This window comes from Gorilla gorilla, chromosome 4 (assembly GCF_029281585.2).
Source record: "Gorilla gorilla gorilla isolate KB3781 chromosome 4, NHGRI_mGorGor1-v2.1_pri, whole genome shotgun sequence".
NCBI lineage: Eukaryota > Metazoa > Chordata > Mammalia > Primates > Hominidae > Gorilla > Gorilla gorilla.
Genome location: NC_073228.2, coordinates 42240682 through 42528121, shown reverse-complemented (window position 1 = coordinate 42528121; position 287440 = coordinate 42240682). Strand labels below are relative to the sequence as shown.

The window sequence follows — 287440 nt, the reverse complement described above, 5'->3', positions numbered from 1 at the left end:
GTGAACTCATCGCTGCCATTCCCCTGCCTCCAGCCTCATGCTCCCCCTTCCTTGCTTCCTGAAGAACAGGTTCATTCATTCTCTCATTTTTACAGACATGGGTAAGACAGGTTTGCCCCCAAGGTGCCAGGGTCTAGAAGTTCTTCCTGTTGTCTGACCCTCCTACTCTGACTTGGTCACTGCTGTCCTCTGCTATGGCAGCTGCTGACTGCCCCCTTCTGGCCAGTGGCTCCTGCCCTCGGATCTCCAGTTCCCCTCAGCCTCCAGGCGGGCCAACAGGAGGTCTAGGAATAGTAGGAGCAGGAGACATGGCCATTGCAGGGTCTGGAGGGAGTTCAAGGCACCTCCATGTCCCAAGGGTGTTGCCTCTGCTCTGGAGGCAGCACAGAGCCATGGGTGCAGCCTGGTCACAGGTCCCCACCCACTAACCAAGCCTGGACAAGTCTCTGAGTCCCTGCTTCCCCATCTGCAGGATGACAGTGAGCATAGGAGCCCCATGTGGGCTACTCAGAGGACGAGAGGAGGCCATGCCTGCCACACAGGGCGACTGCTCGGCGGCTGCCTCTGGCTATCTTTATGACAATAGCAGGTACTGAGCACACTCTGGGGGCAACAACATCTGAGCCATCTTGAATTCACACTCTTGTGCGTGAGGCAGACATTGAACCCATAGGCAAATCAGCAAAACGTGGTAATCCTAGATGTGACAAGTGACAGGAAGGAAATCAAAATGGGGGTGAGCAGGGGCCTGGGAGGAGGAAGAGGGGGCAGCCACAGTCAGGGCTGTGGTTTAGAGAGCAGCCGTTTGCCCATCTCTCAGGGCCTGGGTCCTGGTATGTGTTGGGAGACAGATTCAAAGGTGAATGGGTGCCAGGCCCTGCCCCAAGACCTCCTAGCCCTGACAAATGCTGAGACACGCAGGGTTGCAGGCGCACACAGAAGGGGCCTTTCGTCGCCAGGGCAGGCAGAGGGAGAGAGGGGCTCTGGGCTATTGGAAGAGAAAGTGAGGCTGGGTGTGGTAGGGCGGCCCTGTGAGGCCGGAGGTGACAGGCTCTGAATGCCAGGCAAGGAGTTGGGGCGTTCTCCTGGGGCACTAGGGAACCATGGAAGGTTTGAGGCCAGGAAGTGATGTCTCAGATGTGGGTTTCTGGAGAGCCACTCTGGCTACTGTGAGAAGTAGGGGTTGGCAAGGCCGGCCCTAGGGAATGGTGCGGGCCTGAAGCCTGGTGGCCCAGAAGCCCAGGTAGAAGGGGCCAAGTTTATGTTGAGGAGGAAAATGGGTAGTTCCTGGTGACTGACTGAAGCTGCAGAAGGGAAAGAACTGGAGTCTCCCCAGGAGCGTGACTGCAACCCGCTCCTCTCAATTCAATGCTTGGGTGAGCATCTGTGACAGGCCAGGCTTGTCCCATGTGCAAGGGACAGCCATGAACGGGCCAGATGAGGAATCTCACAGAGCTCCCAGCCTGTGAGGGACGAGCGGGTGTTAAACACATCGCAACGAGAGTGATGACTTACGAATTCTTAAAGGAAGGGGCCAGGCTGTGTGCTGTGCACCTCGAGCTCCCTGAGGGCGGGGGCTGTGTCTCCCCCTTCACTCTGGAGTCCCTGAGGTCGGAGCAGTGTGCTCTCTGCAGGCTGAAGGCTCCCTCAGAGAGGGTCTGTCTCCTGCCAGGGCTGTGGCTGTGCACCGGCTGTCAGGCCCTGCCTGCTCCCCACACCACCTGAGGGGCCAGAACAGAGGGGAACAGGCCGTGTCATCCTGAAACAGTCACCAGCCACCCGCTGAGCTGAGCTGAGCCCACAACTCCAGGGCAGCCAGGCCGCCCACTTTCTCTCAGAAGCACCTCTCAGGGATGTGGCCAGAGGAGATCTCCCCACATAAGGTCCCCCCTGGGGCTCCGCCCTTGCTGCCACAGCTGCCCAGTCTCCCCACAGCCCTGGGCCCTCTGCTGTGGAAGCCAGGGGTGGCTGCTGAGTGGGGCTGGGGACTCTGGGCAGAGGCTGAGATTCGCTCTCACTTTCAGAGGGCCCGAGGGCAGGAACAGGAGGGCTGGCTGCGGAAAGTGTCCTTAACCTCCGTCCTCAGTCCTGTGGGCCTTTGTTCTATTGGCCTCAGTTTGCCCCTGAGGTGATGGATCTGGGGTGGTCATGGCAGTCCCTTCTGGCCCTCACAGTTGTTGGGGTTTTGTTTTGTTTTGTTTTTGAGATGGAGTCTCGCTCTGTCACCCAGGCTGGAGTGCAGTGGTGCAATCTCGGCTCACTGTAACCTCCGCCTCCCGGGTTCAAGCGATTCTCTTGCCTCAACCTCCCAAGAAGCTGGAATTACAGGCATGCACCACCATGCCTGGGCCAATTTTTGCTTTTTTTTTTTTTTTTTTTTGAGATGGAGTTTCGTTCTTGTTGTCCAGACTGGAGTGCAGTTGTGGGATCTCGGCTCACTGCAACCTCCACCCCCTGGGTTCCAGCGATTTTCCTGCCTCAGCCTCCTGAGTAGCTGGATTACAGGCATGCGCCACCACGCCCAGCTAATTTTGTATGTTTAGCAGAGATGGGTTTCTCCATGTTGGTCAGGCTGATCTCGAACTCCCAACTTCAGGTGATCCACCCACCTCGGTCTCCCAAAGTGCTGGGATTACAGGCGTGAGCCACTGTGCCAGGCCAATTTTTGCATTTTTAGTAGAGACGAGGTTTCTCCATGTTGGCCAGAATGGTCTCAAACTCCTGACCTCAAGCGATCTGCTCACCTCGGCCTCCCAAAATGCCGGGATTACAGGTGTGAGCCAATGAGCCCAGCCTATCTGTTGTTTTTAAATTTCAATAGGGACAATACATCTTGGGAAGTTGAAAGGTGAGGAATTATGCCATGTGAGAGACCCACGAGGCAAAGGAGGGGAAATGCCACAGCATGAGAGATTTGAGGCTGACACCCAGAAGGACTTCCGAGAAGGAGGGTGTGAGCCGTTGGATGGGCCCCGTGTGGTTTCTTTCCAGGGCTCCATCTGGCTGGCCAGGAGGGGTCTGGGGCCAAGGCAGTCTAGGAGTACACATTTGCCCTTTGTAGCTGGGCCACAGGGTTTTGTCCTGGGCTGCTCTGGGCTGGGTTCCCTTCCTGGCATGCATGGAGTTTGACCTTTGGCCTTTGGTTAGGCCTAGGGCAAGGCTGTTTGTCTGTCCACTCACCCCAGATCATTAGGACTGTGTAGAACCCAGGGCTGGGCTCTGAGAGGAGCTGGCAGTCTGTCTGGAGGTCAGAGGCAGACACGCCGCTGCCTTCAGGACAGTAGGGACAGTCGCCACTGTCAGGGAGCTCAAATCCTATGGGGGATACCTGGCTCCTGCCGTCAGGGGCCCCACCCAGTCAAAGGAAGGAGTCCCAGGCTCTGCCTCAGGGAAGAGACCTGTCACATGAAGAGAGACCCAGGAGTCAGGCAAACACGAAGCCCCAGCTCGACCCCCAACCACGTGTGACTATGAAACTGATCAGAAGCTACAGGGAGCAGAGATGGCCGCCCACCGAGGAGAAAGTGTATTATGTTGGAGGAGCAGGCATCGCCCCCCTCCCCACAGCCTGTCTGGACACCTGCATAGGGGAAGACGGGTGGGTGGGAGAAAGTCCTGCTCGGGGCTGTGAGCACATCCATGGGCAGGTGTTCTGTGCTCGGCCTGGAGGTTGGGCGTGCCTGTGTGCTTGGTCCTCAGTGCCAGTAAACGTGCTCCGTGTAGACACTCTGCGGAGGGCCTAAGAGGGTGTGAGGTGTAGGCGTGTGCACTGCCCGTGCAGCACGCGTGCATGAGTCAGGATGTGTACTCCCGGGCAGAGGGACAAGCACTCGCCTGGGGTGGGGAGCCTGGGCACGGTCTTGGCCCGATGACGTCGTGCTGAGTGATCTCGGGTGCCCTGTGCGCAGGGAGGGAGTCAGAAGGCTGTGTCAGCCTCTCCAGCAACATGGGTCTGTGTTCTGAGCCCCAAGGAAAGCCCCAGGCGCCCTGCATGCCCACTGCAGGCCTCCGTCTACCCTTGATCCCTCACCCTGGCGCCCCGACAACTGGGCCTGACCAGTGAATGCTGGCTGAGCCAGCTGTCACTGTGACATCCATTCTCTGCGGTGGGGCCTGGGAGCCCTCACCCAGCTCCCCCAGCTCTTCCCCCCTCCTCTCCTACGCCTGCCCCCACAGCTGGGAACTAGGCCCAGTGGCAGCTGGAAGCCTCCCGTGGGGTCTCACGGAATACGTAGGGTCTTATGGAGTTTTCAGCCTTAACCCATGAGCTAGAGGGGACCAAGGCAACAAGGAGCTCTGCTCCCAGCACTGCCAGAGCCCCTCTTTCCACAGCCCCTGTCCCCAGAACTCCAGGAAGACTTCTGGGGTGACAGCCCAGGCAAAGGCCAGGAAGGAGAAGACTGCTTATTTGCATATCACTCCCATCTGATTTGCATGTGCAGTGAGGCTGGCCATTTCTAAGTTATGCTGGAATCTTTATTGAGTCTTTCCTCACATCTATTCTTGGGGCTTGCTTCTCTCCATCCCGCCTTGACCCAGACACCTCCTAAGGGACAGCCACACACACACACACACACACACACACTTCAGTCCCTGCATATACCTGCATTTACAGACCTGTATTTGCATACATACACCTACAGCCCCCTCCATGAGAGTCCTGGGTGCCTGGCCCTGTGCATGCTCCATGGGGATATACACTGTTACACACATGTACACACTTGCACAGGCAGTTGCACAGACACCCATGGTTATGTGTTTTCACACCCACACACAATTCACCCACATTTCTCTACACTCCTATACACCCTCCCAGAGCCTCCAGTGCATTCTGCACACTCCATTGATGAATGAGCACACACACCTCGGCCTCACACAGGGGACCAGAGCCTGCACATGCTCCACACACTGGGCCTGGCTGCCAGTGAGGTGCTTGCAGCAGCAGACCCCTCCCAGACCCCAACCTGGGCAGGACTGGCAGCAGCTGTCCTGTGTGACTGTTTCAGTGGCTTTACCACCAAGGGGTCTCTGGAATTCCCAAGTTAGGGGGCAGTCCTTTAGTGAGAGCTTTGTCTCCACTGAAATATGGCTCCTACCTGCATTTTCTGTCTTATCTCCATCATCCCTCCCACCCCCTCATGTCCCCTGCCTTCATTAATCACCAAACACAGCTTCCTTGGGTGGCCCTGCCTTCTACCTTTGTTCACCCTGTTCCCCACCAAGAACACCTGCTTGCTTTCCTCCACCATATACACTTGTGCCTCTTTGCCCTTGTCCATTCTCTTCCCTCCTCCTAGGTTGGCTTCCCTCCCTGTCCATCTGATGAACTCCTATGCATCCTTCAAATCCCACCTCAAATGTCACCTTGCGGGTAAACTTTTCTCCAGCTTTACCAAGCAGAAGTAGTCATTCCTCACTCTGGGCATCCAGAGGCAGAACAGTGTGGTGGAGAGACAGGATTGGCCTGTCTGGATTGGGGCTCGTGGGCTGCAATCCTCCGTTTATAAGAAGGAGCCAGGGGACTGTTCTGGAAACTGCAATTACATGGCAAGTATCTTGGTTTCAATGGTATTTTGTGTTTATTGCTGTGGAAGGGCCCAGGCACGGAAGTCACACAGTGCTGCTTCCCCCTTCTCTGCTGTGCACCTTTGGGCAAGTGTTGCAATCTCTCAGGGCCCGTTTCCCCGCCTGTACCATGGGCTCACGGTGGGGGATTATGAGGACCCAATTAAAATGTGAACCTTTGTGACCTGAATTCTCATTACACTGAACAGTAAAGACGAATTTGGCTCAAAGGATTTTTGCTCACTTCTCTATCTCCCTGCTGGACTGGAAATTCCTTGAGGGCAAGGGCTATGTCTCTTTTATCTGAAAAATGAGGATAAGAGGCCAGACCTTAGACTTATGATGAGGATTAGAGTTCATTCACAGGATGTGCTTAAAAGAGCTCCCTGGCACTCCCTCAGGGTTTGTTGCTATAATTACTGTTACATACACTATCATTTAATCCTGACATCAACCTTGTGTTGTTGGAGATACGGTTATCCCACCTCACAGGTGAGGAAAGCAAGGTTCGGAATGCTTAGGGCCCTCGTTGCTAAGGTAAGCAAAGTTCAGAACCCAGATTTGAACCTGGATCTGGCAGAGGCCTAACCATGATGTCCTCATGTTGTCATCATGGATCAGGATATGATGGTTGTGGGCAAACTGATCACATGTCCAGCCCGGGACTTGGTGGTGTGGCCTGTCTGTGTGTGTCTATGCCCCCGCTGTGTCTTCACGGCATGCAGCCTGTGCTCCAGGTGGACCAGCAACTGATGACAGTGTGGACACCTGAGAAGGAGCTGCCCCGTGGCCCCATCCCCATGGCAAACAGGTTCATCTGTACCCATGAACAGGAGGCCACAAGGGGAAGGGGAGACAGGAGGATCTGGGGCCAAGGTCTTTTTCCACAAGGGCCCAGGGTGCTGGTCGTTCAGCCCCTCCCAACACTTCCACTCAGCATCCCGGCCCGGAGCGCCTGGCTGGGGAGACCTTTCCACTCCACACGCCACAGGAGAGTGAGCACCACGTGACTCCTGGGAAGCCTGCCCTGGAATGCACGTCCGGGGAGCCCTACTCCCCCCAACCTTCCCACTACAGACCTCGGGCCAACAGCCTAATGGGGGCCCTCAGTCCTGTGAGGACGGCTATGGGGACTGCGTAGGGCAAAAGAGGCAGGGGCACATGGGTTTCCTGGGTGATATCTGGGCCACAGCCAGGCCAGAGTGGTTCCTCCAAGTCACACAGCAAGCCTGGGCCTGCCTGGCCCCCTGAGTCAGTGGGAGCCCCCTTTCCCTGACCCTGCTGGGGGCTTGGCTATCAGGTTGTGGGAGTCCCTGGATGTTCTGCTGTGGGCCTGGTTCCACCTGTGTGCCCAGTCCGCTTCAGGGAGGGTGTCTTAGATGGCCCAAATCCCAGTAGGGACAAACTAGGCGTCTGAGAGGTGGTAGAGCTTCCTCTGTTCTTGGGACCAAGCACACTCCCGGGAGCCTGCCAGCCTGGGACGGCAGAGCCAATGGGGAATGAAACAGGAAAGGAGGGGCTTTCTTGGAATGAAGCAAGACACGGGCGTGAGAGGCCTGCAGCTTGGGGCTGATGCTGCCTTTGGATGTCCCCGCTGGGGCCCGGCCAGCTCTGGGCGTGGGGAGAATTATGGGGAGGAGTGGGGATGTAGGGATTAGGGGTGTGGGGAAGGTGAGGCCTAGAAGAGCCCGTGATGGAGGTTGCCGTGCACAGGAAAGGTCTGTCCAGGGATATTCTAGCCTTGGGGTCCCCTGCCCTGGGCATGCACCAGGAAGCCAGCCACCCTCTCAGCCCCCTTCCCACTGCCAGGTTTCTTGGGGAGAATCTGGTAGAAGCCTCCCAATTCAGCTTCTCCCACCTGCCCGCTGAGACCCAGGGCCCCCATCCCAGCTATTCTCCACTCCCAAGAAGAGAGGGAGGAGGGCTGTGCTGGGGTTAGAAGACGGCGGGATTTACTGGGATTTATTGGTTTGGGCAGGGAACCACTAAGACGCCTGGGAAAGTGGCTAACACCCCTCTCCTGGCTTCTTCAACACCAGCTCCCCCTCAGCTCTGGAAGCAGCCATGTCGCTTTTAGCTACAGTGAGAGAGATTCGAGCTGGACACCAAGACCTGACACCAGGGGTAACGACTGCGTGGCGCAAGGAGAGCTCCCTCTCCTGCCCAGAGACACACCCGGCTGTGAAATTTGCCCGGAGGCAGGGGCATGGAAGGAATGACCTCCTGGGCAGGTCCAGATCCAGCATGACCTCACCGGCCGGGGCCCTGAGAACCGGACACTCGAGTCCTGTGGACACTCTGGAGTGAATAGGGCTGCGCGGAGAAGGACACGTGGATGAGGAGGTACCGGATGCCTGGGGCCCACCCAGGGCCTGGGCTACAGGGACCCGCTCTGCCGTGCGCCGAGCCGGCTCGGGTGCGGCGGTGCCACAGCGCCCTCTGTTGGCCAGAGGCGGAGGCCACCTGTTCAGGGCCTCTGATGGAAACGGGGACTGGAGCTGCCTACAAGACAGGCAGGTGCTCCAGCGTTCCGCCCGGAGTCAGCGGCCACGGAGGTGGCCATCCCAGCTGGGAGAACCTTGGAGACTCCTGTGCCAAGCCCTGTTCTTTTGCTGGGAAGCTTGAAGCCAAGAGAGGAGAGAGGCCCGGTGCATCCGGGTGCTGGGCCAGGGACTGGACTGTGGGGGCTGTCCAGGTTCCAGTAGTGGAAGCATGGGATGCCCCAGGACTCCCTAGTCACCCCCACGAGTCACCTCAAACCCACATCCAGCCGACTGCAAAAGCACAGCTTCTAGACAGCTCCCACCCCTGCCCCCACCTTCCTCCCAGACTGCAGGCCCCTCAATCCGTAACAATTCTAGAGCCTCCCCATCTCCCCAGCACCCTCTGCTCCCACACACCCTCCAGCCCCCTTTGCCCCACTCCATCCGCAGCCTCAGGAGACTCTCTATGCTCACCGATACACCAACCATTTCCCACTTAAAGCCTCTTCTGCTTTCTTCTTTTGTCCCCAGGAAGTGAAAACTTTATGTCTTTTCCTTTTTGATTAACTTTCTTGGATTTTCTTTTTAATTACAAACCATAGTACTACATGTTCTTTGTAACAGCTTAAACAAACCAGAGGTATCTAAAGAAAAACTTGATAATCTCCTCTCTCCCTCTCCAGTCCCCCTTCGCCAGTCACTAATGTGGCTGAAGGAGCGTTGTTCTGCCTTGGGTTCTCTCAGGACCTTCGTTAAACAAGTAAGAAGGACTGAGACCTACTATGTGTTGGGCTCTGGGCTAAGCCTGGCTACAAGAGCCAACAAGTCAGCAGCCATGGCGCCCACTGCCCTGATGGGGCCTCGATTCTAGTGGAGGGGAGGAGAATGTTTCAAATGGTGATGAATTCTTGGGGGGAAAGGATGGTGGGATGATGGGTGATGGACCGGAAGTCAGGTGGCCTGGAGCGGGAGTAAAATGCCACTTTCCACCTGCTGCAAGTGGGATTGCCAGGGAAGGGCTCTCTGAGAGGGACATTTGAGTTGAGCTCCAATAGAGGGCACTGTAGGCCACCATAAGGAGCTTGAACGTTATTCTGAGGGCGTCGGAAAGCCACTGAGGGAAGGGAGGGGACCTGATGTGATGTGCGTTGCCCGAGGACCCCTCGGGTGTCCACTGGGTGGAGAACAGATTGAGAGTCGGACAGTGTAGCTGACAGGAAACAAATTAGATAGACAGATAGGTAGATAATGGATAGATAAATCAGTAGATAATTGATAGATCAAGAGATATGTTGATCAATAGATAATAAATAAGGTTGATAATTGATTGAACAATAGATAATCGATAGCTCTAGATAGGAATTGACAGATAAAATAGACATTCCTTCTATTTATTTATTTATTTTGAGACAGGGTCTGACTCTGACGCCAGGCTGGAGTGCAGTGGCATGATAACAGCTCACTGCAGCCTCAAGCTCCTAGGATCAAGCGTTCCTCCCATCTCAGCCTTCTAAGTAGCTGAGACTGCAGGCACATGCCACGACACACAGCAAATTAAAAAAAAAAATTTTGTAGAGACAAGGTTTCACCATGTTACCCAGGCTGGTCTCAAACTTCTGGGCTCAAGACATCAGCTTTCCTCAGCCTCCCAAAGTGCTGGGATTACAGGTGTGAGCCACCATGCCCGGCCTTCTTTTTAAGTAAAAATGGGCCCAATGACACAGATTGCCCTGCTCCTGCCCCTTTTCCTCTGGTACTCCCAGGTCAGAACACGCTCCTCCACTCCAAAGGGGCAGCAATTCATCCTCTGGGCAGCCCCACAGCTGCCACAGCCCTGGCTATACATCAATCTTTTGGTTTTTCCAATCCACAGGGTAAAACACCCCCCGCACACACACACACAACAATTTGAGCAACAAAAATATATTGGATAATCACTTAAAGTATAAAGTAAATATCTATGAGTCCACACTGATATGTATAAATGATTGAATAAATTAGTAAGTGGGGGCCAGGCATGGTGGCTCAAGCCTATAATCTCAGCACTTTGGGAGGCCAAGGTGGGCGGATCACTTGAGGTCAGGAATTCGAGGCCAGTCTGGTCAACATGGCAAAACCCCATCTCTACCAAAAATACAAAAATTAGCTGGGCGTGGTGGCGGACTCCTGCAATCCCAGCTACTCAGGAGGATGAGGCAGGAGAATCACTTGAATCGGGGAGGCGGAGGTTGCAGTGAGCCGAGATCATGCCACTGCACTCTAGCCTGGGTGACAGACCGAGACTCCATCTCAAAAAAACAATTAATAAGTGGGAGAGAAGAGACAAATATCTCATGCAGGATTCCAAATACATTATGTCGTGACCTCACCTTAAAAGAGGGGGAACATTACTCCCTACTATGGGGTGCACATCAGGACTTCCTTCTAAATAGCACTGTATGGAGATTAACTCTGCAGTGGAGACACTGACCAAGATGACACCAGCCAGGGGATCAAGGTCAATACCAACAGTTTTTTGGCTCCTTGATATGATGAGTGAAATGGCACTTTACCTCTGTGGTCTTCCTCCCAAAAACCCACAGCCCCAACTATGAGAAAAACATCAGACAAACTCCAGCAGAGCAGTACCCTACAATATCCTTGACCAGTACTCCTCAAACTGTCAAGGTCATCAGAAACAAAGAAGGTCTGAGAGATGGCCACAGCTGAGAGAAGCCTCAGGGAAAATGATAACTAGAAGTCATGAGGCATTTGGCAATGACGGATCCTGCAACAGAAAAAAGGACACTAGGCAAAAACTAAGGCATTTTAATAAACTATGGACTTGAGTTAATAAGCAAATATAAACATTGATTCACTGATTGTAACATGTATCATACTAAGGTAAGTTGTTGATAATGGGGAAACAGAGTTGGGAGGTACCGATGGGAACTCTCTGTACCATCTGCTCAACTTTTTTCCGTAAGTATAAAACAACTCTAAAAAATTGTCTATTAATTTTTAAAAATGCACAACTTGTTGTTTTATTTTTATTTTTATTTATTTATTTATTTTTTGTGTGTGAGAGAGGGTCTCACTCTCTCACCCAGGCTAGAATACAGCAGCATGATCCCTGTTCACCACAACCTCCGTCTCCCAGGCTCAAGGGATTCTCCTGCCTCAGCCTCCCGAGTAGCTGAGATTACAGGCGCCTGCCACCATGCCGGGCTAATTTTTGTATTTTTAGTAGAGAAGGGGTTTCACTGTGTTAACCAGGCTGGTCTCGAACTCCTGACCTCAGGTGATCCACCTGCCTCGGCCTCCCAAAGTGCTGGGATTACAGGCATGAGCTATCGCACCCGGCCTCATCATTTTTTTAAATGGTATTTCCACTAAACAAGTAAGAAGAACTGAGACCTACTATGTGTTGGGCTCTGGGCCCTGACTCCTACTGAGGCTGAATCTCTTTTCGTATAGACTAGCACACCTTGCTTTATTACGTTTCACTTAATTGTGCTTCACAAATAATGTGTTTTTTACAAATTGAAGGTTTGAGACAACCCCATGTTGAGCAAGTCTATTGGCACCATTTTTCCAACAGCATGTGCTCACTTTGTGTCTCTGTATCACATTTTGGTAACTCTTGCAATATTTAAAACTTTTCACTATTATTATTTTTATTTATTTATTTATTTATGTTTTTGAGACAGAGTTTCACTCTGTCACTCAGGCTGGAGTGCAATGGAATGATCTTGGCTCACTGTAACCTCTGCCTCCTGGGTTCAAGCGAATCTCCTGCCTCAGTCTCCCAAGTAGCTGGGATTACAGGTGCATGCCACCACACCCGGCTAGTTTTTGTATTTTTAGTAGAGACAGGATTTAATCATGTTGGCCAGGCTGGTCTCGAACTCTTGACCTCAAGTGATTCACCCACCTCAGCCTCCCAAAGTGCTGGGATTACAGGCATGAACACCGCACCCAGCCTCACTATTATTATATCTGTTATGATGATCTGTGATCGGTGACCTTTGATGTTATTGTAATTGATTTGGGGTGCCACAAACCATGCCCATATAAGACGGTAAACTTAAATGATCAAAGTTGTGTGTGTTCTGACTGCTCCAACTGGCCAGCCTCACGTCTCTCTCCCTCTCCTTGGGCCTTCCTATTCCTTTAGACACATTATTAAGATTAGGCCAATTAATAACCCTCTAAGTATTCAAGTGAAAGAAAGACATATCTCTCAGTTTAAATCAAAAGCTAGGAATGATTAAACTCAGTGAGGAAGGCATGTTGAAAGCCACGATAGGCTGAAAGTTAGGCCTCTTGCACCAGCCAAGTTGTGAATCCAGCTTGGAGAACCTCAAGGGAAAGGTCTTGAAGGAAATTAAAAGTGCTACTCTAGTGAACCCACCGATGATAAGAAAGTGAAACAGCAAATCAATGTTGTATCTCATTGCTGAGGTGGAGAAAGTTTGAGTGGTCTGGATAGAAGATCAAATCAGCCACAACATTCCCTTAAGCCAAAGCTTAATCCAGAGCCAGGCTCTAACTTTTTCAGTTCTGTGAAGGCTGAGAGAGGTGAAGAAGCTGCAGAAGAAAAGTTGGAAGCTAGCAGAGGTGGGTTAATAAGGTTTAAGGAAAGAAGACATCTCCAGAACAAAAAAAAAGTGCAAGATGAAGCAGCAGGTGCTGATGTAGAAGCTGCAGCAAGTTATCCAGATCTAGCTAAGATCACTGATGAAAGCAGCTACACTCAACAACAGGCTTTCAGTGTAGATGAAACAGCTTTCTATTGGAAGAAGATGCCATCCAGGATTTTCATAGCTAAGAAGAAAAGTTAACGCTTGGCTTCAAAGCTTCAAAGGACAGGCTGAGTCTCTTGTTAGGGGCTAATGCAGCTGATGACATGGAGTTGAAGACAGTGTTCATTTATCATTTTGAAAATCCCAGGGCCCTTAAGAATCCTGCCAAATCGACTCTGCCTGTGCTCTAGAAATGGAAGAAAGCCTGGCTAACAGCACAGATGTTTCCAGCATGGTTTACTGAATATTTTAAGCCCACTGTTGAGACCTATCACTCAAAACAAAAAGATTCCTTTCAAAATATTATTGCTCGTTGACAATGCACCTGATCACCCAAGAGCTCTGGCAGAGATGTGCAAATGTTGTTGTCATGCCTAACATAGCATCCATTCTGCAGTCCACGGATCAAGGAGTAATGTCAACTTTCAAGGCTTATTAAAATTTCCATTTCAGGCCGGGCGTGGTGACTCACGCCAGTAATCCCAGCACTTTGGGAGGCTGAAGTGGACGGAGCACAAGAAGTCGGGAGTTCGAGACCAGCCTGACCAACATGGAGAAACCCTGTCTCTACTAAAAATGCAAAATTAGCCAGGCATGGTGGTGCATGCCTGTAGTCTCAGCTACTTGGGAGGCTGAGGCAGGAGAATCACTTGAACCTGGGAGGTGGAGGTTGCGGTGAGCCGAGATTGCACCATTGCACTCCAGCCTGGGCAAAAATAACAAAAAAACTCCGTCTCAAAAAAAAAAAAAAAAAAAAAGAATTCCATTTCATAAAGCTGTAGCTACCTTAGGTAGTAATTCCTCTGATGGATCTGGGCAAAGTAAATTGAAAACCTTCTGGGCCACGCATAGTGGCTCATGCCTATAATTCCAACACCTTAAGAGGCTGAGGCAGGAGACTTGCTTGAAGTCAGGAGTTTGAGACCAGTGGGGGCAACAGAGCAAAACCCTGTTTCTACCAAAAAAAAAAAAAAAAAAAATAGCCAGGCATGATGGCTTGTGCCTGTAGTCCTGGAGGCTGCGATGAGAGGATCACTTGAGCCAGAAGATTGAGGCCACAGTGAGCTATGGTCATGCCACTGTACTCCAGCCTCGGCAACAGAATGAGACCTTGTCTCAAAAAAAGAAAAAAAAAAAGGCCAGGCGCAGTGGCTCACGCCTGTAGTCCCAGCATTTTGGGAGGCCGAGTCAGGCGGATCACCTGAGGTCAGGAGCTCCAGACCAGCCTGGCCAACATGGTGAAACCCCGTCTCTATTAAAAATACAAAAATTAGCCAAGTGTGGTGGCATGCGCCTGTGGTCCCAGCTACTCAAGAGGCTGAGGCAGGAGAATTGCCTGAACCTGGGAGGTGGAGGTTGCAGTGAGCTGAGATAGCACCATTGCACTCCAGTCTGGGCAACAGAGCAAGCTCGGAAGAAAGGAAGGAAGGAAGGAAGGAGGGAGGGAGGGAGGGAGGGAGGAAAGGAAGGAAGGAAGGAAGGAAGGAAGGAAGGAAGGAAGGAAGGAAGGAAGGAAGGAAGGAAGGAAGGAAGGAAAAGAAAAAGCCTCCTGGAGAGGATTCACCATTCTAGACGCCATTAAGAACATTCATGATTTGGCCGGGCATGGTGGCTCGTGCCTGTAATCCCACCACTTTAGGAGGCTGAGGCAGGCAGATCACCTGAGGTCAGGAGTTCAAGACCAGTCTGGCCAACCTGGTGAAACCCCGTCTCTACTAAAAATACAAAAATTAGCTGGGCTTGGTGGCAGGCGCCTGTAATCCCAGCAACTCAGGAGGCTGAGGCAGGGGAATCGCTTGAACCCAGGAAGCAGACGTTGCAGTGAGCTGAGATCGTGCCATTGCACTCCAGCGTGGGGGACAAGAGCGAGACTTTGTCCCCCCACCAAAAAAAAAAAAAAAAAATTCATGATTCATGGGAGGATGTCAAAACATCAACATTAACAGGAGTTTGGAAGAAGTTGATTTCAGTCCTGTGGATGACTTACTTTAAAGGTTTCAAGACCAGTGGAGGAAGTAACTGCAGATTTGGTGGAAATAGCAATAGAACTAGAAGTGGACCCTGAAGATGTGACTGAATTGCTGCAATCTCACAATAAAACTGGATGAGTAAGGAATTGCTTCTTATGGATGAGCAAAAAAAGTGGTTTCTTGAGATGGAATCTATTCCTCCTGAAGAGGCTGTGAACATTGTTGAAATGACAACAAAGGACTTAGAAAATTCCATAAACTTAGTTGATAAAGTAGTGGCAGAATTTGAGAGGACTGACTGCAATTTTGAAAGAAGTTCTACTATGGGTAAAATGCTATGAAATGCTATAGAGAAATAGTTTCGTGAATGGAAGAGTCAGTCAATGCAATCCCCACCCCACAAAGGCCCCCACAACTTCATTGTTGTCCGGTGTTAAGAAATTGCAACCAGGCACAGTGGCTCACGCCATAATCCCAGAATTTTGAGAGACCCAGGCAGGCGGATCACCTGAGGTCAGGAGTTCGAGACCAGCCTGGCCAATATGGCAAAACCCCGTCTCTACTAAAAATACAAAAATTAGCCAGGCGTGGTGGTACACACCTGTAATCCCAGCTACTTGGGAGGCTGAGGCAGGAGAACTGCTTGAACCCAAGAGGCAGAGGTTACAGTGAGCCAAGATCGCACCACTGCACTCCAGCCTGGGTGACAGAGCCAGACTCCATCTTAAAAAAAAAAGAAAAGAAAAAGAAAAAAAAAATGCAACTGGGCGCAGTGGCTCACGCCTATAATCCCAGCACTTTGAGAGGCCAAGGCAAAAGGATCACAACAACTTACCAGGAGTTCGAGACCAGTCTGTACAACATGGTGAAACCCTGTCTCTACAAAAAAAGATACAAAAAATTCCATCCTGGTAAACCCCTTCTCTACTAAAAATACAAAAAATTAGCTGGGCGTGGTGGCGGACACCTGTAGTCTCAGCTATTCAGGAGGCTGAGGCAGGAGAATGGTGTGAACCCGGGAGGCGGAGCTTGCAGTGAGCCGAGATTGCGCCACTGCACTCCAGCCTGGGTGACAGAGCAAGACTCCGTCTCAAAAAAAAAAAAAAAAAAATTACCCAGGTGTGGTGGCATGCACCTATAGTCCCAGCTACTAGGGAGGCTGAGGAGGGAGAATGGCTTGAGCCTGGGAGGTTGAGATTGCAGTGAGCCATGATCATGCCACTGCACTCCAGCCTGGGTGACAAAGTGAGAACCTCTTTCAAAAAAAAAAAAAAATTGAAATTGCCACCATCACCCCAGTCTTCAGCAATCACCACCCTGATCAGTCAGCAGCCATCGACTTCGAGGGGAGACTCTCCACCAGCAAAAAGAGTACGACTCTCTGAAGGCTGAGGTGATGGTTAGCATATTTTAGCACTATAGTACTCTTTAATTAAGCTATGTACATTTCTAGACATATGCCATTGCACACTTAATAGACTACAGTGTGGTGTAAACATAACTTTTATATGCACTGGGAAACCAAAATATCCGTGTGACTCACTTTATTATGATATTCACTTTATTGCTGTGGTCTGGAACTGAACCTGCAGTATCTCCAAGGTATGCCTGTATATTCTTCTGTAACTGCTTGTTCATACCTCTACTTTCAAATTTTTTGTCTTTTAAAAACGGTTTATAGTTTTTTTCATAGAAAGGATACTAATCCTGGCCAGGCGCAATAGCTCACACCTGTAATCCCAGCACTTTGGTGGCCGAGGTGGGCGGATCACCTGAGGTCAGGAGGTGATCCTGACCAGCCTGGCAAACATGGCAAAACCCCATCTCTACTAAAAATACAAAAATTAGCCGGGAGTGGTGGCAGGTGCCTGTTACTCCCAGCTACTCAGGAGGCTGAGACAGGAGAATCGCTTGAACCCAGGAGGTGGAGGTTGCAGTGAGCTGAGATCCCGCCACCACACTCCAGCCCAGGCAACAGAGTGACTCGGTCGCAAAAAAAAAAAAAAAAAAGGAAAAGAAAAAGAAAATATATTAATCCTTTGTCTGTTACACACATTGCGAATATTACTTCGGTCTATTTTTTTACCTCTTTATTTTGTTTACAGGACCTTATGTCATTCAGAAATAATTTTTTCATAATCAAATCTCTCTCATTGACTGTTTCTCTTGTTGGTGGCTTCTTAGTTTCCTGTCTTACTTAAAAAGAACTTCCTCATCCACAAGGGAAAAGAATTAGTCTTCTAAATTTTCTTCTAATATTTTTAGTTGCTTCTAATATATTTAGATTTTTACTTTAAATCTTTGGTCCATCTGGGATCTATTTTGTAGGTGTTATCAGATGGGAGGGAGGATTTGGCTTTATTTTCTCCCAGATGGATCACTGATACGGCAGCATCATTTATTAAATAAATTGACTTTTGCCCTAAATTGGCATTTCCCCTTGAACAGATAATAAATTCCCATATAGATCCCTGGATAGGCTTCCAGGAGACCATCTTCCCCAGCTCTCCATGAGGTCATCAACATCCAGCTCAAAAGTCCACACCCACCTTCTTCTTAAAGGCTGCTCCTACCTCCCCCCGTCCTCCCATCTGAAATCAACATTTTCCCCACCTGCACTCCCATGGAATTCATTCACTGCACACACATTTATTGAGCTCCCCCTGGGTGTCAGGTGCTGGACTAGAGATGACTGTCCCTGTCTTCTAGGAGTTCAAGCCGGGGGCGGGAGAAAGGCAGAGAACAGAGTATAATGATGCTTGAGGACAGGTGACTGGGGTTACAGTGGTGGGAGGGGTGTCAATTCCATTTCAGAAAAGCCTCCAGGAGGAAGTGATATCTGAGCTCTGTTAAGCCTCAAATGGTGAGTAGGTGTTTGCCAGACAGCCAAGAAGGAAAGGGGGGGTCAGGTGGAGGGAACAGTGTGTACAAAGGCACAGAAAGCCTGCTGCGTTCGGGGAGCTGCAAATGGTTCAGAGGCCACAGTGGAGGGAGGGCAGAGGGAGGGAAAGTGGAAAGGGACTGGCGGGTGAGCGGGCCTGAGCGCCCTGGCGTAGGCGTGCTGACGGGTTTGGACTCTCTCCTGAGAGGCAGTATGTTGCGATGAGGATGCCAGCACTCCTTCTTCCACACCAACATTCCACCTGTGCTCGCACGTACTTAGTGCTTTTCTTTCAATCAACTACTTTTTTTTCCTCAAAATAAATGTATTTTAAAGGAACATTTTGTATCATTCCCATAAATGAGAAACCAGTATCCCTTGCCAGAAACAAAATAGAAGAAAAGCCTTTAAAAAGAAACATATTTCTATTAAAATTTAAAATGTTCATTTGTACTATTTTAAAACAGAGAGAGGACTCTCCCAGCCAATGCATGCCTACCTCATTTCAGGAAACGCTGGCATGGGAAAACAATGGGTGCCCGCATCCAGGCTGCCTGGGTTCAAACCCCAGCTCTTAGGAGCACTCACTAGAGGTCCTTGGGAAAGTCACCTCCTTTTCCTATGCCTCAGTTCTCTCATCTGTCACATGTGGCAATAACAGGACCTACCTCATTGGGTTGCGCAACTCAGTGAGAGAATGTGGGGAGTGTTTAGTGAATATGCCTTGGCTATTCACTAAAGCCCTCCAGCATTTGAACCAGAAGAGGGGCACTGTCTAGTTTGCATCTTAGAACTAGATCTCCCTCTGGCTGTGGGATAAGGAGGGGCCAGGAGAGACCAATCAGAGGCTGCTGTGGTTCCGAGAAGCAATGATGGAGACCTGAAGCCTACAAAAGGGTGGAGAGGAAGATGCAATTGAGTACTGGGGACAGAGACCAGAGGCAAAGCTGGCACCGAGATTCTAATGAGGGGAAGCATCGGGCCCTTCGTGGAGTAGGGACCACAGGGGTTCACATATTTCTAGGACAGGATGTGTCTAGTACCCAATTTATATACCTTGACTTGGGGGAGTCAGTGTGTCCGGAGGCAGGTGACCTCAGGCCCGGTGTTCAGGAGTGAGTAGGCTGCGCCCATGGGCCAAGGTCAGGCACCTCACCAGCCCCCGCACCCCTGGAGCTGGCAGGTGCTGAGTTTGCATGAAGTGGTTGTGGCAGCCATGCCTCCCTGGTGGTCCAGGGATGAGCAGGGGTCAGAAGTGCTTTCCAGGTGGCATCCCTCCTGCTCCTTTGCTCAGTCCTCTGCTGGTCCTTTAGGCCTGGTGGCTGCCACTGAGCCCTCCAGAGAGTGCAGGGCCTGGGACCCCAATCAAGCTTCAGCCACCCTCAGGGCAATTTCCCTGCCATGTACTGCCCTCCATTGCCTCATTGAAATCTTAAGAGGCTGGGGCACTAAAGGAGGACAATGATGACCCCAAAAGGGGTGGAGGAAGGAACTCGGGAAGTCTTCCCTTCGAACTCTCTAAGATCTCTTCTGGCGTCCACCCCAGCTGGGCCCCTTGCTGGGTGCCCCTCCACTCCCCCTACCTCCACCTCTCGTCTGATGTAGAATCAGAAGATCCTAGATTCCATCCCCCCAGTAGAAGCTCAGGTCAGCGCTGCTGTGAGAGGCCCTTCTACCTCGTGGGTCCTCCTGACAGTGTCTGCTGCTCCTCTCCGCCACCATTCACTGGCGCCCAGAGGTGCTCCACAGAGAGGAGCTTCTCAGTGGGGGTTCCTGGAAAGGAGGTGTGCGGTCGAGTGGAGGTCGCGGTTATCCCTCCCGCCACCGCCAGGCGTCACCACCGGCCTGGAAATGAAAGGCACAGTCAGGCCGGTCTGGACGCCAGGGGAACTGTCAGCCTCGGGACTGGCTGAAGGGCCTGGGCAGGACTGGCAGGGTGGCCAAGGACGTCCGGAGATGGACGCCAGGGGAACTGTCAGCCTCGGGACTGGCTGAAGGGCCTGGGCAGGACTGGCAGGGTGGCCAAGGACGTCCGGAGATGGCTGCCACTTGGCGCTCTGACCCCAATGTCCATCGGGAGTCCAGAGAGGCACACGCCCCTGAATTCAGGCCGCTGTGGCCGCGACACACGCCAAGCCCGAGGGCCAGGTATGCAGAGAGGGTCCGGACCCTGGACGCCCACCCTGGGCCGCTTGAGTGTAAAGGAAGCGGGAACTTCTCGCCGTACGCGTTATACAGACCTGTTTCACAAATAAAGAACCCGAGGCTCAGTTTCGTATTCCAAGTGGCACCAACCCCATGACCCGCTCCAGTCGAGACTATTTCCAGAGATGCGATCTCCTAGCACGACAGCGACACTTGGAAGTCTGTGGCTGAACGAGTAAATGAATGCGAATATAACAAGAGCCGCACTTACTGAGCACCTACTGTGTGCCAGACGCTGTTCTCAGCAGTCTAAAATGTGGATACTCTTATCCCCACGAAGAAACTGAGGCACAGAGAGGTGACGTAATTTGCCAGACGACACAGTGGCAAATCCAGGATGGGGACCCAGGCGATCTGGTTCCAGAGATCAAGGTCAGGCTGGTAACAACGCCTCTCTGTAGCAAATGCTTTATTTTTTTGTTTTTAAATTTTTTTTAGAGATGAGGTCTCTCTCAGTCACCCAGGCAGGATTGCAGTGGCGCTATCACGGCTCACTGCAGCCTCGACCTCCCAGGCTCAAGCGATCTTCCCGCTTCAGCCTCCCGAGTAGCTGGGACTACAGGTGTGCACCACCACATCCGGCTAATTTTTGTGTGTATATATATATGTGTATACACACTATATATATAGATATATATGATATATAATATATATGTGTATATATATATACACACAGACAAATATATATAGGTGTGTGTGCATATATATATATAAATAATTTTTTTTTTTTTGTAGAGACGGGGGGGTCTCCCTGTGTCGCCCAGGCTGGTCTCGAACTCCTGAGCTCAAGCAATCCACCTTCCTCGGCCTTCCAAAATAGAATACTGGGATTACAGGCGTGAGCCACCGCGCCCGGCTGCCATTCGGTTTTATCGCTGTTTGTTTGAGTTTTTGTTTTGTTTTGTTTTTTTGAGACAGCGTCTCGCTCTGTCACCCAGGCTGGAGTGCAATGGCGCGATCTCGGCTCACTGCAACCTCTGCCTCCCGGGTTGAAGCGATTCTCCTATCTCAGCCTCCCGCGTAGCTGGGATTACAGGCGCGCGCTCCCACGCCCGGCTAATTTTTGTATTTTTAGTACAGATGGGGTTTCGCCATCTTGGCTAGACTGGTCCCGAACTCCTGACCTCAGGTGATCCGCCCACCTCGGCCTCCCAGAGTGCTGGGATTACAGGCGTGAGCCACCGCGCCCGGCCCGCCATTCGTTTTTTAAGTTGTCTTTATTAAGCGCCGCTGTGCGCCAGAAACCGGGAGCGGAAAGGGTCTGCGCCCCAGCAGGCGAGTGAGCAGAGCGCGCGGCGGGCGCGGCGGGGCCTCACCTTCTCCCGGGCCAAGCGCCCACAGGAGGCGCCCCGAGTGCCCACCAGGTGGCGCGCTGACCCCACTCGCCTCCCACGCGCCACACCCGCTTGGTCTCTTCATCGCCCCCTGCGGAGCTGGCGTGGACCGCAGCGACTTGGGTCCAGCCGACAGGTGGCCGAGGGGGCAGCCACTGACCTGGTGCCAGGTGTCCCTGGCTCCCTGCCAGGTGCCCTGCAGTCTAGCGGCCCTGCTCAGGCCCTGCTTTCTTCCCTTGCTTCTCACCTCTGAAGACACTGAAGTGTAGCGAGAAGGAGCCCCGCACGACCCCTTCCCGCCAGTGCTTCACTGGGGACAGAGCACTTTCTACCGGCTACGTGCCGTCTCACACTCGCCACGTCCTCACCCCAGGAGGCGGGCAGGATGATCCCCCTTTGCAGATGAGGAGGCTACCGCCCAAGAAGAGGAGAGACTGCCCCCAGATCACCCTGGCCACAGAGAGCGAGGCCCCCAATCCAGGCTGCGGGACTCCAACTGCCACGCCCTCCCCACTCTACCAGAGCACAAGCAGGAGCGCTCACAGCCAGGAGAAGGTCCCTTCTGGCGGCTGAGGTCCTGTGAGAGGCAGGGGGATAGACATGTTGACCTCTCAGGCCAGAGGAGGGCGCGTTCTGGGATGTCAGTGGCAACATCCCTTAGGGCCTTTTGGGCCAGAAGTTCCTCTGCTCCCCTGGCTCCCTCGCCCCCTGCTCCTGTCCTCCCCGTCTTTCCTCATCCCTTCCTATGCGGCCTCCCCAGGCTTTGCTCTGCTCTCTACAAGCTCCCAATATTCACCTCAGATGACTCTCCGGGCTCACACACCTCCCAGTCTTGTCCCTCCAGCCTGACCTCTATTGTGCACCCTGCTATTCACCTGAGCACCCTCAAGCCCCTTGCAGGCCCCCTGTCCAGGATGAGATGCCACATCACCCCTGCACACCTGTGCTCCCTAAGCCAGAATGCTGGGGGTCCTCTTTGACTCACTCACCCTCATGTCCTAGAGTCTGTCCCCTCTCCATTCCACCCATTAGACATCTTTCAAGGTCATCCCTTCTTCCCAGCAGATGCCTCTGCTCTGATTCAGACCACCATCACCTCCCAGCCTCTAGTTTCACCCACCCTCTCGGACCTACCCTCCACGCAGCTGCCAGAATGGTCTTTCCAGAGATCTTCCTAAAGTGCAAATCCGAGCCGTGTTTAAACCTCATAATCAAAACAGAAACAAAGACACCTTAACCACAGGATGAAACCCAAACCCTTAGCTAGACCCGTAAAGCCCTGCATGGTCTGGCCCCTGCCACCTCTCTGGCGGTGTTGTGTCCCTCTCCCCCCACTCACTAAGCTCAGCTCCCTTCAGCTCCTCCAAAGCACCAAGTTCTTCCTAGGCTCACAGTCTCAGCAGGTGCAGCCCCTCTGTCCAGCTCTTCATCCTTTACATCCCAGCTGAAAGGTCACATTCTTGCAGAGGCATTCCCTGACCCCTCCCAGGTAAATTAGGATCCCTCCTTAGTTTCTCTCTTGTTTGGAATTTGCTGTTCTTCTTCCCCCATACCTCTTGCCAACACATCTCAGAGCTTATGTTTTCATGTGCTTAGTTATTTAATGTCTGTCTCTCCCATAGCCCAAATTCTCCATGCAAATAGGACTGCAGTCTCCCCTGTCCACACTGTACCTCCACACCAGCCCAGGACCGGACATAAAAGTAGACACTTGATAAGTATTTGTGGAACAAATGAATCTTTCATCTCGTCCTCATCAGAACCCCATTCCCAGGCTTTCTTTCATCTCTGGCCTTTGCAAGAGTTGCTTCCTCTGCCTGGAAGGTTCTTTCCATTCCCTCCCACCTGGGCAGATCCACACGTCATTTAAGATTAATCTCTCTGCAATCTGTCCATCGCCCCCTCATTTGAATTAGGGTTTCCCTCCAGGCCCCCTTGGTACCCTATACATAGCACTCTATCCTAACACTTTAAAATTGCAAATTGCCAGCTAAACATGAGAGATTATCAACAATAATGATCTATCTACTCTTGCCTCTCCCCCAGACCTCTCCACTGCAGCTAGCTCAAGGGCATCACTCTCTCTGCCTTTCAAGCCATTAGGAACCCCATTTCCCATTCATTCACGAGGCACTGCTCAGGTGCCCACTGTGTTGCGTTGTTTTCCTTCCGGCAGCACTGGGGAAGCATGGAGGAAGGAAGCAGTGTAGATAGGATTCTTCCAAGGGTGAGAGGGAAGCAGGTGAAAGCATCAGAGGTGCTCAGCAAAAGCCCAGCCACCCCCATCCAGGGTGCAAATGGGTGCAGGGAAGGCTGGAGGCAGAGGGGTGGACCTAAAGCGCTCAGTTCTGCCCCCTTCACTGAGCACCTGCTGTGTGCAGGGCATGGCTGGGGAGAGGGGTGAGGAATATGGAGAGGTGCGCCTGAATGGCAGACACATCACCTCTAGCACAGCTGTTAGTGTGCTTGGTACACAGAGTTTACTGTGTCTTGGATCTGTCTTCCCATGCTGGGAGTAGCTGGAGGGCCCAAGGTTGGGTACAGTTGTTGTCAAACCTCAGCCAAACCTAGTGGTCACTTTTCTGTCTCTCCCTTGCCAGGTCTCTCTGCTGTGGCTCATTCCCCTCTTCCTGACACTCCCCACACCCAGATCTAGAGGACACCTTCATCAGCATCACCTGGGTAGGGGCAGGAGCTTATATAATATGTAGTCCTCGGTTCCTGTCTACCAACTAAGGCTCCCTGGGGATGGGACCCCAGAATCTGCATGATGCACACTCCGCACTGTGTCCACTCTGCTTGGCACCTTGAGCGTGAGAACCCCACTTCTCCTGTGGCTTCGGGATCAGCCCCACCTGTCCTCCTAGCCCCTGGCTCCCTGTTCCTCCCTGGAATCCTCTGGGGGTTCTTTTCCTCTGACCACCTTACCTTAAATGCCAGGGTGCCCAGTGCTCCTCTGGCACCCTCCATACCTCTAGCACCCCAGGCTAGACTTTCTCCTGCCCTTGGGTGGCCGACAGCACCCAGACTTGACATGGCGAAAGCTGACCCTCCCACCCTCACCACAGACCCCATCCCTCTCCTCCCATCTATGGTACCCACCTCATCAACTAGCCAGCCTGTTGCTCAAGCCACGGAACTGAGTGTCACACCTGACTCCTTCTCTCCCTTCCTGCCTCACCTCAGCAACAACCAAATCCTGATCATTTTGCCTCCTAAAGATGCCTTTAGTCTCCCTGCCCCCCACCCCCAAACCACTGCATTTGTCTCCTAATGATTTCCTCTCCTCTCCCTCCCTCTAGTCCAGGGAATTCTCCAAAAGCTTTTAAAATGCAAATCTAAATATAATCACAGCGCCCTTAAAATCTTTCAAAGATTCCTCATAAACAAAGATCCCAACCCCTTGACCCTCCATCATCTGGTCCCAGCCTCCCCTCCTCCCGCTCTGTGCTCCCGGAACAGCAAACTGCTTCCAGTTCCAGCCTCCAGACCTTTAGTCATTCAGTGCCCTCTGCCAGGAATAGCCCTTGCCAGACAGGCTCTTCCTCACAACTGCAGTATCACCTCCTCCAGGAAGCCATCTCTGACCCTCTCGCCCCTGCCCCCAGCTTCCTCAGTGCATCCATAATGCCTTCCTTGTTCAAGGATCTGTTATTCCACTCACCATACTGAGTTATAATTATCGATTTTCATGTCTCTGTACCACACTTGCCGATGAGATCCTTGAGGGCAGGGAGGGTGTCCCATTCATCTCTATCTCAACCCCTGGCCTGGCGCCTGGCACGGCGGACAGGCTCGGCCAGTGGGTGATGGATAAATGCGGAGGGGAAACTTGAACAAAGTGAGAGCCAGAAATGACCAAGAGGGGAGTAAGGGCAAGCCTGGCAGGAGGAGCAGCCGGAGCAAATGTGTGGGAAGTGGAGGAGCGAGAACTTCCGTTTACTGCACTCCTACGACTGCCCGCCAGCCATTGTGCCTGCGCTTTGTTTGCACATTTTGTCTCATTTGGTTCTTGCAAGAACAGATCAGGAAACGGACATCAGAGAACCAAAGTAACCTGCCCAAGGTCACACAGCCAGGTCTGGAACAGAATCTGGGACTGTCTGGCCTGAAAACCTGTGCTCTTTCTGCTGGGCCACACAGCTCTCCTAGGGACAGGACCTTCTGGAAACCAGACAAGGAGTGGGCCCAGCTACGCCCCTGCCTAGCTGAGCGCCGGAACCAGCTGCCCACACTCAGGCCAACAGCTTCTCCCTCCCAGCCGGACCAGAGGCTTAGAGGCCAAACAAAGATTTGCCTGTTCCTGCCTCCCCCGGCTTTGGGGGGTCTTTGACTAGACATGCATGCCACCACCCACCCCACCCCCCACCAACACCAAGAAAGAGCTGTTGCATCTTGGTATGGCCCAGGGTGCCTGGAAATGCAGGGGGCTCTGTGATGCTGTCTGGGTTTTGCAGAATCTGTCTCCCTCGTCGCACTTGGCCCAGGCTGATATTAAGATTCATCTGCATTCCCCGCGCACCCGCCTGGCAGATGGTGGGGGAGGAGGCTGGGTGCGTGCCGGGGTTGCAGCCACGGGACCAAGCTGGGCCTTGGAGGGCCACAGAGCAGAGTGCCCACCCACCGTGCTCCTTGGGCCCAGCCCAAGCTGGGACCACTTCAAATGATGGGGTGCCTCCTCACCTTCATAGCCTCCAAGGGGTGCCAGGACTTGACCTTTCATTTTTCTACAGACTAAAGGGACCCTGGAATTCCAGGAGGGAGACCTGAAGATATGGAGTGGGGGTGATGGAGGATGGGCCCCCATCTTTGGGAATCTCAGATCAGGGTCGTGTTCTTCCTCCTTGCCCTGGAGGTTTGCAGAGACCCCACTGGGACAGGAGCCACTCTCGGCCTGGTGACCCCTGTGGCATAGAGAGGGTAAGTAGTGAATAATGAAGGGACAGGCTCCAGGAAGGCCTTGCTCCCCTCACTCTCCAGCTTCTCAGGACCTGCCCCCGGCCCCAGAATCTAGCCTGGCCCCTAACAGCCTTTTCAGCCCAGCGGCCCAGCCAAATACTTCCTGTCACAGTGGCTGGACCGAGAAGGTCCGGGGATTATCTCAGCCCCTCCAAGTAAAGTAGAAGAGGAAAGGAGCAGACATCATAACAAAAGGAGTGCAGGCTAGACACCCAGAAGGACTTCCCTCAGCACAGGTTTTGGCTCTTAGAATGGGTTTTTTTTTAAAAAAGGATCTTTCTTAATTCCAGGACTCCTGAGTTGGGGGCAGGGCAGCCGATTCTTGCTGCCCGCTCCCGGGGAACGGGCGCCCTGCAAGAAAGGTGGAAACGGTAGGGTCCGTATCCCCTGGCCACCACCCTCTCCTTTCCTCTCCAAGAGCTACTCCGCCCCCGCGTGCCGTCCTCTCCTGGCTGGAGAGCCGGCGTCCTAGGTCCCCGGGCTGCGGGCCGGCAGGGGAGGAGTTAACTCCGGAGGTACCGGCTGGGCTCACTGTACCTGCCGCCGCCGCCGCCGCCGCCGGTGGGAGGGACGAGGAAGCGGGAGCCGCCTGGGCGCCAGGAGCGCTCTAGTCTGGCGGGGCGCAGCGCGGGGAGCGGGCGGCCGGGGCTCCGCGCGGCTGGGGGCGTCCGCCAGGGGGCGCGCCGCGACGGGGCGGGTGGAGCAGCCTGGTTTGGGGAATTAGCACCAAGGACGGGCGCGCGCGCAGGTCCCCAGCACATCTGGGCGAGAGCGGCGCCGCTGGAGCCTAGGGGGGCGCCGAGCGCAGATCTGGAGCAGCAGAGCCACGGCGCAGCTGCGGCCCTTCGAGGCGCTCGGGGCGCACATCTGGGACCTCGAGCGGGGGCCGTGCCGCGCGCAGCTGGACCAGGGGAGGGGGGCGGCGGCTGCACAGCTGGACCGAAGGGGGCGGGGTCGGCCCTGGGCGACCCGCTGAGGGGAGGGCCGCGGGCCGCCGGGGACTGGAGCATGGGACGGCGCGCCTGAAGGAGCAGGAAGGGGACGGAGGCCTGGGACCCCGAAAAGAGAAGGGGAAAGCGAGGGGACGAGAGCGGAGGAGGAAGATGCAACTGACTCGCTGCTGCTTCGTGTTCCTGGTGCAGGGTAGCCTCTATCTGGTGAGTGGTCCGAGGGGAGCTGCGCAGAGGGGCGGGGGCCCGGAGGATCGGGGGAGAGCGCGGGAAGCTTGCGAGCCCTGAAACTTTCTCCCTTCCCCCGACATCCCGGGGATGGCGGGGAAGACTGGAGGCTGGGGGAGAGGGCGGGTCCGAGGCCGGAGACTGGACAGATAGGGTTAATAGGGGCGGGGAGAGGGTGCTTGGCTGGCCCACCCACTCCGCAGCGGGTGGCTGGAGGTGCGACCAGCGCTCGGAAAAAGGCCTGGAGCCGGGTCGCCAGGGTTACCCGACCCCTTCCCAGAGCCTCAGGACCGCGGTAGCGGGGGGCGAGTGGGGTGCGGGTCGTGGAGCTGGTGACCTGCAGGCTTTTCCCCTGACCTCTGGGACTCAGAGAGCCCCGGGTTCTGGGTCCCCCAGAGCACAGAGCCGGTCCAGGCGGGGGGCGGCCCCCGCGTCCCTCCCCTCCCGCCTTCCCTCCCGCTCCCTCCCTCCCCGCCTGTTGTTTTCCTCTGCTCTCCCGGCTGCGCGCAGCCGGAGCCCCACAGGACTTGGGCAGGCGGCTCCCGCCCCAGGCACTCGCGGCAGCTGAGCGGAGCGCCCAGAGCCCGCTCCCCGTGCGCCGGCTCCGCGGCTTCTCGACGACCCAGGGCGCCGGGGATCCCCTCCCCGAACCCAGCCAGTGGCTTAACTCCCCTCCGACCGAGCGCCCGCTGACCCTCCCCGCAATACTGTCGTGAAGCCTCAGCCCCACATCTGGACCTGCCCCTTTAATCAACAAGCCCCTTGCCACCGCCCCATGCCACTGTGGGAAGAGCCCTTCCCTTCTCACGGCCCCACCTTTACCCTCCAGCCACTCAGCCGTGACCCCCAGGAGCAAGTACCTACAGGTCTGTAGCCCTAGACCCAGACCCCGAGGCTCCCGTCCTAGCCGTCCCTCTACCCCACCTCTGGGGCCTGGCAGTCAGGGCCAGCCTGAACTGTGGGGCAGAGACAGACTCGGCCACAGCACACAGCTGCCGGCACCACCCAGGCCAGAACACAGGCATGAGGACCCCACAGCCCCTTGGAGCCCTACTGTCCCCACCCCAGTGTCACCACCAAATCCAGATGCCCCTGGTGCTGGTAGTAAAGACACCTAGGGCAAGTGGTTGCTTTCAAAAGCTGAGCAAACACACAGCCAGGCTGCGCCTCAGGAAGCCCTGTCAACCCCCTGATGCCCCCCACTGCTGTCCCACTCTCCCTGTGGCACCTCCAGGAATCTCCCAGGTGTGGGTTGTCACCATAGCTGATCCAGCAGAGGGAGGATGAGCCCCTGCAGATTCCAGAGGCGGATGGCGCCTGGATAAAAACCCTTTCAAAAAGACACATCTGATCTGTGAGGCCAGGAGTGTGGAGTGTAAAGGAAGGGCTGACCCTATGTGAACTCAACCTTGTAGTGTTGTAATCTCGGAGCCCCAGTGTCCTTATCTGTGAAATGGGAATAAGAACTCCTACCTCAGAATCCAAGTAACATCTTGGCATGTCATCATCAGTGTACCCTGGAGAGGTGTTTGGCTTTCCATTCCCATGGCCATCCTGGGTGTGGCATTCACTCCGGGTCTCCCCTAGTTCTCTTGCCAAACCTAAACTATATTCGTGCTTGAGAATTACACTGTGTTCTGCTTTCTTATTCCATTATCTGGTGGTTCTCTTTGCATCTAAGGGTAGAAATTATCCTAGGGTAGGGACGGTGTCTTACCCAACAGACTAGGAAGTCCCAAAAGGCAGGGGCTGGCCTCTCCTGTCAAACCAGGGGCTCTCCCAGGATAAGAATGGTGCTTCCCTGTCTGACTCGGGGCTGTTTGAGAGCAGAGATTATGCCTCCCCCATCAGCCTGGGGATTTCACAGAGGCAGGGATTCTACTTCCTATCAAATTGGGGGCTCTGTCAGCACAGGGATGATGCTTCTGCAATTAGATGGGGGCTTCCCAAGATCAGAAGCTGGGCTTCCCCCATCAGACGGGGGACTCCCTAGGGGTAGGAGCCATTGTCCCTGGTGCCACAGTCCACTGGAGAGAATTATTGTCGGTCTTTGAGACTTTGAATTTGAATAGTGGCCAAGACAGTGAGGAAAGGACAATGGGGGGGGGGGTGACCCAACTGTCAGAACCTGAGATGTACACAAGCTAGAGTGTACACTTGCCCCCCAGCTTCAGTGGGCAACACGCAGGAGCTCCTCACCCAGGTCAGAGTGAAGTGGCAGGGACAGGGGTACTGCTGGTAGCGGGGGTGGTGGACCTCCAGGGACAGGGCTCTCACTGTACTCACAACTCCCTCCATAGGTCATCTGTGGCCAGGATGATGGTCCTCCCGGCTCAGAGGACCCTGAGCGTGATGACCACGAGGGCCAGCCCCGGCCCCGGGTGCCTCGGAAGCGGGGCCACATCTCACCTAAGTCCCGCCCCATGGCCAATTCCACTCTCCTAGGGCTGCTGGCCCCGCCTGGGGAGGCTTGGGGCATTCTTGGGCAGCCCCCCAACCGCCCGAACCACAGCCCCCCACCCTCAGCCAAGGTGAAGAAAATCTTTGGCTGGGGCGACTTCTACTCCAACATCAAGACGGTGGCCCTGAACCTGCTCGTCACAGGGAAGATTGTGGACCATGGCAATGGGACCTTCAGCGTCCACTTCCAACACAATGCCACAGGCCAGGGCAACATCTCCATCAGCCTCGTGCCCCCCAGTAAAGCTGTAGAGTTCCACCAGGAACAGCAGATCTTCATCGAAGCCAAGGCCTCCAAAATCTTCAACTGCCGGATGGAGTGGGAGAAGGTAGAACGGGGCCGCCGGACCTCGCTTTGCACCCACGACCCAGCCAAGATCTGCTCCCGAGACCACGCTCAGAGCTCAGCCACCTGGAGCTGCTCCCAGCCCTTCAAAGTCGTCTGTGTCTACATCGCCTTCTACAGCACGGACTATCGGCTGGTCCAGAAGGTGTGCCCAGATTACAACTACCATAGTGATACCCCCTACTACCCATCTGGGTGACCCGGGGCAGGCCACAGAGGCCAGGCCAGGGCTGGAAGGACAGGCCTGCCCATGCAGGAGACCATCTGGACACCGGGCAGGGAAGGGGTTGGGCCTCAGGCAGGGAGGGGGGTGGAGACGAGGAGATGCCAAGTGGGGCCAGGGCCAAGTCTCAAGTGGCAGAGAAAGGGTCCCAAGTGCTGGTCCCAACCTGAAGCTGTGGAGTGACTAGATCACAGGAGCGCTGGAGGAGGAGTGGGCTCTCTGTGCAGCCTCACAGGGCTTTGCCACAGAGCCACAGAGAGATGCTGGGTCCCCGAGGCCTGTGGGCAGGCCGATCAGTGTGGCCCCAGATCAAGTCATGGGAGGAAGCTAAGCCCTTGGTTCTTGCCATCCTGAGGAAAGACAGCAACAGGGAGGGGGAGATTTCATCAGTGTGGACAGCCTGTCAGCTTAGGATGGATGGCTGAGAGGGCTTCCTAGGAGCCAGTCAGCAGGGTGGGGTGGGGCCAGAGGAGCTCTCCAGCCCTGCCTAGTGGGCGCCCTGAGCCCCTTGTCGTGTGCTGAGCATGGCATGAGGCTGAAGTGGCAACCCTGGGGTCTTTGATGTCTTGACAGATTGACCATCTGTCTCCAGCCAGGCCACCCCTTTCCAAAATTCCCTCTTCTGCCAGTACTCCCCCTGTACCACCCATTGCTGATGGCACACCCATCCTTAAGCTAAGACAGGACGATTGTGGTCCTCCCACACTAAGGCCACAGCCCATCCGCGTGCTGTGTGTCCCTCTTCCACCCCACCCCCTGCTGGCTCCTCTGGGAGCGTCCATGTCCCAGAGAGGGGTCCCTCAACAGTCAGCCTCACCTGTCAGACCGGGGTTCTCCCCGATCTAGATGGCGCCGCCCTCTCAGCAGCGGGCACGGGTGGGGCGGGGCCGGGCCGCAGAGCATGTGCTGGATCTGTTCTGTGTGTCTGTCTGTGGGTGGGGGGAGGGGAGGGAAGTCTTGTGAAACCACTCATTGCTGACTTTTGTGTGAAGAATCGTGTTCTTGGAGCAGGAAATAAAGCTTGCCCTGGGGCACTGGAGTCAGAGTTGTCCAAGGAAAGGGCCTCAGGCATCCCTTGGTCCAGGAAGAATTTCTCTGATGGCCGCAGGACATTTGCTTGAGACCCAAGTGGCAGGGCTCCAACCGCCCTTGGCGCTGATGTTTGCTGAGGACTCAGGGCTTCCCTCTCCAGCCCCGGTTCCAAGCTGTCTGATCCCCCACGAGGAAACCTGAGCAAACACCCTGGGCTCGGTGCTGGAGGAGGGCGTAGCATCTTCAAGAACAGCTCAGGGAGGGAGAGCTGGCAGGTAGAATGGGCCAATGAGGGTGTTCCTTGGTGTCCTCCCTGAACTGCCATCTGCAGACCCAGCAGGGTCCTAGACCCGTAATTTTGCTGTGTGGCCTTGGCCATGTCCATTCTCCTCTCTGGCTTTCTTTGTTTCTTCCTCTATGACATGAAGGGCTTGCCCAGACCAGGGGTTCTCAAACGTGGATCACCCAGAGGGTTTGTTAACACACAGATTTCTGGGTCCTACCCACGTTTCTAATTCAGCAGGCCTGGGTGGGGCCTAAGAATTAGAATTTCTAACGAGTGCCCAGGTCTATGCTGATGCTGCTGCTCCAGGGCCCATGCTGGGAGACCCACTCAAAGGACCCTGAAGTTCATCTCTGGCTATGGCTCCACAGGATGGGGAGACACCTCGGATGTGCTTTCCCAGCTGTAATTTCCATCTGCTTCTCCTGGGGAAGGGGCCTTTCAGAGAATCGGGGCTATTGTATTGGATTTTCAATCTGACCACATGCCAGTGAAGGAACAGGCTGGAGTGGGGTGTGGACACAGGGCCTGCGTCAGTCACTCCCCTCCTGCAGCTAGTAAGAGGCCTCAGAATGGCCAGCTGCCAGTGGCACCTTGTCTGGGAGTTAGTTGGGCCCTTTGGGACTCTGTGAAGGGAAGACACTACCAAGGTCACAGTGCCTTCTGGAGGTCATTCTAAGTCGGCTCTCTTGGGAGGGCAGCACTCAGGGCCCTTTGGGCCCTCTTGAGGAGAGGAGAGTCCTGGCAGCAAGGTAAGATGGGCTTGCCACCCCCCACCTTTCACCCCTGCCCACCAGCGCTCCACGCAAACTGGTCCCCTCATACTGCAGCGCAGAGCTGGGTGGGGCTGAGAAGCCATCTGGTTACAGCCCACCTTGTAGGAAGTGACCCAGCTTGCTTCCCCCACATCATACTTCCAGGGGCCGTCTCTCCTGAGTGGAGATACGAGACACACACCCCTCCTCCAGACCACCCTCCGCTCCCCACCCTGGAGGCTTGAGACTGCTGGCACTGGAGCAGCCCACCAATGGACACCCACCGTGTGCCGTTCAGCCTCCCACAGTGCTGTGGAGACTACAGGAAGGAGGAGGAAGCAATGGGGCCAGAGGCCCTGGGCACCCTCCCCACCTCCCCTGGCTGAACTCTCAGCAGGCACTGGGGGCACTTTGACCCCCCTCCTGCTCCTCTCCTCCTGTGGAGAGCCAGATGCTGGCGACAGCTGGAGGGCCCGGCCTTCCTGGCACACAGTTCTGCCTGCACCAGGGATGGATTCATTTTAATAACTTCATTTCACCCTCACGCACACTCTGCCGCCTCATCCCTCCTTTCCACCTTCCCCAGTAGCCTGGCTGCTCTCCTTAGCTAGGACTTCGCTAACAGATTTCCTCCCAAACCTTAATTCTTTGGAATAGCCCTCTGGTCCCTACTGTTCTTGCCAGATACTTCTGTGCCCGCTTGGTCCTCACAAGGGCAAGGGGTCCATCCAACTTCCTCTGGCTAAGAAGACGTCACCTCTGCCCCCTTGGCGAGCAGTGTCCCCATGGTGATGCCCCCCCACCATCACGACGAAGTGCGCTGGCCTCCCACTCTTGCCGTGCACACACTCACAGGAGAGTCCTCTGAAGAAACCTGTCCCCCACTCTGCCCAGACCCCAAAGGGCCATGTCCTACTCACACTCCAACCCTTTGACCTTCCCCATCCACTGCCCTTCAAGGCAGTCTGAAATGCCCTCAGACCGTTTAGCGGTCCCGTGGTCCTCCACCCTAGCCCCTCAGCCCAGCTGGGGGCCGCCGGGGGCCGTGTCTCCTCCATCAGTGGAGCCTCTGGGACAAGTTTACCAGGCTGGGGGTTCTTTAAGGACACAGCTTGGATCTCCCCATCAGGCGGGGGAACACCTAGGGCCGGGGGCCCTGCCTCCCTCATCAGACTGAGGACTGCCTGATGTCAGGGGCTGGATGGCCCCTTAGACTGGGGGTCCCTGAGGGCAGACGCTATGCCTCCCCTCATCAGACTGGAGTCTCCCTGAGGGCAAGAACTGTGCTATGGATGGGAGGGGGACAGCTTGCCTTTTCCTAGGCATCAGAGCACCTGGAGGCTGCCTCTGCCCTTCAGCTTTGCTCAAAGGCGCTGTCTGGGTCTCAGCATTCCTTTCTCAAGTAGGGTGAATCTCCTAGCACTCTGTGAAGCTAATAAGGGGGAGTACCCGTTAGGTCAACTGGTAGCAATGCCCGAGTCTCCTTCTCGATGAAGCTTAAGGCAAAAGCAAATGAATATCTAGGTCCCTTCCCCCCCTTCCCCCCTTCCCTTTCCTGGGATGAGCAAGCGGGAACTGAGTCACCCTGTTCCCCATCCTTGGCAGGAATGCTGGTGACCTTGCATTGTGGCAGATTCAGGTGGCGAGGCCCATTGCTCGAGATGCACCTGGTGGGTGGGTGGCAGGGATCCTGGGGGAGTGTTTATGGGGATGGAGGCAGCTGAAGGGCAGGGAGGGGTGACCAGGTGCTGGGATCATCGAGTGAGTATGTGCAGGAGGGATTGTAGAGACACAATGAAACAGTTGCTCTGTGTTGGGAAGTGATCCAGTGTCATCGCTGGGAGTGGGAGACAGAAATGTTACTTCCAAAGACTCCGAGTCCTGTGATACTGCCAGGAGAACCGGGGGCTGGGGTGATGGGTAAGGAGAGGCACCATTAGTCCCACCAGGCAGAGGCAAGATGGGGTGGGGGCGGCACCTGCCAATTATGCCAAAGTCTTGGAGTGGCAGCTGGCACCATCACCAAGGCACAAATGCCAGTAGAGACCTGGCACTCACCTGGGTTGTGATTCCATAGGGCCCCTGTCTCCTGTTGGTCTCCCAGGCTCAAAGGCTGACCTGATAATTCAAGTGAAGGATGCCTAGTTCAAGGCCTCCCAGTTCCTCATCCCAGGCCACCTGGTCAGGTGGTCCCAAGGGACAAGCTAGGTCCTACTGAACTGCAGAGGCTGCCAATAAACTGGCAACACAGGTGTTGCAGGAACATATAGCTGGGTCCTCATCCTGGGTCTGTAATTTATTAGACGTGTGGCTTTGGACAAATGACATAATCTCCCAGAGCCTCCTTAGATAAAAAACTAGGGCTTTGCCTACCTTGGCATATTGTTAGGAAAATTAAATGAGTTGCTCAATAAATGTTACTTCCTTCTGTCTTTTTTTTTTCTAAGATGGGTTGATGTTAACCTCGGCCTTGCTCCTGGTGTGGACAGGGGAAAGGGTCCCAGGCTGGAGGTAGGAGACCTAGGTTCCCATCCTGGTTCCACCCCATCATGCATGTGGCAAAGATTTCTAATTGTCCCATAATACCCATTTTCCCTTTCTCCATAGTAATGGGATTCTCTGATTTTAGCTGGGCATGTGGCTGCCTGAAATAACTACTGCATTTCTCAGCCTCCCTAGATGTAGTCATGTGACTAAGATCTGGCCAGTGACATTTAAGCCAAAGGTTTAGGTGGCACCTTCCAGAAATTGTCAGACAGCTGATGTGCACTCTTCGTCCCTTTGTTCCACCCTCTATCCTGCAGCCTGGAATAGGTACGAGACTGCTGCCATCTTAGACCGGCGGTAAGAGCCACACCCTAGAGGTGGCAGAGCAGTGAGTTGGAAGAAGTCTTGGTCCCTGGGAATGTTGTGGAATAGAAATACCATACCAGGGCCAGGCGTGGTGGCTCATGCCTGTAATCCTAGCACTTTTGGGAGGCCGAGGCAGGTGGATCACCTGAGGTCAGGAGTTCTCGATCAGCCTGCCCAACATGGCGAAACCTCGTCTCTACTAAAAGTACAATTAGCCAGGTGTGGTGGCACGCACCTGTAATCCCAGCTACTGGGGACGCTGAGGCAGGAGAATCGCTTGAACGGGAGAGGAGGGATGGGGATGTGGGGGAGTGAGGGGTCGGGGAGTGGGGGGGGCGGGGGGCCGGGGGGCCAGGGAGGGGTTGCAGTGAGCTAAGATTGCGCCACTGCACTCCAGCCTGGGCAGAAGAGTGAGACTCTGTCTCAATAAAAAAGAAAGAAATACCATACCAGCCCTAGGCTGCCTGCCTTCAGACTTTTATGTAAGAGAAAAATCAAAAACAATTTTTTTTTTTTTTTGAGACGGAGTCTCGCTCTATCGCCCAGGCTGGAGTGCAGTGGCGCGATCTTGGCTCACTGCAAGCTCCGCCTCCCGGGTTCACGCCATTCTCCTTCCTCAACCTCCCAAGTAGCTAGGACTACAGGCGCCCGCCACCACGCCTGGCTAATTTTTTTTGTATTTTTAGTAGAGACGGGTTTTCACCATGTTAGCCAGGATGGTCTCGATCTCCTGACCTCGTGATACACCCGTCTCGGCCTCCCAAAGTGCTGGGATTACAGGCGTGAGCCACCGTGCCCAGCCAGTTCTATCTTATTTAAGTCACTATGCTTTGGGTTTCCCTTTCTTGCAGTTAATTCTAGCTCCTCCTAAGTCAGTGGATGTATTTGGGCACTTTACTTACATGGCCTCAGTTTCCTCATCTGTGGAACTGAGATAATGCTTACATCTTGGCACACACCAGAGAGGTTTTATAGACTCACGGGCAAGAATAAACATGGAAGGCTCTGGTCCTCCTCCCTGTCTCAAGGCACACAGCCTCTATTTTGAGGGGAGTAACAAACAAGTTGCTACCGCATTGTTGGGAGCCCTGGAAGGGCTCAGGAGGATTCTCTAGCCCTGAAAGGCCTCAGTCCCCAAATTCATCCCCAACACCTCTGAGTCCCATCTACATTCTGCTGTTGGTGACACACAATCCTCGTTAAGGGCCTGAATGATCCCAGCCAGATGGGATCCTAATTTAATTAAAACCCTTTAATTACCTGCAACAACACTTTGCTTTGGAAGTCCAATGCCTTAAAAGGGCCCTGTGATGGGAGGGGCACTGTCCACAGGGCAGAGTAGTGGCTGCCCTTTTAGCACTGAGGGAACCCAGGGATGCAAGTTGTTTCTCTCACCCCACTGGGCATGGAATAGCCAGTGTGGTCCAAGCTTCTGGTTGGTTTATAGGGTACAGCCAAGCAGGGGAGTGCATGAACCAGGCCCTTGGGAGCAGAGTACCAGGCTCTTGGCCTGAAGCTGTCAGTGCTGGTTTTGTGCTGACACTGAGACCAGTACAGCCTGTTCTGGTCAGGTCTGAGCACTCCCAAGACCCTGCCCCTGCAGGACACTCCGGGTAGGAGCAGGCATGGCTCTAATTTCTCCTGAATGGCCTGGCTTAGGAAGCAGCAGTTACCTCTGCAACCACCAAAGGAAATTCGTGCCCTTGTGAACAGGGTCTTTCTTCAAGATGTCATCTACTTGGGGAGGGGCGATGAAAGGGAGTAACCTGAGTGGGCTGCAGAGGGGCCACATGGTTTCTTGGGGACTTATAAGGACTGCTCATGTTTTTTTGTTGGTGGTTTTTTTTTTCAAAACAGAGTCTCACTCTGTCTGTCGCCCAGGCTGGAGTGCAGTGGCATGATCTTGGCTTAATGAAATCTCCATCTCCTGGGTTCAAGCAATTCTCGTGCGTCAGCCTCCCAAGTAGCTGGGATTACAGGTGTGAACCACCACGCCTGACTCATTTTTGTATTTTCAGTAGAGATAGGGTTTTACCATGTTGGCCAAGCTGGTCATGAACTCCTGACCTCAGGTGATCCGCCCACCTCAGCCTCTCAAAGTGTTGGGATTACAGGTGTGAGCCACCACACCTGGTCTCTTCTCATGGTCTTGAGCCTCAACTGGCTTCTCCTGATAGAGGCAGAAAGAAGGAGCCCAGCCCAGGCCAGAGCCTGCTAGGCCTTGGCAAAGGCAGACTCAGAAACCCAGACCTGCAAGCTGGGCTGTTTGGGGGATATCATGTGTTAATACGCCCTCAGTTCTCCCTTAGTACTGAGTCCTTCAACAATTGCTTAATTAACAAAGCCTCTGAAAGTTCCGGCTGGTCTTCCCTGGCCCAGGAGATCCAGGTGAAAAGGCTTTGATTCACACCTGAGCCATAGTCTTAAAGCAAGAGAAATGTTCTACTGGAGTCAGTGTGATATCAGCAGTTGGAATTGAACCAAGAAATCCCAAAAGGAAGGAGAAACTCAAGAGGGAAGAGCTAAAACCACCAGGCCCCACCATTCCACACCTCAAAGATTCTTCCAAAGCTAAAGCCAAGGAGGCTATCTACATGCTTTATTGAACAAGCCCTCCAGTACCAAGCCCTCTGTGCTCCCACCCATCCATCCTTTTCCTCTCTCCTCCAGAATCCTGCTTCAGTTACCCTCATCTCACTTCCCCTGCTGTCCCTACCATTCACAGCCTCTGAAAAGCCTGTTGCTATCCCTGGACTCAGGTTGTGTCTGGAGTAGTGTCTGCAGTGCCAACCTGCAGACTCTCTGAGCAGGAAATGTGGATGTCCCCTCTAGACTAGAGACGGGGAACAGGAGCGGCCTTCCCCTTCGGACCAGAGACTCCCTAAGGGCAGGGGCTGTGTGCCCCTCAAGACTCGCCAGAGGCCGGGTGCGGTGGCTCACGCCTATAATCCCAGCACTTTGGGAGACCGAGGCGGGCAGATCACAAGGTCAGGAGTTCCAGACCAGCCTGGCCAATATGGTGAAACCCCACCTCTACAAAAAATGTAAAAATTAGCTGGGCATGGTGGTGAGTGACTATAGTCCCAGCTACTCGGGAGGCTGAGGCAGGTGAATCGCTTGAACCCAGGAGGCGGAGGTCGCAGTGAGCCGAGATCACACCACTGTACTCCAGCCTGGGCAACAGAGCAAGATTCTGTCTCAAAAAAAAAAAAAAAAAACTCGCCAGAGGCAGAGTGGCACTCCCTACAGAGGTGCGGCTGATAAGGTACCTGCATGCAGGTGCTGCGGCTCATCCAACTCTGCATGAGAGGTCATCCCTGCTGTGCCTCACTGGCCTGCTGCTGATGCATGATCACAGCCTCAACCCACTAATGTGGGAGAGGAAGTGGCAACAGGAAGACAGACTGCTGCACGGTATGCACCCCAAATTCCCAGGTCCTCCTGGCCGGAAGAGCAGGTGTGGCAGGAAGGGTGAAAGTGGGAAAGGATGGTGGCATGCCAGCTAGTGCTGACACACCCCTCCTCTCACCTGTCCCTGATATTGTATGTTGTCTTCTCTAGAAAGGTCTTCAGAGACCCAGGTTGGCTCCTGGGGCGCAGTGAGGGGCAGGTCTCACCCTGAATCTCTTAGTCAGAAGAGAGCCAAGGCTTCTGGCTCCTAACCAAGTGACTTTTTCCCATTATGCCAGGCTTCCTCGCCCCAGATCCCCTTCATGGCTTGGCAAAGAAAGCCCTACTCGGTCCTAGGGAGCCTGGACTCCCCTCACTCTGGGGTGAAGGCAAAGGTGTGCCAAGCTGGGATATGTTTGAAGAGAGCTGTGTCTGAGTCTTCATTGGCATGTGATCATCTACCCACCTTGCCTCTCTGGGCCTTGGATGGCAATTCTTCCCCCACCTGCTCACATGGTCCCTGTGAGGGCCAAACTGGCCCAGTGGATGAGCCCCACATCACTGTCGGCCCCAGCCGCTAGTGCTCACAGGCATCCACAGGAATGGGGAGAGGGCTGGGTTTCTCTTTCTTTTCAGGGCAGGCTATATGGCACAACAGCTGAGTGCACAGATTCTGAAGCCAGGTTGCCTGGATTCAAATTCGTGCCCTGCCACCTCGTAACTGTAGACCTTGGGCAAGTTACTGATCATCTTTGCATTTCAATTTCCCCATCTGTAAAGTGGGGATGCTTGCTCCTTGCAGAGGGCTGTTGTGAGTTGGAGCTGTGTTTGGCACAGGGGCGGTGCTCAAGACCAGCGGCCCAATGACAGCTCATGATGCCTGTCCTGCTCCTGCCAAGCCTGGGTGGGAGGTAGGGAGAAGAGTGGCCATGGGCTCTATCATTCCTTGCTGCATATCCTAGCTGGGCACAGCTTTGCCTTCACCCCAAAGTGAGGGGAGTCCAGGCTCCCTAGGACCGAGTAGGGCTTTCTTTGCCAAGCCATGAAGGGGATCTGGGGCGAGGAAGCCTGGCATAATGGGAAGAAATCACTGGGTTAGGAAGAATGTGCAGGAAAAAACTAGGGAAGGTCAGAAGTCTGTCATGTCTACAAAAGATGACACATAAAAAGGAATCTACTTTTGTTTTCCTTGATTCTGGCCCAAAAATGGGGCACTCGGTTGCATTCCCTCTGTTCCTTGGCCCAGCATCTCACTTGTGCAAGCACCAGCCCTTCCAGTGCACTGAGTGGTTTCATCTGTGTACCACCCTCTGGACCTCTACCTGTAAACAAACGAGGCTCAGAGAATGCAGGCGACTAAAGGATTTTTATTTAGGGACCCAGAGAGCTGTCCACCAGGCACACTCTCCAGGCAAGGGGACCCTCCTGCCTTACCTTGCCCTGAGTCCTGGCCCCAGTGCCCTGTCCCCCAACTATGTACCGATAACCCAGTGCCCTCCCTCTCTCCTCACCCAGCCTCATCACCTTCACCTGGCAGATCAGTTTCTCTAGGCTTGGATGGCCCCATGATCCCTTGCTGGTACCCCCTGTGAATGCATGTGTGAAACATGTCCCTGTCTTGGACTGTATCCTTGAGGGTGAGGACCATGTCTGTTCTGCCACATAGTGAGTCCCCTGAGGACAGGGCCTTTTGTGACCCTTTCCTTCCATACTTTGAGAAGGGCCAAGTGCCTGGGGTACACACAGGGCCTGGCTAGTAAATCTGGTTGACTCACAGATGAACTCAATACAGTTTCTATTGTGGGGATCTTTCACAGGGACAGGGAGAAAGAGAAGGGAAAAGACAGGTGAGGAGGCAGCTACATTCTGCCATGCCATGCTGGCTTGGGTAAATAGAGGGTAGACGGGGGATGAGTGTGGAAAGGTATACAATGCCCCCATTTCCCAGTCTTGGCAGCTCCCAGGCCTGGGAGAGGAGGGGGCCTGCTGCCACTCAGTCAGGCTCTGCCATCTGTCACATCTCAGCAGAGATCAGAACTGGAGGGCTCATTGTAGGCAGGTTTTGTTTTTTCTCTAAATGTGGCAGGATCAGGCTCAAGATGTCACTCTAGTGAGCAGGACTAGAGATGGGGAGATAAATGTCTACGAAAATAGGGGAGAAATAAATGGAAGCTTCTATGTTCCAGAAGAGAAGAATGGGGGCAAAAAAAGAAAAAAGAAGAAAAGCTAAATAAGATAGTGTAGGGAAGATGGGCTTGATTTAGCAGGTTTGCATCCATCTTTCCCCAGCCACTCAGAAGGCAGCAACAGCCCAAGCAAGACACAGGACTCCTGGGTCCCAAGTGCCTTCCTCTCCTCAACCCTTGTGTGTTTTTTTTTTTAATTAAAAATTTTTTTTTAGAGACAGGGTCTCACTATGTTTCCCAATCTAGTCTCAAACTCCTGGACAAGGGATCCGCTCGACTTAGCCTCCGGAGTAGCTAGGACCACAAGCTTGCGCCACCATGCCCAGCCCCAACTCTTATTTTATTTTTTTGAGACGGAGTTTCGCTCTTATTGCACAGGCTGGAGTGCAATGGCGCAATCTTGGTTCACTGCAACTTCCACCTCCCGGGTTCAAGCGATTCTCCTGCCTCAGCCTCCCCAGTAGCTGGGATTACAGGCACGCGCCACCACGCCCAGCTAATTTTGTATTTTTAGTAGAGACGGGGTTTCACCATGTTGGTCAGGCTGGTCGTGAACTCCTGACCTCAGGTGATCCGCCCACCCTGGCCTCCCAAAGTGCTGGGATTACAGGCAAGAGCCACCGTGCCCAGCCCCCAACTCTTATTTTCATACCTACAAGCCAAACTGCCTCTGCCACGCCTCTGAGCTTCCTCTCTGGAATGCCTAATCTCCTAACTTTTGGAGACTGTAACAATGATGACAGTGATGATCATAAATGAAGAAGGAAAGAGTGATTTCCAGGTGAGTGAAAGATTTGACACAGGCTCTTTCCTGGGACCTCTGTGGACTCTCCCTCTTCCATATCACAACAGGTAAGATACCTGGAAACTTGCAGGACGCCAGGCCAGCTTGTCTACTCAGGATGCTTTTTCCAGAGTGAATCCTACTCAGAAGATTCCCACACTCCCAAAGGTGCCCATTTTAGTGTCTCATTACAGATTTTTATTCCAATCTAAGAAATCCTTACAGGAACTGGTCTCAGAAGGCCATATATGGCTTAGTTCAGAAACAATAATATAGCAATAGCTATAATCTTAGTAGCAGTTTACCTTTCTGAGGCCTTTATTCAATGCTAGGCACCATGATGAAGATGTGACATGTATATTTTCATTAATTCCCCACAAGAAGTCTATGAGATATACCCATTTTACAGATGAGGAAACTAAGGCCAGGATCACGAGTGGTGGTGGAAGATGGAAGCCAGACTCCTAGACTCCAGGTGTGTGCTCTCCAAACACCTGCCGCGGCTGGGGCCTCGGTGCAGCCTGCACTCTTACCAGCTCCTCTTCAACAGCTAGTTCAGATCATGTCTCCAAACCCCACCCTTTCCCAGGAGTTCTCAGCCACTGACCTTATTTCCACTTAAATCTGAAAAACATACGACAAACTTGCTCAACCTCCCAGTATCAGACAAACCCACTTATTTCTGCAGGACTCTCCTCACATCTAGAGAGAGGATTCATCCCTGCCTAAGCCCACTTACCTGTTCCTTCTCCAGCACTCTTAGAACCTGAAGGCATAGACTGTCCCCGCTGTACCGGATCCTGGAGTTTCGACTGCTTCCTCTCTACTGGATCTTTCCCATCAGCTTTAAACATGTTACGTCTCCTTCATTCTACAGACAAAACCAAAACACTCCCCTCAACGCTTTTTCCTCCTCCAATTATTGTCCTTTGTCCTTCCCTTCACAGCCATGCTTCAAAGGCTTGCCTGTCTCCAGTTCCTCACCTTCCCCCATCAGGGTCCCTTCCCTGAAACGGCATTGGCTAAGGTCACCAATGACTTCCATGTTGTTAACTCCAGTGGGCATCTTTTACTCTCTTATTCAACAGTTTTGTTTTTTTTTTTCTTTTTTTTTTTTTTTTTTGAGACGGAGTCTTGCTTTGTCGCCCAGGCTGGAGTGCAGTGGCGCGATCTCGGCTCACTGCAAGCTCCACCTCCCAGGTTCACGCCATTCTCCTGCCTCAGCCTCCCGAGTAGCTGGGACTACAGGCGCCCACTACCACGCCCGGCTAATTTTTTGTATTTTTAGTAGAGACGGGGTATTCAACAGTTTTTTAAAAAATTCTTTTAAATCTGGTTCACTTAACTTTGTATTTCCTTCATATAGATCTCTGGCCACTTCTCCTTTGTGGTGTATCTTCCTGTACTAGCCTTTAAGTATAAGAATTCCATAAAGTTCAGTCCCAGGCCCCCTTTCTCCTCACTCTACACTCCTCCTCAGTGATCTCACACCCCAGGATTTCAATGGCACCCCTAAAACTATATCTCCAAGAACCATCTCTCCAGTCCCAACCTCTCTTCTGAGCTCTAGGCTTATCAACTCAACAGCCCATGTGATACCTCCATTTGGATTTCTCAAGGCATCTCATAGGCAACAAGTAAAATAAAATCAATGACCTGATTGCCCTCAAGCCTGTTTATCTTCCCATTGGTCTCGCTTCGGTGAATCCATCTATTCACACAAGCCAGAAACCTCTTCATCCTTACTCTGTCCAATTCATCAAGTTCTGCCAAATTTGCTCCCTAAAATCCCTCTCATACAGATGTACTCTTCTCCAGCTGCGCCACCTCCCTACTTCAAGTTCTGTCATCTCTTCCCTTCTTCCACCCCCAACCCCAATGCTAATTTTTCCATACTCTAGCCAGAGATCTTATTAAAATGCAGATCTTGTCATCCCCTGCTGCCTAAAGCTCCTCCATGGCTTTCCCATCGCTCTAGTTTAAGTATCTAAATCCTAATGTGACCTACGAAGGTTCTGCCACGGCTTCCAACTTGCTCTCACACCTCTCCACACTCTAGCCACCTGGCCTGCCCTAGGCTCCTGGAACAACACACTAAGCTCCCTCCTGCCTCAGGGATTTATGAATGCAATTTCTCTGTGTGGAATGTGCCTTCCCAAGTACCAAGCTGACAGCTCCTCATCCTTCAGTTCTCACTTCAAGAGCTGATTTCTTAGAAAGGCCTTTCTGGATTCCCCAGACAAGACAGTTCCATGCAGAGGATCTCATGGTACCCTACACATTTCCTTCAGGGTGCTTACCATGCTTTGACATTATTTGTGGGATTATTAAGGATAATCTCTCCCCATTAGACTCCAATGACTACAGGGAGCAGTTAGTTTTACTCACTGTTGTATCCCTAGAAACTAGAACAGTCCTTGGCACACAGTAAATGGAATGTATAAATGAACTATTAGCAAAGAAAACAAAAAGAGCTGTAAAAACTCTTGGCCAAACCAAGGCAGAGATTCTTAAATACTGGTGGGAGGAGAAGACCCTCGGGATCACCTGTTGGCAGGCGTGCTGACCACTCTCAAATGCCCTTTTCTTCTTTTAAAATGAAAAACTGTTGTTCAGAGATAATGGGGCAGAAAGGATGCACTACGGAGAAAACTCCCTGGAATCACTGAAGATTATGTTGGATAACATGTCAGTCACAATGTCTACTTTTCATTAGCGTTTCAATAAAATACACACTTCTGGCTGGGTGCGGTGGCTCACGCCTGTAATCCCAGCACTTTGGGAGGCTGAGGCGGGCAGATCATGAGGTCAGGAGTTCGAGACCAGCCTGGCCAGCATGGTGAATCCCCAGGTCTACTAAAAATACAAAAAATTAGCCAGGCATGGTGGTGCATGCCTGTAGTCTCAGCTACTCAGGAGGCTGAGGCAGGAGAATTGCCCGAACCCAGCAGGCAGAAGTTGCGATGAGCTGAAATCACGCCACCGCACTCCAGCCTGGGTGACAGAGTGAGACTCTGAATCAAAAAAAAAAAAATTACACATTTCCAATACTGATAAGATATAGAAATTTTAAAATGTGTTAATTTAACCAGAGAGTAAAATATATAATACAACAGGTATCAGTGTCAATGTATCTTTCGATTTCTGAAAAGGCAGTATTTCATTTTGCTTTTAAACTACATAAATGTATTATTTTTGTTTTCTGAGACAGGGTCTCACTCTGTCACCCAGGCTGGAGCGCAGTGGTGCTCATGGCTCACTGCAACCTCAAACTCCTCGGCTCAAGCGATCCTCCCACTTCAGCCTCCCAAGTAGCTGGGACTACAAGCGTATGCCACTGTGCCCAGTTAATTTAAATTTTTTTTTTTTTTTTTTTTTTGTAGAGACAAGGTTTCATTATATTCCCTAGGCTGGCCTTGAACTCCTGAGCTCAAGCAATCCTCCTGCCTCAGCCTCCCCAAATGCTGGGATTACAGGCATCAGTCACTGCGCCCAGTCCATAAATGCATTTTTAAAATGCTATGGGTGGCCAGGCATGGTGGCTCACATCTGTAATCCCAGCACTTGGGAAGGCCAAGGCGGGTGGATCACTTGAGGTCAGGAGTTGGAGAAGAGTCTGGCCAACATGGCGAAACCCCGTCTCTACCAAAAATATAAAAATTAGCCGGGCGTGGTGGCGCACACCTGTAGTCCAGCTACTGGGGAGGCTGAGGCAGGAGAATCACTTGAACCTGGGAGAAGTCTGAAGTGAGCCACGATCGTGCCACTGCACTCCAGCCTGGTGACACAGCGAGACTCTGTCTAAAATAATAATAATAATAATAATTTTAAAAAATGCTATGGGTAACAGGAGATGAGGCACACAAATGTCCAGTGGTGTGCTGGAGCTGGTTCACACTGGATCTCTAGAGATAATCATTAAATTTTCAGGAATTTGAGAGCTGGTTGCTAAACAGCCATTATTAAAAATTCAATTATACTAACATACAATTAGTAAAGGTAATAAGTACCCAAGACTTATTTCTTTCTAATTATTTTACATTTTACTACTATCCATGCTCAGCTACGGTGGGCTGTGCTTCTCTTCCCAACTCTGCTTCAGTGATGTCATTTTAGTGATCCAGAATCAGCCATGGTGGCAGTGTTTACACCGTGGGAACTGGCAATGCTGCCAGCCAGGGCTTCCATGTCTGGGAACTGAATGGTGTACCTTTATAGCACACCAAGAACCAAACCACTGGCCCATGAAAACATTTGAAGGTCTGAAGCAAATGTTTACTTGGAAGATGAATAGGTTAAAAAGTAAAGAAACATGTCAGCTGGGCGTGGTAGCTCATGCCTGTAATCCCAGCACTTTGGGAGGCTGAGGCAGGCGGATCACCTGAGGCCGGGAGTTCGAGACCAGCCTGACCAAAATGGAGAAACCCAGTCTCTACTAAAAACACAAAATTAGCCAGGCATGGTGGCGCATGCCTGTAATCTCAGCTACTCGGGAGCCTGAGGCAGGAGAATTGCTTGAACCCAGGAGGCAGAGGTTGTGGTGAACCGAGATCGCGCCATTGCAATCCAGCCTGGGCAACAAGAGTGAAACTCCGTCTCAAAAAAAGAAAAAAAAAAAAGTATAAAAACATGTCTTTAAGAAATCCTTCTCAAAATTGTGTAAGGGTTGAAGGCAATTTTTTCTCAACTTAAAGCTACAGTTGTTCTACAACATGGCTTTCATAACAAATACCACTTACTAAAGTGCCCATCGTTTATAGGACAACCTGTACACCATTACTTCTAGACAAAACCAAATGTGTTGACTAGATTGAGACACAAATCCTGAAGAGTAGGAGAGATCCCCTTCCTCTATCCCTTTCAAACTTCTGGAAAGAGGAGCTTATTCTCCATCTATGTTTTCTCACCTCCTTGTCAGGCTTGGCTCCTGCCTCCACCATTTGACTGAAACTGCTCGAAGGTAACCCTTGACCTCCTTACTGCTAAATTCAATGGCTTCTTTTTAGTCCTCAGTTCTATGGGCTCTCTGGTTTATTTCTGCCTCCTCCATTAGACTGAGTTAATAGAACAGAAATCCTACCTTCCATACTAGGCTTAGCCTAGCACAGTGTCTGGGGCCTCCTAGATGCTCAGCAATTGTTTGCTCAGTGGCTGGAAATGTAATCTCTGTGACCTTGGGCATGCCACCTCACTTCCATGGATGTCTGTTTTCTTAGACATGAAAAGAAGGTGAATCATGTGGGACCCCTTCTTTTTTCTCCTTCAGTTTGTCGAGACTCACTTTTAAGGGTCTTGCAAGGGCTAAAACTCTCCCCCTGCTCGCTTTTTTTTTTTTTTTTTTTTTGAGATGGAGTCTTGCTCTGTCACCCAGGCTGGACTGCAGTGGCGTGATCTCGGCTCACTGCAACCTCCGCCTCCTGGGTTCAAGAGATTCTCCTGCCTTAGCCTCCTGAGTAGCTGGGACTACAGGCACATGCCACCATGCCCAGCTAATTTTTGTATTTTTAGTAGAGACGGGGTTTCACCATGCTAGGCAGGCTGGTCTCAAACTCCTGACCTTGTGATCCGCCCACCTCGGCCTCCCAAAGTGCTAGTTACAGGCATAAGCCACCGTGCCCAGCCAACTCTCCCTATTTCAAGTGAGCATTATAAGTGGATGTGTCTGTCCACTTTTATTACCAGGCAAACTCCTGGATTTTCACCTTCTCTTTGGTCCTTGGGTCTAAGCTCCAAAGCTTTCCCTTTGCCTTCTGTTGTTTCTTGGCTCAGAGTCAGGCTGAGTGACCTTGAGGAAGTTACGTAGCTATCTTCCCAAGCTATACAATTGGAATGAATGGGAGCTGTGCAAGACAAGCTGGCAAATGTTTAGAACTCTTGTGAGATCTGTAAACTGCAGGTATTGGAGCTACATCCCCAAACTAGAGTTACACATATTTTATCTTCGTAACATTTCTCCCCTGGAGTTGATCCCCTTCAACTCCTTAATCATTTCAGTTGCTTGCACTGAATTCCCTCAAGTCTAAAATTCTTTTTTTCCTAGAGCTGCAGAAATCAAGACCAAACAGTATTCCAGATGCCACTTTCTACTCCAGCACTATAGGATTTACAGAGCGGGAGGGATCATCTTGCTAATGGCTCAGCGGCATAAAGATCCCATCAGTCAACAACATTCAACTTCCTGTTCTCATCCGGAGGTCAAAGCTTCTGGTTCTCCCAACTCATTATCCCAAATACTGATCGTCCTACATTTGCTTTCCTGCTCACTGTCTCCATGAGGTGTCCATCTATTGGGTCAAAGGCCCCAACATGGCGCGGTCACCTCTGAAATTAAAAGAAGGAAAACGCATTCACCTTGTGCATACACGTACATAAAGAGCAGTCCAACGATACTCACCTGAATGTTAGATTAGTCAGCAAGCCATTAGAAATGAATCTAAATGATGCAGGGCAGAGTTCAGTGACAAGTCAAGAGATAAAGGAAACACACAGGGCTCAGGCTGATTAAAAAGATAATTAGTTGTGGAAAATAAGGTTGGGCTCCAGCCCAGAATTTGTCTTTGACAAAGATAAACCAAAGGCTTTGATACAGTCATTTTGGGGGGATTTAGTTGTTCTTTTATAGGAGTTGAAGAGCAAGAACAAAGCAACAGTCAGTTTCAAAGTGCAGCTCAACTCCCCCTCTGTTTGTTGTTCTGCTCATAAACATACAAGCTGTTTCCTTTCATCTGCACAGGCTCATACAATATGGAGATCCCACAATAGATTTACACCAGATTTAAAGATGAATGTGCAGAGCTATGGTCAGGCCAGGGATCTTCCGGCCTAAGAAAGATCTCAATGTCCCTGGCTGGAATTAAAAAAAATACAAGAGAAAGCTCTTCAAGACCTAAAAGGCTTTAACAGTGAAAAAGAAAAGAGGAGCATCTCTTACCCAAATTGTTAAAACCCACAAAGGTGTTTGAGATGCCTAGTAACAATGCAAAGAGCTTTAATCTTTACATAGGGAATGGGGAAAATTTTCCATAGGTGGTCAGATATATGGGGTGAGCTGACAACACAGGGGAAGGGGAGATGGGGATGATGCCAGATATTCTATGTGGACCTGAAACTGCAACTCCAATGGTTCTGCGAAACTACTTGCCCGAAATACTGTTTTGATAAATAAGCCATATCCTCGTGGAATTGAAATCTCCAACTGCTTCACTGGCACGGACATCTCTGCAGTGACAGCTCATGCCCCAGATTGTAGAGTTAACTTGAATTAAATTTCAGATGTGGGGGAGCTAAGGGAGGGAGGTGGTGGCAGTGGGAGGTTTATGAACAGTATGCTGGGACTCTGATGTTGTCATAACCAGATGGCTTCAACTGTATCATTTAAAACAAAAACAAACATGTCCAGAAAGAATGAAATAATGACAGAAGCATCCAGTAGCTTTACCTGTACCTGAAATCCCAACAGCTTTGTACCCACAGTAAAGCCCAAGTTGGAAATTCCATAAATATTGAAGATCCCAGAAGAGACCTTCATCCTGACAGAAGCTAGGTGCCAGGACTGCTGTCCTCCTGAGGGCATAGTCCCTGAACTCACCAGCATCCCAACCCACAGCTGTCTGTGAATGAAGAGGAAAGCAAATCCGAAGCCTGGTTTGTCCTTCTGGAACCTCTGAAGAACAGGCCAGCAGAGGCACCTTTCCAGGGCTTTGTTCTTGCTATTCCCACAGGAAGGAAGCTTTACTTTCAGTTTTGTACCTAAACATTTCAGAAATGGAACTTCCTCCAGTTAATTACGTAATCTTCAGGATACTCCAATAGAAGATCTGGCATTCAATAGTTGTATGATCTGAGGCATGTCCCTTCTCTGGGTTTCTGCTTCCCTCATCTACACAGTGGGAAGATGCCATATCTCACCTGTCCCACCAAGTTCGTCAAGTTTTTGGGAAGTTCAGATGAAATACTGTATATAAATTTAGCTGGAAAAACCTAAGACGATATGGGTAGAGGAGACTTTGAGTTCGCCTGGATCCTCGGACTTGTGTGCTGATCTGGAAAGCTAGGATGGAGGAGGCACAGGACAGCAGCCAGCAGCCAGCACATGCAGAACTGGGTACTTCCTCACACAGGGGACGCTTCCCAGGGGAAACCGGGAAGTGCAACGGAGTGGTTTCCAATAAACTAATCCTGCCTTTGATTATGTTAGTAACAGATCATATTTACCCATTCTAGAGGCAGTAAGATAAATGAAAGTAGGAAAATGTACAAAGTCTAAGGTCCACTGAAGGGAAATAGAAGGTGAAATAGGTTGAGGTTCCATCAAAGGTAAAAAATACACAGGCTAGCCAAATAGCTGATGCATTCTTCAATATATCCCACTGTCCTAACAGAGCCACAAAAAAGGCAGACAGGGAGCCCCAGAACATTCTTGTGAGCTCCAGTATTAGCTTTTCTGGAAACACATCAAGTCAATGACAGAACCAGTTAGAGACAATAATTTCCCTTTATTTAGTCTCCACAATTATGTCCCCTGGATCTTTTTATATTTAGTTAGAAGAAAGGAGGTGGGGATTAGGTCTTAAAACATACGGGGGGCAGTTTAAAAGCCCACTACCATTACTTGCCTTGGCAGAGGTAGGGGCCTGATCCCTCATCAGGATATGGACTGTGAGATACTCAGGGAGGACAAGAGACTGGCAGATGCTGATAGCTCACAAAGAAAACTTGAGATTACGGAGTCTCAACAAATCCCTGCGACTCATTAGGCATTTCAGACATAATCTCTGCAAGCTGAAAACTAGGACTTCAAAATCCCTTAAGCAAGGGACTCAGACCCAAGAGACAAGGCAGGTGAGTGAAACAAAAGACCAGAGATACCACACAGTACAAAATAGTAATTATTTATATTTTCAAAAAAAAAATTAACATTTGGAAGTTCTCCCCTGGAGGAAGAGGGGCTAGTCAGAAGGAACAGAACTGGCTCCTATGCAGGCGGCAAGTCAGGTACAAACAGCTGAGCAATCTGGGCTGGGATTTTATCACACAGCATTTTTAATTGATAAAATTTCCTTCTCTCTTCTTTTGTTCTGTTTTTGTTTTGTGTGTGTGTGTGTGTGTGTTTTTTTGTTTTTTAGAAAAAGGGATGGGGGAGAAGAAATAAAATCAGAGAAAAATGCCCAAAAACATTTTCCACAATATCTAAAAACAGAGAACCATAGTTCTTGTCAAGACAGTATGAATTCTGGATGAGTTATTTTTTCCAGTTTTCAACACCAATAAAGATTTTTGCAAAAGCCACCACATCAGAACACTCATCTTCCAGATCAAATAACTTTCCCCTTTTGCCTTCACTTGTCATTTTTCATAAAAGGATAAAAGGATGTATTCTGTTCTTGCAAACAATAAGTGCTAACAACAAGAGAGCTCTTCTGATGCTTGTATGGTGGTAAGGAGTTTTCACAAATATCCAAGTTTTAGCACAGTTAGGACTAAAATTTGTTTCTCTCAATATAAATACTACTGGAATCCACAAACTGATTTTTGAGAAATTCTGCAAAAATCTTTTCTTCTTTCCTTTTCCCTTCTGTTAAAACTCAATGTCCTTTCTTTTTTTTTTTTCCTTTTTGCTCCAGGCACCTGACGATTTGTTCTGCTCAGTCAGATGCAGACAGGTGTCTCCGAAGTACCACCGCTGGGATATCCTCGGGCCAGCGCCTAAACTGAATCCCCACAGTATCAAACTCAGCCAGGCCAAAGGGAACACAGTGACGCAGCAACAGGGTTTTCATTTCATTTTCCCTCCCCCCATTTCCCCCAAGTTATTTAGTGCTGTTTTAAAAGTCTGGGGCCACAATGCAGTCTCTTCCCCTCACAACAGAGTAAAAGCTCCACAGATTGCGCTGTCTACCTGGTGGTCAGTGGCAGCAACAGTGGCTGCTGCTTCTGGAAATTAAACGGAGTCTTACAACAAGCAGGATCTTAGGATTGCTTCAGGCGTTTGCGTGGGGGTCCCAGAAAAGGGCACTGTGCTGAAGCCAGAGAGCGGTATGCCTCAGCCACCAAGTGGGGATGTGACACCACCATTGACTTCCACCCAGAGGTCTCCAAGACATCCGAAGCATGACTAGGAGAAATGTGGAGAAATGGGTTACCAAAGGGAGTGAGCAAGGGATGAATTCAACAGCCACCTAGATAGCCTAATTTTCCACTGTTAGGTATAAAGGGTGTCAATGCAAGAAACAGAAGAACCCTTAATATGCATAAGAATTTGCTTGTTAGACAATGAGCAGACTGGTGACTTGCCTGTGGCTGTCGTCATCTGAAAACCAAGACTTTGAGCCACTGTATTCTCAAAAACAAAAAGCAGAATGTTCCCCAGGCCCCCAACACTGCCTATGTTCCTTATATTCACCGGTGATGCCAGTCATAAAAAGGAGCATGGGCTCCCTCGGCCAGAAGCCCTGAGCTTCTGCCTGGCTTTGCCACTCACCAGCCTTTAACCACAGGGCAGATCAGAGCCTGGGGCCTACTTGATTATCAAAAAAGAGGGGAGGATAACCATACTTCATTCAATGGTTAATATCTCAAAAGCACCAAGCAAGTGTCCAGCACACACACAGTAAGCACTCAAAGGAACTCACACTGATGGGTCTCTCCCCTCCCTCTTCTGCCTCACTTGATCACTCCTTAGAAAATAATTCTACAACTAGACCTAGAGGATGTTATTTCCTGTCTTTGGGAATTTTCTATGTTGAATATTGTTCACTCATCCACCTGGAATGTCTCAGACCTGTCTTGCCCCAGAACTGCTGTTGTGAGGGCTTTTCTTCTTTGGGTTTTTTCCAGCTTTTGCTCTCTCCATGGGGCAAGGGAGTAGAACGTGTCCCACTGAGAAGATGGGTTGTAGTTACAACTCATCTTTCATATTATTATTCTTATTATTTCATATTATTATTCCATATTATTATTTCAGAAAGTAGTATCGCCAGGTCATTTGTCACTTAAGATGAAGGAACAGACCTAGTGGAATGAACATTTCTTTCTCAAAACTGTGAAACCAGCTACTGATGATCCCTTCTTTTTTCCTTATTCTACAACCAAACATGAGGTACATTTTACTAACTCATAAACATATGTCTATCCTCCTAGAAATCTACATGTCTTTTATTAAGTCACTGAGTGTAAAGTAAAGATACTATCATTTGGGGCATACAGCTTTTTCAGGCCAGCAAGTTATTTTCATCACTTCGATTCACTATGAGGAAGTAAAACACTTTACTCACCAATAGGATTCAACCCATGAAGTCAATTCCATACGGTCAATTGAAGGAAAAGATGAAAACTCTATTCTTACTGCCAAAAGGTTAATGAAGCTACTTGCCTGCTTTACCCACTAATTCAAAGTCTTTCTCATTTCTTCAGCTATCCAACTATTTTGAAAGAAGAACTTTGAAGATGCCAACTCACTAGTTGATGAAATCCACTGCCTGAGTTTTCAACTGATCTGCGCTGTGGAGGTCAGCCAGGATGAGAATTTCTGCAGCATTCTCCACGGACAGGTTACTGCAGAGGGCATCCTCACACATGACCTTTAAGCGCTCCAGGGCATACTGTAAAACACAAGCACTGCTGTCGTCAGAGCAGCAATAGCTCTGGGCTGACCACTACTGAAGCTGTTTTCTTTAGCTGTACCATCATATTAACCAGATACTTGAACAGAACTGCACAGACCATGAAAAGCTACTACTGCAATGATAAAACATAACCATTTCTGAAGGTTAGATGTTTAAGCTTGAAATGTAAACAGCTAAAGTAACTTGGAAAGCTGCCATTAGAGTTCTAAAGTCTACCTATTAGAAAAATAGGCAATTACAGGGTAGATCTGCATCCTGAAGTTTACTCTCCTCCTGACTGTGATGAAAGTTGTTCTTAAACCTTCACCACTTACAATTACAGTGAGGCATCAGTCTGCTTCACGTCAACAGGGCAACTCAATGGTCTGCCCTTCTAGGCCCTGCGGTCTGTGGAAACATGATCTGTGGGGAAGGGTGAAAGAATTGGTGTTTACCCTGTGAAATCCCTTATTTACTGCAATCCCCTTAGTTAGAGCCAGAAGAGGGTGAAGCACAGTCCTTTTGACTTAAGCATTGTCACTAGCCCAGCAAGATATCCCAACTGGCCCATCAGGCTGTGAAAAGGAGCCCTGTGATGACTTTTACCAGCACCTCTGCCACTAGTTGTTTCTGAATGAGGGTCAACTAAAGGCCTCCTTTTAAATAGAGAAGGATAAATAGAGTCTTATTTTACTGGGGTTGAGGTTAAGCTTCTCAGGGTAAAAGGACAAAGTGGCAGAGAGCCTAAATGCAGTTTCAGTTTAAAAACTTCAGTTTAAAAACTTGCATTTTCTAAGAAAAGGGCATAAATGTTCTTGAAATGGAAAGCCTAGGTTAATGCTGGGCACCTCTGATCTACTTGATTGGTTCAGATACAACTCTACCACTTGTTCTCTAATATGAGATTATGAACTTACTAGGAACTTGACGGATAGGAAAGAGGAAGGAAATACAAGGAGGCACAAAATAAAATGTCATTAATCAGTTCACAGGAAAACAGTTTGCTTTGAGGCTATGCACAGTCTCCTTATAGGCCCCAGCTTGAAGGCCCCAGAACTCAATGACACAATGCCCCTTCAGGGTGAATCATGGCAATCAAACCAGGACAATTTAATTGTTACGAATTCTGGGTGAGGAGGCATATCTGCTGGCACTGTGATCTCCTGCAGCAAAAAGAGAGGTTTTATTGGTTTTGGTGCAGCTTTAATTTTTTACATTTGAGTAACTGGAAAACAGTTTCCATGGAAAACAGGAATAACATTAGATAAGCAAGAAATGAAGTTGCCGTTTTTGTTTTAAAAGGTTGAAATGTTCAGTTTTTTATACAGTGCTGCCCAGACGATTCCTCTTATCCTTTCTCAATACATTCTTTTAAAAGGACTTTTACTGTGAATAGCTCTGATCCCTATTGCATAATTAGACAAAAGTAGCCATTCTTGTCCCTTGGGGACAAAGTTTTTTCTTAATTATGCTTCTGAAAAACCTGCCTAATGGCAGTACTTACCCAAGAGATGGAAATTGTGTCTCCCAGGCCTAGCCCGACGAGTTTTGTTGTTTTTGGTCTAATTACACATGCCCCCAGGAGACTGGAAAAGCTTAGGAGAAGCTGTTTCAGCCTCTTGGGTAAATTCTAGATGTTTAGATCATTCCATGAAAGATTTCTTATTCTGTTTTCCTAAAACTCACGAAGAGGTGTAAAGGTAAAAACGTTTTCAAATAGGCTTGGAGCAAAAACTGTCTAGTTGGAAATTCTGAATGGAATTTGAAAATACACCCTTCAATTACTTCTCATTCATAAATTTAAAGCACTGCCGTGATTCAACAGCTTTATCTTTTAAAACCACAAGTTAACACATTGTGCTGAAATGCTATCCTTGAAATGGCAGTTCAGGCTGATCACCATGCCCTATGTACTTACAGTGGGTTACCAGTAGGTTTTCTGGCTAGGGAGCAAGAATGAAAACTAAGGGACGTAGCAGAAGTTTAATCTTGGCTCTGCGGATATACAACTCTGAGCCTTAGCATTTCTGTCTAAAAAGTGGGCCTTGCAATACTTGTCCTTATGGAATCTAGAAGATGAGAGGATAAACACATGATGTGTATAAGTACAAGTGACCACTTCCTTAAAAATCAGAGCACAGATCAGGCAGAATCATAATTAACTTTATAAAAGGCAGTTATTGGATTGTGTCTTCTACTTTCCCAGAGCTTGCAGTGAATATTTTCTTACTGTCTCCATTAAAAGCAAGTTTCCCCTGGTCAGAATTGAGGTAGACTGGAAGGGTATGGAATTTTCACATTGCTTCATTGTACTCATAAAGTCTTGAAAAGTGACAAGAAGGATACGGTTATTATTCCAATCTTCTTCATCAGGAGCACTGATTGCATTTACTTGCCCCATCCTCCACATACACTCCAAAAGCTGATCAATAAAGATAAAACCTCCACTATAAACACAGGCACTTTCCTCTGTCCTCAGGCACAAAGGAAGGTAGCAGATTATCCCATGAGCAAACCCTGGAAGGCTCTTATGTCCTTAGACCAGAGCCCACTTTTCCCTCCAATGGGTATTGCAGCATCACGGCAGGAAAAGGAGGTGCTTTCGGCAGATAACCCTCTTTCTCACAGGGTCTACTGCTGGCAGGATATACGCCCTTCTCCCACCCTCACGCCAGCTCCACTTGTCTGCCAACACAGGAAAAGCTCCCACACCAATTCTTTCACCCTTCCCCACCCACCCTTCCCCACGGTCTGTCATGTTTCCACAGACCACAGGGCCTAGAAGGGCAGACCATTGAGTTCTCTCTCTGATGTACCTAAACAATGAAAGTCCGTTTCCCAATGTGCATTTTGGGGACCACTAATCTTGCAGGTGATCCTTGAGAAAAAGGATTCCAGGGTTAACTAAATTGGAGAAATGCTGTCTATCATAATTCCTGTTAGAAAATTCACAGTAACATTAATATGCTACAGGTTCTGAGAAATCCTGCAGTAAGATAGCAACTATTTGTCTTGGTTAAACTCAGTATTTTTCATAAGACTTTCCCACCAACCTAATATCTGTTGATATTTCACCTTATTTTGGGAATCACTGACCGAATTATTTTAGGTAATCATCATATGTCTTTGATTCTAAGATCTGCATTTTTATTTCCACACTTGAACACTTCTCAAATTGAAATGTGTCATGAAGTACAATTTATTCTACTATTAGGCTATTAATTCTCTCATGATTTTGAAGAAATACTGTTTATTTCAATAACTACTTAGGTAAAAGTTGAAAATGCTAACCAGGACACTAGGTAAAAGATTACGGCCATGCCTCACTATCCTTGGGGGACTGGGTCCAGGGCCCCGCAAATACCAAAATCTGTGAATGCTCAAGTCACTTATATAAATTGACAGTATTGGCCAGGCATGGTGGCTCACACCCATAATCTCAGCACTTTGGGAGGCTGAGGTGGGCGGACCACTTGAGGTCAGGAGTTCGAGAGCAGCCTGGCCAACATGGTGAAACCCTGTCTCTACTACATATACAACAATTAGCTGGGTGTGGTGGTGCATGCCTGTAATCTCAGCTACTCGGGAGGCTGAGGCAGGAGAACTGCTTGAACCTGGGAGGTGGAGGTTGCAGTGAGCCGAGATTGTGCCACTGCACTCCAGCCTGGGCAAACAGAGTGAGACTCTGTCTCAAAAAGTAAATAAATAGACCAGGTGCAGTGGCTCACACCTGTAATCCCAGCACTTTGGGAGGCAGAGGTGGGTGGATCACTTGAGGTCAGGAGTTTGAGACCAGCCTGACCAACATGGCGAAACCCCATCTCTACTTAAAATACAAAAATTAGCCAGGGATGGTGGCGGGCACCTGTAATCCCAGCTATTCAGGAGGCTGAGGCAGGAGAATCACTTGAACCTGGGAGGTGGAGGTTGCAGTGAGCCGAGATCGTGCCATTGCACTCCAGCCTGGGTGACAAAAGCAAGACTCCCTTCTCAAAAAAATAAACAAACAAATAAATAGACAGTATTTCCCTGTATCTTTATGTATATCCTCCCGTATACTTTAAATTAGCCCTATATTGTCTATACTAATTAATACAATATAAATGCTATGTAAATAGTTGTTATACTATTTTGGTTTTTTATTTGTATTTTTTTAATTTTTTTTTTGAAACAAGGTCTCGTTCTGTCACCCAGGCTGGAGTGCAATGGTGCAATCATGGCTCACTGTGGCCTCAACCTCCTGGGCTCAAGTGATCCTCCCACCTCAGCTTCTCAAGTAGCTGGGACTATGGGTGTGCACCATCACACCTGGCTAAATTTTTTTATTTTTATAGAGATGGACCCTATGTTGCCCAGGCTGGTCTTGATCTCCTGGGCTCAAGTGATCCTTCCTCCTTGGCCTGCCCAAGTGCTGGGATTATAGGCTGGAGGCACCACACACCCAGCACCACTGTGCCCAGCCTGTTTTTTCTTGTTTCTTTTTTTTTTTTTTTTGGAGACAGAGTCTTGCTCTGTTGCCCAGGCTGGAGTGGCACGATCTCAGCTCATTGCAACCTCTGCCTCCCGGGTTCAAGCGATCCTCTTGCCTCAGCCTCCCGAGTAGCTGGGACTACAAGCGTGCACCATCATGCCTAGCTAATTCTTGTATTTTTTAGTAGAGATGGGGTTTCGCCACGTTGCCCAGGCTGGTCTCGAACTCCTGAGCTCAGGTGATCCACCTGCCTCGGCCTCCGATAAGTGCTGGGATTACAGGCATGAGCCACTGTGCCTGGCCTCTTGTTTCTTTTTTCTCAAATATTTGTGATCTGAGATTGGTTGAGTCCACATGGATACAAAGGGCTGTTTTACTGATAAAGTTTAAATACATTAATAAACTCAAAAACATTTTGTAAATTATAAAGCACAATCCAAATGTTAGTATTATTTGAATCTTTACTATCACTGTGGTTAAATTTGAGATGGAAAAAAGAGGAGAGGTAGAAGTCAAACTTATCCTTCTTTCCCATAGTTAGGTGATCATATAGTTTACTATTCAAAACAGGACACTTTTGAGAATAAAAAGTGTGCTATTAATAATTGTGTTGGAATAATATGTGTAAACCACGACTGTCTTGGCCAAACCAAGATATATGCTCATTTTACCCACAATGCAACATAGAATCCTGTTCATGAAACACAAGAAGTCACAATAACTCCTAGTCCTGATTATTTTTCTATTCTTATCTTACCTTGTCAGCAGCTGCCAGCAAATCATCAGCCATTTTGTCGAGGTTTGGAGCCTTCCCCGTGTAAATGAAGCACATCATTTCCTTAAAAACTTCAGGCTCCACATCATTGATTTCAACTCGATTCTATGCCAGAAAAACTGAATATGAGAAACATTCCAACAGAATAACATCCCTAAACTAAACTATTCTCATGATTTTAAGCTCTAGTGAGGAGAGAACTTTGTATCATTTAAAACCTAACATTAATGGAAAATTTCTTTGCCCGGCTTGATTATAATAGCCTTTTCGTCCATCACATGTTCCATCTTTGTTTTCTCAAACATAACAGCAAAACAACTCTTCGATTTTTTCACCTTTCTTTTCCTCAGTTTTCTGAGTAAAAACATATATGTCTAAATACCCTCACCCAAAACTGTGTGGATGATCAGCCTCATTTAATAAGTCAATCTGCTTTACCCATAATACTTCTACACCACTTCTCTCTGCTCTCAGAAGGAGTTTAGGGACTCATACTCCATTTTAGTAAGAAAAAAGTAATTAGGAAAATGAATCTGCAGCTAAAGTGGGAAATCATCTGACTCTAGATACCTGGCTAAACAGACATGTCTTCATCTTGTTACATACCTTTTTGCTCTCCTCCATTTCATGTTCAAACATGGCACTAAAAACCGGAGAACGAGCTACAAAGTCAAAGAGAAACAAGCAGATAAGGCTATCACAGTGAAATCTCTTGGTTGTTGCCAGTCATGAGGGAGAGATCATTTTCTAACCTATCCTACTGCTATAGGAAAGGTCTCCACCTCAATTTACATCAGAATTACAAAATTCCTTTCTTCATATATTATAACAATAAGTAACTAATTATAATACATAAAGGAAAACAAGAAACCACTACTTCCAAAATAACTTATCGGCTCTACTCCAACCATTCACATTTCAAGAAAATTACTTATCTATGTTGGATGATAATGCTATGTTCTCTGTATAGATTTGGGGTTCAAATGGAAGGTCCCTTATGATCAAGCAGGGTGTTCTAATACCTATGTTTTTGTTGGAACTGACACCATACTTTCTGCACCTCCAGGGACCGCGCAGGAAGAAGGTCAAGAACTGCGCTCAATGGCATCCACTAACCAGATGAAGCGCATGCTCACCTATGGCAAACTGTTTTTCTAAGCTATGCATTCCTAACAGAGATGATATTGCCCCAAAGAGGTGGGGGGGAAAGAAACTTTAGATATTATAATGATTTGTGTCCCTTTAAAGCACAACCCTACCTGATAAAATCTTCTTCCTTAGTATTTTATTTCTCTCATCAGGGAGAATTTAAATTTAGTTTTTCTCCTTAGAGGCAGGGATAATGAAGGTTGAGAAACAGTGCTCCAACTCATGCTCATTCTAGTCCAATGAACACCATGAAAAATAATAATCTCAACCATGAAAAGTAATAGAATGGCTAAGAACTCAAATTTATTCATGTTGTCAAATAAATCAGGGGTTCTGGTGAAAGCTGAGATCCAACGATTACCTAAGAGTGAAAGAATGGACAAAATATATAGTAGAAGGGTTTTGAGCTAACAGAGAACTGGAAATTTTGGCCTATAGTTTATGTCAGAAAGCACTAATTTTAGCTCTGCCATTTTTTTTTTTCTTTCTGAGACAAAAGTCTTGCTCTGTTGCCTAGGCTAGAGTGGAGTGCAGTGGCGTGATCTCGGCTCATTACAATGTCTGCCTCCTGAGTTCAAGCAATTCTCCTGCCTCAGCCTCCTAAGTAGCTGGGATTACAGGTACCCACCACCACGCCTGGCTAATTTTTGTATTTTTAGTAGAGATGGGGTTTTACCATGTTGGCCAGGCTGGTGTCGAACTCCTGACCTCAAGTCATCTGCACACCTCTGCCTCCCAAAGTGTTGGGATTATAGGCATGAGCCACTGCACCCGGCCTAGCTCTGCCATTTTCTAACCACATATTCTTGGGCAAATCATTTAACCCTCTGAACTTCAGTATTTTAATTTCTACCAAAAGGATATCAATTCTCATTGTTCTTATTTCAGAAGGGTTACAGACCATAGAGAACTAAATAAATATATTTCAGAAATTAAAGAATAAAGGCCTGGTGCTTTTCATAAAGAAGGAAGGGTCCAAAGCAGCCAGGTCTTGAGGGTCCTCGGTAAATAGGCAGCAGCTGATGCAACAGGAATAAATGAAATCACTCAGGGAGAAGAAGTGGAATGAAAACGGAACTGAAGCAGATCCTCAGGGCTCACCAATGTATAAAGGGATGGGTGAGGAAGAAGTAAGGAGACCACACATCAGAAGCAACCAGAGAATCAGGAGAGAGGAGTCCTAGTATATGAACTGAAGTCCTTCAAATTTAGGAACTAGTAGATCATGTAATTTTGAAAAACTGCTTTCATAGCATGGAGGTGAACTGAGGATAAGTGGGAGGAAAGGAAGTAGAAAGTGAATATGCTAACTCAAGAAACTCAGTTCTGGGGAAAAGAGAGAGAGAATAACTAGAGGGAGAAGCTTGGAGCCTGTACAGGCTGAAGTTGAAGAGGCAATAACAGAGAGATAGTGAAGATACTAGATAGATAGCAAGGGTATAACCGGTAGAGTAAGGTTTCTGAGAAGGCAAGATGGGATATAAAACAGAGCAGAGGTAGAAAAAAAGTCTGCTTTGTCCACGAGGAAGAACACCTCCACTGAGAATGCAGGTGAGGTGAGAAGCAAGAGTTGAGGAAGTTCCTACAAAAGGTCCTCCTTTTCTCTTGGAGGAAGTAGGCAAGGTAATCTTTTAGGAGTCTGGAAGGAGTTAAAGAGTGGTTAAGGTTTGAGACAGCTATCGTTAAGAAAGGGAGTTGCCTAAACATCTGTAGAAAAACTATTGGCGGTGTTGAGGGCCTAGCTAAGTGTGGAGACACTAACCAAAGAGTTATAGACTTCCTTGAGTTTTGTTTTTTTTTCCCCCCGAGACAGAGTCTTGCTCTGTTGCCCAGGCTGGAGTGCAGTGGCATGATCTCGGCTCACTGCAACCTCCGCCTCCGGGGTTCAAGCGATTCTCCTGTCTCAGCCTCCGGAGTAGCTGGTATTACAGGCGCGTGCCACGATGCCCAGCTAATTTTTGTATTTTTAGTAGAGATGGGGTTTCACCATGTTGATCAGGCTGGTCTCGAACTCCTGACTTCAGGTGATCCACCCGCCTCAGCCTCCCAAAGTGCTGGGATGACAGGCATGAGCCACCGCGCCCGTGACTTCCTTGAGTATTACACAGTAACGGCCAGTTGTGAGAGGGAACAGGAAAATGTTTAGACTGAGGCAGTCTGAGGTTTTACCAGGTGTGTACTTTAGAATGACAGAGCAGAGGGTCTTAGTAAGAAGTGTGTTACTTGAAGGTTCACGCAATTTCCTGTTAGGTCTTATGGTCTTAAGAGAAGTATACGGTGATTGTTACCCTTCCCTGGGCGATGAAGTCAGTCCTTCCTCATCAGTTCCTCCTTGGTGTCAATTTCCCTGGTCTTGAAAACCATGGGCCTATTAGAGCAAGACCTGATCCTCCATGTCAGGGGCAAGAGTTTCATTCTTCTAGTATGTTTAAATTGAAAAGAGGGCTAACCCCTCCAGGGCTGAGGACTAGCTAGATGGCATTTAGTCCTGAGTATAGAATCCTCTCCATTATATCCTAAACCCTTATCTAGGGGTTGATACCTGCTCTTAACTGGTGCTCTGACATCTACTCTCTAGGGGCAAAGGCATTCAATACCTTTGTACATCATCATCCATGCCTTGAAAATGATGGCCTAGGTCCACTACAGAGAGGAAAAACAGAAATGTCATTTTAGAGAGCAGCTTTTTTGGTTCTGAGCATTGTTACCGGAATACAAAGATATATTTAGCTGCAGTTTGTTTTGTAGTTGAGTTCAAAAAGTTGTTCAAAAGGTGATTATGCAATCACTTATTTTTCCTTATTTCACCAAAACTATAAAATTCCTCATGAATAAATACCAACCTGCTAAGATAGCTTTGTGAGCCTGGAATTCCTGGCCGGCAACACACAAGCAGCAGTCTGTGAACCGGGAATTCTCCCACAGTCCTCCTAACTCATCTGCCAACCGGCACTCAGGAACCTTTACCATGTTCATGGTATTCTGGCCAGAAATGTTGACAGAATCTTGCACAACACTCACCTGTGAAAGACAAGGAAACACAAGCCAAGCTTTTGTTACCAGGAATTTTTTTGCCAGCAGATAGAGAGACGACTTTTACCTAACTGCTGTAGTACATTCAGATACTAATATTAATCATATTATCTTGAAACCACCTCCACAAATCAAGGCTTTATCCCTGGATCAAGTAACTCCTTTTCTGTCACAATCAGACTTATTCAATACCATCTCAGGACAATAGGAAGAGAGCCCCACAAATCTCTTTTTCCCCCAGTTTCTAATAAGCTTCACCTCCCTTGGACTACAAACCTGGGCAAAGGTGCCAGAGAGACAAAACTAACAGAAACAAATGTTAAACCTCAAGTATTTACCTTATTCTGCCTTAAGTTCAATACAAAGAACTCCTATAAATACTACCATTTAAATTAAACTCTAGAGACAAGAATCTGATCACTTTTTTTTTTTTTTTGAGACAGAGTCTCACTATGTCGCCCAGGATGGAGTCCAGTAGCATGATCATGGCTCACTGCAGCGTTGACCTCCCAGGCTCAAGTGATCCTTCTACTCTAGCCTCTGGAGTAGCTGGGACTACAGGCGCATGCCACTACATCTGACTAATTTTTTATTTGTTTACAGAGACAAGGTCTCACTATGTTGCCCAGGATGATCTTGAACTCCTGGGCTCAAAGTGATCCTCCATCCTTGGCCTCCCAAAGTGCTAAGATTATAGGCATGAGCCACTGCACCTCGCCAAATCTAATAACTGAAGCCTAAAAGACGTTATTTTAGTTAGGTCGAGAACATGCACATAAAACGCATCTTCTACAGAGCCTGGTAAATAACTGGCACTTCTTCAAAAATATTAGTTTAATGAACATGACATTATTGACCCACTGTCAGTAAGGACCAGACTTGGAAGATCTTTCTAGTAGTGAAAACTGGGTGAGTATCCCACACTTTTATACCTTTAGTCAGTCGTGATAATGACATACAAGATGCTTGGCTGTAGCTACACATGCACTTATAGCTTTGGAAGATAATGATGACAATAGGTTTATAAAGGAATCCCAACTTCCCACTATGGCTTCAGCAGAAGCATGTTTTAACCAGTTCAGCCTAGATAAAAAACCAAGTTAACTTCTAGGTGAGTCAGTGAAACTCAGATAAATCTGTTAGGGTACCAAATACAAGGATTTATAAATCATACAACATCATAAAATAAATGTCAGTTGCCCAACTGTAGATAGGACACTGCAGATCAGTCATCTGCCTAACAATCATTGTTATGCTTCATCTCCTACATCACATTCTGTTAGAAAAGTTAAATTCAAAGCAGAACTCACAAACCTTGAGAATTAGCTCCCCACTCTTGCTATTCCTAACAGTAAGATGAGAAAGACAGCTTAGGAACATCCTTAATGACCCAGATTTCTTTTAACCTTCAAGATGCAAGTCATCCCTTAAACGCAGTCATAAGCCCAGAGGCAAAGTTAATGACCTATAGTTCCTTCTGTGCAGGAGTGAGATATTTACTATCAGGTCAAGAAATTTATTCATTTGTTTAAAACTAGCTGTTATGGTCTTGGGCAATGAAACAGCCAAGTTAATCAATTATGAATATACTTGGCATTAGTATCACATTTATCAGAGCCAGATTATAACATTATTTTAATAGCCTAGGACACAGTACAAACCATCCCATAGAGATTCTCTCTTGTCCTTTATAAGACCTCTAATTTGCTTCTGCCACTTTCTCATATTAATACCCTCACTTCTTTGACATAACATTAACACCGAAAGTAGAAGTTGCCTGTTCTCAGTTATAGCTCTAAAATACTAATTTAAAAAAAAAAAAAAAAAGGAAAAGACCAATTAAATCCAACTTTCTCACAGGGAAAGGCAGGAATCTCCTGGGATGGCCAATGAAGGGAATGGAGAATGCTTTTGGCACTGGGTTCCTAGCTTGAATTAAACCAGGTTGACAGGAGCCCCAAGTCATTAACACTTGATGGCAATTTAGTAGACTGGGTGAAATGAATTGGCAAGAAGAGCTAAACTGAATTTCACATAATCAAACCATAGTTACCAGTGGGCCTTCTGCTGGTTAGATGCACATGTGGTAATGAGTGGGGCCCAAAGGCTGTGACATCTCTCACTGGGGCAATTCCTCTCTCTGGACACAGACAGGAACACAGCAGAAAAGAGAATGTACCTTTATTGTCTGAGCCAGGCTTGTTCTGTAGATATATAGATGCCTGGAGTCTCCAGAGCTCTGAATGTCTGGCACCTCTCACCAACATTAAATACGCTTAATTAAAAATAAATTCTAAATGGCATTCACAAATGAGTCTTCAGAGCCCAAACTTTTAACTTAGAAAGGGATTGTTTTCCTCTGCAAATGATGATGCTAAAATGAGACCATTCTGAGAAAAACTAAAGATTTTTTTTAATGCCTACAAAGTTGACTGGGGGGACTCATTCAGAACTGCAGCTGTGAAGATGACGTGACTGTGACATTTATGTCATCTTATAAATGATTGCATGAAAATGTCTCAGGAAGGCTGTATAATCTCCTTAACTTCAAGTTGTAAAAGGGTCTCACTTTTAAAGTCAATCCTTTTCTTAAAAAAACAAATTTCATAAAAAACTAAAGATTGTGCCAATTCTTGTACATTTCATCTATACATAAAGTAAAACCCAGGGAAATACATTTTTTAACTTCTATATAATTAAAACAATCTAGGAAAAACAGGCACTGCCTACAAATTATTTACAACAGGAGCACTATTTCTACTAGCAAAAGATTAGCAACAACCTAAATGTCCATCAACAAAAGAATGAATAAATTATACATTCACACAAGACTATTATATACAGCACTAAATATGGATGAAGTATAGTTATATAAATTTTAGAAACATAATGTAAAAAAGCAAATCTTAGATGACTACATACAGTCTGACACCATTTTTATAAAGCTCCAAAACAAGTAACCTAAACAATATATTATTCAGACATACAAATAATAAACAAGTGCATGATAACATAAAATTCAAAATAGCTATTTATCATCCTCTGAGTGGGGAAACAAATCTTAGGGATTGGGGAGAAGCATTACAGGTTAGTTCCAAGTTATTGGTCTTATTTTTAGGTTGAGTGGTGGGTTTAGTATATTCTCATGCTTTATAACCTACAATGATGTTACCTATTGAATCACCATTTGTGTAGGTCAAGAACAAGCAAATATTGGTATTTTCATCCAGTACAAATAATATATTCAAATAATCCAATAATTAAAGGATAAAAAGGTAAAAATGAATAGATTCATTTATTTAAAATTTAGCAAAAATACCTATTCCCAGGCTATGAAGTGTGTGTGTGTGTGTGTGTGTGTGTGTGTGTATAAAACTATTAGTTTAAAAAATTTAGAGACAGGGTCTCCCTCTGTTGCCCAGGCTGGAGTGCAGTGGTAGCGGTGTGATCACAGCTCACTGTAGCCTCCAACTCCTGGGCTTAAGCAATCCTCCTGCTTCACCCTCCCAAGTAGCTAGGACTACACGCATGTGCCATCATACCTGGCTAATTTTTAAATTTTTTGTAGAGACAGGGTCTCACTATGTTGCCCAGGCTGGTCTCGAACTTCTGGGCTTGAATGATCCTCCTACCTTGGCCTCCGAAAGTGCTGGGATTACAGGTTACAGTGAGCTATGATTAAGCAACTGCACTCCAGCCTGGGCAAGATCAAGATCCCATCTCTTAAAAAATTAAAATAAAGTTAATTAGTGTATGGATATTTCACATTTATATGTTATTTCATATTTCATCTTTAGTTACAACATCACAAAGAGGTTCTGGGATTATCTACCTGTCAAAGGCATATATGGTAAAGTTGGAATACAATGCTTCTTTATTGCTAATGGCTATTTGTTTTCAATATAAATAATTGGAGAAAAGGGTCAATAGAAGCTGAACTATTTCATGAAGATTTTCTGTGGACCAAATTATTAAAGAGAAAATTTAAAATGGAATTTAAACATGCCTTCATGTCTCTATTATTTAATTTATTTATTTTTTAACAGACAGGGACTAATTATGTTGTCCAGGTAGGAGTGCAATGGCTATTCACAAGCACGATCATAGCACACCACAACCTCGATCTCCTGGGCTCAAGTGATCCTCTTGCATCAGCCTCAGGGTAGCTGGGAACCACAGGGGTGCGCCACCACTCCTGACTCTTATGTCTCTCTCTTTCATTACCAAAGTAAATGCTCTGTCAAGAAAACTTGGGACCCGAGTTTGTGCTTCCTTGGGTGAATGGCATTCAACTCCACTTAGTGTAGTGCAGCGGACTAGAGATAGAAAATAGGGAGCTGACATGACCCTCGCACTAGTTTGCTGCACAATGTTAGGAAAAATTTCCTGACTCCCTAGGCACTGCTTCTCTCCCCTTGTAACATGAAATGAAGAAAACAGAACTAAACCTAGCTCAAAGGATTGTAATAAGGGACAATTCAGGAAATGCTTTGGAAATGCTTCCAAATAAGTTAACTAAGCAATAACAACTTGGAAGAACTGCCACATTTCCTAATAGGTAAAACATCACTGAGAACTGAAAGTGATCTCAGTGTCTACAGTCATATCACCCTGAACACGCCTGATTTTGTCTGAAAGTGAACTCAATGTAGGGCACATTATAAACAAGACCACCCATTCATCATTTTCAGAGTCCACAATCTAATTTCATTTAAACATTCAACAACAGGAATACCACTGAAATAAAGGCCAAACATAAATGGGTGCTTCTCGGTCTTCCACCATAGGAGTCCCTCTTGTGGCCTCTGGGAGCACCAGAATCCCTATGAAACAACTGTATTTATTGTATCAGGATGACAATGAGAAGTGCCTGAGTCAAAGGCTGAGTGACGAATGGGGCACTGGGGTACTAGAACCTAGATTTCTATCTGGACATCAACTTCATAAAAGCCTCTAAACAATATGAAAATACTAATCAAACCAATAACAAACAAAATGTAAATATGAATTAAAACAAATGTGTTTATAAATATTCCACTGATAGAAGGGAAACAACAGGTCAAAGGGATAAAATGTGCACCAAAAATGATCTAGCTATGAAAAGTGCTAAGAACTTAGATGAGCTGCAGACATCCTTAAAACCCACACATCCAATACACACCCCCACGCAACCGTCTTGCAACGCTGAATGCTACTAAGTCCACAGAGAGCCTTGGAACAGAAACAAGTCTCACTAGGCATAAGCCCAAGTATGAGAAGCAACACTCAGCACCTGTGGCCAACAGAGAAGTGTGAGAGGAACAGATGGCACACCTGGTTCGATGGTAAGAAACCGATGGCATCAGCAGAACCCAGCAGACGTTTCCCTGTTCAACATCTCCTCGTTTCTAAAGTGTCATCTCACTTCCCATCTAAGTCAAGGCACATCTAAACTTAACCACAGGATTTCTCCTAAGAGAATTTCATATGGGGAAGTGAAGGGAGAGAGCGAGCGAGCTGGAACTTGGCCTCGGATTTAACCACAGGATAAGAGACTGCCAAGTGAGGGCAGGCCAACTGGCTTCCAAATCAAGACTGTGAAGACAGGGGTTGGAGCAGCTGGAATGGATTGGGAAGAGAGGGGGAAGCATATGAGAAAAGGCTGGACCCACTGTGGACTCAAAAAAGCTGCAGTAAAGGTTATGGTATTGCCTAATACTGCCAGATGCAGTATTTAGGGGAGATTTTCTTCAGAGAACAGTTTAAAGATTGGCTTTCATTTCCAATAGAAACTAGAATTTTCTACTATTTTTAAGTTTTTCTGAAATGCAAGTCTCTAAGATAGGTGAAGATTCAAACTGTGATCTGTTTACATAACATCTAACCTCATGTAAAACCAACTAAATTCTCATTTCTTCATTCAGGCAACTGAGTATAATCCGTGACGTTAGATTTACACAGAATTCACACTCCAAGTTTATCAGACATAAAAGAACTGCCACATTTTATGTATTTATTATAGATGCTATCACTCTAGTATTTCCTTCTTTTACTTGGTAATTAAAAAGGAGAGGGGATACCAAATTATGCAAACTATATTTTACATATTTAGTGTGGTATTATAAGAAACTGCCTCCAAAGTTTTCTAATCATTTGCAACTACTCTGTTGCAATACAGAAGGCTGGCTGGGCATGGTGGCTCACATCTGTAATCCCAACACTTTGGCAGGCTGAGGCAGGCGGATCACTTGAGGTCAGGAGTTTGAGACCAGCCTGGCCAACATGGTGAAACCCCATCCCTACTAAAAATACAAGAATTAGCTAGGCCTGGTGGTATACACCTATAATCCCAGCTACTTGGGAGGCTAAGGCAGGAGAATCACTTGAATCTGGGAGGCAGAGGTTGCAGTGAGCCAAGGTTGCGCCACTGCACTCTAGCCTGGGTGACAGAGCAAGACTCCGTCTCAAAAAAAAAAAAAAAGAAAGAAAGCAATACATAAGCCTGCTACCGACAGCTAGGCCTTTTCTGCAAAAGGGCAAGATTCCTAAGGGACTCCCTTCCCTGCTACTCAGGTGGTGATATGCCTTTGAAACTGTCATTAACTCACAGTGTGAGCCTATTATTTGACAGAGCGAGTTGGCAATTGTGGAACAACTGTACCATCCCCCATGATGATACACTGTTTATTATTATCAAGCGGTGCTGCTCAGGAAGTGGTTCCTCAACCTATGTGCACGGAACACTAATGCCCCAGTTGACTGGAGATTTTATTCATTTATTACACTGTGAGCTTGTCAGTATTTCTAAATGTATTCATAACAGCATGAAATGACTAATCAGTATATACTCATTAAAGAAACCACTTTCCAACTCATTCTTGGTTTGGGAATTTTATTTCAAGGCTTCTCCTGTAAACCTGGGAAAAGCTCTTAGGTCACTGGTGAGAGGACTTTCCTAACTGACTACAGATAACTCTCTGAGCTAACTGTGAGTTAGAGAGCTTTACATAGCCTTCACCCTAGAAAAAAAATGGTTCTCACCTTCTTATTTCACAATTACTCCAGCAAGACAAACCATAGGCCTCAACTCTTGATAAGAATCTAGTTCAAAGAGCAGAAAAGGTAAGTAATCTGCAAACACACATGGCCCTCACACTTAAGGAGCCAGAAAGTATAAACAACAGATACACATATTTAGCTTGATGTGACAGTCCTTTCAAATGCTATCTGAAAAAAATCCCACAGTGAAAAGTCCTGACCCAAGCAACTTAAAACTGACACATACCAAGGTAGCATACAACCTTTGTTTTTAAGAACAGTAACAAGTGGAAAGCTGAGATGCCCAACAACCTTGAAATCATCAGGTAGCTCAATCAGTCACATAAATAACATTTGTGCAGCACTACTCCACTTGGGGTTTTTTCTTACTCTACATCCCTGATACAATATAATTAAGTCTACCAATACTCATCAGGTCTGGGAACTGCTAGTCTCAGCAGAATACAAGGACTCACCTCACAGAAGAGGGTAAGCTTGTCATCAGGGAGAAGCCCGTTGGCCTCATCCAAAAGAAAATCTCTACGGATGAATTTCTTGAATCCCCAGTCTTTGCCTTGCACAAACCTATATGCCCGTTGACTCTCTGGGGTGGAAAAAAAAAAAAGTCATATTTAAGGTTACGCAAAAACCAGATCAAAGCCACAACTTGTCAGTGTATGAAACTTCTGGATGTAAAACTTAAGAGTTGAACAAAGAGGAGAACATTTACCCATAGCTTTGGTTTCTTCTCCCTTGGCATTCAGGATGGAGAATTTGAATTTTGCCCGGACTTCACTCTTTGGACAGCTGACCAGTAACAGGTAAAGTGACAGGTAATCTTTGCTTTCTTCATCTAACCCTTTGGGGTTTACTCGCAAACACCTGTCCAAAACAGATAGAAAAAAAAAATGTCAAAAGCATCCATTTTGATAGAACTGGAAATCAGACTCAAGAGAGGGAGATGTTTAAAAAACAAATGCAGGCCCCATAGAAGAATATAATTCAGTAGAATGACTAGTTGGGAACAACTTTTTTCTTTTTTTTTTTGAGACAGGGTCTTACTCTATCGTCCAGGCTGGAGTGCAGTGGTACGATCATGGCTTACTGCAACCTCGATCTCCCTGGGCTCAGGTGATCCTCCCACCCCAGCCTCCTGAGTAGCTGGGACTACAGATGTGCACCACCATGGCCAGCTAATTTTTGTAGAGATGGGGTTTCGCCATATTGCCCAGGCTGGTCTTGAATGCTTGAGCTCAAGCGATCCGTCTGCCTCAGCCTCCCAGAGTGCTGGGATTACAGGAATAAGCAACCACACCTGGCTGGGAACCACTTTCGTAGAGCAAAATGGGTCACCTTTTAAAAAGTAAACAACAGGCTGGGTACGGTGGCTCACCCCTGTAATCTCGGCACTTTGGGAGGCCGAAGCGGGCGCATCACTTGAGGTCAGGACTTTGAGGCCAGCCTGGCCAACGTGGTGAAACCCCGTCTCTACTAAAAATAAAAAATAAAGAAAAAAACTAGCTGGGCGTGGTGGCAGGCGCCTGTAATCCCAGCTACTCAGGAGGCTGAGGCAGGAGAATCGCTTGAACCTGGGAGGCAGAGGTTGCAGTCAGCTGAGATCACACCACTGCACTCCAGCCTGGGTAACAAGAACGAAACTCCATCTCAAAAAAGAAAAAGAAAAAAAAAAGAAATGTGTGGACCAGGCACGGTGGCTCATGCCTGTAATCCAAGCACTTTGGGAGGCCAAGGCAGGCAGATCACTTAAGTTCGAGAACGGCCTGACCAACATGGTGTAATCCTGTCTCTACTAAAAATACCAGGCGTGCTGGCGGGCACCTGTAATCCCTGCTTCTCCGGAGGCTGAGGCAGGAGAATCACTTTAACCCAGGAGGCAGAGGTTGCAGTGAGCCGAGATCGTGCCACTGCACTCCAGCCTGGGCGATAGAGTGAGACTCTGTCTCAAAAAAAAAAAAAAAAAAGTGTGAATAATCTTTTATAGATAATAATATACATAATCTTTTATAGATATTTTACCAATCTGGCAACAATATTCTAAGACTAAAATAAAAGAGGCAATATGAAGGAAGCACAGACAAAAGTAAATTATCATTACGCAGCACAGAATTCCAGGCCAGACTTCTAAATAGTGTTAGAGATGCCAATCTGTTACGGAGAGATCAAAACAAAATTCAGACAGAATAGGTTCAACTAAGTTGTAAATGTCATTAGTCAAATGCACGGGTTTCAGACACTGCTTCTACCACATGCAATACATAGGTCATATGTATCCTTAAGCCTTATCTGTATTATTGCACCTCTCTCAAACAGGTGGCCCAATCCAGTGTCTCTCTAGGGAGTGCATATGCTACATACATTACTATACACCTTGCTAATGATGAGGATTTAAATACAATGTCTAAGAACAAACATCTCTCTCAACACTTAGTAGTAAAATGCACAATATATAGCCAAAAAATACTAAATGAATGAAAAAATAACTTTTGGTGGGTTTTCAGAGGTCAAAACTGGTGGTTCAGAGACATGCGTTTTGGTCTTTGCAGTGGGTATATGGTTGTATCCTCAACTGCCTGCTCCTCAGGCAAGATGACACATAGTCTGAATGAGACTGATCCTCACTCCTGGATCATATTTTCCCTGCTCCAGGGATTGGTTCAGGGAACACAAACGTAAAACAATTGGTGCATGTACGACATATTCCTGGCCACACAGTTCAGAGAAAGCTCAAAGACTTTTGCTAGCATGTAGTAGATTATACCCATTGGTACTGCCAGTTATCCCTTAAGCACAAGAGAAGCCAGACCTGAGATGTCCAAGAGCGTGGAGAACAGGGCCAGGGCAGAGATGGTGTTCTTACTCTAACCACTGGCTTGCTGGATCAAGCTACCTTCAAACCCATCCTATACCCTGTCAATACAGTTACATAAGCAAATAAATCCCCTTTCTTGTTTAAAAGCAGGCAATTTAAAAGTAAACAGATTTTTATGTTAAAATCTAGATTTCTTGCTTTTCTTGAAAAATCAGAAAATCTGGCAAGGGTCAGCCCTTACTCATGCATAGCTATAGTTAGCTGGAGCTGAGTAGCCAGCACCTCTTTTAGAAGAACACTCACTAGTTTGCCAAGCAGTCACCAGTCATTCCATTTATGGATATCATTTATAACACTGGCTTTCTTTATTTATTTACATTACCCTGTAGCTTGAGTTTGCTGATTTCTGATATACTCATTGAATTAGTTCAACAAACATTTAGTGAGTACCTATTATGTGCCAGGCACTGTGCTAGGCACTGGGAAATACAGTAAGAACAAAACAAAAGTCCTGGCCTTCATGGAAATTACATTCTTGTCAGTGTCCCATAAAACCAAACAAAACAGACAACTTCAGAAAAATTTTTACAGTTAGACGTATTCTTCCTCACCATTTCAGTTTATCATTTGCTCCTGATGAAAATGTAGAACTTTTAATGACTTCACCCATTTCCTCCCGGCAAAAGCTAAAGTTATTGATGGTCCACATGTAGGAGAATTTCACTACCTTGATCTGTTGATAGAAAAACAGGAAGCAATTAAATAGGAAGTGGACAACCTGAAAAAACAGGATGAAGGGCAGATTATCATTTCCCCTCCCTCCCTCTGCATGATCCTGATAGGAAGATAGCAGTTTTCAGGTTTTTCTCACCTTAGGTTCCTCATCCACATTTTAAGAAATCTCACACTGACCAATAGCTTTTATAACTTTTTTCAGCTGCTGAGAACACTGGATGGAAAGTGAGAGAAACATATAGGAAAAACAAAAAACCCACCACCACCATGGACAGGGCTGGGAAAGCATATGATAAAACCGTACTTAAAATGGGTCTCTGTTATTAAAATGTTGATGTCACTGCCTGGGGTTGCACATCTCAAACTTGTTTCCCCAACAGAGGAAACTCAGAACACACTTTCATCAAGGGCAATGTAAGCAGATCTAGTTTCAAAGATTCCCCCTTTCAACCTCCACTGAAAAACACTAGCCTAGGGAATTTAGATTCCACATGGAAAACTAAGGAACCTGAGGCTAACAAGTATCTTATCTATCTGCTCTTTGGCAGTTATGTTCCAGAGAAAGCAAGAAGCCCAATGTAGAAAAGCAATCCTACTCCTTTCGTCCACCAAATCCTCCCCAGATGCAAGATTCACAGGCTGAAAACTTCAACTTACCTGTGTGTAGCACCAACTCTCAGCTACGGGGCCACTCGACATTTCTGCCGGAGGTGGAGGACTTGGAACCCTTGACATCGCCAGTTTGAAGGTTAAACGAGATTTCCAAAGTCAGGGGGCAAAGATTTCTGTTCCCTCTTCACCCTGGTCAGATCCAAGAAGCAAGAAAACTTTATTAAATTATTAAGATACGATCCTAACTATTGTTTGACCTGATAGAGGCTGGAAATTTTGTCTCCACATTGTTTGAGTGGCTCCTTACCACTGAGGTCCTAAAATTTTTTTTTTTTTTTTTTCCTGATAGAGTTTCGCTCTTGTTGCCCAGACGGGAGTGCAGTGGTGCAATCTCGGCTCACCGCAACCTCCCCCTTTCCTGGGTTCAAGTGATTCTCCTGCCTAAGCCTCCCGAGTAGCTGGGATTACAGGCATGCACCACCACACCTGACTAATTGTGTATTTTTAGCAGAGACGGGGTTTCTCCATGTTAGTCAGGCTGGTCTTGAACTCTCGACCTCAGGTGATCCACCCTCCTCGGCCTCCCAAAGTGCTGGGATTACAGGCGTGAGCCACCGCACCCAGCCGAGGTCCTAAATTTAAATGTTAACATCAGAGAAGACTATCTAATGTAAAGTAGTCACCTAGTCACAATTATATCACCCTATACCTCTGCACAATACTCAATAACTCTATTGCTGAATGAATTTATTCAAAGGGTATTTAAAGTATATCTATGAAAAGGCTGCCTGAAGAGGAGACAGCATCATTAACACCAGACATAACTTGCCATGGGCTCCTTCCTTTGGAGTAAAAATACTCTACTCCTAAAGCAAAATGACCTTGTTACCCTCTCTAAGTTTGCTTCATCTTCTCCTATGCTTCACTGCAAACTTAAGGAATCTTCTATTCCTCAACCCATTGCTAGCTGCTCTCTTGAAGGGGAATATTTTTACACCTTTCTTAGATGTATTCCTTTCTCTGCAGCATTCGTGATCTCTCCCTGCTTACATTCCTGTCATCACTCGATATTTCAGATTCTTCTCCTTGCTCTGTTTTGTGATCGTTCCTCAGTCTCCTTTACTAGATTATCTTCGTCCACTGTTGCTCCCCATCATTTAATCCTCAATCATTTTCTCAATCTACATTCTCTGTGTCAATTTTTTGTTTTTTCATCAGTCAGACATATGTTTATGGCAATTTCATCCATCCCAACAATGTCAAATTTCTACCTTTATACAAGTTTTCCAAATCTCTACAACTCTCACCTCTCTCATAAGCCTCAGACCATTCTCCAATAACTGTTATATATCTCAGTGGGGTGTCTCAGTAGCAAATCAAATCCAACTCAAAATTCTTCCCTCCAAAAGCCTTTCTAAATACCAAAGCCATTAAAAAAACTGGTGAACTTGGTGATGAGGGAGTGGGACTGGGGAGATGTAGGTCAAGGGGTACAAAGTTGCAGATGGGTAGGATGAATTCATCTAGAGATCTACTGTACAACATGAGGGCTATACTTAATAATATTGTATTGTATAATGGAAGTTTGCCAGAAGAGATTTTAGGTGCTTTTACCACCTACGCGAGAACGCATGCGCACGCGCACGTGCACACACACACACACACACACACACACACGGTAACTGTCAGATAATGGATATGTTAATTGGTTTGATTATAGTAATCATTTCACTATGCATATGCAAATCAAAACATTATGCTGCATACCTCAAATATATACAATTTTTACTATTTTTCTTGAGACAGGGTCTCACTTTGTAACCCAGGCTGCAGTACAGTGGCGCAATCTTGGCTCACTACAACCTCTGCCTCCCAGGCTCAAGCAATCCTCCCACCTCAGCCTCCTGAGTAGCTAGGACTACAGGTGTGCACCACCATACCACCTTGCTAATTTTTTGTATTTTTTTGTGGAGACAGGGTTTTGCCATGTTGCCCAGGCTGGTCTTGAACTCCTGGACTCAAGCAGTATGCCCACCTTGGCCTCCCAAAGTGCTAGGATTACAGGGATGAGCCACCACGCCTGGCCACAATTTTTTTTAATTGGTGAACTTGGTTACAATTTTTAAGCACCATAAACAAAGCCAAAAGACAAACTAAAAAAAAAAAAAAAAGCTTGTAACACATGACAAAGGGACTTAATAAAAAATTGATATATAAATTATTTCTGTGAAATTAATTGGGTGTTATCTAGTACAGTGGAAAATACATGTACCCTAAAACTTAGTAACTCCACTTTTAACGATACATGTGCTAGAGCTGTGATTCTCAAGTGTAGAGTGCACCACAATCTCCTTTTAAACAGATTGCTGGCCCCGCCCCCAGAGTTTCTGATTCAGAGGTTTGGGATGGGCCCAAGTTTGCATTTCTAACAAGTTCCCAGATGATCCTTTGAGAACTGCTGCCCTAGAGAAACGCTACACGTGGGCACAAGATACAGACAAGGGTTTTCAATGTGGCACCATTAATAACAGTGAAAAACTAGAAACACACTGAAAATCTTTAGTAGGGGAATAGATAACTAATTTGTATTATTTCCATATAATAGAAAACTATACTTCAGAATTTAAAATTAATGAACTAGGCTGGACACGGTGGCTCACGCCTGTAATCCCAGCACTTTGGGAGGCTGAGGTGGGAGGATTACCTGGGGTTGGGAGTTCGAGACCAGCCTGACCAACATGGAGAAACCCTGTCTCTACTAAAAACACAAAATTAGCTGGCTGTGGTGGCATGCGCCTGTCATCCCAGCTACTCCGGAGGCTGAGGCAGGAGAATCGCTTGAACCTGGGAGGCGGAGGTTGTGGTGAGCCGAGATCGCACCACTGCACTCCAGCCTGGGCAACAAGAGCGAAGCTCCATCTCAAAAAATAAAATAAAATAAAAGAACTAGATCTACAGCACCATGGACATCAAACACGGAGCTAATTTAAAAAAGCAAGTTTAGGAATGACATGTACAGTATATTACTTATGCAAATTTAAGGTTTATATATTACTTACAGATATATGATACAGTAAAAGTAAAAAACAACAACAACAAAAAACAGCCTTGACAGCCTATATATCAGTTTCATACTGGGAGAGGGAAGGAAGGAGGAGGAGACTGGGAAAATAATATAAGATGCTTCAAGTTTATCTCTTGTGATTCTTTTAAAATAAGGATACAAAGAAAATATGATAATACAAATATCTGTTAATTAGGGATGACAGGTACTTGGGTATAAACTACTTTTTGTAGTGTTCTGCTTTATTTTTATCGTTTTGATATTGGAGCAATTGTGTAAGGATATATTCCATTATATCACACATCTCTGGTTTATAATATACAAGGGAGAAATTTCCTGAACACCTAGTTTGTTTTCAAAGGCCAAACAATATGAATCTTATAACTGATCATGTTGCCCTCCCTGCTTGGCTACTAAGAAATCCTGAGACAAGTTTGTGACTCATCTTTTAAAACTATAAGCCCATATGCCTGCTTTAGATGCTATATTTTATACAGGATCATATGTTCATTCTATAATAGTTTTATTTTCTTAATTATTCCCTTTGCTATAATTCTCTCAACTTTTAATCTTTTATATGTTAAGTATTTTTGGAATCTGCCTCAAATCCTCTGCAGAAAGAGGTGTAACAAGTAACAACAGGCTGGGCATGGTGGCTTATGCCTGTAATCCCAGCACTTTGGGAAGCCAAGGCAGGCTGGTCACCTGAGGTCAGGAGTTCGAGATCAGCCTGGCCAACATGGCGAAACCCCATCTCTACTAAAAATACAAAAATTAGCCGGGTGTGATAATGTGTGCCTGTAATCCCAGCTACTTGGGAGGTTGAGACAGAGAGTAGCTTGAACCCAGGAGGTGGAGGTGGAGGCTGCAGTGAGCCAAGATGTCACCATTGCACTCTAGCCTGGGAGACAGAGGAAAAAAAAAAAAGTAACAACAAATCACACAATAACTCAACTCACAAATATTCACTGACTACTTAAATAATAAGGAGATTAATAAACTACAGTTGCACTTTCACAGAGTAATACTCATAAATGGAATGAGATGTTATTCCCATGGTCATAAACACTATCTTACAGGAATTTCCTTTTTTTTGAGACGGAATCTTTCTCTGTCGCCCAGGCTGGAGTGCAGTGGCGATCTTGGCTCACTGCAAGCTCCGCCTCCCGGGTTCATGCCATTCTCCTGCCTCAGCCTCCTGAGTTGCTGGGACTACAGGCACCCGCCACCATGCCCAGCTAATTTTTTGTATTTTTAGTAGAGACAGGGTTTCACCATGTTAGCCAGGATGGTCTCGATCTCCTGACCTCGTGATTTGCCCACCTCGGCCTCCCAAAGTGCTGGGATTACAGGCATGAGCCACCACACACCCGGCCAGGAATTTACAATTAAAGAATCTGTGAAATCACAAATGAAGCTAACATGGTGTGCTGTCTCACTTAAGCTAGCAACCTAAGCACTGCAGTGGCATTTGGGCCTCCCTGGCTTGTGCAATTCATGATTCCATGATAACATGAAGAAAAGAAGCCAAATGCTACTGTGGTCACCTCCAAGATAGGCTTGCATTTGATGGAAAACACATTCTTAAAGAACTGTTTTATTTTTCCATTAACAAGTAAGTATAAATGAGCTAGTTTTACAAATCCCAATTATCATTAATGGCCAGAATGAAATTTCAAAATTCCTACTTTGGGACAGGGTGGCAAGGAAGGTTTGATTTTATGCGTTAGTTAAGAACAAAAAATTTGGCTCTGGAGAGGTGGATTATAGGCACAGCTCTACACTGAGTAATCCTAAAATACCAATTTGAACTTATTTTGAGGTTAAAAAAACTTCAAACTGATCTAACAATGAACAATTTATGAATTATCTAAGCCCAGGAAAAGGCCAAATTTTAATAACCGGTTTATTTTAATGCCTTAATTGTTGTTACTCATCCTTGGTTCATTATTATAACCAGAAAAAAGAAACTACTACTTTGATCTTGACCATTTTTTCCCACCTTTTTTTGCTTCTGACTTATTTTGTAGCTACATCTTTTCCCTTCTTCTAATTTTTAAAAATCTCTAACCTCACAGCCAGCAGAACTGGAGAATCTGTCTCAGACTCTGAGGAGCTCTAACCAAACAACCTGCTGGAAAGGAAATTGACTAGGACAGCACAAGTCTAATTAATTTCACTCATAGCAGGAACCATGCGCAAAGTGTTCATCAGCAAAGTAGCCTAGTGCTACATGAACTCTCTAGCACTTCATGCCAACTGCTGCAGATGACCAGCAGAAAAAAATTTTAGAAAAGAGGAGACCTACCTGAGGGTTAGAGTTCGAGAACCTCTGCAGCAGACAGCTAAAGCCAAAATATATTGCTCCTGCCTTCAAACAAGTTAAGACAGTCTGTCTGCATTCTCTATTGAGAAATTTATTTTCCAAAGCTTACCAAACTTTCTAGTACGCTCAAACTCTGAGGCTGAACATATACTACCATTTATTTTCCTGCTTACTCTATTAAATTCTGACCTGTGAGAACAGACCTCTTCGAGTTACATAAAAAAAATGCACTTTAAAATATCTCTGTCAACTGTAATACTGCTTAATTTCCAACGAAGGTAGTATCAGCTAGCAACTAATAAAAATCTCTAATGGAATGCTTCCTAGTGGGTATTATAAGACCATGAAGTCATTAACCAGTTTTGATGTGATTCAAGCCAACAATATAATTTCTAACTAGAATATTAAACTTTGGAGGACAGACAGAAGGACAAAAAAAAATGAATTACAGGTTGAGTATCCCTGCTCTGAAAAGTTCCAAAATCCAAAAGTTTTTGAGCACTGACATGACATGCTCGTTGGAACACTTTGGATTTCAGATTAGGAATGTTGAACCAGTAAGTACGTAACAAAACTATTCCAAAAAATCTGGAAAAATCTGAAATCCAAAGCACTCTGGTCCCAAGCATTTCCGATAAGTGGATATTCAACCTGTAATGCTGTCGTGATGCACAGATAATGCTTTCAACTGAACCTACGGTGCACTTCTTTCCTGTCTTCTTTTATACTTATGAACACGTCTGCTGACTCCTGCAGACTTTAAGCTCCTTAAACAGAACCTGCAACTATTCTATCTATGCCTTATCACCTAGCACAGCCTGCCTGGAACTCAAGGAATTCAGTACAAATACTCTGATGAAGGCCAGGCGTGGTGGCTCACGCCTGTAATCCCAGTACTTTGGGAGCCCGAGGTGGGCGGATCATGAGGTCAGGAATTCAAGACCAGCCTGACCAACATAGCGAAACCCCGTCTCTACTAAAAACACAAAAATTAGCCGTGCGTGGTGGCACGTGCCTATAATCCCAGCTACTCAAGAGGCTGAGGCAGGAGAATCACTTGAACCTGGGAGGCAGAGGTTGCAGAGAGCCGAGTTGGTGCCACTGCACTCCAGCCTGCAACACAGCAAGACTCTATCTCAAAAAATAAAATAAAAAATACTCTGATGACTGAAACACTCTTCCAGTTGCATTCAAGTTCATTAAGTTTTCTGGTTTTTTTCACGTATCTCTAAAACAGCCCTTTGAACAATGCTGAGTATATCAGATTTGCAATGTAATGAGAATAACTAATTTGTTATTTCAGATAAATTATATTACAAAGCCCAAAACTCCCAGCCCGGTACCTCTAATCCCAGTCCTGGTAAAACTGAGTTTTTCATCCAGTATCAAGTATATATTTATTCTACAAGAGGAGAAAGCCTTGTTATAATTTCATTTTGAAAACAAAAATCAGTAACTAATCTGAACTAAACTCTTGCATAATCAGAATTCTTTCAAGATAGAAGACAAATTCCCTGTACAATAAAGGAAAATGTCCCAATAGTTTATTTTGCAGTATTTACAGAACTAGGCTAGAACACCCTCTGAAAAGTGTTACACAGACAGCTTGTGCAGTCACTTTTTAAATCTTTCACTTATTTCCCATGAGCATTTCTCCATCATCAGTCTAATCTACTTATCCAGAGAATTAAAATAAAATCAACCAGTTAACAGAGAGGCATGAATCTCATACATGATATCTATGAATTAACCTTACTTATATCCATCAGTTTTAAGACGACAGGAACAAGATTGTGAAGATATTAGATTGAATCATGAAACTGTTGTTTTATATGACAAAAATAGTTGAATATCAGCAATTTCATGTGGTTCAACATAATACACAGCATGTACAAGCTAGATGGCTGGGAACATACTTCTTGCCAGAGAATGGTCTGGTAGGGACTTTTTAAAAGCCTCTCTCTCTGCTTTCTTCTGGTTTAAAGCTTTGTACAGTTTCCAAGTAAAGAAAAACCCCAGTGTCATAACTATTTTCAACCCGAGATGTTTGTGTTTTCCAAAACAGAAGATGCCAAAAAGATTGATGACCAATTGCAAAAACAAACAAACAAACAAAAAAACTGTAAGACTTTTGTATACTAATTTTTGAGAAACTAATGTGACCAAAAGGTGCCTTTTGTTTCTTCTGTTACAGTGTGCTCAATCATACACAGCCCAGGAGGTAATCTTTTCTTTCTCATTACCCCAAGGGTAGTTATTACAGGTCATACTGACTTCTACTGTTGCAAGGTTTAAATGATTTTTGAATATTTGTTATGAGTAAACTTTCTGCAGTTCAATCTAGTCCAACAAAATACTAAATATACTTAAAAAAATTTTAGAGACACTGCTTAAAATGAAACTCAGGGCTTCAGACAGACCTCAATCAGCAAAGGAAAGACTGAGGTTCTCTTATGTCTTTTATCAGGTTCATGCTTTGTAAAACTTTACAAATTAAAGATGCCTGTTTTTTTTGTTTGTTTTCTTTCTTTTAAATTTTTTTTAAAAAAAATTTGTATAGACAGAGTCTTGCTATGTTGCCTGGGCTGGTCTCAAACTCTTGGCCCCAGGCAATCCTCCTGCCTTGGCTTCTCAAAGCACTGGGAATATAGGCATGAACCACTGTGCCCAGCCTGTTTTCATTTTTTAAATTCTTACACTGCACCAATAGGGGGATTACCGATACCAAGTGAATCTAGAGATCAAGAAAAAAGTCCACAGCCTTACAGAAAAATGGGCAAAGAACAACCAACGGTGTACAGAAATGGAAATACTCAATGGTTCTTAAATATATGAAAAGATGTTCAACTCTCATTCAAGATAAAAATGCAAATTAAATCACACATTGATTCACCCACTGAATTGGCAAAGATCAAAATGTTTGATAACACTTACCCAGGGTAAAGAAAACATTTCTGGTTGGTGTATAAATTGTTACAATCTCTGTGAAGGGCAATGTCTATCAAAGTAAAAAATGTGCATCCCCTTTAATCCAGCAATTTCACTTCTAGAAATGTATCCCTACTGATATGTTTTAAATGACAAATATAAAAGGTTTTTCACTGTGGGGACTATTTATAAAACACATGAAAATGGAAATAACCTAAAAGTTCATCAACAGTGGATTAAATAAACTATGATACAGATAATGTAATAATATGCATCTCTTAAAAAATAAGGAAGCTCCATTTTTTAATAGAAAATATACATTTGTTTTAACATATAGAATATCTCCCAAAAGACACAAGGCTCTAGGGATGCTGGTTACTCCCATGGAAGGAAACTGGGTACACCTGAGTGGGAAGAAGTCCCACTGTATTCCTCTTAATACTTTCTGAATTTTGAACCATGTAAATATATTACCTATTCAAATAGTAAATTAAAAAATTTAAAAAGGAATTAGCAGCCTTTACAATTAATTTTTCCAAGTTGTGAAGAGGCTTATACATTGAGACCCACATGAGAGACAAGAAAGGAATTCTTCAGTGACCTCCATTGCTATCTGAGTAAAATCAACCTTTTCGTCATGACCACCATGGCCTCAGCATACCTCCCTGACCTTCTCTAACAATCTTCTCAATCCTGATGTTTTAGTCACTCAGGCCTTTAACTCTAATCCACAAACACATTGGGCTCTTTCCTCAGCCTAGAAAGCTCTTTCTTCCCTCAGGTCTTTTTACAGGTGGGTCCTTCTTGTCATTTAGGTCTCCTAGCAAATGAAGTATCTTCAGAGGAGTCTTCCCTGACCACCCAATCTGAAGCCGCTTCCACTTCTAGCCTGTTCCTCTCATCACATTACCCTATTTTATTTTCTTCTTTATTACCACTACCTGGAAATTATCTTGTTTTTATTTTTTCACTTGTCTATTGTGTTCCCTACTAGAAGTTAAGCTCAATGAGAATAGTATTCCCCTGTGCCTAGAATGGCATAACAGGCACTCAGTAAATATTTGTTCAATGAAATTTTGGTTGAGCAATTAGACTCCTTCTCTTTTGGGATCATTTTTCCCTAATGAGTTCTAGTTAATAAATTAAAGTTTAGGAGTTGTTGAATGAATGTAGCTATAGGAATCCAGGCATACTTTTAAAACAATAAAACATTTTAAAAAGAAAACTATCAAGTCACTCCAACTTTAAGAATTTATTGAGTACATTACAAAACTATTTATACCCTTCCCTGATTAAAAATCTTTTCAAATCCAAGAAAACGGAAGAAAAGGGAAACGTACAGAGCTATGGGGGTAGTTCCTGAATCCACAAGACAATAGTGAGAAAAGTACATTTCCCAGAATAAGTCAATCCTGGTTATAGAAGTACCATTACAGCAGCTGTCAGGAACCCAAGCTGAACTCTTATTTCAAGTTAAATTTTTCTCTTTTTTTTTCCAGACAGAGTTTCATTCTTGTTGCCCAGGCTGGAGTGCAATGGCATGGTCTCGGCTCACTGCAACCTCCACCTCCCGGGTTCAAGCAATTCTCCTGCCTTAGCCTCCCAAGTAGCTGGGATTACAGGCGCCCACCAACATGCCCAGGTAATTTTTGTATTTTTAGTAGAGACGGGGTTTCACTGTGTTGGTCAGGCTGGTCTCGAACTCCTCACCCACCTCGGCCTCCCAAATTACAGGCGTGAGCCACTGTGCCTTGCCTCAAGTTAAATACTATATATTATAATAAAATTCCAATATACTAAGTGAGGGAAATCCTTAGCATCTACTTATATTTGATCTATTGTTTTTGTATCTGACACTGGGTTGGATTCTGGATGTATGGAGAAAAGATAACTAACATTTATTAAATACAGACCAGTGTAAATATGTACATATGTAAAAACATGACTAGGCATATAACTAAATTTTTTCTATACCAGGCTAAGATGTAGAACACATTTCTGGCATAGCCAAATATTTCTCTAATTAAGAGCTGAACTGCTTTGTAACTGTTGTATATAAGGAAAACCTAGAAACAAGCATAGTATTATGTGTTCAAGTCAGTACTTTTAAGATTTTCCCAGTTTACAGGTATTTCTTAGGTAAGTATAGATTCTAAAATGATTGTGAGGATTAGATATGCACTTGTACATAAAAAGCCTATTTCTCCTTCCTCTCCTCAATCTGTGTTATAATTTTATAGAAATGCCTAGCTAGTAAGGCTCATCTAGATAGATCAAGGCAAGCTGAAGATGAACAAGAAGGTACATGACTCTCAAGTCACTAAACCCAACAGGATAACAACAGAATGCTCCAACTATCAAGCCTCGGTGTGTGCTGGCAGTTTACAGGCTTACTGCTCTTCTTTCAGGCTATAAATAACTACAAACTGTCCTTGTCCCCAAGGAGACCTTAGCAGCCAGCTCAAAGGTTAAAATATGGAATAATTCTCACTTTGGATGCAACTTTTCCAGTCAGCAAAAAAAATCAAAAAAGCAGAAAATGTAATGCCAAGTTAAGTTAGGGCAGGGGGATCATTCCCTTGCCCTAGAAACTATCCACTATGTAACAGTTATTGATATAAACATGTTAGCAAAATTATTTACCCCAAAAATATGTCCAGGAAGAATGCAATGCATCTCTGCTCCAAATGCCGAAGTTTGTCCTAGAAAGGGGCAGATGCCACTCAAACACCTTGCAGGACCGCAACTCCCTGGACCTTAAAAAGACTTCTTGAATTTTTGTTTTGCTTTTAATTTAGGCACAAAGGATTACTGAGCTAAACACATCCACATAACAACATCAGAGGAAAAAATTCCTCTGTCTCCATTTGGATGGAGGATCCAGCAGAATAATGGCCGCAACAAGCACAGGTTTCACAAGATCTGGGTTAATACCATCAGGTGACATGCTGCTGTTGTTAATTACAGAACCCCTGCTAGGAAGAAAAACTCCTCCAGCTGCTTAAAAAAAAAAAAAAAACAGAAAAAAAAAGAAAAGAGAGTTCCTCAGATTAGACTTTTCCACACTGGGAAATACCTGAAATGGAAGGACAGGAATCCGAATCAGGAAACAAACCTGATTACAAAGGGGCTATTTCACTTCAAAGTGGGTCTCAGTTCCAAAAGAGAACATCTTTAGAAATGAAGTCAGAAAGGCAAACGCAAGCAATCAACAACTTCTCCATTCTCACAAATTAGAATCATGTGTTGATTCCACTAAATGGCTTGGGCACAAATCTCTAGGGCCACAAAGAGTGAACTTGGGAAAGATGAAGATTTTAACACGTCCCACATGTTATAAAAGATGCTTCCTCTAGGCTGAGAAAATTTACTTATTCTAAAGAAGAGCTGAAAAAGGATCAGAAAAGGAGGAAGCAGGGAAAAGCCCTATGGTAAGAAGATTCCATTTATTACATAAGTTAATATTCTCACAGCTGTTTTCCAATTTGAGAGGTTATGGTCTTTGACCCACTCCCCTCAGTGATGACTATGAAGAACCTTATAAAATCTAAACAGTAAACAGATGAAAAGGCTGGCCCTAATACTATTTAAGCATGTCCAATCTGCAAGGAATTCAAAAACAGAAGAGTCATTTCATGAAACAAATAGAGCTTATATAACCCCACAGAGTCCCCTGGCTTTTATAGAAGCCAAATTCAACAGGCAGTTCTCTTTGGCCATCTATACTTCAGCCAAGCCATTTAAAAATATTTCTTGCTAACATGATTCGGCTATGGAAGGGACCCAAGGAATGAATTTCAAAGGAGAAAGTCTAATTAGTCTTAGGGCATACAATTTGAAATAAGTTCATTAACTTGGAAACTGAAAAGGCCCACCTGCTCCAGGGGATTTGGTCTCCTACAAGGGCAACTGATTATGTTCAGCATTAACTATTACTATCCAGCAGTAAAGAATTCAGTATTCCCATGAGATACTTTTCTTCCTGAAAGGCACCTAGACCTCCTTCCAACTTTAAAAGAGAAGAGAGGTATATGTATGTTTTTAATCTTCTCCTTTAGAGTCTTAACTAAAAAAGCCTAACTACTATTTACATGGACCACATGCCTTACCTAGAAACAATCTGCAGAAAATAAATTCCCTCTTCTAACATTATTAAAAATAAGCAAAATTCTATGTTAATGTTACAGTTCTAAGTAAACGAAATGGAACAAAGGATGGGCATGAATTTCTCAGTTTTAAATGTTCATTCCAAAATTCATGACTCAAGGAAAAAGTAAAACCACACAGGCAGACAAAATAGGGAAAGTTAGACAGAATGTCTGTCTTAACAGAATTTCCTGGCTCCTGATGATCTGTGTCAGAATTTAAAAGATTAAAATGCAATAACACCTATTTAACCCAACATGACTCTGACAAAACATACACAAGCTTTGGAAGCTAAAAATCTCATACTACAAAGTAACAAGTTTTAAGATGTTACACAAAATGGTGGAGAGTTTTTTTTCTGTAAGTTACCCAGAGAGATATGAGCTCCAAGGTAAAATACACAAAGGCAATTTGTTCAAAATCAAACTCCTTTTATAAAGTAAAATGAAGCCTACAAATTTCTTTAAGGTATCTCTCTTTTTTTTTTTTTTTGAGACGGAGTCTTGTACTGTTGTCCAGGCTGGAGTGCAGTGGTGCGATTTCAGCTCACTGCAACTTCTGCCTCCTGGGTTCAAGCAATTCTCCCACCTCAGCCTCCCGAGTAGCTGGGATTCAGGCACGTGCCACCATGCCTGGCTAATTTTTGTATTTTTAGTAGAGATGGGGTTTCTCCATGTTGGCCAGGCTGGTCTCAAACTCCTGGCCTCAAGTGATCCACCTGCCTCGGCCTCTCAAAGTGCTGGGATTATAGGTGTGAGCCACCGCACCTGGTCCCAAGCATCTCTTTTCATAAACTGTAATTCTAATTTCCCTGAAGGTCTTTTATGTTTTTTCTGTTTGTTTGTTTTTGTTTTTGTTTTAGACAAGGTCTTGCTCTGTCACCCAGGCTGGAATGCAGTGGCACAATTATGGCTCACTGCAGCCTAGACCTCCTGAGCTCAAATTATCCGCCACCTCAGTCTCTTGAGTAGTTGGAACTACAGGCATGTGCCACCACACCTGGCTAATTTTTGTATTTTTTGTAGAGATGGGCTTTTACAATGTTGACCAGGATGGTCTCAAACTCCTGAGCTCAAGCAATCTTCCTGCCTCAGTCTCCCAAAGTGCTAGGATTACAGGCATGAGTCACCATGCCCGACCTTCCTGAAGAACTTTTCTAGGAAGAAAAATAATCTGACTCTAAGGTTTCCGTATCATATATTATCAACCACTGATTAAAAATTTAAATTCAAATATCATTTCTCCCCTCCACCATTACTGTAAAGTCTTATCCTATATCTAGAAATCACCAGAGAAGATCAGAATAAATAGTTCTGGCTTACTCCAGGTAAGAATATTTAGAATAAAACTTTTTTTGAAGACACTTATAGAAAATGTTTATTTAACACTGTAATAATTCTTATTTTAAAAAGAAAATCTTACATGCTTACCTTATATGACTTTAACTTTTTAACTTTACCTATCATTTGCACTAAAATGAAACAGTAGATTGTACTCAAGAGGTGTATTTTTAAAAGTCATGGTAAATGTTTTTATGCATTTCATTCTGCTTTTTCCCTCATGATTAAACTATATTTAAAATAAAACTATGTAAAAACTCACCAAGTTAAGTCAGTAGGAAAACTCTAATTTGTCTTGTCTAACAGGAAATCTCTGTTGGAAATAGAGAATATGAATCAGACTTAACTAGATTCTGAATCTCATACAAGTCTTTACTTACTTTGTCTATTCCTAAAAAGGAAAAATCTCACAAAAGCAGGTGATATATGAAAGAAGAAATGACTAGTAAAAATTTACTAGTCAAAATTACCATTCTTAGGCCAAGGCGGGTGGATCACTTGAGGCCAGAAGTTCAAGACCAGCCTGGCATCATAGTGAAACCCTGCCTCAACCAAAAATACAAAAAATTAGCCAGGCATGGTGGTGCACGACTGTAGTCCCAGTTACTTAGGAGGCTGAGGCACAAGAATTGCTTGAACCCGGTGGAGGAGGGACACGCAGGGCGGGGCAGAGATTCCGGTGACCTCAAAATCATGCCACCGCACTCCAGTCTGGGTGACAGAATGATACTCTCTCAAAAAAAAAACAAACAAAAAAATTACCATTCCTTTATCTCATCACTAGCTCTGAATGCTCTATTTCTTAGTCATCTCTCAAAAAAATATTATACTTAGAAATGGAAGTCAGAAAAATCCAAGCTGGTTCTCCTTTTTTTTGAGATGAAATCTCAGCTCTGTTAGCCAGGCTGGAGTGCAGTGGAGCGATCTCAGCCCACTGCAACCTCCACCTCCCACGTTCAAGCAATTCTCCTGCCTCAGCCTCCCAAGTAGGTGGGATTACAGGTGCCTGCCACCACGCCTGGCTAATTTTTGTATTTTTAATAGAGACGAGATTTTGTCACGTTGGCCAGACTGGTCTCAAACTCCTGACCTCAAGTGATCTGCCCACCTCGACCTCCCAAAGTGCTGGGATTACAGGCGTGAGCCACCGCGCCCAGCCCCAAGCTAGTTCTTCTAATAAACTGACCTATGAGTGCAGCAAAAATGAGTTGACTTGTCCTGTGTCAATATTTACAAGAAAAGAGAGATCACTGTTGCCAGCTCTTTCACAAAATGCTTAAAGAATTATTATAAGTTTTTATGTAAAACACCTTTTAAAAAAGTGCTCTATGGGTAAATTACACCAAAGCAAGATGCATTTAAACAAAGTCATGTATCCTATGGTTTTCTATTTAGAGACAGGGTCTCACTATGCTGCCCCAGCTGGAGTACAGTGGCTACTCACAGGCCTGATCATAGTGCACTATCTCAGCCTCCTGAGTAGCTGGCACTATACAGGCACACGCCACCATGCCTGGCCCTATGGTTTTAATAAATAACTGTGACAATGAGATGCAGAATGGACTGGATTAATAGTGATTATACGAGGGAGAGGAAGAGGTTCCTGTTGAAGACTGGAGAGATAGCCAAGCAACACCAACCTCTGATAATCTACCATATCCTACAAAGTAGCTCAAAACAGAAACTGGGATAAGAGAAGTAGCAATGCTTCTAGGAGTCTAACATAGGCAGAAAATTCCACTGCTATATTCCCTTTTGTGAGAAAATAAAGTATTGCATAAATCATGGGTAAATGATTCCTTAAAAATAGAATCTCGGCTGGGCACAGTGGCTCACACCTGTAATCCCAGCACTTGTGGGAGGCCAAGGCAGGCAGATCACGAGGCCAGGAGATTGAGACCAGCCTGACCAACATGGTGAAACCCCATCTCTACTAAAAATACAAAAATTAACTGGGCATGGTGGTGCACGCCTGTAGTCCCAGCTACTTGGGAGGCTGAGGCAGGAAAATCACTTGAACCCCACAGTGGTTGCCGTGAACAGAGATCGTACCACTGCACTCCAACCTGGTGACAGAGTGAGACTCTGTCTCAAAAAAAAAAAAAAAAAAAAAAATAGAATCTCTTCCTGAAAATGTAAGCACCAACTTTAACTAGTACATGGTACAAATAAGCTTCTCTTAGACTATAATAGGTTTTGGTAAACCAAGTCCAGTTACTATCAGTGATCAAATGAGCCATCACCAAAAACTGTGCTAAATGACTGATGCTAAAACAGGGCAGTCTTAATCAGATACCATAAAATAAATTCACCTGAGGTCAGGAGTTCGAGACCAGCCTGGCCAATGTGGTAAACCCTGTCTCTACTAAAAATAACAAAAGTTAGCCAGGCGTGGTGATGGGCGTTTATAATCCCAGCTACTTGGGAGGCTGAGACTGGAGAATCGCTTGAACCTGGGAGGTGGCGGTTGTAGTGAGCAGAGACTGAGCCAACAATCCCACGTAGTTCAGTTAATAATAGCAGGAGTCAGGCTGAATTCATGCAACAAATATTTACTGAGTACCAACTGCAGGGCATTCTTTGAGACACAGCGGTAAAACAGACAGACAAGGTTCCCGACCCTCTGAGGATAGAAAGATAGAATGCCTTTAAGGCAGAAGATATCAACCAACTCTAACAAATGAAAATAAATAGCTGTGATTCTTAAAGCAGAAACCAATACCTTTAGTCCCTTACTCTCCACTTTTTTTTTTTAAGCTTAAGGTTTGGGTTTCTCAAAATTTAAAGCATCTGACAAAACTGGTAAGGGCTGAACAGGGAGACTATCATACTGTTGGCAGGAGAACCAACTGGTACCACCAGTTTGGAAAATAGTTTATTATTATCTAATAAGACTAAAGCTGCAATTCCGCTCCAACTATATGGCCTAGAGAAACTTCTGTACATGTTCACAGCAGCATTTTCATTAACAGCCAAAAACTAGAAACAATCCAAGTGTCCATCAACAGAATGAATACATAAATTGTGGTATATTCATATAACAGAATGCTATATGGCAATGAAATCAAACTACAGTTCTATATAGTAACATGGATGAAAGTTATGAACATATATATTGTTAGGTTCTTCCTGAAAGAAGACATAAAAATGTAAAAATCACATAATGTATTATTCCAATTTATACAAAGTTTAAAAACAGACAAAACTAAATTATATTGGTTTAGAATGAATCCTAGGTGGTAAAATCATAAAGAAAAATAAGGATATGATTATCACACATGTCAGAACAGTGGTTATTCTGAGCAATGGTATAGGTTATGATCTAGAAGGGAGACGCAGCAGGCTTCTTCCAGGTGCTGGCAATGATATATTTCTAGGTCTAACTGGTGGTTACCTAGGTATTTGCCTTTTGTAATTAATCCTTACATTATACAGTCATGCTTTGTGTATTTTTCTGTTATATTTCATAATAAAAATGTTCAAGCCAGGCATGGTGGCTCACGCCTGTAATTCGAACACTTTGGGAGGCTGAGGAGGGAGGATCACTTGAGATCAGGAGTTCAAGACCAGCCTGGCCAACATGGTGAAACACCATCTCTACTAAAAATACAAAAAAAATTAGCCAGATGTGGTGGCGCACAGCTGTAATCCCAGCTACTTGGAAGGCTGAGGTGGGAGGATCACTTGAACCCAGGAGGCAGAGGTTGCAGTGAGCCAAGATGGTGCCATTGCACTACAGCCTGGACGACAGAGTGAGACTCCGTCTCAAAAAAAAAAAAAAGTTCAAAGCATACATTATTAAAATAACCTAATAGAGTAGATGTCTATCTAGCCTCCAATAATATATAAGTGTGAATACATCTTGCAAATAATACAGTTTTTTTTAAAAAAAAGACAGTTTAGGATGAGAAGTCAGTAATAAAGCAGGGCCACCCAGGAATAAATACCTATAGGCAGGATTTTCTATTACGTTCTTTGAATTTAAATGCCATACCTAAGATCTATATTTCAGGGAAATTTTCTGTACTAATATAAAGGTTTAAATCTACATATGACTACCACCAGGAACCATGAGTTAATCCCCAAATTATTTTGAGACAAAATCTTCTGAAAAAGCAAAGCCAAGACACAAGTATTTTTTGGTTTTACTAGTTTAATCATGGCCTCTGATGGAACCTCCAGTAAAATCCCAACTCCTTCTGAGTGAAAGCCTTACAATGGCCAAAAGGGTCCTGCACAATCTGGACTTGATTACCTCTCTGGCCTCATTTCCAACTACGTTTTCCTGATCTCACTATGTACCCAGCTACACTGCCGTTCTTTGTTGTGATTCCTCAGAATAGGCCCATTCCTGCCTTGGAGCATTGTACGTGTCATTTTCTGTCTGAATAAGTCTTCCCCTAGATGTTCTCAGGGCACACTCCTTCACCATTGCTAAGACTTTCCTTGTCACCATCTCTGTGAGGTCTTCCCTGATACCCTTAAAAATGAATTCCTGGCTGGGCGTGGTGGCTCACGCCTGTAATACCAGCACTTTGATGTGCCAAGGCGGGTGGATCACTTGAGGTCAGGAGTTCAAGACCAGCCTGGCCAATATGGTGAAACCCCGTCTCTACTAAAAACACAAAAATCAGCTGGGCGTGGTGGCACACACCTGTAGTCCCAGCTACTCAGGAGGCTGAGGCAGGAGAATCGCTTGAACCTGGGAGGTGGAGGTTGCAGTGAGCAGAGATTGCATTACTGCACTCCAGCCTGGATGACAGAGCAAGACTCTGTCTCAAAAAAAAAAAAAAAAAAAAAAGCAATTCCCTCCGTTAACAACCACAATCCTATTCCTGCTTCATCATTTTTTTTTTCTATAGCGCATAAAGTCATCTACCATCCTGTATCTTTTTACAATCTGTCTTCTCTAACTGGAAAATAAACTCTACAAAGACAGGTTCTTGTCTGTTTTGCTGCTGCACCCAGACAGTGTCTGGCACATGGAAGGCTACAAATACTTATTTAATAAATGACTGAATTAATGTTTTCTTTTAGATTCCCGTGCTTGAAAGATTAGACAGTAACTCTATAGCACAAAAAAAAAAAAAAAGAAAAAAAAAAAAACAACCCAGAATGTTTCTCCCCTTGTATGTCAAATTAACAAAGTTTATTTTACTAACAAGTTTCAGGTTTATGTACTTATTAATATTAATGAGTCAGAGTTAAGACTTCTAAAAAGTTGATAAAAACATATTTTCCCTTAACAAATGTGTAATATTGGCCAGGCACGGTGGCTTACGCCTAAAATCCCAGCACTTTGGGAGGCCGAGGTGGGTGGATCACCTGAGGTCAGGAGTTTGAGACCAGCCTGGCCAAAATGGTGAAACCCTGTCTCTACCAAAAAATACAAAAATTAGCCGGGTGTGGTAGTTGGCACCTGTACTCCCAGCTACTAGTCAAGAAGCTGAGGCAGGAGAATCGCTTGAACCTGGGAGGCAGAGGTTGCAGTGAGCCAAGATGGCGCCACCACACTCCAGCCTGGGTGACTGAGACTCCGCCTCAAAAAAAAAAAAAAAAGTGTAATACCTGTTTTTAATAACAATGCCATTGAGGGCACAAAGAGACAAGAACTCTCATGTACTGCTGGTGCGGTGCAAATCAGCATAACTATTATGGGAACTACTTGACAATATGTAGGATAAAGATAGAGTACTTACTATATATACTATTTAAGTTTGTAAAAAGTGAGCACATTTTACTTTTATAGTCAGAAAAAAAAGGTTTTTAAAAGAAAGAATCATGCAAAAATATATATAATTTCAATAAAAAAGTTCTTCAGCACCTTGGGAGGCCAAGGCAGGCAGATCACTTGAGGTCAGGAGTTTGAGACCAGCCTGGCCAACATGGTAAAAACCCATCTCTACCAAAAAATACAAAAATTAGCTGAGCATGCTGGCATGCGCAGAGGTTGCAGTGAGCCGAGATCATGCCACTGCACTCCAGCCTGGGTGACAGAGTGAGACTCTGTCTCAAAAAAAAGAGAAAGTTCTTTATATTGTATTTTGACTCCAACAAAAGCAATAAAGGCTTCTGTTACATATCCAGATGAAATATCTCAAAAGGGTAACTACAGTTAGAAAAATAATGGTTTTTTACTTAGGAACTAAAAAAAGTTTTATAGCAGTTTCCAGAGTGGAAGGGAAAACGAACTCTACAGTGTTAGTGTTCCATATAAGAGCATCATTTTCTTCTAAAGAAAGATTTAAGATAGGAACATTTCTCTGTAGCATAAAATGTGGGACTGATGTGACAAAGAGCAGGTAAACAATTCCATTCAAACTTGGTGACTACGATGGCATAGGGAAGATAATTCACTGAATGAAATTGCCTGTTGGGTGACATGACAGATACTTCTGAGTATACATATAGTGCCTGTACTTTTGATGGAATACGTCATCTATGTTAAAGTTGGTGTAAGCCTAGATCCAAAGGTTACTTTCCAACCACAATACTTATTACCTGAACCAAACCCTAAGACAAGAACAGATCTGAGATAAAATACACAGGCATCTGATATACTAGTTCTATTTATTACTCTGATTTCTATTTGAAGGTCTTATTGGTTGTCTTAAAAAAAATTCAGTACATAAATTCTCAAATTCTTAAAGATAGTTGATATATTCATGAGACAGGTGGCTGCCCAAACTAGTTGTTAAGAAAGGAAGTCCTACTCAAACGCTTGCAGCAGGCAGAGTGTGTTATTAGAGAAGAGTAACAGTTTTCATTTGTAACACTTCAGGATTCCAAGTGCTCAAAGCTCTGAATAGGAGCCAGGTTTAAAGGGTGAAAAAACATGGAGCATAAAAATTAAAAATATACTCAACCTCACAATAATGAATAAGGCACAGTGGATTAAAGACTCCAGAAAAAATTTATAAATGAAAACCACTGGTAATTGAAACATATGGTCCTTGAACAAAATTTAAATGTAATAATTCTAATCAAATATCGAGGTGAAGACATATTTTTTAAATGCTTCCTTTGGCTAAGAATGCTTCAAGAAACCCTTCTATAAATATCAACTATGTCTGGATCACACTGAACTTATAAAGTAACATAAGAAGAACATGAACTGGATTGGAGATCACTAAATAGTCCCACACAGTAGGGAGAAAATATTCTAGAAGAAGGCCGGGTGTGGTGGCTCACACCTGTAATCCCAGCACTTTGGGAGGCCCAGGCGGGCAGATCAACTGGGGTCAGGAGTTCAAGACTAGCCTGGCCAACATGGTGAAACCGCATCTCTACAAAAACACAAAAATTAGCCAGGCATAATGGCAGGTGCCTGTAATCCCAGCTACTTGGGAGGCTGAGGAAGGAGAATCGCTTGAACCCAGGAGGCAGAGGTTGTAGTGAGCTGAGATCGTGCCACTGCACTCCAGCCTGAGTGACAGAGTGAGACTCCGTCTCAAGGAAAAAAAAAAAAAAAAAGAAAGTATTCTAGGAGTTAAAAAGTAGTAAAAGAAAGCTTACAAGGAGAATAAAAGGTGAGCAGTAACTGAAATTTATTAAAAAACAGTTAATAACATGAGACAACAGAAATGCAAAATATTAAAATACAAAGCTGGCCAGGTGCTGTGGCTCACACCTGTAATCCCAACACTTTGGGAGGCCAAGGCAGGAGGATCACATGAGCTCAGGAGTTCAAGACTAGCCTAGGCAACATAGTGAGACCCTGTCTCTAAAAAATTAACTAAGTTAAAATAAAATGCGAAGTTGCCAAATTTATCAGATTCCAAAAAGAATCCATAAGGAAAGAAAATTTCAGAGCCTCTCATTCTGATAAAAGAAGAGTATCATTCCAAAGTATAGAAGGTTTTCCTCATCCCTCTCCCTCCCTCAAATAATGACTATAAATACCAAAGTGTTGGACCCAGTGGGAGAACTCAAATAATGAGATAGTTTAGGACAAAATCAAACCACTGAAACAAAAGAAGAGGAGAAGGAAGAAGAAGATGATGATGATGAGGACAAAGACCAGAAAAGATATGTACAAGGTTGTTCACTAGTTGTCTGTAATGTAATGGGGGGAAAAAAGGAAAACAATTTAAATATCCATCAAAGGGATTGTGGAAAAACTGTGAAATATTCATACTGTATAATAAAAACAAAACAGCTAAAATGGGAGACCTAGATCTGAATCTACCAACATGTACAGATTTTGGAAAAAAAGAATGAAAATAAGACTGCTGCAGAACTTATATACATATAAATATATATACATATGCACATATATACTCACACATATGTATATAATTTATTGTCTAAAAATTAAACACGTAAAGCAATACATTTTCATACATACACACATACACACATACATACATACACATCTATATTGCACTGGAATGATACACACTAAATTCATGGCAATAGGTTGTCTCTGGTAGTGAAGGATGGAAACAGAACTGAAAGTATAAATAAATAAAACTTCAGCTGATAGTGTCACAGTCTCTTTTTGTTTGGCTTTTTCTTTTTTTAAGCTTTTCAAATCGATGAATTCAGGAAAAATGGTAAATCAGAAAAGCTAAAGATTGCTTAATGACTTGTGATATAGAAAAAAAAAGCTAAATAGCTCAAAGCAATATTTTAAATAGATACTAATGCAGCCTAAATCAAACCAAAAAGAGCCAATGAATTCAGTCCAGATCATCTCACTAAGGAAAATCCTGTGTTGGTAAATATTTTTCCTATAGCTGATGGAAATTATACAGCACTGGGGTTCCTTAAGCAGAGAAAGTATAGGGACTGACTTCATATATGTCAATAAGAAAGCACATCTTCTTTCTTTCCTTCTTTTTTTTTTGAGACGGGGTCTCCTTCTGTCACCCAGGCTGGAGTACAGTGATTCGATCTCTGCTCACTGCAACCTCTGCCTCCCAGATTCAAGCAATTCTCCTGCCTCAGCCTCCTAAGTAGCTGGGATTACAGGCATGTGCCACCACACCCAACTAATTTTTTTTTTGTTTTTAGTAGAGATGGGGCATGTTGGTGAGGCGGGTCTCGAACTCCTGACCTTGTGATCTGCCCACCTCGGCCTCCCAAAGTGCTGGGATTACAGGCATGAGTCACCGCGCCCAGCCAGAAAGCACATCTTAAATAAAAATAATGTCCACAGTAATCCGACATATCTTCATAAAGACCATAAATCCTTATACTTTGCCTTAATTTTATTTATTCCTCTAAGAACCAATCTCTCTTTTAATCATCTCAAATTTTAGTACCTGAAACTCAAAGACAGATTATAAAAAGAACACTTAAGGCTTTTTTGCCTTCTTGAATTCACTTAAGCTTTTTTTCCCCTTCTTTCAAACATGTTTTTCCTCCTTCTTCCTTGATGTTTCCCATCTCCAACCTGTTGTTTTTTTTTCCTTCCATTATCTCACTGACCAACAGTTGCTTTCAACTGCTAGCAAGCCCCTGGCATATTTATATTTTTCACTTCTTAAAGGAAAAGATGCTCCCACTCCACAGCCCAAAGGTCAAATAAAGGGGAAAAAACACATAAAAAGTACTAACCATATTTTGCTGCCTTTCCTTTCTGTATTATGGCTAGGAATAAAGCTCTAATTGCCAAATAAGAGAGCAAAATCAAACTTACCTGTACATTTTATCATCTTTATAACATTTAAATTTATCCAGGGTCCTCTGTTTCACAAGTCACTTTGGTTAGGAATTATAAGGCCACTTAAAATAGGCCACTATAGTTGAGCACTATAGTCTAGTGGAAACCATAACCTCAAGATTCACAGTAGAGGAACAACCTAGGCCAGGCGTGGTGGCTCATGCCTTTAATCCCAGCACTTTGGGAGGCCAAGGTGGGCAGATCACTTGAGGTCAGGAGTTCCAGACCAGCCTGGCCAACATTATGAAACCTCGTCTCTACTAAAAATACAAAAATTAGCCCTGCATGATGGCGCAAGCCTGCAATCCCAGCTACTTGGGAGGTGGAGGCCACAGTGAGCCGAGATCACGCCACTGCACTCCAGCCTGGGTGACAGTCTCAAAAAAAAAAAAAAAGAGAGAGAGAGAAGCAACCTGTGCATTTCCACCCCCATCCTCCTTTAAAAGGATTTCCAAGGTCCTTTCCAGTTAAATGCTTTAAGCTATATAACCACTCCCTCATAAGCAGTATTCAATGTTTCACAGTCTTCAAAGTACTCTGACATTTATGATCTTATTTGGGATTTTCAACAGCTCTGTGAGGCACACAGAGCAAGCAAGTATTTTACAAATAAGGGAACAGAAGCTCAGAGTTCCAATTTGCTGTGGTCACATGGCTATTAATGGGCTTGAGTTCAGAACACAAAGTCTTTTAACTCCTAAACCAACACTTTGCAATTCCTTTGGGGTGACTCTTAGATCAGGTATGGTCTTTTATTCAACATGTAGGAATGGGAAAAATACCTGAGAAAGATACTTATATTCCCTAGCTTTCAGTTCCAATTTCATTTTCAAGTGGCAACTCAGTATGAAAGTATGTTCTTTTGGCCGGGCAAGGTAAACTCATGCCTGTAATTCCAGCACTTTGGGAGGCCAAGGCAGGCACATCGCCTGAGCTCAGGAGTTGCAGACCATCCTGGCCAACATGGTAGAACCCTGTCTCTACTAAAAAATACAAAAAAAAAATTAGCCAGGTGTGGTGGTGCATGCCTGTACTCCCAGCTAATCGGAAGGCTGAGCGGGAGGCTGAGGCTGGAGAATCGCTTCAGCCCAGGAGGCAGAGAGGTTGCAGACAGCCGAGATCACGCCACTGCACTCCAGCTTGGGCTACAGAGTGAGTGAGACGCCGTCTTAAAAAAAAAAAAAAAAAAAGTTCTTTTGTTCTAATGAATTTGGAGCACCATTATTAATGGAGACCTCAGCAAATCATTAATGGGTTCGTGTCTACTTCCATGACTGGATCCTGGGAACGAATCTTATGTTGTAATTATTTTTTTTTAATTTTTTTATTTCTTGAGATGGAGACAGAGTCTTGCTCTGTCACCCAGTCTAGAATGCAGTAGTGCAATCTCGGCCCACTGCAACCTCCACCTCCCAGGTTCAAGCGATTCTCCTGCCTCAGCCTCCCGAGTAGCTGGGATTACAGGGGTGTGCCACCATGCCCAGACAATTTCTGTATTTTTAGCAGAGACGGGGTTTCACAATGTTGGCCAGGCTGGTCTCAAACTCCTGACCTCAAGTGATTTGCCCACCTTGGCCTCCCAAAGTGCTAGGATTATAGGTGTGAGCCACTGCGCCTGGCCCTCCTATGTTGTAATTATTTTAGAATGACTTTTCATGCTTTAGCACCTAATCATCATTAATTTTTTCAAATAAAATATCTATTGTTCTAACTGCCAGAGTAATTTTTCTAGTCTAAGTTTTCAAGAAACCAGCGTCTTTCTCCACAGTTACCTTCCTCTCCTTTGCCACAAGCTTACAGAAAAGCACAATTTTTACCATTCTTTAATTATATTCATTTCAGGTGTCCATACTAACTGGCACCTCTTCAACTCAATTGCTTAAGCTAAAAACCCTATCTTTTCCTATCCTCTTTATCAGGAAGTCCTGTCAGCTGTCCTGCTTCTCAATGTATTCCATATTTATCCATTTTCGTCCAAGCCAGAGTTTTCTCACCTGAATAGTTACTGGTTTCTAATTGATCTCCCAGCTTCCTCTGTAGCCCAATTTATGTATTCTTCACATAGTAGCCACAGTGAGCTTTTAAAATGTAAATCCAGATATTGCTCCTTCACTTAACCACACTTAGAATTCCAGCTCTTTATCTGAACCTACAGAGTCCTATAAGAGCTGGCCCATTATACCAAATTCATCACCTACCACTCTCCCTTATCACTAACTTTACTCCGAAACACTGGGTTTTCTTTCTACAAACAAGCCAAGATTGTTTCCATCTTAGGGCCTTTGCATTCTTCCCTCAGGCTGGAAGACGCTTCTTCCAGATATTCACATTGCTTCTTGTTACTTAGGTCTTCTCTGACCACAGCCAAAAGTAGTAGCTCTACTCCTACACCTGCTATGAATGTTTCATGTGACTTAATCCTCTACACTGTGGGTGCACTTAGAATAATCACATGTGGTCCTGCCGGGCTGAGACTCAGAACCTAGACAATGGGGGCTCTCCTCAAAGAATGCCCATTTCTACGTCAGAAGCAGCTCCCTGGTCTTTTTCTTTTCAGTGCCCAACAGAGTACCTACTAAACTCTTTTTACTTTGGATGTAAATTTTTTTTTTTTTTTTTGAGACGGAGTCTCACTCTGTTGCCCAGACTGGAGTGCAGTGGCGGATCTCGACTCACTGCAAGCTCCGCCTCCCGGGTTCATGCCATTCTCCTGCCTCAGCCTCCCGAGTAGCTGGGACTACAGGCGCCCGCCACCACGCCCGGCCAATCTTTTGTATTTTTAGTAGAGACGGGGTTTCACCATGTTAGCCAGGATGGTCTCGATCTCCTGACCCCATGATCCGCCCGCCTTGGCCTCCCAAAGTGCTGGGATTACAGGCGTGAGCCACCGCGCCCAGCCTGGGTGTAAAATTTTTAAACAAAGCCATACTTAATCTTAGAAAATTTTCCTATGATGTTGTTTAGGTCTCTCTTTTTAAAAATTACATCACACCTCTAGATTCTGTATTTTTTATTTGCCGTAAAGAAATCAGCCAGAAGCGGTGGTGTCCCATTATGACTAGTTTTTGTTTTCTTTAATTGATAGAAAGTAAACTATGGGCCAGGAGCTGTGGCTCACGCCTGTAATGCCAGCACTTTGGGAACCAAGGAGAGCGGACCACCCGAGGTCAGGAGTTTGAGACCAGCCTGGCCGACATGGTGAAACCCCGTCTCTACTAAAAACACAAAAATTAGCTGGGCGTGGCGGCGCATGCCTGTAATACCAGCTACTAGGGAGGCTGAGGCAGGAGAATTCGCTTAAACCGGGAGGGGGAGGTTGCAGTGAGCTAAGATTGTGCCATTCCACTCCAGCCTGGGCAACAAGAGTGGAACTTGGTCTCAGAAAAAAAGAAGAGGCCGGGCGCGGTGGCTCACGCCTGTAATCCCAGCACATTGGGAGGCCGAGGCGGGCGGATCAAGAGGTCAGATCGAGACCATCCTGACTCATACAGTGAAACCCCGTCTCTACTAAAAATACAAAAAATTAGCCGTGCGTGGTGGCAGGCGCCTGTAGTCCCAGCTACTCGGGAGGCTGAGGCAGGAGAATAGCGTGAACCCGGGAGGCGGAGCTTGCAGTGAGCCGACATTGAGCCGCTGCACTCCAGCCTGGGCGACAGAGAGAGACTCCATCTCAAAAAAAAGAAAAAAGAAAAAGAAACCACTAGTTTCTTATTCTATAGTACATAGTTTACTTTCATTTATTTATTTATTGAGACGGAGTTTCGCTTCTTGTTGCTCAGGCTGGAGTGCAATGGCACGATCTCGGCTCACCTCAACCTCCACCTCCCAGGTTCAAGCGATTCTCCTGCCTCAGCCTCCCCAATAGCTGGGATTACAGGCATGCGCCACCACGCCCGGCTAATTTTGTATTTTTAGTAGAGACAGAGTTTCTCCATCTTGGTCAGACTGGTCTCGAACTCCCAACCTCAGGTGATTCGCCCGCCTTGGCCTCCCAAAGTGCTTGGATTACAGGCGTGAGCTACCACACCCAGCCCATAGTTTACTTTCTATCAATTTAGAAAACAACAACTAGTCATAATGGGACCAGGAAGATGAGATTTGTTTTCCAGGATGAGAAATTGGCTTATAAATAGAAAAACAGGCTGGGTGCAGTGGCTTATGCCTGTAATCCCAGCACTTCGGGAGGCTGAGGCGGGCAGATCACTTGAGGTCAGGAGTTTGAGACCAGCCTAGCCAACATGGTGAAACCCTGTCTCTACTAAAAATACAAAAATTAGCCGGGCATGATGGTGCACGCCTATAGTCCCAGCTACTCGGGAGGCTGAGGCAGGAGAATCCCTTGAAACCGGGAGGTGGAGGTTACAGTGAGCCAAGCTCGTGCCATTGCACTCCAGCCTGGGCAACAGAGCGAGACTCCGTTTCAAAAATAATAATAACAATAATAAATAAATAAGTAGAGATATGAGTATTTTTGGAGATGAAGATCTAAGTAATACCAGCAATTTTAACAAATACCTTATACAGTGATAGTAAAAATTGACAAAACTTGCTAATACTAAATTTTTCCAGAGTAAAAGACTAAGCTGATTTGAATAAAGTGATGGAAGTTCTAAATACTCTTTGTGGACAAGAAGTTTGTACCCAGAACATCCTGTATTGTGCCTAGCACAGAGAAGGTGCTTCACAAGAAAAGTCTGGTGAATAAAGGAACAAAATAGCTCTGGAGATATAAAAGGACTTTATAATATCCAGTCAAATTATTTCATTTTACAGATCAAGGAACTGAACCCCAAAGCAGCTTAGTGGCTTGCCCAATGTGTTAATAATACACACAGGAAGCCAGCAGCAGAGTTTAGAACAGTACCTAGCTATCATACTATCTCCCCACAGTTATGTGAGGAAAAAAAGAGATGTTGGGCTCAAGAATTTCAGTGTGGGTAAATAAAAGATAAAAGATTGGTGAAAAATAATCAGACTGTAATTCAGGATATTGGGTCCAATAATGATTGATAAATTGGAATAGCACAAGAAAGATATTGGTGAGGCACTATAGTTACCCATTAAGTAGGGTCCAAATGGGCCACCAAATTCTCCTCATTATCAGAAAGGATACTAGAAACAAAACCAGAAAACACACACAAAATTGACTTCCCTCAACCTAGCTTTCCAGTCTTATCTAATGTGACTGTTCAAATTAAGTCAACTGTCAAGCTACTCAATTCCACTGCTCAGTCTATATTCACAACAAAATTAAAGTGGCTATACAAACTGGATTCCTCCTAAGGATATGGAGTTACAAAGATAAATTTGCAACTCTATTTGTTCTTGGCTCCTGTAACCTTTTATTTTCAATTCAACCAAATCTTTACTGATTAAAACAGCACAGGCATAATCTGACTCTGATTCTTAAGATGTGAAAGGTGTCTTTATTTCCGGAATAAAAGGCTTCCTTTATTTCCTCTTTCAAAGCAAAGATTCATCCTATCATCTTAATCAAATTATTACCAAATATTTAGAGTACCCATTTTGTGATAGGCCTATGGATCATTAAATTTTGGAAGAACAGGCCCAACACGATGGCTCATGCCTGTAATCCCAACACTTTGGGAGGCCAAGGCAGGCAGATCACTTGAGGTCAGGAGTTCCAGACCAGCCTGGCCAACATGGTGAAACCCTGTCTCCACTAAAAATACAAAAAATTAGCCAGGCATGGTGGCGGGCACCTGTAATCCCAGCTACTCGGGAGGCTGAGGCACGAAAATTGCCTGAACCCAGGAGGCGAAGGTTGCAATGAGCCGAAATCGTGCCATTGCACTCCAGCCTGGGTGACAGAGTGACACTCTCAAAAAAAAAAAATTGGAAGAATAAGTTTTCCCCACCTATACTACTACAGGTTGATCATCCCTAACCTGAAAATCTGAAATGCTCCAAAATCCAAAACTTTTTAAGCACGGGTATGATGCTCAAAGGAAATGTTCATTAGAGCATTTTGGATTCTGAGTATTTGGATTAGGGGTGTAAATATTTCAAAATCAGAAAAAAATAAAAAATCTGAAACACTTCTAGTCCCAAGCATTTTGGATAAGGGATGTTCAACCTGTAGTAGAGTCACCAGAGAGACAGATTTTAATCTTAAAGCTAACAACTAATCTTAACATTAGTAAATGTGTTTCTACTGCTTGTGCCTAACTGAAGTCAATCAACCATAAAAAATATTCATTGAATGTAGTTTGAATGTCCAGTCCCATGCTGAACTGCCAATCTCACCATTACCAATGTCTTTGTGTGGTTTGAACAAGGAGAAAGTGTTTCTGGCCTTGAAGAGCCAGGAAAAGACTCAACTTAAAAGAGTAACTCATATGTTCAAGAACTTAAGAGTTTCTCTTCAGTACATAAAATTTCCTCCTCTAGACAATTTCCTACCATCTCTTACAGTAAATTCTTCCTTTAAATAGCAAGCCATTTAGAAGCCACCAAAACTATACCCTGACCCTTTCATCCCTGCATACCAAATGGAACAAAAACACAGTAAAACCAATTTTAAACATCTAGAATAGTCAGCTAGGAATTCAAATCAGGAAGGGAAACTTTGGACTCTAGACCCAAATTCGCTTCAAATAATACTTAAGGAACTTATAAATATATTTCTAAGGGATTGGGCCCCTCAAAGTTACAAAACATGGGGAAGAGTTAAAACTACCACTTTATCATTATTGCCAGAGGTAGTTGCTTTAAGAACTGTCTTACAAAGGTCAGCATTTTATTGGGTCTTCCAAAAATCAATCCTTCACAATGAGAAATGGACGTCAGTTAAATAAACTGTTAGAATAAGAACAAGTCAATATATTCATAAGCTATTGCTATCCTCAGGGCCTGAATTCTAGTGCAGGCTTGAAGATACTTTCCTGAATCTGAATTTCCTCATTTTTTTTTCCCCTCATCTTTAATTGAGGGTGACTGTGTAAGAATCACTAAGGTCCCTTCAGTGCTAAAGTTCTATGCCCCTTTGGAAACACTGTTAAAATTATATCTACCTTTCTTCATATATGCATTTTATTTTAAAGAAAAGCAATATATACATAACCTAAATAATTCAAAAGTTACAGGAAGCTACAATTGAAAAGTAAGTTTCCTTCTAGATTTCAAATCCCTCTCTAAAGCTTTTAGAGAGGGATTTTTTATATCCTCAAAACAAACAAACAAACAAACAGAAAATGAACACAACAGGCATCTATCAGCATATATATATGAAATACAAATAATATTTTCCCTGTAGACACACTTTATTCTTTCTAATGGTTGCAGAGAATTCCACTGTTACCCTGCCGAATGGTTTCCATGTTTTTGCTACTACAAACAATGTAGCAAACAAGTGTATCTAAACATAAGCACAAGTAGGCCCAATAGCCTGCATGCTGTTTATTTTGATACTGTCAAATTACTCTCCAAAATATATCAATATGTACTTCCAATGTGACTCCCACTTGAGCATCTACCCTCTTTGATACATTCAGGATGGTCAGAGATAGTCACAGAAGAGTGGGTACAAAAAAAACCTTTCAGTAGAAGAGCCAGTGAGATTTAGACCAAAAAAAGAGAAAGTCAGAAATGCCTTTTATAAATACAAAAATAATATAAATATATAATATAAATATAATATACACAATATATAAGTATATAATAGATATGATATGTGGTACTTTGTTTGTTTACAAGATTTAAGTGTTGATGCTTCCTTGCAGAGCTCTGAAAGAAGATACAGACAGAAAAAAAGTTTTTTCTATTCAAGGAGAGTAGGTGAGCAACTTGTATTGCGAATCCTATGAATCCCAAGAAGGCCTAATTCTGTCTTAGATCAGGATGTGAATTTAAATGTACAACTAAATTCCTCTACATATAATCTGGCCTCTTTCACCCAGAAATGGTTATTAGCACAGTGAAAGTGAATTTAGTTCTTTGTCTTTGTCACTGACAAAGGATACCTATTAATGCAGCCATTATCCCCCAATTAAATAGGACAGTGCACAATTCCAGAGGTGATAAACATGTTAGTAAAACACATAGACAACAATTCTTCAGGCATTTTTAAAACTGTTTGTTTTTTACTAGTGACAGTGTCTCTCTATGTTGCCCAGGCTGTTCTCAAACTCAGGGACTCAAGTGATCCTCCTACCCTGACCTCCCCAGGAGCTGAGACTACAGGTATGCTGCCACCACAGCCAACTAAATGTTTAATTAAATAACTGTTACAATGTCTGGCATGTAGTAGATACTGAATAAGTAATTATTAAATTAATTCATGGCATCCACTTTGGAAATTATGTTAGTTTCTTTTTTCCTTTCTTTCTTTTTTTTAAAGAGACAGTAGCACTTTGTGAGGCCGAGGCCAGCGGATTGCCTGAGCTCAGGAGCTCCAGACCACCCTGGGCAACATGGTGAAACACCGTCTCTACTAAAATACAAAAAATTAGCCGGGCGTGGTGGTGCATGCCTGTAGTCCCAGCTACTCAGGAGGCTGAGGCAGAAGAATCGCCTTAACCCGGGAGGCGGAGGTTGCAGTGGGCTGAGATCGCATCAATGCACTCTAGCCTGAGTGACAGAGTGAGACTCTGTCTCAAAAAAATAAATTAATTAAATAAAATAAAATGGCATTCTGGTTTATTTTGTCAACTGTTAGTGAGTTTTGCTAACTACTTTTCCCAAGACCAATTAACTCTGGTAACAATGAAGAAACTGAGTTTACTAGCAAAACTGAGGAACAGATTCTGAATCTTTAAGACTCCACCAAGTTAACAGCATCCTAAGAGGGCCTGTCAGAAGAGCCAGTCAGTCACCTTATGGTGCCTTACCTTGGTCAAAACTTGTATAATTTAGTGAAAAGAATGTAACACTAGGAAGGAGATACTTAACGTACACCCCTGATAAGCTCTGAACATGGTTATATACTTTAAAAAGAAAGTTACTGAGTTTAAAAAAGTACTAGTCAGTTCTCAATTTTCCATACTAAAGGATGTAAAAAGTGATATAAATATTCCAAAACAGGTATTAAAAAAGAAATTCTTGCCGGGCGCAGTGGCTTACTCCTGTAATCCCAGCACTTTGGGAGGCCGAGACGGGTGTATCACGAGGTCAGGAGATCGAGACCATCCTGGCTAACACGGTGAAACCCCGTCTCGACTGAAAATACAAAAAATTAGCCTGGCGTGGTGGCGGGCACCAGTAGTCCCAGCTACTCGGGAGGCTGAGGCAGGAGAATGGCGTGAACCCGGGAGGCGGAGCTTGCAGTGGGCCGAGATCGCGTCACTGCACTCCAACCTGGGCGACAGAGCGAGACTCCGTCTCCAAAAAAAAAAAAAGAAAGGAAATTCTTAACATTTCAGTTTGGAATGCATGATGTAATTTTTCCTATAGATTTACATCCAAAATTCTATCTTGGCTGAAATAATAGTAATTATTTACATAGCCTGGACATAGATTAAAAGACATCATGGGAGTGAATTCAAGATAAAATAGGAACTCAGCATGAGATAAATGTTGATGGATAATGTATATGAGGATAATTTAAAACTACTATATAATAATTTCTCTCGATCTCACAGCATCTTCTAACAGCTCAGTCTTAGCCATAAAATAATTTTTGAATGAAAAATTTTTTTTTTTGAGACAGAGTTTCGCTCTTGTTGCCCAGGCTGGAGTATAATGGCGCAATCTTGGCTCACCGCAACCTCCGCCTCCCGGGTTCAAGTGATTCTCCTGCCTCAGCCTCCTGAGTAGCTAGGATTACAGGCATGCGCCACCATGCCCGGCTAATTTTTCGTATTTTTAGTAGAGACGGGGTTTCTCCATGTTGGTCAGGCTGGTCTCGAACTCCTGACCTTAGGTGATCCACCTGCCTCAGCCTCCCAAAGTGCTGTGACCACAGGTGTGAGCCACCGTGCCCAGCCAGGTATTCTTAAAAGTTATGTAATAATCTCTGTGCCAGAAAGAACTTCAGAAACCACCTTGTCTGAACTCTGACATTACAAAAGAATCTGAGATCCACAAAAGCTGCAACTAGTCTATCTATAGAGAACTACAGAGTAAAATAAATATTTAAGTATTGGGAAGATCATTATTTAAATAATCCACATATAAAGAACCTTTCTCCGGTATTTCTTGTAAAAAGAGACTTCAATGTATCCAGTTTGCTTAAAATTAGGCCACATCTAGATACTGCTTTATCTTACACTTGCATACTACACAACTTCAGATGTACTAAAAATAAAATCAGTCCTCTGGGACATAACTCCCATAAAAACCTCTCCACTACACCACAACACAAACCCTCCTCTCCAATTAGTTGACTCTAGCCTGTTTGTCAGCTCATACATACAACCATATGCCTTTCTCAAATTTATTCATACCACCCCGAAAGCCAGAAATGTTCTACCTCCTGTCTGAATACTACCCTTCCAGGTCCAAGTCAAGTCCTACCTTGTTCTGAAGCATTTCCTAACTGCCCCAGTATACTCTAAATTCCTAGTGTCACTTTCTTGGCAGTTAACAAATGTTACTAAGAACCCATTAGCTTCCAATTAACGTAGGATGCCCAGAATTTTAATTCTCTATATAGTTTTTCCCTATTCCGAAATTCTCTTTTATAGGTCTAGTGAGATCTAGGAATTGGTACTTAAAAAACAACTTATCAGATGGAAAGAAGAAAACAGTTGCTATACGAATAAAACTGATTTAGGCCAGGCGCAGTGGCTCACGCCTGTAATCCCAGCACTTTGGGAGGCCGAGGCAGGCGGATCACGAGGTCAGGAGATCGAGACCATCCTGGCTAACACAGTGAAATCCCGTCTCTACTAAAAAAAAATACAAAAAATTAGCTGGACATGGTGGCGGGCGCCTGTAGTCCCAGCTACTTGGGAGGCTGAGGCAGGAGAATGTCGTGAACCTGGGAGGCGGAGCTTGCAGTGAGCCGAGATTGCGCCACTGCACTCCAGCCTGGGCGACACAGCAAGACTCTGTCTCAAAAAAAAAAAAAGAATAAAGTTGATTTTTTTACCTTTATCAAAATGTCCTTTAATGCTGTTTACATATTTTTTCAATTATAAGAATATTTAAGGAATAATTAGGAAAAATCTAATATTGTACAGCAATTCTACTTCAGGAATAAATCCTAAGGAATGAATATGATTGATGTATAAAGATTTATGTACAACAATGTTCATCACAGCAAATTTTTTCTTTCTTGAGATGTAGTCTTGCACTGTCACCCAGGCTGGAGTACAATGGCGCGATCGCGGCTCACTGCAACCTCTGCCTCCTGGGTTCTAACGATTCTCCTGCCTCGGCCTCTCGAGTAGCTGGGATTACATGCACCCGCCACCACGCCCAGCTAATTTTTGTATTTTTAATAGGGACGGGGTTTCACCATGTTGGCCAGGCTGGTCTCGAACTCCTGACCCTATGATCCACCCGCCTCGGCCTCCCAAAGTGCTGGGATTACAGGCATGAGCCACCGCACCCGGCCTTTTTTTTTTTTTTTTTGAAACAGAGTCTTGCTCTGTCACCCAGGCTAGAGTGCAGTGGCGTGATCACGGCTCACTGCAACCTCCACCTCCCCGGGTTCAAGCGATTCTCCTGCCTCAGCCTCCTGAGTAGCTGGGACTACAGCAGCGTGTCACCACATCCAGCTAATTTTTTGTATTTTTAGTAGAGACAGGGTTTTACCATGTTAGCCAGGATGGTCTCAATCTCCTGACCTCATGATCCGCCCACCTCAGCCTCCCAAAGTGCTGGGATTACAGGCGTGAGCCACTTCGCCTGGCCATCACAGCACAATTTATAAGGAAAAACTGGAGGAAACAAATTCATTATTGGGAAATTGGCCAAATAAAGTATGATTAATCCATACAACAGAATTCTATGTAGTTACTTTGAGAAGTTATTTTTTTACTGGCATAAAAGAGGTCTACAATATGCTGAATTTTTAAAGCAATTTTAAAAACACACAATCAAATTTTTATAAAGATATAAATATCTACATGCACATACACATTTAGAGAAATGCCCAATAAGATGTTCAGAAAATGTTAACTGTAGTTAACTCTGTATGGTGGGATTTGGGGTAATTTTTTACTTTTTTCTTTATACTTTTCTATTTTTTTCCACAAATTATTTCATAATCAGCAAAAGCAAATACTTTTATTCTGAAAAAATACCATGTTGATTTTTAAATCTCAAGTCTTTTTAAGGATTCATGTGGAGTGCATTACTCCCTTTTACTACTAACACCACCAATAAAGAGCCACATAGGTGCTCCTAATGAGAAGTAATTCCTAACAATATGTCAAAGTGGACTGCAAGGAACTTCCCTGCAGTTTTCATGTTGTTTCTTCAAGCCAGCAAGTTTCTGAAATAATTTACCCATAGCTTTCACTGAAGGGAGTTTCTCACCTTTGCAGAAGATATTTCCATCAGCGGTGGCAGGACAGATAGCAATGAGTCAAGTCATCACCAAGTCAAGTTATATTTCAAAGATGGACCATTACCACCACCATCATCAGACAACCAAGCGGAGAAGAACTACCACTGCTGTAGCATCTCTGGTCAACAGATTTGAGTACTGGGATACACTGAGACCAAACATGGTACTCTGTGTCTTTGTGTTGACCAAATGTCAGCGTCAAGGGCTCCCACAGCCATTCTACTTCATGTGCTCATCCATGCTCCCACACTTTAGCAAAGATCTGCTTGGAACTTTCTCCACTTCCCAGACACCAACTTCTGAATTTTTCTCAGCCCTCTTATCCCTCTACTAAGAAGGAGAGAAGAGTTAAAATGAGAAAATAAAAAGTGCAAAAGCCCAAAGGAGGACCTAGCTGGGTATGCTGGAAGAATAGAAAGAAAGGCAGTATAGCTTGAACATGGTCATCAAAGGAAAACACTAAAAGAAACAGGTAAGGACCACATCACAGAGATCCTAACAGGTCAGAATAAATCTGGGGATGTTGCTATTTTCATAAATGCTGCTGCTCCCATGGTGAATCAATTTTATGCAAATGAAACTGTTTCATTTTCAATGTACGAAAATCTATTTCTTGATCTACGTTTTGAACCTCATCTACTCTTCCAAAACTCAGTGCAATAGACCCAACTGCCTGCCTGCTAGGCAGCCTCTCCTAAACATCAATACAACCAAAGCCAATCACTACCTGTTTTCCCAAACCAGCTCCTCCAACAGCTTCGTATCTGCTAATGGACGGATCATTCACCTAGGCTTTATATCTCAAAGTTATCTTTCATTCCTTGCCTATTGTCCACCTCCGTTACACACAGGCTCCTCAGTCCTTAAACCTCCAACCTACTTATATTTTTCTAGTGCCACTGACACTATCCTGATTCAAATTAGCACCAATTCTTGTTCAGATTAGTAGAGTAGGCTAGTTTCCATATCTCCAGTTCTTTCACCATTAAGTTTGTCCTACATCATGTTATTTAGATACTTTCAAGACCATCAATAAGCGGATGATATAAAATTGTATTACCTCAAGCTCTGATTTCATTTCAAGCTCCACTCATATATCTGCCTACTTAACATATTTATACTTAGCCTCATTCGCATCTCAAATTTAACATGTCTAAAATTGAACTCCTGATTTCTGATCTTCCCTCCAAATTCCACACCTACTCCTCCCATTCCTATCTCCCACCCTCATCTCAGTAAGTGACACGTCTACCCATCCAGTTGCTTCAGCCAGAAACCTGGGAGTCATTCTTGACACTTTCCTCTTCCTCAACCCCCACATTCAATCTATAATTAAATGAATTCTTTCTTTAACATACTTCTCAAATCCATCCACTTCTCTCCATCTCTTCTGCCACTAAGTCCCACCTGCAGAGATTCTTACTTAAGTGGTATGGGTGCAGCCCAGGCACCAGGAGTAGAAAAAGTTCCCCAGGTGATTCTAACAAACAGCTAAGAGTGAGAACCACTGCTCTACAACATTTGGACTTCCACCAACCTCTCTGACCTCATTTCTACTACTTTCTCTCTTGTTCACTTAACTCCAGTCATGCTGGCCTCCTTGCTGGTTCCTTGAGTATGGCAGGCACATACATACCTCATGGTTTTTGCTATTTCTTTTGTCTAGAGTGCTAGTTCTCTCCTGCATCTTCTACAGATACTTACTCAAGCATTACCTTTGATGTGAGTTAGTGAGGCCTTCCCTGGCCATTCTATCTAAAATCACAACACCTACTCCCACCCCAACATTCTCTATCTATCCCTTTTTCGGGTTGTATTTTTCTCCTTGAAACTTATCACTTTCCAATAAACCATATATTTTATTTATCTTGTTTGCTGCCTGAATATAAGCTCCATGAGAGTAGGGATTTTTGTCTGTTTTTGTCCCCAGCATCTAGAATAGCATCTGGCACATAGTTGGTACCCAATTAATATTTAATGCCCCAGAAAGGCCTTCCCTGACTCCTCCAACTAAATTTAATCTCCCCATTATTTTCCTTAATAATTTATTCTGGCCGGGCGCAGTGGCTCACGCCTATAATCCCAGCACTTTGGGAGGCCGAGACAGGCGGATCACGAGGTCAGGAGATCGAAACCATCCTGGCTAACAGGGTGAAACCCCAGCTCTACTAAAAAATACAAAAAAATTAGCCGGGCGTGGTGGTGGGTGCCTGTAGTCCCAGCTACTCGGGAGGCTGAGCCAGCAGAATGGTGTGAACCCGGGAGGCGGAGCTTGCAGTGAGCTGAGATTGTGCCACTGCACTCCAGCCTGTGTGACAGAGCAAGACTCCATCTCAAAAAATAAAAAATAGTTTATTCCTTTCCTTCATTACATTTACAATAATTTATAACTACATTAGCTTGCTGAAGTTCCTTTTCTAGACTGCAAATTCCATGAGAGTGGGGATTTTCTATGAGGCTCACCATTATATAAACTTTGCCTCACTTATATGGCACAGGGTACCTACTAAAAAAATAGTTAATAAATCAGTAACAAATAAAATTTGTGAAAGCACACCCTAATCATGTTATTTCTTCAATCAAAAATTTTCAATCTCTCATGCTTTACCACATTAAACCCAAACTGCTTGGCCATGGTCGAAAATCTTCCATGCTCTGAGCCCATTTATTTTCCAGTCTTATCATCCATTATCCCATTTTCTGCTTCAGCCATGCTATGCTCTTCATCATTTTCAGTACACACCCTATACTAACACTGAGCTTCCCCACCTCCACATTTTCACTCATGACACTCCTTCTGCCTCAATTCCCTTCCCCATCTCTGCCAATGGAAATCCAACCTTCAAAATACCCACCCTTCAAAGCCCAGCTCAAAGGTAACCTTCACGAAGACAGTCCTGAATCTCACCCCAGCTTCCCCAAAGATCTCTTCCTCTTCTAAGCACCAAACATATAATACTGCTTTAATTCCCCACTCATTTTGGAACATACCCCTCCCTGTCTTTCTACTATGCTTTTGCTTATAGTCACTCAGCAGGTATTTGTTAAAAAGAAAAGTCAGTTAACACTATTCCCTTCCCTTCTCTACCATAAAACATATTTAAGGCTGGGTGCGGTGGCTCATGCCTGTAATCCCAGCAGTTTGGGAGGCTGAGGCAGGCAAATCACCTGAAGTCGGGAGTTCAAGACCAGCCTGACCAACATCGAGAAACCCCGTCTCTACTAAAAGTACAAAATTAGCCGGGCATTGTGGTGCATGCCTGTAATCCCAGCTACTTTGGAGGCTGAGGCAGGAGAATCACTTGAACTGGCAAGGCGGAGGTTGCGGTGAGCCGAAATCATGCCAGTGCACTCCAGCCTGGGCAACAAGAGTGAAACTCCGTCTCAAAAAAAAAAAAAAAAAAAAAAATTTAAATTTTTGGGGTAGGGAGGTCTCTTCCTCTTTAGAGAGACCCTTTAATGACCAAAAGATACAAAGCTAGAATGGAGAATTCTCAGTATGAACTTTCTCTTCTATGCCTTTTCTAGAAAGGCAGGACCTGCCCAAATGCAATTTTTAAAGCTCAGATTTTTGCCCCCCTCAGATTGTGACAGATTTTCAAAATATATTCAAGTGCTTGAAAAAAATGTTAAGCTGTATGTACTACTACATGAGACAAATTCCATAAGTTTCATTAAAATGGTTTCCCCTAAGATTATTATATACTTGAAAGACTATCTGGCTGAAAATCCAAACACCATAAACTCTGCTGTTAGAAAATGGTAATTCCAGGCCAGGCGCGGTGGCTCACGCCTGTAATCCCAGCACTTTGGGAGGCCCAGGCGGGCAGATCACCTGAGGTCAGGAGTTTGAGACCAGCCTGGCTGACATGGTGAAACCCCATCTCTACTAAAAATACAAAAATTAGCCGGGCACCACCACATGGCAGGCACCTGTAATCCCAGCTACTCGGGAGGTTGAGGCAGGACAGTTGCTTGAACCTGGGAGGCGGAGGTTGCAGTGAGCCAAGATTGCGCCACTGCACTCCAGCCTGGGCGACAGGGCGAGACTCCATCTCAAAAAAAAAAAAGTAAATGATAATTCCTAGAAAAACATTTCTGTTCAAAAGAAATTTGAAACTTTTTATGATCTTTAAAAATATCCCATTCGTGTTGACATTATGTTCAGTGATGTTAAGTGACTGCACTAACGATCCGGTAAAATTCCATCAGGAAACACCTGTACTTCAAGTATTGACCTTTGTTTCCCCACCCACACCCTCTCTTAAGGTTGTGGTTCTCAAAGTGCGGTCCCAGTAAATTCCTGGAGGTCCCTTTCAAGTGGTCTGTGAAGGCAACACTATTTTCATAACAATACCAAGAAATTGTTTGCCTTTTTCATTATGTTGATACTTGTGCTGATAGTACAAAAGCAATAATGGGTAAAACTGCTGGTGCCTTAGCACAGGGGTCCCCAGCCCCAGGGCGGCAGACCTTACCGACCCATGGCCTGTTAGGAACCAGGCGCACAGGAGGTGAGTGGTGGACGGGCGAGCAAGCATTACTGCCTGAGCTGTGCCTCCTGTGAGATCAGCCATGGCATGAGATTCTCAAAGAAGCCTCAACCCTACTGTGAAATGCAAATGGGAGGGATCTAGGTTGCACGCTCCTTATGAGAATCTAATACCTGATGATCTGAGGTGCAGCAGTTTCATCCCAAAACCATCCCAACTACCAGGTAGTGGAAAAACTGTCCTCCACAAAACCGGTCCATGGGGCCAAAAAGGTTGGGGACCACTGCTAGCATGAGCTATTACTCATCAGCATAAGTAATGACATCGAACTGTACTACAGTCATTGTCTTTTGCCATCACACAGGTGACTTTTTAAAAAACAATTGCTTGCACTTAAGAATGTTCTTGATGAAGCAATAAAAATTATTAATTAAACCTAAACCCTTGAGTGTAGGTCTTTTAAATAGTCTGTAAAAAAAACTGGGAAGTATGCATAAAGCACTTCTGCAAGATACTCAAGTACAATGGGCTGTCTCCAGGAAAAGCACTTGTGACTCTGAGTTGTGAGTTGAACTAGCTGCTTTTTCCATGGAACCCTACTTTTACTTGGAACAAAGAACAAACTGGTTATTTAGACATGAATATTTAGCAGACATTTTCTTGAAAATGGAGTCTGTCACTTTGAGGAAAACAAGTGACAGTATTTGTTGCCAATGATAAAAACCAGGCTTCTAGCGAAAAACTAGAATTCTGGAAAATTTGTAGCTACTTGACAGCTTCCCAATACTTATAGACTTTGCTGATGAAATGGGTGATGATATAACTAATGCGGGTTTTTGTTATTGTATTATAAAATGTTTAAACATTTAGAAGATCTGCTTAACTCAATTAACAAGTATTTCCCAAAAGACCGCAGCATGATATTCTAAAATCACATATGGGTAAAAGATCCATTCAAGTGCAAGTCAGGTTAATGGATTTTAATGTAACAGTAACATCAATATGATTTCAGATTTCATACTGCAACTTAATTTATAAGAAACTAACACTTGTCAAGTTTTGGTGTAGTATCAGAGAAGAATATGCACAATTGTCTGAAAAGGCTATAAAATACTTCTCCCTTTTCCAACTACATGTTCTTTCAGGCCATATTTTCTTTGGGTACTTCAATCAAAACAAATTATCACATCAGACTGAATAGAAGCAGATATGAAAATCTAGCTGCCTTCCATTAAGCTGGATATTTAAGAGACTTGCAGAAATGTAAAAAATGCAACTCTTCTCACGAATTTTTCTAAAACATTTTTTCATAAAAATATGTTAACAAGAAAGGTTTATTATTTTATAGTAATAAATATTTTTAAATGTCTTCCATTTTAATATCTAATTTGGTAAATATCAATTTATATAACCCACATAAACAAAAGCTCTTTAGGGTCCTCAAAAGTTTTTAACAGTGTAAAAACTCCTGAGACGACAGTGAGAATCACTGTTCTAAGAAAAATACGCCTGATTCCAGCCACTCCCAAAACTGCTCTGTTTGTACCAAAATCTCCCCCTTCCTCACCCGCAACTGGAGTTGAACCTGGGGCAGGTATCTGGCCCGGAGGAAAATCAACCTTTCAACTGACCATACCAGATCTCCCCCAGGAATCTGAATTATGCCTCCTGGAGACTAAAGCCTATTTACAGCAGAACACTAGAGTCCATAAACTCTTGCGGAAGACCCTGCTACTGTTTTGGTTCCAGCCTTTTCTGAGGTTTGGTTGTTCAGCTTTTCCTTAGATTCTGCAACAGCTATTTCCTTTTTCCTTTAGATAAATCTCCCCTGGCTTATGTTTTTTTCAACCCTGCATGTGGCATCAGAAACTCTTTTATATGAACTGGTTTGAATAGGTTTCATTTCCTTGTGATCAAGGAAGTCTTGACACCATAAAACTTCGATGCCTTTACCCAAACTGTTTTATTTGGTATCCTTATACAAGACACCAAATTATAATAAGGTTCCCTTCCATTTGAAGATATCCCTATATAAAATCACTCCAACAAAACTAAAAGTTGAATGGAAATTGTAGGCTCATTCAAAACAAGTGATCAGTTACTAGATAAGGAAGGTGTAATTTTTCTTTTCTTTAGGAAAAGTCCATTATATATCATGTGAATATATTTTGGACAACAAATAGCTTCATTAAAATATACCAATTTGGGGCCCAGCGCAGTGGCACACACCTGTAATCCCAGCACTTTGGGAGGCCAAGGCGGGAGGATCATGAGGTCAGGAGATCGAGATCATCCTGGCTAACATAGTGAAACCCCGTCTCTACTAAAAATACAAAAAAATTAGCCAGGCGTGGTGGCAGGCGCCTGTAGTCCCAGCTACTCAGGAGGCTGAGGCAGGAGAATGGCGTGAACCCAGGAGGCGGAGCTTGCAGTGAGCCGAGATCGCGCCACTGTACTCCAGCCTGGTGACAGAACAAGACTCTGTCTCACAAAAAAAGCAAAAAAAGATTATATATATACACAGACATAGACACACACACACACACACACACACACACACACACACACACCAATCTGGCCAGGTGCGATGGCTCATGCCTGTAATCTCGGCACCGTGGGAGGCTGAGGCGGGTGGATCACCTGAGGTTAGGAGTTCAAGACCAGCCTGGCCAACATGCTGAAACCCCATCTCTAATAAAAATACAAAAATTAGCCTGGTGTGGTGGTGCACACCTGCAGTCCCAGCTACTCAGGAGGCTGAGGCAGGAGAATTGCCTGAACCCAAGAGGCGGAGGTTGCAGTGAGATAGCGCCACTGCACTCCAGCCTAGGCAACAGGGTGAGACTCCATCTCAAAAAAAAAAAAAAAATACCAGTATGACAGAAAGTCTGAAAAAATAAAGAACAAGGGAGTGAGACTTGCCCTATCAAATATAAACAATTATTATACAGCTATGAGAATTAAGACAGTGTAGTACAAGATAGGCAAACAGACCAATGGTATGGAATAGAGAAAATACAGATACAAACTCTCATATATATGGAAACATTTAAGTGGCATTAGAAAAGTTGTAGGGAACAGATGGACTATTCAATAAAGGATGCTTGGTCACTAGGTTATCCTTATGGAAAGAAAACTGGATCCATATTTCAGGGTTATCTTTATGAAAAAAAAAAGTGATCTCTACTTCACACGAAACATCAAAATAAACTCCAGGTGGATTAGAGACCTAAAGGTGAAAAGCAAACTTTTACAACTTTTAGAAGAAAATATAAAATGAAACCATTACCTCCATATAGGGGAGGATTCCTTCATGAAGACAGACACACACACACACACACACAGACACCCACACACACACACCCATATAGGAACAATATAATAAATCTGATTGCATGAAAATCTAAAACTCAAGGCCGGGCACAGTGGCTCACGTCTGTAATCCCAGTACTTTGAAAGGCCGAGGCAGGGAGGTCACTTGAGGTCAGGAGTTTGAGTCCAGTCTGGCCAACAATGTAAAACCACATCTCTACCAAAAATACAAAAACTAGCCTGGTGTGGTGGCGGGCACCTGTAATCCCAGCTACTCGAGAGGTTGAGGCAGGAGAATCACTTGAACCTGGCAGGCAGAGGTGGCAGTGAGCCAAGATCGCACCACTGCAACTCCAGCCTGGGCAACAGAATAAGACTCCATCTCAAAAAACAAAACAAATCTAAAACTCAGTTTGATAAAAGATAAAATTAAGTTTAAAAACAAATTAAAGGGCTGGGTGTGGTGGCTCACGCCTGCAATCCCAGTACTTTGGGAGGCCAAGGTGTGTGGATCACCTGAGGTCAGGAGTTCGAGACTAGCCTGGCCAACATGGTGAAACACCATCCTAGTAAAAATACAAAAATTAGCTGGGCATGGTGGCGCAAGCCTATAATCCCAGCTACTCGGGAGGCAGAGGCAGGAGAATCACTTGAACCTGGGAGGCAGAGGTTGCAGTGAGCCGAGATCATGCCATTGCATTTCAGCCTAGGCGACAAGAGTGAAACGCTGTCTTAAAAAAAAAAAAAAAAATTAAAACACACCCATTAGGATGGCTACTATTACAAAAAAAAATTTTTTTTTTTAACAAAATAAGTATTGCCCTAAAAGGGATATCCAGAGCCTTAAAAAAAAAAAAAAGGCCGGGTACGGCGACTCACGCCTATAATCTCAGCACTTTGGTAGGCCAAGGCGGGCAGATCACTTGAAGTAAGGAGTTCGAGACCAGCCCGGTCAACATGGCGAAACCCCGTCTCTACTAAAATACGAAAATTCGCTGGGCGTGGTGGCATGCGCCTGTCATCTCAGCCACTTGGGAGGCTGAGGCAGGAGAATCGCTTGAACCCGGGAGGCAGAGGCTGTAGTGCACCAAGATCGCACCACTGCCTTCCAGCCTAGGCAATAGAGTAAGACTCCATCTCAACAGGAAAAAAAGAAAAAGTATTAGGCTGCAGAGAGGTTAGCACCTTTGTGAACTGTTGGTGGCAATATAAAATGGTTCAGCCACTATGGAAAACGGTATGGAGTTTCCTCAAAAAATTAGAAATAGAATTACATGATCCACAATTCCACTTCTGGGCATATACCCAAAAGAACTGAAAGCAGGGTCTCAAAAAGATGTTTGTACACTCATGTTCATATTAGCATTACTCCCAATAGCCGAAAGGTAAAAACAACACAAGTGTCTATCAACAGATAAAGGGATAAACAAAATATGCAATGGAATATTATTCAGCCTTAAAAGAAAGGAAATCCTAGCACATGCCATAACATGGATGAACCTTAAGGACACTGGGCTAAGCGAAACAAGCCAGTCACAAAATAGACAAACTCTGTATAATTCCACTTACACCAGGCACCTAGAGTAGTGAAATTCCTAGAGACAGAAAGTAGAAGGGTGGTTCCCAGAGCCTGGGGGTGGGAGGAAACAAGAAGTTGTTTAGTGAGTACAGAGTTTCCGTATTGCAAGATGAAAAAGTTCTAGAGATCTGTTGCATAACAATGTGAATATATTAAACACCACTAACTGTATCCTTAAAAATGGTTAAGGTGGTAAATTTAATATTAAGTTTTTTACCACAATAAAAAGATTGTTTATTATGTGTAATAATAAAAAACTCGAAATACCTTATGTGTATTAAACAGAAAATGGATAAACTGTGGTACAGCATATTCACACAACCAAATACTAAACAGCAGTTAAAATGAACTCAAGTTACATGTATCAACATAAATATATCTCAAAAAAACATACTAAGCAAAAATATTAAGGTAAAGAATGGTATTGACTGGAGTATATAGTACATATTGGATTATAGCACAGTTAGAACATAATAAACACCAAATTCACGATAGGTGTTACCTCTAAGGAGGGAGGGAAGAAGAAAATAGGAGTACACTAAGGCTTTGCTATTTCAGTAATGTTTTATTCACTAGAAAAAGTATCTGGGGGCAAATATAATAAAATGTTAAGATTTTATAAAGCTGGGTGATAAGTATATGCATGGTATTATTCTTTATATTTTTCTATATGTTTAAGATATACATATATACACACATATAGACATATATATAGACATATATAGACACATATATATAGACATATATACACATATATATAGACATACATATACACATATATATATATAGACATATATATACATATCTTTTTTTTTTTTTTTTTGAGATGGAGTCTCCCACTCTTGTCACCCAGACTGCAGTGCAATGGCACGATCTCGGCTCACTGCAAGCTCCACCTCCCGGGTTCCCGCCATTCTCCGGCCTCAGCCTCCCGAGTAGCTGGGACTACAGGCGCCCGCCACCATGCCCAGCTAATTTTTTGTATTTTTAGTAGAGACAGGGTTTCACCGCGTTAGCCAGGGTGGTATCGACCTCCTGACCTCGTGATCCGCCCATCTCGGCCTCCCAAAGTGCTGGGATTACAGGCGCGAGCCACCGCGCCCGGCCTTTTTTTTTGAGATGAGTCTTGCTCTGTCGCCCAGGCGGGAGTGCAGTGGTGCGATCTCAGCTCACTGCAACCTCCGCCTCCCAGGTTCAAGTGATTCTCCTGCCTCAGCCTCTCAAGTAGCTGGGAATGCAGGCGCCCGCCACCATGCCCAGATAATTTTTGCATTTTTAGTAGAGACAGGGTTTCACTATGTTGGCCAGGCTGGTCTTGAACTCCCGACCTCAGGTGATCCACCCGTCTCAGCCTCCCAAAGTCCTGGGATTATGGGCGTGAGCCACCACGCCCAGCCTAAGATATTTTTATAATTAAAAAATTAAGACCAGGCGTGGTGGCTCATGCCTGTAATCCCAGGACTTTGGGAGGCTGAGGTGGGCGGATCACAAGGTCAGGAGATCGAGACCATCCTGGCCAACATGGTGAAACGCCGTCTCTACTAAAAATACAAAAATTAGCTGGGCGTGGTGATGTGCGCCTGTAGTCCCAGCTACTCGGGAGGCTTAGGTAAGAGAATGGCTTGGACCCGGGAGGCGGAGGTTGCAGTGAGCCGAGATCGCGCCACTGTACTCCAGCCTGATGACAGAGCAAGACTCCGTCTCAAAAAAAAAAAAAAAAAAAATTAAGACAGCATAAAAGATGTTCACTGAAAAACTGTCATTTTTATTTACAGAAAATTTCTACATGGTTATCTGTTTCCAAATATCAAGTAAAGGAATATATAAATCTCAATTTGAGGAGATGAATGATCACACATACATTTTTCCTCTTACAAATAAATAGATTTATAGATGGGGAGATTAGAGGCTTTCAAAGAACTACTGACATGGCAAGGAGATTTACACTAACAGCTTTTTAGAAAATCAAAAGTCAAGAATAAAGGTCTCCATGGTCAAGGTGTTGCTGTCTGAATGGTTAATTCCCTAAGGTCTATATCCAGCTCTCCCAAAGCTGCGTGACCAGCTCTGTCATAGAATACCTAGGCAACTCCTTGCCAGTTCTATTAAAACATGATCATAATTGGAAGAATGACAGCCCAAGCATTTCCTCAAGAATGTGTACTTTAGAATTTCTTTTTCCTGTAATGGGAGCTTTTCAAAAACAAAAATAAAAGCAGCTACTAGGTCTTATTGGCAAATGTGTCAGAACAGCCTTTCGGAGAGATTCACTATGCCTGAAAACAAACACAAGAAACAGGTGTGCTTCCCTGAATATACAACCAGGATTTAATTTGGGACCAGTATTGTTATGAAACCAGGTTGAGAATAACCTTGTAAATATGACAAAATGGTAAAAAGAAACTGAAATATGAATTTCAGATAAATATCAGAATACTGTTATTGTCTGGTTTTGAGTAACCTGAAATCAGTAAGATTACTCAAATACCACTACATTGTAGGAGTCTAACAAAACATTTTTTACTAAGACAGGAATTAGTCCACTCCGAAACCCACTTTAGAATGCAGTTCTGCTGTATCTTTCATTTGTATTAACCTTTATTAGTGTGATGAATTTTCAGAAAACATTGTGGCTGCCCTGACTTTTCTCCTGAGTCTACAGTACATGACAGAAAGCCACAGGATTCGGCACTGTTCCAGACCCTGAGCTAAGACAGCTAGATATCAGAGTTTATGGCCTATCTGAAATTTTTCCCTAATTAAGAACAATTTGCCTCACTTCTTTATGATGAAAATCTAGTAATAAGAAAATATGCAATTACAGCATAATCTTACATAACACTGTGTAGAGATGAGGAAAAGGGAAGACATACTTGTGCATAGACGCACAGATGTTTTTATATAATAATAAAACCGCCACATCCCAAAGCTTAGAAACACACAATTTTAACTTCTAAATTTTATTCTGTGTGCCTTTCATCTTAGAAAAAAACAAGTTTGCTCATGAGAGGTGGGGACAACGGGGTGGTCAATGCTCTCTTCAGAGATACTGCCTTTCACGAAGAATATTCAAGACAAGGAAGCTGTGAGTTCTAACATGCAGAATCCAGCAATGCCAGTGACACAGAAGCGAGTCAAACACTAGGTACATCAAGTTAAAATTAAAGCACCTTTAGTTTTTAGAATTTGGTTCCAGAAGCTCCATATGGTAGACAAATAACCTGTTAGAGGTTGGTGCAAAAGTAATTGAGGTTTTTACCATTAAATGGCAAAACCGCAATTACTTTTGCACCAACCTCATAATTTACTGAAAGGGAAGAAAATATCATATACATAAAGGTTAAGGGTAAGGGTTCTGCATCTAGGACAGGAAAAATACAAAGTGAGCTAGGAACTTCTTGTGACAGAAAGCAAGGAAGCACTCATAGCTCAAGCTTAAAGGGCTCCCACTGGCCAAATACAGGACAGTGTGAGCATCAAAAAGAAGGTAATGTTGGTAAAACAGAATAAACTAAAATCCATGACACTAAAACAATGAGAGTGAAAAAAAAAACTCATTTACCATCATTAGAGATGATATTGTACCATTTCCTTACTCAGAAAAGTGTTAAAGAAAAAAAATTAAGAATTTACCTCAATTTTTTAGTAGAAATTATAATTTAGGCCAGGCACAGTGGCTCATGCCTGTAATCCCAGGACTTTGGGAAGCAGAGGCGGGAGGATCACTTGAGGTCAGGAGTTTGAGGCCAGCCTGGCCAATATGGTGAAACCCCATTTCTATTCAAAACACAAAAATTGGCTGGGCGTGGTGGCTCACGCCTGTAATCGCAGCACTTTGGGAGGCCGAGGCAGGTGGATCACAAGGTCAGGAGATCGAGACCATCCTGGCTAACACGGTGAAACCCCATCTCTACTAAAAATACAGAAAATTAGCCGAGCGTTGTGGTGGGCACCTGTAATCCCAGCTAACTGGAAGGTTGAGGCACAAGAATCACTTGAATCCAGGAGGCAGAGGATGCAGTGAGCCAAGATCGCTCCACTGCACTCCAGCCTGGGAGACAGAGCAAGACTCCATCTCAAAAAAAAAATTACAATTTATTCCTAACCGATGAGGAAAATCCTTACAGAAGATTGAAAGCTAATCAGTGTAAAAGAAATGACAGAATCAGAAAAATCACTATTTCCAAAAACCAATGAATTAACTGATTTAGGCAAAGATCATTATCATGAGGTGAAATGTTGCTGGAGAAGTGTAACAGTACAATGCCAAAGTAGCACCACTCCACAGATAACTTACTAATTACAAAGGGGGAAAATTGTCTTTACAACAAATGAGTCTGGTATTTACCACCTTAAATGATCAAACAAACTCAGCATCATTAATAGTGGGACATTATGACATTGTGTTTCTCCTACTATGATGCAGTGAGGAGCAAAGAAACACGTACAAAGTAGTCTCATCAAAAATGTTTAACGATAATCTAATCAGACTTTTAGAGCTCAATATCTGTTTATGAAACTATGAAGAAATAACCAGAAAATTCCATAAGTGATATATTCTACAAGACAAACAGCTCGGGCTCTTTAAAAACCAGTATCATGAGGCCAGGTATGGTGGCTCACGCTTGTAATCCCAGCACTTTGGGAGGCCGACGCAGGCGGATCACTTGAGTTCAGGAGTTCGAGACTGGCCTGGCCAACATGGTGAAACCCCGTCTCTACTACAAATGCAAAAATTAGCCAGGTGTGGTGGTGGGCACCTGTAATCCCAGCTCCTCAGAAGGCTGAGGCAGGAGAATGGCTTGAACCCTGGAGGCAAAGGTTGCAGTGAGCCAAGATCATGCCACTGCACTCCAGCCTAGGCGACAGAGTGAAACTCCATCTCGAAAAAAAAAAACAAAAAACAGTATCATGTGGCTTCTAAATTGTTCTAGATTTAAAGAGACTAAAGAGATATGTTTGGAGGAAAAAAAGAAGTGTCATCTTCAAGACAATTGGGAAAATCTGAACACAAACTGGATATTAGATGGTATTAGAGAATTACTGTTAATTGCCTTAACTGTGACAATATTATAAGCTTTAAGGAGATACAGCTGAAGTATTTAAGGGTAAAGTGTCATGATGTTTGCAATACAAAAATTTATATATTTAAATATATATGCACGGCCGGGCACGGCGGCTCACGCCTGTAATCCCAGCACTTTGGGAGGCCAAGGTGGGTGGATCATGAGGTCAGGAGATCAAGACCATCCTGGCTAACACGGTGAAACACTGTCTCTACTAAAAAATACAAAAAATTAGCCGGGTGTGGTGGCGGGCGCCTGTAGTCCCAGCTACTTGGGAGGCTGAGGCAGGAGAATGGCATGAACCCAGGAGGCAGAGCTTGCAGTGAGCCAAGATCGCGCCACTGCACTCCAGCCTGGGTGACACAGCGAGACTCTGTCTCAGAAAAAAAAAATAAAATAAACTAAATATGCATATACATAAAGTAAATATAGCAAAATGTGAACAACTGTTGAATCTAAGTGATGGATATAAAGGTGATAATTGTACTATTTTTTCCATTTTTCTGTATGTTTAAAATTTTTCACTTAAACCATTTACGAAAAAAGAAAAAGGCTCCAAATGCACTTCCTCCAGGAAGGCCTCCCAAATGAACTCTCCTCTAACCCTTAATCATGTCTTCACAAGGTCCTCTCAGCATGGAACACAGTGTATTACTGTTCCAGTTCTGTTTTCTAATTGTTCTCTTATTATTTCCTATATTCAGTAGGTGTGGCTTTACAACAAGATTACATCTTTGGGCCGGGCATGGTGGCTCAGGCCTGTAATCCCAGCACTTTGGGAGGCCAAGGCAGGCAGATCATCTGAGGTCGGGAGTTCGAGACCAGCCTAACCAACATGGAGAAACCCCGTCTCTACTAAAAATACAAAATTAGCCGGGCATGGTGTTGCATGCCTGTAATCCCAGCTACTCAGGAAGGCTGAGGCAGGAGAATAGCTTGAACCAGGGAGGCAGAGGTTGTGGTGAGTCGAGATTGCACCACTGCACTCCAGCCTGGGCAACAGCAGTGAAACTTGGTCTCAAAATAAATAAATAAATAAATAAATAAATAAAAAGATTACATCTTTGGTTTTGGTATCAGGGTAAGGCTGGCCTCATAGAATGAGTTTAAGAAGTATTCCCTTCTCTTCAACTTTTTAGAATAGTTTGAGTAGAATTGCTATTAGTTCTTCTTTAAATGTTTGGTAGAAATCAGCAATGAAGCTATCAGGTCCTGGGCTTTTTCTTTGATGGGAGACTTTTTATTATTGCTTCAATCTTGTTACTCACTATTATTGATCTGTTCAGGTTTTCTATTTCTTCATGGTTCAATCTTGGTAGACTACATGTGTCCAGAAAGTTATCCATTTCTTCTAGGTTTTCCAACAAGACTGTAAGCTCTCTTCAGGCACAGACATATTTAATTATTTTCTATTTATTTGAAGCTCATAGTGAAGTATTCTGCTATCAGCAGACTTAAAAAATGCTAGTACCAGTATTCTGTACCAAGAGAGCAGACCTCAACTAACTAGATTAGCTTTTCAATTTCTCACCAGAATAACAGCAGTTTACTTGGATAAACAATTTAAAGTCAGAGCTATCAAAAGGAGATCATAAATCATTTACAGGCTTACAGAATACTAACAGAGAAACTAGCATCTAAGAGTTAAAGGAAGAAATTGGAATATAGGTTTTTTATGTCTTCCTAGCATTGTCATGGATTTGCTATTATCCAGACATATGACTTTATTCTCATGACATTATTTTTCAAACAAAATCCTCCATGACCCCTCCCCAATCTGCAAAACAGTGAGGTATTTATACACAACTGTTCAGTGAAATGAAGCTTAACAAACTACATAATGAGCTTTAAAATCTTAGATAAAAGACTGTACAAATGATCAAAAATTTTGATAATAGTGTTGGTGAGAAAACAGGCAGACTCACACTGCTGGCAGGAATATAAATTCATACAACCTCTGTGGAAAGCATTTAGTAATACCTAACAACATTACAAATGCACATCCATTGATCCAGCGCTTCCACTAGGAATTTAAACCAACAGACACCCATGTACACAGAATAAGTACATACAAGGAATTAATTGTATCACTGGAAACAACCTAAATGTCCAATAAGTGTTGGCTGAATGATGGTACATCTACACAATGGAATTATCTGCCATCTTTCAAAAAGGAAGAGGGACTGTATTTACTACATGGAATGATCACCAAGATAAATAAAGTGAGAAAAGCAAAGTGCAGAATGAGCATAGTGTCTTATTGTGTAAAACAAACAAAAACAAAAAATGTGAAGAATATATAGGTGTATATGCTTGTAAAAGGATATACTGTCTCGGGATGAATAAACAAGACTGTTGCCTTTGGGAAGGGGAACTCATGGATAAAAAGAGGATGGTAAGAAAAGAAAGACTTCACTCTCCGTGTACCTTTTGAATTTTGTTTCATATGTATGTACATGTGTTAACCCATTTTAAACAATGATTTTTTTAAAAAGGCTCTGCACCAGTACGAATTATTTAACAATATTCGTCTTAATCTAAAAGCATTGCACGCCATCAAAATTTTAAATGAGGCTTCAGTGAATTCAACTAGACAAAATGTTTCTAGAAAAAATCAGGCCGGGCACAGTGGCTCGCACCTGTAATCCCAGCACTTTGGGAGGCCAAGGTGGGGGTGGATCACTTGAGGTCAGGAGTTCGAGACCAGCTTGGCCAACATGGCAAAACCTCAACTCTACAAAAAATACAAATTAGCCAGGCATGGTGGCACTCACCTGTAATCCCAGCTACTCGGGAGGCTGAGGCAGAAGAATCGCTTGAACCCAGGAGGCAAAGGTGGCAGTGAGCTGAGATCGCGCCACTGCACTCCAGCCTGGGTGACAGAGCAAGACTCCATCTCAAAAAAAAGGAAAAAAAAAAGGAAAAAAGAAAAAATCTAAGCATCCTAATGGCCGAAACCTACTGAGAAGATGGACACTTACTACAATAGTTTCACTTCTAGATACTACCTAAGTAATATCAAAGTATGGACATAGGAAACAGTAAACATCTCCAAATACCAAACTAGCTACTATGAAGAGCTCTAAAAGGAGAAATCAGTAAAGTACCAAATGGATAGCAACTACCCCAAACCTAAGGGTGGGGTAGTCTTACAATAACTTCTACCTCTAAGGAAAAAAAGGTGAGTTTCCAGCTCTTTCCCAGGAAGATATATGCACCCCAAATTCCTCTGTTCCCTGTGTGTCATCTCTTGGTTCTAACTGTAACCATGGCAACAGGAAACAGCACAAAAGACAGCAGAACCCTGTAAGGGCCAGGGTTAAAAGGGGAAGTGAAAAATACATATACTTTAAGGCCCAAGAACATGCGGTTTTGGAGTTAACAGTGGCAGCCAAAAAAGCCTTGAGAGAAGAACATCAAAGAATACAAACTAAAGAGAATTGAAAGTAAGGCTTACTAATAGGTCCCTTCCCAGTTATCCAGCTAGGAGACGGGATTGGCAAGGAGAACTGAAAAACACAAAAAATGCCCCTCCTCTCGCACTCCCTTCCCCACAACAATTTAGCTATTCATTTCAATGTTGTCTAGAAAATCTTTTGCTATTAAGATTTTATCTTTTCTTCACTCTGTTTTGATGGCAGAGGTAAGCAGCAGCAAAGTATCCAAAAAAAGGGCCACATATAATCGCTAACTGAAAACCCAGGTCCTGGATCACTGAAATACTATTGTACTTCAAAGTTCGTTATTTACATTTCTTTTCGTTATCTGCCAACGTGAAAGAAACATCACATTACTTAAAACCTCCACTGAATAAGTTATTGTCCACCAACAGTTTCAGATTGCTTTCCGATTTGTTTTCATGTCACAGAGCACCAATAAGGTACAGATAAAATGAAAAGTGCTAAGGAAGATCTTTGACCAAAAAAAAGGCAAATAGGTCACACAAAGTAAGAAGGCCGGTGCCCTTTATCTCTCTTATCTAGTTCTGCGAATTAAGAATTTTACTAAAATGAAATGCCTCACTTAGTTCCATTTATGACCCTTAGTCTTCTTTAGCAAGGCTTCCAAAATCCCCTGCCAGAATAAGTGATGGGATGGAGCACCCACTCCTAAATTTAGGGTAAGTTGGTACTAAAAGGTACAAGCACAACGATGGGAGTATAGGAATGGAAAAGTAATCCTAGAACTAGAAGATACAGTGACAGTTTCAAAAGAAGGGTCAGTGTGGGACACGCTGGCTCTGCGAGGCGTTTGTAGCCTGGGAGTCTCTAGGGCAACACCAGATGAGAATAGTGCTTTGTCCGTTAAGTCTTTCACATAATTTAAATTCTCCCCTTTGGACAGGAGCAACAGGCTCATTATCTGGCAGCAAGTCTAGCCCACAGCCTGGGAAGAAGGCGGACTCGTGCTCCACCGGCTCTTTATCCCGCAGGTCCCTGCAACACCGCGATGCGCATGCGCCCCCGGGGCAGCGAAGAAGCAGCCCGAGCGCGTTCACACTCGCGCATGCGCAGTCACCCATCTCGCCGCAGGCGACAGCTCACTATTTGGCAAGGGGGATGGGGCTGGGAAATGATGGGGGGGCTGAAGGCAGGGGGCGCGTTTGTGTCTTCTGAATGCTTGAGATAGGGAGAAGGGACGGCTGATTCGGCTCTGGCATTCGCAGGCCACGTAATCCGGGTGTAGGAAATGGGACTGAGGAGAGTATATGTGTGTGGCGGGGGGTGGGGGGACAGTGGGGGTCAGTCACCTCTTCAGGGAGGTGCCCCCCCCACTCCGACAGGACAACCCCCTCCCTCGACTCTCCTCCCCCCACTCACCTGAGAGCGGCGGCGACAGCTGCTGGTCCCCGTCCCCCTGCGCTTGCCTCATACTGTCCGCAACATCCGGGACCTGCGGGACCGCCGATACACAAATACACACACACTCGGAGCGCGCACACTCACACACACACATACACACCGACACACACCGGCCGGGGCGTCATGGCGTCAGCACGTCGACGCAGCCAGCGCGTACCGCCAGACCCCACCCCGCGCGGCCTCCTCCCCATTACTCCCTTCTCCTCCCCTCCCCTCACTGGGTTTCCCTGCTCCTCCTCCCTCAAGACTCCGCCTACCTTCCCTAGTGCGCATGCGTCTCGGGGCCAAGTCAGGGCCTGGGGATTTGAGAGGAAGGAAGGGCCTGAGTAAAAAGAGGCGGGACTTGGAGGGGGTCGCGTGCAGGGCGCGGGAGCCCGCTGCGAGGTGCGAGGACCAAATAGAGGCGTAACAAGCCAAGGGTCGGAGTGGGCAACGTAACAGTTAAAGGCATTTCACAACAGCGATTTAGGTCTGCAAGCAGTTTATGGAGTACCAACGACTCTTATATGTATTAACTCATTTTTTAAAAGCCAGCCCTGTCAGTAAAATATTTTTTGGACTTTATGATGATGCTAGAGACCCTTTTAGGTAACTTTTAAAATTTAGCACTTGTAAACAAAAACAAGGACTATCCTTTCAGGGGAAGGCAGGAGATATAGGTGATCTAACTAAAAGGAAGCTGACCACGCATGGTGGCTGACGCCTGTAATCCCAGCACTTTGGGAGGCTGGGGTGGGCGGATCACCTGAGGTCAGGAGTTCGAGACCAGCCAGGCCAACATGGCGAAACCCCGTCTCTACTAAAAATATAAAAATTAGCTGGGCGTGGCTGGGTGCGGTGACTCACGCCTGTAATCCCAGCACTTTGGGAGGCCAAGGCGGGTGGATCACGACGTCAGGAGATCGAGACCACGGTGAAACCCCGTCTCTACTAAAAATACAAAAAATTAGCCGGGCGCAGTGGCGGGCGCCTGTAGTCCCAGCTACTCCGGAGGCTGAGGCAGGAGAATGGCGGGAACCCGGGAGGCGGAGCTTGCAGTGAGCCGAGATCGCGCCCCTGCACTCCAGCCTAGGCGACAGAGAGAGACTCCGTCTCAAAAAAAAAAAAAAAAAAAAAAATTAGCCAGGCGTGGTGGCACGCGTCTGTAATCCCAGCTACTCCAGAGACTGAGGCAGGAAAATTGCTTGAACCTGGGAGACGGAGGTGAGCAGAGATCGCGCCACTGCACTCCAGCCTGGATGGCAGAGCAAGACTACGTCTCAAAAAAAATAATAAAATAAAATAAATAAAAATAAAAGGGGCCGGCGCGGTGGCTCACGCCTGTAATCTCAGCACTTCGGGAGGCCGAGGCGGGCGGGTCACGAGGTCAGGAGATCGAGACCATCTTGGCTAACACCGTGAAACCCTGTCTCTACTAAAAATACAAAAAATTAGCCGGGTGTGGTGGCGGGCGCCTGTAGTCCCAGCTACTCAGGAGGCTGAGGCAGGAGAATGGTGTGGACCCGGGAGGCTGAGCTTACAATGAGCCAAGATCACACCACTGCACTCCAGCCTGGGCGACAGAGCGAGACTCCATCTCAATAAAAATAAATGAAGGAAGGAAGGAAGGAAGGAAGGAAGGAAGGAAGGAAGGAAGGAAGGAAGGAAGGAAGGAAGGAAGGAAGGAAGGAAGGAAGGAAGGAAGGAAGGAAGGAAGGAAGGAAGGAAGGAAGGAAGGAAGGAAGGAAGGAAGGAAGGAAGGAAGGAAGGAAGGAAGGAAGGAAGGAAGGAAGGAAGGAAGGAAGGAAGGAAGGAAGGAAGGAAGGAAGGAAGGAAGGAAGGAAGGAAGCTAATTCAGTGACAATTTGTTGTCTTGGACACCTGAGTTCCCTGTCAGCTTCACATTTTAGCTCCAATGGGCCATAAGTGATTCCTGAGTTGAGTGAAAGAAAAGGCCTCGGATCACCTGGGCCCTTGGAGAAAAAAAGTTGTCTCGGTGTTACAGTAATAATGTTAGTGTTGGGTATTAGTTGTTATGATTCTTTCCTTTAGCTCAAATTTTAAAAATTTTTAAAAATTATTCTTGGGCTGGGCACAGTGGCTCATGCCTGTAATCCCAACACTTTGGGAGGCTGAGGTGGGAGGATCGCTTGAGCCCAGGAGTTGGAAACCAGCCTGGGCAACAAAGCAAGACTCCGTTCTACAAAAAAATTAGCCAAGTGTGGTGGTACCTGCCTGTAGTCCCAGCTACTCAGGAGGCTGAGGCAGGAGGATCCCTTGAGCCCAGGACTTTATGGTTACAGTGAACTGATTGTGCCACTGCACTCCAAAGTGGGCGACAGAGTAATACCTTGTCTTAAAAAAAAAATTATTGTGACGTTGTGTCTGTAATCCCAGTACTTTGGGAGGCTAGGGTAGGAGGATCACATCACTTGAGCTCAGGAGTTCAAGACTGCAGTCAGCCATGATCACGCCACTGTGCTCTAGCCTGAGCAACAAAGTGACATCCTGTCTCTAAAAAAAAAAAAAAGAAGAAAGAAAGAAAAAAGTTTTTAATATATGTTCTTACTAAACGCCTCTTTCGTGCTGGAATGGTATCATTACACATACACACACACACACACACGCACATAGCATTGGACACGAGAGCAACCCAATGAACCTGTAGATTGGGAGGTGACACAGTGTGGGCCCTGCTTTGGGAACAGCTTCCGGGAGCCCTGCTGTCTCCCAGGCCTATGTGACTGTCTCTAGGAGACAGTGCTCAGTGTCTCCTGCCACACGCGTCCTGGTGCCAGGTGGCTGGTGAGTCTGTTCAGCCAGGAAGGCTGGGAGCCCATGAGCAAAACCCCAGGGGTTTGAAAAAAAAAAAAAAAAAAAAGCCCCTGACAGTGCCAGGCTGTCTTCCACTTTCAAATACAGAAGCAAGTCCTATAATCTCACAGTTTAAAATTTCCTAGGAATCACGGACAAAACACTCCAGACTCCTAGAGTTTACACAACCGATTTTTCAGCCAGAATGATCAAGAAATGTAGATCCTAAATTCTACAATGATGTGGTGACTGTACCTGCCCCACTGCAAAACAAAAAGAGCCTTTGTCACCTATTAGGCAGAGGCTTGAAACTTTCCAATTAGATTTCACTTATCAGGTGGCTCACACTTGTAATCCCAGCACTTTGGGAGGCCAAGGCGGGCGAATCACTTGCGGTCAGGAGTTCGAGACCAGGCTGGCCAACATGGTAAAATCCCCGTCTCTACTAAAAATAGAAAAATCAGCCTGACATGGTGGCGCACACCTGTAATCCCAGCTACTCAGGAGGCTGAGATAGGAGAATCGCTTGAACCTGGGAGGCAGAGGTTGCAGTAAGCCAAGATCACGCCACTGCACTCCAGCCTGGACGACATAGCGAGACTCTGTCTCAAAAAAAAAAAAAAGAGATTTAACTTATCATTGTTATCAACAAACATGATTCCTTTAGCTGAAGCCAGCAAGGTTTTTGGTCCTTCTGAAAATTCAGAATGCCCCAGAAATAATCCAGTAACCAGTAACAAGTAACTGGTTCCTGGTGTCACTGAGGTTGCTCAATTACCTATTCTCTTGACTTCAGAGTTCACACAAAAGCAGGGAAAAAAGAAAAGGGGTACTCTTTGCAGGAAGGAGCATGAAAGTCGGGAACAGGGTGCAGGAAAAGGAAACTGGATGCATGGACAACCTACTGTAGCTCCCTCACATTTGGAGCTAATCGTAACAGCTTCTCCAGACTCTACCCAGGACCTGGAAGGGGACTCCTTGGGGAAAGTGAGTCTGTGCCAACAGCTTGTCCAGGCTGGGCCCGAATCCCCAGTGATCTGGAAGGGTATGAGAGGTCTTATCCCCATCTGTAGCCTGGTGCAATGAAGCTCCTATTATACTGTGGGGACCATACCTCCCACCTGAGATGTGATCCTATCAGCCTCTGTACAAAGGACTTTGATTTGGTGTGGAGCTGATTAAACGATTGTAGATGTCCTTGGAAGCACTGTGTGGAAGAATTTTAAACAGCTTCTCCTTTTTAATATGCACTTCCTCTTCGGTTTTAATTATTTTGTTCCTACATTTTCCCTTTCAATTTACTAAAATCTAGAAATGTAATTAGAGCAGAGGCTGGGCTCAGAGAAAGCTGCCAGGATTTCTACAGCATGATTAAATATACCAGGCATCCCTTTAGTGTGGGACTGAAAAATAGGATTCTCATTATTATCTTTCCCTTATCCAGGAAAGAATCCGCACCTCATACAGATACGGATTTATTGAAAATGCAGCACTAATTAAAAACTCACCCAGCCTCTTGACGAGGTTTGGGTAAAGAAAAAAAAAGTGCAGTTATTTAATTTTTTCCTCCATTAAATGTTTTGTTGCTGTAATGACAACAAGCAAGAAGCGCTTCTTGTTCTTCTTTCCTCAAAATAAAATTCTTGTCTCCTCCTGAGGGACTTAATGAGGCTTTTATCTATGCAACAACAATCAAGCTTACAATGGCACCAATTCAGTTCACTGCTCCTTGTGATGGTAAGCAACATGCAGAACTCATTTTCTTAATCCGAAACACAAACAACAAAGTGTTCATTGGCTGTTATGAGCCAGGTCTGGGTGCGGGATCTTCCCCAAAGGCTCTGAGATGCCAACGAGGATCTTCGGCTCCATTTTACAGTCCACCAAGCAAAGGTGTGGTTTCCCTTGAAGCTCTAGGGGAGGTGGAGGCAGGCAGGACTGAATAGAAAATGAGTACAGACTCCCATTTTGGTTGTAAGTGCTGTAAGAAGCTGAAGTCTTTCTCTCCTCACTGCACAGCTCTTCCGTTGAGTGGTCAATGATCAACTTTTCAGTTGGGCAGTTGGTCCCCGGGCCCAGCGTCTCCTTTGGTGGAGCCCTTCATGGACATTGGAGATGAATATACAGGAAGGAAGATCTTTAGTAGGGGCAGAGTCCTGTGTTCCAGAGGTACCCGCCTAAAGGAAAAGAGACAAATGTCATACCCCAGGACACAGGTGTAAGAACATGCACAAAGAAACAAGAATAACACATTTATGATGTTGCACTGGGGCCTCTATGGGGCTCACAAATATTAGCAGTGGAGACATTTTGATTGATTCATGAAATTGCATAGTGAGGCATCTGTGGCTTAATGAAAGGGCTCTAGCCCCCTTGTCTGGAGACTCAAGTTCAAACCCAGCACTAACACTTACTACAATATAAAGTTGGACAAACCTCTCTAAGGCTCAGTTTTTCCATTGGAACAATAAGCAAAATAATGCCCACCTTATCATATACTATGTGAGGATGAACTGAAATAATATTTTGTTGTTGTTTTGAGTCTTGCTCTGTTGCCCAGGCTGGAGTGCAGTGGTGCAATCTCGGCTCACTGCCACCTCTGGCTCCCAGGTTCCAGCATTTCTCCTGCCTCAGCCTGCCCAGTAGCTGGGACTAAAGGCACCCGCTACCATACCTGGCTAGTTTTTTTTTGTTTTTTTGTTTTTTTGTTTTTTTGAGACGGAGTACCCAGGCTGGAGTGGAGTGGCACAATCTCAGCTCACTGCAAGCTCCGCCTCCCGGGTGCATGCCATTCTCCTGCCTCAGCCTCCAGAGTAGCTGGGACTACAGGTGCCCGCCACCACGCCCGGCTAATTTTTTGTATTTTTAGTAGAGACGGGGTTTCACCGTGTTAGCCAGGATGGTCTCGATCTCCTGACCTCGTGATCCGCCTGCCTCGGCCTCCCAAAGTGCTGGGATTACAGGCGTGAGCCACCGTGCCCGGCCTTTTTTTTTTTTTTTCAGTAGAGATGGGGTTTCACCATGTCAGTCAGGCTGGTCTCGAACTCCTGACCTCAGGTGATCTGCCTGCCTTGGCCTCCCAGAGTGCTGGGATTACAGGCGTGAACCACTGTGCCTGGTTGAAATAGTATTTGAACACAGCACAGTCTCTGGCATACAGTAGACTCAACCTATTTATGAATGTGTCACTGAATGTGGATGTTTTGGAGTAAGTGTTCACATACCTGCTAGCCTTCAAGTCCCACTCTCATCTGTGCACTGTGTCACTCCTTGCCTCCATGCCCTTCTTCAGAATTCTTTGGGGAGTGTGGAATCAAGAAAACAGCACAGATTTCTCAGCCAGAACACCATTACTTGCTAGCTGTGGCCCCTGCACAAGCTCTTTGACCTCAGAACCTGTTTCCTCAAACATCAGCCAGAGTTCCCAGTTGCAAGAACTGCATCAACTCTGGCTACATCAATCAGAACTGGAACTGACTGAAGAAATATTGCTGGCTCCGAGAATTATCAGGAGCTAAAGAGTCCAACTTGGAAATTCAGCTGGAAACCAATGGCTGGTGGAGGAAGGACAACCACCTTCTTCAGCAGGACAGTCTGGAGAGGAGGCCCAGCTGCTGGGCACTGCCACAATGTGCCACCAGCAGACACATCACCACTACTGCTGCTGCTGCTGCAAAGGATGTCTAATCTTCTCTTCATCTGCGTCTCATGCTGCAAACCCACAGCTCCAGGTGGAAGTATCCGGTTGGCCAATCCTAGTCCACCTCTTGGGCCCTAACTACCATGGTGGGTAACAAGGAAAGGTCTCCCTGCCATGGTGTCCATGGTGTGATATGTGACCCTCCTCACTGATGGTGATCCACAGCAGAGGACACATCCCAAACAGGAAGCAGATCAGATGCTGGACCTCTAGGCCCCCATCCCATCAGTGAAATGGGGCATTCCATCATAGGGTAATAAACAGCATTGGATGACATATTTGTTCAAAAGGGCTTGACATACAAAAGGATTCCTTTACTTTACTTCCCTCTTTAATAAAACAAAAGGGAGCTGGGCTGTGGTTTGTGCCTGTAGTTCCAGCTACTTGGAAGGTTGGAGGATTGCTTGAGCCCAGGAGTTGGACGCTGCAATAAGCTGTGACTGCAACACTGCACTGTAGCCTGGTTGACAGACTGAGACTCCAACTCATAAAATAAAGTAAAATAAAATGACAAAACAGCTGGGCACAGTGTCTCATGCCTGTAATTCCAGCACCTTGGGAGGCCAAGGCAGGAGGATCACTTGAGCCCAGCAGTTTGAGACCAGCCTGGGAAACATAGCCAAACGCTGTCTCTACAGAAAAATACAAAAATTAGCCGGGCATGGTGGGTACCTGTAATCCCAGCTACTCAGGAGGCTGAGGTGGGAGGATCACTTGAGACTGGGAAGTCGAGGCTGCAGTGAGTTGAGACTGTGCTACTGTGGCGACAGAGCCAGACTCTGTCTCAAAAAAAAAAAAAAAAAAAAACCCAAAAAACAAAAACAAAAAAAAACCAGCTTGGAATGGTGTACTTATCTGAGGATTTGATCAATATATGTTTACAGACATAGAAGTTCTGAGGTTTTAACCTGGGAAATGGCAGGGATACATGATATCTATAGGGTGGCACTCCAGGCAAAGAAGAAACAATAAGAAAAAAGAAAGAAAAGGAAATGGCAGGTTTGAGCCTGTTTTTCTTTTATTTTTGTCTTGGACTAGCAACACAACTCCATCTCCATCTCATTCATCTTTAAAACGGGTCTAAAAGTTATCTGAAGTCATTACTTCAAAATAAGTTTTAGAAGGTTAATATTTGTTTTCAACAAAGAATATATTATCAAAAGTAGATTTTATTCACTGTCACGAATTATTTCCTGTGGGTTTTTTAGGATTTCCCAATCCTATTCTGAATGGGATTGATCTACCATCTGTTGGCATTTGCCCGAAAATAACATTTACCTAAATGTAGATAATTAGTTTAGCAAAAACAAATTTTTTTCTACATCAACTCAAATAAGAATTACTTTGGATTTGACTGTTTTAGATTATCCTTGCCATGGCTCTACTTTATCAAGGTGAATTGATTTCAATTGAAAGTTTACTCTACATTAGAATCTTATTTTTTAAAAAAGAATTTAATTTAAAATTCAATTATGGAAGATCTGTGCCAAAATGAAAAGTCAACTGAATGCTCCCCAGATACAGAGCTCTACCAGGGTACTACAGGGTGAGTCAAAAGAAATAGAAATATTGTCCCTATTCACAGACTTTTCAAGTTAGAATAAAAGAATTTTATAACTTAAAGGGACCTTAAAGCTTCTCCAACCCAGTGGTTTTCAAATGGTTCTTGCTTCCCAAGCTCCGGGCTTCTGAAGACTTGCCTCAGGGGCTCCAAGGAAGTGTGGGAGGGAGGGACCAAATGGGGCCAGGACAGGCCAAGCCAAGCAAACCTGGTTGTCTTTTTCACCCATTCAGTTCAGAAAGTAGCCATCATTGACCAGGTACAGTGTCTCACACCTGTAATCCTAGCATTTTGGAAGGCTGAGGCAGTCTGGTCACTTGAGGCCAGGAGTTCGAGACCAGCCTGGCCAAGATGGCGTAACCCCATCTCTATTTTAAAAGGTACAAAAAAATTAGGGGGGCGTGGTGGCGCATGCCTGTAATCGCAGCTACTAGGGAGGATGAGGCAGGAGAATCATTTGAACCAGGGAGGTGAAGGTTGAAGTGAGCCAAGATTGCGCCACTGCACTCCAGTCTGGGCAACAGAGTAAGGCTCCATCTCAAAAAAAAAAAAAAAAAAGAAAGAAAAAGGAAAAAAGAGGCCCGACATAGTGGCTCACGCCTGTAATTCCAGCACTTTGGGAGGCCAAGGCAGGCAGATCCCAAGGTCAGGAGATCGAGACCATCCTGGCTAACACAGTGAAACCTCGTCTCTACTAAAAATACAAAAAATTAAAAATTAGCTGGGCGTGGTGGCGGGCGCCTGTAGTCCCAGCTACTTGGCAGGCTGAGGCAGGAGAATGGCGTGAACCTGGGAGGTGGAGCTTGCAGCGAGCCGAGATCGTGCCACTGCACTCCAGCCTGGGCGACAGAGTGAGAATCCATCTCAAAAAAAAAAAAAAAGAAAGAAAGAAATTAGCCACTATCCTTGGCCTTGGCTCCTCTAGTCCCGAAGTCTCACACCTAATCCATCAGGAATTCCTGTTAAGTTCTAGTTTCAAAGTGTCTCATGAATCCATCCACTTGTCTACTTCTCTTCTGTCCCACCGAAGTTCTAGCCACCATCCTCTTTTGCCTGGACCATAGAAAGAGGGTCCTGAATAGTCTTCCTAATTCTCTGCTTGTCTCTCAATCCATGCTTCACTCAGCAATCAGGGCAATCTAATTAAAATTTAAGTCAGACCACATTGCAATCTGGCTTAAAACCTTTGAATGGCTTTTTGTTGTACCAAGAATAAAATCCAAACTTTGTCTCACCAACTGACAGAGCCTCATCTTTAATCACATCTCATGTTGCATCTTTTCCTGTCCTTGCTCCAGCAACCCTGGCCATCTACAGATTCCTAGAACCCATCAAACTCTTTCCCTCCCCAGGCCTTTGTGGCTACCATTGTGTCTGCCTAGAATACTTTTTGCCTGGTTCTGTCTCTTCTTCAGGTTTCAGCTTAATTGTTATATCCTTCTCTGACCTCCCACCATATCCAAAATAAGAACTTTCTGTTATTTTCTATCATGGTGCTTTGTTTACTTCCTTTACAACACCGCCAACAATTTGTAATTGTTTTTGTGAATTTACTCTTTCATTATCTGTCTCCCCTACTGGATTGTCAGCTCCATGGGGACAGTGACCTGGCTGGCTGGCTCTCTGTTATGTCCCAGCATCCAGCATAGTTTGAGACCAGCCTGGGCAACATAGCAAAATCCTGTCTCTACAGAAAAAGACAAAAATTAGCTGGGCGTGGGTGGGCACCTGTAGTCCCAGTTACTCGGGAGGCTGAGGTGGGAGGATCATTTGAGACTGGGAAGTTGAGGCTGCAGTGAGCTGAGATCCTGCCACTGGGGCAACAGAGCTAGACTCTGTCTCAAAAAAAAAAAAAAAAAAAAAAAAAGGCTTGCGGCCAGATGCAGTGGCTCACGCCTGTAATCCTAGCATTTTGGGAGGCCGAGGCAGATGGATCACCTGAGGTCAGGAGTAAGAGACCAGCCTGACCAACATGGTGAAACCCCGTCTCTACTTAATACAAAAAATTAGCCGGGCGTGATGGTGCATTCCTGTAGTCCCAGCTTTACTTGGGAGGCTGAAGCTGGAGAATCGCTTGAACCCGGGAGGCAGAGGTTGCAGTGAGCTGAGATTGCACCATTGCACTCCAGAGCCTGGGCAACAAGAACGAAACTCTGTCTCAAAAAAAAAAAAAAGGCATGGAATGGAGTACTTATCTGAGGACTTGATCAATATGTTTACAGACATAGAAGTTCTGAGGTCTTAACCTGGGGAATGGCTGGGATACACGGTATCTATAGGGTGGCACTCCAGGCAAAGAAGAAGCAATAGCAAAAAAGAAAGGAAAGGAAATGGCATGCAGCACATGCTGACATGTGGACAGGAAGTGCTCTGTACTTACTTACTTACTGAATAAACATATAACAGGAAGCCTTAGCCTTGCCTGGAATGTCAGAGAAGACGCAAGCAAAAGTTGGAGGCATAAATGGAAGGCTGATAGGTAATGTGGGTGAAGGGGAATTGGGGAAAAACAGTCCAGGCAGGCAGAGAATCTAAGGCCAGGGAAGGCTTGAAGTTTTTTAGAAACTCCACGAAGATTAGTGTGGTTGGGCCAGGTGCAGTGGCTCAAGCCTGTAATCCAAGCACTTCCGGAGGCTGGAGCGGGAGGGTTGCTTGAGACCAGAAGTTCAAGATCAGCCTGGGCAACATAGTGAGACTCCACTCTACAAAAAAAATAAAAAATTAGCAGGGTGTGTTGGCACGTGCCTGTAGTCCTAGCTACTTGGGAGGCTGAGGTGGGAGGATTGCTTGAGCCCAGGAGATTGAGGCTGCAGTGAACTGTGATTACACCACTGCACTCCAGCCTGGGCGTCAGAGTGAGAGCCTGTCTCAAAAATAATAATAATAATAATTAATTAACTAATTAATTAATGTGGTTGGAGGATAGAGAGCGAGCAAGAGGGCCATGTGAGGTAGGTCAGGAGGGCAAGGCAGAGCCAGCCTTTCTCCCCTGGAATCCAAACCACAGGACCTGAGAGTAGGGGAGGAATGAATTTCCCCAAAGCACAGTCAGGGTGCTCTGGGTGGGGAAAGAGGGAAATGAATGCAGAGGACAACGATGCAAGACCACTACTCTTGGTTTTCCTCAGCCTTCTCCGGCTGCTCCTTCTCTGTGTCCTTTACAAGCTCTTTTTTTAGCAATCCTTTGAAAATCTGCTTTCCTCAGATTCCATTCAGTTCCTCTCCTCTTCACACTGTCTTCACTTTCCTTGAGATCTCTCATTCACTCTCACAGCTCCCCTGCCATCCATCTGCCAGAGAATATTCCCAGTCCGTCTTGAGCCAGGCTTTCCTCTTGAGCCCCAGACTTACCTACCCAACTACCAACCTGATAGCTTCGGTCAGATGTCCCATAGGCACCTAATATTCAGCAGATCTAACACCTGGCTTTCCTCTAGTATCTCACCAAGCTGCTCATGCCTGAAAACTGGGGAGTGGCCTTGATTCCTCCAGCCCTCATCCAATTAATAACCAAATTCTGACATTTCATACTTTAGTTATCTCTCAATTCTGCCTACTTCCTTCCATCTCCACTGACATTTCCCCAATTCTTTCCTGGATCACAACGGCCTCCTCAGCAGCCTCCCAGCCTCTGATCTTCCCCCCTCCAGTTCATTCTCCACCCTGCAGCCAGAGTGAGCTCTCTAAAATAACAATCTGGCTGGGCGCGGTGGTTCAAGCCTGTAATCCCAGCACTTTGGGAGGCCGAGGCAGCAGATCACCTGAGGTCAGGAGTTCGAGACCAGCCTGGCCAAAATGATGAAACCCCCGTCTCCACTAAAAATACAAAAATTAGCTGGGCGTGGTGGCGCGGCCTGTAATCCCAGGTACTCGGGAGGCTGAGGCACAAGAATCACTTGAACCCGGGAGGCGGAGATTGCAGTGAGCCAAGATTGCATCACTGCACTCCAGCCTGGGTGACGGAGCGAGACTCTGTCTCAAAATAAATAAATAGGCCGGGCGCGGTGGCTCATGCCTGTAACCCCAATACTTTGGGAGGCTGAAGCGGGTAGATCACCTGAGGTCGGGAGTTCGAGACCAGCCTGACTAACATGGAGAAATCCCGTCTCTACTAAAAATACAAAAATTAGCTGGGCATGGTGGCGCATGTCTGTATTCCCAGCTACTCGGCAGGCTGAGGCAGGAAAACCACTTGAACTGGGGAGGCGGAGGTTGCGGTAAGCCAAGACTGAGCCACTGCCCTCCAGCCTGGGCAACAGGAGCAAAACTCCATCTCAAAATAAACAAATAAATAAAAATAAATAAAATGAAATGCCAATCTGATAAAGTCACTTTGCATATAACCCTTCATTGTCTCCCACTGCCATCAGGAAAATAAAATCCAAACTCCTTAACAGGGGTGAAAGGCTCTCTAAAAGTGACCTGTGCTTTTAACTCTAGGTGCCCTCTTACCCTCCCCACCCCACTTAGCAATATATTTCCGGTAGTACACAGTTCTACTTTCAATTCCCTGAGTGAACCAAGTTCTGTGTTTTTGCACATGCTGTTCCCTCTTCCCAGAACAGTCTTCTTTGTGTCTTTCCCTGCCCCCACCCCCTTCCCCCTGTTAATTTCCTGCTGATTCTTCAGGCTTCGGCTTATCCATCTGTTCCTCCAGGAAGCTGTGCAAGTGTCTCACAGCCCTGAGCCAGGTTTTCCTAAAATTCTTCTTCCACTGCATGTCACCCTGGATTATGGGTGCCTGAGTCCTTCCCTCTGCTCATTACTAAATTGTAAGCTCTTTGGGGACTTATTCTTTTTATTTTATTTTTTATTTTATTTTTTTTTTTTGAGATGGAGTCTCTCTCTGTTGCCCAGGCTGGAGTGCAGTGGCACGAACTCGGCTCACTGCAACCTCCGCCTCCTGGATTCGAGCGATTCTCCTGCCTCAGCCTCCCGAGAAGCCGGGATTACAGGCGCCCGCCACCACGCCTGGCTAATTGTTGTACTTTTAGTGGAGACAGGGTTTCACCATGTTGGCGAGGCTGGTCTTGAACTCCTGACCTCAGGTGATCCGCCCGCCTTGGCCTCCCATAGTGCTGGGATTACAGGCGTGAGCCACCACGCCCGGCCTCTTTTTCTCTATTGTATTTCTGGCACCAAGCAGCATTCCTAGCACATCACAGGTATTCAGATAAGTACTTGTGGAATGAATACATGAATGAATGAGTGAAATAAACATTCCTCTCAGGAACTTGGTTCCAAGAGCTTTAGGCACAGAAGCCTCCAGAGCCTTCCTCTTCTTGCATCCATTATTTGGCCTCAGGCTGATCGGTGGGCTGGCTGGTCAGAGGCCCGTGACAACCCTGAATACCCATCCAAGAGGTTCCTTGACTCAGACCTTCCGTTGGGAGCCCAGTCTTCCCTTAAAAGGCCACCTTATCGGAAAGTGCCTGTGAAGGCATTTATGAGCTCTATTTTTATCCATGTTGGAAAGCCTCAAAGTCAATTCCCAAGCCAAAGACATTACACTCAGCAACGCCGACAAGCAAGGAAGCATCTCTGCGATGCCTTTGAGTCACAGCTTTGTTTTCTGTGGCAAGGGCCTCAGTTCCTCCCCATGACTGGGCCCTTGTTTTTAAGGACTGGCTGACTCTGAAAAGCTTTTGATCTCACATTCGTGAAAACTAGATCTTGCAGCTCTTAATGGTCTGTGCAATGGTGTCACCTTCCCTACGATTTCTTAACTCTGCCGGGCAGGGCAGAGCAGAGTGGACTGCCAAACATCTCCCAGTTTATTGAAACTGGCTTCCCACCCCCATCTCCAAATGGAAATTCATCTTGGATGATGGAAGGAAGGAGGCAGGGTGGTCAGAGGGGAGGGCTCCCAAGGAGCCTGGTCAGGGAGATAATTGGACAGAAGCTACAAGGCTGAGGAGAGTAACACAGCAGGGCTGGTGAGCAAGTTGAGAGCCTTTGCCAGGGAAAGGATTCACTGTCAGCACTGCAGACAGCAAGAGCAGGAGAGAGAGAGTGCCAAAGGGAGGAGTGTGAAAAGAGGAAAAAGACAGTGAAAGACCAGAAGAAGGGAGGATGGTGGGAGGAAAGCGGGAAGCTGCAGGATGTAAGGATCACTGGTAGTTTACGGAGAGGGAGCATGCATCTTCCCCTTAATCCAAGTCAGGTAAATTGGGGAGAGAGGGCGTTAGAGAGTCAGACGGAAGCCCCAGAGAGATGGTCAGTCACACCCTCAGATGTGACCAGAAATCCGGATGTCGGTGTTAGAAATGAGAGTCGGGGAAGATAGGAAGGAATGTTCTCACTCCCAAATTCCAGGCACAGACTTGCCATCATTCCTGTTCCTGGGGATTTAGGAAAGATAGGGTTTTTGTTTTGTTTTGTTTTGCTGTTTTAGAGGAAGGATCTCGCTCTCTCACCCAGGCTGGAGTGTGGTGGCAAGAGCATAGCACCTGGACCCCCCTTTCAAGTGATCCTCCCACTTCAGCCTCCTAAGTAGATAGGACTACAGGCGTGTGCCACCACGCCTGGCTAAAGATAGGTTTTGTCGGCTGGGCATGGTAGCTCATGCCTATAATCCCAGCACTTTGGGAGGCCGAGGCGGGTGGATCAGGAGGTCAGGAGATCGAGACCATCCTGGCCCACGTGGTGAAACCCTGTCTGTACTAAAAATACAAAAATTAGCTGGGTGTGGTGACAAATGGCTGTAATCCCAGCTACTCAGGAGGCTGAGGCAGGAGAATAGCTTGAACCAGGGAGTCGGAGGTTGCAGTGATCCAAGATGGTGCCACTGCACTCCAGCCTGGCAACAGAGCAAGACATCATCTAAAAAAAAAAAAAAAAAGAAAGATAGGTTTTGTCAAAGAGTGCTGGAGCCCAGAGGACTCAAGACACTGTTAATTCACTCTCTCTTTTCCTTTAGCAAAAGAGGCCCTAAACAATTGAAGGTCCATGCCCCACTGTCTCTCCAACCCCACATTCCCCCTTCTGAGAACAGACACAGCCTGTACCACAGTCCCTTATATGCCTCTGCCTCTGTTGGCCACTCTGGGACAGGAACCAGAGTTAGAACTTGGAGTCTGGGCTGAGTCAACACTGTCTGTGGGAGAGATGGCTTCCTGGGAAGTCTGGCTTCAAAGCTTCTGACTGGCCAAGCACGAGGTACCATGGAGGCTGGGGGTGGCTTTGGCTTTCAAAGTACCTCTCACTAGAGACAGAATCATGGGATAGATGTTTCCATAGTCTAGGACAGGCATGGTGGCTCACCTGGATTTCACCCGCCTCTTTAGTAGAGACAGGTGAAACCCCATCTCTACTAAAAAATACAAAAAAAAAAAAAAATTAGCCGGGCGTGGTTGTGAGTGCCTGTAGTCCCAGCTACTCGGGAGGCTGAGGCAGGAGAATTGCGTGAACCGGGAGGCGGAGCTTGCAGTGAGCCGAGATTGCGCCACTGCAGTCCAGCCTGGGCGACAGAACGAGATTCCGTCTCAAAACAAAAAACAAAAACAAATTGTTGTTCCCAGGTTGTCTCCTTCCTCCTCCCTCCTTTCCTTCCTTCCACAAACAGTTACGGAACACCTACCATGTGCAATCCGCCATGTTAGGGGCTAAAGATACAAAGATACAGCGCTGGGGGAGAAATACATATAAATACTAATCAGATCCAAGGCAATGATATAAGTACTTCAATAGGGTAGGTGGCAAACTAGTGACCCTAGGCCAAATCTGACCTGCAGGCACGTTTTATTTAAACTAACAAAGAATTTAGGTCAGGCATGGTGGCTCACACCTGTAATCCCAGCACTTTGGTAGGCCAAGGCCGGTGGATCACTTGAGGTCAGAAGTTCGAGACCAGCCTGGCCAACATGGTAAAACCCTGTCTCTATCAAAAATACAAAAATCAGCCTGGCGTGGTGGTAGGCGCCTTAGTTCCAGCTACTCGAGAGGCTGAGGCAAGAGAATTACTTGAACCCAGGAGGCAGGGGTTATAGTAAGGCGAGATCCTGCCACTGCACTTCAGCCTGGGCAACAGAGCGATACTCCCTCTCAAGAAATAAATAAATTAAATTAAATAAACTGACAAGGAATTCAAAAATTCGGGTGAGTTTATGTAAAAATTGGGATTTCCACCTTCTCTTAAAAAAAAAATGGGTGGGCCGGGTGTGGTGGCTCACGCCTGTAATCTCAGCACTTTGGGAGTCTGAGGTGGGTGGATCACCTGAAGTCAGGAGTTTGAGATCAGCCTGGTCAACATGGTGAAACCCTGTCTCTACTAAAAATATTTTTTTTAAAATTAGCTGGGCGTGGTGGCGGGTGCCTATAATCCCAGCTACTTGGGAGACTGAGGCAGAAGAATCGCTTGAATCCGGGAGGTGGAAGTTGCAGTGAGCCGAGATAGTGCCACTGCACTCCAGCCTGGATGACAGAGCAAAACTCTGTCTAAAAAAAAAAAAAAGAAAAGAAAAAAAAGGGCCAGGCACGTGGCTCACGTCTGTAATCCCAGCACTTTCGGAGGGCGAGGCAGGGGGATTGCCTGAGGTCAGAAGTTTGAGACCAGCCTGGCCAACGTGGTGAAACCCCATCTCTACTAAAAATGCAAAAAGTAGCTGGGCGTGGTGGCAGGCACATGTAATCCAGCTACTCGGGAGGCTGAGGCAGGAGAATTGCTTAGACCCAGGAGACGGAGGTTGCAGTGAGCCAAGATCACACCACTGCACTCTAGCCTGGACAACAGAGCAAGACTCTGTCTCAAAAAAAAACTTTTTTTTTTTTTATAACAATGGGAAGGAGGTGAAAAGCCACAGCACTTTATTTTTATTTTTTATTTTTTTACTTAGCATAGTGGGCTTTTCTAGAACACTGCACGTTTTAAAATTTTATTTTTTTTATTTTGTTTTTCTCTCCTAAAACTCACCATTTAGAACACAGCATCTTTTACATGGAACACGCATTCTGTTTTTCACAGGCTGCGTCCCACCCCTTTTCCTATTGACCTAAACTGGCTTGCCTCATTCATCCATGTTCCCTGCAATGATTGTGCAGGTGTCAGAATTTAGGACCCTTAAAATGAAAAGCCATCACAGGACCCAAAGGAGGGAACAGTTGACTCTGCGTGAGGAGGGCAGATCAGTTAGCCTTTGAACTAAGTCCAAGTTCCTTGTTTATTTGTTTACTTGTTTATTGTCCCCCTACCCCACCGCCCTCATTGTGAGACTCATAAGAGAAGGGCTTCAGTCAGCTGCCTTCTCCACAGGGTCTCCGGTGCATAGCCTGGTACAGGGTCGGTCTCAATACCTATTCGTGAAATGTGTTGAATGAACAGAGTTGCTAGAAGCGCCAAATGGAAAAGGGAATTCCAAGCAGAGGGAACGTTGGGCACCAAAGCATGACAGTAAATAGCATACAGGGAACTGCAAATAGTTCCTGGTGAGTGGAAGTGCCGGGAGTGCGAGATGGGTGGGATCAAGCAGGGTGGAAGTAGCAGGAATTGAAGCAGGGAAAATCGACTCCGGTGGGATCCTGAAGGGCTTTTTGTGCTGCGCTAAGAAGGTAACTGTGGAACCTTGGAAGAGATTTGAGAAGTGGAGGGACAGGATCAGGTAGATTCTTGTTGCACAGAAATAGCTCTGGCTGGGTGGGAGTGTGGGAGATGTGGGCTCCAGAGGAGAGACAAGCAGCAAACAGAACCTTCCATTCAAACTCCCCTCCTCACCTCCACCTTCCCCTTTTTGAACCCCCTGAAACTGGCCTGGGAATCTATTTTAAGAGAATGGTGCCCCCTGCTGACTAAGCCTGGGCTTGCACCTCCCCGGGCCATCAGGGAAATTAAAAAATTTTTGGCCCTGAACAAAAAAGCACCTGGAAGGCTTGTGCACAGAACTGCAAGTCGTGATGTATCTGAGAGTGCCTTCCTTTTCCTAGGAAGAGAGGGGCCCATAAGAACACTTGTGATCATGAGTAATGCCACAATAGTGTTGCCAGATAAAATACAGAACACCAGCTAAATTTGAATCCAGGGACATACTTACACCAAAAATTTGCGTTGTTTGCTTGAAATTCAACTGCAGCCAAGCATCCTATATTCTTATTTGTTAAATCTGACAATTCTAGGTAGTGTGTAGTGGGGTCAGGAGAAAACTGGAAATGAAATTGGACAGGTTACTCTCCTTGGGTATCTCTGCAACCTCAACCTCATCTAAGCAGGCAGAGCTGGAGATGATGCTTTCTCGTATTTTGCAGTGGCTCTTAGTTGTGTGGTTCTATTTGGGAAATCACTTTTAACTGAGTCCCGTGATTATGGTGATCCTGTGTACGGACTCCTTCGTGAATATGAAGAGAACTGTGGGCCCTTTTTACAGAAAAATGAACCTACTAGCTACACACACACATACATACACACACACACACACACAGAGAGAGAGAGAGAGAGAGAGAGAGAGAGAGAGAATGTTTTTGGGGAGTCCCCAGCCTTCATGTAAGAGTAACACATTCCCTCTAGGGCTGTGGTCTGACTGTGGCAGTTCTTGGGTTCTGAGTAGGAGGAAATGGCGTCTTGTCGGTAACCCCAGCTGAAACATAGTGCTTCTGTTAGCTCTGGCCACCCACACACCATGACAAAACACAGAAGTGGGCAGGAAGAAATATACCATCCCTCCCCTTGGTGAATGCCTTGAACCACTTCCCTCTTCTACCTCTCCCAGAAATCACGGGGGAGTCAGGCATATTCAAAGCAAAAACCCACCTGTCCTCGCAGGCTCATACTGCCACAGAGTGGAAGGCACTGAATGAAGTCACGCTTCATCCCAAGTCCCTCTTCGCTCCCCTTCCCGCCCTTCCTGCCAATGCCAGGCATAGCCCACTGGCTCCCACTCTGAGGACCATGTCTGTCAGAAACTGGCTCTCACCAGCTGGTGGCAACCCTCCAGAATATATTCTGGACGTTCTGGGCTGGGTGATCAAACCCCTGGTCTGAACACGCTGGGGGCAGATCTCAGCAGGCATGCCTGGAGTCTCCTTACAGCCCTTTCTGGAAAGCTCTCTAAGCCTCCATAGCCTGCTGTCCTCCAGGCCTTATAGAGGGAAGGCAGAAGCAGCCAAGGCCGGGGGATGTGGCTTCCAGAATCTCTTAAAGTATCCAAATTACAGAAAATCTCATTTCAGGTTGCTTCTGTCTCTGTCAGACAAGCATGTTTATGTGACATTCAGCTCTGCTGGACTGCACTGTGGAATACAGTGCGCAAACTGACCAAGTACATCAAGCAAACAAGCATAGCGATATACCGTACAATGTATGATTGTAGAATAACGTTTTATGTTGAACATTTTCTGCAATTAAAAATTAATTTAATGAATACAGTAGTATGATTTCCAATCATAATTTCTTTTTTTTTTTTTTGAGATGGAGTTTCACTCTTGTTGCTCAGGCTGGAGTGCAATGGTGCGATCTTGGCTCACTGCAACCTCTGCCTCCTGGGTTCAAGCGATTCTCCTGCCTCAGCCTCCCAAGTAGCTGGGATTACAGGTGTGCTCCACCATGCCCAGCTAACTTTTTGTATTTAGTAGAGATGGGGTTTCACCATGCTGGTCAGGCTGGTCTCGAACTCCTGACCTCAGGTGATCCTCCCACCTCGGCCTCCCAAAACGCTGGGATTACAGGCATGAGCCACCACGCCCAGCCTCCAATCATAATTTCTTTGGAAGAAGGGTCCTTTGTTCTGAGGTTGGATAGCTTTTCCTAAAATCTTCTGAGTTAGGCCAAGAGTGGCGGCCCATGCCTGTAATCCCAGCACTCTGGGAGGCTGAGGCAGGTGGATCCCTTGAGCTCAGGAGTTTGAGACCAGCCTGGGCAACATAGCAAAACCCCGTCTCTCCAAAATTACAAAAATTAGCCAGGTGTTGTGGCATGCACCTGTAGACCCATCTACTCAAGAGGCTGAGGTGGGAGGTTGGCTTGAGCCCAGGAAGTGGAGGTTGCAGCAAGCCATGATCGCACCACTGCACTCCAGTCTGGGCAACAGAGCCAGACCTTGTCTCAGAAAAAAACAAAACAAAACAAAACAAAACAAAAAACAACTTTTTAAACCACAATGGTGATATTTGATTTTTTTTAAATGTCCTTACTTGAAAAAAATTAAAAGCCAGCATACCTCCAAATTATTTGAAAATTCTACTGGGAACTTTCAGAAAATCCAAACAGCTGGAAACCACTAGTTTAGCCCACTGAGGGTTAAGGTTCCCTGACCCTGGAAAGTGGGAAGTGAAATGGGAGGCTCCTGCCCTCCTGCGGGGCAGTGCAACGTGACCTTCAGCTGATGCATTTTGGTGGGTTTCAGGCTCCCTCTTCCAAATATGGGGAGACTGGTTTCTGGCCCAACCTCTTCCCAGGAGTGTTCTAAGGATAAAATGTCACGTACTAAAGAGCTTTGGGAAAGAAGGCGCTCTATAAATATATGAGATTACTGTTCCCAAAGACAGCTGGTGTGTTTTTAGTGGGAAGGGCTGAATGATTCCACAGAGACTCAGGACAATTTCTCTGCCAGGGCATCCGGGGAAAATGACCAGCACTACTCATAAAACCTGCAAACTGTTCCACTGATAAGTGGGGCCAGACAGAGGCAAAGGGTCTCCCAGTGGGGGCTTCACTTTCCTCCCTCAGAGGGCACAGGTCCAAAACGCAACTTGAATTCAGGGAGCCTGGAGTTCTAGTTTGTGTCTCAGGGACATACCTAGGGACCCACCACAGGTCACCTAACTCTCCCTCATTTAGGTTTTCCCAACTCTAAAAAGTGTGGATGTCTGCTGAGTCCCCTTTTCACAAGGGTGGTACGAAGCTGTGAGAAAACACATAATCCATTCCTAAATACCTCACTTGATAGATTACCTGCCGTTCATGTTTAATTCCTGCCACCTTAAGTCCTTTTAAAAACAATATGGGACTTCAGTTTCTTTTAATGTTTAATTCCAGAATAGCTTTCCCCATGATCGTACCCCAAATCACATTGCAGCGGGGCAGTGGGGGGCAGGGGGTTACTCCCCTTGCCACAGATGAAAAGGTGAACAGGGAATGAAAAATCATTTTATCATGCATCTGAGCATGAACAGTAAAGGAGATGGCTCAGATGCTTTGACCAAAATAGCTGTAAGCACCATACACCCCAAACGAAAAACAGTGTCTGGGGAAATTTGTGTGCCGGTTCCCTCCCTTCGACACATAGCTGAGAATTAACTGCAGATGAAGTCCTTTGATCTGTAGAAACCTGAGGCATCAGGCCGCCCAGGGTTAGCCATCACCATCACTTTTGTTTGAACTTGTCTGGTATTTCACATTTATCAGCCCTATTACAAGTTAACAGTGTTACTGACTTTAGTCAACTTTGACTCTCCCAGTCCCTGTGATCCTGCAGGTAAGTTGACACTCCAAGCAAGCTGGCAGCTCACAGAACCTTTTCAGGTATCTTCAAGTTGAGCGAAACAATGCCTCCTGTAAAATCTGCTCTCCTGCCATATGTTCCCTATGGAACTGACCTAGGCAGGAGCAACGGGCAAAAGGTAGTCAGGCACCCCTTTTCCTGCTTGGCAGTGGAGCCCAAGCTCCAGCTCCTCCTCCTCCTTTCATCTTCCTACACTCTCCAGCTCAAGCCTCACCTTGCCCGGACACCTTCCTTCGTTGTTATCCCTGCATTTCTGAGATGCAATAATGTGTTTTCCTGTCTCCCTATTAGACTGTGAAGTCCCTAGAAGGTAAGTTCTAGTCCTACTTAACTTTGAACTCCCAGCATGTTCACAATACAAAGGACCCAAAAGGAAGTAAATGTAAGATGGATGGACAGGGGACTGAACAAATACACTAGAACTGGGCCCCTACCCCACCCTGGGTAGGACAGGCTTGCTCTACAAGCCATTTCTCTAATAACAGGTGAGAGCCATGCTGAGCTGCTGAAACCCTGCCTTGCTCATGACTAGTATTAGGCGTTTTTGAGACAACTGGTTGAAAATGGTAGAAGGAAGAGGTAGAGGGAATTGGTCTGGTAGCTGGGAAGATGTCTCTTAAAACAGGCCCAGATGACAACTGCTTGCACTTGCAGGTCCCTGGCCCTAGTAACATGCTCTAACCACCTACCCAATCCACAGGAGAAGACAGTTTCGAAGACCTATAAATCTAGTAGGGAAGAAGCTAATTGATGCAACTTTCAGGATGAAAAAAAAGACAGGGGAAAGAGGGTGGAGAAAGGAAGGAAGGAAGTTCAGCCAGATGTAAAGCATCTTCTCTCTCCAGCAGCTCAAAATGATAGGGGGCTTTTGGGGGCAGGGCTGCAGCGACACCTGGGCCCCCAGAGAGTGAGATGAGCACAAGTGAGGCAGGGCTTGAAAGGCTGGGCGGGGGGTGGCAAGGCAGCCGTTCAGGAAGGAGGCCGGGCTCCCATCTGGAGAGCCAAGGGGCTGGGGCTGCTGAACAGATGGAGAGAAAGTTGCAGCTGGTGGAAATGCACTTTCATGTGTAAAGTTTGGTCCTTGGAGGATTGTGATTTCCAACTCTAAAGGCAGCAGTGGGCAGGTGGCTCTGCTCCATACTCCGCCTTTTCCCTCTGCTGCCACTCAGACAACTCGACAGTGGCTGTGCCAGGACTCAGCCACCATGACTTCCGCCAGCATCCCTTTCAACAGGCAGAAGCTGGCATGGTGACACCTTGGCACAGCAAAGGATGGCAGAGGACTGCAATGCTTCAGCAGCTGGAGGAGGCAGGGGAATAGGAGAGATTAATCCAGCCTCCGTGGAGGGGACCAGGTAGACTGAGAAGAGACAGACAGATGGAGGGGGAATATCAGGAAAAGTACATCACAGACCTTCCAAAGCTGATCATGATGTATGCACTGGGTCTCCACTCTGGTCTTGATAGAGCTGTGGCTGAAGGGGAGGCAGAGGGGAAATGGAAAAACAGTAGATTCTGAAACTCTGGGTTCATTTTACCCCAACCTCAATGAATATTTCTTTTCTTGTTTTTGATTTTTAGTGGAGACAAGGTCTAACTATGTTGTCTAGGCTGGTCTCAAACTCCTGAACTCAAGTGATCCTGCTGCCTTAGCCTCCCAGAGTGCTGGGATTACAGGTGTGAGCCACTGCACCAGGTCTAAGAAAAAGACAGAACATAACTTTGTCTTTTTAATGAAATATTTGCCCACAGGAGCTTTAGGAGAGGAAGTGACTTTTACATTCTCTGGCTCTAAGGGACAGCCACCCGTCCTCTAATGGGACCAGCTCTAACGGGACAAGCCTCACCCATCGGAACAGAAGCCATTAGCACAATTCTGCGATCTCATAGAGTTCCTCCCTATAATGCTCAGGCTCTTGGAGGAATCACCCACTCAACCATGCTAACCACACCTGTGAGAGGAGCAGCCTGGGTAATGAACATCCAGCTCTGCCTCTTCCCTCCCTTTTATTTACCATAGACTGCTCCAGGGCATGAAGAACAAAAACCACCAACTCTGTCTTGTTAAAATCCAAGTGCATTTTTTAGAATATGTGATTTTGCTTGATTTTATTAAAAAAGACTGGAACTCAGTCCCATATTCCTATTGAGTCCATTTTCCCAAGAGATGTCACTGTTTGAGATAATAACTTAAATATTCTTGATGTGGAGGTAGTCTCTCTCTTCCTAGTGGGATGTCTTCTTAGCTCCTTTCCCAAACTTGGCATCAAGACCAAGACCTATGAAAAGGAAGAAAATGGGCTTAGCCTTACGGGGGGAAATGAAACTTACCAATGATTGTGGTGGGGTGGGGTAGTCGGCCTTGTATCTCCAAACTAGGGGCTTTAAATAAAATACATGTCAGAACACTGGTTTTATGTAACTTCCTCAGAGACAAGAGAATGGCACCAGGATACTAGTTATTACAGATATCTGTATCTATATAAATATATCTATCTATAGATATAGATAGATATAGATACATATATAATACAGCAAGACTAAAAGAAATTTAAGAGTCAAAACTTCTAGGCTATGGCTGAATGTGGTGACTCACACCTGCAATCCCAGCATTTTGGGAGACTGAGGCAGGAGGATCATTTGAGCCCAGGAGTTTAAGGCCAGCCTAGGCAACACAGCAAGACCCCATCGCTACCAAAAAGAAAAAAAATTAGTCAGGTATTGTGGCACATGCCTATAATCGCAACTACTCGGGAGGTTGTGGTGGGAGGATCACTTGAGTCCAGGAGATCAAGGTTGCAGCGGACTATGATCGTGCCACTACACTCCAGCCTGAGCAACAGAGGGAGACCCTAGGAAGGCTGGATTAGAAATAAAGCTTCCTTTTCTCTTTTTATTTTCTTTTGATAACAGATTTTCACTCTGTCACCCAGGTGGGAGTGCAGTGGTGTGATCACAGCTCACCTCAGCCTCCACCTCCTGGGCTCAAACGATCCTCCCACCTCAGCCCCGAGTAGCTGGGACCACAGGCGTCTGCCACCACGCTCAGCTAATTTTTGTATTTTTTTGCAGAGACAAGGGTCTCATCATGTTGCCCAGGCTGGTCTCGAACTCCTAAACTCAAGCGATACTCCTGCCTCAGCCTCCCAAAGTGTTAGAATTACAGGCGTGAGCCACCACACTCAGCCTCTTTTCTCTTTTAAAAAAGTTTTCTCTGGGCTGAGCGCGGTGGCTCATGCCTGTAATCCCAGCACTCTGGGAGGCTGAGGCAGGGGGAATCACCTGAGGTCGGGAGTTCGAGACCAGCCTGACCAACACGGAGAAACCCCATTTCTACTAAAAATACAAAATCATCCGGGCATGGTGGTGCATGCCTGTAATCCTAGCTACTCTGGAGGCTGAGGCAGGAGAATTGCTTGAACCCAGGAGGAGGAGGAGGCTCACCCGATTGGTGAGCTGAGATTGTACCATTGCACTCACTCCAGCCTGGGCAACAACAGCGAAACTCCGTCTCAAAAAAAAGAGAAAAGTTTTCTCTAAAATATTTACATAAATTTCATAAATATACAAGTAAATTTTAGGAGAAAAAATTCAGCTGTCACAGTGTCTCTGTGTGGCCACTTACCCAGGAACACAAGCACAGTGCCCACCCACTGCATGGGGCTGATGGGATTGGCGAAGAGGATCACAGAGGCCAAAATTGTGAAGAACTTTCGAGTTGTAGTGATGATGGAGCAGGTCAGGGGACCAAAATACACAACCGTCATAAAGATGAAGCTCTAGAGAAAGATAAAGGTGAGGTCCGGTGGGCTTCTGGGTATCTGCCATTGGTCTAAAGTCTATAAACAGACCTCAGGGCTAATCTTGCCACCCTCTTCTTCCAGCCAGGCCAGTCTTTCTTAGGGAACCAGCTGCCAGAGTAGGGAAGCCAAGCCATCCCCTTTCAAGCACTCACCTGACCCAGGGCACTGGTCAGCCCAAAGAGCAGGATGTTATAGATGATGGCAGGGTACCTTTCAGCAAAGCTCAAGAACTCCCAGAGCTCCCCAGTGAACAGGATTCCTGAGAAGACATGTCAACAAATGTACGGCGCATTTTGTGCACACAAAATGTGTACACACGCACACACACACACACACTCCTGCACATGGCCTGTTGAAGAACTGCAAGGGAGGTGGGACGCGGGAAAGTGTATGGTGTGGATTTGCATCGTCTCATCATTGATTCTTCTCATATTTTTCTCTGATTAGAGAAACTAAAGAGAATTTTGTGAGAAAGGCTTGAAAGTTAATGAGTTACTTCTACCAAAGTGATTACAAGCAGAAATCCTCAGATGCTGTAGAGATGCTGACCCACACATCCTTAGCTCAAGGAAGCCCCTCGCATTAGTCACCTTCAGCCATCAGCAGCCTCCACCATTAACCCCAGTGTGCTGTATAAAAAATACTTTCTACATGTGCCCAAATTTGAAAAGTTAGGAAGCACTGATTTCAAAGCAAATCATTCACATTTGAACTGTTTTCAGTGTACAGCTAACTCTGTTTCCTGTGAGCACTACGTGTGTCTCATTTCCCTCATGAAAGGGAAAGTTCCCAGGTACCTCCCTGTGTTTTACTACTGAGTGTCTTCCCATGACACCTGACACACGACTCTCCTTCATTGTGCCAGTAACAAGTAGCAAACAAATCCTGCTGGTGCAGGTTTTTCCAGGAAGGTTTCTCAAGGGCTTGAACAAAAGGGCATCTTGGAACTAATTCAGGCCCTTGGTCTGGGCAACTAACAGCTAGAGGGATCAAAAGGATGAGAGCAGCCTGCCCTCTGGTGATACATGGGAAGAACAGCAGAACTGGCTCTCACCCATTCCCAGCAGCAATGTCGACCAAAGGTTGATGTTCAGCATCATGTGGTTGGAGCCTGTTTGGTAATGAGCCCGCATGTGGTCCTGGGAAACACCAGTCAGTCCATCCAGGGTCAGCGATAATAGCTGGGAAAGAAAGGGTGCAGCCTGCAGTGAAGTGGCCAACAGGGCCCTTTCCAAACCCAGGACACAGGATTCTCACGCTCAGGCTCCTCGGAAAGCCACTGCCTTTAAAGTCCTCAGAACAAAACGTTGCCATTTGGTCACAGGTGGAAGGTGGGGAGAGACCATGCTCACTACCCCCCACCCCCGCCCCCCGGCCCACGCACTGGACTGACAGGCTAACTGAGCTACGTAGTGATTTTGTAATCAGAGTAGAGCAGGAAGCTCACTTCCCAACATACTGGGAGGGGAAAGGTAGTCCCAGCAGGTTAGCTTCCTAGCTTGGAGTATAGTGCTCCAGAGACCGGATCCTGTGCTTAGGCTGCCTGGATTGGAATCCTGACTCTACCACTTCAAATAGCCAAGTGACCATGGGCAAGCGAGTTAACCTCTCTGTGCCTAGTTTCTTCATCTGTAAAATGGAGATAATACTACATATGAGATTATTGTTGTAAAAATTAGTCAATTAACATGTAAAACACTCGGAACAGTGCCTAATGCATACATATCAGCTACTATCATATTATTTTAAACTCTGGCTTCCAGGTTTCTTGGAAAGCCACAGTGAGAGACATTATTCCTTCCCTCTTTGCTCTCAGGTCTCTGTGACCTCACACCAGGATTCAGCCACAACCCTCAGAGTTATCTCTTCTCCAGAATGAGAGCTGAGCTGTAGTTAAATATTTCAGGTTTCCCACTATGGCATTAATAGAGCCAGGGGCCTGCAGCAAAGAGCAGATATGGGGACAAGGAGCACCACAACCTCCCTTGACACAGAACTGGCCTTCTACCTGCCTAGGTGAGACTATCCTTTGGTTAAGTTTGCTGAAAAAGGCTGCCTTCCCCAACAGGATCTCATACCAAGAGTAGCTCTCCATAGCCGACTGTGTGTTCTTCTATCCCAACAACTTTCTTGGGTTTGTACATGAAAAGGGCCACTCCAGCCACAATTAACAGCACACACAGGTACTTGGCCAACGGGTACTTCTTCTTCAAGAGGGTCACCCCAAGGAGCATGACTACAGGGAAAAAACAGAGTGGAAAATTCAGGCATTCATAAGGCATTGATGACCCCAATGCTCTCCCTCCCAGGAACCAAGAAAAGACTCAGGGAGAAAAGAACGACTGAGAAGGAAGGCTTAGAGAGGACAAAAGGAGGGTGCCAGGCTGGCACCTAGATAAGGATTGAGCAACAGGGTTAAGTATAAGACAGGGAGGAGGTAGAGAACAAAGGTGAAAAGTCCAGGAAGGGACAGGACAAGGGTAGGGAACAGTGGAGAAGAAAAAGAAGTTGAGATAAAGAAACTGATGATCAAAATGGGAATTAAGCTGTCTAATGACAATATAAACACATGCAACACAAGAAATGGCTGACCAAGTGAAGCAGGCTAGGTCAGCCTTTAGATCCTATTAAGGATTACCAGCCTATGAACATCACAAGAAGTGACACAGATGACAGGATGGGCAGCAGGGAGAGCTTGGGGAAAGTCCCTGGAGACAGCCATGATGGGATGATGAAGCCAAGAGGGACACAGTTGTAGCAGAGAGAGAGCTTACTATAGGAAGAGTGACGACAGAAGAGGAAGACCATCTTCTTTGCTTACCTGGGATTGGCTTGCAGGATTTACCAAGGACCTGAAATGAAATCCAGCAAATAATTTCTGAGCATCTGTGATGTGTCAGGTACTATGCTAGGTACCGCACTGATTAAGATGAGTAAGCACAGGGCCTGCACCAGAGACCTCAGCCTCAGAAAGCAGCCCTATCATGGCCCAACCCACCACCACTAAACCTAAGTTCTATGGTTCTATACACTCCTAATGTCTTACAGGACCGTTATCTTTTTTTTTTTTTTTTTTAACTCACAGACCTGAGGGAAGAACTCTTAGTCCTTTTCAAATGATATCTGAGCCAACCATCATCCCACCCTGAGGTTTCACCTGAGTTGGGTAGTTGACAAACTGTAGTGCTGAATTGCTGGAGACCATGGCACCCAGATAGGAGATAGAACAGGCAGCATAAAGCCAGCTCCGGGTACGATCCACCCTGGCAGTGTCAAAAAACTGGATCACTGGGAGAAGACAAAAAAAAAAAAAAAGAAAAGAAAAAAAAAAAAAAAAAACAAGAGAAACCTGGTGGGGCTAGGATGGACCACTAAGCAAAGCTGAAGCCACATGAAAGGAACTTGTCTGTCAAATAAGACACAAGCTATTTCTGTCCTGTTACACTGGGAAATCTCTGAAAATTATTCATCTTTCCAATTCTACCTAAGCCCAACAAAAGACCACATGCAGGGTGGAGGTGGGGGCCTCATTCAGTTCAAGGGACCAGTCAGCCCTGCTGCTAGTCCCCAGGGAACAAAGAGAGAATGCTCAAAGCATGCTTGAAGCTGACACACAAAAGAAACTCAAAGGGAAAGAAAAAAATGTTTTAAGTATTTTCAATGGGGATTTGGAATGTAGAAGACCCATTCTCTGAACATTTCTAACTCAGAAGCTGATAAAAATTGGGGAAATAATATTTTACTCCACTTCAAAGTCATTAGTTTTACAGACTTCACAGAGAGGCTGTGTAAGTACAAAATGGGGTGGAGATCATGAGTTAGCCTTTAAGGTTGAATCAATGCTTAATGCCCAGCATACTGAGGGAACTTGGGGTGGTGGGGTACCCAACAAATTACTATCTAGGTACTCACAGATCTTGGCAAACACAGCATTGATCACACATTGAATGAAGACCAAAGTTAAGGCAAAGGTGAACGTCTCCTGCTTGGCTCCTTCCCCATACTTTCCTCTTGTTCTAGAAATGAAATGCATGAGAAAAGAGGGAGAAATTAGTATATTTCACTCACTGTCATCTAATATATCCCAAGCCACTGAAAACTTTAAAATTATCTTGCCTCTCTGGATGTAGGCAGAGTTTGTTAAGGACCACTAGGCTCATTTGCAAAAGGGGCTGATTTTACTGGATCTAGAAACTAGACATCCCAGCCTACTGATTCCAAAGCCTAAGAAAAGAATACCCGAAAAAGACGGAGAGGAAACATGCAGAACGAGATAGTGAAATCAGGTACCCCAGGCAGGAAGAGACGGTATTTCGGCTATGGCACCAAGGCCGAGGACGAATAGGTTGTTTGCAAGCATCTGGGAGTACCAAAAGGGGGCCGACTCGGGTCCTGTTTGAGGGATAGAAGTCTCAGCCTGTGAAATGCAGGCCCTTAGAACCAAGCGGGGAAAAACAGCTAAGAAAAGAAAATAACCAAGTCCGAAGAATCCAGAAAATAATCCTGGAGTTCTGGAATTCTGGGTAGGCTCAGCCATAGCTGCAAAAGTAGTGGGGTGCTAAGAGGGCGACAGCCGGGCAGGAGGACAAGAGGAAAGCCTGGGTCCAGAGGCAGAAGGCCCGGGATCCCTGTCACAGGCTGGGGAGAGAATGTCGGCCCGCCCCCGGGGTCGCTCACATCTTTTCCTGCAGGATCCCATAGTAAAAATAGCAGACAAAGACACCCAAGAAGCAGAGCGGCAGGCGCAGCCGGTCGGGCACCAGGGAGCTGCTAGAGGCCATGAGACGCCCAGAAGAGCCGACTGGAGACCCGCTCACAACCGGCACCGGCAGCAGCGGCGGCGGAGGCGACAGCTCCAGCCGGACATCGCCGACCGGCGGCAGGGGCCTCATAGGAGCTGCATGCGACCGCTGTCCAGCAGGGCCCAGCAGTCACTACCAGAACTGCCGGCTCAGGGCTGCCAAGGGGGAAACTCCTCAGAACCCAGCAACCACTTCCTAGGAAAGAAAACCCGCCCTGGGACCTTGGCTCCATCCCTGAGGGCCAGGGGAACCGGCAGCCTCGAGACTGATCCCTGGCCCTGGAGATTTTTTCAATCAGGCAACTCTGAGGACAACTGCGACCCAGAGCACCACAGGGTGTCCTAGAGCCACCTGGGCGTAGAATAATGACGTATAAGGATGTGGAGGCCACCAATTGGCTGCGCTGTGCGAAGACGGACAGGTAGGCGGGGCAGGAGGAGGTGTGGCCGGCAGAGCAAATCCAATAGTCTTTTCCGCGGCGGGCGGCCAGCTTCTGCTGGGTCCTAATGCCAAATCCCTTACTGGAGCCTCAGCGCCGCCTAGCTGCTGCCCAGCGTCAGCGACTTTACCTGCTCATTACCTAGGCACATCACTAGGCTTCCAAGGGGGAGAACGGCACAGTAAGTCTCGGCTTGGTCACTTAAAGGCGGGGTAACCTACCCGTGTCACCCAAGTTCTGAGCCAGAGTTTTCCAGGTCTGGAAACTAGGGATAATTAGTAATAGCCACCTTGTCGCCTCTTGGCTGTTGTGAGGATCAAATAAGAGTGTTTTGTAAACTGTAAAGTATGCTGTGCAAGCTTAAGGTATTATTAGTCATCACTGTTTCTCAGCCCTGATCTTATTTCCTCACATCGAGGGGTGGAAATGGAAGCTTACTGAAGTCAGTTTTCTTCCAAGTCTTAACAACTCACCAACAATGGCGCAAACCCTTCGGCCGCGCTCCTGAATATTTCCCATTAATGAGCTCCTCGTTGGATCCCTTCCTCATGCAAGTGTTGGGTCTTCACTTGCTGGCACGAATTGCCAGGGCAAGACTGACCTCAGGTCTTCCTACTACTACCTCCAACCCCCTACTTAACTGGCCCAAATCTCCGGCCACCAGGTGGACTCTGGGCTGCTCTCTAGGTCGAGGCTCCTTCTCTTCCAGCAGCCTGCTCTTTTGGCACAGCCTCAGGCAAAGGAAGGAAATACTGGGCAGCACCACACCCATCGCTCCGGGCCTGACTCACTAAGGCTTTGCGGGGGAGCCAGAAGTCTTTTAGAGGGAGGGGTAAGGGATAGAAGATAGGGTGTCCCCAGCCCACTGTCTCCTCGATATTAGTGGCATGGGAAAGCCCCATACATTTGCTCTCTTGCTCAGTAGCTTACTCTACTGGCTCAGCCCGCGATTCCAGGGCACCAAATAGCTGGGAAGAGAGACCTGCCAGCTCTACTTCTTTACCAGCTGGGACCTCAAACAATTCGCTTGTCCTGAGTCGAGTTTCCTCACGTGAAATTAATGGGAATATAATAACAAGCAGGAGAGCGCTGTGGTTAGAAGCATGGGCACTGGATTCAAATGATCAGTTTTCCAATCCTAGCTCTCCCACTTCATATCTGTGTCTTTTGGAGAAAGTTATTCAATCTGTTTGTCCTTCCCTGACTATACAGTGGGGCTTACCATATTTCTCTTACTGGGTGGTTGTCATATTTCAATAACACTTTATGTAAAGCACTTAACATGGTAGCTGGTTCTTACCAGCCCAATGAATGGTGGTTGGGATAGCCTGGTTTAGGAGTTTGTTGTCAGGTCTTATGAGGCAGATACAATTGTACTTATTATGACTGCCCTTGGGGTAGTCAACTGTTCACCCATACAATGGGGATGTGTCTTTTGTGAAAATGCTTCGGAAATTCCAAAGCATCATTGAAATATTGAGATGGTTATTCCCATTTTCCCCAAAAGCCTAAGAGCTCTTACAGGTGCAGCATTATAAAGGCTGCGAAAGGATAAGAATAGTGTCTTTGTATAGTTTCTTTGTTCCCTTCAAGGCTGCACACTATGTTGTGGGTACTCCCTGAGATGAACCAAAGCTTCCCCAAAACTGTCAAGAGATCCAACCAGTGCAAAGAACACCCACAATGTCAAACTGTCTTCCCTTGGTCACCTGCTTTTCCTTTCTGAAATCCATTCTTCTTAGGGAGCTTTTTCAGACTCATACAAGAATGGGTAACTTCCCCAGTGACTCCCTCACCCCACCTCTAGGACAAACCACCCTCTTCATTCTGGACAGCTTTTTCATGGGTCTGTTGTTTATATGTCCATGTAAAGTATGCAAGCATGGTGTCCAGAGGACAGGAACTCTGTGTACAGCCATAACACCACCCAGATGTGGGAATTGAGGCTCCTTCTCTTGAAGACAAAGATGAAATGATCAGTATAATACCCTTAATCTCTACCCCACTCCTCCTTCCCCAAATATTTAACAAAACTTCAAGCTGCTGGGAATATTTATTTATTTATTTGGTCTATTAACACCAAGATCTGCAAAAAACAACCTCTAAACACAAGATAAGAAAACTCGAACATTAACATTCTTCAATTTTGTGTAAGCTCTGCAGTACGGAAAATATACAAACTTCAAACAGCTGCAAAAATAGTGTCTTTGGGAGAAAATAGAGTCTCTACATCGATACAAGAAAAATAGGCATTTTTCTAATCCATCCAGCCCTGGGGCGGGCGGAGAGTATAGAGTCGCCATTTGCCACCTGGAGGAATGCCAGCTCTCCTCCCCACTACCCACCTGGGGCTGGGCGGGCTGGGCTGCTACTTAAGACAATCTTTAGTCAGGGTGAAAGCGAGATGAAAATGCCACTTGGGAAAACACTTGTTTCCTCCCTCTGCCAGCAGCTGAATTGGTCAAGTGTTATGGCCCGTTAGGGCTGCTTTGGTCAGCTCCTCCAATGAGAGGGAGGCGTGGGGATAGGGCTGAGAGGATGGGGGATCTATCTTATGGTCTCCTGGAGGAGAGGGAAGGAAATCTGTGGCGTCTTCTCTCCTTCGTTCATGGCCAGCTTGCTCTGTGACAAAAATAAGGGCCTCCTATACAGTCATTTGGACTGATACCCAGGGGTGGAGGACTCAAGACCTTCTGGGTGTTTTCCACCAAGTGAGGGATGTGGCAGGTACACAGGTGTGAATTGTGAGCTGCCCAGCTACTAGTGGAGAAGGCAGGTCCCATCACGTTCAGAGGGGCCGGTGCCCATCAAAAAGAGGACCCAGGGCTTTGACACAATAAGTGAAAGAAAGTGCTCGAAGGCCGAGAGGGAAGGGCCCCTCCATACCCCATCTCAGGGGACCTGGGGAGGGACCTACCACCAAGGCACTGGTCTCTATGGTAAAGTGGGGCAGGGGTGGGACCCTCAGACCATCAGGGAGCTCTGGAAAAGCACAGGCTCTTCTGATGGTGGGGTGCGCTGCCATGGCTCGAATGGCAGTGGGGAGGCCTTGGAGGCCTCCGGATCCTTCCGAGGTGGTGGCCTGGGGCTGGCCGGGGGAAGGGGAGATCCTGGGTTTGAGGGGCAGTTACGGAAGATGAAGCCCATGCCGGGGAAGAGGGGCTTCATCAGGTTGACGGGGCAGAAGGCTGAGCCGGTCGGGTTGAAATGGACTTTGTTCTTGTCAGGACAGGAAGTCAGGAAGGCCAGGTCAGGACCTGGGGACCTGGAGGATGAAGAGAGACACACAAGACACATACGTACACACAGAGAGAAACAGACGGCGAGAGAGGGTGAGATGTCACAGCATCAAGGCAGCAGGAGAGCTGGGTCTCTGTTCAAACAGAATTGGAACTTGACCGAAAACCAAGCCCCTCAGCTCTCTATTTTTAAAAAAATATGGCTAAACAACGGGAAATGCACTTCAGCTAAAAAGAGGAGGGATTGAAGCTAGACAGGAAGGAGAACTTCCTGACAATGTGATTCAAGAAGTGGAGACCAAGAAATCTTTTCATTCAAAAGATTTCATCAGTGGCCGGGCACGGTGGCTCACGCCTATAATCCCAGCACTTTGGAAGGCCAAGGTGGATGGATCACTTGAGGTCAGGAGTTCGAGACCAGCCTGGCCGACATGGTGAAACCCTGTCTCCAGTAAAAATACAAAAAATTAGCCAGGTGTGGCAGCATGCTCCTGTAATCCCAGCTATTCAGAAGGCTGAGGCAGGAGAATCACTTGAACCTGGGAGGCGGAGGTTGCAGTAAGCCAAGATCGTGCCATTGCACCCCAGCCTGGGCAACAGAGCAAGACTCCATCTCAAAAAAAAAAAAAAAAAAAAAAAAAGGAAAGAAAAGAAATATTTCCTTGGTGAATGGTGTTTTGGGGACAGACCACATGCCTGAAAGCAGAGATCAAAGCCAAGTGACTAAAGAGGGGTTTCTCAGCCTTGGCACCACTGACATTTTGGGCTGGATGATTCTTTGTTGCAGGGGTGGGGATGGAGGCATTGTCCTGTGCATTGTAAGATGCTTAACAGTGTCCCTGGCCTCTACTTACTAGATCCCAGTAGTACCACAACTCCTCCCCTCTAGCTGTGACAACTAAAAATGTCTCTTGATATTGCCAAATGTTCCCTAGTTGAAATCTACTGGCCTAAAGAATCTAATTGTTGGGCACATTTGAAAGGTATGGGGTTCTTTGTTGTTGTTGTTTTGTTTTTGAGACAGAGTCTCACTCTGTGGCCCAGGCTGGAGTGCAGTGTGGCAGGATCATGGCTTACTGCAGCCTCGACCTCCCCGGTCCAAGCAATCCTCCCACCTCATCCTCCTGAGTAGCTGGGACTACAGGCATGAACCACCATGCCCAGCTAATTGCTTTATTTTTATTTTGTAGAGAAGGGGTCTCTGTATGCTGCCCAGGCTGGCCTCCAGAAAGGTGTGATTTTCAAAACTTTGAGAGGAAAGGATGGCAACAACTGTGAGAAAGGCAGCTAGACCTTATCAGAAGATCTGGGTTCTAACTCACCATGTGGTCCTTGTCATATCTGTCTCACCCTCCTTTTTAATTTTAATTTTTTAATTGTTTTTAGAGACAGGGTCTTGCTCTCTCACCCAAGCTGGAATACAGTGGTGTGATCATAGCTCACTGCAGCCTCAAACTCCTAGGTGCAAGTAATCCTCCTGCTCAGCTTCCCAAGGAGCTGGGATTACAGACGCCTGCCACCATTCTAGGCTAATTTTATTATTATTATTTTTTTTGGTAGAGATGGGAGTCTCACTATGTTGACCAGGCTGGTCTTGAACTCCTGGGCTCAAGTGATCCTCCTGCCTTGGCCTCCCAGAGCACTGGGATGACAGGCATGAGCCACCGCACCCAGCCTGTCTCACCTTTATAATGTGAGAGGAATCATCCCTCCTCTTTTGATTGTTTAGGAAGATGGAATGATAAAAGGTCAGGTCAGAGAGTTCCTGAGTAAGGGATAGCCCTGATTCCTTACTGTCTGGCCAAGCCTAGAGGGTGAAACAGCCCTAAAAAGCTGACGGTTTGAAAATCCCAGGTGAGAAGACAAAGGTATGGGAAGACGGTGAAGCTCTGCCACCAATGGTTCTCACCAATCACCTTTTTCTCTTTTACTTTTTATTGAAGTATAATATATACACTCAGAGAAAAATGCACTCAGTATACAGACTGATAAATTGGTTACCATCTTTTTTTTTGGACAGGGTCTCACTCTGTTGTCCACGCTGGAGTGCAGTGGTGCAATCTTGGCTCACTGCAACCTCCACCTCCTGGGCTCAAGCAATTCTCCCACCTAAGCCTCCTCAGTAGCTAGGATTACAGGCACCAACCACCATACTTGGATAATATTTTAAAATTTTTTGTAGAGAGGGTGTCTCCCTATGTTGCCCAGGCTGGTCTTGAACTCCTGGACTCAAGCAATCCTCCCTTGGCTTCCCAAAGTGCTGGAATTATAGGTATGAGCCACTGCACCCAGCCAATTACCATCTTAATTCCGGAATTCCAATAATTCTAGAGCCCAGGAAGAGCAAGGTGTGAAGAGAAGAGCAGAGACCTGGTACAGAGTCAGGAGAGGTGGGGGGTAAAGGCCCACGTGGTGGGTGTGTTTGGGAAGGCCTGGCGTCCTAGAGACTCCACAGTGGCAAGGGCTTCCCTGATGGAGAAGGGTTTAAAAGAGTCCCAATTTATGGAGGGATGGGGAATGGGCAAGAGAGAGAACATTCTAGGTGTGTGCATGTACGTGTTGGGAAGGTGACCAAGGGGAGACCCAGCAACACTCAGAGAATATGATGGCAACCAGCATAACCCTGAATACCCTGACTCCTTGCCTGGAAAATCCAGATGATCTTGGAGGAGACAACAGCTAAGAAGGGGGAAATGTGGCAGAAGAATGGCTAAACACACAAACTTCCCAATAGGAAAGTTGATTAAATAAAGAAACCTCAGTGAACTACAGAATTTAAATCCCAGCATATCTTAGAAAATCACTGATGGATCACCACCACTCTTTTTTTTTTTTCTTGGAGACAGAGTCTCAGTCTGTTGCCCTGACTGAAGTGCAGTGGTGCGATCTCAGCTCACTGCAATCTCCACCTCCTGGGTTCAAGCAATTCTCGTGCCTCAGCCTCCTGAGGAGCTGGGATTACAGGCATGCACTAACACACCCGGCTAATTTTTGTATTTTTAGTAGAGGCTGGGTTTTGCCATGTTGCCCAGACTGGTCTCGAACTCCTGGCCTCAAGTGATCTGCCCACCTCAGTCTCCCAAAGTGCTGGCATTACAGGCGTGAGCCACTGCACCCAGCTGATCACCACTTCCTTTTTTTTTTTTTTTTGAGATGGAGACTCACTCTGTTGCCCAGGCTGGAGTGCGGTGGCGTGATCTCGGCTCACTGCAACCTCTGCCTCCCAGGTTCAAGCGATTCTCCTGCCTCAGCCTCCTGAGTAGCTGGGATAACAGGTGCCTGCCACTACACCTGTCTAATTTTGTATTTTTAGTAGAGACGGGGTCTTGCCATGTTGGACCAGGCTGGTCTCAAACTCCTGACCTCCGGTGATAAACGCCCACCTCAGCCTCCCAAAGTGCTGGGATTAGAGGCATGAGCCACTGCACCCAGCCCACCACCTCTCTTAAAGGGTTAATGCAGGGGCAGGAAGATAAATGAGCTGACTTTAAGGCCTCTTCTGGCATTGAGTCTATGAAAAAATCAAGATGAGCTACAGCTTAATTTCCACCCACATTTCCAGGTTGTAATTACTCCACCATAATGTGGATTGAGGGAGGGTACAAGAGCCTAGAGTCTGCTGAAGCTAAGAGATCTGGCCTCTTCCCTCCACAGCTTCTCAGAGGACCTAGGAGTCTTGAAGGGATCCCAGGAAACAATAATAACAGTAACAAAACCTCTAGTGGCAATGGTTTTCTCTGTAACTCCTACTGTGGCTTCTGTATGTACCTTCAGCTGCCACCATGGGTTATTGCTCCCTTATTTGAGATACAAATGGTGCTCTCAATGACCCAAATCCAGTCCCAGCTACATCTTCACTCACACACCATGACTAAACTTCCTGACTGCCACTGAAACCCCAACTTGGCGTGAATCTGCCCTGGTGAGTATTAAGCTGGCAGCAGGAAATGAAATGAGCTCTTTGGTGCCTGCTAACGGTGACAGGGGCATTTGGAAAGGCTGGCTCTCAATTCTTTCGGCTAATGGGAGGGAAGTGTAAAGAATCAACAGAAGAATGGCTTCTGAATGATCCAATCTGGTTTGGAAATTTTCCATAGTCCTTACTTGCAAGGACTGGAAATTTCTGTCTGGGAGTTCATGACACTTGAACCACTACAGCCACAGGGTGAAGACTTGACTCCGAAGCTCAAACTGTTAAGCTGTTTAGGCCCCCATTCTACTCCAGTGGGGCTGAAACACTTCTAATCTCTGACTGAAGACAAATCCTAGTATGTTCTCCCCACACCCCCATCTCTCGCTCTCTCTCTCTCTCTGATTATGGTCTAGCAAATTCTCACACCTTCCCTGGAGATGGAAAAAAATAGAAGAAACAAAGGGCTTAGGTTTCAGATATATTTTCTTTCCAGCTCCTGCTGCGCTTGTGGCTGGCATGTGGGCAGAGAGCAGGTTTCTATGGAGATAATGATAAGCAAAGATTTAAGTGCTCAGAGTAGGTAATGTCAACACGTTTGATCATGGAAAGCTGGCAATACTTATCATCTAAAGTTGACAACACCTCTATCACAAGAGAGAGTCCAAGACTGAAGAAGGTGGGAGAATGTAGGCCCACCCTCCCCTCCCACACCCTGTCCACTTGGTGTACTCACGTGGCTTCTTCAAACACACGCACTTTCTCACAGCCTTCTGGGGGCTCCCGTTTGAAGACGTAGCTATGATTAGGCCGAGGGGAGGCAGCAAAGGCAAGGACTGGAGATGGGCTGCCATCTTCAAGAAAGGCTGGGTGTCCTGGAGAGGAGGCTGTGAACAGAGCAAGGCTGAGTCTAGTGGAGATGAAGGGAAGGCCTCCACTTTTCTGGGTCCAGGACTGAGGTGTAAAGTGGCAAGGCTGGGGACACATGGTAAGGAAGAGGGTAGCGGGTGTGCTTATCCAGTGTGATTATACTCTACCTTAAAAACCTTTAAGGCAGCTTACAAAAATTCACAGTGTATAACAGAACAGAAAAATGGAGTTGAATGTATGGAAAGTTAAGATCTCATACCAATTCTATATTCCCAGGAGGTAGACTGGGACCGGAACTCCAGATCTCAGACTTGAAGGAATCCTAACTGTGTCTCTCTCTGCCTTCTTCCAAGACTGTAACACCCTCCCTGCCAACATACCACAGCTTCTTCCTGTCCACAGTCTTGAAAATCTATCCTTTCTTCCAAGAAGAACTCTTCTCCGACTCAGAGAAGCAATCTTTACTCAACCCCACTTGTAGGATAAAATTCCTCTCCCTTTCCACACAGTGAATGTACTTTGCCTAGGTTGCAAATATTGACTTTATCTGTATTTATCTCACATTTATTCCTCCTTATTCTATGCTCTGTTTACCCATGTGTATTGTTAGATCATGCCCTTGACCAGCCTACCTCATGGGGTTGCTCTGACAATCAAATCAGACAACATAGGCACAGTGCTTTATAATGTAAGGATCATTATTAGGAGGTAGGAATTTTATCTCATTTTCTCAGAGAAGTAGCTAGGGCATTGTAGAAAATAGAGATTTGGAGTAAAAAAAAAAAATGGGTTTTGGTCTGGGTCAAACTATGCAACCCTGGGCAAGCAACCACATTCTCTTACTTTGTATCACTCACAACCACTTTGAAACCATTGTTGGGAATGAGTACAGTGGACACCTGAATGAAGACTTGCTGCTTTCCCCTACAGCTTGCTGAACCTCAGCCCAAAAATGGGGATGGCAGGGATTGCTTCTTTGGATCCCAGTGAGGATTAAATAGAAGTATAAATGCAGTGACTTCATAAATTATCAATCAGAACAGGATGTATGGGACCATTATTATCATTGGTATAATGTGCAGAAGAAAGATGACTCATAAAGATATTCTAGTAGGGTACTGAGAATGCTAGGCCTGAATTGACTAGAGGTGGAAAAGGGAGTGGAGCCACTCGTGTGCCCCAGAGTCAGCCCTGCTGCCTCAGCCTTCGCAGCTTACCTTTGTCGTTGGGGGTGGATGCCAGCTCCTCGGTGGCACCCCGATGTTCCTCATGACTGGCCAGGCCACAAGGCTGGGGAGATGCCAAGGACATGGAAGGAGAGCTGGCAAGGTTGCCAGGCTCCAGGAGGACGAGGGGATGATCACAGCTGCCACTCTGGGGAGGAGCTGGGGCCCGGTGCCCATCAGGGATATCAAGGATCTAACGGGGAAGGACGGTAAAGACTGTCAGCCCTGAGTATTTCAGGCCTGCAGCAGCACAGTGACCCCGAGGGTATTTCCCTTGCTGCTGTCATTCTCTATCCATGACACACAACCACAGAACACCATTTCCTCCAGCCATTTATTTCCCTGGCCACCCCTCAATCTAGAAGAAACTCCCTCCTGTTTCTTCCATAGCACTTTGCTCTTATCCCTAATAGCACTCACAGTCCAATGTATAATTACATATTCACCTGTAGGGCTTGATCAATGTGTTGTCCCCTTAAGACTATAAGCCTCATGAGGGCAGGGACCTTCTGTGCCCTGGGCTCTAGGAACACAAAGATGATAATGTATGCTGGAGGGCACAATAGCGGCAAACCACCAGGAGCCTGTAAGTGCTGTAACCATTGCAGAACAAGTATGCTGATGATTAGCATGTGTTACATACCTCCTCACCCCCTTTTAAAAACACTCAGTGGTACTTGAACCTGTAGCTCACCAAATTATGTGCATGTGTTTGGGTATATGTAAAATCCTGCATACATGCAAATTCAAAACCAACTAGTAGGTAAATCATAAACTGAGAAGTGTGCCCATTAGAATCATATTAATATTGGCCAACTGGCATTCCCCAATTAAACTGTGTCAATATAAAATTGTGCCTGAGGCCAGCTGGGCGTAGTGGCTCACGCCTGTAATCCCAGCACTTTGGGAGGCTGAGGCGGGTGGATCACGAGGTCGGGATATAGAGACCATTCTGGCTAACAAAGTGAAACCCCGTCTCTACTCAAAGATACAAAAAAAATTAGCCAGGCATTGGGGCGGGCACCTGTAGTCCCAGCTACTCGAGAGGCTGAGGCAGGAGAATGGCGTGAACCCAGGAGGCGGAGCTTACAGTAAGCCCAGATCGCACCACTGCACTCCAGCCTGGGCGACAGAGCGAGATTCTGTCTCAAAAAAAAAAAAAGAAAAAAAAAATGTGCCTGAGACCAGCACAGTGGCTCACGCCTGTAATCCCAGCACTTTGGGAGGCCAAGGTGGGTAGATCATGAGGTCAGGAGATCGAGGCCATCCTGGCCAACATGGTGAAACCCCCTACTAAAATACAAAAAATTACCTGGGCATGGTGGCGCATGCCTGTAGTCCCAGCTACTGGGGAGGCTATGGCAGGGGAATTGCTTGAACCCGGGAGGCGGAGATTGCAGTGAGCCAAGATGGCGCCACTGCACTCCAGCCTGGCGACCAGAGCGAGACTCTATCTCCAAAAAAACAAAAGGCTGGTGGCTCACGCCTGTAATCCCAGCACTTAGGGAGGCCGAGGCACATGGATCATGAGGTCAGGAGTTCGAGACCAGCCTGGCAAAGATGGTGAAACCCCATCTCTATTAAAAATACAAAAATTAGCCAAGTGTGGTGGCGAGCGCCTGTAATCCCAGCTACTGGGGAGGCTGAGGCAGAGAACTGCTTGAACCCGGGAGGCGGAGGTTGCGGTGAGCTGAGATCGCGCCACTGCACCCCAGCCTGGGCAATAAGAGTGAAACTCCATCTAAAAAAAAAAAGAAAAGTGCCTGAGACTTCAGAAAAGGTAGCACATATTCTGCCTGGGAGTGGAGTCAGGGAGAAGGCTGCATAGGAGCAGCTTGGCATGAAGGAGGCATGCGTGTTACCAGGTAGAGATGGAGAAGGGGCAGGGAGCAGCAGGCACTGAGGCGCCCATGTCAGTGCCGAGCACACGAGAAACAGTGAGAACTGGCAGTTTGGCTGAAGATGACCCCTGTCTGTTCCTCCCAGCAGGGGGGCCTCCTCTCTGCCAATCCTTGCCCCCTGTCTTTGTACTCACCACCACAAAGCCTGTCCTAGTGACATGGGTTAAGGCCATTTGAGACTAATAAACTCCATTTGCATTCCTTTTGCAGGCTGGTGTTTGTATGCTGCTGTTTGCATAGCCATAGCCTGTGAGGCCCCAGAGAGCAGGACTCCCAGTTCCCCTCGCCCAGGCCAAGTGAGGCACGGACTGTGGGTGCACTCAGGGTGCGGCCGCCACTCACCCTCAGCAGCTCCTCTTCTCCCTGCTCCTTCACAAACACCTCCTCCAGCTCTTGGTTGAGCCCTTCCAGGCTCCTGTGCAGGCAGGGGCTGAGTCGCAAGACAGGGGACCCTGAGGGGAAGCTGGGAGGGGACGCCTGAGGAAGAGGCAAATGACAAAATCACACACAGCCCCACCAGGCCTAGACAGTCATTCATTCTGACCAGGGGTAATGGTCATGTCCACACAGCAGAACTGAGTGAATGAAGGGTGATTTGGGGACAGTTACAGATTGCAATAGGTCCACTCAGGGCAGTTTTCTCCAAAAGTTTGAGCTTTGCAGAGTCTACTGTGTGCTGTAGAGTCATTGCCTCAATTATATGGGGATGGGGGTAGAAGAGAGGGAGATTCAGAACGGCAAGAAGCCCTTCCAATATCACACAGCAAGACCAAGTTTGGACTAAAACTTCACAAAGCATGCAGTGTGGTAGGGGGCTCGGCAGTTCCAAGACCCAGGAAACCTCTGCCCATATAGGGGGGCCTGCATGGAGGAGAACAGAGGGGAGAGGGCTGGGGGAGAAAACATACCCTCAGTGCTCCCCGCACTGCGTGGTCCCCTGGGAGTGGTGAACCTCGCTCCTTCTCTTTCCCACTGCGGCTCAGCTTCGTCCTCTGCAGTTGTTGCTTCAACTTGGAAATCTAGCAGCCCAGAGAGAAGATGACAGAGGCAGATTAAGGAAAGCCAAGGTGCACTGGGTCCCTCTTCCAAGGAGTGGCTCCTGGCAGAGGCCCATGAAGATATATACAAGGAGGATGGAAGTTAATCTTCCATCTCAAAATAGCTCAATGTGTTAAAACTGTGATGATCTGTTCCTCAGACGAGTTGGATACCTCACTTAACTAGATGGATTGGATTCCAAATAATTAAAAATATACAACATGGAAACCATTTTGTCTTTTACAGATTCCAAAGGCATGGACTACCCCTCTTTTTTTTTTGACACTGAGTCTCGCTCTCTCACCCAGGCTGGAGTGCAATGGCGCGATCTCGGCTCACTGCAACCTCCACCAGGTTCAAGCAGTTCTCTGCCTCAGCCTCCTGAGTAGCTGGGATTACAGGCACCCACCATCACCCCCAGCTAATTTTTGTATTTTTAATAGAGATGGGGTTTCACCATCTTGGCCAGGCTGGTCTTGAACTCCTTACCTCGTGATCCACCCGCCTCAGCCTCCCAAAGTCCTGGGATTACAGGCATGAGACATCGTGCCCGGCCCTACCCCTCTATAAATAGCAATGGAAGATGATGTTTCTGAATGCTAAGGACATTCAGAGTACATTCACAACGATCTCAGAGGCCCTGAGACCAGGAAGGATGGGGATATTCTCCCTTGTTTAAAGTAGACTACACTAGGAACAGGGATAGACACTCAAGAAGGGAATATTGGATTTCGTCTTGACTTTCATATCCTGAGACTACTACAGATTATCATCAACAATTCTGCATATTATCCCATCACATGTGCAATTCTGGACCTTCTTGCCCTCAACTGGAAAATGCTCAGGGGATGAAGAGCTATTTAAATATAAGCCTAAATTAAATGGAATTCAGAGAGTAGATCTGCTGCCCACAGCCATAAAATTTATGACTAGAGCCAAGAAGAAAGAGCTTTCCAATTTGCTATTGTGGGTCACTCATACCACATCTCCCCATTCTTAGTGTGAATAACTTGCTTACTCTGACCATTGAAAAGTTTAAATATTTTTTATTTCCCCCTTGTCTTAAGCTCTCAATGTATTCACTTCATATTTTCTCATTGTTCTCAGCAATAGAGGGCAGAAGCAACTTCCTCTTGTAAAGGGGTGCAGGGTGAGTCCTATCGAGTTGACCCTCTCAGAAGCTGCCACACAGCATGTCAGGAGGAGCTGATGGGGAGCCCTGGAATATTCCAGCCTACGGCTTTCTCCCCTTAACCTCAATGACTTGAGCACTCCTGAGGGAGAGGGAGGGCCAGGAAAAAGTGTTTGGGAACATTTCGTTATTTTTCTCTTCTTTTGAAAATAAGGCTAGGGCTGGGCGTGGTGGCTCACGCCTGTAATCCCAGCACTTTGGGATGCTGAGGCTTGCAGATCACCTGAGGTCAGGAGTTCAGGACCACCCTGGCCAACATGGTGAAACCCATCTCTACTAAAAAAAAAATATATATATATATATATAAATTAGGTGGGTGTGGTGGTGGGTGCCTGTAATCTAAGCTACTTAGGAGGCTGAGGCAGGAGAATCGCTTGAACCCAGGAGGCGGAAGTTGCAGTGAGCCGAGATCGTGCCACTGTACTCCAGCCTGGCCAGTAGAGACTCTGTTTCCAAAAACAAACAAACAAACAAAGAAACAAAAAACTAGATGAGTAGTTAAGAAGTAAATGAGGCTGGGAGCTCCTAATTCCCAGGAACTCCCTCCCTGTCTTCCTCCAGTCTCTGAGCTGCTTATCTGGATCCAATCCCAAAGAACAATGGTGACTCCAGCCCTGTGCTTGCTGCTGAAAGGCACTAGCAGCCTCTGGCCAAGCCCCTGCCTAGCAGGAGGGTCTGGGCTCCTAAGACCTGGCCACTTAGAGAGTGAGAGTCAGCTAGGAAGGAGCCATCTCATCAGGAAAAGGCCAGGTCAAGATAGGAGAGGTGAGCAGTGTGACTCCACCATGGAGCAGATGCATTGCATGGTACTAGGGGATCGAGAAGAAGCCGCTACCCTAGGCAGGGAGTCAAAGTGGGTAGCTACCTCTTTTCGGTGGTCTGTGCTGCCCCAGGATGCTGAGCGCTTGTGTGCACAGGAACTGGCATGCTCACCTTCTAGCTCTTGCCAGGACAGGGGCGTCTGCAGGGAGAGAAACACAGTGAGACACAGCAGCTTCTTTGGCAGGCACTGGGGAACAGGCACACTGTTTTCTGGGTAGAGGTGATGGCCCTTTGAGCCCTTCTCTCTGCTCATCAACCTCTGAACACTCCCAGTCGGTGTTCTTCTTCAGGCTTCTCCACCTGTACTCCCTCCTTCCCAGTTCATGTCCTCCAGCAAACGTTCCCTGATGACCCAACAGGGCCAACCTCCTCTTTACTCTTTTCTGAGTGCTATACATGTATGATATCCCAGTTATTCCAGCTGATCCTCAGTGGTGAGGACAAGTATTGCCACTTCTATCCCAACCAGCTCCAAGAGAATATAGGCTCAGGCTCAGGGAATCACTGGCACTCTTTATTCTCTCGCCCTCTACATGTGTAGCACAGGCCCAGGCTCCTGGGAGCCTAATAAAAACAAGTTAATATATAGGAGTGCATTAACGGATTATTAACTGGTAAAACAGGAAAAAGGTCAACATAGGTCCCCTGACCAAAGCAGGGGACTCCTGTATGGTGCAGTGCTTCATTTTTCCCTGCACATGGAATAAGTGTTACTCCCCCAACCCCTGCCCCCGCTGCAAATAAGCAGGAAGGAGACATTTTCAGAAAGGAGAGAGCCACAGTTCTGAATCCAGCCCTGATTCCTGATCCCTCTTGGCCTTATCACTCCTTTTCCTCCCGGGCCTGCCCAGCCCTCATAAAAACAGGACCCTCAGTCTGCATCTTCTCTCCCTTGCTGCACCGAAGACAGAGTGTCCAAGATGGAGGCAGGGAGAGCTGCAGGACTACTTCCTGAGCCCCGACCCAAGGGAGGAAGCTGTTGGCTCTAAGCATGAAGCCAAAGAGGCCCAGATCCCTCCCCACCACCAGCATCCCTACTTCCATTCCAAGGGAGGGGCCCAAGGGGGAACGCTCCAGTGGAACCAGTTTCTCTCTAACTTCTGTGCACAAGCACAGGCTGCCAAAAACATGAGGGCCTGGGAACTGTCTCCTCCAAGAGATCTGCTGACCTCCCCCAAGAGGTTGTTGCAAACAGAAAAGGGGGAGGACGGGGGAAAAAACCCAACTACTCGCCACCCAACAGCTGCTAAGAGGAGCTCGGCGGGGGAGTCTGAGCAAGCTTGTGAGAGCCGTATGTGACAGCTGCAGTGGAGAGGGGCCACTGGGGATTGGGGCTCCCTGGCTCTTCCTTCTCCCAGCTGCTCATGGATCAGCACCTTTACTGGGCCATGCAACATAGCCAGGGTGAGACAACTACCCTAACTTTCTTGTTCTGATGAGCATCACGAGTAAGTAGGTAACAGAGGCATCTACAAATGCTAAATAAAGCATCCAGAGATCCATTTCCCCACAATTCCCTTCTTTAGGAAAAGGGCAGACAGCACCTCCTTCAGGCCCAAATCTTCAGCACAAACCCTAAAGCCATATATTGGCTCTGTCAGTATATGGAAAGCTACTTCCAAATGCCCGTGTCTCTCTAAACCAGGGTTCTACCAGACAAAGCCTCAGAAAAGGCTGGTGCATGCACTGAAAAGTGAGGAGGAAGCTCATCTCTCCCAGCCACCTTGACCCAGCAGACACACAAAGGATCCTCTCCTCAAGGCTCCAGGACCAACTCTAAAGATGACTACCTCTGCTAATCGAAGCTGGGCCCCGCACCCCCCACGCAAACCTGTTGTCCCTGGAAGGTGGCAGAGGCTATAGAGGGATGACAAAAGCTAAAGGGACCGTTCTGCCCATTTCCCTTCCTCAGGGAAGATACTGTACTCACAGGTGGGTGGTAACAGAGAGGAAAAAACAGCCACATTCAGGCTGCCACGGGTACTACTAATATCTCTTGCAAACTCTTCAAGTACCTCTTTCTTCTGGGATATGCGAGAGGATGGAAAGAGAAATGCAGGCTAGCACAGGACTTAAAAAGGATGTGAGGCTGGGGGTGGTAGCTCATGCCTGTAATCCCAACACTTTGGGAGACTGAGGGGGGTGGATCACTTGAGGTCAAGAGTTCAAGACCAGCCTGGCAAACATGGTGAAACCCCGTCTCTACTAAAAATAGGAAAATTAACTGGGCGCCTGTAATCCCAGCTATTCAGGTAGCTGAGGCACGAGAATTGCTTGAACTCAAGAGGTAGAGGTTGCAGTGAGCTGAGATTGCACCACTGCACTCCAAGCCTGGGCGACAGAGCAAGACTGTCTCAAGAAAAAAAAAAAAAAAAAAAAAAGAAAGAAAGAAAAAAGAAAAAAAAGAAAAGAAAAAGAAAGGGATGTGAAAATCATAGCAGCTAGGGTCATCTCCTCTCTCAATCCAAGTGACCCCACCTCTCTCCGCTCAGCAACGTCTTCCACCAACCACTGCCTTCTCTGTGTAAACTATACTACTAAGGCCATTTCTTTGTGTCAACACCCAACCCCTGGCCATAGAATTCACCATCTGACCCTTCATCCCACGGGCTCTCCATCCTTGGCTCTCTGTCCTCCCAAGCAAACCCATCTCCCTCTCCTTTTTCTTACCTTACCCCCAACCTCCAAGCCTGGTCTCCCGATCTAAGACGCCCTGCCCGGCCAACTATTCCCATTCTTCTTGTCAGGGAGCCTTTCCTAACTTGTCTGCCTCAGGCTAACTGCTCTTCTGCTCTGTGTCTCCTCCTTGCAGATGGGCTGAGTGTACAGCATTCGTGCAATCAACAAATAGTGGCTGAATGTACACTGTGTGCCCGGTACTGTTTCAGGCACTGGCCATACAACCATGTACAAAACAACACAAATACTTGTCCCGTCTGAGTTTATGTTCTTATTGGGGAGACAGTTTAAACAGTGATAAGTGCCAAGGAGAAAAATACAGCAAAGAAAAGGGATAGGAATGCTGGGTGGGGGATACAATTGGAAATGTCAGGGAGGCCCCCAATGAAAAAGTAACATCTGAATAAAAACACGAAGGAAGTGAGGGAGTGAGTCATGTGCGTATCTGAGGTAAGAGTAATCCAGACGGAACAGCCAGTGCAAAGGCCCTGTGGCGGCAATGAGCCTGGCATGTTTGAGAATGATAAAGAGGCCAGTGTGGCTGGAGCAGAGTGTGTCAGGAGATGCAGTGACAGGTTAAAAAACGGCTCCTCAAAGATGAGGAACCTATAAATGTTACCTTGTATAGTAACGTTTTTGCAGATGTATTAAGGATCTTGAGATTATCCAAGATTATCTGGGTGGACCCTAAATACCATTACAAATGTCCTTAAATAAGAAAGAGGCAGAGGGAGATTAGATGTATGCACACTGAAGAGGATAAAGCGATATGACCACAGAGGCAGAGACTTGAGTGATGTGGCTGCAAGCCAAGGAGTGCCAGCAGCCACCAGAAGCTAGAAGTGCAGGAACAGACTCTCCCCAGGAGCCTCCTGGGAGAGAACGGCCCTACCAACACCTTGATCTCAGCCCAGTGAAACAGAACTTGGACTTCTGGTCTCCAGAACTGTGAAATAATACATTTCTGTGGTGTTAAGCCACTAAGTTTGAGGTAATTTGTTAAAGCAGCCTCAGAAACCTAATGCAGTAGGTTATCCTGTGTTTGAAGTTGTTGACATGCTGACATCGAGTATTCTTTTTTTTTTTGAGATGGGAGTTTCACTCTTGTTGCCCAGGCTGGAGTGCAATGGCGCGATCTTGGCTCACTGAAACCTCCGCCTCATGGGTTCAAGCGATTATCCTGCCTTAGCCTCCCAAGTAGCTGGGATTACAGGCATGTGCCACCACACCTGGCTTATTTTGTATTTGTAGTAGAGACGGGGTTTCACCATGTTGGTCAGGCTGGTCTCGAACTCCTGACCTAAGGTGATCTGCCCGCCTCAGCCTCCTAAAGTGCTGGGATTACAGGCATTAGCCACTGCACCCACCCGACATTGAGTATTCTCAAGGCAGGAGTGTACACAGGTGTGGACTATAGCCCCTCCTAAACTGGGAGTGCCCAGAGTGGGGACTGTGTCCCCAGTTTCCAGTGCCCAAGGTTAGATAGGACTCCTCTTCTGAGTCTCACCATGGAGTCACAGCTAAGAAAAGCTCCCCTTCAAAAAGCTAACCTGGCCAGGTGCGGTGGCTCATGCCTGTAATCCCAGCACCTTGGGAAGCCAAGGCAGGAGGATTGCTTGAGTCCAGGAGTTCAAAACCAGCCTGGTCAACTAGCGAGACCCTATCTCTATAAAAGAAATAATTTTAAATTAGCCAGTTATGGTGGTGCGTATCTGTAGTCCCAGCTACTAGGGAGGCTGAGGCAGGAGGACCACTTGCGCCCAGAGTTCGAGGCTGCAGTGAGTCATGATAATACCACTGCACTCCAGCCTGGGCAACAGAGTGAGACCCTGTCTCAAAAAAAAAAAAGAAAAAAGAAAAAGAAAAAACTAACCTTCTGGCCACAACAGGGGTCACACCATGCTGCTCAGTCATTCTAGATGACCCTTTGGAAGCAGGGTAGAGCTGGAGCTCAGCAGACCAAAAAGTCATGTTTGTCTCCAGGCACGGTGACTCATGCCTGTAATCCCAGCACTTTGGGAGGCTGAAGTGGGCAGATCAGATCACTTGAGGTCAGGAGTTCAAGACCAGCCTGGTCAACATGGTGAAACTCCGTCTCTACTAAAAATACAAAACAATTGGCAGGGCATGGTTGCACATGCCTGTAATCCCAGCTACTTGGAAGGCTGAGGCAGGAGAATTGCTTGAAGCTGGGAGGCGGAGGTTGCAGTGAGCCAAAATCGAGCCACTGCACTCCAGCTTGGGCGACAGAGCGAGACTCTGTCTCCAAAAAGAAAAAGAACAAAAAGTTGTTTGTCAGGGGGAGTCATGCACTGGAACAGATTTGACACCCTGGCCCAGGGTGAGCAGCTGAGGGACAAGTAGGGTAGCTTCTGACCATGAGTGGCATGGGCCAGCTGTGCAGATGATACTTAGGTTATGCAAAACTGGACGTGGCCAGACCAAGGAAGCCTTGCCTGGGATTGAGATCCCAGAGCAACATGTGGAAGGACAGCTGGGCATGGGGGTGGAGGACAGTTTTTCAAAGAGCCATCTAATATAATGAGGAGGAGGGGCGGGATGAAGCTGAAAACCCTCCAAACTGGAATCTCTCAGCCTCCAGCCCAAAAGTTTCTACCTAGACTCCATGACCACAGGCAGGAAAATCCTGGCCCTCACTGTCTCCAGTGACCTTGGCACCTGAGTAAGCTCCATGTGTGGAGCTGGGCTAGGCCCTGGGAACGTAACCCACTATCCCTGCACGGGACTGTCAAGCAGCATGGTGCCTGGCCTGGTGTGGACCGTCAGGACCACGTGTTCAACTGAAATTCTGCAGGGAATCAGTCCCTTAGGTCTCCGGCCAAACAAAAAGGCCAGAAAAGGCTCTGAGGGTGGTCTGCTGGTCAGCACTGAAAACTGGCTGCAAATGGCCAAGGCCACCATCTCTGGCCCTACAGTGACTATGCAACCCTCAGATTTTCCATCATGGCCCCATTTTCAAATGTTCGGTACTGTTGTCAAACTATGCTGAACAACTGGTCCTGATCGCCAATCTGGAAAACAGGCAGTGTGCCCAGGCCCCACACCCACAAAGAAAAACATTTTTAAAAGGTCCATGATAGTCAGACTGAATTGTGTGTCACCACTGTTGGGGCACTGGCTTGGGAAAACAGGGAGGATAGTACACAGGTAGGCGAAAGACACAGGAAGAGAAGTCTTCCCAGTGAGCATGCCCACCTTCACCTCTGGCCTTCCTCATACTCTGTGTGGTTTGTCAAGACTTAAGCTTTTTTTTTTTTTCTAAAGGGTAAATTGGGGCTAAAGAAAAAATATCCTATCATAGAAGCTTCCCCATCTTACCTGGGGAATGCAGAGGGAATGGGGCTGGGGATGAGTAGAATCGGGGGCTGGGCTAGGCAGGACAGGTACCCAGAGTCCTGTCCGTCAGCAGGATGAGACCAACAGGGGAACTTTGCTCAAACAGTCATTCCAGCTGTGATGAGACCACTTCCTCCCTCCAGAAAAGTACACGAAGACTCAAAGGTTTGCACAGCAAGAAGGGAGAGGGGTAACTGCAGCCACCGGCACGTACTGCCCTCACCCACCCTGGCCTGGGCCCAGCCACTAGAAGTGGGCAACACAAAGCAATGGGTGGCCAGCTCTAGTTTACCAACTGACCTGGTCATCTCTCCTGTTGCTCAAAACATGCAGCATCTCCAAAGCACTTCTTCCCCAATTACCATGTTCACACATCCTCCTCCCAAAAACAACCAATATCACAAATAACATATATCCGCACGCTTCCTCTTTCCTTGCCCCAAATATTTGGGTAACCCAGTTCTCCATGTCTGACTGTAAATGGCCTGAGGACAATCCTTTGTAACCACCTAAGAGTTTAAAACACAACGAGGAAGGAGATACTAGGATGAGATTGTTGGCACTACTGGGCTATATTCAAGAACTGAGAGCTTTTCGCTCCATCTTCTACTCTGTGAAGAAGCCTCAAGATAGCATGCCCGGCTATCTAGACAGCAGGTGTCCCAGGCTTGCTGCCTAGATCTGAAGCTGGCTTGCAATGGGCAGGGCCCTGGTCTCCTCTCAGGGATTCAGAGGAAGGAGCTGCTTAGCCTGAACCATAACTGCAGCTGCTGACCTCATTGCAAGGCATGCCCTGGGAATGCCAGGGCTGCTGGCTCTTGGTGGAGGGAGGTTAGGCAAGTAGGACAGTAGTAATGAGTGCCCACCAGTGAGGGAGGATGAAGCAGAAAATAACTACTATATTGGTATGACTAGAAGAGAAAGGGCAAAAGGTAAGGCCAGTGGTAGGAACAGCCCCACCCCCAGCTTAGGGCAATTGGGAAAAGGTTCTGGCATCAGTCTTTTTTTTTTTTTTTTTTGACACAGGGTCTCGCTCTGTTGCCAGGCTGGAATGCAGTGGCATGATCTCGGTTTACTGCAACCTCTGCCTCCCGGGTTCAAGCGATTCTCCTGTCTCAGCCTCCCGAGTAGCTGGGACTACAGATGTGAGCCACCATGCCCAGCTAATTTTTGTATTTTTAGTAGAGATGGGGTTTCACCATGTTGGCCAGGATGGTCTCGATCTCCTGACCTTGTGATCTGCCCACCTCGGCCTCCCAAAGTGCTGGGATTACAGGCGTGAGCCACTGTGCCTGGCCGTATTAGTCCATTTTTAACAGCTTAAAAGCTTTCAAGGACTTTGGTAGATCCTGCCACCCTCCCTTCCCTCTTCCCCTCTCCAGATGCCTTCATGTCTTCCCAGTCAAACCTCTCCTTCCTCTCCAGTCCTTTCTGGGTGATATCCCAGTACTCAATAGGAAAGGAACACCAGTTACTTAGGAATATGTCAGGTGAGCCTCAGACCTCCACAGTGTAATACCAGTGTTGAAGAGGGTAGCTTGGACCAGGCCGGGGGGGCTTAAGCAGGAATTTGAATGGAGCCCAAAACCTAGAAGCAGCAAATTCCCAGAAGACCAGGAATGAAAGATGGGTAGAGTGCATATTTTGGTTTGGATGCCTAGGTTGATCAGCATTCTCCACCTCCTGACTGCGGCCACAATATTGACAGGTTGCTAAGAGTTCCTCGAGGGCTGGAGCCCATCCCAGGGAAAGAGGAAAGCTGCATGGCTTGGCCTTGCCAGACCCACGGAGGCTCATCGCTGACCTCTGTCTTGCTGTGGCAAGAAGCCCAGACTTGTTATATAAAAGATCTGGCCTACAGCTGGAGCCTGAGCAAAAACACACAGCCTAGGGCCCATGCCTCTAAACTCAGCCAGGGAACATCTGAGGCCAACCCTGCCTTCAGTTGACAAAGAGAAACCTATCTGAGGAGTGGGATGGTGACTTCCTAGAAGGCTGAAAGCAGGAAACGACAGAGGCAGAAATAGGTGGGCTACACAGAAGCCTGCCATCTGACAAACAGGGATGCAATAATGAGCTTACACACTCAAAGGAATCTCAAGTCCTGTTCCTCCAGGAAGCCCTCCTTGACTACAAACATATTTGAACTAAGCACTCCTACCAAAAGACAAAGTTATGTGTGCTCCCAGGCCTGTGAGGAGGAAGCATAATTTATCCTACTTGCCTTTTCCAAAGGATAAAGGGAATGGCAGTGCCCAGGGCTCCCAGGAAGGAAGCCTACTCTCTCTCCTTCCTGGAGGGTATTCTCCTTTCACAGTCTATTTGTAGATCCAAAGAGGGCCATGATTTTAACTGCAGCAAATTCTTGTTGATTCAAGGTGGGGTATTCCCACGAGAATTCCCCTTCTTTAAACTTTGCCAGATATTTGGCTCCATCTCATCCCTTGGCTGTCTGTTTACTGGCCCTCATAGAACTGGAATCCAGACTCATGGAGGCCAAATCTTGTCCTCATTTCCTTATTCTTCATTCCAACATGCCAAGAACAGTACTGGGCATTCAAACATTCACTAACAACATTTGAAAATGGATCGCATTAACAAAATAAATAAAGGAAAGAAACTGACATGATGTGGTCAAAAGAGGTACCAAGCACTTTCACGTGTCATTTGGCCATCATGCCACCTACACAGAGGCAGACCACGCACTCTCCACCCAGTTTGCAAAGGAAGAGCTGACTTGCCCAATGTCCCCCAGGGTGAAGGGCTGACTCGGACCCTCATGTCCTAGCCACCCTGTTTCTGCCTATCTCGAAATAACTCATTTGCTCTGAAGATGAACAAGAGTGTGTTTAAACTGCATCAAAAGGGAGATTTGACTCTTAACAACTTAGCTGCTAAGAATGAAGTCCTGAATCAGATTAAGAAATGTCTGTATAATTTCACATATGAGATAACGTTCGTGCTCAGGCCGATGCTAGCTTATCCAAAAATTGGTAAATGAACTGGATGATCTGCAGAGATTCTTTCCAAGCTTGGGATTCTTAATGAAAAGACTGTCTTAATGAAAATACTGAAGGAGAGGAAGCTGGCTCCCCAGTCCTTGAATGGGTACACTGAAATCCCAGTCGGGGCTGCTGGCAAGGAAGAGTTCTCCATTATCTGAGAACTTCCCATTCCTATGGCTCCAGTGGGATCTATTCTGGCTCAGCGTACTTTTTGGCCACTTCTTTGGGAAATACAAACTCAATAGAATGTTGGCCTTGGTTTAATTTTAGCAAGGTAAATCTCATTTTTTATTTTTTTTTATTTTTTTGAGATGGAGTCTTGCTCTGTCACCCAGGATGGAATGCAATGGCGTGATCTCAGCTCACTGCAACCTCTCCCTCCAAGGTTCAAGCGATTCTCCCACCTCAGCCCCCCGAGTAGCTGGGACTGCAGGCACCCACCACAACGCCCAGCTAATTTTTGTATTTTTAGTAGAGACGGGGTTTCACCATGTTTGCCAGGCTGGTTTCAAACTCTTGACCTCAGGTGATCCGCCTGCCTAGGCCTCCGAAAGTGCTGAGATTATAGGCGTGAGCCACTGCGCCCGGCCTAAATCTCATTTTTTAAAAAGCTAGAATAAACTCTAAAGTCAGCTGTTGATTACCCCGACACAAATACTCAAAGCTAAACTGAAAAACCCAGATTGACTTCTCTCTCCCACCAGGCTGGTGGAATGCAAACTCATTTCCATATAAGTTTACAAAGAAAAACGGTGGTAAATTAGTAGGGCGTGGTGGCAGGCACCTGTAATCCCAGCCACTTGGGAGGATGAGGCACGAGAATCACTTGAACCCGGGAGGCACAGGTTGCAGTGAGCCAAGATCGCACCACTGCACTCCAGCCTGGGTGACAAAAGGAAACTCTGTCTTAAGAAGATAAAACATTACATGGATAATATGTACGACCAAAACCCAAGACAAATCATCGCAATGACTTGAGGAAGACCAAAGGCCTCCTCAGCCAGCTCTCCCGCCCCATCCTTGTTCCTTATCCCATCAGGAGAGAGCTTCATTACCTGGGTGGCCTTGTCATTGGTGCAGCAGGTGAAGGCCCCATCAGCATCTCGTGGCCACTGGCCCAGAAGGTAGGAGCTGAGGATGGTGTCCAGGGAGAATGTACGCCGGACCTGAAGTGGCTGAGGCCTACACACTGACTTTTCTGGGGCCACCGAGCATGGGACGCTGGCTGCAAGAGAACACAGCCCGCACGCCTTGCCATCAGCATGGAGGAAGGAGACGTGGCAATCACCTTCCTCTTCTAAGAGATGTGGCCTGCCTGCCCCGTCTTCACTCATATCCACCACTGTCCTAAAAGAATTTGAAGCAGCCTGAAACAGCACATATGGTCTGACAAGACCTTTCCTGACCTACTCAGCCAGCCTTTATCATGGGAAACAATTTATACCATTTTACTTTGGACTTGGATGTTACTTTATAAATGTCCTCTATCCTTTTCCTGCTCCTAATGGATGATGAACCGTGAACTCCTAGATCTCCACACTGAGTTTCCTGAGAGCAGCACTGTTTCCCATCATTAAAGATAAAACTCTAAGTGGATAAAAAACAAATTTTCTTCCATCTTTTATCTCCTGCCCTTCTTCCTCCTTCCAGCACCTTTGTAGGGCTTAGGCACTGCACAAATTCATCCCCTTAACTGAAGACCTCCTCTTCCTCTTCATACTTCCTTCAGGACTGGTTAGCTCCCCAGGGAACCCCGGTGGCTGACATACTGGAACTACTTTCAATTATCGAGGATTGAGGAATCTAGTTTACGGAAACATCCAAGTTTTTTGGTTCTCTCCTCTGTCTATGACTTCTGTCTAAATGGGACAAAAATAAAGCAATTATAAATCCATTCATAGGCCAGGTGGTGGTGGCTCATGCTTGTAATCCCAGAACTTTGGGAGGTGGGCAGATCACTTGAGGTCAGGAGTTTGAGACCAGCCTGGCTAACATGGTGAAACCCCGTCTCTACTAAAAATACAAAAATTAGCCGGGCGTGGTGGAGGGTGCCTGTAATCCCAGCTACTCAGGAGGCTGAGGCATGAGAATTGGTTGAACCTGGGAGGTGGAGGCTGCAGTGAGCCAAGATTGCACCACTGCACTCCAGCCTGGGTAACAGAGGAAGACTCTGTCTCAAAAAATAAATTAAATAAATAAATCCATTCATTTATTTTTACTTTGGTTAAAGCTTTCTAGAAGGAGGTAAAAGTTGAAACTGTGGATAAAATGTAAGGGTACTGGAATCATTTGGAAGTTGCAATCATCTAAGTTGACCCTGTTTTCCATGGCCACATTCGAAACACTCTACTATCTTAAGATCTATGGCCGGGCGTGGTGGCTCATGCCTGTAACCCCAGCACTTTGGGAGGTCGAGGCAGGTGGATCATGAGATCAGGAGATTGAGACCATCCTAGCTAACACGGTGAAGCCCCGTCTCTACTAAAAATACAAAAAAATTAGCCAGGCGTGGTGGCAGGCGCCTGTAGTCCCAGCTACTCGGGAGGCTGAGGCAGGAGAATGGTGTGAACCCAGGAGGCAGTGCTTGCAGTGAGCCGAGATCGCGCCACTGCACTCCAGCCTGGACAACAGAGCGAGACTCTGTCTCAAAAAAAAAAAAAAAAAAAAAAAGATCTATAAAGGCTGTTTCATTTAAACAGAACAAAACGCTTTCACATCTGTAGTAATCCCTTAATAATTCATGTGTATTTAGCACAGCAAAAAGAACTGGGAGCTGTAGGTATAAATAAACCTGAAGAACTTTATATTAAAAAGACACTAGGGCCAGGCGCAGTGGCTCACACCTGTAATCCCAGCACTTTGGGAGGCCGAGGCAGGCGGATCACGAGGTCAGGAGATCGAGACCATCCTGGCTAACACGGTGAAACCCCGTCTCTAAAAACAAAAAAAAAATTACCCGGGCTTGGTGGCAGGCGCCTGTAGTCCCAGCTACTCGGGAGGCTGAGGCAGGAGAATGGTGTGAAACTGGGAGGCAGAGCTTGCAGTGAGCCGAGATAGTGCCACTGCAGTCCAGCCTAGGTGAAAGAGTGAGACTCCATCTCAAAAAATAAATAAATAAAAATAAAAATAAAAAAAATAAAAAGACACTAAAAGGTTGGCAGTTCCTCAAAAAGTGAAACATAGAATTACCATATGACCCAGCAGTTCCACTCCTAGGTATATACCGACAAAGAACCGAAAGCAGGGACTTGAAGCATTTTTCACAACAGCCAAAAGGTGGGAGCAACCCGAGCATCCACGAATGGAGAAACGGATAAACAAATGCAGCACATCCATACTGTGGAATACTATTCAGTCTTCAAAAGGAAGGCAATTCTGACACACGCTCCAATACAGATGATGCTGAGTTAAGTAAGCAAGACAAAAGGACAAATATTGTGTTTTTCTTGAGGTATCTAGAATAGGCAAATTCATAGGGACAAAAAAATAGAATAGACTTTACCAAGGGCTTAGGAGGAGGAGGGGGAGTAGGAGTTATTGTTTAATGGATACACAGTCTCTGTTTGAGATGATGAAATTCAGGTTCTGGAAATGGACCCTGGTTATGGTTGCATAACTTTGTAAATGTATGTAATGCCAGTGAACATAAGCTTTTATGGTTAAAATAGTAAGTGTATATTTTACTACAATAAAAAAAAAGGACACTAACTGACCAATATGGTGAAACCTCATCTACTAAAAATGCAAAAATTAGCCGGGCGTGGTGGTGCACACCTGTAATCCCAGCTACTTGGGAGGCTGAGACAGAAGAATTGCTTGAACCCGGGAAGCGGAGGCTGCAGTGAGGTGAGATCACGCCACCGCACTCCAGCCTGGGCAACAGAGCAAGACTCCATCTCAAAAAAAAAAAGACACTAACAATACTACCCCCATTCTCCAAATTCATTGAAGCATTTACATACATTTTGCCATAGTTGTAATCAGTAGGAAATATGCTATATTACGTTCTGCTTGGTTCCACCTATTTCATATACCTTTTCCCATGTATTAACAATCTACATATTTGTTATTTTAAAAGACTGTATAATATTCCTCCAGGTTGATGCACACTAGTGTGCTTAGCCATTCTCGTATTTTTGTCTTTTCTTTTTATTTTTTGAGTCAGGGTCTCACTGTGTTGCCCAGGCTGGTCTTGAACTCCTGGGCTCAAGTGATCTTCCTGCCTTGGCCTCCCAAAGTGCTGGGATTACAGGCATGAGCCACCACACCCGACCCATTCCTATATTTTTGAACATTTGAGGGATTCCTCTCCAATTTGGACATCAAAAATGTTACTATATGGCCAACTTTTACTCTGTGTTTTTATCTAATCCCTGGCATAGTTCTAGATCATTCTCACTCAGCCATCGTATATGTGCTTATTTAAAACAAGTGAATAATTTATAACTACAACAGTAGTAAGTGTGAACTGTAGAAAAGTCAGGAAATATATAAATATAAACAAACAGAAAAAAACCCTCAACTCTCAACACCCAGAGATAACCAATGTTATGAGAAATATAAACTTACAGGTCTTACCTCTTCTGTGTGTGTGTATGTGTGTGTGTATATATATGCTTTACAATTTAAAATGGGATTATACTGTACGTATTGTTTTGTTATATGTTTTTACCTTATAAACATCTTTCCAAATCAATATATATTGACATAAAACACATCATTTTAAATGATATTAACATTCCTAGGTTAAACCTCTTCAAAGGCTTTCTTTTTTTTTTTTTTTTTGAGACGGAGTCACGCTTTGTCGCCCAGGCTGGAGTGCAGTGGCACAAGCTCGGCTTACTGCAAGCTCCGCCTCCCAGGTTCACACCATTCTCCTGCCTCAGCCTCCCAAATAACTGGGACTACAGGCACCCGCCACCATGCCCGGCTAATTTTTTTGTATTTTTAGTAGAGACAGGGTTTCACCATGGTCTCGATCTCCTGACCTCGTAATCTGCCCGCCTCAGCCTCCCAAAGTGCTGGGATTACAGATGTGAGCCACTGCACCCGGCCCAAAGGCTCTCTTTCAAAGACGGAGGTAAAGCCTTCATGTTCTGGTCCCACTTACCTGTCCTTTACACCTCACTCTTCCTTAAGGTCACTAAATCTCAGACAAACTATACTGCATACCATTTCCCACCCATGTCCCAAGCCTTCCCTCCTCTGAGATTTTGCATGGGCCCAGGGTTAAAATCTGTTCATCTGTCAGGGCCAGCTTTACTGCCTCCACTCCACCAAACCTTCTGCATCCACTGGAATCCCCTGGAAGCAATGTCTTAGAATTTTCTGTTTCCTCAGTACTTTGTACTCTTCTAGTAATGAGCACCTTCTCTTGAGGAATAGGGTATTTGTAACTCCTAGATAATAAACAGCCTGAGGCCAAGGGCAGGCTCTGTGTATCCCCCACAATGTCTAAAGCATAGGGCTGGCAATTGGCAGGCATCTAATATTTGAATAAAATTGAAAAACCTTCACAAGAAGGGTCAACTGGCTCTACTTTTACCAGGGGTTCTGACTTTGCATGCGTGTTCAACACACCCACTTGGAGTAAAGATCCCATAGCTGCTTGTCTTTTTTTCTCTCTCTGAGGCTCAGGAAGGTCCAACCTCTTTCTTACCCTTCCTGCAATCTTGTTGCCTAGTAAGTTGGTGACAGGCATGCTGGGTTCAAGGCACAACTTTATCTCTACACCAGCATTTCAACGACTCATTTTCCTAACCTGGGTTTAAAATCAAAAGATAGCAATCCAGATATTTCTGGGAGCTTCTGACCCACATCAGCAGCCAGCTCAGGCCAAAATGCTGTCCTACGGGCCTCCAAAACTGTCTATTAGAGTCCAGTGACGAGGCAGGGACTCTGGAAAGCGGATTTACAAAATTACATGACAGATAACCAAAGAGGCAGATGGGCCACGGACGAGCAAGTGATTGGCATAAGGGGTAGGATCTCATAATCCTAAAGGCTGCTTCATCACTGTTTCGAAGGAAAAGGAGTAGGACTCCAAGACTGAGGGATAAGTGACAGGAGAAAGGTTTCCTGGAGCTGCTTCTCCCCTGCCCTCATCTGAAGTCCCTGCAAAAATCTCTTTTAGATTCTTTCCTTACTGGGACCCTAAAGCTATCTCGTGTTTACGTTGTGCTTTCAAGTTTTGCCCCATCCCCACAAAGTACTTTGGTGTGCTGTATGTAATCTTTTACTCTCCTGTCAGCTGTAAAAGGGGATAGGGAAAGACTGTTAAGGAAGACTAACGCACAAAGAAGCTTAGTCTCTGATTAGACTCCTTCACTCTGTAAGTCAGCAGCAGTCCCAGATCTAAATCCAAGCCTCCTTCCTCCTAAATCAGTCTTCCAACTACTCACTGAGGCTCACATCCCTCTTCTATCAGGGACACCCTCTGAGGCTGCTGGGACACCTGCCTAGACACCTGGAGGATGAATTGCTTTTTTATTAATAGCTTCTTTTTAGCACCTAACGGAGGAGATGGCAGGCCCAATCCTATTGTCTCCAATGACCTGTTTTTTGTTTTGCTTTTGTTTGTTTCTTGAGGAAGCCTTTGAAACTTGAAGTAAAGGACTCTATTATCTCCTAGGGATAACTTTAACCCATTTTATATTAGTTTCCATCACTCTTCATATCCTACCCTATTCAATGAATCCAATCTCTAGGACAATAATCATAGGTGGTACTTTGCTCCCAGTACTCACAGGGCTGGGGAGCACCCAAATTCCTGGAATGTGATGTGAGAATCCAACCAACTCATTTTGGTAAACTCTACATTCTTTCCGGCTCCCTCTGACCAGCTATCCATTAAGACTCAGGACTCGCTGGGTCCTGACTTGTTCCTCCATATACAAAAAAATGTCACACAAATAGCAGAAAAGAAATAAAAAGGGGAAAAAAGGAGGGAGGGGAAAGGATTGAGGAGAAACCAAGGAACCCCCAATCCAGAATCTGCAGCCCCTGACTCCCTCTCCCCTGGCAGATATGCAAGGATCTTACTACATCTAAATCAAACAGGAGGACTTGCCTCAGTTTCTTTTCCTTAAATGAAGAGACAGCTGGGCCTCAGCCTTATTTCCACAGAGGCCACATCCTGGCGCAGGGTGCTGGCACAGCGCCTCGCTGGCCACGAGATGACAGAATTACCTTCTGTCTCAGAACCCTTAGCAAGGCTCCACTACCCTCCCAACTCTCCAAATTCTTGGCATGTCCCAGCTCTTTTGAGGAGACGAAAATACCATATTTCCTTTAAGCCTAGGAAATAAAGGAGGGGACTTTTTTAAAAAACTAGATTTTAATAGTTAAAAAAAAACTACCACTTATTTCACAAACCTCATCGCAAGTGGTTTGGTAAGCACCTGCTTCTTTGGACATCAAAATTGGTTAAGGGCTAAACCAAGGTGTCAAACTTCCCCCAAATGCAACACAAACCAAAGCCAAAATGAGACAATGACATGTCTCGTGCCACCCTTGAAGGGGCTGCAGGCTGGTGCAGCGTGGCCACCCCAGATATCTAGTAGGAGCTAAGAGGTGGGGAGGGTAGGTCTGACTACAGCCAACGCCACCCAGCCTCACTGGGCTGGCTCTCCCTCTGGCCTAAGTTACCTCTGAGGGATGTTATAAAGAAATGAAGAGATGCAAATACACTTTAAAGCCTTAGTTAGAAAGATTATGTCAAATCAATTAATGTCCTTTAGGATTGAAGGTGTAGGTGAAGGAGTCCGGAAAGAGGAGACTACCCAAAGACGTGCAGAGTAAGCCCTAGCCCCTCTATCCGTAGGCCTACACTCTCCTGGGCCCCTGGGAAGATGCCCATTTTTAATGTCAAAGCCCTTTCCTTTACTAGTGACAGTCTAGCCCAGGAATAAGTGATGCAGGGTAGAATACAAAGCTGCTTGCAGACCGGAGCATCAGCAGCTTCAGGTCAACACTTAAGTTCTGCTGCCCAGTGAGATTGACCTCAATAGAGAATGTCCCCTAAGAAATCTTCTAGGTGAGCCTAGTTGAGATAGAGGCTCTTGGGTTTATCCTCCATGGGCATACCGGAAAGATCTGGGCATCGGGTTCTGCCCTGCACTTGTGTGATTATTGTTAAAGGAGAAGCAGCATTGAGAAGTCACAACGGTTGCTTGTGGTTGGAAGATGAACTGGTTTCATTTCTGGAAAGTACCCCTCTCAGATTTAGGAAATAGGGGAGGGAAATACGACAATAGGCTTCCCTATCAGAGAAGAGAAGCCCATATCATGACAGGCCATGACAAAGCAGCAGGCTGTTGGGGCACCGGCTGGGTGGCTGCAGGAGGGTGGAGTGTCCTGTTTACAGCACCGTGGGGTATTATCAGCCCATCACATGCAGCAGCCTCCACAGCCCAACCACCTGGTGAAGCACCCTGGCACCAGGCCAGGCCATTTCACCATGCAGCTGAGCAGTGGCGGATGCTTTGGTTCTTGGGCAACGGCAAATGGAAAAAACAAAACAAAACAGCACACACAGGAGATAAGAAGCCTTAGGTGCTATCTTCCAGAGCCACTTGGTCCTGTCTCACAACTGCTACACTAGTATGGCTTTAGAGAGAGGGAGCTATGAGTGGAGAGGGCCAGCGGTCAAGTATCTGCCTGTTGGGGGAAAGTCAACATGGCAGAAGGCACACAAACGGCAGATAAGACAATGAACCAAGAGCAAAAGATGGGCCTGGCACACTGCAGCAGACTGATGCCTTTCGTAAGCAGATTTTTTTTTTTTTTGAGACGGAGTCTCACTCTGTCCCTCAGGCTGGAGTGCAGTGGCACGATCTCGGCGCTCATTGCAAGCTCAGCCTCCAGGGTTCAAGCCATTCTCCTGCCTCAGCCTCCCGAGTAGCAGGGACTACAGGCGCCCACCACCGCGCCCGGCTAATTTTTTGTATTTTTAGTAGAGACGGGGTTTCACCGTGTTAGCCAGGATGGTCTTGATCTTCTGACCTGTGATCCGCCCACCTTGGCCTCCCAAAGTGCTGGGATTACAGGCGTGAGCCACTGCACCCAGCCTGGTAAGCAGATTTTGAGCACTCACTACGAGCCATCTGTCTGTGATAAACACTGGAGGAGTAAGACAAGAACCTGCTGATGAGATTGAAGTGAGCAAGGCTGATGCAAATTCTCTCTAAGTGCCAGGCTACCAGGCACGACCCCCAGGGAATACTCCCCCAGGAAATGCTTTTTCAGAAGGACCACCAATTTGTCTCTGCTATTCCCAATATCCCTTGCTGAAAATCAGCTCAGGCCTGGCCACACCAGCATATCTCCCCAACAGGTACCTAAAGGAGAAGGGTGACAGCTCTTAGAAGAAGGGCAGGAACGGCATTAGAGGAAAGACAGTAGATAATGCAGGAACTGAGGCATTGTGGCTGCTCTTCTCAGCGTGACCAGAGATAGACTGTGGGGTAGAGGCTTAGCACTTTACAAGGGGAAACAAGCCCCTGACCAGTGGGTTCTGGGCATCTAGGGGACGTGCTCCACTTATTTCACTATCTTTGGGGTAATATAGGAGAGAAAAGCCTGTGAAATAAAGACAAGGCTACTCTCCACCCATCGTAGTTATCCCAAAATACCCAAGAAGGACTACAGAAGGAAAATGAGAGAGGCAGCCAACGAGATCTTACACATGGCAAAAACTCAACAACTAGCTGGTTCAACAAACAAGTTATGAGTCATTTTCTCATGGCATGAAGACTTGAAGCATTATTAGCACTAGTCTTCTCATTTCCCCTGTTTTTTGTTTTTATTTTTTATTTTTTGATCTCACCTCTCCCCTTAAAGAGAAAATAACTTATTATAATAACATAAACTATGCACATGTTAGAAGAAGAAAATGCAGATAAACAAAAACTGAAAATGACCAACTATGCATGCCCGCACTCAGAGATCACCACTTTGCTCACCAATCCTGATCTCTCTCCATGCACGAGCCTGCATATGTATTTTTAGTAAAATGAGGTCATATTATACATGCTTTTCTACAACCTGTTTTTTTTCAGTCAGTGATCTTCACTTAAGGAGGAGAAGCAGGCAGGGTCAGAGCAGTGTGGTTAGACACAGGAGGAACAGATCCTGTCCTGTCCTGTCCTAGTTGTGATACAGCATTTCTATTAGAGGGAAATGTTAATCTGGAGTTAGAAGAGCAAAGTAAAACAGAAATTCAGAATTTCTAAACATTTCCCCAATAACAGGTTTGCAGTAAGCATGGGAAGTTCCTCCTAGCAGCTTCACAGGGATTATTTTTCTATTTCAGCACATTTGTTGGGATTAAACAGGGCAGGCCGTCTTCTGAGCTCCCTGTGGTCCAGTGCTGCTTAACTGCTTAACTAGGGATGGGTGGGTTTTGTGGGGAAGTTGTGGCGAAACTGAAATTTCCAATATGACTATACAAGAGTTAGAAGCCCTCCTTGGAAAGCCCAAGGAGACCCCATCCATCCCAGCTGAAAAAATTAAATCTGGAGCTGCAAACACTTCTTTAAACAACACTTCTTTCAATAGCTATCCTTAACAGGTAGAAGAAACTAAAGAAACTACATTAGAAAGAAAGAAGAAAAATGATAATATCCCATGTTATCCCTACCAATAAGACTACCCCAAATGAAAAAAAGAGTGACGATATTTGTACACACATGAAAAACTTCTCAGCCAGGCTCTCAATTAATTACTGACTCCATATTTAAGTGTACAGCTTAAGTGAGAGCCACTGAAAGCATTTCTGGCTGTGTGTCTGACTTCCCAAGATGCAGACCACATCTGTAGGCAGCTGGAGAGACAGGCCAAGAGAACCCCTTCTGGAGATGTCATTGTGGGAAAAAAATAAGGAATACATTGGCTCTTTGTAACAGTAAGGAGAAAAAGGGTGAACCCAAAGTCTATGTGTGTATATAAAAAGAGTAGACAGCAGTTACTTAGACATTTGTTCAATTCTTAAGAAGCTGCAGTTAGAAGAAAAGGAAGTGGTGTGAACTTTTCACCTTTTATCTGAATTCTCTGAAGAGGAGTTCTGTAGGATTTCAACATCCTTAAAACAAAACACTAGCAGTTACTGATTGGAACATACTTTCCTTTGGGATCTACATGGCCTTTGCAAGAATAGCATAAATAGCACATAGCCTAGCCCCTATCTCTAAAAAAAAAAATCCTTACTCCATGGTTATATGGGAGTGATGGGTTTCTGGAGGGCTGTTTTGAACTCAAAGGACAGGCATAAACCCTTTGAATCTTCACTTCTCACAGGAATCTGATTCCCATCAAGTAGGAAAGAAATCATGAAGCCGAGTCAGCTCTTAGGTAGTGTTTTAAGTAAGGTGAAGGAAAAACAAACATTAGGGAAGTTCAAAGACAAAAAATCCTACAAGAGGACAACCATGATTGAAACTCTACTCTGATTTCTGTTACGGGTATGTGCACCCCCACAAGCTCATGAATTCTCTTATGGAAGAGAGGGCTGAGCTTCCAAGGTGATGCAGGGCCTATGACACACCCCCATGTAGACAGGTGAACTGATTTCTCCAAGGTCATAGAAAAAACTGAGTCCTTTTATTACCCAAACAGAAGATTTCTGAAAGTACATTTCCTACCCTGTGTTTTGTTATCAGACTCAACTATGTCATGACCTCCTGGCATCCTTGGTTCAGGAACTACTCCGTGGGTTGGAAGGGTCTATTCCTTTCCCTTGCTAGAAACCAGGATGATCACATCTGGGTCTCAGGAACACTAGTATACCCATTGGGCATGTTGGGTGGGCCAAGGTAGGAAGAGAACAATTTAAAAATCAGGGATTGGCCAGGAGTGGTGGCTCCTACCAGTAAGTCCAGCACTTTGGGAGGCCAAGGCAGGAGAATCACTTGAGTCCAGGAGCTTGAGACCGGCCTGGGCAACATAGCGAGACTCCACCTCCAAAAAAAAGAAAAAAAAGGCCAGGCATGGTGGCTCACGCCTGTAATCCCAGCACTTTGGGAGGCTGAGGTGGGCGGATCACGAGGTCAGGAGATGAAGACCATCCTGGCTAACACAGTGAAACCCCGTCTCTACTAAAATACAAAAAAATTAGCTGGGCATGGTGGCGGGTGCCTGTAGTCCCAGCTACTTGGGAGGCTGAGGCAGGAGAATGGCATGAACCCGGGAGGTGGAGCTTGCAGTGAGCCGAGATCGCGCCACTGCACTCCAGCCTGGGCAACAGAGTGAGACTCTGTCTCAAAAAAATAAAAAAATAAAAAATAAAAACAAAAAAGAAAAAATGTTTTATTAGCTAGCATGGTGGCACGACATGCCTGTTAGTCCCAGCTACTTGGGAGGCTAAGGTTGAAAGGATTGCTTGAGCCCGAGAGGTTGAGGCTGCATTGAGCTATGATTGTGTCACTGCACTCCAGCCTGGGTGACAGTGAGACCCTGTCTTAAAAAAAAAAGGTTGGGGGGGGGTCCCTTTTCCAGTGAGGAAGGTAGAAAGCAAGTGAAAGAAGGAAAAGGAAATCAGAACAGGATTAGAGATAACTTTCGGATAATCAAAATAATTTCTGCTTTATGAACAAACCATGACTTATTTTTGGCTCCATTCAGCTTGCCTTCTCCCTAACTTAAAACAAACTGCCAGACAGCAGCATACAGTCATCACTCGGTATCCATGGGGGATTGGTTTCAGGACCTCCTGCAGATACCAAAAGCTATGGATGCTCAAGTCCCTCATATAAAATAGTGTAGTATTTGCATATGACCTATGCACATCCTCCCGAATACTTTATTATTTGTTCATTTATTTTTCTTTTGATTCGGGTTTTTGCTCTGTTGCCCAGGCTGGAGTACAGTGGCATGATCATAGTTCATTGCAACCTCAAACTCCTGGGCTCAAGTGATTCTCCATCCTTGGCCTTGCAAAGTGCTGGGATTACAGGCATGACCCACCTCAGCCTCCCGGGTAGCTGGGACAACAGGTGCGAACTACTTTGCCTAGCTAATTTCTAATTTTTTTGTAAAGACAGGATCTCCCTATGTTGCCTAGGCTGGTCTTGAACTCCTGGGCTCAAGTGATTCTCCTGCCTTGGCCTCCCAAAGTGCTGGGATTATAGGTGTGAGTCACCTTGCCTGGCCTCCCTGCAATCCCACACTTTCTCTCTAGATTACTTATAATACCTAATATAATGTAAATGCTATATAAATAGTTGTCATACTGTATTATTTAAGAAATAATGACAAGATAAGAAACCAGGCATGGTGGCTCACACCTGTCATCCCAGCACTTTGGGAGACTGGGGCAGGAGGATCACTTGAGCCCAGGAGTTTGAGACCAGCCTGTGCAATATAAAGAGACCAGATCTCTACAAAAAATTTAAACAATTTTAAAATTTGGTGGTATGTGCCTGTAGGCCCAGCTACTCTGGAGGCTGAGGTGTGAAGATTGCTTGAGCCAAGGAAGCCAAAGCTGCAGTGAGCTGTGATCGCATCACTGCACTCCAGCCTGGGAGACAGAGCGAGACTCTGTCTCAAAAAAAAAAAAAAAAAACACACACACACAAGAAAAAATAAGTCTGTACAATTTTTTCCAAGTATTTTTAATACTCAGTTGGTAGAACTCACAGATACAGAACCCACAGATACAGAGGGCTGATGGTATATGTTTTAGCAACTGATACTCAAGTTAAAAACCTACAAACGTTGACAGAATTTGATGGCCCCATTTTGTTGCCTTCCCTCCAGTGATTTCAAAGGCCAAAAGACAATTTTTTGGTTATTCTTCTTTTGAACTGCTCATGTCAACACTCACATCTATTAGTGTTAATTCAGAACTGGCTTTATGCAACTCCCAGAGTAATATCTCTATCAGGAAGAGTTGTCAACAGATGCCAACACCACTGGGCCAAAGGTCATAGGGAACAGAAGATTTATATAATCCCAAAGTATTACCCAGAAACCACTTACAAAGAGAATAATGTACTTTTATAGCCTGGGGGCTACCATACCACCTCAAGTGATCCAACTGAGCCTGACTAGCAGTGGACATTCTGGCATTATGTATCTCCTAAAGTGACATTTTATGAAGTACATAGCTTTAACCATGAGATGTTCTTGTCAGAAATGTTTAACCTGAATCTAATCAGGCCCCAGATCTAACTTCCCATTTACAGGAAATACAGGGGATAGAGGAGCAAGTTAGATACCACCATGAGGAAACAGAAAAATCCAGTGTGGGACAACCAGAGACAATTGACATGTTTTCAAAATGTTAGTCACAAAAAACAAATACAGCAAAACAAAGAAACAGGAATGGGAAGTAGTTCCAGATTGAGAGACTTTTAAAACAGACATAACCAAAAGGGGACTTTGGCTGGGTTCTGATCAAAAACAAAAGAGCCATCAAAGGGGAAATTTGAAAATGGACTAAATGACATCTCTAGTCCATTTTTGCCTTTGGCAAAGCCACAATTACTTTTGCACCAACCTAATAGATTATGTCATTTCATTAGGTATAATGATGGTATTATGATTATGGAGAAGGATGTTTTTATTCTCAGGAGATGCCACTGTTATGAAGTGACAAATGTCATGATATTTGCAACTTACTGTCAAATTGTGCACCCAAAAAAGTGCATATGGATGTATATATGTGCATATGTGGTTATGTCTAGACACACATATACATAAACAGAAGGAGAAAAGAGAGATAAGACCATTGTGGCAAAAGTTATCAATTGAGTCTAGGTGAAAGATAAATAGGTAGACATTGTGCTTCTAACTTTTCTGTAAGTTTGAAATTTTCCAAAATAAAGTTGTAAGAAAAAAAAATACTGGCTTCATTTAGGAAGACAAATTCAAATCACTCCTCAGAAAGGACCTAAACCCTTTAGCATTTCAACATTGGCAGGTTATAGCCAAATTCAACTGGGTCACTAGACTTCTAATTTGGGGGACTGAAGGTAGGCAAGGAATAAAAGCATGGATAAGGCTGAGGCAAGGAACTGAAACTCACAAGATGTAAGTTAATGCAAGGTAGAATCAAGATACTAAGTGAAAGAGACACTAAACTAAATTAAGAAGTGTCATGTCATCCCAGGAGCAAGATCAAGACTATAGGCAGAATTAAGAGCTTCCTATAAGTCCAGAAACATGGCTGGAGTGGGATATAACCTCAGACATACACAGCCAAGTGGCCCCTCGGCATCCATTTGTCATGATTGCTCTTCAAAAGGAATGCAGAAACCAGAGAGATCCCAGAGACAGAGGTAAAAACAGCTAAACGGAGGGTAGCTTGATCCCAAGGGGGAAGGAAAATGAATTAGAATTTATCGGTAGTCTTCCTTGCAGGTGCAAACATGAAGGACAGTAAAAAGGCTTTAGTTAGAATAAGAGGGAGTCTAGCTAGATAGATAAAAGGTTGAATGAGGGTGGCTAGAATCCGCCTCTGAACAGCCCCAGGAAGAGATCATTACACGTCCCCAGCTGTCTCAGTTATTTACCCTTGAAGACAGGAGACTGTACGCAGATGAGTTTGGGCCTCCTCTAGTTCTAGAATTCCCCAACTATTGAAGGGTAAATAAGAGATGGCTACTGATCAATCAGCTAAATTGAAAGCTCAGAACCCATGCTATTACTTGGGGCAAGATAAGTAGAAAAAAAAAAAAGGCACAAAGTCAAAGGGAGATTTGCCTTACCTAGGCTGATCAAACAGCTGTGTTGTGGGCTCCCAGATTATCTCTCCCACCTCCTCTACCAAGCAGGAGAATATAAATAGCACTCAGTTTACCTGTGGCTAGCCGCAAGCAGAAGTCTGGTCACATGACTGGGCAAGCTGGGAGTAACCATCAAGTAGACATGAACACTCAGAGGGCAGGTTTGCTCTCTCGCTACAGCTCACTAGGTTGGACTCTGTCAGGACCCTCTGCTCCTAACCCTGACTGATTCATTTTGCTCTGGGCTATGGGGAGGAAGTTGGGGGGCACTTATAAGGAACTATTCAAGTTCCTCAGGGCTAGAAAGGTCACAGTAATAGAATTTGCTCTGCCTTCAGGATCGAAGATCCTAGTAGAGTTGTTCTTCTCAACCCCCCGCATCCTTGAAAATCTGTGTGAACCATCTCAACCCACTTGCAGAAAGTCTTCTCTGATCATCTCCAACTCCTTAGTCAAGCTCTATCTACTTCATGCCCCCAGCTTCAAAAAGGGGAGATACCTTAGAGACCGCAACATCCCATCTAGTGGTTCCCTGCCCGGGCCCTGATATTTTGGAACAAACCTCAAATCAGTGGCAAATTCCCATGCTGAGCTCTAGCTGTGAAAGAACCCCAAAGTGCACTGGGCAACATTCCAGGGCAGACCCTGTTTTGAAGCCCTGGTCTTGCTGGTTGTTCAGATTTCCTAAGGGAAGCTCAAAGGTTATGTAGTGCCTCCAGGGTAAACCTAGTCTGAAAAGCAAGATTAGATGGCCCTTCCAGAAAGAGTGTTGAAGATAACACATTGGAAAGATTCCTCCTACCCTCAGTATATGCTGACAGCTTCATATCAGAAGGATGCTTATGAGGTCGCCTCTCCTGTGCTTCCAGATGCAGAGGAGTGGGTGGCAACACCACTGGAAGGTAAGTTATAGCCTCTTCCCCTGTATATGATGGGCTTTGGATCTGTTCTGAAATCAGGGATGCTTAACAGTAATGTCACCTTCTTTTATACTTAAGTAAAAAGGCTTAACCTCATGAAGCAAAAAATTGATCCAGGGAAACACTGGTACATTAATTACCAGTAAGTCCTAACCAAACCTCCAAGAACTAGAAGGTCCAGGCTCAGTTATGATGGTCCTCTCTGAGCAGACAGCATTGCCATTTGCACAGCAGCTCCAACACACACCTCTAAGCTTCAGACAACCCAACAGGAATTTGAGGGCAGCCTCTTCGCATCCTCCTGCATCTTGCCCTGATTCTGGTTGTCCACTACCGGGCACTTACGTTACAGGAGGAAAGAGCCTGAGGAATCAAGAGAATGGTGGGGGCAGTGTATATAACTTCATCACTGCCTAAGGACAAAAAATCTAAGTATATAAGCTGGGGTAACAATATAGTAAGTGCTCATGGATCTATTTCATACAACTAGCTGGGACCCTGAAAAAAATCTTTTGATGACAACTTAACCATGGTCAGGATTAATTAAGTCTAAGGTACCTACAGGTAGGCATTTCAGATAAAGGATGCACTCTAAAACTAAAGATTTTCAGGAAAATGTTTTCTCTATGTTAAGAATTCGAGTGGGACACATTCATTCACTTACCCCCAACCCTGATAGCTGGGGGAAAACATCAGTAAGCAAAAATGACATGAATAATTCAAGGGCCTTCAAGGAGTACAAACAGATGCATAACATGTGGTTTGGTGTGAGAGGAAAGGGGCCGGCACACGAGCGGCACTGTCTGAACCTCTAGCTCTGTCTGCTTAGCAATGATTACCAGATCCACCCCTCCTTGGGCCCTGTGGTTAATGAAAGGTTTTCACTGACTAAAAATGAGCCATCTCTTTGTGCATGAAGTTGTAACTCCTGACCTACTTGATACAATGTGCTGCACTGAACCACGCAACCTGCTCACTCACAAGGCGGTGGGTACAACCAATCGACTGGTACGTAGCAGAGGAAAGCTCTCTGGCCTAGGCGTATACCAGGCATCACTTTGTAAACCAAACCCACTCCTTTTTCCCTCAGATCTCGACTATATATATATGAGGTAATAGTCCCCCATGGCTCTGGCGCAGCAGGGCCTTCCATTTTCATGTATTTTAAGAAATGAAGGCCGGGCGCAGTGGCTCACACCTGTAATCCCAGCACTTTGGGAGGCCAAGGTGGGTGGATCACAAGGTCAGGAGATCGAGACCATCCTGGCCAACATGGTGAAACCCCATCTCTACTAAAATACACAAAAAATTAGCCAGGCATGGTGGCACGCGCCTGTAGTCCCAGCTACTCGAGAGGCTGAGGCAGAAGAATCGCCTGAATCTGGGAGGCAGAAGTTGCAGTGAGCCGAGATCGCGCCACTGTACTCTAGCCTGGTGACAGAGCAAGACTCCGTCTCAAAAAAAAAAAAAAAAAAAGAAATGGAGAGAGTTGAGGGCAGAACACAGTGAGAGTGTTTCTTAGTCTAAGGAAGCACTTTCTCTAGAAAGTTCCTGGCCATCCTGAATATGCTCAGTGTGCTTCAGCATATAGATAGCTGCAACCCTGCTGACTCCACTGCTGGGTCAATGTGAGGCGTGGACTGGGCTGGGACACACAGCAGTGGGCACCCAATCAGCTCTCAGAATCTGATGCCAACCTGGTCCAGCTAGAGTAGTAAGGACCAGCTATGGTCTCCTAAGAGGTGGCCTACTATAATGGTCAATACCTGGGATCACATCCTGCTTCCACCCCAATGTGCTATGTGAACTCAGACTGATTACTTAACTTCTCTGGGTGTCAGTTGTTCCATCTGTTAAATGGGGAGAGTAAGATATGTTATCAGGATGTAGAAGAAAATTTCCATTCCAGAGAACTCCTAGTGCAGTCAAATTAGTCTCACATATATCCATGTGTTAAGTATCTTCTTTGGAAATAACTTCAAATTTATAGATGCAAGAATAAGAACAGTACATAGAACACTCATATAATCTTTACACAGATTCGCCTATTAACAGCTGCCCCATTTGCTTTACTGTTTGCTTTCTTCACATGCACTTTTTCTTACACATGCTCAAACACGCCCACATGTCCACACGCAAGACACACACTCACATGCAGACACACACACACACACTTTCCACACACACACTTTCCTTCATTGAGTTTCCTTGTATGCTGTTCTATTTGAAAAGAACAGGGAACTACTGGAGGAGGGGAGGATCAAGATGAAGAGAAAGCGAAGGAGGCATGCTATTTGGTCATGATGGTTCCACAGCTCTGTTCCTTTTTCTTTGCCAACAATGCAAACAGCAAGCACTCAGGTGTTCCTGCTTTAGAGATGAGCTATTACTGGCCGGGCATGGTGGCTCACGCCTGTAATCCCAGCACTTTGGGAGGCCAAGGCAGGCGGATCACCTGAGGTCAGGAGTTCAAGACCAGCCTGGCCAACATAGTGAAACCCCATCTCTACTAAAAATACAAAAATTAGCCCAGCATGGTGGCAGGCACCTGTAATTCAGCTACTTGGCAGGCTGAGGCAGGAGCATCACTTGAACCCAGGAGGCAGAGGTTGCAGTGAGCCAAGATTGTGCCACTGCACTCCAGCCTGGGCAACAAGAGCAAAACTCCATCTCAAAAAAAGATGAGCTATTACACGAACAGGTACCAGAAAAAGTGCTTGGTATATAAGATTATTAGTTACTACTTTTTTAAAAACAACAAACCCCACAAAAAACAACAAAGCATTTATATGAACCATGAAAACAGCTTTATCATACAGAAGCATTTTTGCAATATTTGTTGTAATGGGATTTTACCTTGTGAAGTTGGGAAATAACTAGGAAAGAAAGGTTTCGGCTGGGTACGATGGTGCACGCCTATAATCCCAGCACTTTGGGGGGCCGAGGCAGGCAGATCACCTGAGGTCAGGAGTTTAAAACCAGCATGGCCAACATGGCGAAACCCTGTCTCTACTAAAAACACAAAAATTAGCCTGGTGTGGTGGTGTGTGCCTGTAATCCCAGCTACTTGGGAGGCTGAGGCAGCAGAATCGCTTGAACCCAGGAGGCGGAAGTTGCAGTGAGGTGAGACCATGCCATTGCACTCAGCCTGGGCAACAAGAGCAAACTCTGTCTCCAAAAAAAAAAAAAAAAAAAAGCTGGGCGCGCTGGCTCACACCTGTAATCCCAACACTTTGGGAGGCCCAGGCAGGTGGATCACGAGGTCAAGAGATCAAGACCATCCTGGTCAACATGGTGAAACCCCATTTCTACTAAGAAATACAAAAATTAGCTGGGCATGGTGGCATGCGCCTGTGGTCCCAGCTACTCAGGAGGCTGAGGCAGGAGAATCGCTTGAACCAGGGAGGCGGAGGTTGCAGTGAGACGAGATTGCACCACTGTACTCCAGCCTGGCAACAGAGCGAGACTCGGTCTCAAAAATAAATAAATAAATAAATAAACAAGAAAGAAAGGTTTCACACAGCATATGGTTATTAGAATATTAAAGACTTCTGGGCCATGCACAGTGGCTCACGTCTGTAATCCCAGCACTTGGGGAGGCTGAGGTGGGCAGATCACAAGGTCAGGAGTTTGAGACCAGCCTGGCCAATAATGGTGAAACCCTGTCTCTACTAAAAATACAAAAAAAGTAGCCGGCATGGTGGCGGGTGTCTGTAATCCCAGCTACTCAGGAGGCTGAGGCAGGAGAATTGCTTGAACCCGGGAGATGGAGGTTGCAGTGAGCCAAGATTGCACCACTACACTCCAGTCTGGGCAACAGAGAGAGACTCCATCTCAAAAAAAAAAAAAAAAAAAAAAAGACTTCTAGGCCAGATGCAATGGCTCACGCCAGCAATCCCAGCACTTTGGGAGGCTGAGGCAGGAGGATCACTTGAGCCCAGGAGTTTGAGACCAGCCTGAGCAACATAGTGAGATCCCATCTCTATTAAAAAAAAAAAAAATTCTATACAGAGTATGCTTTGGAGGTAAGAGTGGCTTATAATCTACTTGGGAGGGTTAGATAACCTCCAAGAAGTCAATTCTCCATGATACGTAGTCCCTAGATGGAGCTTTCTCCCAGAGTTCAAGGCCTTGCTATTTCCCTTACTGGGCACATGCCTGTCTCGGAAGAGCACTATCATACATTACAATGACTCCACTTTCAGTTAACCTAAAGCTAGGAGAGGGAGACATGCTCAGACAGATCCCGTGCCCCCCAGGCTTCTTTCCCACTAGAAGTAGGGGGATGGTTACACCAGGGGTCCCTTACAGACAGGACTAAGCTATTATGGCACAATGCCACTTGCATCTACCCCCACCCCTGCTATAGGAACGCATCACCCACATGTATTCCCAGGTGCTTTTCTGGGTTTCACATCATCACACATAACAAACCTTTTCCTGTAAGATCCATCTTCGCATGTCTCCCTAACATGGCCTTGCCCCAAGCTCAGTAACCATGACCACCCCACAGAGGCAGAAAAATCTGGTCTGCCTCCTATGTCCTATCTGTCCCTGGTTAGCTACTCATTCTACATGGAAATGGCATATCTCAAACCAGCTGGAAACACTCAAAAGCCGCCACCATATCACACACATAATAATGTATTAATAGTAACCATCATCTTCCAACTACTCACACCAAGTGAGTATTTATGGTGTGGATAGTCACCTTGGGGTGCTAAAGGAAGAAACGGACTTCTTTGCAGCCCAGTTTCCAATTCTTTTTTTTTTTTTTTTTTGAGACAGAGTCTCACTATGTCACCCAGGCTGGAGGGCAGTGGCGCAGTCTTGGCTCACTGCAACCTTCGCCTCTGGACTCAAGCGATTCCCCTACCTTAGCCTTCCGAGTAGGTGTGACTAGAGGAAGGTGTCACCACACCCTGCTAATTTTTGTAGTTTTAGTAGAGATGGGGTTTCACCATGTTGGCCAGGCTAGTCTCAAACTCCTGACCTCAAGTGATCTGCCTACCTCGGCCTCCCAAAGTGCTGGGATTACAGGTGTGAGCCACCACACCCGGCCCCAATTCTCTTTTGCTTAGCTTAACAAATGAATCTTTGCTCCTGGAATACAGGTATATAAACAGAGAAGAAACAAATGCTGGAGGTGTGCTGGGCAGGTGGCAGTGGATGCCAGCCTGAGACAAAATTCACAACGGACTTTTTCTGCATACGTGGGAAATGCCCTTTGCCTAATTAAGCAAAAGGGGTTTATTAGTCATTTGGTGTTGGACAAGAACTTCCTTTCTGGGCCTCAGTTTCCTTATCTGCAAAAACAATGAAATGCCACCTGCACCTGCAGGACTGTTGTGAAGATGCATGAAAACATTTGAGAGTTCCCATCAGAAGCACCACAGAGCTAAACAAATGGAACATATTGTCAAAACTAATGAAGGCCAGGCACGGTGGCTCATGCCTGTAATCCCAGCACTTTGGGAGGCTGGGGCGGTTGGACCACCTGAGGTCAGGAGTTCGAGACCAGCCTGACCAACATGGTGAAACCCCGTTTCTATCACAAATAAAAAAATTAGCTACTTAGGAGGCTGAGGCAGGAGAATCACTTGAACCTGGGAGGTGGAGGTTGCAGTCAGCAGAGATTGCGCCACTGCACTCCAGCCTGGGTAACAGAGTAAGACTCTGTCTCAAAAACAAACAAACAAACAAACAAACAAACAAAAAACCTAATGCTATCTATATTCTCCATTTCCCTGAAAAATACAGGTGAATTTTTGGGCCTCTTAGAGTTGAGATTCAGAGACTTTCTTTCTACAGAAGCAACTGTTTTTGTCTTCCTCTGTGAACACGGAACTACTCCAGATTCCAATAAGAAAGAGTCCAGATGCTGCTCTCAGCATTAAGATGTGCACACCCCCCATGGATGTGGTTCACATAGCCCTTCTCTCCCCAGTTGCTAAATCCAGACTATGTCATATTGTGAAAGCCCTCTGGCTGCATCCCCTCTATCATGCCAAATGCTATCCACTCCCACCCCAACCCCACCCCTGGCTTATGTCATATCTGATGGGCAGGAGTTAAGAAGACAATCCCCAAACAGGGGCTGTGTGGCAAGTTTTCCACCAGCCTGCAGCTGTGGGGCAGGGAGTGCACGTGTTATCAGGAGTGGTTTTCCCAAAGCCACGTGGGCGACCAGACATGCACAGAGCACAGCAAACTCTTTTTTTTTTTTTTTCGAGATGGAGTCTCACTCTGTCACCCAGGCTGGCATGTAGTGGCGCCATCTCGGCACACTGCAAGCTCTGTCTCTCGGGTTCACGCCATTCTCCTGCCTCAGCCTCCCGAGTAGCTGGGACTACAGGAGCCCACCACCACGCCCGGCTAATTTTTTGTATTTTTAGTAGAGACAGGGTTTCACTGTGTTAGCCATGATGGTCTCGATCTCCTGACGTCATGATCCACCCGCCTCAGCCTCCCAAAGTGCTAGGATTACAGGCGTGAGCCACCGTGCCTGGCCAAGCACAGCAAACTCTTAAAGGGAAGGGAGTGTGGGGTAGAGAGGAGAAGGAGGGGAGGGAAGAGGGGGTAAGAGAAGCTGCCTATGCTCCCAATCACATTTTCACTCTGTTCATACTTACACCCAGCTGGGCAAGTTAAAAAAGCCGTTTTCGGCCAGGCGCAGTGGCTCACACCTGTAATCCCAGCCCTTTGGGAGGCCGAGGCGGGTGGATTACCTGAGGTCGGGAGTTCGAGACCAGCCTGACCAACATGCAGAAACCCCATCTCTACTAAAAATACAAAAATAGCTGGGCATGGTGGTACATGCCTGTAATCCCAGCTACTCGAGAGGCTGAGGCAGGAGAATCGCTTGAACCCGGGAGGTGGAGGTTGTGGTGAGCCGAGATCGCACCATTGCACTCCAGCCTGGGCAACAAAAGTGAAACTCCGTCTCAAAAAAAAAAAAGCCATTTTCACTAAGCCACCAGACACATGGTTGGCAGCCTTCAAGGCAAGGAACACAGACTCTGTGGACAACAGTGTAAGTGTCCAGGGCCTGCGAAGTGGTAACAAGCATCTCTTTCTTGCACTTCCCTATCTGGTGGTTGGTGGGAGAAGAAATAGCAGTGCCTGCTATCACAGGATGGTGGCTGGCTTGGGAGAGGGGTGCTTTCAGCCTGATCACACCTCTGAAGCCATCCTAGGGCCAACAGATAATTCTCCTCCTTGGCCTAGAAAAGCCACTGATCCAGATTTTGTTTTCCTCCATCTTCTTGCTACACAGAACACTACTAGGAAGTTGGCAAAAATCTACCTGGAGTGAAAAGACAGTTAGCATTCATCTTGGTCTCCTTGGCCTCTCACCATATCCACTTCAAAGCCTAAAGCCAGGCAGTCTGGCTTTTTAACAAAATCATAACAAAATCCTACACATTGGCTGTTTCCATGGATCGACCTGGTAACTGCCCAAGCTCACCCTCTAGCTATAAGTGTGTTGGGAAAAGAACCTACAGGCCTAGCAATGACATCTATGGAAATGCCACGTCTTTGCCACCAACTGGGCTTCAAGCCCAATGACCAGGATGAATAGGAGACCAGTGATTTAGAGAAAGAGAGAATACTAACACTTCAGGGGGTTTTGCCTTGTAAGTAACTGAAGAGAGGTATTATAGAGGGGGAACAGTATGTGGGGACCAGAAGTGGGAAAGACCATTCTGAGTGAGCCTGGGGGAGGTGTGGCTTACTCTCCCCACTCTGCTGCCTTCCCAGCAACTCAATCCAACAAGTATTTATTGAGCATGACACTCCCCATCTGCCCTGGCCCTCCCTCTGCAAAAACACTCAAATCTGTTCAAGCTGCAGGGTGAGTTCCATTGCACTTGAACTTGAAACGTGAGGTGCCTACTCTTAAAAAGGCAGGCACACAATTTCCAGTATACGGCAGAACGGACTCAAGAGGTTTGAGAAAAATAAGGAATATAGCTGACTAGACAAGGCGAAACAATGTCACTTTTGAAAGGGAAAGGAAAGGAGGGAGTAAAAACTTAATTTAACCTTAGGGAGAATAATATATTGACACTTTTTTTTTTAAAGCCTATTCAAAACATCCCAGTAGTTTTCTCTAATTAACCTCACCAAACACTGAGTATTTCTTCATTCTTTGCCTCCTCCAGCTTGAATTTATATTTTATTCACTTATGGATGTGTTAGCAATCTACTTTTAGAGTTGCACATTAATCCTTCCTTTGACCTTTGAGGAGGTAATACCTTGGTGCTCTCCTGCATGTCTTCATTTAGGATCAGATAATCAGAGACTCAAGTGGCAGAGCTGGGGGTGAACTAGGCTGCCCCCTAACAAACATGGCTTCCCTGGAAAAGTCATCCTTCATTTACAAGATAGAGAGTTCAGAGTCAGAAAGGAGGCACCCCGTGGATGGCTTGAGCCCAGGATGCTATAGTGAGCTATGATGGCATTACTGGATTCCAACCTGGGTGACGAAGCAAGACCCCGTCTCTCAAAAAAAAAAAAGAGAGACAAAGGCCAGGCGTGGTGGTTGACACCTGTAATCGCAGCACTTTGGGAGGCCAAGGCAGGGGGATCACTTGAGGTCAGGAGTTCGAGACCAGACTGGCCAACATGGTAAAACCCCATCTCTACTAAAAATACAGCAATTATCTGGGCGTGGTGGCACACTTGTGTAGTCCCAGCTATTTGCGAGGCTGAGGCAGGAGAATTGCTTGAACCCAGAGAGGTGGAGGTTTCAGTGAGCTGAGATTGCACCACTGCACTCCAGCTTGAGCTATAGAATGAGACTCTGCCTCAAAAAAAAAAAAAAAAAAAAAAGAGAGAGAGAGAGAGGAGGCACCCCAAACCTACAGCTTTGTTCTGTCAAATACCATCCATCCTCTAAGAAGCCACATTCAGACAGTCTCTGAGAGAAAACTCCTCAACCCTTGAGTACAGGCCAGCTGCTTCAGAGCAACCAAAACCCTCCGAGTCTTCCCAGGCCTCCCCCAGCCTCCACCCCTTTTACTGGGGAGCTGGGAGCTCAAACTGCTAATGTGTAGGCAGAGCTGAGCTAAAGGCACTCCATCTGTCCCCCACCCCCCCAGCAACTCTCGGGGGCTCCTGAGCAAATCCACAAACCTGTATGCCTGAGCAGGGCAGGGTGAATGTCTGTACATGGCCTGGACTTCAGTTCCACGTCCCCCAGGGCCTGGACTTGAAGTTTTTCTATTATGAAATACTTTGATAGCATTCTTTTAAGTTCATTAAAGCCACCCTTGATTAGCTGCAGTGCTCCCACACAGTAAGGGTCGATCGAGGCATATGTGGGCCTGAGGGGAAGCATTTAAATGACTGCAAGGCTTGGCATTCAGCTTTGTAGTGACCCTGAGGGGAAAGCACAGTGCCAGGCAGAGTTTTCCAAACCAGGAGGTTTGGTGGGGACCACAAGCTGAGCCCGAACACTAGCAGCCAGCTGTTACGAGAACCTCCCACCATCCAGCTGTTGCCAACAACGGCCCCTTCATGAGCTCCACACGACTGGAGAAAACGGGGGCACAGATAACTTAGAAATTTCAAATATCATCCACAACTCTTCCCTTTCTGAGATCAGGATTTGTTTTTGACCTAATAATGTGAGTAGATTTGGCCAATGTTTGGTTAATTCATACCCTGCAAACCAAATAATGGAGCCCTCTGTGAAGATTGAACCTAGACGAAGGGTGGAAACTGACCAGATTTCCCACCCATCCTTTCTTTGCGTCCACTCTTCCCTGTTCCCACTTCTGTGACAAAGAAGGGTAACATGCATCTCAAAGGATGGCAGAGCTTACTAACCCAAGAAGAGACTGTCCACTCTCACTAACTCGCTCTCTGGTGAGCATCTACCTTTGCTCTGAACTGGGAGCAACACCCAAAGTTTTCCTTTCCACTGCTTTAAAAGGGCTCCAGGGCCAGGTGTGGTGGCTCACGCCTGTAATCCCAGCACTTTGGGTGGCCAAGGCAGGTGGATCACCTGAGGTCAGATGTTGGAGACCAGCCTGGCCAACATGGTGAAACCCCCGTCTCTAATAAAAATACAAAAAAATTAGCTGGGCATGGTGGTGCGTGCCTGTAATCCCAGCTACTTGGGAAGCTGAGGCAGGAGAAGCGCTTGAATCTGAAGGTGGAGGTTGCCGTGAGCCGAGATCATGCCATTGCACTCCAGCCTGGGTGACAGAGTGAGAGTCCGTCTCCAAAAAATAAATAGGCCGGGTGCGGTGGCTCACGCCTGTAATCCCAGCACTTTGGGAGGCTGAGGCGGGTGGATCACAAGGTCAGGAGTTTGAGACCAGCCTGGCCAATATGGTGAAACCCCGTCTCTACTAAAAATATAAAAATTAGCCGGGTATGGTGGTGGGCACCTGTGGTCCCAGCTACTTGGGAGGCTGAGGCAGGAGAACTGCTTGAACCTGGGAGGCGGAGGTTGCAGTGAGCCGAGATCGTGCCATTGCACTCCATCCTGGGTGACAGAGCGAGACTGTCTCAAAAATAATAATAAATAAATAAATAAAATAAAAGGGCTCCAAACTGTCTGTGGAGTAAGGGTAAGCCCAGGCAGGTCTAGTCAGAACACTTGAGCTAGAGTCAAACGTGATAGTGTCAGTAAGAACTCCATAACCAGACCTGCCCCTCAGAACATGCCACACCTAAAAGTCTGAATCCTTTAGCAGGAAGGCTCTATGTGAGTCATCTAAGAATCTGGAGGAAGATGCTCTAACAGTTCTTCTAAGATCAAGGAATAGTGTGGCCCTGATGCCCATCACACCATTCAAAATAAACTGAATTCAGCAGAAAATACAGGCATAGTGTTCTCTTGGCTATTAAAGCCCACCAACCACTGTGGTAACACCCAAATTAGCACCATCACTATGAAAGTTTTGCATTACTGCTTCCAACTTTCTAAAGATCTATCTATGTCTAGAATGTGAGAGAACAATGGCCTCTTGCCATCACAGCCCACTGTTGTTCTCACCCCTCTGACACTGACCTCAAATGGTTTAAGATCTCTTAGCTCTATGTTATATAAGTGAGACCTTCTCGTATTATATAATCCTTTGCTATCCAAAATACCGAAGAACACATGGACTCACACTCCTTTGGGTACCAAAGAGATAAAGCAGTTAAGCAGCTAGTCCCCAAATTCAAGGATGTCATCACTGGTGATAACATTTAAGAGCCAGATGCTTCAGCAGTGCATTTTGCTGACCATGTATGTGCCTGGTGCTGGCAAAGCTGTCAAAAGCAACAGTTAGCAGTGTTGGGCTAGGAAGTGTCTGGTGTTTTAATGCTTCCCAAACAGAAGCTGCCTCAATCACAGGTTTTAGAAGGGGAATTGTAGCTCTTAAAGGGTTTTAACTGCACCCGCAGGCCTCATTATAGCAAGATGATGCCTTGGCATAGAAAGGTTGGAAATCTCTTCTAATCTCCAGGCTGTTTCTGGCACCAGTAGCCACATGGACCAGTTTGCTGAGGGCTTTCTCTTAGGGTCTCTAATATGCAACCTCCTTTTTATGGTTCCAGACCTATCTAAACACCTATCCCCCAATAAATAAGTTTTCAAAGCATTGCAAAGAAAGGAGTTTAACAATTTAATAATATAAGCACTGCAGCCTCGTATTCACGAAACAGCCATCCTGGGGAACCTAATCGACATTTGATATAAATTACCCTTCTTATATCCCCATGGGGAAGCCAATATTTTAGGGCAACCATGACTACTGCCAGCTCTCCATAATCTGTTCACAAAAATAAAAGGTAATGAGAAAAATTCAAAACAGGAGATAAGCCTAAAGTAATTTCCATCTGATTTTGAAATGTGTTCACCGCAGTTGTGGGTTGTCAGGTTGGGGGAAATGGGTTAAGAGAGGAGAGGGGGCAAATTTGCCTAACAGTTAAGCTTTTATGTAAATTCAAATTAGCTTATGTCTACTGAACACATCACCTGACAATGGTGGGGGTGGAGAGGCTGGATTCACACATGATGATGTTCTACAAAGATTGAGAACTGACTGGAAGCAGGTGACCTTCTTTTCTTTTGCCTTAAAATATGAGTGGGACTACAGGCTTGTTCGTTTTCTTTACCCCCTTAGAATTTTCTGAGGTTTATATTACACACATTTGAAACTGATCTTTATATAGGAAAAACAGGTACACTGTTTGAGACAAGAGTTGGCAAACTTTTCTGTAAAGTGACATATAGTAAATATTTTAGGCTTTGTGGGCCCTACAGTCTTTATCACAACTCTTCACTCCACCACGGACAGCACAAAAGCAGCCCTAGACAATATTTAAATGAAGCAGTGTGGCTGGTTCCAATAAAACTTTATTTACAAAAATAGGCCCAGGGCCAGATATGGCCTGTAGACCATAACTGCCAATCCCTGGTTAAAGAAGGTTCTGGTGGTCAGAGGAGGTTCCAAGGCAGCATTTAGCTTCCCTAGCACCCAGCTGGTCCCAGTGGGGCTGGTCCACTGGAGAAATAATTTGCAAAGCTAGATGAAACATTATCTTCATTTTAGGGACATACAGACAGACACGCTAAACAAGATAGGTAAGACTGGAACCCAGAACAATTCACCTCCTAGTCCTATTTTGTCCTTCATCATGGTCCTGGAAGAGTATAAAAGTCAGCAGCCTCTAACTGACATTAAGACACAAAAGAGAATTTAATTTAAGGGAGAATTGCAGTGAGAAGTTTATCTTAGGTTTCTATTACCCAATAATGGCTCTTAGCTTTTTTAGTTATCTTTCATTTTTCTCTCCACTCTCTTCAGCCTTCCTCACTCCTAGCCCAGGTTCATAAAAATGAAGCCATTCCTCATTTTACGAAGACATACCTTATGGATGAATGGTTGCAGAAGGCAAATCCTGCTCTTTACACCATAACCCTTTTCACAAGGTCTAATATATCTTGTCAAGAACACAGCAGGATGTGTGGTGGGGAGATAACTGCACAGCCCTGAGTATTACATCACTTTGAGATGGGCAAGAGAAACAGTGACGACACTTAATTGTTCCTGAAGCCCAGTCACAGCTCACATGCCTTTTTAAACAGCTGGGTTTCAGAGCTCTGTTTAGAAAGTTCATTTTAAAAGATGGGGGAATAAAAATGCAAGAGGAGGCCCTGAAATTCTGAAACCTGCAGTACTGGTTTCAGATCAATCTGGGTTTGCTCTTTGAAGCCTGAAAAGGCAATGGGCTCTGGCCAACAGTGCTCTCACCTTGGCAAGCAGAGGGAATAATAATATAAGCAGCAGCAAACACTTTTATAGCACTTCTCATGTGCCAGGCACGTTTTAAGCACTTTCTATCTATTAACTCATTTAATTCTTATGATATAGATATTATTATCCACAGATGAGGAAACTAAGACACAGAAAGAACTTCCTCAAAGCCACACAACTAGTAAATGGCAGAACCTGGATTTAAAACCCAGGCATTCCAGCTCCCAGTGCCAATCTCTTAAAGGTTTATGACTACAAGTGGTTTCCTTTTATCCCATATACTCTACTGTCCTAGAAAAAACCACCTCTGGTGCTTTCCAAGGCCAAGGAATGGAAATAATGTGAACACGTATGTGGGCTGAAGTTAACATATAAAAGCCCTGATGTGCCTCCAAAACAGAGGCCAGGTACATTCCCCTAATGCCTGGCCACAAAGAAGGCCACATGCTCTGGCTACTTTCTTCTCCTATTTTTTCCCCTCTCCTGCCATACTGAAAATCTACAGATAATCCCCCCAACTACCAACTAGGCGAATGCCTTATTAACACTTCTAGGATATTAATAGGTGGACAAATTATTGATCAGACCAATCTATAAGCAAGAGTCCACCCAACTTGCCTTAAATCACCTGACAAATTATGCAGAGCTCTAGCTTCCAACATTTCTACCAGTATCCCAGGGCCTCTGGCTCTATAAAAGGAGCAGGCCATGTAATGAACCCAGACATCCAAACCTACGTTCTTCCCCCTTCCACAGCATCCACCAGCAACTGTCCTTTTAATATTAGTTCTATAATAGACGCAAAATAACTGATCTTAAAATGATTGCTAATCAGTTTCCAGCTATATACAGGTAGGCTTTCTGTTGTTTTCCACTAAAAGTGACTAAGGTTCTGGTTCTTGTTCTACCAACTTCCCGGGGTTTCAAGGAAGCCCAAACAAAACCAACAGGTTTGTAGTCTTGTGGTTTGCTTTATAACTCATGATAGGCATGAGTTAGTCTGGGCATTGCCTTACTCTACACCACCGGATTCTAAACATACTTTTACTACTTGGTCACCATCTTGCTACCAGATTTGACCAAGTTTCTGCATCCCAAGATGTGATGCTAACATATACAGTGAAAAGTCCAGAAAGACTTGGGGGCTTTCTATCTCAGAGATCCTCTTAAGCCCATTCCTACCTAGCAAGGAGTAGCCCTGTAGTAGCTACTACTACTGTAATAGCCCTGCAGAAGCAGGAAAGAGATGTGCAGTAACTAGGCTTGGTAATCATCAGAAGCTCAAGAGACTCTGGTTTAGAGAATGTCATTAACCGTTAAGACGGCAGGAATCATGATTTTTGTACATTTGGTAGAGGCTCCAGCTTTGGAAGTGTGCAATGATCTTTTCACATCTGGTGTGAATCAAATGCAAGCCTCACTTTCAACTTATTGCCAACCTCCTCATGCAAGTAGGTTCCTTTTCCCCTTCCTAAGTACTTGCATTTGTGGGATCCTCACAGATTTGAGTATCAAAGCAAGGTTAAGTTTGCTTCTCCCTAGTTTCCCCACAGCCACCACATCAAGCTGTTATTAAGAACCCATTTCAGTGCTGTTCAGAAAGTGGGGTACTTGCCACCATGCACTTGACTGTAGCCCTCACCCCACTGCCACGTTGGCTGCAATGCCCCGGACAAAACAGCCTTGGTGGGTAGAGGGGTGGAGGGAGTAGAAAGAAAGGTAGGGGGCAAAACTGCCCAGGTCTCCCCCCGCTACACACACACACACACACACACACACACACATACACACACGCTCGTACACAAACGATGGTTGGAATGAGACAGCCATATTAAGCAGGTCAAGAATCTGGGAACGTACAACTTCTGGGACACAGGGAGAAGAATGCAGGGAGCGTGGCATTTGCACCACGGTAAAAGCCGTTAAACTTAGTCCAACGGGCTGAGATGAAATCAGTTCCAGGAGGTGGCATAAAGGGAAGCGCACGTGAAGTGGTGGAGAATGGAACTCCAGCGCAGTTGAGAGGGATGCTGGGGCCAAACTCAAGCTGGAGAAGTAACACACGGCTGCACGGGGCTCTACTCCATGCCCCTCCCCCTCCCCGTGCAGTAGTCCAGCGCCCACCGACTCCTGCTCCCAGCGCCAGCCATCCGCACGGGGCGCCCCCACCACGCGCCACTCCTCCTCACGCCTCGCTCCCACCCCCTGCATCTTCCACTCACCCCACACGACACCTCTGCCCACTTTTCGGTTACGCTCCCAAAGCCAGCCTCCATCTGCCCGGTCCCTCCCCTCACCTCCGGGACCCGACTCCCCGCACACTCCGTCCCAGCGGTGCTCCCCACGTTTCACGGCTCCTCGCTCTTGCTCCCTCCGCCCTCATAGACTCTGAACGCCCCCTTTCTCTTCCCTCGCCCCCATCCACTTTCCCCTCACACTTCTCCCTGTCCGCCTCCCGCGGTCACGCGCCCCCCCTCCCCCAATGGCTCCTCCCACGGCACCCGCTCCAGGCCCGGCTCACCTGCACGGCCACCCCCGTCCCGGCGCTGGTGCGGCTGCTGCAGCTGGAAGGGGATCGTGGCCCTGAGCGGCTGCAGCCCAGCCCGGGGGGAGCCGGCGGGGGCTGGCGGAGAGCAGCCCCGCCGGAGCCCCCCGGCCCCTCCGCGCCCCGGCCCCCAGGCACCTCCGCCTCTGCCGCCCGCTGCGGCCCCCGCCATGGCTCTCCCGGCTGCCTGCCTCAGCCCCACTGTGAGACTCACACAGGCCCCCAACCCCCGAGGCCGCTGCTTATCTGCTGTACGGGGCGGGGACCGGCCCCCTCATCCTAGAGCTGTCATTGGACTGCGGAAACCCAGACCTTCCACCCCAGCCAATCCACAGCTTAGCCTTCCCTTTCCCGAGGATGATTGGCCGATGTGCCTAGCGATCCAAGCCAAGACCCCACCCTCACACCGCCCCCTTCGGTTTTCCAACATCCCAGGGGCTGCTGATTGGCCTGTACAGAAGAGGGCTGGTTCTCCAGCGCCACCAATGAGAAGGCGCAGAATAGGGGAGCGTCACACCCAGTCCCAGGTAGTATGCAAATATAATGTCACGTGACGTCAGGCTGAGCTGGAGAGTGGGGGCGGCGCTGGGTGTAGGTTGGAATCAAACACTAGTGAAATAATTTTTGAGGGCGGGAGTAGGGAGCAGTGGCAAACTTTACACAGTTGAGTCCCTGAATCACAGAGAAAGCGATACCTTCAAAAAGTATTACATTTAATTTAACCTAAAAAACATTAGTTTTAAATCCTTATAGGATCTCAGTGCTACTTACAAGCTCCAAACTAAGATCCTACAAATTAATGCAAGGTTTGCATATCATTTGCATGTGATTTGCATTATATTTCTGTATTTAATGGCGACCTTGCCTCGTGTGACACTCACATCTGTCTTTCTCCACGTTTCCAAGTCCCTACTTGGTGTTGATCCAACCTTAAAAAAACAATTGCTAGCCTGTAAATTAAATTGGGACTCTGAAAAGAAGCAGGGAATTTCCCTTCAGAGTCGTCCACTCCAAGTCTAGCTCAGCAGAGTGAAAGGAACAAAGCGACTGAAAAACTTGCCCAAGTTTGCACCGCGACTCCGTTAACAAATCCTGGTCTTCCGAGATCAATGCTCTCTGACTTACAAGTCAGAATGAGACTGGAAGGTCCCCAAAGAGAATGCATGCAGTTGTGAAAAGCACATGATATAATAATATAAAGGGATTTGGGAAAGAAAATAACATTTAAGATACTATTAAAAAGTATTATGCTTCAAAAGAAAAAATATTACTCTTGGTATTTGTTAACCATTTTGTTCTACATATGGAAAAAGCAAAAGTCAATCAACCCTGGATTGTCTGTGATTGGGGACCATTCAAATAATTGAATAATTCCCTCCAGATTTATATTTAGCTGTGAATTCTATTTTTGATCTTGCTACAGATTTTTCTTTCTATTTCTGTTTTTGCCCAGTTTAATGTTAAAAAGAAGATATTCCCTGAAGCCATACTAACTAATCAGAGAAAAAGAGGTAATCTGGGAGCCTGCTGTGAGGCAAAGAGAAGTCATTCTGGGATTAAATATTGAAAGTATATAATACCCAAAGTGGAAATTCAAGAGTGGGTTGAATATTAAAATTAGCCTACATACACTGAATGAATTGAGAAAATGGAACATACCGAAGAAAGGTTTTCTTTGCAAAGAGTGTACTCTTGCAGTTTTGAAGGATTTACTTCAAGATCTGACATTTGAACTGTTTTTTTAATTGATTGAAGAAATGCTGTACTACTTTTCCATGAAGAGGACAATCTAATCAAAGACAGAGAAGAATAAACAAAAATTGATGAACTGATTAAAAACTCAGTCTTTATAAGATTAATTAACTCAGTTGAAAAAAGATATCTTGCATTTATATTGTTCATCAATTTCAAGTAGTTCAAAGTCTTCATGTACTTTTAAGAAATCCTCATGACAATCTGGAAAAGGAAAAACATGGATTCTTACCATGTTACAAGTAGTGAAACTGAAGTCCAAAGAAGTGAGTCCTTTTGATTCCTAGCTCAGATCTCTAACACATCATATTGAACCACCCTGCCTCACATCTTCATTAATAAAATCAGTAATGGTAGCAACGAATATTCATTGAATTCCTTTCTCCATGCTAGGTACATGTTAAGTACCATGCATGCTTTATCTTATTTATTGCTCAAGACCACACTTGTGAAATGGGTATTATTTCCTCTTCATTGAGACTTCAGGGAGAAATACAGTAACATGCCCAAGATTACCCAGGTAGCCCGACTCCAGAGATGAGCTCCTGATCTCTATGAGTGTAAAATTTTCTTAAGAACACAGGATTACTGTTTACATCTTACATAAAGGGTCTCCAAAGATGCAAATCTGATTAAGATGTTAAAATTAACATCTGTCTAGTGTTTTATAGCTTTCACATACATTATCTCATTTAATTATCACAATAGGCATGTAAGGCAGAAAATGTAGATATTATTGTCCTCATTCTTCAGGAGGTTAAGTCCTACAGAGGCTAGGTGACTTGCCCAAGATCATCTTAGTAAATGGCAGACCTAGGACTTACATCCTTGGTCTTTTGACTCCAGATTCAATGCTTTCCCAACCAACACTCAACTTCTAGACCATTGGTCCTGCCTGAGAGGCAAAAGGTAGACTAGTTGGTCTTTTGAAAGCTTTTCTTGTCTGACAACTTATACTATGTTAGGACCCCTCAACATGTAAATTCTCAATCTTAGGAGATGATGAGTGGTTTTTATCGGCTGAGCCAGACAATGTGTGTTTAGAAGTAAAGCCCTAGGATGAGGATCTTGAAACACTTTGGGTAAGTGGCTTCCTCTCTCTGTGCCAGAATCATCCCTGCTCCATCAACCTCACAGACTTGTTCTAAAAATAAGGCGACACATTATTGTACAGATGCTTTCTTCCCTCAGAGAGAGGAGTAATGTGCATGGTTCCATGGATACTGTGTTTAAACTTTATTCCAAAGCCAAGGTACCAGAAATTAAGAACCTGGACGGTAGAAAAAGAGGCAGTGGAGGTGGTATAGCTGAAGAAATGGATCTTCTGAGTCCAGAAAGTCATGGTCTTTCCTGATAAGTTGCTGGCAAGACACTAAAGTTGATCCTAGCTGGAGGAGTGAGAAGGGAGGCATGCATAGGACAATTTGGTCCTCTCCTTACTAGGTATCATGTCCAACCAGCTGTCTCTTATTCTCTTCTCTATCACTGATAGCTTCTCCTGGCATGGGCATGATGGGAGGATAAGGACTACATCTGAAGATTAATCCGTCTGCTTCCTCCAATGAAGGAAGCCTTGGCTTTGGGGAGGCTGTGCGCTGCTAAGGGGAGATGACTTGCATTCATTACAAAGCATCTAACTTGCAACAAAACCTTTGCCACTGCCCTTACTATCATGCTTATCAACATCATCGCCATTAATTAATTAGCTCATCACAAATTTATTGAAATGAACACTATGTGCCAGACACTGAGCTAGGCACTGAACTCTGAATGACAATAATGTTCAGAGACATTGTCCCTATGCTGAAGTTCACAAGCCAGCAGGCCTTGAAGCCTGTATGCAGAAGTGGCCCTGGGCTAGATGCTATTTCATTTGGGATACATGACCTGGTTCCTGCTTTCAGAGACTTTGGGTCAGAGGATGACATTCAAAAACATCAAAAGTAGAGGACTGGCCAGGTGTGGTGGCTCACGCCTGTAATCCCAGCACTTTGGGAGGCCGAGGTGGGTGGATCACCAGGTTAGGAGTTCAAGACCAGCCTGGCCAAGATGGTGAAATCCTGTCTCTGCTAAAAATACAAAAAATTAGCCGGGCATGGTGGCAGGCGCCTATAATCCCAGCTACTCGGGAGGCTGAGGCAGAGAATTGCTTGAACCCAGGAGGCGGAGGCTGCAGTGAACCAAGATTGCACCACTGCGCTCCAGCCTGGGCGACGGAGCAAGACTGTCTAAAAAAAAAAAAAAAAAGTAGAGGATTATAGATACTAAGTGTATCAATAATTTTTTTTAATCTATAAGAGACTTATTTGCTTTATGGGTTTCCAACAGCAAATGCTGAGGCCCTTGACTGCAGCATGCTCTTGGGATGTCCACAGCTAAATGTCAGAAATAAATGAGAATTGGCATTATTTTTCCTACAGGTGTAAGTCGGAGATATAGCCATTCCCCAAGCAGTCCCTATGAGGTTTCAAGTCTTAAAAGCTGCAAGGGTCTAAGAGATTACCAAGGGCAAAAGGCTGTGGGGACTTCTGGCAGATCAGAGGATCAGCAGGGAAGCCTTACCCTGCTGGCTACTGAATCAAGAGGAACTTTCCACTCCTGAAGGACCTCGCTGGGCCTACATCCAGGGCACCTTGAATTCCACCCTGTGCCTGCATTTATGCCACAGGAACCAACAAGAATGGGAGTTTCAAATCACCATTTTTACCCTTCAAAATATGACACCCAGTAGCAATTATTCAGCGGACTAGAGAAGTCTTGGTATTCCTTGGTACCTGGAAGACGGTCTCTGAACTTCCTAGTAAATTCTAAGTGCTTACGTCTTTGCTCCCCCCTCCAAGTTCCAAAATAATAAAACAGAAAATAAGATGACGCAGATACACTGTGTCTCTTTCCGACCTACCTCCTTTACTCAGCCTCTGTCTGAAATGTCAGGACTGGCTCCTCAGGGAACAAGATCCTGAGGAAATGGGGTCAGAACTGAAGGAGCAAAGCAGCCTGAGAGGGATTGGGAAGGAGGGTTGAGGGAATGAATGAGGTTATGGGAACAGAGTAGGGAGGGGGGTCCTAGCCCTCAGCATCTCTTCCCACTCTGGTGCCTCCCTCTCCCTGCGTCCCTTCCCTCTTACTCTCAGGGTAGCCAGATGGCCTGGATTTTGACCTTCAGTACTTTCTCTGACTCATTTTGTCCCTTGCTGTGGCCCACCACATGCTGTCTTCTTTCTTAGTTCTCTCACTTGTTCCTTCTTCATTCAGATTGGCTGACATTCACCCCTTCAGTCTCCTTTTGCTCTCAGTGGCCATCTACTTTCCTTGCTAAATGGCAGCCCTTTTAAAATGAAGATTCTTGGCTGGGTGTGGTGGCTCATGCCTGTAATCCCAGCACTTTGGGAGGCTGAGGCGGGCAGATCACTTGAGATCAGGAGTTCAAGACCGCCCTGGCCAACATGGTGAAACCCCGTCTCTACTAAAATACAAAAATTAGCTGGCCATGGTGGCATGCGCCTGTAGTCCCAGCTGCTTGGGAGGCTGAGGTAGAAGAATCCCTTGAACCCGGGAGGCGGAGGCTGCAGTAAGCCGAGATCGTGCCACTGCACTCCAGCCTGGGTGACAGAATAAGACTCCGTCTCAAAAATAAATAAATAAATAAAATAAAATAAAATGAAGATTCTCATCCTTGACAACATATGATATGGTGGAAGTTTTCAAACAGGTAAAGGGTAAACGTAGGATCAGAGACATTAAAACTTTAGAATAGGCCGGGCGAGGTGGCTCACGCCTGTAATCCTAACACTTTGGGAGGCCGAAGCAGGTGGATCACGAGGTCAGGAGATCGAGACCATCTTGGCTAACATGGTGAAACCCCATCTCTACTAAAAATACAAAAAAAATTAGCCGGGCATGGTGGCGGGCGCCTGTAGTCCCAGCTACTCTACTCGGGAGGCTGAGGCAGGAGAATGGCGTGAACCCAGGAGGCAGAGCTTGCAGTGAGCTGAGGTCGCGCCACTGCACTCCAGCCTGGGCGACAGAGCGAAACTCCGTCTCAAAAAATAAATAAATAAATAAATAATAAATAAAACTCTAGAATATTGGACTTAATGGTACTCTAAGAAAAATGCAAGGTAGATTTTAAACAAACAATTGGAAGAAACAGTAGAAACTATATGTGATTCAGCCTCTCACATTACAGACCTAGAAACAGATGCCCAGACAAGGGGAGGACTTGTCAGAGGCCATTCAGCAAATCAGAGACAAGCAAAGGACCAGGACTTCTGGATCCCGTTCAGTGCTGCCTCAAAACATAAATAACTTCTAAAAGAATTTAGGACCAGGCATGGTGGCTCACACCTGTAATCCCACTACTTTGGGAGGCCAAGGTGGGCAGATCACGAGGTCAGGAGTTCGAGACCAGCCTGGCCAACATGGTGAAACCCTGTCTCTACTAAAAATACAAAAATTAGCCAGGCGTGGTGGTGCGTGCCTATAATCCCAATTACTCAGGAGGCTGAGGCAGGAGAATTGCTTGAACCCAGGAGGCAGAGGTTGCCGTGAGCTGAGATCGCGCCACTGCACTCCAGCCTGGTTGACAGAGTGAGACTCTGTATCCAAAAAAAAAAAAAAAAAGGATTTAGATGGAGTACTTTTCAGCAACAAAAAGGAACAAGCTACTGATATTTGCTATAGCATGAATGGACCTTGAAAACATTATGCTAAATGAAAGCAGCCAGGCGCAAAGAACTACATATTATATGATTCCATGTATATGAAATGTCCAGAAACGCAAATTTATAGACAGAGCAAGCAGATTTGTGATTGCCTAGGACTGGAGGTGGGAGCAGGGATTACCTGCCAATGGACACTTTTTCGAACTCTTTGGGGTGATGGGAATGTTTCTATGCTAGAATGTTGTGATGGTTGCACAATTCTATAAATACACTTAAAAATAATAGAATCGGCCAGGTGTGGTGGCTCACGCCTGTAATCACACCACTTTGGGAGGCCAAGGTGGGAGGATCACTTGAATCCAGGAGTTCAAGACCAGCCTGGCTAACATGGTGAAACCCTGTCTCTACAAAAAATACAACAATTAGCCGAGTGTGGTGGTGCACACCTGTAGTCCCAACTCCTCGGAAGGCTGCGGCTGGCAGATCTGTTGAGCCTGGGAGGTGGAGGCTGCAGTGAGCCATGATCATACCACTGCACTCCACCCTGGGTGACAGAGTGAGACCCTGTCTCAAAAAAATAAAAATAAAAATAGGCTGGGCATGGTGGCTCATGACTGTAATCCCAGCACTTTGGGTGGCCAAGGTGGGTGAATCACTTGAGGTCAGGAGTTCGAGACCAGCCTGGCCAACATGGAGACACCCCCCCCCCCCCATGTCTACTAAAAATACAAAAATTAGCTGGGTGTGGTGGCAGGTGCCTGTAATCCCAGCTACTAGGGGGCTGAGGCAGAAGAATCGTTTGAACCTGGGAGGTGGAGGTTGCAGTGAGCCAAGATTGTGCCACTGCACTCCAGCCCGGGCAACAGAGCGAGATCTCTGTCTCAATAAATAAATAAAAAAATAAAGAAAGAATAGAATTATACATGAGTAATGGGTGAATTTTATGGTTTATAAATTATACCTCAATCAAGCTGTTTTGAAAAACAAAAAAGGATTTAGATACATTTATCTCTGAGAGATTGATGATGTGTGGGAGACACTGCTAATCTTTTCAGGGGAATGTCTTAGGAAACAAATATACCTGCCCTTATGATATCCCTAAAGAGTCACTGTGACAGACAGAAGATGTGGCTCTTTGGACTATGGAATATCCAGGCTGGTATTTCTCATTAAAAAAAAAAATGTCCTCCTGCACTAAAATATATAAGCTTCCTAAGGAGAGCAGGTATGTCTTGGTCATCTCTCCATAACACCTAGCACTGTAACCGGCATGCAGATGGTGCTTCATGAAAAATGAATTAAAGTTTACTCTAGTTCCACTGTGTCAAGTGGGTACCTTGAGAAACCAGCTGGTTTCTAGAGCAGTGCCTTAGCAGGAACAGTCTGCATCCTCCACACCTGACTTTCCTAGGCACCCCCTCCCAGAGGAAAGTCTCTGGAGAGGGGATGCTGGTTGAGTACATTCCCAGGAGACTGTGTATAAACCAAAAGATCTGTTTCATGCCCCACTTTAGATTTCTTTCTTCTCCACTGTTCCCACTTACCTTCTTCAAGTCCGCCTCAAAACTACAATTGTCCCTGGGGGCAAATAAGCTACAATATATCTTTGACATTCTCCACCTGATTCTACATCCACTCCCACTCCCTTCCCTTCACACCATGCACCAAATCAGGCAACAAGTACCATCAAAAGGGCCAGGTACAGTGGCTCACACCTGTAATCCCAGCAATTTGGGAAGCTGAGGTGGGAGGAGTACTTGAGCTCAGGAGTTTGAGACCAGCCTGGATGATACAGTGAGACCTGGTCTCCAGTAAAAATTTAAAAAATTAGCCAGGTATGGTGGGGCATACCTGTAGTCCCAGTTATTTGGGAGGCTGAGGTGGGAGGATTGCTTAACCCAGGAGATCAAGGCTGCAGCAAGCTAATTTTGTGTCACTACATTTTAGCCTGGGCAACTGAGGGAAACTCCACCTCAAAAAAAAAAAAAAAAGTATCATCAAAATCCAGTTCAAGCTGGATGCGGTGGCTCATGCCTGTAATCCTAGCACTTTGAGAGGCCTAGGTGGGTGGATCACAAGGTCAGGAGTTCAAGACCAGCCTGGCCAACATAGTGAAACCCTGTCTCTACTAAAAATTCAAAAATTAGCCAGGTGTTGGCCGGGCGCAGTGACTCACACCTGTAATCTCAGCACTTTGGGAGGCTGAGGCGGGCGGATCACAAGGTCAGAAGATCGAGATCATCCTGGCTAACACGGTGAAACCCCGTCTCTACTAAAAATAGAAAAAAATTAGCCGGGTGTGGTGGTGGGCACCTGTAGTCCCAGCTAGTTGGGAGGCTGAGGCAGGATAATCGCTTGAACCTGGGAGGGAGAGGCTGCAGTGAGCCGAGATCATGCCACTGCACTCCAGCCTGGACAATACAGTGAGACTCTGTCAAAAAAAAAAATCCAGTTCAAAGATATGAAAATATAACAGAAGAGATGAGTAATTTGAAAAGTGGTCTATGGTCTGATTTCCTTTAGACCCAGGGCATAGGCCCCAGAGCTTATTTTCAGAGTTGAAAATATCATTTATGGCCAGGCGCGGTGGCTTATGCCTGTCATCCCAGCACTTTGGGAAGCCAAGGCAGGAGGATCACGAGGTCAAGAGTTCAAGACCAGCCTGACCAACATGGTGAAACCCCATCTCTACTAAAAAATACAAAAATTGGCCGGGCGCGGTGGCTGACATCTGTAATCCCAGCACTTTGGGAGGCTGAGGCGAGTGGATCACAAGGTCAGGAATTCAAGACCAGCCTGGCCAACATGGTGAAACCCCGTCTCTACTAAAAATACAAAAAATTAGCCAGGCGTGGTGGTGGGCGCCTGTAATCCCAGCTACTCGGGAGGCTGAGGCAGAGAACTGCTTGAACCTGGGAGGCGGAGGTTGTAGTGAGCCGAGATCACACCACTGCACTCCAGCCTGGGCGACAGAGTGAGACTGTCTCAAAACAAAACAAAAAATTAGCCAGGCATAGTGGCACACACCTGTAATCCCAGCTACTCAGGAGGCTGAGGCAGGAGAATCTCTTGAACCCGGGAGACGGAAGTTGTAGTGAGCCGAGATCACACCACTGCACTCCAGCCTGGGCAACAGAGCGAGACTCCAACCAAAAAAAAAAAAAAGAAAGAAAAATATCATTTATATTGTAGATATAAATTGTTGTACATAACTACAAAATATCACCACAGATTCTTATTAAATTTTATTTTCTGTGCCTTGGTCAATGAGATATCACCCTGCCCTGCAACTCCATCTTCACCATCATTTACTTTAGCTTCAAATTAGACCTCGCTTTCTCCAAGTGTTCCTCATCTACCCTTATCAGCTACTAATTCTTTCAGGACTTAGGTGTTCAGTTTGTAGCCCATAATAATTTTGTAGTAGCTTAAGGCAGCTTTTTTTTTTTTTTTTTTCTGGCGACTGAGTTTCGTTCTTGTTGCCCAGGCTGGAGTGTAATGGCACGATCTCGGCTCACTGTAACCTCCGCCACCCTGGTTCAAGCAATTCTCCTGCCTCAGCCTCCTGAATAGCTGGGATTACAGGCATGTGCCACCACGCCCAGCTAATTTTTGTATTTTTAGTAGAGATGGGATTTTTCCATGTTGGTCAGGTTGGTCTCAAATTCCCGACCTCAGGCAATCTGCCCGCCTTGGCCTCCCAAAGTGCTGGGATTACAGGCGTGAGCCACTGCGCCTAGCCTTAAGGTAGCTTTATAATTTCTGCAAGTCATTTTAAATATGGTTGTCTTTTCTCCACAGCTGAAAGCAAAGGAACTCATTAACTCTGGTATTTCTTTTTCTTTTTTGAGATAGTCTCACTCTCTCTCTGTTACCCAGGCTTAAGTGCAGAGGTGCAATCATAGCTCACTGCAGCCTCGACTTCCCAGGCTCAAGCAATCCTCCTCCCACCTCAGCCTCCAGAGTAGTTGGGACTACAGGCAGTCGCCACACCTGGCTAATTTTTGTATTTTTTGTAGAGGCATGGTTTCGTCATGCTGCCCAGGCTGGTCTTTTTTTTTTTTTTTGAGACGGAGTCTCGCTCTGTCATGCAGGCTGGAGCGCAATGGCACGATCTCAGCTCACTGCAACCTCTGCCTCCTGGGTTCAAGCGATTCTCCTGTCTCAGCCTCCAGAGTAGCTGGGACTACAGGCTCGCACCATCATGCCCAGCTAATTTTTGTATTTTTAGTAGAGACGGGGTTTCACCATGTTGGCCAGGATGGGCTCAAACTCCTGACCTCGTGATCTGCCCGCCTCAGCCTCCCAAAGTGCTGGGATTACAGGCGTGAGCCACCATGCTCAGTCAACTCTGGTATTTCTTGTCAGCAACTAGCACAAGCTAGTGCATCCAGCAATGTTGAGTCAGTGTTGGTTATTTAAGTATTTGACTGTTTCTCCAACTAATATTCCTGACCCACTCCTGAAAGTTGATGCTAACGGTCCTGCAGGCTGATAGTGGGAAAGGCTCCAGATTTTGTGAGGCCTGAATGTTTCTTCTTAAAAAAAAATCACTTTGGGGGTTCCTCATTAAGTAAAAGAGTTTAAAAAATTATACACATAGAATTAGGTACAGTGCCTTGGAAGGGGTCTGTGCGAGTAATGGGCTCTGACTCCCTAAGTTTCACTAGCATTACTGTAAATCTACTTCTCACCCCACCCTCTGGCCCCCCTCTGTTGCCCAGGCTGGAGTGCAGTGGCGCGATCTCAGCTCACTGCAACCTCTGCCTCCCAGTTTCAAGAAATTCTCCTGCCTCAGCTCCTGAGTAGATGGGATTACAGACATGTGCCACCATGCCCGGCTAATTTTTGTATTTTTAGTAGAGACGGGGTTTCGCCATGTTGGCCAGACTGATCTCAAACCCCTGGCCTCAAGTGATCTGCCTGCCTAGGCCTCCCAAAGTGCTGGGATTACAGGCATGAGCCACTGTGCCCGGCACTGTAAATCTACTTCTGACGGAAGGAATGAAGCCCAGTTACATCCCACCCAACACTTCAACCCTGATTGAATTTGGTGTCTATTCCTGGTTTTTACTGTGGATTTCCTGTACCCAACACATCTATTCCACAAGACGGCCCTGGCTCAACAAAATGGCCTTGGCAGTCTCTCTAGCTGATGAAAAAGTCCCAAAGGGCTGACTGACACTCCTCCCACTTAGTAACTTAGTGGCTCTTAGAACAGTGACCTTTCGGCAGGTGGTTTCTCCTGCTGTGCATGGTGGAAGGTGAGGAACTTGTACCCAATTCTGGAAGCCCCTGATGGTTCAATGCCTCGAGGAGTTGTGTTGTGCAGCAGAAGGGCCTGGAATGTTCCAGTACATTCCACCAGTGGCCTCTGTGACCCCTGCTTCCATTCAACTTTGGCAAAGGCCTGGTAGTCTACAAAGTAGCCTGTATTCTGCTGGGGTAGGAAGCAGCTTGGCCTTGCTTCTTCCTTGCCACTCTGATAATATCACACAAGTTGGCACCTTCCCTGGAAGTCCCACCCAAAAGCTCCGTCCAACTCTCTGGCCTCCTGGGTATTTGCCCAGAATGTTGAGTTAGGGTTTAGATACCAATCCTGTCAATTTCTTGGCCCTGTACACCCAATTCTGAATTCTTCTCCTGATGAGAAACCATGGGGATTCCTGAACCAATGGTGGGTTTGCATTCCTCGGAATGCCAAAAAAGCACCACCCCCCTCCCTTCATACGCCTGTGGAGATAGTAACATCAAGGCTCCAGGAAGGAAGTAACACAGCCAACAGCCATGATGTAACCGGCCATGTGCCCCTGCTTCACAGCACAGAAGAAGGGCGCTTCCACTTGCTGGGCGCTGACTACAGGCTAAGCAATTTACACACATGGTCTCATTTGATCCTCATGACTACCCTGTACAGTTGGTATAATCATCCCCATTTCACAGGTGAGGAAGTTGAAGCACAGAGAGGTTAAAAAATGTATTGATGGTTATATAGCTAGAAGGGAAAGGTCCAACTGCTTTCAAAGATTGTGCACAACCACTACTGAGGGGCTCAGTGGACTAGGTCAGAGAGACCCAGACCTAGACAAGTGAGAAATACAGGCCAGACCAGTCATTCCCCTGCCTCTCTGTCACCTTCCACAGCCCTAAAGACTCTAGAGCTCTGATTTTGTTTATAATGCTAAGAAATTATGGAGGTGCGTCTAGAGGTTTTTAGCTGCTCCTGGTATAGGAGTTGAACTATTCTGCGAAAGGATTATTATTTAATATTATGTCTCTGCCTCCAGTGGACTAGCCTAGGACCAAATCCACTCCCTTTCTCCAAGCTTCCTACTTTGGGGGAGGAGAGCAAGATGGGGAAAGCTGGGGGGTTTCCATGAAGGAGAAACCAGAAGATTAAAGGAGGAGGAGGCTGGCGCTGCCCTTTCAGAAAGCCTGCCAAAGCTAGGGAACCGGGACTCCTAAGACACTTCAATAGTATGCCAGGGAAAGTAGGAAAGCTCTATGTGGGGTCAAAAGGGAAGCTGCAAGAGGAGGCCCTAGGGGAGACTTGACGGAAGAGGGTGGAAGAGGAGGTAAGAATCCATGCAGGACCAGAAGCGTGTGTGGATTCTGAAACCACCAAAAATTCAAAAGAGAAAAAGACTCACTCCTTGACTCTGTCTCCCCCATCTCTTGGGTGGGGCAGCCAAATAAGGGGAATTCTTGTGGGACTGTGCTCTCCATTGCCAGAAAACACTGGCTGCATCGCCTGCCCAGCCTGCCAGAATGCTGCTGGAAAGAGTGGCTGGCCGCTGTGTTTGGTTGATAAATGATGGGCACCCCTGCCTGCCGCCCATTCTCTCTTTTCTCCCTGCTTAGCTTGCAGCCTTCTGCCTGGCAGGGAGCCTCAGGGTAGGGGTGGGGGAACAGGGTCCTCCAGACAGTATTTTATTCTCAGTGATTAATAGGCTGCTGGAAGGGGAGGGGTGGGAAGCAAAGAGGGAAGCCCCAAGCCTAGTTTCCATGAGGCACCAGTGCACCACTGACAAGAGTCAAGGTATCTCTTTTCTTGATGCCTATTCCTTCAGACCCAGCTTTGGGACAGGATGCAGCCTTCATCCCTCCTGGGGCCTGAGACTCTGGTAGTATCTTGTATGAGACCTACGGAACTGGCTGGAATGAGGTTAATGGACACACATCCAAATCCTCAACCTTTTCTTTAAGCTCCACACTGCTGGGAGAGGGAAGAAATAAGTGAGGCCAAGCAGCTTAATAGCTGTTTTTGGAGGATTTTTTTTTTAATGTTCAAGAATTCTTTTGAACCCTCCATGGCTCCAAGAAAAACTATTTGAAATGTCCCTTCTTATGGGGCCAGGGGGTTAAGTGCCAGGGATGGAAGGCTAAATGCCAGGGATGCTGGTTGCAGGGATTCTTGGGACTGGGGCTAATGGCCTCCCTGCTGTGGACTCAGGAATACCAGGCCCAAGCACTGGTTGCCCTGAGAGATGCAGCCATTTTTACTTCTGATTGAAGGGCACCACTTTCTGGGATTTTCCCTTCTCTGGTGGGAAACAGAGTAGAATATGCCAAGGGACCAACAGGGTCTGTGCCCAAGAGTGGAGGGCACTGAAGGCGATAACATGGGGGCACTGGGGTAGGGTGAGACCAATGACTTATACAGCTCAGAATTTGGTCCTTCCTGGCGGGAAGAAGATGCACTTTGTGGGAGCACATGGTAATTGCCCTTCGTAAGGGTGATCTCAAAAGGTCAACGTATGGGCCTTGAATAGCCCTAATGTCCCTGAAACAGTCCATTGTGTAGCTATTGTCTATACATGTAAAGGAACCCTTCTTGACCCTATTCATACTTTTCTTTTTTTGCCTCTGGGGTTTCCCAAGTGAATAATTGCGTACTACCTTATTTATCCTTCCACCCAAGTCTACCTCTTTTAAGCTAACAACAAAAATAGTTCAGAACACATTTCTTGAGTCCCTATTAAGTGCCAGGCATCATGCTAGGTGCTGGAGATATGCAGATAAATAACACACGGTCCCTCCTCTGGAGAATCCACAGTCTGTTTTTTAAAAAATGACCCTTAGTGTTGACTTTTGGGATTTTGAAAACAAATCTGCATGTATCTCCTTTATATTTTCATATACATGGATCATGATTTCAGCCTCTATCTTTTCACAATCTTTTAACATTTTGCCTGGTATAGTAGTCTCCATTTAGATCAATTCAGATTACTTTCCCCGACTCTGATATATCTTCCTTTGCAGGTAGAGTGACCAGAATTAGGCACTATATTTCACATGCAAATACTATATAAATGTGTGTACAAGAGTAACACTATGTTTTCTAACTTCCTTCATTTACCCACTTGCCATTCATGCATACATCCGATAGTTACTGAATGCCTACTAAGTGCCATGCACTCTGCCAGGTCCTGAGAATGCAATGGTAAGTAAAATGGACACTGCCCTCATGGAACTTACAGTCTGGGGTGTGTGTTGGGGAGACAGAAAGTAAAGAATCCAAATAACACACACATAAATGTATAATTACAAACTGAGACAAGTGCTATGAAGAAAAGCACAGTGTGCAATAAGAGCATGGCAGTGGGGGCCTTGATCTAGCCTGGAGGGTTCAGGAAAAGTTTTCCTGAGAAAATGGTATTTGAGCTGAGATCTGAAGGATTAGTGAAAATAGGCAAAGAAGAATATGGGGGAAGAACATTCCAGGCAGAGTAAAGAGCATGTGCAAAGGTCCTGAGAAGGAAGAAACCTGCACACTCCTAAGGAATTGCAGGAAGGCCAGTGAAGCTGCGGCACTGAGGAGGAAGCAGGTTTGTGTGAGATGGGCCTGAAGAGTTAGCCAGAAGACAGACCATGCAGGACACTGAAGGCCAGGGAAGGATTTCTGTCTTTACCCCTCCATGGATAGGCACATGGAATGAAGGTCTTTACAGAAGAGCTGCCAATGGTTCTTTCTCCCAGATTACTGATGCTACTTATAGTTGTCTGGAAGGAGAACAGTCATGACGGTCTAAGCTGCTAGGAAATTCCCAGCATCCTGACATGGTGTGGCTATGCCTGGCTGTCACTGGGGAGCCCCCAGAACCCATGGATCAGCCCTAGCCTACAGCCCTCAGGCAAGGGATAGCCCCCACCCATGTGGACAAAGGGGCAGGGTGGAGGGTGGGTGGAGTGCTTTGCCTGAGATATCAGCTCCACATGACATTTGGAACAGCCCCAAGACTATGGCTCTTTTTCCTAGATAACTCTATCATGTGTACCCCCCATTTAAATGGCCTGCCACCCTTCCTACAGCAGCTGTGCTCCCCACCCAATCTGGAGAAGGTCCCTGGATAAGAACTCTGACTCTGCCCAGAGCCTTGGGTCTTGACCTGCTAAGTTTAGGCCTCAGGACTGTTGGGAACCATGGATATATACATATCCTTGATAGTTTTCCAGGGGTATTAATGGAAGCCATTGGAGAAGAGGGTCACAATTGTTGGACTCAGCCTTTCTAAAGCCAGTCCTTTCCTTCCAGTCATGTCTTTGGAAAATGTGGTTTGGTGTAGTGACATCTGCTGGCAAGGCTAGGCACATAATACAATGACTGGATGTCCACTCATCCTCATGTAATTTCCAGACTAGCAAGAAAAACGTTCTTAACTTCTGAGATTGGATTGGGCTCAGTAACCTCAGTTGGCAAGAGCAAGACTAAGATGTCCAAGGTTGTGGGTCTGAACTATGTATGGGCTGGTTTGCCTTAAATAGAGAAAATGTGTTTCCTAGTTGTGGCTTATACCCCTCCCATTGGTCAGTTGATTCATATTTGGGTACAGTTAATCACAAGGGAGATTGGGCAAACATGTATAAATGACTCAGAGGAACCCATTCCTAGCCCCTATGCCTGGGAAAGCATCTCCCAACAAATAAAAGAACCCACATTTTACAAATGGCAAAATGCAGTGTCATTTCTTTATCCTCCTGAGGTTGACTAGTTTGGGAAACTTTTTAGTTTCTCCCAGGTCACCAGGAAAGTAGTGTCTACAGAATCATCTTCATGGTTCTTATAGTGGGCAAGACTGACTAGGGCTTTTATAATGGCCCCTTCACACATGCTGGGGTAAGGGCAGTGGCGTGATCTTGGCTAACTGAAACCGCCACCTCCTGGGCTCAAGCAATCCTCCCACCTCAGCCTCCCAAGTAATTGGGACTACAGGTCCACCAGTAATTTTTTGTATTTTTAGTACAGATGGGGTTTTCCCATGTTGGGCAGGCTGGTCTTGAACTCCTGGCCTCAAGTGATCTGCCTGTCTCAGCCTCCGAAAGTGCTGGGACTACAGGCGTGAGCTACCGCGCCCAGCCTCTCCTCACCACTTTCATCCATGCCATGTACACATTCTGTTTACAATCTCACCCTTTTTCAGTAGTATGTGATCTTGACAGCATTCACCACTAGATGTAATTGGGATGCCAGGGGGAAAGGGTGAGGAGAAAATACTAAAGACATGATTCTGAAGCAAATGTTCTGCCTTTTCTTTTTGAGATGGAGTTTCGCTCTGTCACCCAGGCTGGAGTGGAATGGCACAATCTCAGCTCGCTGCAACCTCCGCCTCCCGGGTTCAAGCGATTCTCCTGTCTCAGACTCCCAGGTAGCTGAGATTATAGGTGCCCACCACCATGTCCGGCTAATTTTTGTGCTTTTAGTAGAGACGGGGCTTCACCATATTGGCCATGCTGGTCTCGAACTCTACCCAACCTTGGCCTCCCAAAGTGCTGGGATTACAGGCATGAGCCACCATGCCTGGCCATGTTTTGCCTTCTTAGTAACAGTAACACTGACCCATAACTGAATGTAGCTCAGACAAAGCATCTCTTTCTCTCACTCAAACTTAAGAAAATCATCAAGATAAATTAGTAATGAACAGGGTTTCCCAGAAGAGGAAACAGACCTAGTAAATAAACACATGAAAGACTGAAGTATATCCTCAGTAGAAATAAAATCGAAAGCACATTTTCATTTTTATTAAAATGACAAGATTTTTAAAAAGTGGTAACACTTAGTTCTGGAAACAATGACTTAAATTGGCACCCTTGCACTGATGATGACACTGTAAATTGTGAAAGTCTTTAAGGAAAGGAAAGAAGCAATATATAAGTGGCAGAAATAAAAACAGGAGAGAGCTATGGATGCATGCAGACACTCACTGCAGCATTATCTGACATAAAAGAGCTTTAATAACTCCACAACAGGAGAATGAGAGCACATTACATCATAGCACCACAGTGCAATGTCACACAGTGAGTATAGTTACAATTATGAGGACTCTAGGGAAACACAGAAGATGCTGAGAAGATGTACAAAATATAAAATTTCAGCCAGGCACAGTGGCTCAGCCTTGTAATCCTAGCATTTTGGGAGGCTGGGGCAGGATGATCCCTTGAGCTCAAGAATTTGAGACCAGCCTAGGTAACATAGTGAGACCCCCATCTCTACAGAAAATAAAAAATTAGTGGGGTATGGTGGCATGTGCCTGTAGTCACAGCTACTTGGAAGGCTGAGCAGGAGGATCGCTTGAAACCAGGAGGTCAAGGTTGCAGTGAGAGGTGATTGTGCCACTGCACTCCAGCCTGGGTAACAGAGCAAGATCCTGTCTCAAAAAAATAAAAATAAAATTTCATGTAAATAATGAGTCTATCTATGTTAAAATATGCACATAAAATGTATGCATGAGGAGAAAAAATGGAAGGCAATATACAAAAAATAAAAATAGTTGGGCCAGGCGTGGTGGCTCACGCCTATAATCCCAGCACTTTGGGAGGCCGAGGTGGGCGGATCACGAGGTCAGGAGATCGAGACCATCCTGGCTAACACAATGAAACCCCGTCTCTACCAAAAATACAAAAAAAAATTAGCCAGTGTGGTGGTGGGCGCCTGTAGTCCCAGCTACCCGGGAGGCTGAGGCAGGAAAATGGAATGAACCTGGGAGGTGGAGCTTGCAGTGAGCCAAGACTGCGCCACTGCACTCCAGCCTGGGTGACAGAGAGGCTCCGTCTCAAAAAAAAAAAAAAAAAAAGCTTTGTGCCAGGCATGGTGGCTTATGCCTGTAATCCGAGCATTTTGGGAGGCCAAAGCGGGTGGATCACTTGAGACCATGAGTTTGAGACCAGCCTGGGCAACATGGTGAAATGCTGTCTCTACTAAAGATAGAAAAATAAGCCAGGCATGGTGGCACGCACCTGTAGTCCCAGCTACTTGGAAGGCTGAGGCAGGAGAATCGCTTGAACCTGGGAGGCACAGGTTGCAGTGAGTTGAGATCACGCCACTGCACTCCAGTCTGGGTGACAGAGCTAGACTCTGTCTCAAAAAAAAAAAAAAAAAAAAAACTTTTGTGGCGGCAGTGAGATTAAGGATGTCTTTTATTTTCCTCAAATTTTCATTTAGTGTTATTACACTGTGTTAATCATTTTGAAATGGTGGAAGGGGGTTGAGGGCAGGTGAAAGTGCTCCTCTAGCCCCTTCCTGTACATACTTGTCCTAAATTGACAGAGAGGAATGTCTGCTTATTCAGCTTCTGGCCAATGCCTAGCACCTATCAGGTGTTAAATAAACATTTGTTGAATGTATAAATGAAAATGCTTGCAGTCTAAATGTCTCAGCCCATGGTGACCGGGTACTTTCCACCCCGGGAAATAGAGCAATTTGGTTTTGCTGGAATAAAAAAATGAAGGTTTATCCATAATGGCAATTCCCTGGTCTTCTTGGTAAGTGAACGTGGGCATGGAGAACCCAGGAGAGACAGTCTGTTAAAGAAAACCCAATTACCATTGTGGAACATATGTTGCCCTGAGGCCTCTGCTGCCATAACAACATCTTGTAACTATAACTACAGCCCTGGAGGGCTTTGGCCCCATAGAATATGGAAAAGGATGTCTTTATCATAAGACAGCTTTGTGCTCAGATTGACTTCCCTAGGGAGCTTGGATCAGGGAAGGGAGGTAGATAAGTGGAGGAAGGGGGGAGATGAAGGGCAGAGGTGGGAGAAGAACTGCTATTGAATCAAGATCAGAGTGATTTTTTTTTTTTTTAGCGATTTTCAAAATGTGGTTATTTGACTGTTTAGCTTTGGTGGTTATTTATATCCCCAGCTGCAGAGGCGGGGAGCTGTGCCTGAGCCTGCTGGGATCTGTCCAATAACTTCTCCCAGGGTGGGGCTGCGGGTGGGGGCTAAGGGTGCTACAAGATCCAAATTAGGTGGCCAGAATGTAAGAGAAGCTCCAGGCCATCTCCAGCAAGAGTAAGGAAGAAGGGCCTGTTAGTGACTGTGCTGACCATTTTTAAGGCAGCTGCGAATGAAAATATTTTAATAGGAATTACGGTCACATCAGCAACCTCTGAGATTCTCCCAAAAGGATAGAGACTAAGCCAATACTTTGCCTCAAAAGTTATGAGATTGACCTGGCTACACTAGCATTGTCTTTAAAAGGCCAAGGCATGCTTCCCCCACCTTACAAGACTGCACACAGAGGAAATGGCTATCGCTAACCCCTACTAGCCACCTCACTGGTCAGAAAGAGGCTTAGAGGAGAGAGCATGGCTGGTTCTGTGCAAGCCTTTCCTAGCTGAGTCAACAACTGGCAGTGGGGTGAGAAACATTCAATTTGGTGCCACCCCAATTACTAAGCCCTTTTGGGTGCCAGGCAGCAAGGGAGAAGCTGGAGATGCTGTGGCCATCCAGGCAAGGCTCCTAACCTCTGGAAGAAGCAAACAATGAACAACTAAATTTTGTATTTGAAATATGGTACCTATAATTTTACTGTCAAGGAAACATTTTAAAGGACATCAAGGGATCTTTTAGGCAGCTTACAAAACTGAGGAGGCAAGAGACTGATACAAGTAAGGAAATAACACAAGCACATACACACAAAAGATTGCCCCCACTCCCAGTGCCTATTTCAGTCTCTCCTCATCTCTGGCTAAGGCTATTTCAGCAGCCTTCTAACTGGTCTCCTGCCTTGGGTCTCCCTCCTACTATGATCAGTGCCCTTCACAGCTGCCAGAAAGAGATTGCTAAAATGCATCTCTGACTGGCGGCCTCCTCTGCTTAAGGACTTTCAGAAATTGCCTACCACTTCCAGTTCAGTCTCCACAGAAGGGTGCTGAACACTCTGCATGAACTGGTTCTCAAAACCATGCCTCTTATGTACCCTCCCCGGCACCCATAGATAATGCTCCTCCACACCTCTCTACTATTGCACATTCTGTTTTCTTTGCATGGAAAACCCTTATATTGTCCTTGTTTACTGGCAAACATTCATCCTGTGAAATTCCACTCTTGCTTCACGTCTTTTATGAATCCTTTCCTAAACTTTCCAGATGAAACACTCTACCTCCTCCTCTGTAGCACTTCTGAACCTTGCTTATCTCCCTATTTTCCCATGTAATACTCTACAGTGTTTTGTAAGTGTGTGCTCACTGGCTTGTCTTCCCTACTGGATTCTAAGCTCCTTTAGGGGAAAGTTGGTGTTTTGTCCATGGGGTTTAACTCAGTGCCTGGTACCTGGGTGATTAATGCCTGGGTAATCACTCTGTATGTCTTCAGTTAAAGTGGTTGAACAGAGGTTGAACAGAGTTAAAGAGGTTGAACAGATAAAAGCAAACAATCATGAGACCATGTAAATATATAGTCACTAACATTAGAATGTTATAGCCATGATTAGGGTGACTGGAAATATAAATAACAATAGCCATTTATTGAGCAATTACTCCATGTCAGGAACTGTGCAAAGAGCTTTACAACACTCATCTTCTTTATTCCTTACAACCTTGTGAGGTGGCTATTAATGTCCCCACATCACAGGTGAGAAAACTGACACACAAATTTAAAACTTGTCCAAGGCCGGGCATGGCTCATGCCTGTAATCCCAGTGCTTTGGGAGGCTGAGATGGGAGGACGGCTTGAGGCCAGGAGTTCGAGACTAGTCTGGGCAATGTAGCAATACCTCATCTCTACAAATAATTTAAAAATTAGCCAGGCATGGTGGTGTGTACCTGTAGTCCTAGCTACTCGGGAGGCTGACGTGGGAGGATCGCTTGGCCCAGGAGATCAAGGTTGCAGTGAGCTATGATTGTGCCACTGCACTCCAGACTGGGTGACAAGAGTGAGACACAGTCTCTTAAAAAACAAAAAACAAAAACAAAAACTTGTCCAAGAGTAATGCAGGTAGGAAGCAGCAGAGCGGAGATTAAAATTCAGATCTGACATCAAAGCCCTGTACTGGACACTAGTACAGCTGATGATATAATAAACATGATTTATCTATGTTTCTATTATCTGTTTGGGAAGGGAAATGAACAGAATTATCTACCAAATTGTACAAGGAAAATAACAAATCCAGCAGTTAAGTGCAAAATAACATATCATTACGCCCTACTACCTTACAAAGAATGAATTGGAAAAGATTTTCTGAAAAAATAAAATTTTATTGAGGGTTAGGAGATGCATCCAGGCAGGAAGAAAAGCCTGAGAAAATAGAAAGGCAAGGAGAACTGTCGAGAGTGTCAACGTGAAGTCTGGTGGTTGAGGATAGCCAGGGGGCAACCAGTCAGAGGCTTTGAAATCAACATCAGTTCCTGCTTGGAAAGCTAATTGTGTTGTGATGAACATGACCCTCAAAGTAAATATTATATTTGGTTTTAAAAAAAAAAAGAAGAAGAAATAAGCTTTTAAGATCCTCCCCTTCCCCATTCTAAATATACCTGGCTGGTCTACTTTCAAGTACTATACACATTTTTTTCCTTATGATCATGTTTCTATCCTACTGGTGTTAGTTTTTTCATCTTTCTGCCAGAGTGTACACTTTCCAAGGACAAGAACCATATCTAAATGAAACTGTAAACTCTTTAGTGTCAGCTGCAGTCTTAGGGAATCTAGCATAAGAAATTAACTAACGTCGAACATCTGTAATGCTGGTATTTGTGTGACGGATGCAAGTCAGGATAAGATCTTATTCTAAAACACTAATTTCCAGGGAGGGTAACTTCACCATCTCTGAGTGCTATACATTCAGAGACTGTAAAACAGTAATGATATTCTTACTGAGTAGCAAGCATTTACTGTGGGAAGAACGAGGTTTGAGCACCATTAGAAAGGATGGTATGAGCCAGGCGCAGTGGCTCACACCTGTAATCCCAGCACTTTGGGAGGCTGAGGCGGGTGGATCACTTGAGGTCGGGAGTTCAAGACCAACCTGACCAACATGGAGAAACACTGTCTCTACTAAAAATACAAAAAGTAGCCACATGTGGTGGCGGGCGCCTGTAATCTCAGCTACTCGGGAGGTTGAGGCAGGAGAATCGCCTGAACCCAGGAGGCGGAGGCTGCGGTGAGCCGAGCTCGTGCCATTGCCCTCCAGCCTGGCAACAAGAGCAAAACCCTGTCTCAGAAAAAAAAAAAAAAAAAGAAAGGCTGGTATGGCTGGGAGTGGTGGCTCACACCTTAATCCCAGCACTCTGGAAGGCCGAAACAGTAGTTGAGCTCAGTAGGTCGAGACCAGCCTGGGCAACATGGTGAAACTCTGTCTCTACAAAAAATACAAAAATTAGCCAGGTGTGGTGGCACACGCCTGCAGTCCCAGCTACTTGGGAGGCTGAGGCAAGAGAATCCCTTGAGCCCACGAGGTGGAGCTTGCAGTGAACTGACATCCAGCCATTGCACTCCAGCCTGGGCAACACAGCAAGACTCTGTCCTGAAAGAAAAAAAAAGAAGAGAGAGAAAAAAAGAAGGATGGTATGAAATAATTGAGATATGCTCTTAATGTAAGAGATCCTTACCACCAGTTGGGGAGCCAGAACATTCAAATGTAACCTCAGGAACATATCCGTGAGTGCAAAATAACAGAGTAATGTATGAAATTAAATGCTTAAGTGGTGAGGGGCTACATGAAATTAAATGCTTAAGTGGTGAGAAGTAATGTGAACCATTTTCAAATAAGTTCTTACGTGCAGTTCAACCTAAGTAGGTTATCAAAGGTATTTATACTAAGCACTAAAAGCTAAGTATTAAATACTAAAAGCTGCCTGTGTCAACACTGGCCCAGGACATCCCCAAGGAGAGTGCTGGCTAAAGGTCTGGAACTTTAACTCTTTAGAGTTCTTTACTTAGCACATCAATCAGATGTTTACCTTCTGCTTCTTTGTTCTTTAGCCCTGCTCCTGGGGGAAATCTCCATCTTAAAGGGGCCTCAGTTTGAAATTGGGGTTTGGGATCCTAACTTAATGACGGAGCGTGCCTGGGTTCCACCCAGTCGCAATTGGTCAAGACTTGGTCCTCTCAAGGCCTTTCCTCCGGAAAGGTTAAATCCTCAACGCCTGCTCTCCACTTTCCAGCCTTTTCTTAAGGCTCTTCTTTCAGCCTAGTATCTGTGACCAACTTCTCCTTCCTAGGCCCTCTCATTATTATTTAAATGTCCATTCTTTTGGGGGCTTCAACTTCACTAAAAACATTCCTTCCTCTTCCTCCGCCTCGTAACTCTCTGCTCAAGCATCTGGATGCCAGAGGTCATTTGAGCTAAATGGGGTTCAAAGCTTTTCTGACTCTGGTACTGCATTCCCCACTTTCAAATCACATTTTTCACCCCAGGGCCCCCAGTGGTCTCAAACCCAAACACAGTGCGGGAAGGAAGTGGGCGCTCGCCACAGAGCTAAATTGGGAATTCTTTGACCTGCAGCTTCTGGAGAATGGTTTTGCCTCCTCCCCGCGACGTCAACTAACTCACTTGCTGTTAGCTAAGGGCAAGGACAATGTCTCCTCTACCAGACAGGAAACTTGATGGCGGACGCTGTCCGTTAGTTCCTTTTTCAATTCCCCATTCCCACCCCTTCGAGACCACGATGTTTCTTAAAATACAAAGTTTCTTTTACAAAACATCCCTCCGCAACTTTGAGTTTATATAATAAACGGAAACGTCCTTTAAACAATCAGGCTACGAAGGGGTTAAATCTAATCTCAGCAACCTGATGGATTCTGGGGGGTTTCCTTCCTCGACTCTAGAAATTAAAACGACCGGGAAGGGAAATTTTGCCTAAGGTAAAGATGAGAACCGTTTACATCAACTGTCAGGCTTCTGCCCCAAACAAGAATGGCTACCCACGCCCACAAACAGAGCCACTCACGTAACTAAAAATGGTTGGCTCCGGGTTCCACCACTGGAGTCACTTTCTGCCCAACTTCAAAATGGCGCCCACTAGCTTCACCAAAAGGATCGAACCTCCCAGCACCCTCTCTGGCCCGTAACGTCAGGTGACGCGAGACCCAGCCGGAAGTGAAGGAAAAAGCGCTTCAGCCCGCGGCGCCTGCGCAGAACGCTCCAGACGCTGAGAGGCAGGAGGCACTAGGGATCGTCCGCAGAATTGGGACTGATACAGAGGCCGCCACGGAGCCCGCCGGAGCCACCGTTCCTGCTGCTGCTGCCGCCGCTGCCCGAATCGGAACCGTCGGGCCGCAGCCGCCGGCAATGCCGCGAAGGAAGGTGAGAAACGGGAGAGGAGGGATGGCGGGTTTCTAAGGACAGTCGATTGAGCACCGTGACGCAGTTGGCCACGCCTCACAGTGCTTGGGTCCCAACTTCCCGCTCCCCCGAACCTTGTTCAGCCACCCTCTCTTCTGTCCATACCCAACAGAAAAATGTGGGCCCGACCCTGGCCTCGGCCTATGCTTGCAACTATTCCCGCCCTCTGCTTGCCTGGAACGGAGGCGTTCTTATTAATTGGTCGCTGAAACGTCTGGAAGCATATTGATTGGCTGGTGACGCCGCCTGTTTGGGCTCAACGGTCACCTCCCCGCGTGCGGGGGCGGTGTCTGGCCCCGGCCCCAACGCTCTCCCACTGGCTGGAGAGAACGATCCCTCCTCTCCTGATTGGTCGAGGTTGGCAGTCTGTCCTGTGGGGGCGCGGCTTACGCGGACCTCGATTGGGTGGCCCGAATCCCCGCCTTTCCGAGCGGGGACGCTGATAGGTGCAGAGGCGGGGTTTTGGAGGCCTCGTTACCTTCCAGGTGAGGGGCACAACAAAGCAGAAGACTGGGTGGTGGGAAGCCAGCGCCCACTCCCAGGGGATCCCTCTCAGGCCAGTTGCCTCCAAGCAGTTGCCTCTTTCCTTATTTGCTAGTTCGACAGCGCCTAGAAAATGCAGTTGGTAAAAACTAAAAACTTCTAGAATTAGAAGGCACTTAGAAGATCACCCAGGAATGGCCCCGTCGTTTCTTCTTACAGTTGAACTAAAGGAGGTCCATGGAGTGCTGCAAGCCACTCAGGCAGTGGCAGATCCAGAATATAGAACAAATCTAACTCAATTCAACAAATGTCTATTGACTACTTTCTGCGCGGTGGTTGCTGTGGATTCAGAAATTAATTAGATGTGATCCCTGGCTTAAGGGTGTCACAGCCCGATAGGAGAAAACAGACATGAATAACCTTAGAAGGATCTAGTAAGTTCTCAGCTTGGAGGTGTATACAAAGTGTTGCAGGAAGGAAGTGAAGGAGCAGTTAAGTCTGCCCTGGAGTACAATGGGAGATATATTGGTAAAAGCCACAGAGAAGAGCTGAGTTCCAGGATCAAGCCAGGAAGGAACAAGTCTCACGTCAAGGCTTTAAATATCTCGGTAATTAGACTATAATGGTGACTTTTAAGATTCCCCCTTCATTTCAGCCGTTTTCTGTGATTCTTGCTCATTTCCTGGCAGGTTACCCTTAAGATACTTGGAAAACTGGGTGGTATTCTTGCTCATATCAATATAAATCTTTCTCTTCACAGCGGTTTTTCAGGTTGAAAATGTACACTTTTTAATGTCTCCTAAAATGACCTCAGCTGGTGGGTGGTATGTAGGTGTTTTTTTGTTTGTTTGTTTGTTTGTTTTTGAGACGAGGTTTTGCTCTTGTTGCCCAGGTCGGAGTGCAATGGCGTGATGTTGGCTCACTGCAACCTCCGCCTCCCGGGTTCAAGCGATTCTCCTGCCTCAGTCTCTCTAGTAGCTGGGATTACAGGCGGATTCCATGACGCCCAGCTAATTTTTGTATGTTTAATAGAGACGGGGTTTCACCATGTTGGTCAGGGTGGTTTCGAACTCCTGACCTCAGGTGATCCACCCGCCTCAGCCTCCCAAAGTACTGGGATTACAGGCATGAGCCACCACGCCCGGCCGGTGGTATGTATGTAAAGGCTCACCAAATGCAGGAATAATATTGGTGCCTTGAAATAGGGCCACAGTCCTCTTTCTTAATTTCCCAAATACCGGGAGTTACTTGAAAATGTACATTTTTTTAGTAACCTGTTTGGCGGCAAATCTGTCTTAATCTGTCCTGAGGCTACTTATGGTTTTTGTGTGTCTCATTTAGTGTGACTGTTTATATTTTTTGCTGCAGAAATACTATTATGTTTTGTTATTGGGTGGTATTTGCAGGATACATGCAAAGTACTCCCCTTCTAAAAATCCAAAACAATTACAAATTCTAAACACAAGTGGCCCTCAGGGTTTTGAATAAATAATTGGGACTTACAGTGTGAATCTTTGTATTGTTTTTAGTAAATATTTTTTCCTTTCTGGTTTTGTAAAGGGTATAGTGTTAGTGCTTAATTGATAAAAGTTATCTTTATGGCTAAGAAAGAACTCCTCAGGAGGATAATAATTGACAAATCCTTGCTCATTGAAAAGATGGTTTTGAAAACAACTGTTTTTGAATACCCATGAGTCTTCATGTGCAAGCTGCCTTTTTGGAAGATAGATGGCTTTCATGTGGAGAAACGTCAAGGATAGATGGCATACGCACTAACAATTTTCATCTTTTTCTGCTTAAATTCTTTTGGGAGTAGAGTTGTGGTCCATGGTATTTTGAGATAGTGTATGGTTTTTAAAAAATGTGATAGCTTTTCATGGAGACATTGAACAAAAGCTACTCTAAGTTAAATGAGGTCCAGCACCAACGATTTTCTCACTACAGTGGACCTTTTTTTGTGATATTGATCTCCAAATAGTCTTGGTTAATACTTAGTGCTAATACAGTAAGAATTAATTCTCTTCATGGCCGGGTGTGGTGGCTCATGTCTGTAATCCCAGCACTTTGGGAGGCCAAGGCGGGTGGATCTCCTGAGGTCAGGTGTTTGAGACCAGCCTGGCCAACATAGTGAAACCCCGTCTCTACTAAAAATACAAAAATTAGCTGGGCATGATGGCGGGCGCCTGTAGTCCCAGCTACTCGGGAGGCTGAGGCAGGAGAATCACTTGAACCCGGGAGGCGGAGGTTGCAGTGAGCCACGATTGCGCCCTTGCACTCCAGCCTGGGCAACGAGAACGAATGAAACGGAAGCTCTTCATTTATTTAACAAAAGTCCCTATTTGTAGGTTGTTCCATTTAAGTGTTCTAAATAAAGTGAAGTTGCCTGAGGGGGTGGGAGGATGAGAAATGCTTGTGGAATCCTTATTTAGGTTTGAACTTGGGGTTTTCAGTGTCACAGCTTGTTTTATTTTCAATGTTAATACAAACTCTCAGACCAAATGCTTCTGTGCTAATATCTGTATCTATGGTATTACAGAGGAATGCAGGCAGTAGTTCAGATGGAACCGAAGATTCCGATTTTTCTACAGATCTCGAGCACACAGACAGTTCAGAAAGTGATGGCACATCCCGACGATCTGCTCGAGTCACCCGCTCCTCAGCCAGGCTAAGCCAGAGTTCTCAAGGTAAAAAAAAACCTTCATTTTTCCTTACCACTCATCACATCTGGCTGACTGGCCCATCACATTATTTTCCTAGTTAATGTGGAAACTGGTCCCTTGGCTTGGTGTAGATGACAGTGCACCAGATGATTGGTAAAATGTAGAGTGAATGCAGAGTTGTCAGGTCTTTAACAATGCTTCTGTGGGAGGCTACTATCCAATCTGTAGACCCAAAGGAACTGCGGATGGTATAATGGATAGAGACACACGTATGTCTTGAGTCATTTGTTTGTTTGTTTGTTTGTTTTTTTAGATCGCAGTGTCTCCATCAGTAAAATTGGAATGTTATCCCTTCACTTTCTGTTTGAATGTTTGAGGCTTAGGGACTTGAAGTCCAGATGGTATCTGATTTATGGTGGCTTGATTTAATTTTTTTTTTTTAACTTTACAGTGGTGCTAAAACAATATGCATTCAGTGGAAACTTTTAGAATTTTGAATTTCGGTCTTTTCCTGGGCCAGTGATATGTGGGCCAAATATTTTCTTGTGTTGCTGAGTGGTGGCAATGAGCCATAACTCCAGTCAGTGAGCCGTAACTCCCAGTCAGCCATTTGATCATGAGGGTAAACCAGTACTCTTCAGTGTACTGTCTTTAATAAATTATATGCAATATTCAACACTTTATTAAAAATAGGCTTTGTGTTAGATGATTGTGCACAATTGTAGGCTAATGTAAGTGGTTTGAGCCTATTTAAAGTAGGCTAGGCTAAGCTATGATGCTCGGCAGGTTAGGTGTATAGCGCTTTTTTTATTTTCTGGAGACAGGGTCTTGTGCTCTGTTGCACAGGTTGGAGTGCAGTGGTGTGATCTTGGCTCACTGCAGCCTTGACCTCCTTGGCTCAAGTGATCCTCCCACCCAGCCTCCTGAGTACCTGGGACTACAGGTGCACGCCACCACACCTAGCTAGTTTTCTTTGTTTTGTGTAGAGATGAGGTCTTATTATGTTGTCTAGGCTGGTCTCAAACTCCTGGACTCAAGCAGTCCTTCCACCTTGGCCTCCCAAAGTACGGGGGTTATAGATGTGAGCCACCATGTTCAGCCTGTAAATGCATTTTTAACTTATAATACTTTCAACTTATGATAGTTTTATTGAGACTTAACCCCATTACAAGTCAAGGAGCATCTGTAGTCTCTTGGACTTACTATTGGCAGAGGCCCACTTCTAAAACCATGTTTAACTCTGGAATGTAATCCAATAAACACTTGATAGATATTAATAGTTGTACCAAAATATCAGTGTGGAAATAATGGAATTTTGCTTTGGTAATAAGGAATTGAGAATCTTGGGGTTGGAAGGTAGTTTGAACTATCTCTAGTGCATTTAGGCATCTGGGGTTAGATTTGGAGGGTACCCTTGACCCTCCTGGCTCTGCTCTGGTATTCCCTGAGGAGGAAAGAAGGTTGCAGCTAATACAGAAAGCCGATGATCAATAGGTGATAATAGATTAAGGGAAAAAAACTTTAACATGTTTTGAGCACTTCAACAGTGTTGCTTTGGTTAATTTTTTTTTTTTTTTTTTGAGATGGAGTCTCGCTCTGTTGCCAGGCGGAGTGCAGTGGCATGATCTTGGTTCACTGCAACTTCCGCCTCCTGGGTTCAAGCAATTCTCCTGCCTCAGCCTGCAAGTAGCTGGGACTACAGGTGCACGCCACCATGCCCAGCTAATTTTTGTATTTTTAGTAGAGATGGGGTTTCACCATGTTGGCCAGGATAGTCTCAATCTCTTGACCTCATGGTCTGCCTGCCTTGGCCTCCCAAAGTGCTTGGATTATAGGCATGAGCCACCGTGCCCTGCTGCTTTGGTCACTTTTATATGAGTATGTTGCACAATGAGAGAAAAACCATCAGTTTTTCAAGCAAGAAAGTGGGAATATCCTCTTTAACAACTGTTCCTAACTTTATTTTTGAATTTAGGATTTCAGTTAAAGTATTGCTATTGTCTCTTGATTTCTTAAGCTTTAAATTTTTACCACAATGAGACTATGGATAAATAGCTACTATAACTCAAGCAGTATGTTATGTACTAGGAACCATGGTAGAAAAATCATAGTTCCTGTCCTCAAGGATCTTACAGTTCAGTGCAAGATACAGATATGAAAATTGATCATGGGAATACATTATGGCAAGGGCTGTGAGAGGGGTTTGCATAGAGTACTACATAAGCCCAGAGGTGGGACAGCCAACTTAGGGCAGCACTCCCACAATGATGAAGTCTTTTTTGTTGTTGTTGAGACAGAATCTTGCTCTGTCGCCCAGGCTGGAGTGCAGTGGCATGATCTTGGTTCACTGCAGCTTCTGCCTCCTGGGTTCAAGGAATTCTCCTGCCCCAGCCTCCCAAGTAGCTGGGATTACAGGCGAGCACCACCATACCTGGCTATTTTTTGTATTTTTAGTAGAGACAGGGTTTCACTGTGTTGTCCAGGCTTGTCTTAAACTCCTGATCTCAAGTGATCTGCCCGCCTCGGCCTCCCAAAGTGCTGGGATTACAGGCGTGAGCCGCCGTGCCCAGCTGCACACTGAGATGTCTTAAAGGCTCTGACAGGAATTTATAAGTTGAAAGATGGGAATATGTTATTCTTGGCAGATGGAACAGCATATGCTAAGGAAAAGACATAATGTTCGTAGAAAGTATAATTGACCATGCCCTAGACACCTGAAAACTAAATATTCAAAACAGCTAGGAAATGCGTAAGCGCTGAGTCTCTTTCTAGTTATCATACCTTATGACCACAGAGTTGCACAACTCCAGGGGTACCATTTACAATGTCAGCAATGTAAGGTGGTCATCCCTAGAGCACAATGTAGATCATATTGTGAAAGGAGGCCCCTTGGAGATGTACAAATTGATAACCTTGCTCTGTGCTAACTTTTCTCACCCGAAAGTTTGGAAATTTTCAGTTTTCTTCTTTAGAGAATCTATAAGATTTCTTCAGATTTTTTTTTTTTTTAAATATACGTTGGGGGGTGCAGCCGTGAGAGAGTGAGGCTGACACCGTGCCCTGGCCTGTGCATCCCGCCCTCTGAAAAAAAAATTAATTAATTAAAATAAAATATACTTTAGAGAGGATTTTGAATGTTCTCACCACAAAGAAATGACAAGTGTTTGAGATATGGATATGCTAATTATTTTGATTTCATCATTACACAATGTATACGTCTATCAGAACATCACAGTATACTCTATAAATATGTACACTTATATGTCAATTAAAACAAAACTAAGACTGCTAGGGGCTTACACGGAGGGAATTGAGCCAGCATCACCACGATGGTGTTGTTGGAGAGTGAGCAGTTCCTGACGGAGCTGAACAGACTTTTCCAGAAGTGCTGGACATCGGGCAGCATCTATATCACCTTGAAGAAGTATGGTGGTCGAACCAAACCCGTTCCAAAGAAAGGTTCTGTGGAGGGCTTTGAGCCCTCAGACAAGTGTCTGTTAAGAGCTATCGATGGGAAAAAGAAGGTCAGCACTGTGGTGAGCTCCAAGCAAGTGAATAAGTTTCAGATGGCTTATTCAAACCTACTGAGTGCTAACATGGATGGGCTGAAGAAAAGGGACAAAAAGAACAAAAGTAAGAAGACCAAAGCAGCAGCACAGTAAAGGCCACAAATTTCCTGCTTTCACCAATTAACCACTGAATTGTTATTTTTTCCTTTGGTTTTTACTTTTGGCCACATAGCTAGGTTTCTGGTTACCCTACACTAGGTGTTTTCACATAAGATGTAGGGTCCTTTTGCAAAGAATAGTTGCAATGTTTATAGGGTAGTTGTGGTAAGAATCTAGTTTATTTTACATTTGGCTAATTGGTCTGTACTGCATGGTTATATACTCCTGGATTATAGATTAAAAGTCTCTGTAGTCATCTCTGTGAAGAGCAAGCTATGATTAAACATGTCTCTTTATAAAAAAAAACACAAAAAACTAAAACATACCTACATATATTTTTAAAAAATGCTTTAATTTCAGCTTTGAATTTCCTTCATTTCCTTTGTCATCAGGTTGGAGATATAAAAGGGCTGCTGAGTGCCTCAGAATAGGTTTTTCCATCCAAAAAACTTAAAATGCTGCATTCCCGCTTTACCTTTATGAATCTATTATGATAGTGCCAGAGAGGGTAATAAGAAAGAAAAAAAAAATCGGCCCCTTAAGAAAGGAAATCGTTTTGTTTGTTGTTATATCTTTGGTAATAGAATATCTGTTTTATGGTGGGTTAGAAAAAGGGAAGAATGAGAGGATGCAGTTAATATTTATAAAGCACTCTGTACCACGGATCATGTTAAGTGCTTCACATGCATTATCTCACCTATTCCTCACCACAGTGTTATGAGGAATGTGCTACTAGTATTTTCCTTTTCAATAGGTCAGGAAACAGGCTTGGAGAAAATAACTTGCCCAAGATGCCACAGCTAGTTGGTATGGTGGAGTGGAGTTGAATCAAGTTCAGTCCTAATTCCAGAACCTAAACTTACTAATGCTGTACTACATTACATCTGTATACCTGAGCTAGGCTCTTTTGCTTATATTTTATTTAATTAGATAGATATTTTAAGGATTTGTTGGATTTTGTGAAATGTGAAGAGGAGGAGGAGCGATATTCTAATAAATTATATGGATAGGAAGTAAAACAGATTTCCATCTTTTTTCTTTATTTTCTTTTAAAATTGGGATCAGATTCCAGTCCTGTTCGAAATCTGCAGTCTTTTGGCACTGAGGAGCCTGCTTACTCTACCAGAAGAGTGACCCGTAGTCAGCAGCAGCCTACCCCAGTGACACCGAAAAAATACCCTCTTCGGCAGACTCGTTCATCTGGCTCAGAAACTGAGCAAGTGGTTGATTTTTCAGATAGAGGTGAGTGGGTATGGTATGACTTAGACCTATTACAGAGCATCTGGGTGAAATTCTTTTTAAGGAAGGCTTGGGGCCACTGCAGGTAGATGCCTAATACTTCAGCTAGATGAATGCTGTTTGCTTGCTTCCTTTCTTATGTCTTTTTTTTTTTTTTTTTTGAGACGGCGTCTCGCTCTATTGCCCAGGCTGGAGTGCAGTGGTGCAGTCTTGGCTCACTGCAAGCTCTGCCTCCCGGGTTCACGCCATTCTCCTGCCTCAGCCTCCTGAGTAGCTGGGACTACAGGCGCCTGCCACCATGCCAGGCTAATTTTTTTGTATTTTTAGTAGAGACAGGGTTTCACTGTGTTAGTCAGGATGGTCTCGATCTCCTGACCTCGTGATCCACCCGCCTCAGCCTCCCAAAGTGCTGGGATTACAGGTATGAGCCACCACACCCAGCCTCCTTTCTTATACCTTGCTGAGGACAGTTTGATATCAGAATATTCTCAAGGTCCAGAGTAGCTGGAGTATATTAAATCGTACCTGTAATAGGAAAAAGAGACTGGGCCCTTCTTAACCACATTTGAAAAGGGCTTGAAGCAGACTTTTCTTATAGCCATACTTCTCAGTCCATTTATCTCCAAATTTCTTAATGCAGAGGTCACAGACTGGTGAACTACTTCTAGCTGTCCGCATGGTTGGTTGGTTTGCTTGCACAGTGTTTAAAATTTTTTAAATTTGTTGCTAGTATTTGAAAACACAATGATTTCATATAAAAACCTGGATTAATAGTTTATTTTAAACAATGAAAAGATCTGGGAACACTGGGTGGCCAATCACCCATAGTAATAATTGGCTGGAGTTGAATAGTAGTTGTCCCCTTTAGATGGACAATGAGCTGTCTATTTGGCCTTGCTGAGCCCCTGTAGGCATTTGGTTTGCAATTCCTGATTTAGAGTCTGGAATTTCAAGATTGAATTGTTAGACTACAAAGAGGCTCACTCAAGACTCTAAGTCCATTCACATCTTACACCAAGCCTGTTCAGTGTCATCCAGAAAGATAATCACTGTCACTTATCTTCTGTCCTGTGTATCTCCTGGAAGGGAAGTGGGATAGTAATGTTTTAAAAACGTATTTCCATCTAGTTTTGATTATCCATGATTAGCAACTCAGGAGAAATACAGATAGGTGTAATAGATGAAGTACAAATTTAATTTTAATCAGAATTTAAAGTTGCACAAAATGGATGGTGTAGAAGTGCCTCTTCATTTTCTATTTAGCCGTCTAGCAGATGAATAGCTGAAAGTTACTGGTTAAATCATAGAAAAAGAATCTGGGAAGCCCATAAACTCTTCTGAATAGTAAACTTCTAAATAAATGAACTCCACTCATAACTTCTACCAATTGCTTTTGCTTTAGAAACTAAAAATACAGCTGATCATGATGAGTCACCGCCTCGAACTCCAACTGGAAATGCACCTTCTTCTGAGTCTGACATAGACATCTCCAGCCCCAATGTGTCTCACGATGAGAGCATTGCCAAGGACATGTCCCTGAAGGACTCAGGCAGTGATCTCTCTCATCGCCCCAAGCGCCGTCGCTTCCATGAAAGCTACAACTTCAATATGAAGTGTCCTACACCAGGCTGTAACTCTCTAGGTCAGTGTGCCCCAGCTTCATGACATCCTTTGTTCTGTGGTTCTCTCTCCCAGGATCATCCAGAAATGTTTTGTGTTCTGTTGGGATTTAGCTTCTTAGGCTCTTCAGTGGTCATGTGCTGAGTGATAATGAGTTGCTCACTTGAATAAAAGCATTTCTCTTCTTGGCCGATGGTCCATAATAATAGATCTGGTTGTAAGGAAATTAACTATGATGAGCCATTCAGTTTATCTAGAGCTTTTCCCAGTGAAAAATTCCCTCATTTTCCTAGCAAAAGCAAAAAAGACTATCTGCAGATATCTTACTGCATGGCACATAGCTCGTACTCAGTGAGGACTAGTTAAGGATAAGGTAGTGCAGAATAGTGGTTGCACGGCCATAGCTGTTAAGGAAATGAGAAAAACATTTCCTGTCAAGAGGTTGTGAAATTAGGAGTACACATGAGACCCTGGCCTTCTGTAACTTTAGTAGCTTTAGGTCCCTTGCTTTGTGTACTTAGTAAGTATAAACAAGATAAAATATTTCTTCTGTGATAAATAAGTATCTTATTATTTTCTTATGAGTTTTACCCCTTAGTGAATTACTTTAGAGATTCTTGTGGTTTGAACCTTATTTGTGCACCTTCAGTGAGCTGAGGTGCAAATATTGGGCTTAAGGTTTTGTCTAGAGTTGGAAGATGCTGATTGGGAGGTAAGGGGCCTTTCACTACTGGGTCTACTTCTCAAATTCACCCTTTGCATGTGGCTATCAAGTTTGAAAAACCTTAGAACAGAGTAAATTGCTGCTTGGCAGGCCAACAGTACACTTCCTGTAGTGTGTTTTGTTTGTTTGTTTGTTTTTGAGATGGAGTCTCGCTCTGTTGCCCAGGCTGGAGTGCAGTGGTGTGATCTCGGCTCACTGCAACCTCCGCCTCCCAGGTTCAAGCGATTCTCCTGCTTCAACCTCCTGAGTAGTTGGGATTACAGATGCCCATAACCACACCTAACTTTTGTATTTTTAGTAGAGATGGGGTTTCGCCATGTTGGTCAGGCTGGTCTCGAACTCCTGACCTCATGATCTGCACGCCTTGGCCTCCCAGAGTGCTGGGATTACAGGCATGAGCCTTTTGTTTGTTTTTATAGAGAGACAGGGGTCTCACTTTATTGCCCAGGCAGAGGTGCAGTGGCATGATCATAGCTCACTGCAGCCTTAACTCCTAGGCTTAAGTGATCCTCCCATCTCAGCCTCCCAAGTAGCTGGGACTACAGGCACGTGCCTTTCAAGCTTGGCTTTTTTTTTTTTTTTTTTTTTTTTTCCTTATTTTTTAGTGACGAGGTTTTTGCTGTGTTGTTCAGGTTGGTCTTCAACTCCTGGGCTCAAGCAGTCCTCCCCACTCAGCCTGCTGAGTAGCTGGGACTACAAGCGTGAGCCACCATGCCCAGTGGTTTTCTGTAGTGTTTAATTAATTTGGATTGTTTCCTGGCCTTTTTTTTTTTTTTTTTTTTTGAGACTGAGTCTCACTCTGTCCCCCAGGCTGGAGTGCAGTGGTGCGATCTCAGCTCACTGCAAGCTCCGCCTCCCGGGTTCACACCATTCTCCTGCCTCAGCCTCCCGAGTAGCTGGGACTACAGGCGCCCACCACCATGCCCGGCTAATTTTTTGTATTTTTAGTAGAGACAGGGATTCACCGTGTTAGCCAGGATGGTCTCGATCTCCTGACCTCGTGATCCGCCCACCTTGGCCTCCCAAAGTGCTGGGATTACAGGCATGAGCCACCGCGCCTGGCCATTTCCTGGTCTTATAGCAGTTTCTCAGATAATTTCAAACCATCGGAATAAATACAGCAAAGTTGTCTTGAACTCCATACCAGTTGTCACTCAAAGAAGATAATTGTTTCAGGCCTGCATTGATTTCCTTGGAATAAATAATGAGAAAAACTAAGAAAGACAATATATTACACTAGTAGATGATATGATGGCTAATGTGCTTTAAGAGTTTAAGGGGATCTGCTTGCCATGCAGCAAGAAAAGGAATTTTCCTCTGCTTCTGCTTGTTACTAACCATGTGTTGCTAAATTGTTAATTTTATGTACTATATTTGGTCATTCATGAAGCAAATATTTACTGAATATTGGTCATGTGCCAGATACTGTTTTAAGTTATGAGGATGTAGCTATGAACAAGTCAAAGTCTCTGCCCTCATGGAGCTTATAGTCTAGCTGAGAAAGGCAAATAGATAGACGTATAATATATCAACTGGAGATAAATGCTGTGAAGGAAAATGAAACTGGGAGTACTGAGGGTAGGATATTGTGTGTGTATATACATACATATGTGTATGTATATGTGACATATATATGTAGTTGGCTAGGAAAAGCTGCTGTGATATGGTCACATTTGAGCGGAGACTTGCTGTTGGAATATTTGAGAATAAGCATTATAGGTAAGGAGAACAGCAAGTGCTCTGGGCAAGAGAATAGTTAACCAGTTTGAGGAACACTTAGAGGCCAATATACTTGGGGCAGAATGACCAGAACGGAGAGGAGGAGATAGGTCAGAATGGGGCCTGATTGTGTTATTTATGCCCAGGAGTTAACCTCTTAATGGGGTAGACCATAGGGTAAATAAAAAATATGTTGTATTAGAGGAAAGTTTACTTGTATTTGTTTATTTATTTATTTTGGAGACAGAGTCTCACTCTATAATTACCAGGCTGGAGTACAGTGGCGTGGTCACTCACTGCAACTTCCGCCTCCCGGGCTCAAGCGATTCTCGTGCGTCAGCCGCCTGAGTAGCTGGGGATTACAGGCATGTGCCACCACGCCTGGCTAATTTTTGTATTTTTTAGTAGAGACAGGGCTTTGCCATGTTGGCTAGGCTGGTCTCAAACTCTTGGGCTCAAGTGAAAAAGTTTACTTTGACTTTGGTTTTAATGTATTGGAACTTTGAAAAATATGAACCTGAGCTTCCAAAGTATCCTTTTATTTTGAGGCAGAGTCTCACTCTGTCACCTAGGCTGGAGTGCAGTGGTGCAATCTCAGCTCACCGCAACCTCCGCCTCCCAGGCTTAATTGATCCTCCAACCTCAGCCTCCCAAGTAGCTGGGACTACAGGCACATGCCACCATGCTCAGCTAATATTTGTATTTATTGTAGAGACAGGGTTTCACCATGTTGCCCAGGCTGGTCTTGAACTCCTGGGCTCAAGTGACCCTCCCACCTCAGCCTCCCAAAGTGTTGGGATTACAGGCGTGAGCCACTGCACCGGGCCCCAAAATATTCTTGACCCTAGTCTATTCCTTAAGAGTTTTATGTACTTGTGAAAAATTAAAACGCTATAGGAAAGTTTGAAGTGCATTAAGTAAAAATTGCCCTTCACTCATACCCGCAGAACTGTGCCACAGATACAAAACTTCTGTTTGCAGTTTTCTACGAATGCTTCCAAGAAGTTTTTCTACATATATAAGCACACGTATATGTACACATATTTCCTTTTTGTGATTATTCATAAAACGGAAAATAGGATACATTTGTTGGTTGTACATCTTGGGTATTTGTATTTAGAGGCTTGTCTTTTTAAAAGATGCAGAGAATTTCATTATATTGATAGTTTATACATTATTTAAATTGTCTCATTGACATTTAGATTGTTTCTCATTTTTAGCTTTTTTGAACAATATTGTAATGGGTAGCCTTGTATGAACATATTTTGTTGTCTTTCTAGCAAATCTGTAGGATAAATTCAGAGCAGTGGAATTTTTAGGTCAGTAGATCAGCTGTTCCTTTTTTATTGTAGATAATAGATTGGTTTTATTTAACATATAAAAGAAAACATGCCCTGAATAAATTACTAAGAAGTATGGATATGCCTGGGTGCGCTGGCTCATGCATGTAATCCCAGCACTTTGGGAGGCCGATGTGGGCAGATCACCTGAGGTCAGGAATTCGAGACCAGCCTGGCCAACATGGTGAAACCCCATCTCTATTAAAAATACAAAATTAGCCAGGCGTGGTGGCGGCGCTTGTAATCCCAGCTACTGGGGAGGCTGACGCAGGAGAATTGCTTGAACCTTGGGAGGTGGTGGTTGCAGTGAGCTGAGATTGGCCATTGCACTCCAGCCTGGGCAACAAGAGTGAAACTCCATCTCAAAAAAAAAAACGACGTATGGATACATAGTATCTGAAAAGCAAGTCTTGCAGTAGTAGTGACATTACTTTTTTTGAGACAGGGTCTCTCTGTCACCTAGGCTGGAGTATGGTGGTGTGACCATGACTCACTGCAGCCTTGACTTCCTGGGCTTAAGTGATCCTGCCACCTCAGCCTTCTGAGTAGCCAGGACTACGGGCATGGACTACCATGCCTGGCTAATTATTTTTCTTTTTGTAGAAATGGAGTCTCACTACGTATGTCGCCCAGGCTGGCCTCAAGCTCTTGGAGTCACATAGTCCTCCTGTGTTGGCCTCCCAAAGTGCTGGCATTACAGGTGTGAGCCACTGAGCCCAGCTGATGCTACATTGTATGTATGGTATTTGATCAGTGAGGATGGTTTTTCGTGTTCAAGATAATTTTGCGGACCTCTAAAATTGCATTTTTTTTTTTTTTTCTGAGATGGAATCTTGCTCTGTTGCCCAGGCTGGAGTGCAATGATGCGATCTTGGCTCACTATAGCCTCTGCCTCCCAGGTTCAAGCGATTTGCCTGCCTCAGCCTCCTGAGTAGCTGGGATTACAGGCATGCATCACCATGCTGGTCTAATTTTTATATTTTTTAAAGTAGAGATGGAGTCTCACCATGTTGGCCAGGCTGACCTCAGGTGATCTACCCGCCTCGGCCTCCCAAAGTGCTGGGATTACAGGTGTGAGCCACCGTGCCTGGCCCTAAAATTGCATTTTTAAAATTTATTTATTTTATTTTATTTTTTTGAGATGGAGTCTTGCTTTGTCACCCAGGCAGGAGTGCAGTGGTGCAATCTCGGCTCACCGCAAGCTCCGCCTCCCGGGTTCACACCATTCTCCTGCCTCAGCCTCCCAAGTAGCTGGGACTACAGGCACCTGCCACCACGCCCGGCTAATTTTTTGTATTTTTAGTAGAGACGGGGTTTCACCATGTTAGCCAGGATGGTCTCGATCTCCTGACCTCGTGATCCGCCTGCCTCGCCCTCCCAAAGTGCTGTGATTACAAGCGTGAGCCGCTGCGCCCGGCCTAAAATTGCATTTTTAATAATACAGTCCCGGAGAAATGATGGCCTGAATGTCCTAAAATCACCCATTCACCAGTACTTGGACTGTTTTTTCCTTTTAAAGTTTATTCTATAAATTATGTTATGTAAGCTTTAAACTCCACTTTCTTCTTTACCCCAAATTAAATGTCTTTTTTTTTTGTTGTTGTTAATGAAAGATGAAGATTTTTGTAGACTTGCTATTCAGGTTAGCTAACTTTTTATCTCATTAGCATTGTCCTATGACCTCTTTCAATCTTAGGTGTTTTATAAACCTTTTGGTTGAAGAGAAATATATAAAAAGGAAATAATGTTCAATTCCCTGTGTGTTTTCAAAAAAACCAAATGAAAAATAGATGAATGGGCCGGGCGCGGTGGCTCACGCCTGTAATCCCAGCACTTTGGGAGGCTGAGGCAGGCAGATCACGAGGTCAGGAGATCGAGACCATCCTGGCTAACATGGTGAAACCCCATCTCTACTAAAAATACAAAAAATTAGCCGGGCGTGGCGGCAGGCGCCTGTAGTCCCAGCTACTCAGGAGGCTGAGGCGGGAGAATGGCGTGAACCCAGGAGGCGGAGCTTGCAGTGAGCCGAGATCGCATCACTGCACTCCAGTCTGGGCAACAGAGCAAGACTCCGTCTCAAAAAAAAAAAAAGAAAAATACATGAATGAAGAGATACCCATTTAAATAAAACAAGCTTTCGTGTTTTGTTATTCCTAACATTTTTCCGTCTTCAGAAGGCCTCGTGTTACTGCCTGTTTCAGGCGTGGCTCATGCCTGTAATCCTAGCACTTTGGGAGGCGGAGGCAGGAAGATTGCTTGAGTCCAGGAGTTCAAGACCAGCCTGGGCAACACTGAGACCCATTTCTACAAAAAATTTTAAAATGGGCCCAGCATGATGTTGTGAGCCTGTAGTCCCAGCTGCTTGGGAGGCTGAAGTGGGAGGATCACTTGAGCCCAGGGGTTCAAGGCTGCTTTGAGCCATGGTTGCACCACTGCATTCCAGCCTAGGTGACATAAAAAAATTTTTTAAAGTAAAAAAAATCTGATTATAGAAGAATCCTAAATCTTTAAGCAAAACTCAGTTCTCCCTCCAAAAAATAAGTATTTAATCTGGTTTAAAGTTATGTAAGTATGTTTACTTATATGATAGAAAAGGCCGCTTCTCCATTTTTCATAAATTTGAGTATTGAAAGGGGTTAAATTCAGGTTGGATAACATTGCACAGTAGAAAGAAAAGTACACTTATTCTACATATAACCTGATTAATTTAGTATAGGAGAGTTACATTCCACCAAAAGAAAGTGTTCCTGTTCATAGTCTTGGGCTTTAATTACAAATGTTGACTTCGTGACATTTTGAGATTTGAGAAGTCTAAGAGCAGAAAGAATTATAGTTTATATTGATCATATATAAGCATGCTCAAAGACTGCCAGATCCATCCTGTGGAAGAAAAGAATGAGTGCAAGTTATAGCCCTACCAGCCTTATGTTTGGTGGATTCAGTCTGATCAGACATATATTTGATAAAAATGATGTAGCAAAAAAACAGGTTTGTCTTAGAGAAACATACTACTTTCTAAGCGTGTCTTCTTTCTTGAGATTAAGTTTTCCCTCCTTTAACAGGACACCTTACAGGAAAACATGAGAGACATTTCTCCATCTCAGGATGCCCACTCTATCATAACCTCTCAGCTGACGAATGCAAGGTAATTGTGCTCTCATTTATTCAACACATGCTTATTGAGTGCTTACCGTTTGCCAGGCACTTTGCTAAACACTGGGGATACAGTGGCCAACAAGATGGGTAGGGTCCTTGTTCTTACATTGTAGTGGAGGAAACATAAAAAACAATGTGCTTTTTTAGAAAAAACTAGTTAAACAGACAAAAGAATTGTAATATGTAATGAGTGCTTTGAGAGAAATTAACAAGGAGATTATGAAACATTTGGAACATCAGCCACTAGTGCATTGATATTTTCTATTGAAAATTGGCTTCGAAGACTGCTAGGGACTTATTCCACTAAGGAATAACTTGCATAAATATGTGATCTTAATATTTATGCATTCGGTTCTCTTCTCATAAATCTATGAAGTCATTTTGCTTTTAAAAACCTTTCATAATTCTTGTTCCTTTTTCTGTCCATTTCTGTGAAATGCTTTTTGTTACTCTCAGTCACACCTACTCTTGGCTAAATCGTCTTTTAAATTCTTGAAACATAGCTCCTAAATAACCTTTGGGATTTTGAGATAATGTATTTAAGTAGAAGCTCAGATCCCATTTGTGTGTTCTTGTGTGGGTTGCTGTTCCCAAGGATGGAACCGAAGATCTAATTATGGGGAAGCAAGAGTGGAAAATGTTATTAATTAAGTGGATTGCTTGAGTAGTATTGGACAGGTTATCTAAGCTGGTTAGACCAAAGTATTATTGTTGTTTTTGTTGTTACTTTGCTAGTGACACCAGGGTCACAGGTTTATTCCTGTTTGAGCCAATTTCATTGTGAGGAAAATTAGATTCCCTAGCTAACATTAATTTTCCTTGATTCAGAATTTGTTTTCTTATTTACAGGTAGACCGCAGGGGTGAAAGTTTCTTTTGTGTGGTTAGTCTTTCAGCAAAGTAGTGTACTTTCCGTGCTTGTATGGATTTTAAGGTCAATGACCCTACTCTTATTTTTCTTCATTCCAAATCATTTTATAAGTGGCAATTCCTTCTGCTCTGTGTAAAAGTGAGTTGTAGATCTTCCCATTGTCCTCCCATTATTCTGGGACTAAATCAAAACAGAAAAAGCTGTGCCCACATCTGTGTCAGAAGCAGGAAAGGCTTCAGGTACTTCTTTCTCAGAAAATAACTGCGATCCCTGCTTTTTGAGAGTTGTTCTCTACCACTTGTCTCTAAATATAATGATCTGATACTATGGATGGTTTTACATAAAAATCTTCCTGAGATGTCTTTTGCTTTTGAAATTGTTAGTTTGTAGCAATATCACCATGTAACGTTAAGCAGTTTATTTTAGAAAAAGAAAAATTTCAGTTTGGTGAAGAAAATTCTGACCAAAGGAAAACATTTCTATCTTGAATTTATCCTCTTTGTTCTCTCTTCTTTGCAAGGGGCATTAGGCGCAGAATAATCCATCTTTACTACTGGAACATGTGCATGGAGGATCAGGAGAATTTCTGAGATGATATATTTTTATTACATTTAGAACCTAAGTGGAAAGATTAGACAAATTCCCCACATTTATTAACAGCTCTAGTGTTTTTGAAGAACCTGCATATACATGATTGCTCTTGAGTTTCCCAGGACACCCTTGCGATCAGTGATGTTACATTTGTATTCAGTCATATATTTCTGTAGCTGCATGTGCCAAATACAGGTATCTGAGGATTCAGTGAATAAAAGACTGCATTTAAGGAGCTTATGTTCTCACAGGGGGAGGCAATATAAACCTTCAAATTAATAAGTACATAATTTTGTGCAGTGATAAATATTGTGAGGAAAAAAAGATGAATGATATAGAGAGAGTCTGTTGCGGGGGTGAGGGTAGGGATAGCACTGCTTTTCCCAGGATGGTCCTGGAAGACATTCCTGAGGAGATGGCATTTGATCTGGGACGTGGATGATGGCAAAGAAGCAGTTGTGTAAAGATCTAGAAGGAAAGATATCTTAAGTAGAAGCAACAGCAAGTGCAGAGGCCATGAGGCACGGCTAAACTGATGGGTTTGAGAGGCTGAATGAAAGTAGGCCGTGTATGGCTGGATCCAGATCATAAAGGACCTCGTGGACCTTGGCACAGGAGTATATTTTTGTTCTGATAGAATGAGAAGCATTTGGGGGGCTTTAACAAAGGCATGACAGGATTTCAGGCACGCTTTTGAAAACTGAAGACTTGTTAACATGGAGAATGGAGTGTAGGGGCAAGAGTTGATGCAGGGTATAGGGTGCTTGGGAGACTGCATGGAAGTTCAGGCAGTAGTTGGTGGACTGGACTAGCTTTGTATCGGCAGCAATTCTAAGACTAGGTTGGATTCAGGATACGTTTTAGAGGGGAGCAACCCGTTAGGCTTGCTGATTGATTTGATGTGAGGTGTGAGAAAAGAGAAGAATCTAGGATAACATTCAAGTTGTTGACTGGATCAGCTATTTAGACAGTATTGCCATTTATTAATACTGGGAAGATTTGGGGTAGAGCAGATTTGTGGAGAAATGCCAGTCGTTCTGTTTTGACCATTCTGAGTTTTAGTGGTGAAGTGGAATAAGCAGTTGGATATCAGTTCCCAATTCCCAGATTATGAAACAGAAACTGTTGAGAGCTGATGTGATTTGTCTGAGGTCATGTAACTACAGAATTAAGTTTCCCTGGAGACTTGAACCCAGGTTTTCTTTTTTTTTTTTTGAGACAGTCTCGCTCTGTCACCCAGGCTGGAGTGCATTGGTGCAATCTCAGCTCACTGCAATCTCAGCCTCCTAGATTCAAGCAATTCTCATGCCTCAGCCTCAAGTAGCTGGGATTACAGGTGTGCGCCACCACGCCTGGCTAGTTTTTGTATTTTTAGTAAAGACGGGGTTTCACCATGTTGCCCAGGCTGGTCTTGAACTCCTGGCCTCAAGTGATCTGCCCACCTTGGCTTCCCAAAGTGCTGGGATTACAGATGTAAGGCACTGCATGTGGCCAAGCCCAGGTTTTCTTTCTTTTTTTTTTTTTTTTTGAGACAGAGTCTTGCTCTGTTGTCCAGGCTGGAGTGCAGTGGTGTGATCTCGGCTCACTGCAACTTCTACCTCCCGGGTTCAAGCAGTTCTCCTGCCTCAGCCTCCTGAGTAGCGGGGATCACAGGCGCCTGCCACCATGCCTGGCTAATTTTTTGTATTTTTAATAGAGACGGGGTTTCACCGTGTTGGCCAGGCTGGTCTCAAACTCCTGACCTTAGCTAATCTGCCCGCCTCAGCCTCCCAAAGTGCTGGGATTACAGGCGTGAGGCACCACACCCAGCCCAAACCCAGGTTTTCTAATGTTTTCTTTGTACTTCCATACGCTATTCTTGCACTTCCTCATGCTTTTTTTATTTATTTATTGTACTTTGGGAAGAGTCCAGGCTCAGAGTCATCAGACATGATTAAAACCTTAGTGATCCCATCATTTAGCTGGATCATTTCAACTTCTCTGATCCTGTTATTGGCTGAGAAGGCAGAATGTGAAGCTTGCCTTATCTCTTTCTTGTAGAGATTGTGACGATAAGTGTGAAGACCCTTTGAAAGTAAAGTACAACATAAATCCAAGGCATTATCATTGTATTCTTATGCTTTAAGTAAACGTAGTCTTAGAAGCAGGTGGATTTATTGACGTTGTTGATGGTTGCAGGTGAGAGCACAGAGCCGGGATAAGCAGATAGAAGAAAGGATGCTGTCTCACAGGCAAGATGACAACAACAGGCATGCAACCAGGCACCAGGTATGGGCCTTGTTAAAGCACTGGCCATTCATAGTTTGAGGTCTGTTTCTTGGATCTCCTCTATAATTGTCTTCAGGCATGTCTATGCCTCATTTCCTGTGGTATGTCTTCCAGATGTAAATTTAGAATCATGTTTGTTTTTCAAACAGTAAATTTTCATAAAACAAACACTTCTACCTCATGAATGAAGGAATCATGCTATCTACAGTAGTAGTAATAGTAGTAGCAGTAGTAGTAGTAGATAATTCTGATTATTTGAAAGATTACACTTGCTGCTTCATTTCCTCACTTCGCATCCTTTAAGACTATTGTAGCTTGCTTTCAAACCTCTCCACTCTGCTAGCACCTTTCCAAGGCCACCAGTGACTTTTCCCCAGCATTTGACACTTGCTGACTGTGTTATTTGTCTTCTACTTATCTCTTCCCTTGGTTTGTAGGGAGCATCCTGGCTTGGTCCTAATCCTCCTCCTGCCTCTCTGAACATTCCTGCCACATTGGTTCACTTACTTCCTTGTTCTTCCCTAAATGCCTTTGGTCTTCACTCTTCCTGTTTTCCTGCCTGGAACGCTATACCTGTACCAAGAAGAGATGGTATTTTCTTTCAAGGCCCATGCAGTTCTCAGCTGTTGGAGGAATTTTTCCCAAATTCTCTCCCACCGTTAAGGAATTTCTTCCTTATGTATTCCCATTGTAGTGCTCTCAAAATGTTAGCCTTTGTGACATATTATATTTTGTTCATCATTTAGGTGTCTGTTTTTGCAGTTAGATTATAGGTGGATAGCAGAGATATATGGTGATGAGGAAGAAGTTTGACTTTGGAGCCAAACAGATGTGAATTTGAATACCGATTATTTAACTCTAGCTATGTTGTCCCGGGCAGGTCAACTAACCTATTTCTTTGTTAATAAGAAGAGGTGAATAATGCCTACCTGGCAGGGGAGTCAGCTAAATTATGTATGTAAAGTACCTATACCCAGTGCTTGGCAGGTAAAAAGCACTCCATAAGTGGTAACTACACTTTTCTTCGTTGTCTATCTTAGGTTTAATTTAATTTAATTTAATTAATTTATTTTTTTAGACAGAGTTTCACTCTTTTTGCCCCGGCTGGAGTGCAATGGTGTGATCTCAGCTCACTGCAACCTCCGTCTCCCAGGTTCAAGTGATTCTCTTGCCTCAGTCTCCCAAGTAGCTGGGATTACAGGGGCACGCCACCACGCCCAGCTAATTTTTGTATTTTTAGTAGAGACAGGGTTTCACCATGTTGGCCAGGCTGATCTTAAACTCCTGACCTCCAGTAATCCACCTGCCTTGGCCTCCCAAAGTGCTGGGATTATAAGCATGAGCCACTGTGCCCAACCTTGGGTTTTATTCTTATTCAGTTTTTCTATTTAAATTAATACGTATAAATGAATTTTTGTACCACTGTTGATCAGATCAATAAGCATTAATTGGAAAACAGTAAGCATTCTATAAATGATTAGTTGAAATGATCTTAATTTTATTCTTGTTGCTTTGGTGGAGACGTCTATCCTTAGTTTATGTTAATAGTAAAATAAGTTTGTATTCCTGAACCTATATTTAACTGGCAGTAAAGGTGGTGGGTGATGAGAACCTGATTTGGAATTTTTAAATTGCCATATTCATGAAAAAATTAGCTGGGCGTGGTGGTGTACACCTTTAGTCCCAGTTACATGGAAGGCTGAGGCAGGAGGATGGCTTGAGCACAGGAGGTAGAGGTTGCAGTGAGCCACGATCGTGCCGCTGCATTTCAGCCTAGCGGTCTCGCTCTGGCGAGACCCTGCCTCAAAAATAATACAAATGAATAAAATAAAATTGCCATATGATTTGCAGTGTGGCTAGAAAATTTCTGGCATTTTTTTCTCTTTAAAATTTTGTAAATGTTTTGGTACCTTCTTTTTTTTTTGTTTTTGTGCCAGAGTCTCGCTCTGTCTCCCAGGCTGGAGTGCAGTGGCATGACTGGCTCACTGCAACCTCTGCCTCCCGGGTTCAGGTGATTCTCCCACCTCAGCCTCCCGAGTAGCTGGGATTACAGGCGTGCACCACCATGCCTGGCTAATTTTTGTATTTTTAATAGAGATGAAGATTCACCATGTTGTCCAGGCTGGTCTTGAACTCCTGATCTCAGGTGGTCTGCCTGCCTTGGCCTCCCAAAGTGCTGAGATTACAGGCGTGAGCTACCGTGCTGGGCCTTGGCACTTTGATTTTGAAGCTTAGCTTTATATGGAGTTTTCTCTCAGTTTTCTCCTTTTTCCTTTTAGGCACCAACGGAGAGGCAGCTTCGATATAAGGAAAAAGTGGCTGAACTCAGGAAGAAAAGAAATTCTGGACTGAGCAAAGAACAGAAAGAGAAATATATGGTGAGGGAAAGTTAAATATTTAATGAGCATGAACTCCTGCTATCACATTTGATTCCTTTTGCTTTCTGAGCTTCTGCCTTTCAGATTTGCCATTTAGTATTCTCCACATGTGAATACCAATTGACTCTTCTATGGCACTTAGAGTTTATTTCGTCCCCCAAAACTGAATTGTTGAGAGTGGAAACAGGAGGTCTTGGGAAAATAAAATACAATTAGAATTTAAATTTTAAAAAATTTGATCCTCTAGTTGTTCATAAATTTTACTTTCATCTTAAAGGGTTAAATTTACCCGCTAGAACACATGCCATGGCACTGGAAACGTCTGTATGAAGAACAACATTCAAGCTTAATAGTAGTCTGCTTATTTTAATGGAAAAATAGATTTCCTCCATGATTAAAAGGTATTAATTGGGTGAATATTCTGTAATAGACCTTCTTGTAGTATTTTAACATTTTTTTCTAACTTTAGAAGTAATGTACATTTGTAAGAGAATTTAGAGTGATTAAGCAAAGTATATGGAAGAAAACAAATCCTACTACCTAAAAATAGCCACAGTTAGTGTTTTTGGATATATCCTAGCTTTTTCACAATCTCTTATTTACATAATTACCTTCTTACTGTATGTAGCACTTTGAATTCTGCGTTTTCACTTAAAAATCTTTTTTTTTTTGAGACAGTCAGCCAGGCTGGAGTGCAGTGGCACAATCTCGGCTCACTACACAACCTCTGCCTCCTGGGCTCAAGTAATTCTCCTGCCTCAGCCTCCCGAGTAGCTAGGATTACAGACATGTGCCACCACGCCCAGCTAATTTGTGTATTTTTAGTAGAGACGGGGTTTTACCATGTTGGCCAGGCTGGTCTCGAACTCCTGACCTCAGGTAATCTGCCCACCTCGGCCTCCCAAAGTGTTGGGATTACAGGCATGAGCTACCATGCCCGGCCTTAAACATCTTTTTTTAGGAAAATATTTTATTATAAATGTATTAATACGTGCTTACTACTGAAAATACCAAAAATATAGAGAAGAAACATTCCAATAAAAAAAAATTGTCCTTCAAGATACAAACCACTGCTTAACATTTTGATGTGTGTTCTTTCACAGTCTTTTTCTTTTTCTTTCTTTTTTTTTTTTTTTTTTTTGAGACAGAGTCTTGCTCTGTCACCAGGGCTGAAGGCTGGAGGCTGGAGTGCAGTGGTGCGATCTTGGCTCACTGTATGTAACCTCTGCCTTCTGGGTTCGAGCAGTTCTCTGCCTCAGCCTCCCAAGTAGCTGGGATTACAGGCGCCCACCACCACACCCGGCTAATTTTTGTATTTTTAGTAGAGATGGGGTTTCACCATGTTGGCCAGGCTGGTCTTGAACTCCTGACCTCGTGATCCACCCGCCTCGGCCTCCCAAAGTGCTGGGATTATAGGCATGAGCCACTGCACCCGGCCTTTTTTTTTTTTTTTTTAATTTATTTATTTTAAATTTTAGATAAGGGTGTACATGTGCGGGTTTGTTACATAGATCTATTGTGTGATGCTCAGATTTAGGCTTCTAATGATCTTATCTTGTCACCCAAGTAGTGAACATAGTGATAGGTAGTTTTTCGACCCTTGTCCGCCTCCCCACTCTTGGAATCCTCAGTGTTTATTGTTCCCTTCTTTGTGTCCCTCTGTACCCAGTGGTTAGCTCCCACTTATAAGTGAGAACATGCTGTGTTTGGTTTTCTGTTTTTGTGTTAATTTGCTTAAGATAATGGCCTCCAGTTGCATCCATGTCGCTTCAAAGGACATGATTTCATTCTTTTTTATGGCTGCTCTTTTAGATTTTTTCTGACATTTTAGTTTTTTTCATAGAATTGGAATGTTTTCTTATTCAGCCTTTGGGATAGATTCTTAAACATAGGGCATGTGAATACTTAGTCAGAGCATGGCTTCACTAAGACAAAAATATGCCAGACTATGCATAGTTGACCCTTCGTATCCATGGATTTTGTTCCTGTGGATTCAACCAACCACGGATCAGAAATATTCCGGGAAAAAAATGTGTGTTTGTACTGAATGTGTACAGACTTTTTCTTGTCATTATTTCTGAAATAGTAGTGTTAACAGCTATTTACATGGCATTGACATCACATTATAAGTAATCTAGAGATGACTTAAAGTATACTGCTGGATGTGCCCAGGTTATATGCAAATATGACATCATTTACATACGAGACTTGAGCATCCATGGATTTTGTTATATGCAGGGAGGTTGGGGGGGCGTTCCTGGAACTGGTCCCCCAGGGATATCAAGAGATGACTGTATTTACTTTTTTTTTTTTGAGGCGGAGTTTTTGAGACAGAGTCTCACTCTGTCACCCAGGCTGGAGTGCAGCAGTGGTGCAATCACAGCTCACTGCAACCTCTGCCTCCTGGGTTCTGGGTTCAAGCAATTCTCCTGCCTCAGCCTCCCGAGTAGCTGGAATAATAGGTGTGGGCCACCACACCCAGCTGATTTTCGTAATTTTAGTAGAGACAGGGTTTTACCATGTTGCCCAGGCTGGTTGGTCTCAAACTCCTGACCTCAAGTGATTTGCCCACTTCGGCCTCCCAAGGTGCTAGGATTACAGGTGTGAGCCACCACACCTGGCCTGTATTTACTTTTTTGACAGTCATCACTGTCTTAAATGCTAATTTTATGAATACGTGGACATAGGCCAATGTAAGATGGGTTGTGGGGTGAATTTGTAGTTAGACCTTTACACCAGACTGTGTTGGTTTGTACAGTGAGGGCTTTAGTAGTGGGCTATAGGGTACCAGATTGTTTGCTTGGCCCAGTCTTGTTCACTGTTTCTATCTGCAAACTTGTTAGAAGGGTAATAAGACAATGATACCGTATATTGAGTGATTAGTGCTAGGCACTGTGGTTGTGACGTTCCTTTGATCTTTTAACAGTCCAGTATGATTGGTGATATTTCCCATATTTTATATACAGGAAAACTAAGACTGAGAGAGGTAACTTACCTAAAATCATACAGGCAGAAAGAGTGTCTGAAGTAAAAGTTTTTGAAATTTTTAACCTTAACAAACATCTGCTCTGCTTTTCAATAATTTGGGATAGGTTATTAGGACCCAACCTCCTTGATTAAAATGCTGGCTAGGACTTTTTTCAAGCTTTTTTTTTTTCCCAGTGTTCCTCAAAATAGAAGAAATAACTAATGCGTAGAACCCAAATCTTAGATGATAGAGTCCAAATTTAAAAAGATTCACAGCAGATGGAATCAGATTAACCAGAAGAAATTTTAATAGGGATAAAGATACTGATGAATGGTGTCTTCATATGGTAATATGTGTGTGAAATCTATAATGTTTTCCTGAGATAAGCCATCCACTCCACTTAACTACCATTATCTCCTATTCTCTGGATGGGAGGTGGAGCCTACAACAGAGTGGGAAGGGCTAAAATCAAAGGCTTAAAAGGGAAGTTTCCTTTGTAGAGTCTCTTTCCTGGAAAGGATTCTTGTAGTGACTGCCATGGTAAGATTAGGGAATTATTTAAGACTGGATTATTTTCATGCTTTTAATTTTCTATGGCTTTCCCCTGTCTTATTCTTGCTTAATATTTAGTAAGTCATTTTTAGAGAGTCCAGCCTATTTTTCTGTGTATGTGGACTGGAGTTTGAGGGTAGCACGCCTTTTGCAGACAGCATAATGGTGGCTGGAGCAATTCAAGTGAAAGAAGTTACAAAGGACTGCTTCATCCAGCTGCCCCTGCCCCTCCCTTCCTGCAGATTTTCTTTTGAGTCTAAAATCTTAGACACTAAGGCTTAGAAAATCTGGTTTTTGTTTGTTTTGTTTTTAAATAGGGGAGTATCCACCAAAGCTCCTTCCAAATCTCAGGATTCTGGGAATTTGTAGTGTCTCTGGGTTTGTTGTACTTTATTTATTTGTACTGTCATGTAAATTTTTACATGAAGGAACAGCGTTCTGATCCACAAAGTGTATCTTTTCAGAGATAGAAGAATGAAGCTCCCTTCTGGAGGTGTGGGAGCATTTCCTCTCCAGATTCACCGGGGTGGGTAGTGGGAGTCTTGTGGCATTAACCTGATAAGTAGTATGTCTTGTGCTCAATCCCTAGCACCTAGTATGTAGGCACTAAATAATTAGCTTATGGTTGTGTGGTTTGCATGGATTGAAATGAAATAGATTGAAAAGTTCTTAGAAGCAGAGAGTATCAGAGTATCACGCTCTGGTTATTTTCCTAGGAACACAGACAGACCTATGGGAACACACGGGAACCTCTTCTAGAAAACCTGACAAGCGAGTATGACTTGGATCTTTTCCGAAGAGCACAAGCCCGGGCTTCAGAGGATTTGGTGAGTATTAAAACCTCCAAACTGAAGGCCGCTTGTGAAAGGTGCTTAGAATTGCCAGGAAAAATGATTGCAAATCAGTTTGATGGGAATTAAATGTACCTTGCTTCTGGAATCTCTTTCCCTGTCTCCCAGCTGTCCCTTTTTGGAGACTAGCCTTCCCTTTCAGATTTAAAACGAATCACCCCTCCTCCCTTCCTTTTTTTTATTCCCTGCTTTCCACCTCGGCTCCCGGAAGTACCAGTTTGGCTAGAGCTGATGAGGCTGGATAAAACCATAGGCGCCCCTTTGTCTCAGCTGGGCAATTTGCAATTCTGAGAACCTGTAGCCTAGGAGAGACTCATCTCTGTTGTTTTCTTAATCCCAACAGGAACTCCCCTTTTGCTAGGTTTCCTCTGCACTAAGAATGAAAATAACAGTGAAGAGGAATAATGGAAAAGGCTGTTGTCAGATGTTTTAGAATTAATCTTTGACACAGCCAAGTTTGATACATTGGTTTTCCATTCTGATATTTATTTAGAGCTAGTTTATACTGAGTTGCTGTCCTAGGCAGAATTTTTAACAACTTTGCTTGAAGAAAATTCTGGTGATTGAGTTTACCTCTGATATAACAGATTAAATGTGTTCAGGGAAGCTCAGTTTTAAAGTGAATCTCGTCTTCACCCCCTTCTCCCTTGTATTAAAAAAAAAATTGTATCAAATACTAGACATGTTGAAAACTTGGCAGAGGCAGGGTTTGCTGGCTACCCTTGGCTGGGATGGGCTGTTAACTGCTGCTGGTTTTCTCTATCCTATTCTGGCATGGAGCATTTCCTGGGCCAGCCTTTTACAACTTTACACCTGGTTATGCTTACAAATTATAATACTTTTGTAGCCAACTCAGAGCCACTGAATGGAGATGGATATCCGAATTTTTTTTTTTTTCTGAGACAGGGTTTTGCCCTGTTGCCCAAACTGGAGTGCAGTGGTGCCATCATGGCTCACTGCAGCCTCGACCTTCAGTGCTCAAGCGATTCTCCCACGTCAGCCTCCTGAGTAGCTGGGACTACAGGCATGCCACTACACCCATCCCAGAAATATTTTCTGCCTTCTAGAGTTTAGATTCTAGAATTATCATGCACATTTCAAAAATATTTTTTAAAGGGCCTATTTTCTTTTCTAAGTGACCATTGTGGATATATTTCAGAGAGATTCATATAGCTTTATAAAAGCTTCTGCAGATAAGTAAGGCAGATTCTAAATCAAGTTTTTTGTTTAGTTTTAGAATACTTTATAAGGGTGGGGAGTTTGTATCTGTGATGATTTTCTTTATAATTCAGTTTGGTCTAGGCTGATAAAAATGAAGTTTCCAAGGTATCATTCTGGTGAGGCCCAGAATGTGGGAGGTAGCAGAGAAACCTCTCTTTTGAGACCTGTGCTCTGGGCAGTATGGGTAGTAAGTTTTCTGTACACCTGTGTGATTTTTCATGTAGCTCTCTTTAGTGTAAATTCTCATGGATAGAAGCCAAATCTGTCTGATTTTTTTCATAGCCTAGCGTGGTGGCATGCACACACACTTTTAAAAACAAAGATAATATTTATTTTTTTAAAAAGGAGTTTCGCTCTGTCTCCCAGGCTGGAGTGCAGTAGTGCGATCTCGGTTCACCGCAGCCTCTGCCTCTTGGGTTCAAGCGATTCTTCTGCCTCAGCCTCCCAAGTAGCTGGGATTACAATTGTTTGCCACCACACGTTGCTAATTGTTGTATTTTTAGTAGAGATGGGGTTTTGCCATTTCGGCCAGGCTGGTCTCGAACTCCTGGCCTTAAGTGACCTGCCTGCCTCAGCCTCCCAAAGTGTTGGGATTACAGGAGCCACTGTGCCCTGTCTAAAAGCAAAGATAATACATTCTGATCCTCCTTTGACTTTTGATTTCTTGGCAATAGGAGAAGTTAAGGCTGCAAGGCCAAATCACAGAGGGAAGCAACATGATTAAAACAATTGCTTTTGGCCGCTATGAGCTTGATACCTGGTACCATTCTCCATATCCTGAAGAATATGCACGGCTGGGACGTCTCTATATGTGTGAATTCTGTTTAAAATACATGAAGAGCCAAACGATACTCCGCCGGCACATGGTGAGTTGTCTTGGGTTCCTCTGCCTTGACCATGATGGCAATAAGCTGTAGGATCTCTAGATTTTGCCATAGCGATGGCATCTGTTCAGGCACCTTCTCAGTGGTCCTCAGCAATGGGATGAAGGCATAGGAAATGACAGGCCACAGCTTAAGGCAGGGTGTAGAGCCTGAGGTATGGCTTGTGCTGGGTGCCACCCAAAGCAGCTGAGGGCCCTTACCCACATCCTGTCATGTACATCTTCTTGTCTTTTGTTCTTGCTGCCTATTGCTCTTCATTTCCTCCTTGGAATATGAATTACCTCTGCCCACAGGTTTTGTGTGTCCCAAACTAGATGAAAATACAGACTTCATTAGGCACAGCAGAGACAGCATGGCTCACCTTCATATCCCTAGCAACTAGTGTGGACAACTGATGCCCAAGAAGTATATGTTGAATGGGTACTTATTAATATTTAATAGTGATCAGCCTGTGACAGATTATGAAAGTAGCAGAATGGGTCCTTTGGTGCCTTCCCCTCTTTTTCCTAATAAAACAGGTATAAGGAGTTGAATCTGTTATTGTTGACAAATAGGTTTACTAGATTTTTTGCAGCTTCAAAAAAAAAGCCATTTTTCCCCCCCTCTGTTACGGAATAAGCTTTGTCTTAAGGGGAATTTCTGCCATGGAGCAAGGGTGCGGAACAGGGGAAGGAGTAGAGATTAGATTAGCCTTTCAGGCAGAGAAGACTTTTTCTTGTTTTTTTTTTTTGAGAGGGAGTCTTGCTCTGTTGACCAGGCTGGAGTGCAGTGGCGCAATCTTGGCTCACTGCAACCTCCACCTCCCAGATTCAAACAATTCTCCTGCCTCAGCCTCCTGAGTACCTGGGACTACAGTCGCACACCACCACACCTGGCTGATTTTTGTATTTTTAGTAGAGACAGGGTTTCACCATGTTGACCAGGATGGTCTTGATCTCCTGACCTCATGATCCACCCACCTCAGCTTCCCAAAGTGCTGGGATTACAGGCATGAGCCACCGTGCCCAGCCCTTGTTCTCATAATCACAATATAATTTGGCTCTAAGGCCTCTGGGGTGTCTCTTTTTCCTTCCCCTTCCTTTTTTATTTCCCAGGATTTCCATATGTTGAGCATCTATGACCCAGGTTTCCTGTGATTTCTGTCATTATACTCTTCTCCCCAGTTTGGTTGGTGATAACTGCTTTTTTATGTTCCCAGTTCAGGAGCATGTGGTCTGTAAGTTCAGGGCCCAGAACTGTTGCTTTGACTCAGGTTCTCCAGACCCTGGCACACTTGACTGCATAGTGGCTAGAGTCATGGAGGGGAGGTGATTGGCGGCGATTGGTAGAAATATCAGTGCACAGAAAATAATGGGGTCAGAAGGTGGGGCACTGATACAGATGGCAGGCCGTGGAGATAAAGTAAAATGGTTTTACTATGTGAAAGCAGGTATTTTTATTGATGTGAACTGCTTACCATTTATGCCTTTTTTCCTTTTCGTTTCTGGTTGTTGAGTGACACTAACCAATGAAATAGCCAAAAGGGCAAGAAATAGTAATAGAAGGAGAAAACAAAGAGTCTGAATAAATCTGAGAATCAAATAAACATTCTGAATATTTGAAAATCTTCCATATTATATGATATAAAAATCAGATTTCAGGAAATACCTAATTTATTCCATGCCTATTCTTATTCCCGTTGCTTCAGGTGTGATCACTGAAATGAAATGATCTTCCTTTGGCTTGGCTTCTGTTTCTAAACAAATAATAATTGTTACATGAGTTTGGTTATTGTTGGGAAGAGCCAGCATGAGTAAAGGGGTAGAGAAAGGAACAAACTACAGATGGAATTTTCTTGGATGGATTCCAGTTAATAAATATTTGGATTTACATATGACAGATTGGAACATGCTTCTTGAGTTGACAAAAAGAGTTGCAGTAAATTTGCTTAATAGAAAGTGTTTCATGGGCCAGGTGCGGTGGCTCATACCTGTAATCCCAGCACTTTGGGAGGCTGAAGTGGGAGGATTGCTTGAGGCCAGGAATTTGAGACCAGCCTGGGTAAAATAGTGAGACTCTGTTGCTTCAAAACCCTTTTGAAAAATTAACTAACCAGGCATGGCGCCATGCGCCTATAATCTTAGCTACATGGGAGGATCTTTTGAGCCCAGGAGTTCGAGGCTGCAGTGAGCTATGATCGTGCTATTTCAGCCTGGGTGACAGAGTGACACCCTGTCTCAAAAAAAAAAAAATTTTTTTTTATACGTTTATACTTTTTAAACACTTTTTTCTTTTTTTTTTTTTTGAGACAGAGTCTCGCTCTGTCACTTAGGCTGGAGTGCAGTGGTGCAATGTCGGCTCACTGCAGCCTCCACCTCCCGGATTCTTCTGCCTCAGCCTCCGGAGTAGCTGGGATTACAGTCCCCCGCCGCCACACCTGGCTAATGTTTGTTATTTTTTGTAGAGACGGGGTTTCACCATGTTGGCCAGGCTGCTGTCAAACTCCTGACCTCAGGTGATCTGCCCACCTCAGCCTCCCCAAGTGCTGGGATTACAGGCGTGAGCCACCGCATCAGGCCGTAAACATTTTAAAATTTAAACCTTTTAAAGAATTCACCTAACAGCAGATGGCTGGCTGGCTGGCTGCATTAAAACAATTAGCACTTGAGGGTGAGGAAAAGGGGGTACTTTGTGCTCCCTTGTGGCCAAGTGACCCTAGCTTCCTGCTGCTCAGCTAGGCTGCTTGCCTTTTTTTTTTTTTTTTTTTTTTTCCTTTTTTTGCCACAGGACTTTCTCTTAATTTCCTTATACAACAAAGGGAATGCACTTGCAGGGGAGAAGGGCAGACAGGTAGTGGTACATGGTTTTTATCATTGTGAGTGGGTTTTCTAATCTGAACAAAGAAGGCCATCACGGTTAGGTGGTAATGAGAAGTTATGGGTAAAGGTGAGAGTAAAGTACTTAGCCATCCTAAGCTGCTGGAAATAAGCTGCTTAAGAATTTCCTGTTGGCTTGAGGCATTTGGTAATAAGCAAGCATATTGTTATTTATTTGGCCTTTATGTAGTGGGTGATTTTAATCTCCTGGGCTAAAGTAGTGCCAGAATGTAATCCAGAATACTTGTTCCAGATTGCTATAAAAGTGTCATAAATATATTCAAATGACTTTGGAAGCCTTTGTTTTATGGAAAAAAATCTCTGTTTTGCTGTATGTTCTCAGCTTGTCCAACTGTCCGGTAGCTCGGTTAACCACATTTGACCTGTCATTCCTTTTCCCTTTTGAGGAGCAGTCTTGTTGGGAGGCTTTGCTTCCCTGATGTGAATTTCTTTGTCTTGCAGGCCAAATGTGTGTGGAAACACCCACCTGGTGATGAGATATATCGCAAAGGTTCAATCTCTGTGTTTGAAGTGGATGGCAAGAAAAACAAGGTAAAAAGTGGTGACTTTAGAAAGGAGTTGTAATGTTGTATATTCACAGGTTTCAGAAGGCATGTGTTTTTTCTCCATCACACCTTGTGAAGGACATAGAACTCTTCTCTTGCCAAAATACACAATGTGTTTCATTAATAATTATGGTATGTTTGTGAATTTTAGGCCTTTATCTGTTTAGGAATCAGTGGCCCACACATGAACTCTGTTTCTCTGCTTCCAGATCTACTGCCAAAACCTGTGCCTGTTGGCCAAACTTTTTCTGGACCACAAGACATTATATTATGATGTGGAGCCCTTCCTGTTCTATGTTATGACAGAGGCGGACAACACTGGCTGTCACCTGATTGGATATTTTTCCAAGGTAAGCAGGATCTGGAGATTAAGAAGCCAATGGCCAGAGCAGGGTGATCCATGTTCGCAGTTGGGGGCTCAAATCACTGACAGGAAGAAGCTGTACTCTGGGCAATGATGACACCCCTTCCTTAAATTAAAAAAAAAAAAAAAGGCAAACCCATGTATCAAAGATTGTTTAATGAAAATGCAGTTTTTATTAAAAGCTTCTGGTTCATTCATTTCTAGAATTGTGGACTGGAGCTGCCTATTAATAACTGGCCAGAGCCCTCCCTAGTAACCCACAAGCCCACATCTTGTAGTCAAACCAATTCTGCTGGCTTTGCCTGCCTCTATGTTATTAGCTTAAAACCAGGAATATACTCTTTTTGCCTGATTGTTTAGCTGGGCTCCTTCTAGCACAGTCCCTTCAGTGATAACACTACTGCGCCTTTTAAAGACCCAAGGCCAGATTTTTTTTTTTTTTTTTTTTTGACAGAGTCTCACTCTGTTGCCCAGGCTGGAGTACAGAGGTATGATCTTGACTCACTGCACCCTCTGCCTCCCAGGTTCAAGTGACCCTCCTGCCTCAGCCTCCTGAGTAGCTGGGATAACAGGCGCCTGCCACCATGCCCAGCTAATTTTTTGTGTGATTTTAGTAGAGATGGTGTTTTACCATGTTGGCCAGGCTGGTCTCGAACTCCTGACCTCAAGTAATCCACTCGCCTTAGCCTCCTAAAGTGCTGGGATTATAGGTGTGAGCCATTGCACCCAGCCCAAGTCATAAAAGTTTATGACTTTTAGTATAACAACTTTATTGAAATATAATTCATATACCATAAATTCATGCACTGAAAGGGTACAATTTAGTGGTTTATAGTATTCACAGAGTTGTGCAATCAACCTAGTTTGCGTTATCCTGAAAAGAAATTGTTAGCAATCACTCCTATTTCTACTCAATCCCTCTTAGTCCTTCTTTCTCTATAAATTTCCCTATTTTGGACGTTTCCTACAAGTGGAATCACACATTTTGATTTGATTCAATGTGATTTTTTTTTAATCCCTTTGCAGAATGGGGACTTACAGTGGTGTTTCCTTCCCTTCTCTTCCAGTAGGCAGCTCCTTTTCAAAAATTGCGTTTAAAGTGGGCTTCTATATACTGAGTCAGCAGTCTTAAACTTCTTGCCCTGCTCTGTGGCTGTCAGGAGCCCAGAGTCAGCCTCCTTAAAATGAGACTGGAGGTCTCAACTAGGGAAATCCTGGGATGATTAATGGCTTTGGCCATGATAAAGGGTGTGGTTATAACAGCTGTGAGCCTGGCAGCCACTCCTTGGGACTGGTTAGCCAGATGTTTTGCAAGCAGCCTTATTTTGCATCTGTGGAAGTGCTGAAACCTTTGGTTTCAAATCCTCATGACGTGTTCATCTGTTTGCTCTTGATTTTAGGAAAAGAATTCATTCCTCAACTACAACGTCTCCTGTATCCTTACTATGCCTCAGTACATGAGACAGGGCTATGGCAAGATGCTTATTGATTTCAGTAAGTGAAACTGCTAAGTCATTAGTTCCACAAGGCAGGGACCATGTGAATATTGTTTGTCTTTTTGTCCTGTGGTCTCTGCAATTCCTGGAATATAGTGAAGGTACATGGATATTTAGTAAATGAATGAACAAGTAGGAAAAACCTGAACATTGTCATTCTGCCTAATACACATTGAACATTGAAGGAGTACAGGACTCCTCCTTAATGAGTAGGAGGTACAGAGGATGATAAAGTAAGCTCTTTAGGATTATCCCAATTTGAGACTTTTAAACAGCACATACATGCATGGGGCTTAAAATCTGGTCCTTGATGCTAGGGATTTCACTTTTGTAGGGACTTGTCTAGAGGTAATCCATGTACCCAATGGACCCTTTGCATAATATACTCTGCCCTCATTAATTGTGGATTCTGTCTTTGTGAATTTGCTTACTCACTAAATTTTATTTGTAACCCCAAAATCAATCTTAACATTTTTGTGGTCATTCGTGAACATGCACAGAGCAGCAAAAAGTAAGAGTCATGGATGCACACATTCCCAGCTGACTTCAGAGTTTTCAGCTCTTACACTGTAAACAAGTTCATTTTCAGTCTGGGAATGCCACATGGTTTTGGCCTTCTGTTGATTTTAAATGGCCCCTATGAGTAGTACTGATGTGTCTGGTGTTCCTAATCTCAGGAATACCTGGGGTACCTTACAGGGGTTAGGTAGCTTTCTTCAGGTGAATTAGAGAGTTGCTGGCAGTGAGTTCAATGTTAATGATATCAACGGTGTATATTAAATAAGGCATTTTTAAACAGAAACATAAAATAAGTTTATGTATTGATGGTTGACCAATATGTGACCAGAGGCTTGCAGGAACCTAACCCTCCCTGTATTTCCCCTAGGAGTAGTGGTTCAGTATTCACTAATTCAGGTTCTCAGTGACTTTATAAAACATAACTGCTGTGAATAACAAGACTCTACTGTGTGTTATTCTATATTTGATGTCCACTGTCATAGGACAGGGTATATTGTAATCAAAATTGGAATTCCTAGAATTAGCCTTCCAAGCCTTCTTTCTTTCTTTCTTTTTTTTTTTTTGAGACGGAATTTTGCTCTTGTTGCCCAGGCTGGAGCACAATGGCCCGATCTTGGCTCACTGCAACCTCCGTCTCCCGGGTTCAGGCAATTCTACTGCCTCAGCCTCCCGAGTAGCTGGGATTACAGGCATGTGCCACCACGCCCAGCTAATTTTGTACTTTTTTAGTGGAGACGGAGTTTCTCCATGTTGGTCAGGCTGGTCTCGAACTCCCGAGCTCAGGTGATCCGCCCACCTCAGCCTCCCAGAGTGCTGGAATTACAGGCGTGAGCCACCGTGCCCGGCCACCTTCTTTCATTTTTAAGTCACCTGAGAAGAGATGAACTGGGAAGTGACATAAGAGGGGAACTATATATCTTTGAATAGGTAACACTGTTCTTATAAACTTGATTTTATAGAAATTTTTAAGCATTAACAAAAGTATAATAAACGCTTCTATACCCATCACCCAGCTTCAGTAATTACCGTTTTTGGGGGGCTAATCTTGTTTTACCTACATTTTCACTTGCCATTATTTTGGTATCTCTAAAAGATAAGGTCTATTACACCTTAAAAAAAAAGTCCTTCATGTCATAAATTGTGATATTCAAATTTCCCTGGTGTGATTTTGTTCTTTTTTTATTTTTATTTTTTTAATACTCAGATCCAGGTAAAATTGATAGTGGGATTGAGAAATATGGCTCATAATTCACTTTTAGTCTAAAACTTTCCACTGCCATCATTTTTTTCTTGCTGTGTTTTTGTTGAAGAAAGCAGGTTAGTTGTCTAAAAGGGTTCCCCAGATTATGAACTTTGCAGACTGCATCTCCATAGTGTTGTTTTGTATATTTTGTATAAATTGAATGTTAGGTGTTTAGACTTTACAACTAGAGGCTTCATCATTTGGGTTTTTTACACCCCGCACTATCTCATAGGTGGTACTGAGCTAATCTGTTCTTACCATTCAAAGATTTAAAAAATACTTAAAAACTAGGTAATGAAGTGGCTTCACATTTTTGTTTCTCATCTCCCTTGTTTCCAACACACACCTACAGAGATTCATTATTATCAAAATGATTAATAGTGAAGCCTTCCAGAGTTCTTTTAGTGCCTATTACAGTAGTGCCCTCCTTATCTGCCACTTCACTTTCTGCAGTTTCAATTACCTGTAGTCAACTGCGGTCCAAAAATAGGTGAGTACAGTACAATAAGATATTTTGAGAGACAGACAACCTTCACATAACTTTTATTACAGTATATTGTTACAATTGTTCTGTTTTACTATTACTCTTTTCCTGTTCTTAATTTATAAGTTAAACTGTAGCATAGATATGTGTTGATAGGAAAATACATAGTATATATAGGATTTGGTACTATCCACAGTTTTGGGCCTCCACTGGGAGTTTTGGAACACATTCCCTGTGAATAAGAGGGGACTCCTGTGTCATGTAAATGTAAATACACATTCTTCCCCTTTTGTTTATACAAAGGCAGTATACTATAGTTAACCACACAGTATTCCATTGAATGACTAAATCCTAATGGAGTGGACTGTGCTTCTTAAACCTTCTTCCATGTTGGCACACAGTTTTTTGCTATTAGGATAAGATCGAGTGTTGCTAGAAAAAGTCTGTATTTGTTCCCTGGCAGGTTATTTGCTTTCCAAAGTCGAAGAAAAAGTTGGCTCCCCAGAACGTCCACTCTCAGATCTGGGGCTTATAAGCTATCGCAGTTACTGGAAAGAAGTACTTCTCCGCTACCTGCATAATTTCCAAGGCAAAGAGATTTCTATCAAAGGTTGGTTTTTGACTCCTTGGAATGGTTGATTGTTACCCAAGAAGTTAACTCTACTGGGTATTGTGTTTCCCCTGAATGTGAGAACGGAAGGCCCACTGAATATGGACCACTGCAGAGACCCTCACTAAAGTTGCCTAGGAATCCAAAGCATTTGGCCCCTGGAAATGGTTATTAATTGGCTTCTCAAATCCAGAGTTGCCAACACTTTAATTCTTATAAAAGTCAAGAAGCAAAACTTCAGATCGTTTGGTTCATCTTTCTGAGAAAGACATCCCTGTGTATTTATGCAAGGGTGGAACAATTTAGTTTGATCTATATTTGATCCTGATTTCTAAGGGGCCAAGAGTAGCTTCTTGCTGTAATATCCTTCTGTAGTTATTTGGACTGGTCAAATGAATACTTTGTAAACTCCTTCTAAACAGATTGGGTTGAGTACAGAAGATCCTGTCCATTTGGATTTCCTTTAAGGGAAAGTAGACCTTGGTTGGGGGCAAAGGGGTGGGAACCTGCACTTTGGCCAGGTTGTCAGTACCTCTTCTGTTTCAGAAATCAGTCAGGAGACGGCTGTGAATCCTGTGGACATTGTCAGCACTCTGCAAGCCCTTCAGATGCTCAAGTACTGGAAGGGAAAACACCTAGTTTTAAAGAGACAGGTAAGGTTCTCATCAGGGGCTTGCTCATTGCTGGATGTCCTTCAAGGCTTAGCAGAGCAAAGTACGGGCCTTAAGACTCGAGAACCTTCCCTTAAAGGAGTTGGGCTACACGCCCCTTTTACTGGGTCTCATTTCTGTAGCTGGCAGTGATGCCTGTGTCGCCTTATCCTTATCAGAAGGTTTTGATAAGCTCCTGTCTCAAATTTGGATGACACAAGTTAAGCAGCTCCAGTTAAGCAGCTTTATGTTGTACAGCATTTCTGTCATTTGATGTTTTTCTTAGGTGGGAGGAAATTGCCCATCTGTAGAGGAATTTTCACAAATGCTGTCTCAACTCAAACTCACTTCTAATTTTTTAAATTATTTCATATATACAATAAAGGTCGGTGAGCGATGATTTTCATTTCTCACTGAGGGTAAAGTAGGAAGAATGGATTAGATAGGAAAGCAGTTTATAAGTCAAAATATAGTATTTTTTTTGATACCCTAATATGTTGTTAAACCTTTGGCAATTCCTTCTTGGCGGTTATTTATTTTGGAATCTATGTAAAGGCACTTGAGTTGAAAGTATATAATCCTTTTTCCCATTGTTCTCCCTCAGGACCTGATTGATGAGTGGATAGCCAAAGAGGCCAAAAGGTCCAACTCCAATAAAACCATGGATCCCAGCTGCTTAAAATGGACCCCTCCCAAGGGCACTTAAAGTGACCTGTCATTCCGAGCCAGCGAACCCCAGCAGTAGGAATCCGTACCCTAGGGATCTGTCTGTCATTTCTGTTGCTCTTGTGATTGGCAAGTACAGTATCCTTTGGGAAGGCCATCCCCCTCAGGACTGTCCTGGCTCCGACCTTTGTGTACACTGCAGACGCTGGTTCTGAGGAACTGTTGTTTCGGCCTCAGTGAGGTTGCCTGGATGGGATCTGTATTAGACTTGAGTGCAGGTCTCTCAGCACTGACCCAAGGAGTTCTGTTATGGTACTGTACCTGTCCAGTCACTGGTTCTCTCCTCATGTCCTCTCGCCCCATGAGGTTGTGTTGTGTCTTCTAAGCGTGGTACTAGTGCTTGCCACCTGGTCACCAGACCTCCAAATATGGCTGCCACCACCAGGACCTTTCCAGTTACTCCTTATATGTGTGTTCTGTGGAGGGGCAGGGAAAAGGTGGCACTTGTGAGTGTGTGTGGATTGGCAGGGGCTCCATTCACTTTGGGTTCCATCTTGCTTTAAATTTCTTTCCTTCATTTTGATTAAGAGACCTCTTTTTGATCTGTATTGGGCTAACCAGAGCCAAATACTTTTGAAGAGTTTCCCAGGGACTAGTCATGGTAATAGCATATAATTGATCTGAATGAGATGGAGAGAAGAATGAAGGGGTGGTGGTTCTGGGTTTGATTTGAGTTCACCTGTGGGCAGTGGGCAGTGTCTTGGTGAAAGGGAGCGGATACTACTTTTTGCCTCACCGTAAAGTACTCACTAGTAAATATTTCCTTCTCTCTTTACTGCCACTTTTTACGTTTGCAGGTGCCAAAGTAATGTCCACTTTTCCCTTTCATGCTGCATATTAACTGGTTAATTATACTGCAGAAACCTTTTCACCTCCACTAGTCTGATACAGTACATCTGTACTTCCATATACCTTGCACTGATTTTGTCTGAATGCCCTGGGAGAAGTAGAAAATGATTGAAAGTGACTTCCGTATCTCAGCCCATGACTCAGCAAGGCAGAATGGCCACCCCTGCCAAAGTTTGCTTCTCTTTTCAACAGTGCCTCACCCTCCCTCTAGGATTAAAGTGCTTCTGCCCTTCCACGAACTCCTCCTCCATTTCCTTTTTGGGATTTGTCACCATCCTTCTATTCTCTGGTCTTCTATTTTTGGTGTTGTTCAAGTGAAGGAAGAGATGTTCCCTCTAATTTCTCTCTAGCCCATTATAACCTGCTATCTTGGGGCAACTTTTGATGTATGACATGTCACCCTTCCCAACTTGGTCTCCTCCAACATGCTGTCTTCATGTGGCGCCCTCACCACAATCCCTGACTCCGGTCATTTGTGCCTTTCTCTTGTCATCTCTGTACACTACTTATATTCACTGTGGGTTGGGGGAGCTAATTTTAAGCATGTTCAGTGGCAGCTCCCCTCCAGTTTCAGTGTCACTGTTAAAATTTATCAAAAAGCAACTTCACTAGGGGTTTTCTTAAGGGATAAAGGCCTTTTACAGAAGCTAAACCCTTCCCCACATGTGGTAGAATGTGCTCTTCTATATCTACTCCTCAATAAAGCATGTTCTCTGCTCAAGTCTGTTTCATCTGGGGGCTCTCATTTATATATGAAAATGATGCACACGATCTGCTACTAATAGTAAATGCACTTGGGATTTGCTTTCCCTAGCAGTAAACTGTTGAGGGATGTGGTTTGTGGCTATGGAATGTTTTTCCCTGTGATACAGGCTGTCTGTAAAGATCAAGGGAGTGCTCACTCTGAACTTCTCTAGATGGTGGCACAAATTTGATCTGCCTCACTTTGGTTCCAGCTAATCAGTATACGTAGCAATGATTAGTCAGTATTACCCATTCTTTCACTAAGTGCCATTTTCCACTGATTTTAGGGGCAAAGGAACCAATAGGAAATTAGGATATATGGGGGTACAGTTGATGCCTGTAGGAGATGGGAACAGACATCCCTTCTCATCTCCAAGCTCATTCACCAGTATTGAGCAGTGTCACCTCTAATTATTGACTCTCTCGCAGGTTGAAATGATTCTTTTTGAAAATACTGCATTTTCCTGTAAGATATACCCAGCACAGGAAAAGGGTGGCTGAGCACTAACCTCCGTATGGTGGAAAGGAGGAGGCTGGGAATTGTATGTGCTGGAATGGTTTCACTCACTGTGGCCAGTAGTGGTGAGAACCCATACAGTTGAAGTTTTTTGCACAGTCCTGGTCCCAGGTCTCCACTCGCTTTGCCATCCCACTTTACTCACTAAAAATAAAAGGATTTATTATCTCATTTAAACCCCCACAGGTGTGGAAACACAGTTTCACTTACCGTGGCAACTTTGAGTGAGACTATCCCATTTCATTCCCTTTTTTTTTTTTTTTTTTTTTTTTTTGAGTCAGAGTCTGGCTCTGTTGCCCAGGTTGGAGTGCAGTGGCGCAATCTTGGCTCACAACCTCTGCCTCCTGGGTTCAAGTGATTCTTCTGTCTCAGCCTTCCGAATAGCTGGGATTACAGGTGCCTGTCACCATGCCCAGCTAATTTTTGTATTTTTAGTAGAGACAGGGTTTCGTCATGTTGGTCAGGCTGATCTCGAACTCCTGACCTCAGGTGATCTGCCCACCTTGGCCTCCCAAAGTGCTGGGATTACAGGCGTGAGCCACTGCACCCCACCTTTTTTTTTTTTTTTTTTTTTTTTTTAAAAAAAAGACAGTCTCACTCTATCATCCAGTCCGGAATGCGGTGGCATGGTCTCAGCTCACTGCAACGTCCACCTCCTGGATTCCAGTGATTCTCCTGCCTCAGCCTCTCAAGTAGCTGGGATTACAGGTGCAGGCCACCTGGCTAATTTTTGTATGTTTAGTAGAGACAAGGTTTTGCCATGTTGGCCAGGCCAGTCTCAAACTCTTGACCTCAAGCGATCACCCGCCTCATCCTCCCAAAGTGCTGGGATTACAGCCGTGAGCCTCTGCACCTAGCTTTTAACTCCCTCTTACCTGCATAACAGAAGCTTAGCTGCTTAAGCTCCTTTATTAGAAGAGCAAAAGTCTGAAATTATTCCTGAAACCTGCTCAATGGAAGTACCTACTCTATTTCTGGAGGAAGAGAGCTGTAGCATGGGCTGGTTGCTTCCCATATGGTTGTCACTGTACCTTCATACTGCCTCATTTGACCCTCATATTAGCCCTGTACAGTAGATGGGTACACTGGTTTGCCAAAGGAGACCTGGAATCCAAGGTGGAAGTAAGCAGCAAAGCCAGAAACTTCAATTCTGGTCTGTCTACCTTGATAGCCCGCACCCTCCCCTCCACCGTTTGCTTCCACTGTTTTTGATTCCTTAATGATGAATCATCCTCTCCCTTCTAGTTGGATTTGTTTCTAATGGCTTCCATTACAAGGATAATAATGAAACTGGTGAAAACTTTCAGGCAAAAGGATTTTCTTTTTATATTTTTTCTTATTTTTTAATTATTAACCAAATTAACTCATTACAGTAAAAAGGACTGATTTTTAAGCCAGCCGTGATAGCTCTGTAATAGTCTGTAATCTCAGCACTTTGGGAGGCCAAGGCAGGCAGATCGCTTGAGTCCAGGAATTCGAGACTAGCCTGGGCAGCATGATGAAACCCCAGCTCTACAAAAAATAGAAAAATCAGACGTGGGCACATGCCTGTAGTCTCAGCTACTTGGGAGGCTGAGGCACGAGAATCGCCTGAACCTGGGAGGCAGAAGTTGCAATGAGCTGAGATGATGCCACTGCACTCCAGCCTGGGTGACAGAGTGAGACCCTGTCTCAAAAACAAAAAACAGAATTGATTGATGTTAGTTGGCTTTAGAAGCAGCAACTTTAGGGGGCTACAGAGCTAAACCAGGAAGCAAAAGATGTGCCTCATTCTGGCATTGTTTCTGATTTAGGAATAAACTGTTTAGTAAGCACTGTCCCTTTACTTCCATGGTTTTCTTCATTCCTCACCACAGCACAGTAAGGTGGATATTATAGCCTTCTTCCAGATGAAAAATTGAGGCTCATAGTGGTCTTGCTGCTGTGTTATAGCAATAGAATGAGAGAGCCTTGCTTCCCTGAGTCCAAATCCCATACTTTTGGCATTGTTATGAGGTCTGGTCACCTGATGCTTCCATGCTATTTTCCCATTTCTTATCTGGGGATAATGAGTCATATTAAGTAATTTTTTTTTTTTGAGACGGAGTTTCGTTCTGTCGCCCAGGCTGGAGTGCAGTGGTGCGATCTTGGCTCACTGCAAGCTCCGCCTCCCGGGTTCACGCCGTTCTTCTGCTTCAGTCTCCCGAGTAGCTGGGACTACAGGTGCCCACCACCATGCCCAGCTAATTTTTTGTATTTTTAGTAGAATGAGGTTTCACCGTGTTAGCCAGGATGATCTCGATCTCCTGACCTCGTGATCCACCCGCCTCAGCCTCCCAAAGTGTTGGGATTACAGGCGTGAGCCATTGCACCCAGCCATTTTTTTTTTTTTTTTTGTTAAGACGACGTCTCACTCTGTCACCTATGCTGGAGTGCAGTGGCGTGATCTCGGCTCATTGCAACCTCTGCCTCCCGGGTTCAAGCGATTTTCCTGCCTCAGCCTCCCAAGTAGCTGGGATTACAGGTGCCCACCACCTCGCCTGGCTAATTTTTGTATTTTTAGTAGAGATGAGGTTTTGCCCTGTTGGCTAGGTTGGTCTTGAACTCCTGACCTCAGGTGATCCACTCACCTCAGACTCCCAAAGTGCTGGGATTACAGGCAGGAGCCACCGCGCCCAGCCAAGTAACTTTTAACAGTGTGGTATAACCTTTAAATGACAAGGTGATGCTTTTGACTTGTCCTCAACTTTGATTTGTACTGATTTGTCCCTATAGTTCTGGGTGGGGTGGGTCAAAACAAAGTCTCACGAGCTGTACCAGGATCAAGCAGCACAGCTCAGCCATGATCCTTTTACCACTTTTTTCTTCTGTCCTTGAGACTCTAATTAAAGCACTGGATTTTTAAAAATCACCCTTGTAAATATGCACACATTTGTCTATAGTTGAGGAAATTGTGCCATTGAAGTCCATTCTTGGACATGGAGTTAAGAAACCCTGGTTTGAGAAAAAGCCCCAGTGAGACAGCAGGAATCCTTTTACCACACAACCCTCAACTAGTTTAGTGTGCTCAAGCTCAAATAACCAATCCCATCAAGTGAAAAGAATGGCAGCAGGGAGAAGGCCTGGCTCACTGAGGCTCTCAGCATTAGTTTCCTCTACCTCTTGTGTCTCACAGGTGCACATATGTACAGCATATCAAAGTGTTGAATGTCATGAGAATAAAATATGAAAACTACTTTGCTGAATGATAGTATGTGATGTGTGCTAGGACTTCTAGAAGCCACCCTTTGCTGTTCATTGGGATCGTGGAATCGGACCTCAGCTGGTTTTGCCTCAGCACTTTCTTTCACAAAATTATGTGTGACTGCCTCCTCCAGACTGTTTCCTGCTGATAGGGGCAGTTTAATAGCCTTCTTCCTGTGTGGTATCTGCAACAAAATCCCAATGAATGTCACCAAGAAGGAAACAAAGGATTGCCCAGCAATGAGAAATGTCCCTGGTGCCAAAACATCAGTTTGCCCCTAACCTCTTGTGCAATACCTTTAAGTCCAGGTCATGTTGTTACCATTTGGGGGTTTGGGGATTTGTTTACTTGTGCCCAAGAATGGAGAAAATAACCTGTACTATTGTACAACTCTGGCTCCATGGCTCCTCACAAATGTTCCATGTGAGATATAAACATCTTTATCCTCGACAAGTCATGTTCATTCCAAGAAACCAGTCTTTGTTCTTAATTGGGCATTTGTTTCTGCAAACAGCTTACCATACATTCAGTTCCAAAGTTATCAGAAACCTACACTCTTATCTCACAAATTTAGAGGTGTGGTAGATCATCTCCAAAGATGGCCACCAACAGTTGCTCTCATCCTCTGTGCACGTGCTATTTCCAATAAGGTCTATTTTTTTCTTCAGTGAGGGCTGAACTTGTGACTTGTTTTGACTAATAGGATATGGAAGTGATATTTTGGCAGCTTCCACTTTTGTTCTTGAAAATAAGCTGACATGTTTCCAAACGAGAAGCTTGGGCTAAATTACTGAATGGTGAGAGACGATGCATAGGAGAACCAAGGTGCTCTAGTCACAGCACTAAAAGCCCAGACTTGTGTCTCTTGAAGGTTTCAACCCCGCCAGACTCCCAGCTGAATGCACCCTCATGAGTGGCCCTTGCTGATACCACATGACACTAAAGACGTCTAGCTGAGTCCTGTTAACCCAGAGAATTATGAGAATACTGTTTTAACCACACGTTTTGGAATGGTTTGATACATGGCAATTGAGAAGTGAAACAAGGGGACTTTGGAAACTAAAGGGCTGGAATTCAGTTTGCCTTGTAGGTTGATTAGAAGCCAGATGTGCCTAGAGGAAGGCTACCACCTTGTGCAATTCCAGGGGACACTGTTTATGTTCCGTGTAAATGGCAGCCTCAGTCAGTTCACCTCATTTGGTTATTTATCGTGTCTTCACTGTCAAATTGCTTCTGAGATAACTGGCTGGCCTTGGAATTCTTAGCCACCTCCTTAAGCGGATCAGGAAAACTGAAGAATATCCTTCTGTATGTATGTATGTATTTATTGATTGATTGATTGATTTATGAGACAGGGTCTCCTTCTGTCACCCAGGCTGGAGTGCAGTGGTACGATCACGGCTCACTGCTGTGTCGCCTTCCCAGGCTCCAGCTATCCTCCCACCTCAACCTCCAGAGTAGTTGAGACCACAGGCGTGCACTACCACGCCCGGCTACCTTTTTGTATTTTCAGTAGAGACGAGGTTTCGCCGTGTTGCCCAGGCTGGTTCAAGCGGAGCTCAAGCAATCAGCCTGCCTCGGCCTCCCAAAGTGTTGGGATTACAGGCATGAGCCGCTGCGCCCAACCTTCTTCTGCTGTCGAGATACTGCTCATCACCTGCCTGCTCCAGAATTCATGTGGCTTCTCATTGCTCAGTGGATTAAGTTCATGTTTATCCTGGCTTTCAAGTCTTTCCGTAAGCTGACTCAACCTACATAGCTTTCATCATTCCATTACACATAACCTCAACGTGCAACAGGATTAGTCTATTATTCCCTTTCTTGTGTTTACTGAGAAAGCTTCCACTTCAACGTTCCATGAAGTGTGTTCCATTAAATACCAAAGTATAGGCAAAAAGTTCTGTGGTCAAATAAATTTGGAAAACACAGAGTGTTTCCAAAGTTAGTATCAGGCCAGGCATGGTGGGAGGATCACTTGAGCCCAGGAGTTCGAGACCAGCCTGGGCAACATAGGGAGACCCAATCTCTACAAAAAAATTAGTTGGGCATGGTGGTGTGCACCCGTAGTGCCAGCTACTCGGGAGGCTGAGGTAGGAGGATCACCTGAGCCCAGGAAGTCAAGGCTGTGGTCAGCTGAGATCCCAGCAGTGTGCTCCAGCCTGAGTGACAGAGCAAGACCCTGTCTCAAAAAATAAAAAAATAAAGATAATACCAGTATGTTTCTTGACTTGAAGATTTCCCAAAACCTTCAGTAGGCTAATGGGTGTTGGAGTTTTCCAAGAAGACACAGGATGTAACATTTCCTAAAATGATTTGATCTGGAAGGAGCCTCTTGGACTGGTGTCCTGGGTAGGGCTTTTGGAAATGTTTCTTTCCCACCCGAATAGGCCCCTAATTCTGCTTGAGACTTGTCTGAACTATCATGGCATAGACCAAGTGTGGGGCTTGATGCATGTGAAGTCAAGCCACCGTAGCCTAAATCCTGGCTGTCATTTCCTTTGTAACTTCAAGCAAATGGCTTATCCACATTGGCAGAATGGGGATAAAATTGTGGAAAATTCTCTTGCAGTGCTTGCCATGTATTCATTCATGTAGTCAGTAAACAAGTTCTGCTGTGCCCACCATCTAAGGTGGGAATTAGTTGAGTCTGGGGAACCAGTGGTAAGCCCTGTCTAAAAAAGGGCCTTTATCGTGGGAGCTGAAAGATGAGTTAGCAGGGTGGGGGCAATATGGAGTAGAGGGACTGGGGCAGTGTCCAGATCCCAGAGAAGGCCAGCATTTGGTGTGTGTGTCTGAGAGCCTGGTGGCGAGTGTGACAACACAGAGGAGAGGGATTAGAGAGCACGGGGCCCTGGAGGTTTCTGCAAGAATGTCAAGTGTATGCTAGGACACTGTTGGACTGTGGCCGACAAGGAATGGACGCGATCCTGTTTCCCATTTTAAAAGGTCACTCTCTGGTGGACAAACGCTGGGGGTGGCTGGCTGGCAGGAGGGTGGAAAGCAAGGAGGTCTGCCAGGCGGCTACTGCCCTCCAAGACAAGGGAGGAGGGTGGC

General features: G+C 45.4%; 6 protein-coding genes across 15 annotated transcripts; 3 read left to right on the top strand and 3 right to left on the bottom strand.

The window, feature by feature from the left end:
* Positions 1–26394: 26394 nt before the first annotated feature.
* On the top strand, positions 26395–34891 carry NXPH3 (neurexophilin 3). Its single transcript, XM_004041429.5, has 2 exons — positions 26395–27338; positions 29660–34891. Exons 1-2 carry the CDS (start codon positions 27285–27287, stop codon positions 30362–30364), a joined length of 759 nt encoding a protein of 252 aa, XP_004041477.1. The 5' UTR covers positions 26395–27284; the 3' UTR covers positions 30365–34891.
* A 15255-nt stretch (positions 34892–50146) lies between these two features.
* Positions 50147–129414, bottom strand: SPOP (speckle type BTB/POZ protein). Of its 2 annotated transcripts, XM_031010721.3 has the most exons (11): positions 129113–129344; positions 87963–88013; positions 73942–74085; positions 73161–73282; positions 70450–70601; positions 70196–70323; positions 62513–62690; positions 59127–59182; positions 58503–58625; positions 53129–53271; positions 50147–51785 (listed from the first exon to the last, which is right to left on the bottom strand). In XM_031010721.3, exons 3-11 carry the CDS (start codon positions 74017–74019, stop codon positions 51641–51643), a joined length of 1125 nt encoding a protein of 374 aa, XP_030866581.1. In that variant the 5' UTR covers positions 74020–74085; positions 87963–88013; positions 129113–129344; the 3' UTR covers positions 50147–51640. The 2 variants fall into 2 exon arrangements, with proteins under 2 accessions (XP_030866581.1, XP_030866580.1); XM_031010720.3 differs by lacking the exon at positions 87963–88013 and having other exon boundaries at positions 129113–129414.
* A 23315-nt stretch (positions 129415–152729) lies between these two features.
* On the bottom strand, positions 152730–159556 carry SLC35B1 (solute carrier family 35 member B1). 4 transcript variants are annotated; one of them, XM_063706278.1, is made up of 10 exons: positions 159116–159358; positions 158729–158830; positions 158351–158454; positions 157596–157726; positions 157260–157290; positions 156517–156674; positions 155493–155619; positions 154591–154697; positions 154261–154414; positions 152730–152914 (listed from the first exon to the last, which is right to left on the bottom strand). In XM_063706278.1, exons 1-10 carry the CDS (start codon positions 159328–159330, stop codon positions 152862–152864), a joined length of 1182 nt encoding a protein of 393 aa, XP_063562348.1. In that variant the 5' UTR covers positions 159331–159358; the 3' UTR covers positions 152730–152861. The 4 variants fall into 4 exon arrangements, with proteins under 4 accessions (XP_063562348.1, XP_018882597.1, XP_063562350.1 ...); XM_019027052.4 differs by lacking the exon at positions 158729–158830 and having other exon boundaries at positions 159116–159556; XM_063706280.1 differs by lacking the exons at positions 158729–158830; positions 159116–159358 and adding an exon at positions 159462–159480 and having other exon boundaries at positions 157596–157701.
* A 2164-nt stretch (positions 159557–161720) lies between these two features.
* On the bottom strand, positions 161721–240595 carry FAM117A (family with sequence similarity 117 member A). Of its 5 annotated transcripts, none has more exons than XM_055387682.2 (8): positions 240523–240595; positions 183974–184143; positions 173921–174016; positions 171734–171844; positions 171168–171302; positions 168916–169117; positions 167565–167715; positions 161721–162944 (listed from the first exon to the last, which is right to left on the bottom strand). In XM_055387682.2, exons 6-8 carry the CDS (start codon positions 169007–169009, stop codon positions 162644–162646), a joined length of 546 nt encoding a protein of 181 aa, XP_055243657.1. In that variant the 5' UTR covers positions 169010–169117; positions 171168–171302; positions 171734–171844; positions 173921–174016; positions 183974–184143; positions 240523–240595; the 3' UTR covers positions 161721–162643. The 5 variants fall into 5 exon arrangements, with proteins under 5 accessions (XP_055243657.1, XP_055243661.1, XP_004041484.2 ...); XM_055387686.2 differs by lacking the exon at positions 240523–240595 and adding an exon at positions 239954–240055; XM_004041436.3 differs by lacking the exon at positions 240523–240595 and adding an exon at positions 215345–215595.
* Positions 240076–280623, top strand: KAT7 (lysine acetyltransferase 7). 2 transcript variants are annotated; one of them, XM_019027049.4, is made up of 15 exons: positions 240076–240309; positions 243368–243515; positions 248225–248401; positions 249801–250040; positions 256864–256946; positions 260597–260686; positions 262966–263064; positions 267301–267411; positions 269331–269522; positions 272858–272947; positions 273171–273311; positions 274726–274819; positions 277531–277677; positions 278224–278330; positions 278932–280623. In XM_019027049.4, the coding sequence occupies exons 1-15, from the start codon at positions 240295–240297 to the stop codon at positions 279031–279033; spliced, it is 1836 nt and encodes a 611-aa protein (XP_018882594.1). In that variant the 5' UTR covers positions 240076–240294; the 3' UTR covers positions 279034–280623. The 2 variants fall into 2 exon arrangements, with proteins under 2 accessions (XP_018882594.1, XP_018882595.1); XM_019027050.4 differs by lacking the exon at positions 260597–260686 and having other exon boundaries at positions 240105–240309.
* LOC129533706 (signal recognition particle 14 kDa protein-like) lies at positions 246770–247258 on the top strand. Its single transcript, XM_063706277.1, has one exon. It carries the CDS (start codon positions 246821–246823, stop codon positions 247151–247153), a length of 333 nt encoding a protein of 110 aa, XP_063562347.1. The 5' UTR covers positions 246770–246820; the 3' UTR covers positions 247154–247258.
* Positions 280624–287440: the final 6817 nt, after the last annotated feature.

What these genes read in the sequence shown, in the direction of transcription:
- SPOP (XM_031010720.3), bottom strand. Translation starts at nt 74,019, where the DNA reads ATGTCAAGGGTTCCAAGTCCTCCACCTCCGGCAGAAATGTCGAGTGGC. An exon ending in AGAGTTGGTGCTACACACAG is followed by an intron (nt 73,283 to 73,941) that starts GTAAGTTGAAGT and finishes TTCTATCAACAG; the next exon opens with ATCAAGGTAGTGAAATTCTC. An exon ending in AGAAGAAACCAAAGCTATGG is followed by an intron (nt 70,324 to 70,449) that starts GTAAATGTTCTC and finishes TTTCCACCCCAG; the next exon opens with AGAGTCAACGGGCATATAGG.
- NXPH3 (XM_004041429.5), top strand. Translation starts at nt 27,285, where the DNA reads ATGCAACTGACTCGCTGCTGCTTCGTGTTCCTGGTGCAGGGTAGCCTC. An exon ending in TGCAGGGTAGCCTCTATCTG is followed by an intron (nt 27,339 to 29,659) that starts GTGAGTGGTCCG and finishes CTCCCTCCATAG; the next exon opens with GTCATCTGTGGCCAGGATGA.
- SLC35B1 (XM_063706278.1), bottom strand. Translation starts at nt 159,330, where the DNA reads ATGAGGCCCCTGCCGCCGGTCGGCGATGTCCGGCTGGAGCTGTCGCCT. An exon ending in GGGATCCTGCAGGAAAAGAT is followed by an intron (nt 158,831 to 159,115) that starts GTGAGCGACCCC and finishes TCCCTCAAACAG; the next exon opens with GACCCGAGTCGGCCCCCTTT. An exon ending in GACATTGCTGCTGGGAATGG is followed by an intron (nt 154,698 to 155,492) that starts GTGAGAGCCAGT and finishes ATGTCTTCTCAG; the next exon opens with GAATCCTGTTCACTGGGGAG.
- KAT7 (XM_019027049.4), top strand. An exon ending in AACAGAAAGAGAAATATATG is followed by an intron (nt 263,065 to 267,300) that starts GTGAGGGAAAGT and finishes TTATTTTCCTAG; the next exon opens with GAACACAGACAGACCTATGG. An exon ending in CAAGATGCTTATTGATTTCA is followed by an intron (nt 274,820 to 277,530) that starts GTAAGTGAAACT and finishes GTTCCCTGGCAG; the next exon opens with GTTATTTGCTTTCCAAAGTC.
- FAM117A (XM_004041436.3), bottom strand. Translation starts at nt 215,540, where the DNA reads ATGGCGGGGGCCGCAGCGGGCGGCAGAGGCGGAGGTGCCTGGGGGCCG. An exon ending in GGACGGGGGTGGCCGTGCAG is followed by an intron (nt 184,144 to 215,344) that starts GTGAGCCGGGCC and finishes GTTCTCTTGCAG; the next exon opens with CCAGCGTCCCATGCTCGGTG. An exon ending in GAGAAGAGGAGCTGCTGAGG is followed by an intron (nt 169,118 to 171,167) that starts GTGAGTGGCGGC and finishes CTTCCCCGTTAG; the next exon opens with ATCCTTGATATCCCTGATGG.
- LOC129533706 (XM_063706277.1), top strand. Translation starts at nt 246,821, where the DNA reads ATGGTGTTGTTGGAGAGTGAGCAGTTCCTGACGGAGCTGAACAGACTT.